The sequence below is a fragment of the Artibeus jamaicensis genome, unplaced genomic scaffold (genome assembly GCF_021234435.1).
Source record: "Artibeus jamaicensis isolate MK-2021 breed Jamaican fruit bat unplaced genomic scaffold, CSHL_Jam_final contig_1128, whole genome shotgun sequence".
Taxonomy (NCBI): domain Eukaryota; kingdom Metazoa; phylum Chordata; class Mammalia; order Chiroptera; family Phyllostomidae; genus Artibeus; species Artibeus jamaicensis.
Window position 1 is genome coordinate 37,558 of NW_026521220.1, and position 216,787 is coordinate 254,344.

Below are 216,787 nucleotides of genomic sequence, written 5' to 3' on the forward strand. Positions count from 1 at the left end.
CATCCTGTGCACAGCAGGGGGCACTGTGGATTCTCGATTGGGAAACTTTCTGGTTTAGGTGCCCTTGAATGTGCTCAAGTGCAAAGGGCATGACTGAGATTACTTTGAAGACAGGTCTATTGTGTAAAATCAATTCTTAACAATGAAACCAACACCTGGACCTTTTTCTGACCTCAGGAAATCACAGGCAAGAAGCTGTTAGGCTCAGGGACCAGACTCTGGCTGAGACAGACAAGCTGAGCAACAGTGAACAGATTTGCATTCAATGCTCCTCCCTCTTGAGCTGCAAGGACAGAGGATAAGACAGGAGCTTAGACAGGCCAGTGCCAGCTGGGCAGCCTCAGGCTAGGGTCCTGGAAGCCTCTCTCACCATGGACTGGGCTCCCTTCTACCTCCTGCCCTTGGTTTTCTCCACAGGTCAGTGCATCCCTGGACACACAGGGAGCCAGCTTCCCTCCAAGGACAGTTCCACTGGGCATCTGTCCAGTCTGAGTGCATTGGGCATCATCCCTGTGTTTTGTGTTTGCAGGTCTCTGTGCTCTGATCCTGTGCTGACCCAGCCCCCGTCTGCTTCTGCCTCCCCGGGAGCCTCGGCCAAGCTCACCTGCACCCTCAGCAGTGAGCACAGCAGCTACAACATTGCATGGCTGCAGCAGCAGCCAGGGAAGGCCCCTCGGTATTTGATGTATGTTAAGAGTGATGGAAGCCACAGCAAGGGGGACGGGATCCCCGACCGGTTCTCAGGCTCCAGCTCTGGGGCCGACCGCTACTTGACCATCTCCAACCTCCAGTCTGAGGACGAGGCTGACTATTACTGTAACAGGGGACAGCAGTGGTAATGCCACAGTGACACAGGCCAATGGGGAAGTGAGACAAAAACCACCTTCCCCATCTGTGTCACACTCCCTTTTGACACAAATAGGACCAGAGACAAAGCCAAGAGCAGGTCTGGCCCAGGTCCCCAGACCTCAGATCCTCAGGTGGCCGCCTCCTCAGCCTCAGGCAGCTGTGCAGAGGGTGGGACAGCAGTGGATTCAGGCTCATAGGACAGGACTGACATGCTGCTTCCAAGGCCTGCATGTGAGTTACAGACAAAAGCATAAGTGGAAGGACACACAGACCAGGACACACATCCATGGTAATAGACACTAATTATCCTTGTAATGGTCACTGGGCCTCTCATAGTCACCTCTCCTGGATTTATTCCCAGAACTATACCCAGCTCACCAAGCTCAGGTAGCCCTGGGGTGTCCTGGAAGCCTGGGTTCTGAACACAGCAAACCCGTACAGGGGACACTAAGGATCCTCCTGCATCCCCTCCTCAGGAGTCACCCATCAGCCCCCGCCCCATGCTGGGTCCTGTCAGCTCACAGCTGTGCCCTCTCAGGGAAGTGCTCCTGGTGGACAGGAAGGACCCCTCAAGGGCCTGCCACTCTCAGATTGGGTCTGAGGGTCACGATGACCTCATAGGGCCTCCCGTCTGAGTCCATTGTCACCACATTGCCAGTCCCCACTCTTGCCTCTCACATTTTCTCCTGAAAGATCACCCCTAACCCTCATACATGGTTCTCCATCCCCCATGTGCCCCCAGGGGTCTCACTGCCTGAGTTAGAGAATCTGATCACCACAATTCAAGAGGAAACCCCCTGAGGCCAAGGAGAACTATACAGAGACCCCAGGGCCACTTGTGCAGCTCACACACACAATCAGAAATCACACTTGTGCTGCAGTCGAAGAGGACAAGTCCCAATCTGGACAACAGATGGACCTGTCAGAAGAGCTGGGACTCAAGGACGGAAATTAGCACCTGGCTCCTCACTGCTGTGGTCCCAACTGCGGACGTGTGAGGGCAACTGATGAAGGAGCACACTGTCTGCATTAACTCCAATGAATCTGCAACAACCTAGAATAGCAGACAAAACGTACATATAAATACAAGTATTATTCCGCAACAAGAAAACATTCACCAAGTCTGGTGTCACATCAATATTCCTTATTGGAAGCAGGAAAATACAAGCTATGATAAGCAGCAAAATCAACCAATTGTCCTGGCCATGAAATCTTAGAGATGATTGAATAGGTAGTCAAAGATTTAAAAAATATATATCTATTCTATTCATTTCAGTGTGTAGAAGAATACTTGAACACAGTAATTGCAGACTAGGAAGACAAAAACTACAGTCAAGTCAATACACAGATGCGGAAACCACAGCGTCTGAGACACAATGACCCTCAATGTGACTGACAGCAGGTTCATCTCCGCAGAGGAAAGAGAGTCACAGATGATGTGGAGGAGGAACTGCAGAGAGGACGTGAGACACAGACACAAAACCTCTGTGAAGACACACACACGAGCGTCAGGAGCTGGAGGGCAGGGAGGGAGCACCATCTGCTTCAACGTGATTGAAACAGAGAGTTTTGGAGGAGGGTAGAAAAATTATTTGAGGAAATACGGGCCAAAAATATTCTGATTTCAGTGAAAACCGAGGACCTACAATTCAAGATGCTCAAGAATGAGAAGATCAAACAATATACAGGAAACATCAACACACATCACAACCAAATTCCTAAACCCAGTGTTGACGAGAAAATCACAAAAGCCTCAGAGACACGAGGCCCGTCCACGGAGAGGACGGAGCAGAGGGATCAGGGCAGGGGCCTCCCTGGGAACAGCACAGACGGGGGAGGGGGAGGAGGAGTGTCTAGAAAACTGAAAGCAACAACAAAACGACAAAAAAAAAACCTGTCCACTTTCAAGTCTTTACCCAGTGAAAGTATCTTTCAAAAAAGGAAGCAAAGAAAGACTTTCCCAGATGTACAGAAACTTAGAAAACTGACACCTGCAGACGTTCTGAACCAGAAAGAGCAGAGGACACGCCCGAGACACAGAGAAACAGGAATCCGTACAGAGAATTTAATAGCATCAGGTATCGTTACCACGAGTATAAATATGAAACAATTTCCCACATTAAATTCCATTACAGATATCATTACTCAATGCAAAAACACTATAACAATTTGTGTTGTATTTCATAATATATGATAAAGTATAAATATGAAAATGTTACCACAAAGATTTGAAAGGAAGAGGAACGTGTTATGATAAACTCAGGTGTCTCACTCACACCCAGTTCAGGTCCAATGTGACGTTTCTCACAAGGTCGTAACTTGGGCAGCAGGAGTGATGTGTTGTCAGAATTCCCTGAATCAGGAGAGAAGGTCCCGTGTGACTTCCTGTGCAAACCAGTGGGGAAGAGGCAGCCCCTGTGTAGTGACAGTTCTTGTGGGTCACCTGCTCACTCACCTCACTCACACAGGACAGGGTGTCACAGTGCAGTGGCTCCTCCCTCCCCTGGGTCCCCCTTCAGCTGCTCTGACTCCTGGGTCAGGTGTGTGTGCTCAGTGTGACATCAGTCCTGCCCCTCATCCCTTAATGTGACAGATTCAGGTCACATTGGGCCGACCTGGTTTGGACCATAACCCCCTTAGTTTCTCACTGTCCTTCCTGCCCAGACAGACCACACCCTCCCCCCAGGACACTGACCCTGCTGTCCTCACACTCACTTCCTCCTCCTGCTCCCTCTTCCCACCCTGATGGCAGCTCCAGGGTCCCCTCCAGAGACACCCCTCCAGCCTCTCCCCACACAGGACCTGCCTGTCCATTCTTGTTGATCTCAGCTAATTAACTGAATACTACAACAGCTGCATAATTATTACCCTGTAATTATTTTTATTGATTGCTTACTTGATTGATTCATTGATTTCTGCTATTATTTCCCTCATTAGTCAGGATATTTTTTAATTCAAACATACACAGGACAATAAGAGATGTGGGCAGACAGGAGCCCCTTTTCCTCCTGCAACAACAAGTCTGGGGCCCGACGGGTGTCTGCAGACACTCACCACCCTGTGAGGTCCCGAGTCCTTCCCACTTTCTTCCCGGCCATGCCTGAAAGTCAGGGTCGGCCTGTGAAAAGCTACTAAACAACATGCCAGTGTGAGAAGTTGACCCTCACTCTAAACACTCCCCATTCAGGGCAGCAGACGAGGACGTCACTGGGGTCACAGCGACGTTCTGGGTGGTCAGTGCACTGAGGACGGAGGGTGAGACTTGTGCACAGTTAACGGTTGTCTGTCCACATCCTGCCTGAAACCCCAGGATTATTTAAGAAAAGTATCTTTAATAAACCTGGATGCAGTTTTCTTGGGGAAAAAAAGACAACATACAGGAAGAAGGCAACAGTGACTGTGCTGTGTCACCCACACCAGCGTGTCCACTGTGTGCTCCCATGTGCACACTGGCATCTGTGAGGCAGGACTGGCCCCGTTCACACGTCTCACCTGGGATGCAGTGTCTGGCAGACACAGTGGGGCTGAATCGGTGTTTGCTGGGTGGGCGTCTCCTGTCTCAGTGTTTGGGGCAGATGCCACCAGAGCCCTGTTTTTAACCTGCACTAGCAATGGCATCAGTGAGACAAAGTCCCCAAATCCTTTGTTCCCCATGAGAGCCCAGAATGGAACCACAACCCCAGGGACATGTCAGAGATGCTTCAGGTTGGCCCTGCTCTCTCCTCCTCCCAATGAGCCTGCTCATACTTTTATGAGTTTTCTGAGCCTCCTCTGCCTGGTCTTGAGGCCGGTAGTGGTTATAGAGAGAACAGCAATACCCCTGGGACCCATGGTTCCTGGATCAGGAAGTTACCACCTGAGCAGTGGGTTCAGACTCTGCACCTGGACAGAGCACACACCTGCTCCCCCTGCAGCCAGTGTGGGGAGGCCACCAGGGGGCAGCAGAGACCACCTGGTAAAGCCTCTTGGAGAGTGGGAGGGCCTGGGCATGAGGAATTCTACCCTGCAGGGGGATCATTATAATTTATTTTTTAAATCATATGTCCATTTATTAGTAATGAAAATAATTTAATTGTTCTAAAACAGGGGGTCATTAACCACCACTCACACCTGTAGAAACAGCAGTCACTTTTCCACACTCTCACCTCTGACACTGATGACATAACACACTGACTGACTCTCTCAGGCTGGGTTCTTGCAGAACTGGCCTGTTTTTCCATCACAGGTCCTGGTAATTCATTCCTGCCCAGCCCACCCCATTAGTGCTAACACTGTAACTGTCACACCTTTCAAGGACTGGAGCTGCCCCTGGCACTGGTGCCCACAGGAGACTCTGGGGCACCTCCCACCAGTCTCAAGAATATGCAGACAGACGTCACCTCTGATCTTGGCTGTGGTCAGACCAGCCCAAGAGTGAAGCCATGAGGCAGTCTGAACTACAGATGTCACCCCCACACGATGGCAGCAGGGGATGAACCAGAAAACCCTGGGAATGAGCAGAGTACCGAAGTCTGTTTAACCGTCACCCCAGAGGACATCTGAATTATTTTCAGTTTGGGGCTCGTATGTGTAAGGGCGCTGGTGTGAACTGAGTGACTGTGTCTTCTTCAGTTCGTACGTTGAAGTCCTTCCTCCCAGTGTAGCTGTGTGTGGGGACGGGGACTCTAAGGAAGTAATAAAAGCCAAAGGATGAGTCATGGGAGGGGCTGTGGTCTGGTGGGATCAGTGACCAGAGTCTCTCTGTCTGTCTGTCTCTCTCTGACTTCAAGTTTAAGCAACTGGTGGTATTTGTTTGAAACAGCCTGAGGTGACTAGTCAGGGGCTGTGAACACTTGTGTATGGGTTTTATATAAACATAAGTTTTTAATTTTCTGAAATAAATGCCCAGTGATGCATTGACCGGTTGTATAGTAATTGCATGTTCAGCTTCATACTAAGCACACGGCTGTTTTTCCATTGCGGCTCTGCCGTCTGACACTCCTACCGCCACTGAGTGACTGACCCACTTCTCACTCCCTGACCAGGGTTTGGTGTTGCCCCGATTTCACTCCAGTCTGATCCGTTCTGACAGGGGTGCAGGTATCTCCCTATGGTTTTAACTTCCCTTCCCTGGTGGCTGCTCAGGAACATTTTTATGTTTTCTTGACAGCTGTATATTTTTCCATCAACTGTCTGTGTCCTTTGCCCATTTGTAAATTGAATTTTGTTTGCTTTGATTATTTTTTAAGCTTTTTTAATGACGTGAGAAAAGCGTGACCGTGTTGCTCCACCCTGCCATGCCCTCACGGGCCGACTGGCACCTGCACCTCATCCAGGTCAGACCCGAGTCCCTGGTGCATTTGTGAGATGCTCCACCTGAGTCCCCAGTCAGGGCTATTTGCTTTGTGTATTAATTCATTTCATAACTTTACACAAATACTTCCTTGATGTATTCTGATTGCCAAGTATTTTCTCCCACTTTATTGGTTTTTTTTAATTAACTCTGTAAAAACAAAGACTTTTGTAGAACAAAGTTTTTAATTTTAAAGGGTTTCCACTGATTTTTGATTCTTTTACATATCAAGCATGTCTAAGAAATCTACAAACTCTTACCAAGACCAAGATGGAAAAGATTTTTCATTTTTCTAAAATGTAATAAAAACTCCCCCAGAGGCACATGACCAGTCTCACTGTGTCCTGGAGCAAATTCCAGCCTCTCACACCAGCCTGACCACTGTCCCTACCAGCTCCTGTAACCAGCACCCCCACCCCACACTGCACTGTGATCTCATCACTGGAGGGGACTGAGGGTTCTCCCCAAGACCAGAGAGGAGACTCAACCCAAGTGTGGGTGCAGGGGCTGGTCAGGGGTCAGCACTATCCCCTCAACACCACAGACAGCTCTGAACAACCCAGGCCCACACCTGGACATGAGGACCCAACTTTAAACCCTCCACTGGCCCCAGCTGCTCTGTGCCCACCAGGCACCATTAAGCAAGGCCATGAGAGGAAGGAAGTAGATTTGCATGGAGCCCCTTATACAGGGGCCCCAAAGCCGTATCCTCAGGTGTGGGTCAGAGGAAGATCCTGGGGCGTCTCCACCATGGCCTGGACCCCTCTCCTGCTCCCCCTGCTCACTCTCTGCACAGGTGCTGACTCCCAAGGCTAAGCCCCCACAGAAACCAGGAGCAACCTGGCCCTGACCTTGCTCGACACTGGGGACACTGCAAGGTGTGCACCATCTGGGAAGGAGGCCCTCGTCCTCACACTCACCTCTCCTGTCCTCTCTTACAGGTTTGGTGGCCTCTTCTGAAGTGACTCAGCCCTCAGCAGTGTCTGTGAACCCGGGACAGACAGTCAGGATCACCTGCCAGGGAGAGGTAGTAAGAAAATATTATCCTTCCTGGGTACAGCAGAAGCCAGGCCAGGCCCCTGTAACAGTCTATGGAAACAACAAGCGGCCCTCAGGGATCCCAGACCGATTCTCTAGTTCTGACTCAGGGGACACCAACACCCTGACCATCAGCGGGGCCCGGGCTGAGGACGAGGCTGATTATTACTGTGCAGTGTGGGACAGCAGTAGTAAAACTCACGGTGACACAGGCAGGGGGGAAGTGAGACAAAAACCATCAAGTGTGTCACACTCTCTTTCAGCCCAAATATGTCAGGAGGCAAAGCCATGACCTGGTGTCACTCAAGCCCCAGGCCTGAGATGCCCAGGCTGCCCCTCCCCCAGCCCTCAGGCAGCTCTGCAGAAGATGGGGCAGCACTCAATTCAGGGCTGGCAGGACCAGGATGTCCTGGTGATTTCAGGGCCAGGGTGTGAGTACGGTCACAGGGCCCTGAAGAGAAGGACACAGAGGGAGACATCCAGCAGCAGGAATGGACACTGGATGTCCACAGGATGGGGCTGTGTCACTCACGGGCCCACTGCTCTGGACCAGTCCCCAGATCTGTCCACCTGGGCTGAGCTCCTGAGGCCACAGGATCTGACCGCAGCCTGGGATCCTGAACAGATGTGAAGGGTCACGTGGGGAGGGTAGAAAGGAAAAACATCTGAAAAAATATGGGCCAGAATGTTCTACTTTTGGTGGACATTAGGAACCCACAGGTCCAGGACACACGACACACACCAGCACCTAAAACACAAAGGAAACAGCACCCACATGCTTCACAACCAAACCCCTCAAACCCATGGGGAGGAGACGATCAAAAAGCATCAGAGCAAATGTCACGTTCCACACACAGGAAGGTCCGTAATGGAAGCGCAGGGTTCTCAGTGGGTGTAATCCAACCAGGAGGAGCCAGGAGCAACCTCTTCAGAACACAGACAACAAACCAACAAAAAAGCTCTTGGCTTTCAACTCTGCCCAGAGAAATGCCTCTGAGAAAGGAGCAGAAGCAGCCTTGCTCACACGTACAGGCATATACAGAACTGACCACTAGCAGACCCTGATGCAGGGAGGAATGAAGGACACTCCTCCGATGGAAGGGAAGTGACCCAGACAGAGAGAGGAATCCATGCAGAGAAATGAAAGGCATCAGATAAGATAACTACTTATGTGGGTAAAGAGAAACATTTTATTACGTTGTTCCAAACAGAGAACAGTAACACAGTAGGCTGTGATTTATAATGTCCATTAAAGCAAAATAACGAATAATGTTAGCAAAATTTTCAGAGGCTAAAAAACATGAGAGAGTGTCCCTATGTCATGTGTGAAGCAATATGACAGCACTGGAAGGTGGACTTTGGTGAGTTGGGTGTGTCCTTAGACCCTACCATGCCCCTTCATATAAAAAACCCTTTTTAAACATCACTTAGATTTAATGCCACCAAGGGCAGTAACATGAAATCATGAAGATATATATTCAAACACAGTTATGGGGAGATTGAATTTTGCAGCAAGGCTTGGCAAAAGGCTGCCTACCTGAGACCACCGTGACCTGGCCAGGTGAACAGGACGACGGTGCAGACACAAGGGGAGAGAGAGCGAGCCCAGGGCGTCTGCAGGGGCCCCTGGGTGCACAGAGCACCTGTCTGAGGTTCCTCCCCCTGACAGGTCCCTGAGGCTTGTGGATTCACTGCTGGGTGTTCCTCTGCAGTTTCCTTTTATGTGAACTTGTCCAGGGGATCGTAGCACTGCTGATCTCAGAGAACGAGTGAGAAAGTGCGCCCCCTGCGTCACTATTATGATGGAGTCACGTGGAGTTGGTGTTACTCTTCCTTACATGCTTGATAGAATTCACCAGGGAAGCCACTGTGTCTGTGGTTCTTGTTTTAGCAAGAAGGTGTTTCATTGTTGACTCAGTCTCTCTCCCTCTCCTTCCCCTTCTCCTCCCCCGTCTCACTCCTCTGTCTGAGGAAAGACACTGAAGGGCCTGCATCTGATTGTAGGATTTTGCATTTGTCCTTTGAGAGAAGAAACTCTTAAGATCATGAGCCCAGGTGCTCTATGAACCTGACGGGGGCCACTTGGCATGTCCCACTGGTCACCCAGGGGAGAAAGGCAGAGTCCCAGGGCCCCTGGAAGGGCCGAAAGGGCCTGTGAGGACCACCATGACTCGCCCCACCACTTAAGCTGATTGAGGCTGGGTAATTCCTTTTTTCCAAGTCACTAATTAGACTGAGCCGTGTGTCAGAGAACCTGAAATCGAGTTGGAATAAAGCGTGGTAATCTGATGTCTTGTAGACACACGAAGCTTTTCACGTGAGGAACAGTGTGAAGTGAGGGCCAAGTCTCTGACGGTCTCAGACCCCGTGACTGTGCTGCTGCTGCTACAGTGAAGGAAACAGACAAAACTCCCTCCTGTGGAGCTTTGACCAGGTGGGACCAGCAACACGGGACCAACACAGCAAAGAAACAGAGCAGGTCAGTACCAGGTGCGCTCCGTGAGAAGGGGCAGGTGCCTGGACCACCTGGACCCACACCTCCCGCCCACACTGAGCTCTCTCCTGCACAGGCCTCTGAAAAGCATTTTCACAGGGACTGCTGAGCGCTGAGGGGGGCTGGGGCCGCCGGGTCAGAACCGCCAGCAGGACTTGGAGCATCGACACTGAGGCCCCGGCACCTCCAGCTCATTCTGCACAGGTGGTGCCCCCAGGCCCTGCCTGTGGGCTCCGCACCCACAGAACCCAGAGCCTGAGCTCAGCCCAGGGGATGCTGCATTGACCTAGTGTTTGGGGGACATGAAGGTCTTTGGTCTCCTGAAGACAAAGATGCTCCCAGTAGAGTGGGGGTGACACACCTGTCACTCCCTCTGGTCAGGGAGCTTATGACCAATCAGTGCAGCGGAGCAGAGCCAGCAGGACCCAGAGATTCTCCGGCTCTAACCTGGGCACAGCTGCTGACACCCCAACGTCCCCACTGAGGGGGACTCTCACGACAGCCAGGAGGACATGGGGACAACAATGAGCCCAGAGGACACCACCCTACCAGCAGCCTGGACCTCGGTTCCCCCCTCACCTCTGGTCATGCTCAGCCCCAAAAAGCCAAGCCAAGGTCACAGTCCGGACCCCGGACTCCTCTCTTGGACTCACCCCCATTTTCTCAATTTTCCTGGGGACTTGGTCTCTAGGCCTCAACATCACCTGCTAAGACACAGAAAGTTTTATACTTAATTTGGAAATTCTTATTTCCCCCCCAAATTAAATGATACAAAAGAAAGGAAAGTGTCTTACAGACTGGGTAGGAGGTCAGTTGGGGCTCAGGGGTTGCACCTCCAGTCTATCCTCTGGGGACCCCCAAAGGGGAGCCAGCAGATGCTGACGTCTGTGCAGAGGGGTCGGCTCCCAGATCCAAGGAGCAGGAGGCTCCCAGTCTCATCAAAGGCCACTGGGGCCGGAGCAGACCCGCCCACTGCTCACTCTGGGAGGCGAGAGCAGAGATGGAATCACTGCCCTGGGGGGTGGCGGCAGTGACAGAGTTCAGTGCACAGCTGACGTCGGTGTGGGAACATCTGTGTCCCACAGTCCTTACTGGGCTAAGGGTAGAGACAGTCTGGTTTGAAATACACTGAAATCCCGGGTCTCTGTAGGGTGGCACATGGGTTTCTACGGGACTTGACACTTAGCAAGAGAACAGAGTTTATTCTGCACCCTCCATTCTCTTAACTAAACCAATCAGCAGGAAGGACATTGTTACCCTGGGACAGTGTGACCAGAGCTGCACCTCCCACCTTCCTGCAATCCTTATGTGACCTCTCAGAGCAGGGCTGCACAAGGAAGGGGTCACACCCTCTCAGGTGACAAGTGCTCTGGGGGACCTGCAAGAGGGAAGCTCCAGGTCTGAGTTCTCCCCACCAGCAGGGGGCAGCAGAGCTGCATCCAGGAGCAGCCTGGGCAGAAGCTGGGGCTGCCCAGCTGGAGCCTCAGAGGGAGACAAGCCCAGGGGTCAGCAGTTCCAAGGCTCAGTGCAGGCGCTGGACTTCAGGAAGATTCATCCATGCCCTTGAGACCCAATGACCACATTCTGACAGACTCACACAGTGTCACTTCTGGAACCTGACAGGCACCCGTGAGTGCTTCACCTGAAATGAAGGTCATCTCACTATTGACAAGGACCCTGGGGCTGACCCTCTGTCTGGGCAGAAAAAGGACCTCTACTCTGTGCCTCTTGCCCGCACCCGTGGGTGCACTGTGACCCTGGGGCTGCAGCCGTTCTGCTCAGGGCCATCTCAGGGGAAGAGGGCACAGTTGGAACCTCTGGTCCCTGCCTGGAGCAGCACAGATACTTCAGGAGACTCTCCGAGGAAAGGGGATTCTTCCTACTCGGGTCCATCCCTGGTCACCAGGCTGTCCTTTGTCAGAACAAGTTCTAGCTTGGTGGAAACACCACAATGTCTGGTCCCTAGAGGTCATGACTAAGGGGGCTGTGGGGACCCACACAGGGCACATGGAGCCTGAAGCTGCGGTCTCAGTCGGGTGGATTTCTGGAGCTTTCCACAGGTCAGTGAAAACCCCGATGCAGCATTATAAAAGGACCAAAGAGTCCACAGCGCCCACAGCAAGTCTGTGTGGAGAGTGGCTGGAGGAAGGGACACAGACACCAGTGTGGATGAGCCTGGGAGCTGGTGTGAATCCTCCGAAGCAGGAGCACACTGAACAAGGAACACATCACACAGGAAGCACCGCACACGCATCCTGACTCCACGGAACCACGGCTAATGAAACACTGATGATGGACACCCGTACATGCATGGGGACACTGAGAGGACGTGAAGGAGGGGGAGGAAGGCTTAGGGACTATGGCCCTGCATCTGCTGAGTCAGGAGTTTTCACTTATGTCTCAGAGGGCCCAGCTCAGGCCTGCGTCCAGGCTCCTGGAAGGCCCACAGCCCTGCTGAGCCAGCCCAGGACGGACGCCCGGCCTGGAGGGTTTGGGACAGTGGTGCTGTGGTCAGACCCCGGGAAGGTGACGGTGATCAGGGGTCTTAGGATCCACCGATACTTTTCTGACCTGAGAAGCAGCTAGAAGAAGCTGGGCACTCAGCCCTTCCTCCTCAGTCACCCAGCCTGCCCCCTGGGGGTGGTAAAAATGATCTCTGCTGACTGTTCACCTTGGAACCCAGATGGGGAGTGCATTTGCATAAACAGTGAAACATCAGGGCCCCAGAGGACTGAGGGCATAACAGAGGCCTGGGGAGCCCACGGTGCCCTGAGGACTCACAGGCAGAGCTCTGGGGTGTCTGCACCATGGCCTGGACCCCTCTCCTGCTCCCCCTTCTCACTCTCTGCACAGGTGCTGCCCCCAGGCCCTGCCTGCCCCTCAGCCCAACGGGACAGGGAGCTGGGCACCCCCAGCCCCAAACCTTGATCTCAGCCCAGACACAGACTTAAGGTGGGTCCTTGTGGGAAGGGGCCCTTAATTCTCAATCCCTCTCTTGTCTCCCCCCCTTGCAGGTTCTATGGTTTCCTCTGAGCTGACACAGCCTCCCTCAGTGTCTGTGGCCCCTGGACAGACAGCCACCATCACCTGCCAGGGAGATATCTATGTGGAAACTGATGAATATGACAATGAAGTATATGCTGTGAACTGGTACCAACAGAAGCCCAGCCAGGCCCCAGTGCTGGTCATCTATGGTAGCAACAGCCGGGCCTCAGGGATCCCTGACCGATTCTCAGGCTCCAGTTCAAGGAACTCGGCCACCCTGACCATCAGTGGGGCCCAGGCTCAGGATGAGGCTGACTATTACTGTCAGTCATGGGACAGCAGTGGTGATGCTCACAGTGACACAGGCTGATGGGGAAGTGAGACAGGAACCCTTCCTCTGTCTGTGTCCCGCTCTCCTCCAGCCCCAGGGGGACTGTGTAGGAAATCATGAACCATCTGCTGAGGTCCCCTGATCTCAGATCCCAACTCTGCCCCCTCCTCTGAGCCCTCAGGCAGCTCTGCAGAGGGGGGATCAGGAGTGAATTCAGGGCTGGCTGGCCCAGGCTGCTCTGGTGCTTCTAGGAGAAAGTATGAGCTGCAGAAAGTTCTGACTTGAAGGACATACTGATGGAAATCTATGTCCAGTGGGCCTTGGAAGTCCACGTACAGTGACTGGGCAACTTCTTGGCAAAATGTACTAGAGTGATCCCCAACCCACCCAGCTCCCCTGGGGTTCTGAAGCCCCAGGTTCCCTGGCAGCCTGGGATTCTGAATGGAACATACCAGTGTAGTGGACACCGTGTGTCCACCTTGATCCACAATCGGGGCTTTTGCACCCACGCACCCCTGCTGGGAGCCCCCGGCAGCTCACACTGTGCTCTCACTGGCAAGTCCATAGTGGCAGAGAATTGTCCCCAACATCAGTGGCATGTCCTTTCTCTGAGTGTGACTCGGGTGGAATGGCTGCCTGATGCCCGGACCCCCAGGCCCCGGCTGCAGTTTAGGATGACTGGGCAGTTTCCTGCTCAGTCCTCAGTTGTTGCCACGTGGCAGGTCTGCCCCACTTGGCTTCCTTCCAGACAGATCTCCTGACAGGTTCTCCGTGTCAGGGGGAGTCTCCAGACCCCAGGAAGGAAATAACAGCCCAAGGGGAGTGTGTGGGAGAGGAGAGGGCCCCAGAGAGGTGACAGTCTGGGCGTCTGCAAACGCTCCCTCCAGACTGGTCAGTGCATGTGGGAGGAAACCAGCTGAGGCTGAGGAGGGAGCCACCCAAGGACACGGGAGGGGACGGTCACAGGTCAGCACACCAGCCTGCAGTGCCTGTGCCCAGTCAGGGGGAAGCTCCCAGTTCAGGCATCAGGTGGACGAATCAGAAGAGCTTTTCTCAGAGGTGAGAAATTAGCCCCAAACTAAAGGCTGCTCTGGTGTCATGGAGGAGATGATTACAGCAAGTTGAGAAACAATCAGATATGTCCAAGTGCCTTTACTGAATCCAAATAGAAAAATCAAGAACATCAAGAGAAATACTTATTAACACCCAACAATGGAAAACTCACAATAGCTGGCATCCTATGAAAATTTTTCAGAAATAGAATTAGGAAAATATGAGCTATTTTAAGTACAAAAATCAATGAATCTAAACTTGCCCTGAAATTTCTCTGAGGATGTCATTCATATTCAAGGATATAAAAGAAATTATTATCATTATGTATCACTGGCTCCTGAGGGTAGAAGGGAGAATGAAGACGTTACATGGAAATAGAGAAGATTGGATAGAGATACAGATGGAACTTGTGAAAATGGAAACTGCAGTGTCCGCGACTCAAAAGGACAATGCATGGGATGGCAATAGATTAGATGCTGCAGAGGAAAAGGTTAGTGAAATGGATGGATTGCCATGGAAAGTGTACAAAATGAAACACAGAAAAATGACTGAAAATGAGCAGAACACCTCTGAGTTACAACAGTTTCAAAGGGCACCAATGTGTATCATTGGCAACAGGGGAAATGTGTACCCACATTCCATGTGTATCACTGGAAGGGGAAAAGTTGGGGAAATGTGCTGGGGGTCACTAGGAAAACTGCAGAAATATGACCAAAATATTCCAAACTCTTTCAACTGTAAGGGCACAGGTCTACAAACCTTAAGAAACTGAAGCACAAATGAAAGTCAGAGAGAATGAAAGATGGGAGGGAGGGAGTGAAAGAAATAAAACAACACCAAACATTTCATCATAAGGTTGCTTACAGGAAAGATGATCTCAAAAGCAGTCGGAGAGAGAAGACACGTCCTGTGGTGAGGAACAGACGATGGTAGGAGAAGATTTCTCATGAAAAATGATGCAAGCAAGAGATAGAAGGATCTTAAAGTGACGACAGAAAAAAAAGACCCTTGAATTCTTTACTCAGGTAGAGAGAGTGTCTTTCAAAATTAAAGGCAAAATGAAAGTGTTTCAGGCACACAACATAAACAGAATTGACTACACACAAATCCCACTACAGGAAGTAGTAAGACACCCTCAGAAAAAACAAAAATCACACCCAATAAAAAAGGCATCCACACAAAGAAATGAAAAGCATCAGATATGGTAACTACATGGATACATTTCAAAATAGAAGGTAGAACATAGAAAGTTTTGAAAAAGGATAGACTATAGATACAAACATCTACTTCCATGTGTATAAATAAGTGGAATATATTGAACCAGAGTATGAAGCAGAGACGCAGACAGAACACTCAGTCCCTAAACGGCAGGATGCACACTGGTCTCCAGTGCACGTGACCACTCTCCAAACAGACCGTTTTCTGGGACACAGAACAGGGTCGATGTGTTGAAAAGAGGTGGGAGGAGGAATAAGGAGGATGAATGGCAATGGGAAAATACAATAAAAAAGTTACACATCAAAAAATAAATAAAAAATAGAAAGTACACATTGTATTTTCTCCAAAGTGGAATTACATTAGAAATCAACACAATTTTTACTTGATAAAAAAGAAAATGTAAAAGCCCACACCCAAATAGTCAAAGGCTCAGTGGAGAAATCAGAGGAAAATGGGAGAGACGTGTTGACTGTGACTGACGATGAAGACACGACACATCAACCCAGCAGATGGCATGTAAGGCAGTGCTCAGAAGGGAGTGTTCATCTGTGTGTGTGTGTGCATGATCTATCAGTGTATGTACCATATAATACATGTGAATGTATATGTGCAAAATGCATACCAGCGCTGTGTGTTCAGTGTACGCATCTACAGGAATGTAATTTCCTCTAAGGAGTGCTTTGCATATTTATATTTGTACAGTAACATTAATATATTTATCCTTCCTGATAATAAAGTAACAAAAAAAAAAAAAAAAATGTATTATATACAGAATGGGTCAAAGTAGGTTTACAGTTGTGAATACACAAAAGCAGAATTTAGTCTTCTATTATTATTTATTATGGTATTATTTTCTATGCAAACAGTTATAAACCTACTTTTGCTCATTCTGTATTATATTAATTATTATGTGTAAATATATTTATATGTACTTAATATATACTAATAGAGTTAAAGTATTTTTCTGTTTCTAAATCCTAATATAGATATACATGATCTGAAATCAGTAACATAGCATTTCAATTTCAGACATTGTAAGAAGAAGAGTTCACTGAACCAAAGCAGGCAAAACAGATGAGGAAGATTAGACTAAATATTGAGGAAAGAAGGAGTAAAGAATGTCAACAGAACTAAAAGTGAGTTCTTTTAAAACATCAACAATGTTGACAAACTTTTAGCTAGACTGGTTATATTTTATTTATTAAAGACTTTTATATATTTATTCTTAGAGAGAGCAGAAGGGAGGGAGAAAGAGAGGGAGAGAAGCACTGATGTGAGAAACATTGATCGGTTGCCCCTCATACGCACCCTGACCCGGAACCAAACCTGCAGCCCAGGCATGTGTCCTGACCGGGAATCCAACCAGTGATCTTCTGCTTTGCAGGATGATGTTCAGTCAACTGAGCCACACCAGTCAGGGCTAGACCAATTATATTTTAGAAAGATAAATTACTAACAACATGAAATAAAGAGGAGCCATTACTACCAACAATGCAAAACTGAAACAAGGCTTTAAGGACATAAGGGGACACTATGAACCAATGGATGCCACAAGAAGTAGATGCAATGAACACATTTCTGCAGTGATAGAAACTGCTCAAACTGACTCAGTGAGAAGAAGGGAAACCTGACGAAATCTGCAACAACACAGAATAAATGATCACAAAATACCCACAGAGAAAGTTCCAGTCACAGACCCATCACTGGTGAATGTCATCATGCATTTAAAGAACAATTATTACCAATTATTCATAAACTCTTCCAAAACACAGAAGAGGAAAAAGACACCTACCAGCTCATTCAATGAGGTCAGCATTACTGTGAACCCAAAACCCAGATAATATATCACAAGGAAAGAAAACTGTTCATCAATAACCCTTGCGATACAGACCCGGCACCCTCTGCACCGCCCTAGAAAACCAGTCCAGCCGCCTGCACACAGGAGCACGCACCATGACCGGCCGGCATTCATCCTGGGAATGCAGGGTGGATTTAGCACCTGCAAACCAGCCAACACAACACACCACAGGAACAAAATAGAGAACAGAGCATCGTCCTCCTCTAGGTAGTCACGATGTCTTCACACCAGCAGCCACTGCTACTAGCTATGTTTCTAGTCCTCTCACAAGGTCACAAGGTGAGATCCCTGGTGTGGAGAGGGGGTGGGGTGCGTCCTTCCACACAAAGGCTCTGGATGGCCCACACCTAACGGTGAACACACCCCCTAAAATAGGACACAGGGCTGTATCGCTGTGTTTCCGAACGTGTGGTGGTCAGAAGCCACCTCCCACTCAAGCAAGCAATGAGCACACAGAACTGAAAGGGGGCTGGGGCTCAGGCAGGCCCTGGGGAGGAGTGGGGCCAGGGGAGGGTCGGCCAGAGAGAAACACCTGCACAGGCTGCAGGGCAGACAAAAGAGAGCACCTGGGGGAAGCAGGACAGTCCAGACCAGCTGGGGTGAGAACAAGTGATGCCGTGAACATTTATTTCTATGTGGATGTCCCATGGGGACACCCCCAGCCCCAAACTGCCCCCCATGTGGCTGGTAAAAATGTCTCTTTGTAAAACACTTTTTCCACATCATTACAGGGTCCTGCACCTGAATCAGACTCAGTCTGAGGAGGGCAGGACAGTTAAGCACCAAGACCCAGGTGGCCTAGGAAGGAGCTGGGGACACAGCAGGAGGAAGTGAGAGTTTCCATGGTGAAACCTGAACCAAGGCTTCTGGAACCTCCATGAGCACACAAGTCCCCCAGGGTCTCCTAAAACCCCGATGCGGCTGCAGCAGGTCAGGGTGGGCCCGGGAGTCTGGACTGCCCCCTTCCTAGGACCACACTGGGAGTGGCGTCACTCCTGTACACCTGCTACTCTCAGCTCAGTGCCTGTCACTACAGGAAGACACTGAATCACAGGGGACCTGCTCTCCCTCCCTCCCAGGCTGCTCCTAGTGGTCTTGACTTTGCCCTCACCCCTGCCCACATCTCTCCTCTCATCAGGGGCCCACTGATGACATCAGTGGTGCTGACATCACCACTTCCCAGCTCATGGGGACCCTGGACAGATGGTGACCACATTCTGTGCTGAAGCAGCAGTGACACTGCAGGTTATAATCATGTCTCCTGATACCAGCAGCTCCTGTCCACTGCCTAACATGGCTGAGGTGCAAGGTCAAGAGTCAAACCTCACAGACCTCAGATACCAACTCTGGCAACTTGGCCTCCATGAGCATCTTTGGGCTCCAGCCCAGCCACAAGGTTTATTTTTGTGGTTCCCAGGTGGGGTATGGAAGGGGCTCTTTCCCACTCTGTGCTAGTGCTGAAAAAGCAAGATCAAACCATCCTGCCCCTGTGTTTAGCTCTGTTGTCAGCTCCCATCATACGGGACACCTTTCATGATCAAAGACACAGATATGAGGTCCCCTGCTCTCTCCCACCACGAGGCAGGTGTGTCCATGAGAACAAAGCTGCTCTCTGCCTGTGGTCTGTGTGCTCAGCCACCCACTAGACACCTCCTGAGAGATGGGTGTGGTGCTGTCTGGGTGGCTCAGAGTCCTGTTGGGACAGAGCACAAGTGTCACCCTGATCCTGCCTCCAGCTACTGCTCTCTGCCCACTCTGGGATGGAAGCCTAGGGGTGCAGATGTTCAGATCTGCTCTTTTTTCTCGTTACCAAGGGAAGTAGTGGGAACAGGCATTTGATACTGGCCTGACCCCCATGTTACCCAGGAAGCAGATTTGAGAGGGGAGCGCCTGCTGCCTGGGGGGACTCAGGCTTGGTCTGCACCTAGAGAACCCTGAGGGAGCCATGGGTCCTGCACTGGAGGTGCCTCCCACCCCATCACAGATCCCTCTCTGCAGCCCATGGTTGTCTCAACTCCCTGCCTTTCATGCCTCATAGGAGATCAACCTTGTCTACTCAACACCAAGTTCTCCTTGAAGGTTGTGTTCAAAAGTCCCATCCTCGGAGAGGCCCCCATGACACACAGACCAAGAGAGACGCCTTTGCTGAACCATCTCGTCGGACTCCATAGGGCCCCCTTTGCAGCTCTCAGCACAGCTCTTGTCTCGTTCGTCCCTTCGTCTCCATTAGACTCGGTCCTGTCATGAGCAGATTGGGCAACAAGCACCTGGAAGGAGCCAGCCTACTGCTTATGCTCTGAGAACAGCGTCCTTGCCGGGAACTCTAGTAGTTGCTGGTGCTGTGACTACATGCACCACACACTGGGGCGAGGGGGTGACAATAGAGATTTACTGTCACCCACATGTGAGGTTGGCAGTGAGAGATCACTAGTCAGCTGGGTTGGTGGTTTGTGGGCTGTGAAGGAAAGTCTCCCCCTGCCTCCCTTCTAGCTTCTGGGGGTCGCTGGCATCTCTGCTGACCTTGGCTAATGGACTCTGTCTCCTTCTTCATAAAACACTCTCCCTTGTGAGCATCTGTCTCATTTCTTCCTTTTTCAATGACACCAGTCCAATGAATCAGGGTCACCTTACTCCAATGTGACCTCATTGTGAGGAATTACATCCACAACATACCTAAGTCCATCAGCTCCCACCTGAGGTAGTGAAGATGAGGGCATCGACATATGAATTTGGGGCACCCAATTCAACCATCAACAGTGTCCTTGCCTTGATGGTGTCTACCCACCTCCTAAGAGGCCCACAGTCTGAGGTGCACCACAAGCCCTCAGAGGTCAGAGGAGGCATCACTGGGGGCCCAGAGGGTCCCTGACCCTCCCCTGAGTGGCCCATCTCTGTGCAGGACGGCCAGGCTCCATCATTGTTCTCTTATATCACCACAGGGAGTAAGTCTCTGACATGAGACAAGGTGGCCTCCTTTTCTCAAGGTGGTCTCCTCAGCTTCCCAGTCTGGTAGAAGTGAGACAGGACCACCTATTTCCAGTGAGGGACTCAGAGGTCGTTGATGTTCTGATGGAGACCCCAGGACACCACCTGATCTGCTTCTCCTCCAACTAAGATCTCGGTTCTCCTGACTCAGCTCAGCTCATGTTGATATGGTGAATCTAGGACCCTGTTGAGCCTCTCCTTGTGCCCAAGGGAGCATGTGAGGTGCCCCTGCTCTCTCTGCCCAGTGGCATAAGTCTGAGCTCTGAGCCCCTCAGCCCATACCTACCACCCATGCGGCCCTCGGTGGACGGGTCAGCAGACACACTGATGCCAACATGTGCAGGTCAGGCTGCAGCTTCTGCAGAACCAGGCTCCCCTCCCAGAACCTGAAGTTGCACTGGGGCCAAGTCTAGTTAGACAACCAGGGTGATATGACACATGTCACAGATCTCCACCAACGTGGACTAGTTCTGCTCTGGCTATGCTGGGACACCCTGAGATGTGGCTGGAGGAGGAGGAGGATCAGGTCCCTGGGACTGAGTGTATGTGGCTCTGTGACCTCTGGGAAGGGCAGGGCATGTGGGGGCCCATGTGCCCCTGTGTGCATTTGGTGTTGCAGGGAAGTGTAGTCTATGTCAAATGTCCCAAATCATTATTTTTTTATGTTTTCTTAACTTTCATCATTTTCCTATCTTCAGTGTGTCTGCTCTATCAGAAAAGTAAAACAAGGATGTTACTGAAGAAGGTTGAGTAACACTCATATGTGCTTATATGTATAAAGCACCAAATGCTTCATCTTTATCAAACCCTTTAATATCAGCCCCTGTGTTAGAGAAGCATTCTCACCATCACCCCATTTAACTGAGGCAGTAACTGTGGCACGAACGGATGAACTTTTTGTCTGAGGTCCGAACTAGAAAGTGGACACCCTGGTAGCAAACCAAGGTTCTGGGCCCAGAGTCCCTGGTCTTCACCACAGTCCCGTGGTCTCTCATTGTGCTCTCAGAGCTGAGACTTGTCACCTCCTCAGGTGCCAGAAAGTTCCCTCTCCTCTTTCACAGGCAGGGGACGGATGACATGGTGCTGCAGCCCAGCCCCGTCCCACAGAAATGAAGTGTGAAACCGTCAGGAACCTAGATTCTCCAGGGTTCATATTTAAATGGATAAACAGGTCGAATCAGTTTCCTTAACATATTTATTTAATTTCAATCAGTTCAAAATATTATTCAATATGAAGGAACATAAAAATCGATATATTTTACATTATGTTCATACTAAGTCTTTGAAGTCTGCTGTATCTTTCAGAACTACAGCTCATCTCTACTGGGTCAACCCATATTTCACGCTAAACAGTGGTGTGTGTCTCTGGTACCAAATTGGAAAGAGCAGGATCAGGTGGATGAGGTGTCTGGGGATAACCATCCCTGTAGGTGCTCACCATGTGCAGCTCACCCCGGACAACCTCACAGCCACCAGGGGGCGATGCAGAGCCTCAGAACCCAGAGCCTCATTAGGGAACAATGGCTGCTGCCCTTTCCACCCAGACCAGGAATCCTGAGGCCACAGAAACAAGGAAATTATTATACCGTGTGTCCACACTACTTGCATTCTTACACACACAATACTAAACATAGTTATAATTTTAAAGATAAATCTGAGCTACAAACACATTTTATTTAAAAAATCTCTGTAATGAATGGCAATATTCCTTTTGAATTTTTGAAACAATATTGCTGCAAGTATCCCTCTCAGCAGGAAGATCATGTTGATAAACATCACATAAGTCGTAATGTGATGATTGGCGCAGAGATTCAGAAGAAAGAGAGAGCATACGGAATATTTTATTGAAGTTAAATTACGTTCTATACCCCACAGTGGTATATATTTGTGTAACTCACAAGCACAGGTCATGGTTTGAAGGTGAAATCTCCCAGAATGACATTCACAGGAACCTTCCAACTGGTCAGGAGACCCACAGCACCCACAGATCATGTGGGGTTATTCTGATGTTTGGTTACTATGATGTCAGGTGAGAGGTGCATCTAAAACACTAATCAAGGTTCACCATCCTTTAAGTTCTTAGAAGTAGCCATGTGATGCATTAGCTACACATGTAGGATCACATTCACCCTGTGGACACCAGGGGGCACTGTGGATGCCTCTTCGGGGAACTTAAGAGGTTAAGTGCCCTTGGTTGGGCTCAAGTGCAAAGGGCATGACCGAGACTCCTTTGAAGACACTTCCATTGGGTAAAATCAACTCTTAACAATGAAACCCACACCTGGACCTTCTTCTGACCTCAGGAAATCACCAGCAGGAGGCTGTTAGGCTCAGGGCTCAGAATAGAGCTGAGACAGACACTTGTTGGGAAATGGAGAATAGATTTGCATTTATGCTCCTCCCTCTTGAGCTGCAAGGAGAGAGGATAAGACAGGGGCTTGGCCTGGCCAGTGCCAGCTGGGCAGCTTCAGGGCAGAGCTCCTGAAAGCCACTCCCACCATGGACTGGGCTCCTTTCTACCTCCTGCCCCTGGTTTTCTCCACAGGTCAGAGCATCCCTGGGCACTCGGGGGTCCAGGTTTTCTCCAAGAACAGTTTCAACAAGCATCTGTCCAGTCTGGGTGCATTGGGCACCATCCCTGTATTTTGTGTCTGCAGGTCTCTGTGCTGATCCTGTGCTGACCCAGCCCCCGTCTGCTTCTGCCTCCCTGGGAGCCTCAGCCAAGCTCACCTGCACCCTCAGCAGAGAGTACAGTGACTACCCTGTTACATGGCAGCAGCAGCAGGCAGGGAAGGCCCCTCGGTATGTGATGTATGTTGGTGGTGATGGAATCCACAGCAAGGGGGACGGGATCCCCGACCGCTTCTCAGGCTCCAGCTCTGGGGCCGACCGCTACTTGACCATCTCCAACCTCCAATCTGAGGACGAGGCTGACTATTACTGTGTAACATGGGACAGAAATGGTAACGCTCACAGTGACACAGGCCAATGGGGAAGTGAGACAAAGACCCACCTCCCTGTCTGTGTCACTGTTTCTTTTGACCCAAACAGGATAAGAGACAAAGCCATCAACAGCTCTGGCCCAGGTCCGCAGACCTCAGATCCTCAGGCTGCTCCCTCCTCAGCCTCAGGCAGCTGTGCAGAGGGTGGGACAGCACTGGATTCAGTCTCACAGGACGTGCCTGACCTGGTGTTTCCACGGCCTGCGTGTGAGTTGGAGACAGAGCGCATGAGTGGAAGGACACACATCAGTACTCACATCCCCTGCAAATTGTCCCTGGATACCCTTGTAATGGTTACATGACCCCTCATTGGTTGCCTGTTCTGGGTTTGTCCCCAGAACTATCCAGTTCAGCAGAGCTCAGGAAGCCTCAGGATGTCCTGGAAGCCTGGGATCTGAATAGAGCAAACCCTGGCAGGAGACTCAGGATCCACTCACTTGCATCCCCCCTCAAGGCTGATGCACACTCTCTGCCCTGCTGGGTCCTGGCAGCTCACAGCAGTGTTCTCACGGGTAAGTGCTGTTCGTGGGGCGGACAGACCCCCCCAAGGTCATGCCCCTCACAGAGAGTGGCTCAGGGTCAGAATGACCTTACAGGGACTCCCAGTTGAGTTCTCAAATGTCACCACATTGCAGATCCCCACTCTTGCTTCTCACATTTTCTCCACAAAGATCACCCCTAACCCTCCTACAATGCGGTTCTCCATCCCCTGTGAGCCTCCAGGGAACTCACTGCCAGTGTAGGTGAGTCTGCTCACCACACTGTGTGAGGAAACCTCTGGAGGCCAAAGTAACCACGCAGAGACCACGGAGAACACCCGCTGAGCTCACACACACAGTCAGAAGTTACCCTTGTCCCACAGTCCAACAGGACAAGTCCCAATCAGGACACCGGTGGTCCTGTCAAAGAGCTGGGACTCGAAGTGGGAAATTAGCACCTGACTCCTCACTGCTGTGGTCCCACCTACGGACGTGTGAGCGCAACTGATGAAGGATTACACTGTTTGCATGAACTCGAATGAATCTGCAATAACCTAGAATAACCGGACACAACTGTTGTTCACCAACAAGGACATATTATATTCACCAAGTCCAGTATCACATCAAATATTCCTGATTGGAAGCAAGAAAATACCACCTGTGATAAGCAACAAAAACAACCAGTCATCCTGGACATGAAATCTCACAGATGGTGGAATGTGTAGCCAGGGATAGTAAGTAAATTCATATTTCATTTGTTCTGGTGTGTAGAAGGATGCGTGAGCGTGGTAATTTCAAACAAGGACAAAAACCACAGCCAAGCCAATACGTAGATGCTGAAATTGCTGCGTCTGAGACACAATGACCCTTGATGTGACTGAGATATGCTTCATCTCCACAGAGGAAAGAGAGTCACAGATGACGTGGAGGAGAAACTGCAGAGAGGACGTGAGACACGGACACAGAACCTCATTGAATAAACATGCACAGAAGCGTCAGTGTGCTGGGGGCATTGAGGGAGCCTCAAAGTCATGTGATCACATCTTTCAAGCAGACACATTTTGGGGGAAGTAGAAAAATTATTTGATGAAATACTTGGCAAAAATGTACCAATTTCAGTGAAAACTGAGATTCTACAAATCCAAGAATGCCATCAAAACCCAAGCACAGGAAACATCAACACACATCACAACCAAATTCCTGAACCCAGTGTCAACAAGAAAATCACAAAAGCCTCAGAGACTCGATTCCCGGCCGCAGAGAGGACGGAGCAGAGGGATCAGGGCAGAGGCCTTTCTGGGAACAGCACAGACGGGGGGGGGGGGGGGGGGGGCGGAGTGTCTAGAAAACTAAAAGCAACAACAAAGCTAAAACGAACCCTCCCACTTTCAAGTCTTTACCTAGTGAAAATATCTTTCAGCAAAGGAAGGAAAGAAAGACTTTCTCAGATGTACAGAAACTTAGAGAACTGACACCTGCAGACGCTCTGAACCAGAAAGAGCAGAGGACACGCCCGAGACACAGAGAAATGGGAATCTGCACAGAGAAATGTGTCATGGTGTCAGGAATCGTTACTTCAGGGATAAATATGAAACATTTTGTCCTATTAAATTCCATTACAGATATCACTGTTTAATGCAAACACACTATAACAATATATGTTGTGGTTTATAATATATGATAAAGTAAAGTTATGACTAAGTTAGCTCTAAGGTTTGAGAGGAAGAGGAACCTGTTATGATAAACTCAGGTGTCTCACTGACACCTAGTTCAGGTCCAATGTGACATTTCTCACAAGGTCGTAATTTCAGCAGCAGGACTGATGTGTTGTCAGAATTCTCTGAATCAGGAGAGAAGGTCCCGTGTGACTTCCTGGGCAAACCAGAAGGGAAGAGGCAGCCCCTGTGTAGTGACAGTCCTGGTAGGTCACCTGCTCACTCACCTCACAGACACAGAACAGGGGTCACATCAGTGGCTCCTCCTTTCTCTGGGTCTCACTTCAGCTGCTCTGACTCCTGGGTCATGTGTGTGTGCTCAGTGTGACGTCAGTCCTGCCCCTCATCCCTTAATGTGACAAATTCAGGTCACATTGGGCCGACCTGGTTTGCACCATAACCTCCTTAGTTTCTCACTGTCCCTCCTGCTCAGACAGACCACACCCTCCCCCCAGGACACTGACCCTGCTGTCCCCACACTCACTTCCTCCTCCTGCTCCCTCTTCCCACCCTGATGGCAGCTCCAGGGTCCCCTCCAGAGAGACCCCTCCAGCCTCTTCCCACACAGGACCTGCCTGTTTATTCCTCTGATCTCAACTAATTATCTGAATACTACAATAGCTGCACAGTTATTTCTCTTTAATTATTTTCATTGATTCCTTAATTGATTGATTTCTGCTAATTATTTTCTTCATTAGAAAGTTTTTTGATGCAAACAAGCACAGGATAATAAGAGACGTGGGCAGACAGAAGCCCCTTTTCCTCCTGCAGCAACAAGTCTGGGCCCCGACGGGCGTCTGTCCGCAGACACTCACCACCCTGTGAGGTCCCGAGTCCTTCCCACTTTCTTCCTGGCCATGCCTGACAGTCAGGGTCGGCTTGTGAAAAGCTGCTAAACAACATGCCAATGTGAGACATGGACCCTCACTCTAAACGCTCTCAGTTCAGAGCAGCAGACAAGGACGTCACTGGTGTCACAGCGACTTTCTGGGTGGTCAGTGCACTGAGGACGGAGGGTGAGGGTTGTTGTGCACAGTGAACGGTTGTCTGTCCACATCCTGCCTGAAACCCCAGGATTGTTCATGGAAAGTATCTTTAATAAACATGGATACTGTCAGGCTTGGGAAAAAAAGACAACATACCGGAAGTAGGTGATGGTGACTGTGCTGTGCCACCCACACCAGCGTGTCCACTGTGTGCTCCCATGTGCACACTTGCACCTGTGAGGCAGGACTGGTCCCGTTCACAAGTCTCACCCAGGACGCAGTGTCTGGCAGACACAGTGGGGCTGAACCACTGTTTGCTGGGTGAGTGTCTCCTGTCTCAGTCTTTGGGGCAGATGTCACCAGAGCCCTGTTTTTAACCTGCACTAGCAATGGCATCAGTGAGAGGCAGTTCTCAAATCCTTTGTTCCCCATAAGAGCCCAGAATGAAACCACAACCATAGGGACATGTCTGAGATGCTTCAGGTTGGCCCTGCTCTCTCCTCCTCCCAATGAGCCTGTTCATACTTTTATGGGTGTTCTGAGCCGCCTGTGCCTGGTCTTGAGGACAGCAGTGGTTATGGAGGAAACAGCAATCCCCCCCTTAGACCCTCAGTCCCTGGATCAGGGAGTTACGACCTGAACAGTAAGTTCAGACTCTGTACCTGGACAGAGCACACACCTGCTCCCCCTGCAGCCAGTGTGGGGAGGCCACCAGGGGGCAGCAGAGACCACCTGTCAGAGCCTCCTGCAGACTGGGAGGGCCTGGGCATGCAGAATTCTACCTTGCAGGGGGATCATTATAATGCATGTTTTGAATAATCTGTCCATTTATTAGTAATGAAAATAATTTAATTGTGGTAAACATGGGGTCATTAACCACCACTCACACCTGTAGAAACAGGAGTAACTTTTCCACACTCTCACCTCTGACACTGATGACATAACACACTGACTGACTCTCTCAGGCTGGGTTCTTGCAGAACTGGCCTGTTTTTCCATCACAGGTCCTGGTAGTTCATTCCTGCCCAGCCCACCCCATTAGTGCTAACACTGTAACTGTCACACCTTTCAAGGACTGGAGCTGCCCCTGGCACTGGAGCACACAGAAGACACTGGGACACTTCCCACCAGTCTCAAGAGTTCTCACCAAGAACAGCAACTCATAAGTCTTAAAAGTTCTGAGCACTGTTAGAAAGGTATGAATTTTATTCAGGTTCTGATCCTTTCAAACTATCACCGGGTTGAGGCACGACTCTGATCTCAGGCTCATATTGTCACCACTACAGTTAAGGCTCTATAGTGGGTTGAGGTTATGCAGACAGATGTCACCTCTGATCTTGGCTGTGGTCAGACCAGCCCAAGAGTGAAGCCATGAGGCAGTCTGAAGTACAGATGTCACCCCCACACGATGGCAGCAGGGGATGAACCAGAAAACCCTGGGAATGAGCACAGTACCGAAGTCTGTTTAACCGTCACCCCAGAGGACATCTGAATTATTTTCAGTTTGGGGCTCGTATGTGTAAGGGCGCTGGTGTGAACTGAGTGACTGTGTCTTCCACAGTTCGTACCTTGAAGTCCTTCCTCCCAGTGTAGCTGTGTGTGGGGACGGGGACTCTAAGGAAGTAATAAAAGCCAAAGGATGAGTCATGGGAGGGGCTGTGGTCTGGTGGGATCAGTGACCAGAGTCTCTCTGTCTGTCTGTCTCTCTCTGACTTCAAGTTTAAGCAACTGGTGGTATTTGTTTGAAACAGCCTGAGGTGACTAGTCAGGGGCTGTAACACTTGTGTATGGGTCTTATGTAAACATAAGTTTTTAATTTTCTGAAGTAAATGCCCAGTGATGCAGTGACTGGTTGTACGATAATTACATGTTCAGCTTCATACTAAGCACAGGGCTGTTTTTCCATTGCGGCTCTGCCGTCTGACACTCCTACCGCCACTGAGTGACTGACCCACTTCTCACTCCCTGACCAGGGTTTGGTGTTGCCCCGATTTCACTCCAGTCTGATCCGTTCTGACAGGGGTGCAGGTGTCTCCCTATGGTTTTAACTTCCCTTCCTGGGGGCTACTGATGAACATTTTTATGTTTTCTTGACATCTGTATATTTTTCCTTCAACTGTGTGTAATTTGCCCATTTTTTAATTGAATATTGTTTGCTTTGATTATTTTTTAAACTTTTTTAATGACGTGAGAAAAGCGTGACTGTGTTGCTCCGCCCTGCCATGCCCTCATTGGCTGACTCGCACCTGCACCTCATCCAGGTCAGACCCGAGTCCCTGGTGCATTTGGAAGACGCTCCACCTGAGCCCCCAGTCAGGGCTATTGGCTTTGTGTATTAATTCATTTCATAACTTTACACAAATACTTCCTTGATGGATACTGATTGCCAAGTATTTTTCTCCCACTTTATCATTTTCTTTAATTAACTCCATAAAAAAGAGTTTTGTAGAATAAAGTTTTTAATTTTAAAGGGTTTCCATTGATTTTCTATCCTTTTACATATCAAGCATGTCTATGAAATCTACAAACTCTTACCAAGACCAAAATGGGAAAGATTTTTCATTTTTCTAAAATGTAATGAAAACTCCCCCAGAGACACATGACGAGTGTCACTGTGTCCTGGAGCAAATTCCAGCCTCTCACACCGCCTGTAACCAGCACCCCCACCGCACCCTGCACTGTGATCTCCTCACTGGAGGGGACTGAGGGTTCTCCCCAAGACCAGAGAGGAGACTCAACCCAAGTTTGAGAGCAGGGGCTGGTCAGGGGTCAGCACTGTCCCCTCAACACCACACAGAGCTCTGAGCAAACAAGGCACAGACCTGGACATGAGGACCCAACTTTAACCCCTCCACTGGCCCCAGCTGCTCTCTGCCCAGCAGGTGCCACTCAGCAAGGCCACAAGAGGGAGGAAGTGGATTTGCATGGAGCCCCTTACACAAGATAAGACAGGCCCCGGAAGCCATATCCTCAGGTGTGGGTCAGAGGAAGATCCTGGGGCGTCTCCACCATGGCCTGGACCCCTCTCCTGCTCCCCCTGCTCACTCTCTGCACAGGTGCTGACTCCCAAGGCTAAGCCTCCACAAAAACCAGAAGCGACCTGGCCCTGACCTTGCTGAGCACAGGGGACGCTGCAGGGTGTGTGCCATCTGAGAAGGAGACCCTCATCCTCACACTCACCTCTCCTGTCCTCTCTTACAGGTTTGGTGGCCTCTTCTGAAGTGACTCAGCCCTCAGCAGTGTCTGTGAACCCGGGACAGACAGTCAGGATCACCTGCCAGGGAGAGCTCATAAGAAAATATTATCCTTCCTGGCACCAGCAGAAGGCAGGCCAGGCCCCCATGCTGCTCATATATGCTGACAAGAACCGGACTTCAGTGATCCCTGACCGATTCTCTAGTTCTGACTCAGGGGACACCAGCACCCTGACCATCAGTGGGGCACGGGCTGAGGACGAGGCTGACTATTACTGTGCAATGTGGGACAGCAGTAGTAAAACTCACGGTGACACAGGCAGGTGGGGAAGTGAGACAAAAACCTCAGTCTGTGTCACACTCCCCTCAGGCCCCACATGGACTGCAGGCAAAGCCATGAGCAGCTTTGGAACAGATCTCATTTCTCAGGTCTCTAAGTGGCCTTACCTCCCAGCCTCAGGCAACTGTGCAGAGGGTGGGTCAGGAGTGGCTTCAGGGCAGCAGGACCAGGCTGCCTGCTGTGTCTGGGCCACTGACTCAATTCTGAAAAGAGGGCAGGAGAAATGACAGACTGCCAGAACCTGTGTCCACAGGTAACAGTCCTCGAATTTCTGCCTCATGGTGACTGGTGTTCCTTGGCAAAATGCTCTGGATTCATGCCCAGAGCTGCCAGCTCAGCTGAGCTCCGCTGGCCCCAGGCTCCGTGGCCACCCAGGACTCTGACTGGGGCCAACCAGTGTCTGCACACCCAGCACCCCTGCTGGAGCCAGGTGACCACGGCTGTGCCCTCACTGGGAAGTTCCCACGGGGCAGAGAATTGCCTCCCTCAGGGTCATTCCTTTCCCAGAGTGTGACACAGGCCTAGTCACAGCCCGATACCAAGATCCAAGCACCTGCCTCAGGTCACAAGGACTTAGCAGCCTCCAGATGAGTCCCCTGCTGTCACCGCTTCTCAGTTCCCAGGTCTTGCCTCTGAGCTTCCTTCCAGAGAGACCCCTGACACCCCCCTGAGTAGGTTCTCTGTGTCAGAGGGAGTCTGCAGGGCCCCAGAGAGGAAATAACAGCCAAAGGGGAGCGTGTGGGAGAGGAGAGGGCCCCACAAAGGTGACACTCTGGGCGTCTGCAAACGTTCCTGAGAGACTGGTGAGCACACGAGGGAGGAAACCAGCTGAGGCTGAGGAGGGAGGCACCTGAGGACACAGGAGGGGACGGTCACAGGTCAGCACACCAGCCTGCAGTGCTTGTGCCCAGTCGGGGGGAAGCTCCCAGTTCAGGCATCAGGTGGACGAGTCAGAAGAGGTGTGTCCCACAGTGGGAAACTTAGTCCCAACTTAGTCTGCTCTGGTGGCATCTCAGAAAGTGTCAGAGCAGGTGGACACAGGATGGACCTGTGACCAGGTAAGTCACTGAACCCCAAATGGAATCCCTGACACAGGGGGACACACACCTGTTCCAGATCCAACAGGAATCAGTCCCGTTGCCTGACACCCTGTCAGACGTTCCTTCGAACAATCAGGGAAACAGGACTGTTATGAATGTAAAAACCAGTTTGTCCAGAATGGCCCTGCAATTGCCCAGGTGACACAGTTTGGGGACTAGGACACTGAAAATGTGACTCTAACGGTATTTCCTCTGATCATAAGGGAGGATGAAAGATTTGACACAGCAAGGGAGGACACAGAGGTCAAAAATCCAAATTGGAAAACTTGATATAAAAGCTGTAATAAAGGGGATTCAAAATGCACTGGATGAAATTGACAGCCCAGGAGATGCTACCAAGGAAAACCCTCAGCACTTGCTTTCGGAGCAACAGAATCTGTTCATAATGAAGCAGAAAATGACACAGACCAAGGTTAGGAAGGGATCCTACCTTCTCTCCAAACACCACCCGTGGGACTGAAGTAAATGTCTGTTTGTAAAATGCTTTTCTCCACGACATCACAGGTTCTGGTACCTGAATGAAGCTCAGTCTGGTGAGGGCTGGACAGTTCAGCATCAAGTCCTCTGTGTCCTAGGAAGGAGTTGCAGACACAGCAGGAGGAAGTGAGAGTCTCCATGGTGACTGAGACCAGAGCACACAGGTCCCCTGAGACCCACTAAGATGCAGACATGGCTGCAGCAGGGCAGGGTGGGCCAGAGAACCTGCCTGTGTGACCGTCACCCCCAAGACCACCCTGTGAGGATTTCACTCCTGTCCACCTGCCACTCACAGCTCAGTGACAGTCACCACAGGAAGGCACCATCTGTGAATCTCAGGGGACCTGCTCTCCCTCCCTCCCAGGCTCCTTGCGGTTCTGACCCTGTCCTCACCCCTGCCCATATGTGTCCCTCTCATCAGGGTTGGGGCCCACTGTGTCCTGACTTCTCTCTTCTCCCAGGCACATGTGGCCCCTGGACAGATGGCGACCTATTTCCGTGCAGGAGCAGCAGTGGCATTGAACTTTATAATTGTGTCTCCTGATCCCAGCAGGTGTGACCACATCCTAATGTACCTGGGGTAAAAGGTCAAAGACCAAACCTCACCGACCCCAGGGGACAACTTGCTCTCAGTGCTAAGATGTGTCTGCTCCTTAAGGTCCCAGAAAGTTCTCTCTCCTATTTCAAAGCAAGTGACTGATGCAGTGACCTGCAGGGCCTCCTGTCCAACAGAAATAAAACTGTGAACCACACAGGTGACCTAAAGTTTTCCAGGAGCCACACTGACAGATGGGAAGAAACCAGTGGCATTAGTTTTCATAGTAGATTTTGTTAAACTGACTTACTTGAAAATATTATCATTTTAACATGAACTAAATATACAATATTGATGTATTTTACATTTTTCTTACACTGAGGTTTTGAAAACAGGGAAATATTTCAGTGTCCCGCACTCTGTGCACACACAGACTCTAATGTCAAGAGATGTGGATTCCCCCACAGTGACGACCTGAGTGCTCAGAGCACCTGGGTACAGAAGGCAGGACAGTGACTCAGGGGCTCAGGAGGCCTGGACCTTAGACAGGGGAGGAGCAGGACAAGGGACATGGAGAGGGACCGGGCAGGGACAGGATTCACAGGTGAGGCTCTGAGGTCCAGCTCCTGGATTGGAGTCTTGAGTCAGCATCAGTGTCTGGGGGACTCTGGGAAAATCGTACCCTCCCAGTGAGGGCTCCCTGCTCATCAGACAGGAGGAGGGACTGGGCTGACATTAAATGGGGGCCACAGGTAACACACTCACCAAGAGACAGCACTGGTTGAGGGTTGAAAGTAATCAACACTCACTCCACTGGAGGAACTAAAAATTGTAGGATGACATTCACCCTGCGGACAGCAGGGGGCAGTGTGGAACTGCCTTCAGGACCGATGGGTCTCATCTCCCCTGGGCCCCTCCTGTTCTCCTTTCATAACAGCACCCACCTCCCCCTGCCAGGGTGCCCTTCCCTGCACTAACCCTTCACCACTAACCACTCCTTCATTTCTAAATCCTTTTCTTTGCAGAAACAGTCTAGTGACAAAATAACTCTCACAGTAGTTAGCCTTCTGGGATTGACATGCATTACTTCACATTTCCCTGAGATTCCCCCAAATTGCTGTTGTATGGAGTGGGTTCCTTTTCCTTGCTGAGCAGAATTCCGTGATCTGGGTGGTCCCAGTCTGTTTGAGCACCCACCTGTGCAGAGACGCCTGGAAGGTTCTCACCTTGGGGGACTGCACCCCAGGGTCCGGGAACACACACGTGTGTGCAGTTTCTCTGTGGACGTCCGTTTGCAGTGTCTGAAATGATTGCCCTGAACTGGGATCGCTGGGCCGTGTGCCAGCCACGGGTTTGCTGCTGTCAGAAGCTGCCAGACTCTGTCCCGTGTCGGAGCCACTTCACACGCCTCGTCCCTGGTGACCATGTGTCCCCACGTGCTGCCGTTCTGGGGCTTGTCACCTTGTCTACTTTACCAGCTGACAGGTGCACACAGATTTCCCCCATATCTTTACCTGCATTTCCCTGCTGGATACTGAGGAGCATCTGTCCATGTTCTGTTGCCATTTGCTGTCTCTTCCAGGACCTGTCTGTTCGTGTTCAGAAACCACTGACCTGTTTCCAAATGTGTTCAATCTGTTCATCTTCTCACTGTTCAGTTTTTAGAGCTCTTTTGCTACTCTAGGAGTAGTTTTTCATTTGATATTTAGTTTGCAAATATTTTCTCTCACTTTCTTCTCCTTTTCATCCTCTTTCAACAAAACTGCAAAGCAACATAATGTGTTGTCCAGGGTGGTCCATTAGTCTTTCCTTTAATGAATCATGCCCCTGGTGTTATCAGGATATTTTGTAAATCTCTACATTTCCCAAAAAACTCTATGTCTTTCCTAATTAACATCAGAAAAAAATTATCCTGGAAGGTCTGTGACCCATCTCACAGTGTGTGATCATGGAATGTGGCCTGTCTCACCCCAGCCTCACCCCTGTCCCTATAAACTCACCTGCCCTGGATGATCTGGTCACTAGAGAGGATGACGGACTGGTACTGGGGTCAGCAGTCTCTCTCCTAACACCCCAGAGAACCGTGGGGAGACTGGGTACAGGCCTGGTGTGAGGGCTTGAATTCAAATGCTCCCTGGGCTCCCCTGGACTCTGCTCCACTGCACCTGCGCAGGGAGACCAAGGAGGGAAGGAGGGTGATTTGCCTGAGGAGCCCCTGGTGGAGGATAAGAGAGGCCCAGAGACCACACCCAGCTGGGGGCACAGAGGCAGAACCCGAGGAGCCACCGCCATGACCTGGACCCTGCTCCTGCTCCTCAGCCTCTGCACAGGTGCTTCCTCACAGGCCCTGCCTGCAGGCTCAGCCCCCACGGGGACCCTCAGCTGGACCTGCCCCAAACCCTGAGCTCAGTCCAGGCACAGCCCCGAGGCTGAACCTCCTGGAGACTGGTCTTTACCCTCAGCCTCCTCCCCCTCCTCTCTTACAGGCTCTGTGGCCTCCTACGAGCTGACCCAGTCGTCTCCCTTGTCAGTGGCCTTGGGAGAGACGGCCAGGATTTTTTGTCAGTGGCCTTGGGAGAGACGACCGGAGATTTACTGGATAAGAAATACACTTACTGGTACCAGCAGAAGCCAGGCCAGGCCCCTGTGCTGGTCATTTATGAAGATAGCGAGAGGCCATCGGGGATCCCTGACCGATTCACTGGCTCCAGCTCAGGGAAGACAACCACCCTGACCATCAGCGGGGCCCAGGCCCAGGACGAGGCCGACTACTACTGTCAGTCAGCGGACAGCAGTGGCAATGCTCACAGTGACACAGATCAGCGGGGAAGTGAGACAAAAATCTCATTTCCCATTTGTGTCACACTCTTCTCCAGCCCGAATAGGACCAGAGACAAAGCAGGTCTCAGGTCTGGCCCAGGTCCCCAGACCTCAGATCCTCAGGCTGCCCCTCCTCAGCCTCAGGCAGCTGTGCAGAGGGTGGGACAGCAGTGGACTCAGTCTCACAGGACGGGGCGGACCTGGTGTTTCCAGGGCCTTCGTGTGAATTGGAGACAGAAGGCATGAGTGGAAGGACACACATCCCGTGGTAATGGACCCTCATTATCTGTGTAATGGTGAGTTGGCCTCTCATTAGTCACCTGTTCTGGGCTTGTCCCCAGATCTTCCCACAACAGCGAAGCTCAGGAAGTCCCAGGGTGCCCTGGCAGCCTGGACTCTGAACAGAGCAAACCTGTGCAGGGGACACTGAGGATCCACCTGCATCCCCTCCCCAGGCTGACCCTGCCTCAGTCTCCTGCTGGGTCCTGGCAGCTCACAGCAGTGCCCTCACTGGAAAATACTTCTGGTGAAGAGGACCAGCTAGACAAGGTCATGCCCCTCTCACAGTGTGGCTCAGGGTCTGGATGACCTTATAGCTGAGTCTGCAATCATTTCCACATTGCATATCCTCACTCTCATGTTTACTATGGATAAATCACCCCACTAACCCTCCTGCATGTGGTTCTCCATCCCCCCGTGTGCCTCCAGGGAACTGACTACCAGTTTCGTGAATCTGATCACCACATGTATCACGGTGCAGCCAGAGCCCTCCATGACAAAGAGGGATTTGTAATGGGGTCCACAACTCAGGGTGTCCAGGAAATATTAAAAATATAAGATGTCCTCACCCCCATGAGTCTGAATTGGGGGATGGGACACATGGAACAGGGCCAATGACAGTTGTTCTGTACAGCAACAGTTTTGAAAACAACCTCGGGTATGGTCATGTAGCGCATCTCTAACTGTGACTGGTTTCGTGGATATGTTGAATGGCTGAGGCCTTGAATTGAGCCAGGGAGATGGGAGTGACTGCAGCCCAGGATGTAACCGGGAGGCAGCTCCCCTGGTTATAGGGCCTGCACCTGCACGAGAGCTTGGAGGTGACTGGCTCTGCGCCATGGGGCCACACCTGCCCTGACTTTCTGTGGCAGCCCAGAAAAGCTAGAAAGATACAGGAATGCTGGCAGGTGTAGCCGATCGTGGGAGGAGTTGGAAGTAAACCCAGGCCCAGCAGCCATGGAAAAGTTTCGACCCTGCAGCTTTGGGACTCCAGAAGTTGCCACACAGCTTAGGAAGCCGGAAAGCAAGATGCAGCAGCGATGCAGGGCTCTCTCTTAGCGCTGTGGAAGCTGAAGGAGAGACGCTGTGGAAGGAATGGGGAGAAAGGACTCTTGCTGGTGGGCCAGGAGAAGGTGCCATGTGGGTTTGGGATAAGAACTGGAGATCACTTTGGCGACACAGCTGATGGTGCTGGGAACCAAGGGAGGCCTGCCGGCTGAGCACGAGCACAGAAAACTTTTAAAAACCGGGTGCTACCCGATCCTCGGACCTCTATTGCTTTGTCTGAGATGTGGTGCCCTGGACCAGGCAGACGGGGAAGGAAGCACTGTGGCTTTGTGGGTATTCTAAGGGACTTTGGGATCTCAGTGAAGACATTAAGTCATTACTCTCAGTTTGCTTCGAATAAATAATTTGTTTCCTTTTCACTAATCTCTGACAGTGAGAGCTATGATTTCCTGGTGGCAGGCAAGGCCAACCTAGTACAGGGAGACCCACAGAAAAGGAAGAGTTCGTTTGATAATAGTATATCCTCCCCCAAGGATCTGTTCTGTAACACACACAGTGTGAGAAAACCTCCTGAGGCCAACAAGAACCACACAGTCACAAGTGACCAGTTGCCAAGCTCACAACACAGGCAGAAGTCACACTTGTCCCACAGTCAGAACGAGTTCCAATCAGGACACCAGAGGGGCCTGTCAGAGACCTAGAACTCGAGGACGGAAATTAGCACCTGACTCCTCACTGCTGTGGTCCCACCTACGGACATGTGAGCACAACTGATGAAGGATCATACTGTTTGCATTAACTGGAATGAATCTGCAATAACCTAGAATAGCAGGCAAAATGTACACGTAAATACAAGTGTTGTTCACCAACAAGGTAATATCCACCAAGTCCGGTGGCACATCAAATATTCCTGATTGGAAGCAAGAAAATACCACCTGTGATAAGCAACAAAAACAACCAGTCATCCTGGCCATGAAATTTCACAGATGGTGGAATGTGTAGCCAGGGATATTAAGTCAATTTGTATTTCATTTCTTCCAGTGTGTAGAAAAATGCGTAAGCGTGGTCATTTCAAACAAGGACAAAAACCACAGCCGAGTCAATACATAGATGCTGAAATTACCGCGTCTGAGACACAATGACCTTTAATGTGACTGAGAGCAGGTTCATCTCCACAGAGGAGAGAGTGACAGATGACGTGGAGGAGGAACTGCAGAGAGGACGTGAGACAGACACAAAACCGCACTGAATAAATGCACAGAAAGGTCAGGAGCTGGAGGGCACTGAGGGAGCCGCACAACCACGTGATCACAGTCTTTGAAGCAGAGATGTTTTGAGAGAGGTAGAAAAAATATTTGAGGAAATTCTTGGCAAAAATGTACCAATTCCAGCGAAAACTGAGATCTTACAGATCCAAGAACCTCAGCAAAACCCAAGCACAGAAAACACACAGGAAACATCAACACACATCACAACCAAATTCCTAAACCAAGTGTCAACAAGAAAATCACAAAAGCCTCAGAGACACGAATCCCGTCCACAGAGAGGACGGAGCAGAGGGATCAGCACAGAGGTCTCTCTGGGAACAACTCGGACGGGGGAGGGGGGCGGAGTGTCTAGAAAACTAACAGCAACAACAAAACTAAAACAAAACCTGTCCACTTTCAAGTCTTTACCCCCAGAAAATATCTTTCAGCAAAGGAAGGAAAGTGAAACTTTCTCAAATGTACAGAAACGTAGAGAACTGACAGCTGCAGATGCTCTCAACCAGAAGGAGCAGAGGACATTCCTGAGACAGAGAGAAATGGGAATCTGCACAGAGAAATTAACGCTGTCAAAAATTGTTACTATATAGATAATTATGAAACATTTCGTCCTATTAAATTCCACTACAGATATAACTGTTTAATACAAACACACTATAACAATGTATGTTGTGGTTTATAATATATGATAAAGTAAAGTTATGACAAAGTTAGCTCTAAGGTTTGAGAGGAAGAGGAACCTGTCATGATAAACTCAGGTGTCTCACTGACACCTAGTTCAGGTTCAATGTGACATTTCTCACAAGGTCGTAACTTCAACCTCAGGACTGATGTGTTATCAGAATTTTCTGAATCAGGAGAGAAGGTCCCGTGTGACTTCCTGTGCAAACCAGAAGGGAAGCAGCCACCCATGTGTCCTGGTGGGTCACCTGCTCACTTACCTCACTCACACAGGACAAGGGCCACAGTGACGCGGCTCCTCTTTCCCCTGGGTTTTTCTTCAGCTGCTCTGATTCCTGGGTCAGGTGTGTCCTCAGTGTGACGTCAGTCCTGTCCCTGTTTCCCTAGTGTGACAGATTCAGGTCACATTGGGCCGACCTGGCTTTGGACCACAACCAGGTTAGTTTCTCCTGTCCCTCCTGCTCAGACAGACCACACCCTCCCCCCAGGACACTGACCCTGCTGTCCCCACACTCACTTCCTCCTCCTGCTCCCTCTTCCCACCCTGATGGCAGCTCCAGGGTCCCCTCCAGAGAGACCCCTCCAGCCTCTCCCCACACAGGACCCACCTGTCCATTCTTGTCTGATCTCAACTAATTAACTGAGTACTACAACAGCTGCATAATTATTACCCTGTAATTACTTTTATTGATTGCTTACTTGATTGATTCATTGATTTCTGCTATTATTTCCCTCATTAGTCAGGATATTCTTTAATTCAAACATACACAGGACAATAAGAGATGTGGGCAGACAGGAGCCCCTTTTCCTCCTGCAGCAACAAGTCTGGGGCCCGACCGGTGTCCGCAGACACTCACCACCCTGTGAGGTCCCGAGTCCTTCCCACTTTCTTCACGGCCATGCCTGAAAGTCAGGGTCGGCCTGTGAAAAGCTGCTAAACAACATGCCAATGTGAGACATCGACCCTCACTCTAAATGCTCTCAGTTCAGAGCAGCAGACGAGGACGTCACTGGGGTCACAGCGACGTTCTGGGTGGTCAGTGCACTGAGGACAGAGGGTGAGACTTGTGCACAGTTAACGGTTGTCTGTCCACATCCTGCCTGAAACCCCAGGATTGTTCACGGAAAGTATCTTTAATAAACCTGGATACAGTTTGGCTTGGAACAAAAAGATGGCATACAGGAAGTAGGTGATGGTGACTGTGCTGTGTCACCCACACCAGCGTGTCCACTGTGTGCTCCCATGAGCACACTGGCATCTGTGAGGCAGGACTGGTCCCATTCACACGTCTCACCCAGGACGCAGTGTCTGGCAGACACACTGGGGCTGAATCAGTGTTTGCTGGGTGAGCGTCTCCTGTCTCAGTCTTTGGGGCAATTGCCACCAGAGCCCTGTTTGCAACCTGCACTAGCGGTGGCATCAGTGAGAGGCAGCCTCTGAATCCTCTGTATGCAGAAGGACATCCAGGAACACTGCCACTTCAGGGATATGTAGAGATGCTTCAGACCCGCCCCCCCTCCTCCCTGCTATGAGCCAGTTCATACTTTTGTGGGTGGTCTGAGCTGCTGGTGCCTGGTCCGGAGGCCAGCAGTGGTTATGGAGAGAACAGCAATCCCCGCTAGGACCAGCAGTCCCTGGATCAGGAAGTCATCACCTGAGAACATTAGGTTCAGACTCTGCACCTGCACAGCACACACCTGCTCCCCCGAGGCCAGTGTGAGGAGGCCACCAGGGGGCAGCAGAGACCACCTGGCAGAGCCTCCTGCAGACTGGGAGGGCCTGGGCAGGAGGAAATCTACCCTGCAGGGGGATCATTATAATGTATGTTTTGGAACTATCTGTCCACTTATTAAAAATTAACTGTGGTAAAACAAGGGGAATGTTAAGAACCACACCACATCTTTAAAAAGAGTGGTAGGTTTTCTACAATATTGACTTTGACACAGCTGAAGTAACATTCTGACTCGGAATCTCTCAAAGTTGGTTCTTGTAGAATTGCCCTGTTTACCTGTCCCAGGTCCAGAAAATTGATTCCTGTCCAGCCCACCCCATTCCTGCTACGACTCTGTAACTGTCACACCTTTCCAAGCACTGGGGCTGACCTGGCACTAGCACACAGTGGGGACAATGAGGCACAGCATTCGTGACCTGTCCCAGGAGGTGGAACTGAGTTAGAAACTTCCAGCATCTCTGGTTTCAAAGTGCGAAATGTGCCCTGAACGAGGTGGGAATGACATTCAGGCTCCGATGCTCACACACAGTCACTGGGGTGGGACCCTGCTCAGACCTCAGGCTCATACTGTCACCACTGCAGTTAACACTCTCTAGAGGGTACAGAACATGCAGACAGATGTGACCTCTGAGCTTGGCTGTGGTCAGGTCTGACAAGTAGTGAGGCCATGAGACAGTCTGGGGTAGAGGTGTCAGCCCCACACTGTGGCACCAGGGGATGAAGCAGAATCCCCTGGGAATGACTGTGGGACTCTATGGCCCATTGTCCCTTCCCAGTGTCTCCCAGGCTGAACCCCCATCAGGAACCACCCAGCTCCTCAGGCAGCTCCCCTGAGCCCTGGCTGATTTGCATACCCAGCAGCTCTCCCTCCAGCAAGGGGATAAGAGAGGCCTGGGAGGAAGGCTGCCCAGCCTGGGGCCTCAGGGAGCAGAAGCGGGGCACCTCCACCATGGCCTGGACCCCTCTCCTCCTCGGCCTCCTGGCTCACTGCACAGGTGCTGCTCCCAGCCTCCCACTCACCTCCAACCCCAGGGATCTGGAAAAGCCTGATTCTGACTCAGACCTGAGCAGGGAACTCCCTGTGGGCTTCAGATGCCCCTGGGTCTGCTCCAGGATAAGGGGATGGGGTTCAGTACCCTACACTGTGCTCACTGTCTCTGAGTGAGCCAGAGTGACTATACCTGCCAGGAGCAAGGGACAGGAGGGTCTTCATTTCCTCACAGGCTTCATGGGTCAGCTGGACCCCTGGGCTACTAGGGCTGAGACTGATGGCCCAGAGAGTCCCTGTAGAGGTGTCCAAGAAGGGCAGGCGAGAGTCTCCTGGGAAGGGGTCCTTCATCCTTAAACCCACCGTCCTTTCCTCTCTTGCAGGCTCTGTGTCCTCCTACGAGCTGACACAGCCGTCCTCAGTGTCGGTGCAGCCGGGACAGACGGCCAGGATCACCTGTGGGGGAGACAACATTGGTAGTAAAAGTGCTCACTGGTACCAGCAGAAGCCCAGCCAGGCCCCTGTGCTGGTCATCTACGATGAACAAGAACGGCCCTCAGGGATCCCTGAGCGATTCTCAGGTGCCAACTCAGGGAACACGGCCACCCTGACCATCAGCGGGGCCCAGGCCCAGGATGAGGCTGACTACTACTGTCAGGTGTGGGATAGCAGTGGTGATGCTCACAGGGACACAGACAGACGGGGAAGTGAGACAAAAACCTCACTCGGAGTCACACTCTCTCAAGCTGCAGGGGGACTGCAGACAAAGCCATGAGCAGCTTTGGCCCAGGTCCCATTTCTCAGATCTCTAAGTGGCCCCTCCTCCCAGCCTCAGGGAGCTGTGCAGAGGGTGGGTCAGGCTGCATTCAGGGAGGCAGGACCAGGCTGCCTGCTGTGTCTGTGCTTCTGTGTAAGTTCCTGGAGAAGCAACTGACAAAAAGACAGCCTCCTGGGGTCCTGTGTACACAAGTAATGGCCCTTCAATATCTACACCGTGGAGACAGGGTCTCTCTTTGGAAAAACTTTAGGAATTAATCCCTAGAACCTCCCAGCTCAGCTGAGCTCCACAGGCCCCAGGCTCCGTGGCCACCCAGGACTCTGACTGGGGCCAACCAGCATCTGCACACCCAGCACCCCTGCTGGAGCCCCGGTGACCACGGCTGTGCCCTCACTGGGAAGTTCCCACGGGGCAGAGAATTGCCTCCCTCAGGGTCATTCCATTCCCTGAGTGTGACTCACATTTGTGACCACCTGATGCCAAGATCCAGGCCCTGCCTCAGGTCACAAGGACGTAACGGCCCGCACCTGAGTCTCCTGCTGCCACCACTTTGCAGTTCCCAGGTCTTGCCTCTGAGCTTCCCTCCAGAGAGACCCCCTGACATCCCCTGAGTAGGTTCTCCTTGTCAGAGGGAGTGTCCAGGGCCCCAGAGAGGAAATAACAGCCCAGGGGGAGCATGTGGGAGAGGAGAGGGTCCCACAGAGGTGACACTCTGGGTGTCTGCAAGTGTTCCCCTGAGATGGGTGAGCACATGTGGGAGGAAACCAGCTGAGGCTGAGGAGGGAGCCACCCAAGGGCATGGGAGGGGACGGTCACAGGTCAGCACACCAGCCTGCAGTGCTTGTGCCCAGTCAGGGGAAAGTTCCCAGCTTAGCATCAGGTGGACCAGTCAGAGGATCTATGTCCCACAGTGGGGAACTTAGTCCCCAACCAAGGTCTGCACTGGTGGCATCTCAGAAAGTGTCAGTAAGAGCAGGTAGACATAGGACGGACCTGTCACCAGGTAAGTCACTGAACCCCAAGTGGGAATCACGGACACAGGGGGACACACACGTGTTCCAGATCCAACAAGAATCAGTCCTGTTGCCTGACACCCTGTCAGACTTTCCTGTGTATAATCAGGAAAACAGGACTGTTATGCATGTAAAACCATTTTATCCCAAAGGGCCTTGCAATTACCCAGTTTGGGGACTAGGACACTGAAAATGTGACTGTAACGGTATTTCCTCTGATCATAAGGGAGGACGTATGATTTGACACAGCAAGAGAAGACACAGAGGCCAAAAATCAAGATTGGAAACCTGGGTATAAGAGCTGTAATATTGGGGATTAAAATGAATGGGATGAGATAGTCAGTCAACTATTCAAAATGGGGCAGAAAATAATAAAGACCAAGGAGAGAAAGGGACCCCACCTTCTCTCCAAACACCCCCACATGTCTGTATAAAACACTTTTCTCCACAACATGACAAGGTCCAGCACCTGAATGAACCTCAGTCTGGGAGGGCAGGACAGTTCAGCACCAATATCCCGGTGGCCTAGGAAGCAGCTGGGGACACAGCAGGAGGAAGTGAGAGTTTCCATGGTGACTGAGGCCAGAACACACAGGTCCCCTGGGACGGACTAAGATGCAGCTGCAGCAGGTCAGGGTGGGCCTGGAACGTGCCTGTGTGACTGTCCCTCCTAGCACCACCCTGAGAGTGGCTTCACTCCTGTCCACCTGCCATCACAGCTCAGGGACAGTCACCAGAGGAAGGCACCGTCTGTGCAGCACAGAGACCTGCTCTCCTTCATGAAATTTCAATCTCCCTCATGAAAAAGAATGAAATTTCAGAGATGATTGAATAGTTTACTCAAGGATTTTAAGGAAATTTGCACTCCATGTGTTCCGGGGTGTGGGAGAATGACTGGACGCGGTAATTGCAGACCAGGAGGACAAACACCACAGCCAAGTCACCACACAGACGTGGAAACTACAGCGTCTGAGACACAATGACCCGTGATGTGACTGACAGCAGGTTCATCTGCGCAGAGAAAAGAGAGGGACAGATGACGTGGAGGAGGAACTGCAGAGAGGACGTGAGACACAGACACAAAACCTCACTGAAGACACACACAGAAGTGTCACTGTGCTGGACGACAGGGAGGGTGCTTCATATGAGTGTGATTTCAATCTTTAAAGCAGAAAGGTTTGGTGGAATGTATACAAATTATTTAAGGAAATACTGGCCAAATATGTTCACTTGTTATTCTCCACAAAGGAATATAATTCCCTACCTCACAGGTGCGGATCATGGTTTGAAGGTGGTGAAATCTCCCAGGATGGCACTCACAGGTGACCTCCCAGGTGGTCAGGAGACCACGGCACAGGTGTGAGCACTGGCCAGTGGGTCCCATGGGTCCCTGAGATGTGAGTGTGAGGAGTGGACACCTTGGGGTGGGGGGGCAGAGAGTAGCTGCTGTGGTCCCCTCAGCTGCGGACAGTGGGAGGCGTGTCTCAGACACCAGACCCTGGTCCCCTCTCCACTGTCCCTCAGACCATCTCTGAGGAGTGAGTCAGAGGTCTGTCTGTCTGCGCACATGAGTCACCACAGGGCTGCACAGTCCCCTCCAAGGGCAAGGCCTCCAGCATTTTGTACATGAACTCACTTCACTGCACCCTCAGCACCACCAGGGGGACAGCTTATGTATTTGTTTGGGACATCAGGTAACAAAAGTGCTGTCTTGAAAATGTAAAATTTTACAGTTTTATAAACTTAAAAGGCTTCTCTCCCAACACTGACACTTATGGAAACTCAATGGCTCTGACCATGTGAGAAAACAACCCTGACATAAACTGTTAGAGACCCAGCCTGAAATGAACTCTGTCCAGTCCCCTGATGCCAATGCCCCTTTGACATGGGACCCTGTGCCCTCTGCCAGGGAGGGAGCTGTGGGAGGGTCCCCAAGTTTCCCACAGACAGTCCCACGTGTCACTGGGAAGCTCAGGTGAGGACCTGAGTGCTCTTCATAGCAGACTCCTGGGGTACGGCACCCTGTGAAAAGAAAAGAGAGTGGTAACAGGGGTCCTGGGGTGGGGGCCGCAGGGACACGCGGCCCAGAGAGGGGTGAAGCAAGGAGAGGACCTAACACTCATGCTCTGGGTCGGCCTCCTGGATTCAAGTCTTGATTCCTCTTCACTGTCTGGGGGACTCTAGGAAAATCATAACCTCTCAATGACAGCCCCCAGCTCATGAGACAGGAGGAGGGGCTGGACCTTCAGCTCAGGGACGTTGTGGGGTTATTCTGATGTCAGGTTATTTTGACGTCAGGTGAGGGTTGAGTATAAAACCCTCACCAAGGTTAACCATCCTTTAAGTTCTTAGAAATATCCATCTGATGAACTAGCTACACATGTAGGATGATTTCATCCTGTGCACAGCAGGGGGCACTGTGGATTCTCGATTGGGAAACTTTCTGGTTAGGTGCCCTTGGCTGTGCTCAAGTGCCAAGGGCATGACTGAGATTACTTTGAAGACAGGTCTATTGTGTAAAATCAATTCTTACCAATGAAACCAACACCTGGACCTTTTTCTGACCTCAGGAAATCACAGGCAAGAAGCTGTTAGGCTCAGGGATCAGACTCTGGCTGAGACAGACAAGCTGAGCAACAGTGAACAGATTTGCATTCAATGCTCCTCCCTCTTGAGCTGCAAGGACAGAGGATAAGACAGGAGCTTAGACAGGCCAGTGCCAGCTGGGCAGCCACAGGGCAGAGCTCCTGGAAGCCTCTCTCGTCATGGACTGGGCTCCCTTCTACCTCCTGCCCTTGGTTTTCTCCACAGGTCAGTGCATCCCTGGACACACAGGGAGCCAGCTTCCCTCCAAGGACAGTTCCACTGGGCATCTGTCCAGTCTGAGTGCATTGGGCATCATCCCTGTGTTTTGTGTCTGCAGGTCTCTGTGCTGATCCTGTGCTGACCCAGCCCCCGTCTGCTTCTGCCTCCCCGGGAGCCTCGGCCAAGCTCACCTGCACCCTCAGCAGTGAGCACAGCAGCTACACCATTGCATGGTACCAGCAGCAGCCAGGGAAGGCCCCTCGGTATTTGATGTATCTTAGCAGTAGTGGAAGCCACAGCAAGGGGGACGGGATCCCCGACCGGTTCTCAGGCTCCAGCTCTGGGGCGGACCGCTACTTGACCATCTCCAACCTCCAGTCTGAGGATGAGGCTGACTATTACTGTGTAACAGGGTACAGCAGTGGTAATGCCACAGTGACACAGGCCAACGGGGAAGTGAGACAAAAACCACCTTCCCCATCTGTGTGACACTCACTTTTGACACAAATAGGACCAGAGACAAAGCCATGAGCAGGTCTGGCCCAGGTCCCCAGACCTCAGATCCTCAGGTGGCCGCCTCCTCAGCCTCAGGCAGCTGTGCAGAGGGTGGGACAGCAGTGGATTCAGTCTCACAGGACAGGACTGACCTGCTGCTTCCAAGGCCTGCATGTGAGTCACAGACAAAAGCATAAGTGGAAGGACACACAGACCAGGACACACATCCCATGGTAATGAACACTAATTATCCTTGTAATGGTCACTGGGCCTCTCATTGGTCACCTCTCCTGGATTTATTCCCCGAACTACCCACCTCACCCAAGCTCAGGTAGCCCTGGGATGTCCTGGAAGCCTGGGTTCTGAACACAGCAAACCCGTACAGGGGACACTAAGGATCCTCCTGCATCCCCTCCTCAGGACTCACCCATCCCCACCCCCCGTGCTGGGTCCTGTCAGCTCACAGCTGTGCCCTCTCAGGGAAGTGCTCCTGGTGGACAGGAAGGACCCCTCAAGGGCCTGCCACTCTCAGATGGGGGCTGAGGGTCACAATGGCCTTACAGGGCCTCCTGTCTGAGTCCATTGTCACCACATTGCCAGTCCCCACTCTTGCCTCTCACATTTTCTCCAGAAAGATCACCCCTAACCCTCCTACACGCTGTTCTCTATCTCCCCTGTGTCCCCAGGGAACTCACTGTCTGTGTTAGAGAATCTGATCACCACACTTCATGAGGAAACCCCCTGAGGCCAAGGAAAACCACACACAGACCCCAGGGACCACTTGTGCAGCTCACACACACAATCAGAAGTCACACTTGTGCTGCAGTCGAAGAGGACAAGTCCCAATCTGGACACCAGATGGACCTGTCAGAAGAGCTGGGCCTCAAGGAGGGAAACTAGCACCTGACTCCTCACTGCTGTGGTCCCAACTGCGGACGTGTGAGGGCAACTGATGAAGGATCACACTGTTTGCATTAACTCCAATGAATCTGCAACAACCTAGAATAGCAGACAAAACATACATATAAATGCAAGTATTATTCACCAACAAGAAAATATTCACCAAGTCTGGTGTCCCATCAGTATTCCTGATTGGAAGCAGGAAAATATGAGGTATGATAAGCAATGAGATCAACCAATTGTCCTGGCCATGAAATCTTAGAGATGATTGAATAGGTAGTCAAGGATTTTAAAAATATATATATAATCTGTTCATTTCGGTGTGTAGAAGAATACTTAAACACAGTAATTTCAGACTAGGAAGACAAAAACTACAGTCAAGTCAATATACAGATGCGGAAACCACAGCGTCTGAGACACAATGACCCTCAATGTGACTGACCGCAGGTTCATCTCCGCAGAGGAAAGAGAGTGACAGATGATGTGGAGGAGGAACTGCAGAGAGGACGTGAGACACAGACACAAAACCTCATTGAATAAACATGCACAGAACTGTCAGGAGCTGGAGGGCAGGGAGGGAGCACCATCTGCTTCAACGTGATTGAAACAGAGAGTTTTGGAGGAGGGTAGAAAAATTATTTGAGGAAATACGGGCCAAAAATATTCTGATTTCAGTGAAAACCGAGGACCTACAATTCAAGTACTCAAGAATGAGAAGATCAAACAAAATACAGAAAACATCAACACACATCACAACCAAATTCCTAAACCCAGTGTTGACAAGAAAACCACAAAAGCCTCAGAGACACGAGGCCCACCCACGGAGAGGACGGAGCAGAGGGATCAGGGCAGGGGCCTCCCTGGGAACAGCACAGACGGGGGAGGGGGAGGAGTGTCTAGAAAACTAAAAGCAACAACAAAACGACAAAAAAACCTGTCCACTTTCAAGTCTTTACCCAGTGAAAGTATCTTTCAAAAAAGGAAGCAAAGAAAGACTTTCCCAGATGTACAGAAACTTAGAAAACTGACACCTGCGGACGTTCTGAACCAGAAAGAGCAGAGGACACGCCCGAGACACAGGGAAAAATGGGAATCTGCACAGAGAAATTAATAGCATCAGGTATCGTTACCACGAGTATAAATATGAAACATTTTCCCACATTAAATTCCATTACAGATATCATTACTCAATGCAAAAACACTATAACAATTTGTGTTGTGTTTCATAATATATGATAAAGTGTAAATATGGCAATGTTACCACAAAGATTTGAGAGGAAGAGGAACCTCCTATGACAAACTCAGGTGTCTCACTCACAGCCAGTTCAGGTCCAATGTGACATTTCTCACAAGGTCGTAACTTGGGCAGCAGGACTGATGTGTTGTCAGAATTCCCTGAATCAGGAGAGAAGGTCCCGTGTGACTTCCTGTGCAAACCAGTGGGGAAAAGGCAGCCCCTGTGTAGTGACAGTCCTGGTGTGTCACCTGCTCACTCAGCTCCCTGACACAGGACAGGGTGTCACAGTGCACTGGCTCCTCCTTCCCCTGGGTCCCCCTTCAGCTGCTCTGACTCCTGGGTCAGGTGTGTGTGCTCAGTGTGACGTCAGTCCTGCCCCTCATCCCTTAATGTGACAGATTCAGGTCACATTGGGCCGACCTGGTTTGGACCATAACCCCCTTAGTTTCTCACTGTCCTTCCTGCTCAGACAGACCACACCCTCCCCCCAGGACACTGACCCTGCTGTCCCCACACTCACTTCCTCCTCCTGCTCCCTCTTCCCACCCTGATGGCAGCTCCAGGGTCCCCTCCAGAGAGACCCCTCCAGCCTCTCCCCACACAGGACCTCCCTGTCCATTCTTGTCTGATCTCAACTAATTAACTGAGTACTACAACAGCTGCATAATTATTACCCTGTAATTATTTTTATTGATTGCTTAATTGACTGATTCATTGATTTCTGCTAATTATGTTCTTCATTAGAAAAGCTTTTTAATGCAAACATACACAGGACAGTAAGAGACGTGGGCAGACAGGAGCCCCTTTTCCTCCTGCAGCAACAAGTCTGGGCCCCGACCGGTGTCCGCAGACACTCACCACCCTGTGAGGTCCCGAGTCCTTCCCACTTTCTTCCTGGCCATGCCTGACAGTCAGGGTCGGCTTGTGAAAAGCTGCTAAACAACATTCCAATGTGAAACATCGACCCTCACTCTAAATGCTCTCAGTTCAGAGCAGCAGACGAGGATGTCACCAGAGTCACAGCGGTTTTCTGGGTGGTCAGTGCACTGAGGACGGGAGGGTGAGACTTGTGCACAGTTAACAGTTGTCTGTCTACATCCTGCCTGAAACCCCAGGATTGTTTTTGAAAAGTATCTTTAATAAACCTGGATGCAGTTTTCTTGGGGAAAAAAGACAATATACAGGAAGAAGACAGTGGCAACTGTGCTGTGTCACCCACACCAGCGTGTGCACTGTGTGCTCCCATGTGCACACTGGCATCTGTGAGGCAGGACTGGCCCCGTTCACACGTCTCACCCGGGATGCAGTGTCTGGCAGACACAGTGGGGCTGAATCGGTGTTTGCTGGGTGGGCGTCTCCTGTCTCAGTCTTTGGGGCAGATGCCACCAGAGCCCTGTTATCAACCTGCACTAGCAATGGCATCAGTGAGAGAAAGTCCCCAAATCCTTTGTTCCCCATGAGAGCCCAGAATGGAACCACAACCCCAGGGACATGTCAGAGATGCTTCAGGTTGGCCCTGCTCTCTCCTCCTCCCAATGAGCCTGCTCATACTTTTATGAGTTTTCTGAGCCTCCTGTGCCTGGTCTTGAGGCTGGTGGTGGTTATGGAGAGAACAGCAATACCCCTGGGACCCATGGTCCCTGGATCAGGAAGTTACCACCTGAGCAGTGGGTTCAGACTCTGCACCTGGACAGAGCACACACCTGCTCCCCCTGCAGCCAGTGTGGGGAGGCCACCAGGGGGCAGCAGAGACCACCTGGTAAAGCCTCTTGGAGACTGGGAGGGCCTGGGCATGAGGAATTCTACCCTGCAGGGGGATCATTATAATTTATTTTTTAAATCATATGTCCATTTATTAGTAATGAAAATAATTTAATTGTTCTAAAACAGGGGGTCATTAACCACCACTCACACCTGTAGAAACAGCAGTCACTTTTCCACACTCTCACCTCTGACACTGATGACATAACACACTGACTGACTCTCTCAGGCTGGGTTCTTGCAGAACTGGCCTGTTTTTCCATCACAGGTCCTGGTAGTTCATTCCTGCCCAGCCCACCCCATTAGTGCTAACACTGTAACTGTCACTCCTTTCAAGGACTGGAGCTGCCCCTGGCACTGGTGCACACAGGAGACTCTGGGGCACCTCCCACCAGTCTCAAGAATATGCAGACAGACGTCACCTCTGATCTCGGCTGTGGTCAGACCAGCCCAAGAGTGAAGCCATGAGGCAGTCTGAACTACAGATGTCACCCCCACACGATGGCAGCAGGGGATGAACCAGAAAACCCTGGGAATGAGCACAGTACCGAAGTCTGTTTAACCGTCACCCCAGAGGACATCTGAATTATTTTCAGTTTGGGGCTCGTATGTGTAAGGGCGCTGGTGTGAACTGAGTGACTGTGTCTTCCGCAGTTCGTACGTTGAAGTCCTTCCTCCCAGTGTAGCTGTGTGTGGGGACGGGGACTCTAAGGAAGTAATAAAAGCCAAAGGATGAGTCATGGGTGGGGCTGTGGTCTGGTGGGATCAGTGACCAGAGTCTCTCTGTCTGTCTGTCTGTCTCTGTCTGACTCAAGTTTAAGCAACTGGTGGTATTTGTTTGAAACAGCCTGAGGTGACTAGTCAGGGGGTGTGAACACTTGTGTATGGGTTTTATATAAACGTAAGTTTTTAATTTTCTGAAATAAATGCCCAGTGATGCAGTGACCGGTTGTACGGTAATTGCATGTTCAGCTTCATACTAAGCACACGGCTGTTTTTCCATTGCGGCTCTGCCGTCTGACACTCCTACCGCCACTGAGTGACTGACCCACTTCTCACTCCCTGACCAGGGTTTGGTGTTGCCCCGATTTCACTCCAGTCTGATCCGTTCTGACAGGGGTGCAGGTATCTCCCTATGGTTTTAACTTCCCTTCCCTGGTGGCTGCTAATGAACATTTTTATGTTTTCTTGACAGCTGTATATTTTTCCATCAACTGTCTGTGTCATTTGCCCATTTGTAAATTGAATTTTGTTTGCTTTGATTATTTTTTAAACTTTTTTAATGACGTGAGAAAAGCGTGACCGTGTTGCTCCGCCCTGCCATGCCCTCACGGGCCGACTGGCACCTGCACCTCATCCAGGTCAGACCCGAGTCCCTGGTGCATTTGTGAGATGCTCCACCTGAGTCCCCAGTCAGGGCTATTGGCTTTGTGTATTAATTCATTTCATAACTTTACACAAATACTTCCTTGATGGATTCTGATTGCCAAGTATTTTCTCCCACTTTATTGGGTTTTTTTTTTTAATTAACTCTGTAAAAAAGACTTTTGTAGAACAAAGTTTTTAATTTTAAAGGGTTTCCACTGATTTTTGATTCTTTTACATATCAAGCATGTCTAAGAAATCTACAAACTCTTACCAAGACCAAGATGGAAAAGATTTTTCATTTTTCTAAAATGTAAGAAAAACTCCCCCAGAGGCACATGACCAGTGTCACTGTGTCCTGGAGCAAATTCCAGCCTCTCACACCAGCCTGACCACTGTCCCTACCAGCTCCTGTAACCAGCACCCCCACCCCACTCTGCACTGTGATCTCATCACTGGAGGGGACTGAGGGTTCTCCCCAAGACCAGAGAGGAGACTCAACCCAAGTGTGGGATCAGGGGCTGGTCAGGGGTCAGCACTATCCCCTCAACACCACAGACAGCTCTGAGCAACCCAGGCCCACACCTGGACATGAGGACCCAACTTTAAACCCTCCACTGGCCCCAGCTGCTCTGTGCCCATCAGGCACCATTAAGCAAGGCCATGAGAGGAAGGAAGTAGATTTGCATGGGGCCCCTTATACAGGGGCCCCAAAGCCGTATCCTCAGGTGTGGGTCAGAGGAAGATCCTGGGGCGTCTCCACCATGGCCTGGACCCCTCTCCTGCTCCCCCTGCTCACTCTCTGCACAGGTGCTGACTCCCAAGGCTAAGCCCCACAGAAACCAGGAGCAACCTGGCCCTGACCTTGCTCGACACTGGGGACACTGCAGGGTGTGCGCCATCTGGGAAGGAGGCCCTCATCCTCACACTCACCTCTCCTGTCCTCTCTTACAGGTTTGGTGGCCTCTTCTGAACTGACTCAGCCCTCAGCAGTGTCTGTGACCCCGGGACAGACGACCAGGATCACCTGCCAGGGAGATGCCCTAGAAAGCTATTATCCTTCCTGGGTACAGCAGAAGGCAGGCCAGGCCCCTGTAACAGTCTATGGAAACAACAATCGGCCCTCAGGGATCCCAGACCGATTCTCTAGTTCTGACTCAGGGGACACCAGCACCCTGACCATCAGCGGGGCCCGGGCTGAGGACGAGGCTGATTATTACTGTGCAGTGTGGGACAGCAGTAGTAAAACTCACGGTGACACAGGCAGGGGGGAAGTGAGACAAAAACCATCAAGTGTGTCACACTCTCTTTCAGCCCAAATATGTCAGGAGGCAAAGCCATGACCTGGTCTCACTCAAGCCCCAGGCCTGAGATGCCCAGGCTGCCCCTCCCCCCAGCCCTCAGGCAGCTCTGCAGAAGATGGGGCAGCACTCAATTCAGGGCTGGCAGGACCAGGATGTCCTGGTGATTTCAGGGCCAGGGTGTGAGTACGGTCACAGGGCCCTGAAGAGAAGGACACAGAGGGAGACATCCAGCAGCAGGAACGGACAGTGGATGTCCACAGGATGGGGCTGTGTCACTCACGGGCCCACTGCTCTGGACCAGTCCCCAGATCTGTCCACCTGGGCTGAGCTCCTGAGGCCACAGGATCTGACCGCAGCCTGGGATCCTGAACAGATGTGAAGGGTCACGTGGGGAGGGTAGAAAGGAAAAACGTCTGAAGAAACATGGGCCAGAATGTTCTACTTTTGGTGGACATTAGGAACCCACAGGTCCAGGACACACGACACACACCAGCACCTAAAACACAAAGGAAACAGCACCCACATGCTTCACAACCAAACCCCTCAAACCCATGGGGAGGAGACGATCAAAAAGCATCAGAGCAAATGTCACGTTCCACACACAGGAAGGTCCGTAATGGAAGCGCAGGGTTCTCAGTGGGTGTAATCCAACCAGGAGGAGCCAGGAGCAACGTCTTCAGAACACAGACAACAAACCAACAAAAAAGCTGTTGGCTTTCAACTCTGCCCAGAGAAATGCCTCTGAGAAAGGAGCAGAAGCAGCCTTGCTCACACGTACAGGCATATACAGAACTGACCACTAGCAGACCCTGATGCAGGGAGGAATGAAGGACACTCCTCCGATGGAAGGGAAGTGACCCAGACAGAGAGAGGAATCCATGCAGAGAAATGAAAGGCATCAGATAAGATAACTACTTATGTGGGTAAAGAGAAACATTTTATTACGTTGTTCCAAACAGAGAACAGTAACACAGTAGGCTGTGATTTATAATGTCCATTAAAGCAAAATAACGAATAATGTTAGCAAAATTTTCAGAGGCTAAAAAACATGAGAGAGTGTCCCTATGTCATGTGTGAAGCAATATGACAGCACTGGAAGGTGGACTTTGGTGAGTTGGGTGTGTCCTTAGACCCTACCACGCGCCTTCATATAAAAAACCCTTTTTAAACATCACTTAGATTTAATGCCACCAAGGGCAGTAACATGAAATCATGAAGATATATATTCAAACACAGTTATGGGGAGATTGAATTTTGCAGCAAGGCTTGGCAAAAGGCTGCCTACCTGAGACCACCGTGACCTGGCCAGGTGAACAGGACGACGGTGCAGACACAAGGGGAGAGAGAGCGAGCCCAGGGCGTCTGCAGGGGCCCCTGGGGTGCACAGAGCACCTGCCTGAGGTTCCTCCCCCTGACAGGTCCCTGAGGCTTGTGGATTCACTGCTGGGTGTTCGTCTGCAGTTTGCTTTTATGTGAACTTGTCCAGGGGATCACAGCACTGCTGATCTCAGAGAACGAGTGAGAAAGTGCGCCCCCTGCGTCACTATTGTGATGGAGTCACGCGGAGTTGGTGTGACTCTTCCTCACATGTTTGATAGAATTCACCAGGGAAGCCACTGTGTCTGTGGTCCTTGTTTTAGCAAGAAGGTGTTTCATTGTTGACTCAGTCTCTCTCCCTCTCCTTCCCCTTCTCCTCCCCCGTCTCACTCCTCTGTCTGAGGAAAGACACTGAAGGGCCTGCATCTGATTGTAGGATTTTGCATTTGTCCTTTGAGAGAAGAAACTCTTAAGACCATGAGCCCAGGTGCTCTATGAACTTGACAGAGGCCACCTGGCATGTCCCGCTGGTCACCTGGAGAGAAAGGCAGAGTTCCAGGGCCCCTGGAAAGGCCGAAAGGGCCTGTGAGGACCACCATGACTCGCCCCACCACTTAAGCTGATTGAGGCTGGGTAGTTCCTTTTTTCCAAGTCACTAATTAGACTGAGCCGTGTGTCAGAGAACCTGAAATCGAGTTGGAATAAAGCGTGGTAATCTGATGTCTTGTAGACACACGAAGCTTTTCACGTGAGGAACAGTGTGAAGTGAGGGCCAAGTCTCTGACGGTCTCAGACCCCGTGACTGTGCTGCTGCTGCTACAGTGAAGGAAACAGACAAAACTCCGTCCCGTGGAGCTTTGACCAGGTGGGACCAGCAACACGGGACCAACACAGCAAAGAAACAGAGCAGGTCAGTACCAGGTGCGCTCCGTGAGAAGGGGCAGGTGCCTGGACCACCTGGACCCACACCTCCCGCCCACACTGAGCTCTCTCCTGCACAGGCCTCTGAAAAGCATTTTCACAGGGACTGCTGAGCGCTGAGGGGGGCTGGGGCCGCCGGGTCAGAACCGCCAGCAGGACTCGGAGCATCGACACTGAGGCCCCGGCCCCTCCAGCTCATTCTGCACCAGGTGGTGCCCCAGGCCCTGCCTGTGGGCTCCGCACCCACAGAACCCAGAGCCTGAGCTCAGCCCAGGGGATGCTGCATTGACCTAGTGTTTGGGGGACATGAAGGTCTTTGGTCTCCTGAAGACAAAGATGCTCCCAGTAGAGTGGGGGTGACACACCTGTCACTCCCTCTGGTCAGGGAGCTGATGACCAATCAGTGCAGCGAAGCAGAGCCAGCAGAACCCAGAGATTCTCCAGCTCTAACCTGGGCACAGCTGCTGATACCCCAACGTCCCCACTGAGGGGGACTCTCACGACAGCCAGGAGGACATGGGGACAGCAATGAGCCCAGAGGACACCACCCTACCACCAGCCTGGACCTCATGTTCCCCCCTCACCTCTGGTCATGCTCAGCCCCCAAAAGCCAAGCCAAGGTCACAGTCCAGGACCCCGGACTCCTCTCTTGGACCAGGTCCCATTTTCTCAATTTTCCTGGGGACTTGGTCTCTAGGCCTCAACATCACCTGCTAAGACACAGAAAGTTTTATACTTAATTTGGAAATTCTTATTTCCCCCCCAAATTAAATGATACAAAAGAAAGGAAAGTGTCTTACAGACTGGGTAGGAGGTCAGTTGGGACTCAGGGGTTCCACGTCCCGTCCATCCTCTGGGGACCCCCGAAAGGGAGCCAGCAGATGCTGACGTCTGTGCAGAGGGGTCGGCTCCCAGATCCAAGGAGCAGGAGGCTCCCAGTCTCATCAAAGGCCACTGGGGCCGGAGCAGACCCGCCCACTGCTCACTCTGGGAGGCGAGAGCAGAGATGGAATCACTGCCCTGGGGGTGGCGGCAGTGACAGAGTTCAGTGCACAGCTGACGTCGGTGTGGGAACATCTGTGTCCCACAGTCCTTACTGGGCTAAGGGTAGAGACAGTCTGGTTTGAAATACACTGAAATCCCGGGTCTCTGTAGGGTGGCACATGGGTTTCTACGGGACTTGACACTTAGCAAGAGAACAGAGTTTATTCTGCACCCTCCATTCTCTTAACTAAACCAATCAGCAGGAAGGACATTGTTACCCTGGGACAGTGTGACCAGAGCTGCACCTCCCACCTTCCTGCAATCCTTTTGTGACCTCTCAGAGCAGGGCTGCACAAGGAAGGGGTCACACCCTCTCAGGTGACAAGTGCTCTGGGGGACCTGCAAGAGGGAAGCTCCAGGTCTGAGTTCTCCCCACCAGCAGGGGGCAGCAGAGCTGCATCCAGGAGCAGCCTGGGCAGAAGCTGGGGCTGCCCAGCTGGAGCCTCAGAGGGAGACAAGCCCAGGGGTCAGCAGTTCCAAGGCTCAGTGCAGGCGCTGGACTTCAGGAAGATTCATCCATGCCCTTGAGACTCAATGACCACATTGTGACAGACTCACACAGTGTCACTCCTGGAACCTGACATGTACCCGTGAGTGCTTCACCTGAAATGAAAGTCATCTCACTATTGACAAGGACCCTGGGGCTGACCCTCTGTCTGGGCAGAAAAAGGACCTCTACTCTGTGCCTCTTGTCCACACCCGTGGGTGCACTGTGACCCTGGGGCTGCAGCCGTTCTGCTCAGGGCCATCTCAGGGGAAGAGGGCACAGTTGGAACCTCTGGTCCCTGCCTGGAGCAGCACAGATACTTCAGGAGACTCTCCGAGGAAAGGGGATTCTTCCTACTCGGGTCCAGCCCTGGTCACCAGGCTGTCCTTTGTCAGAACAAGTTCTAGCTTGGTGGAAACACCACAATGTCTGGTCCCTAGAGGTCATGACTAAGGGGGCTGTGGGGACCCACACAGGGCACATGGAGCCTGAAGCTGCGTCTCAGTCGGGTGGATTTCTGGAGCTTTTCCCAGGTCAGTGAAAACCCCGATGCAGCATTATAAAAGGACCAAAGAGTCCACAGCGCCCACAGCAAGTCTGTGTGGAGAGTGGCTGGAGGAAGGGACACAGACACCAGTGTGGATGAGCCTGGGAGCTGGTGTGAATCGTCCGAAGCAGGAGCACACTGAACAAGGAACACATCACACAAGAAGCACCGCACACGCATCCTGACTCCACGGAACCACGGCTAATGAAACACTGATGATGGACACCCGTACATGCATGGGGACACTGAGAGACGTGAAGGAGGAGGAGGAGGGCTTAGGGACTATGGCCCTGCATCTGCTGAGTCAGGAGTTTTCACTTATGTCTCAGAGGGCCCAGCTCAGGCCTGCGTCCAGGCTCCTGGAAGGCCCACAGCCCTGCTGAGCCAGCCCAGGACGGACGCCCGGCCTGGAGGGTTTGGGACAGTGGTGCTGTGGTCAGACCCCGGGAAGGTGACGGTGATCAGGGGTCTTAGGATCCACCGATACTTTTCTGACCTGAGAAGCAGCTAGAAGAAGCTGGGCACTCAGCCCTTCCTCCTCAGTCACCCAGCCTGCCCCCTGGGGGTGGTAAAAATGATCTCTGCTGACTGTTCACCTTGGAACCCAGATGGGGAGTGCATTTGCATAAACAGTGAAACATCAGGGCCCCAGAGGACTGAGGGCATAACAGAGGCCTGGGGAGCCCACGGTGCCCTAAGGACTCACAGGCAGAGCTCTGGGGTGTCTGCACCATGGCCTGGACCCCTCTCCTGCTCCCCCTTCTCATTCTCTGCACAGGTGCTGCCCCCAGGCCCTGCCTGCCTCTCAGCCCAACGGGACAGGGAGCTGGGCACCCCCAGCCCCAAACCTTGATCTCAGCCCAGACACAGACTTAAGGTGGGTCCTTGTGGGAAGGGGCCCTTAATTCTCAATCCCTCTCTTGTCTCCCCCCCTTGCAGGTTCTATGGTTTCCTCTGAGCTGACACAGCCTCCCTCAGTGTCTGTGGCCCCTGGACAGACAGCCACCATCACCTGCCAGGGAGATATCTATGTGGAAACTGATGAATATGGCGATGAAGTATATGCTGTGAACTGGTACCAGCAGAAGCCCAGCCAGGCCCCAGTGCTGGTCATCTATGATAGCAACAGCCGGGCCTCAGGGATCCCTGACCGATTCTCAGGCTCCAGTTCAAGGAACTCGGCCACCCTGACCATCAGTGGGGCCCAGGCTCAGGATGAGGCTGACTATTACTGTCAGTCATGGGACAGCAGTGGTGATGCTCACAGTGACACAGGCTGATGGGGAAGTGAGACAGGAACCCTTCCTCTCTCTGTGTCCCGCTCTTCTCCAGCCCCAGGGGGACTGTGTGGAAATCATGAACCATCTGCTGAGGTCCCCTGATCTCAGATCCCAACTCTGCCCCCTCCTCTGAGCCCTCAGGCAGCTCTGCAGAGGGGGGATCAGGAGTGAATTCAGGGCTGGCTGGCCCAGGCTGCTCTGGTGCTTCTAGGAGAAAGTATGAGCTGCAGAAAGTTCTGACTTGAAGGACATACTGATGGAAATCTATGTCCAGTGGGCCTTGGAAGTCCACGTACAGTGACTGGGCAACTTCTTGGCAAAATGTACTAGAGTGATCCCCAACCCACCCAGCTCCCCTGGGGTTCTGAAGCCCCAGGTCCCCTGGCAGCCTGGGATTCTGAATGGAACATACCAGTGTAGTGGACACCGTGTGTCCACCTTGATCCACAATCGGGGCTTTTGCACCCACGCACCCCTGCTGGGAGCCCCCGGCAGCTCACACTGTGCTCTCACTGGCAAGTCCATAGTGGCAGAGAATTGTCCCCAACATCAGTGGCATGTCCTTTCTCTGAGTGTGACTCGGGTGGAATGGCTGCCTGATGCCCGGACCCCCAGGCCCCGGCTGCAGTTTAGGATGACTGGGCAGTTTCCTGCTCAGTCCTCAGTTGTTGCCACGTGGCAGGTCTGCCCCACTTGGCTTCCTTCCAGACAGATCTCCTGACAGGTTCTCCGTGTCAGGGGGAGTCTCCAGACCCCAGGAAGGAAATAACAGCCCAAGGGGAGTGTGTGGGAGAGGAGAGGGCCCCAGAGAGATGACAGACTGGGCGTCTGCAAACGCTCCCTCCAGACTGGTCAGTGCATGTGGGAGGAAACCAGCTGAGGCTGAGGAGGGAGCCACCCAAGGACACGGGAGGGGACGGTCACAGGTCAGCACACCAGCCTGCAGTGCCTGTGCCCAGTCAGGGGGAAGCTCCCAGTTCAGGCATCAGGTGGACGAATCAGAAGAGCTTTTCTCAGAGGTGAGAAATTAGCCCCAAACTAAAGGCTGCTCTGGTGCCATGGAGGAGACGATTACAGCAAGTTGAGAAACAATCAGATATGTCCAAGTGCCTTTACTGAATCCAAATAGAAAAATCAAAAACATCAAGAGAAATACTTATTAACACCCAACAATGGAAAACTCACAATAGCTGGCATCCTATGAAAATTTTTCAGAAATAGAATTAGGAAAATATGAGCTATTTTAAGTACAAAAATCAATGAATCTAAACTTGCCCTGAAATTTCTTTGAGGATGTCATTCATATTCAAGGATATAAAAGAAATTATTATCATTATGTATCACTGGCTCCTGAGGGTAGAAGGGAGAATGAAGACGATACATGGAAATACAGAAGATTGGATAGAGATACAGATGGAACTTGTGAAAATGGAAACTGCAGTGTCCGCGACTCAAAAGGACAATGCATGGGATGGCAATAGATTAGATGCTGCAGAGGAAAAGGTTAGTGAAATGGATGGATTGCCATGGAAAGTGTACAAAATGAAACACAGAAAAATGACTGAAAATGAGCAGAACACCTCTGAGTTACAACAGTTTCAAAGGGCACCAATGTGTATCATTGGCAACAGGGGAAATGTGTACCCACATTCCATGTGTATCACTGGAAGGGGAAAAGTTGGGGAAATGTGCTGGGGGTCACTAGGAAAACTGCAGAAATATGACCAAAATATTCCAAACTGTTTCAACTGTAAAGGCACAGGTCCACACACCTTAAGAAACTGAAGCACAAATGAAAGTCAGAGAGAATGAAAGATGGGAGGGAGGGAGTGAAAGAAATAAAACAACACCAAACATTTCATCATAAGGTTGCTTACAGGAAAGATGATCTCAAAAGCAGTCGGAGAGAGAAGACACGTCCTGTGCTGAGGAACAGACAACGGTAGGAAGAGATTTCTCATGAAAAATGATGCAAGCAAGAGATAAAAGGATCTTAAAGTGACGAGAGAGAAAAAGACCCTTGAATTCTTTACTCAGGTAGAGAGAGTGTCTTTCAAAATTAAAGGCAAAATGGAAGTGTTTCAGGCACACAACATAAACAGAATTGACTACACACAAATCCCACTACAGGAAGTAGTAAGACACCCTCAGACAAAACAAAAATCACACCCAATAAAAAGGCATCCACACAAAGAAATGAAAAGCATCACATATGGTAACTACATGGATACATTTCAAAATAGAAGGTAGAACATAGAAAGTTTTGAAAAAGGATAGACTATAGATACAAACATCTACTTCCATGTGTATAAATAAGTGGAATATATTGAACCAGAGTATGAAGGCACAGAGAACGCAGACAGAACACTCAGTCCCTAAACGGCAGGATGCACACTGGTCTCCAGTGCACGTGACCACTCTCCAAACAGACCGTTTTCTGGGACACAGAACAGGGTCGATGTGTTGAAAAGAGGTGGGAGGAGGAATAAGAAGGATAAATGGCAATGGGAAAATACAATAAAAAAGTTACACATCAAAAAATAAATAAAAAATAGAAAGTACACATTGTATTTTCTCCAAAGTGGAATTACATTAGAAATCAACACAATTATTTCATTGATAAAAAAGAAAATGTAAAAGCCCACACCCAAATAGTCAAAGGCTCAGTGGAGAAATCAGAGGAAAATGGGAAAACGTGTTGACAGTGACTGACAAAGACAATGCGACACATCAACCCAGTGGATGGCGTGTGAAGCAGTGCTCAGTGGGGAGTGTTCGTCTGTGTGTGTGTGTGCATGGTCTATCAGTGTATGTACCATATATTACATGTGAATGTATATGTGCAAAATGCATACCTGCGCTGTGTGTTAAGTGTACGCATCTACAGGAATGTAATTCCCTCTAAGGAGTGCTTTGCATATTTACATTTGTACAGTGACATTAATATATTTATCCTGATTATATACAGAGTGGGTCAAAGTAGGTTTACAGTTGTGAATACACAAAAGCAGAATTTAGTCTTCTATTATTATTTATTATTGTATTATTTTCTATACAAACAGCTATAAATCTACTCTTGCCCATCCTGTATTACATTAATTATTATGTGTAAATATATTTATATGTACTTAATGTATACTAATAGAGTTAAAGTATTTTTCTGTTTCTATATCCTAATATATATACATGATCTGAAATCAGTAACATAGCATTTCAATTTCAGACATTGTAAGAAGAAGAGTTCACTGAACCAAAGCAGGCAAAACAGATGAGGAAGATTAGACTAAATATTGAGGAAAGAAGGAGTAAAGAATGTCAACAGAACTAAAAGTGAGTTCTTTTAAAACATCAACAATGTTGACAAACTTTTAGCTAGACTGGTTATATTTTATTTATTAAAGATTTTTATATATTTATTCTTAGAGAGAGCAGAGGGGAGGGAGAAAAAGAGGGAGAGAAGCACTGATGTGAGAAACATTGATCGGTTGCCCCTCATATGCACCCTGACCGGGAACCAAACCTGCAGCCCAGGCATGTGTCCTGACTGGGAATCCAACCAGTGACCTTCTGCTTTGCAGGATGATGTTCAGTCAACTGAGCCACACCAGTCAGGGCCAGACCAATTGTATTTTAGAAAGATAAATTACTAACAACATGAAATAAAAAGGGGCCATTACTACCAACGATGCAAAACTGAAACAAGGCTTTAAGGACATAAGGGGACACTCTGAACCAATGGATGCCACAAGAAGTAGATGCAATGAACACATTTCTGCAGTGATAGAAACTGCTGAAACTGACTCAGTGAGAACAAGGGAAACCTGATGAAATCTGCAACAACACAGAATAAATGATCACAAAATACCTACAGAGAAAGTTCCAGTCACAGACGCATCACTGGTGAATGTCATCATGCATTTAAAGAACAATTATTACCAATTATTCATAAACTCTTCCAAAACACAGAAGAGAAAAAGACGCCTACTAGCTCATTCAATGAGGTCAACATTACTGTGAACCCAAAACCCAGATAATATATCACAAGGAAAGAAAACTGTTCATCAATAACCCTTGTGATACAGACCCGGCACCCTCTGCACCGCCCTAGAAAACCAGTCCAGCCGCCTGCACACAGGAGCACGCACCATGACTGGCCGGCATTCATCCCGGGAATGCAGGGTGGATTTAGCACCTGCAAACCAGTCAACACAACACACCACAGGAACAAAATAGAGAACAGAGCATCGTCCTCCTCTCGGTAGTCACCATGTCTTCACACCAGCAGCCACTGCTTCTAGCTATGTTTCTAGTCCTCTCACAAGGTCACAAGGTGAGATTGCTGGTGTGGAGAGGGGGTGAGGTGGGTCCTTCCACACAAAGGCTCTGGATGGCCCACACATAACGGTGAACACACCCCCTAAAATAGGACACAGGGCTGTATCGCTGTGTTTCCGAACGTGTGGTGGTCAGAAGCCACCTCCCACTCAAGCAAGCAATGAGCACACAGAACTGAAAGGGGCCTGGGGCTCAGGCAGGCCCTGGGGAGGAGTGGGGCCAGGGGAGGGTCGGCCAGAGAGAAACACCTGCACAGGCTGCAGGGCAGACAAAAGAGAGCACCTGGGGGAAGCAGGACAGTCCAGACCAGCTGGGGCGAAGAACAAGTGATGCCGTGAACATTTATTTCTATGTGGATGTCCCATGGGGACACCCCCATCCCCAAACTGCCCCCATGTGGCTGGTAAAAATGTCTCTTTGTAAAACACTTTTTCCACATCATTACAGGGTCCTGCACCTGAATCAGACTCAGTCTGAGGAGGGCAGGACAGTTAAGCACCAAGACCCAGGTGGCCTAGGAAGGAGTTGGGGACACAGCAGGAGGAAGTGAGAGTTGCCATGGTGAAACCTGAACCAAGGCTTCTGGAACCTCCATGAGCACACAAGTCCCCCAGGGTCTCCTAAAACCCCGATGCGGCTGCAGCAGGTCAGGGTGGGCCCGGGAGTCTGGACTGCCCCCTTCCTAGGACCACACTGGGAGTGGCGTCACTCCTGTACACCTGCTACTCTCAGCTCAGTGCCTGTCACTACAGGAAGACACTGAATCACAGGGGACCTGCTCTCCCTCCCTCCCAGGCTGCTCCTAGTGGTCTTGACTTTGCCCTCACCCCTGCCCACATCTCTCCTCTCATCAGGGGCCCACTGATGACATCAGTGGTGCTGACATCACCACTTCCCAGCTCATGGGGACCCTGGACAGATGATGACCACATTCTGTGCTGAAGCAGCAGTGACACTGCAGGTTATAATCATGTCTCCTGATACCAGCAGCTCCTGTCCACTGCCTGACATGGCTGAGGTGCAAGGTCAAGAGTCAAACCTCACAGACCTCAGATACCAACTCTGGCAACTTGGCCTCCATGAGCATCTTTGGGCTCCAGACCAGCACAAGGTTTATTTTTGTGGTTCCCAGGTGGGGTATGGAAGGGGCTCTTTCCCACTCTGTGCTAGTGCTGAAAAAGCAAGATCAAACCATCCTGCCCCTGTGTTTAGCTCTGTTGTCAACTCCCATCATATGGGACACCTTTTATGATCAAAGACACAGATATGAGGTCCCCTGCTCTCTCCCACCACGAGGCAGGTGTGTCCATGAGAGCGTGATCTCACTGAGATCACCTGAGAACAAAGCTGCTCTCTGCCTGTGGTCTGTGTGCTCAGCCACCCACTAGACACCTCCTGAGAGATGGGTGTGGTGCTGTCTGGGTGGCTCAGAGTCCTGTTGGGACAGAGCACAAGTGTCACCCTGATGCTGCCTCCAGCTACTGCTCTCTGCCCACTCTGGGATGGAGCCTAGGGGTGCAGATGTTCAGATCTGTTCTTTTTTCTCATTACCAAGGGAAGTAGTGGGGAGCAGGCATTTGACACTGACCTGACCCCCATGTGACCCAGGAAGCAGATTTGAGAGGGGAGCGCCTGCTGCCTGGGGGGACTCAGGCTTGGTCTGCACCTAGAGAACCCTGAGGGAGCCATGGGTCCTGCACTGGAGGTGCCTCCCACCCCATCACAGATCCCTCTCTGCAGCCCATGGTTGTCTCAACTCCCTGCCTTTCATGCCTCATAGGAGATCAACCTTGTCTACTCAACACCAAGTTCTCCTTGAAGGTTGTGTTCAAAAGTCCCATCCTCGGAGAGGCCCCCATGACACACAGACCAAGAGAGACGCCTTTGCTGAACCATCTCGTCGGACTCCATAGGGCCCCCTTTGCAGCTCTCAGCACAGCTCTTGTCTCGTTCGTCCCTTCGTCTCCATTAGACTCGGTCCTGTTATGAGCAGATTGGGCAACAAGCACCTGGAAGGAGCCAGCCTACTGCTTATGCTCTGAAAACAGCGTCCTTGCGGGGAACTCTAGTAGTTGCTGGTGCTGTGACTACATGCACCACACACTGGGGCGAGGGGGTGACAATAGAGATTTACTGTCACCCACATGTGAGGTTGGCAGTGAGAGATCACTAGTCAGCTGGGTTGGTGGTTTGTGGGCTGTGAAGGAAAGTCTCCCCCTGCCTCCCTTCTAGCTTCTGGGGGTCGCTGGCATCTCTGCTGACCTTGGCTAATGGACTCTGTCTCCCTCTTCACAAAACATTCTCCCTTGTGAGCATCTGTCTCATTTCTTCCTTTTTCAATGACACCAGTCCAATGAATCAGGGTCACCTTACTCCAATGTGACCTCATTGTGAGGAATTACATCCACAACATACCTAAGTCCATCAGCTCCCACCTGAGGTAGTGAAGATGAGGGTATTGACATATGAATTTGGGGCACCCAATTCAACCATCAACAGTGTCCTTGCCTTGATGGTGTCTACCCACCTCCTAAGAGGCCCACAGTCTGAGGTGCACCACAAGCCTTCAGAGGTCAGAGGAGACATCACTGGGGGCCCAGAGGGTCCCTGACCCTCCCCTGAGTGGCCCATCTCTGTGCAGGACAGCCAGGCTCCATCATTGTTCTCTTATATCACCACAGGGAGTAAGTCTCTGACATGAGACAAGGTGGCCTCCTTTTCTCAAGGTGGTCTCCTCAGCTTCCCAGTCTGGTAGAAGTGAGACAGGACCACCTATTTCCAGTGAGGGACTCAGAGGTCGTTGATGTTCTAATGGAGACCCCAGGACACCACCTGATCTGCTTCTCCTCCAACTAAGATCTCAGTTCTCCTGACTCAGCTCAGCTCATGTTGATATGGTGAATCTAGGACCCTGTTGAGCCTCTCCTTGTGCCCAAGGGAGCATGTGAGGTGCCCCTGCTCTCTCTGCCCAGTGGCATAAGTCTGAGCTCTGAGCCCCTCAGCCCATACCTACCACCCATGCGGCCCTCGGTGGACGGGTCAGCAGACACACTGATGCCAACATGTGCAGGTCAGGCTGCAGCTTCTGCAGAACCAGGCTCCCCTCCCAGAACCTGAAATTGCACTGGGGCCAAGTCTAGTTAGACAACCAGGGTGATATGACACATGTCACAGATCTCCACCAACGTGGACTAGTTCTGCTCTGGCTGTGCTGGGACACCCTGAGATGTGGCTGGAGGAGGAGGAGGATCAGGTCCCTGGGACTGAGTGTATGTGGCTCTGTGACCTCTGGGAAGGGCAGGGCATGTGGGGGCCCATGTGCCCCTGTGTGCATTTGGTGTTGCAGGGAAGTGTAGTCTATGTCAAATGTCCCAAATCATTATTTTTTATGTTTTCTTAACTTTCATCATTTTCCTATCTTCAGTGTGTCTGCTCTATCAGAAAAGTAAAACAAGGATGTTACTGAAGAAGGTTGAGTAACACTCATATGTGCTTCTATGTATAAAGCACCAAATGCTTCATCTTTATCAAACCCTTTAATATCAGCCCCTGTGTTAGAGAAGCATTCTCACCATCACCCCATTTAACTGAGGCAGTAACTGAGGCACAAACGGATGAACTTTTTGTCTGAGATCCGAACTAGAAAGTGGACACCCTGGTAGCAAACCAAGGTTCTGGGCCCAGAGTCCCTGGTCTTCACCACAGTCCCGTGGTCTCTCACTGTGCTCTCAGAGCTGAGACTTGTCACCTCCTCAGGTGCCAGAAAGTTCTCTCTCCTCTTTCACAGGCAGGGGACGGATGACATGGTGCTGCCCCCCAGCCCCGTCCCACAGAAATGAAGTGTGAAATCGTCAGGAACCTAGACTCTCCAGGGTTCATATTTAAATGGATAAACAGGTCGAATCAGTTTCCTTAACATATTTATTTAATTTCAATCAGTTCAAAATATTATTCAATATGAAGGAACATAAAAATTGATATATTTTACATTATGTTCATACTAAGTCTTTGAAGTCTGCTGTATCTTTCAGAACTACAGCTCATCTCTACTGGGTCAACCCATATTTCACGCTAAACAGTGGTGTGTGTCTCTGGTACCAAAGTGGAAAGAGCAGGATCAGGTGGATGAGGTGTCTGGGGATAACCATCCCTGTAGGTGCTCACCATGTGCAGCTCACCCCAGACAACCTCACAGCCACCAGGGGGCGATGCAGAGCCTCAGAACCCAGAGCCTCATTAGGGAACAATGGCTGCTGCCCTTTCCACCCAGACCAGGAATCCTGAGGCCACAGAAACAAGGAAATTATTATACTGTGTGTCCACACTGCTTGCATTCTTACACACAATATTAAAGATAGTTATAATTTTAAAGATAAATCTGAGCCACGAACACATTTTATTAAAAGTCTGTGTATTAGTGATACTTCTTTTGAATTTTTGAAACAATATTGCTGCAAGTATCTCTCTCAGTAGGAAGTTCATGTCGATAAACCTCACACAAGTCATAATGTGATGTTTTCTGCAGACATTCAGAAGAAAGAGAGACCATAAGGAATATTTTACTGAAGTTAAATTACATTCTCTTCCCCACAGTGCGATATATTAGTGTAACTCGCAAGCACGGATCACAGTTTGAAGGTGAAATCTCCCGGGATGGCACTGACAGCGACCTCCCCAGTTGTCAGGAGACCCACAGCACCCACAGATGATGTGGGCTTATTCTGATGTCCAGTTATTACGATGTCAGGTGAGAGGTGCATATAAAACACCAAGTTTCACTATCCATTAAGTTCTTAGAAGTAGCCATCTGATGCATTAGCTGCACAGCTGGGATGGTATTCATCCTGTGGACACCAGGGGGCACTGTGGGTCCTGCTGTGGGGAACTTTATAGGTCAAGTGCCCTTGGCTGGGCTCAATTGCCAAGGGCACCATGAGGCTCCTTTGAAAACATGTCTATTGGGTAAAATCAATTCTTAATAATGAAACCAATGCCTGGACCTTCTTCTGACATCTGTAAATTACCAGCAGGAGGCTGTTAGGCTCAGGGATCAGACTCCAGCTAAGACAGACAAGTTGAAGAGTAGAGAACACATTTGCATTTATGCTCCTCCCTCCTGAGCTGCTAGGAGAGAGGATAAGACAGGGGCTTGGACAGGCCAGTGCCAGCTGGGCAGCCACAGGGCAGAGCTCCTGGAAGCACCTCCCACCATGGACTGGGCTCCCTTCTACCTCCTGCCCCTGGTTTTCTCCACAGGTCAGAGCATCCCTGGGCACTCAGGGGTCCAGGTTTTCTCCGAGAACAGCTCCAAGGTCATCTATTCAGTCTGGGTGCATTTGACATCACCCCTGTGTTTTGTGTTTGCAGGTCTCTGTGCTGCACCTGTGCTGACCCAGCCCCCGTCTGCTTCTGCCTCCCTGGGAGCCTCAGCCAAGCTCACCTGCACCCTCAGCAGTGAGCACAGTTACTACACCATTACATGGCATCAGCAACAGCAGCCAGGAAAGGCCCCTCGGTATTTGATGTATGTTAACAATGATGGAAGCCACAGCAAGGGCGATGGGATCTCCAACCGGTTCTCGGGCTCCAGCTCTGGGGCCAACCGCTACTTGACCATCTCCGACCTCCAGTCTGAGGATGAGGCTGACTATTACTGTGTAACAGGGGACAGCAGTGGTAATGCCACAGTGACACAGGCCAAGGGGGAAGTGAGACAGAAACCCCCAACCTATCTGCATCACACTCTCCTCCGACCAGAGACAAAGCCTTGAGCACTTCTTCCTCAGGTCCCCAGACCTCAGATCTCAGGCAGCTGTGTAGAGGGTGGGGCAGCAGTGGATTCAGTCTCACATGTAGGACCTGACCTGGTGTTTGCAGGGCCATGGAAACAGGACAGACCTGGGACCAGGAAAGTCACTGAACCCCAAATGGGAATCCTTGACACACAGGGACACACGCATGTTTCAGATTTAATAGAAATCAGTCACTTTGCCTGATACCCTGTCAAATATTCCTACAAGGAATCAGGAAAACAGGACTATTATGAATATAAAAACCACTTCCTGAATGGCCCTGACATCATCCAGATGATGTAATTTGTGGACTAGTGTTACCGAACAACAGGTTTGGGAGGGCAGCAATACTTGGCCCACCTAGGGATGCCAAAAACTGCTAAAGAAAAGGGGCCCTTCCCAAGGACAGAATACTAATATCTACCGGGCTCTTCTGTCCTCCGCCAATTGGAAAGACATCTCTCAATGCCAGAGATTCGTGAAAAGGAAACAAAATGTTTATTTAATGCTCTTTAGGCTTAATGCCTCCACTAAAATATCGAAGTCCTTTAGGGTATACACCTACACCCACACAGCACTCCCTTCTCCCTCTGTCCCAACTCCTGGTACCGTAAATCAGGAAAAGAGCACACGTCTGTTTCAGGTCGCTGGCACCATCAGCTGTGTCACCGTGCGGGCTCTCGAGTTAATCCAATAATCATGTGGCACCCTCTCACGGTCCATTGGCAAGAGTTCTTTGTACCAAGTTTCAGTCAAAGTCCCTCCTGCTTTCCAGGCCACGTGGCCAAAGGAAGCACCCCAAAGCTGCGTGGGCCTCTTCTACCAAAGCTGCAGGAGTCCGCATGTTACCGAACAAGAGGAGGTCCGAGGGAGGGGCAATACAATATTTGGCCCACCTAGGGATGCCCAAAACTGCTATACAACAGGGGCCCCTCCCGAAAACAAAATACTAAAATCTACTGGGCCCTTCTGTCTGCCGCCAATTGGAAAGACATCTCTTAATGCCAGAGATTTGTGAAAAGGAAACAAAATGTTTATTTAATGCTATTCAGGCCTAATGCCACCACTAAAATATCAAAGTCCTTTAGGGTATACACCTACACCCACACAGCGCTCCCTTCTCCCACTGTCCCAACTCCGGGTACCGTAAATCAGGAAAAGAGCACACGTCTGTGTTGCAGGCCGCTGGCACCGTCAGCTGTGTCACTGTGCAGGATCTTGAGTTAATCCAAAGTACTGTGGTACCCTCTCATGGTCCACTGGCAAAAGTCCTTTGTACCCAGTTCCAGTCAAAGTCTCTGTTGCTTTTCAGGCCCCGCAGCCAAAGGGGGCACCCCAAAGCCGCGTGGGCCTCTTCTACCAAAGCTGCAGGAGTCCGCACTCCACCAAAAGCATGTGGCTGTCTTCTTCACCTGGCTGCAGGGACCTCCATTCTGGCCAAGCTGCGTGGTTTTTCCCTTTCACCTGGGAAAGAGGGGGTCCACACCCTGCCAAAACCACGTGGCTCCCTCTTTCACCTCACCTAGAGGGGGTCCTCACTCTGCTGAAACCGCGTGGCTCTCCCTCCATCTGGCCAAGCGGGGACCCTTCATGTCTCGGAGCCAGTCTTTTACAAGCTCCCACACAGGCCTTCTCACTCCGGAGCCCAGACCCTAGTTTCCATCTTGAGTTCCCCAAGTTCCATCCTCAGTCCCTGCTAGTTCCATCTTTCCGGCTCCAAACTTGGCCACTGCTATTTAACATATCGAAACCAGTTAAAGGTTATAGATATGTTAAATAACCATTCCTCCAGAGGTTAGCTCCAAAACTGTTGCTATGCAAAATAGCTCTCAATGGCCCTGGCTCCATTCTTTCTTCCCCCTGGGGGGGGGGGGGGGGGGAGCGGACATTTTATATGTCTCTCTAATATTCTTATACACTTTGAATTCTGGACACCTTTCCAAATCTTTTTTGGGGGGCCCCCTGGCTGCACCCTGTATCACGCACTCCACCAAAATCATGTGGCTTTCTTCACCTGGCTGCAGGGATCTCCATTCTGGCAAAGCTGCATGGTTTTCCCTTTCACCTGGGAAAGAGGGGGTCCACACTCTGCCAAAACCATGTGGCTCTCTCTTTCACCTCACCAAGAGGGGGTCCTCACTCTGCTGAAACCGCGTGGCTCTCCCTTCACCTGGGCAGTTACCCCTAATGTCCTGGAGCCCATCTTTTCCAAGCTCTCACACACACTTTCCCTCAGGGGTGCAGCCCCTGGTTCCATCCTGGGTAGAAGCCACTCCCTTCTTCCTGGCTCAAAACTTGGCCACCGCTATTTAACATATCTATGAAACCACTTAAAGATTATAGACATGTTAAATAATCATTCCAGAGGTTAGCTGCAAAACTGTTGCTATGCAAAACAGCTCTCAATGGCCTGGCTCCATCTGTCTCTTCCCCCCCGGGGGGGGGGGGGTGAGGACATCTTATATGTCTCTCCAAAATTCCTATACACCCTGAATTCTGGACACCATTCCACACCTTTTTTGCCCCCCCCCCAGCTGCACCCTGTATCACAACTTCTCTCCAAACAACCCCTATGTGACTGTTTGTAAAACACTTCTCTCCACCACATTACTTGGTCTAGCACCTGAATGAAGCTCAGTCTGATGAGGGCAGGACAGTTCACCACCAAGACCCCTGTGGCCTAGGAAGCAGTTGAGGACACAGCAGAAGGAAATGAGAGTCTCCAGGGTAACTCAGACCAGAGCACAAATGTCCCCTGAGATCCACTAAGATGCACCTGCAGCTGCACCAGGGAAGGGTGGGCCAGGGAACCTGCCTGTGTGACCGTCCCTCCTAAGACCACACTGGGAGTGGCTTCACTCCTGTCCACCTGCCACTCACAGCTCAGTGACAGTCTGTAGTAGACCACTCTGCCTAGTTTTAGGAATTGTATCTCTACCCCTTGTGGCTAAGGGCGAGAGACGACCTCTGGAATGCCAGCCTCAGGGGACAAAGCCTGTCTCTGGTAGCAAACGCTGCCTCAGTTCCTCTCCCTGCCCCCAGAGCTTGGTCGGAAGTCAATGACGGGTAAGACACCTCACAGCGGGAGGTGACCTAAGGCAGACTCGATCACCTGGGAGGCCTTCATGGAAGTGATACAGGGTGCAGCCAGGGGGGCCCCCAAAAAAAAGATTTGGAAAGGTGTCCAGAATTCAAAGTGTATAGAAATATTGGAGAGACATATAAGATGTCCTCACCCCCCCCCCCCAGGGGGAAGGGATGAATGGAGCCAGGGCCATTGAGAGCTATTTTGCATAGCAACAGTTTTGGAGCTAACCTCTGGAGGAATGGTTATTTAACATATCTATAACCTTTAACTAGTTTCATAGATATGTTAAATAGCAGTGGCCAAGTTTGGAGCGAGGCAGGAGGGAGAGGGTAGTAGCTGGGACTCAAGATGGGAACTAGGAGCTGCGCTCCTGAGTGAGAAGGGCTTGGACTCAGAATGTAACTAGGGGCTGCGCCCCTGAGTGGAAGGGCCGCTGTGTGGGAGCTTGGAAAAGACTGGCTCCAGGACATGAAGGGTCCCTGCTTGGCCAGATGAGAGAGAGCCACGCGGTTTCAGCAGAGTGAGGACCCCCTGTTGGTGGGGTGAAAGAGGGAGCCACGTGGTTTTGGCGGAGTGTGGACCCCCTCTTTCCCAGGTGAAAGGGAAAAACCACGCAGTTTGGCCAGAATGGAGATCCCTGCAGCCAGGTGAAGAAGACAGCCACATGCTTTTGGTGGAGTGCGGACCCCTGCAGCTTTGGTAGAAGAGGCCCACGCGGCTTTGGGGTGCCCCCTTTGGCTGCGGGGCCTGAAAAGCAACAGAGACTTTGACTGGAACTGGGTACAAAGGACTCTTGCCAGTGGACTATGAGAGGGTACCACAGTACTTTGGATTAACTCGAGATCCTGCACGGTGACACAGCTGACGGTGCCAGCGGCCTGCAACACAGACGTGTGCTCTTTTCCTGATTTACGGTACCCGGAGTTGGGACAGAGGGAGAAGGGAGCGCTGTGTGGGTGTAGGTGTACAACCTAAAGGACTTTGATATTTTAGTGGTGGCATTAGGCCTGAATAGCATTAAATAAACATTTTGTTTCCTTTTCACAAATCTCTGGCATTAAGAGATGTGTTTCCAATTGGCGGCGGACAGAAGGGCCCAGTAGATTTTAGTATTTTGGTTTTTGGGAGGGGCCCCTGTTGTATAGCAGTTTTGGGCATCCCTAGGTGGGCCAAATATTGTATTGCCCCTCCCTCGGACCTCCTCTTGTTGTTCGGTAACAGAAGGACTCAGGGGGCTGCAACAAAGAGGGAGAAATGGGCTGTTGCAGCGCCCCCCCCCCACCCCGGCTTTGTAAAAGCCTGAGTCCCCAGGTTCTCTGGGAAAGGTGCTTTGTGGCTCTAATCCCCTTAAGCCTGAATATCTGATGGGGAGGGGTGCAGCTCCTTGCTTTGCTAGAGGGTGGGGGGGGGGAATCTGACATCACAAAGACTTGCTGATAAACCTGTGAAATCTGCTCTGCTAAGAGTGTTTTCATTCATATGATAAGGGTCCGAGAGGAAATGAGTATGTCTCCCAAAGTTTCTGCAACTCTCTTCCGGACAGACACTGACTCAGATCTCTTTGTAATGTTATCTACTGTTTGATCCTTGCCATCTTGTATTACAACCCAATAAAAGGCTATGGAGAAAGGCACTCTGGGCCTTTTTCTCCTCGGAGACACTGGCCACTGCTGGCCTTTTGTCTCCTCAGAGAAACTGGCCACAGCCCACTCCTCCTCCCCAAACAGATCTCGTCTTGTCTCAGCCACATTTACTCATTCACAGGTGTCCATGGCACCAGGGGGACCTCAGGGAAAGAAGTCACCCCCACAACAGTCACCACAGGAAGGTACCCTCTGTGTATCTCAGGGGACCTGCTGTCCCTCCCACCCAGGCTCCTTGTGGTCTTGACCCTGTCCTCACCCCTTCCCACATTGTCCCTCTGCTGCAGTCCAGCCGCAGCAGGGTCCAGGGGTCCCAAAGGTGGGTAAGGCGTCGGCGATGGGTAACAGACGACAACACGCCTCAAAGGACAGTGAAGCTCTGTTCCGTTTATTGCAAGTACAAGCAGATTTTTATATTTCCATTTTAGGTAGTGATTAACATTTGAAGTATAGCATGATCAGTTAAGCAGAAAAATATCAATACAAAGGTAACCAGGAAAAATACGAAAGTTCCCACAGATTCAGTTATAATAAACAAAGATTATTTTGACCAGGAGGGCCATTAATCAGACAATTATAAGTAGCTGTATGTACAGAGTTTGCATGTCTTATTGAATATTAAAGTTTCTCAGAATTTGTCATGGGGCAAAAGGATACGCTAGATTGAGTAGAGGTAATAGGAAATTTATTATAAGGCCTTTGTGATGTCTAACTTAGCTATCTATCCTTTTCTGTCTAAAATGTTTCTCTGTGTACTGTAAACTGACTCTCTGGTAACTGTTTCTACACGGTTAGTTTGTAATAGTTAACCAGCCCTTTTTTAATTTCTTTGCCTGTCCAATTGACATACGTTCTTATTCAAGGTAAAGGAGGGGCTGTTACTCCAACAACTTCTAAACATTCAGGGACTATTTCATTAGAGAGAACTTTGTTCTCTGGTCAAGAAATTATTTTGTACAACTTCATTGGAATTGTGCGAATCAATGAACCTGAAATATAAGTGTCTAACAATTCCACCACCTTTTCATCCCATCACCTTTTGATCACCCAAACAAACATGTAACTTATTTTTCTTATTTCTGGTACACCATGGCGGTCTGATCGCTTTAAGTTGCTCAAACCAGGGTAATTTATACAACTTGACATGTTTTCCTTTATGGTTAACAATTATATTACCCTGGCTGTCCTACTCCCCTGTATAAGGGAGAGGGGAACCTGTGGGGATTTTTCCATCCTTTCAGGCAGTTCCGTGGGGAACACTAATGTTTTCCCCTGAACTGTTCCCTCCTCTTGGGTGATTTTCACAGGAATAAGTAAGTACAGTACAATGTCCATACTCAGTAGCAAGAGTAAAATAATTAAAATAAAATAGCCAATTGTTAACCCATTTTGGATGCCACGTTCTCCTCCGGGGAGACGAATTCCTTGAACTCAAGTCCTCCATGCCCAGACCTTGTCAGACAACATGGTTGGAAGAGGACATAGCATCCCTCCCATCAGGGTGGGGCCCACTCTGTCCTGACTTCTCTCTTCTACCAGGCATGTGGGGCCCCTGGACGGATGGTGACCATATTCTGTCAGGAGTCCCAGTGACATTGGACGTTATAATCATGTCTCCTAATACAAACCACCATTTAGCTCAGCCTAACATGGCTGAGGCGGAAGGTCAGGAACCCAACCTCACAGACCCCAGGAGACAACACAGCCTCTCTGAGCCTCCCTCTCTGCTCCAAACAGCCCTGAGCTACAGAGGTTTCCATGCAGCGTGGGCACGGGGCTCTTTGCCACAGTGTCTCAGGTCTGGGAAGGGGACACAGTCCATCCTGGGCTGGCCCTCCTCTCTGCCTCTCCCCTACTCTGTTGTCACATCTCCTGACATGGAAAACCTTCTAGGTTCAAGACTAAAGAAGTGAGATCCTCCTCTTTCCTACCACTGGGCACAGTGTGTCCTTCTGAACTTGACTCCATGAGGCCATTTGGGAGAAAACCGTCCCCACTGTGATCTGTGAGCTGAGACACAGCAGGATGGCACAGGACAGGCAGGTGCACATGGTGTCCCGACCCCACAGAGCCTGGTTGTGACCAGAGCAGGCGTCACCTGCAGATCCTGCCTCTAGCCACTGCCTCCACCTGTTCCTTCGATGGGGCCCCTCTGTCCAGCGTTTCAGGTCAGTCCTCTCTCCCCTGCAGCTGCCTGGAGCCCTGCTAGAGCCCCAGGTCCTCCTGTCAAAGGGGCTCCCTGCTCCTCCTCCTGCACCCCCCTCTCTGCTGCCCAAGGGCAGGTGATCCCAGCTCCCCATCCTCGTCCCCCACAGGTACCAATGCCCACCTGGTTAACTCTGCCTTTCCCTGTAAGGTTCTGTAGAAAAGTCCCCTCCCAGGGGAGGCCATTCATGATGCAGACACTGAGTGACACGTGTTTCCTGATGGGACTCATCAGACCCTGGGCCCCCTCTGGAGCTATGAGCACAGCTCCCATCTCAGCTATCCCTTCTATCCTCCAGACTCAGTCCTGAGAGGGGAGACACACAGGGCCCCACAGAGCAGCTGGGATGCTCAGGGTGACCCCCACACTGGGCACTGTAGGACGCTCTTCTGGGCCAACAGGGACTCTGGGGACCTGTGACGCTCCTCACTCACTCCCCATTGTGACCCCAGAAGGACCCACAAGGGGGATGCAGGTCTCAGGGTGCAGGGAAGACTGTGCTCTGTGGGGACAGAGGCAGCTCCCAGGAGCAGGGTCAGCCCCTCAAGGGGAGGGAGCTCAGGGTAGGAAGCCCTGCCCCGGGGCAGTGGTGATCAGAGAAACAAAAGCAGCTGGTGTCCTCAGAGCTGTGTCCTTGGAGGGGACTGTGCAGGTGCTGGGGCTGCAGTCACAGACACCGCCACAAGGGCGACAATAAAGATTTACTGTCTCAGGTCTCAGGGGAACAGTGTGGGGGGATCTGTGGTCTGCTGGTCAGTGGTTTGCAGGCTGTGAGGCAGAGTCTCCCCCGCCTCCCTTCCTGCTGCTGGGGGTCGCTGGCATCTCTGAGGACCTCGGCTGACAGAGTCTGTCTCCCTCCTCACAGGGTGGTCTCACTTGTCAGCCTCTGTCCCCATATTTCCTCTTTTTATAATGTCACCCATATAATAAGGCCCAACCTGGTCCAATGTGTCCTGAGTAAACTAATTTCATCCACAAAACTCGCATTTCTGGTGCTCAGAACAGGGTGCTGGGGAGAGTGAACTCTTGTGACCTGTGCAAAGAGCACCACCTGTGTGCACAGATGAGTGTGTGTGTGCACAGATGAGTGTGTATGTACCTATAGTGTGTGTGTCGGTGTCACCAAGAAATACTTCCAGTGTCACATGTCCCTCCCTCCCCACCACTCTCTTCACCCGTCACCCAGGGCGTCTGCTCTGTGTTCCCTGCAAGGGCGGGGATGGAGGACATCGATGGGAGGGGGGCAGACACTCACTGCTGCCTGACAGGTGCCAGCCCCGGTCCCAGTGCCTCTGTCCCTCAGCTGTGTGACCACAGGGACTCTGTGTGCCACACAGTCCCCTTCTCAACCCTGTCACAGACGGGGAGGCTGAGGCCAGGATGCAGGGGCCCTGGGCTGAGGTCACCCCTACAGACTGGCAGGACGCTGAGGTTCTGGCCCCAGGGTCCCTGGCTGTCACCACCATCCTCGGCCTCTCTTTGTGCTCAGTCCTGAGATGTGTCTGCTCCTTAAGGGGCCAGAAAGTTCCCCCTCCTATTTCAGAGCAAGTGACTGATGCAGTGACTTGAAGGGCGTCCTGTCCAACAGAAATAAAACTGTGAACCACACGTGTGACCAAAATTTTCCAGGAGCCACATTGACCAGTGAGAGGAAACCAGTGGCATTAGTTTTCATAGTAGATTTTCTTAACTGACTTAGTTGAAAATGTCATCATTTTAATGTGAACTAAATATACAATATTGATGTATTTCACATTTTTCTTACACTGAGGTTTTGAAAACAGAAGAATATTTCAGTGTCCCCCACTCTGCGCACACACAGGCTCCAATTTCACGAGATGCAGATTCCCCCACGGTGACGACCTGAGCACTCCGAGCACCTGGGTACAGAAGGCAGGACGGTGACTCAGGGACTCAGGAGGCCTGGACCTGGGATGCAGAGGAACAGGACAAGGGACGTGGAGAGGGGCTGGGCAGGGACGGGATTCACAGGTGAGGCTCTGAGGTCCAGCTGCTGGATTGGAGTCTTGACTCAGCGTCACTGTCTGCGGGACTCTGGGAAAACCATACCCTCACAGTGAGGGCTCCCTGCTCATTGCACAGGAGAAGGAGCTGGACTGAGGTTGGGTGAGGGATGCAAGTCACACACTTACCACGGGTCAGCTTTTCTTGAGGGCTGAAAAGTTATGAACAGTCACTCCACTGAAGGAGCTAGGATGTCAGTCACTCTGCGGACAGCAGGGGGCACTGTGGAACTGCCTTCAGGACTGAAAGTTCCCATTTTCACTGGGCTGTGCTCAGTGTGAGACTTTGTGTAATGTGCTTCCTTTGAAAACATTTCTATTGACTGAAATCAACTCTCCACTATGAAACCAACTCCTGGATCTTGTTTTGACCTCAGGAAATTACCAGCAGGAGGCCCTCAGGCTCAGGGCTCAGACCAGAGCTGAGACAGACAGTTGAGAACCAGAGAAGAGATTTGCATTCATGCTCCTCCCTCTTCAGCTGCAAGGGAAGGATAAGACAGGGGCTTGGACAGGCCAGTGCCAGCTGTGCAGCCTAAGGGCAGAGCTCCTGGAAGCACCTTCCACCATGGACTGGGCTCCCTTCTACCTCCTGCCCCTGGTTTTCTCCACAGGTCAGAGCATCCCTGGGCACTAGGGGCCCCACTCCCACCAAGTCCCTCCCAACCACACTCCTGAAAGGCATCTGTCCAGTCCGGGTGTCTTTGGCATCATCCCTGTGTTTTGTGTTTGCAGGTCTCTGTGCTGATCCTGTGCTGACCCAGCCCCCGTCTGCCTTGATCAGTTCCACGTTCCATCACTACTGGGAGCTCGTTCAGGGCACCCACGATACAGGAGTCACATTTTTACCTAAAGTTCCTCTCGAGTTTTGTGCCCACACAATGAGATATGACAGAAGTAATAAGCACAAAGGCCACAAAAAAAGAGGCAAACTTGCCAATTGCATATGATAGGGTTACTAACCAATGAAACGTAGCATATCGTTTTAGAAACAAAACTCAGTTCCTGGGTTCTGATCTTTCACAAAGAATGGAATATTGTGATTTCTTCAACAACAGCAATTTTTAAAGAAAAGATTGAGAAAATATCCAGAAGGGATATAATGGCACCTCACCCGGAAATTTAATGGACACATGATTGGTAATTGTCTTGAGATAAGGATTCCCTCGTTGCACTGAATAAGTAAAACACCAGTGGAAATATTGACCAGAAGGACATCTAAAACACTTTATATGATTTCTGCCAAAGGGGAATTTTTTCTCCCTTTAAGTAATTTTAAATATATATAGTTTAATTATTTGAGAAAATTCAGGAGTCTGTTCCTGCAGCTTAATACTCCACATACAAGACACAAGGGCCCTTTGCTCCAGAAATCTCATATTGAAATGATTCTGTTAACTCAGTATCTAGTTTGTGGTTTTCTTGGTAATTCTTTGTCTTTATAGCAACAGTAACTACTTCTCAGAAGGCAGTTGTGTCTCCACTTTAAAAAGAGACACACTGGAAGAGGCAACGGTGGCTCCCTGCCCTCCTACGTCATGTGAAGGTCCTGTGATGTCATTTCATTCAGGGGGCAAGTCTTACATTAGATGCCACAGAGAATAACCAGACAGTGTCCCTTTTGCCACCTGCTGTTTGTCTCCACAAAGACACACACTTTATAGGCAGCTGTGACCTCTGACCCTGCTTGCATAGAGAAAGGGCTGTGACTCAGGACAATATTCTCTGTCCAGTGAAGGGGACCTGTCCTGTTGTGCTGTGACCCAGCTGCTGAGACGTCCGTGTGTGACACGGCTCGAGTCTAGATGATGTGAACTTGAAGGTATCGTTTACTAGAGAAAGACAAAACATACCCAGCAAAAAAATTTTATAAATAATTGATGTTGAGAATATTATGAGAAGATTGAGCTCTTTGGTAAGGTGGCTGTATTAGTCTGGATTCTTCAGAGAAAGAAAACCAAGAGAAATATGTATATATCAACATCAGAAGAAGCATATCTTGGGGCGACAAAGTCTGTTTCCCCTCAATATAAATCCTCATTTTTACATACGTGTGTTTATATTACAACAAGAGCATTGGGGGGGCCACCACCCACAGACTAGAAAACCCATCTATACCAAGGCAGCTCTCTGCATATGTGCATTCCCAAACATGGATCAAAAACATAGTTGAGTCTTCAAGGTGCATTTTGCTGCATGGGTCTGCTTAAGTGCAGATTTTAAATGTTTTTCTATGTATAGTACATATCTGTAAATATACATACATAGAGTGGGTAAAAAGTAGTTTTATAGTTGTTCATAGGGAAAATAATAAATAATTAATAAATAATAGTACAAGAACAAACTCTGTGTTTCACAGATCCTAATTATCAGTGAGTCTTAATGCCTCAGCTAAGTTGTGCTGCCCAGGGTTGCAAGTTTATCTAGAACCCAAGACCAGGTCAGATTGGGGTGAGGAGAGGCAAGTGCAGGAAGCAGGTCTGCATGGAGGCCACTCCCTCCTCTGAGGCAAGAAGGGGGGATAAGAGAGGTCTGGGGGAGCCAGGCTCAGGCTTGGGGCCACAGAAGGCAGCACTCTTGGGAGATCTCCACCATGGCCTGGGCTCTGCCCCTCTTACCATCTTCACTCAGGGCTTAGGTGAGGCCTCCAGGGAAGGGACCTTGGGGACATCTGGGCTGATTCTTTGTCTCCTCCTCAGACTCACCTGGCTCTGCACTGAACTCAGTACTGAGTATGATTTTGCTCTTTGCAGAGTCCTTGGCCCAGGCTGCCCTGACTCAGACTCCCTCAGTGTCCAGGGCTCTGGGACAGTCCATCACCATCTCCTGTGCAGGAAGCAGCAATGATGTTGGGTATACTAGTGATATCTCCTGGTACCAACAACAACTGGGAACGACCCCCAAACTCCTGATTTATAGTGTCAGCAGTCGGCCCTCAGGGATCCCTGACTGTTTCTCTGGCAGCAAATCTGGCAACACAGCCTCCCTGATCATCTCTGGTTTCCAGACTGAAGATGAGGCTGATTATTACTGTTGTTTATATACAGAACAGTGTTCAATGAGAATGGGGACTCCCACAGGATGAGGGCTCTGAATTGTTTCCAGTTCCATCAGAACTAGGAGTGAGGACAAGGTGGAACCTAGCGAGTAGCGAAGGTTTGCTTTTTGCTGTACTATGTAGGTAATTGGAATGTACCCAGCTGTCCTCTGTACAGTTTTTCCTGGTGATAAGGAACAGTCTACTTGATCCAAGGTCTGATGGATTGATCTCTGAACAGGTCGTTGATTACTACCAGTTTACTATTATGCCACACTAGAGACATTATTCTCTAAACCACATCATGTAGCACTTACATGGTTAGAGGATCCCCACTGAAATTACTGTGTCAAATAGAGACTGTCACTTCCTCCCTCATCCATTCCCTTTCCCCCAGTGCCTGAGGCTGCCATAAATCTGTGCCCTCCCTCAGACAGGGTGTCACCTCACTTTCCTCTTCACAATGTCCATGATGCATGATGAACAGCAACACAAAAATAGTGTTTTCTGAGCACTTTTATTCATAGAACCTCCACATATTTCCCGAGGACATTTCCATTCCAATCTGGCCAGAACCAATCGGTCCTGATATGTCTGTTTTCCAAATACAACTCCTTCCAGAAAAGTACACAAAGCCATGTGTCTCCCTGTGGGTGAGGGAGATTTTGCCTCACAAATACAGATAGTTGTCAGGTGAGGTCATCTCAATGTACTAGGTAAAGGGCATGATGAAGAACATTGTGTGTCCCATGTGACAGATGAACACAGTCTGAGGACAATTCCAGGAGTTAGGACCTTTGCCAACCATGACTTGTCACCTCGAAGAACCTCGAATACAAGATTTCTCATTCCTGCTGTCCATTAGGTGGTAACAAATCTTACTGAGCTCTCGCTCCTTCATGGATATGTTGTATTTTGACATTGTGGGAAGTCAATCTGTCTTCCATTTGTCCCATATTTCTCATTCATTTTTCCCCTGTAGTTGATTTCATTTCACATCTAATGCTCCACACCCAGGCCAAGATCTACATCTGGAGCACACACCCTGTGGCCAGACAGCTACTAGACAAGCTCAATGGTTCTGTGGGGAGGGTCTGGACCTCTATGTTAGGCAGGTGCCATTCCATTCTAAAGGAAAAGGGATAAAAAGATAAATGAGTTCAGATGGTTGTAAGGATACCTAGGGACTTGTTGCTGAGCTGGCTTGGAATAAAAAGAGGAGAAGGGAATAGAGCAGATTTTTCTAGCTTCCAGTCATATTGAATTATCCGACACCAGCAGGGGGCAGCATTGCCTGCCTTTGGGGAAGCTACCAGTACTTACTGAGATTTCCCCTGACCTATATTATGTCTTAAAAGTCCTTTTCCCTGACACCCTTTGGTGTGGGTGGTTGAGGGTGGGAGATGTCATATATGTGTTGTGTCCCAATATTTTTACCTGTGGGTATAGCAATAAATGTCCCTGACTCTCAGACACCATAGAGGTTGGGACAAAAAATACATGAGGATTATTCTCCACTGAGGAGCTTCAACCGTAGTTGGAGAAAGAATGAGACATGCCAGTTTTGCCTTTTCTCCTTGGATTGCGGAGTGACTGGATTTTCTCTAGCCAACTTCAGACCCTGTCCTAGCCTGCCTCCCAGATGTCTTGGGAAGGAGGTGAAGTCCCTGTATTCATCAGCCAGAAACCCCCTGGATTCCTACAGCAGAAAGAACAGGGACCTGCAAGATGGCTCCATTTTGGGGACACTTGAATTATTCTGTCAGTGCTTTCTGAGTGAGAATAAACCATGTCAAACCATTTTAATTCTCTCAGATTATTGTCCTGTGTAGTGAGCAAAAGCATCTAGATCAAGGTGAGGTCAAAGTGGGATGAGGAGAGGCAGGTACAGAAAGCAGATTTGCATGGAGGCCACTCCCTCCTCTGAGGCAGAAAGAGGGAATAAGAGAGGTCTGGAGGAGCCAGGCTCAGTGTTGGTGTCTCAGAAGGCAATACTCTCGGGGGCTCTCCACCATGGCCTGGGCTCTGCTCCTCATCACCCTCCTCACTCAGGGCTCAGGTGAGGCATCCAGGGAGGGGACCATGGGAACAACTAGGCTCATTCTTTGTCTCCTCCTCAGGCTCACCCTGGCCCAGCACTGAACTGAGCACTGAGTGTGTTTTTGCTCTTTTCAGGTTCCTGGGCCCAGACTCCCCTTACTCAGCCTCCCTCAATGTCTGGGTCTCCTGGACAATCTGTCACCATCTCCTGCGCTGGAAGCAGCAATGATGTTGGGTATAGTAATTATGTCTCCTGGTACCAACAACAACCGGGCACAGCCCCCAAACTCCTGATATATTATGACAAAAATCGGCCCTCAGGAATTCCTGATCGCTTCTCTGGCTCCAAATCCGGCAACACGGCCTCCCTGACCATCTCTGGGCTCCAGGTTGACGATGAGGCTGACTATTACTGTGCTTCATATAGGAACCCTAACAGTGTTCCACAGTGGTGCAAGTTCATGAGGAAGTGAGATCAAAACCTGAGCTCACAGGCTCCCTCCTTGCTCTGCAGAAGCTCTCCCACCCTGAGCAGAGGGGCTTCATGCAGCATGTCTAGAGTTCACTTCCCTCTCAACTCCTCTCCCTTCCACAAAAGGAAATATGCTCCAGGGTTGATTGTCTTAAGACTATGACGGCTTTCTCTTCGAATGTGTGATGTGGTCCTTAAACGTGCCACTCTCCCCAACTTTCGACAGCAAGGTGATGGTGAACATTATGTGCTAAATGTTATCTGTTAACTTGGCTGGAATATAAGGGGTTCCCAGAGAGGTGGTAAAACATTCTCTCTTGGTTGCTGGGAAGATGTCTCTGGAAGGTATTAACATTTGAATGCATAGAATGAGTGAAGCATATCACTCTTGCCAATGCTGGTGGACATCATCTATCACTTGAGGGCCTGGATTGAATAAAAGGTGTAGGAAGGGGGGATTTGCTCTTTCTGCTTAGTCATAGATATCCATCTCTTCCTGTCCCGGGACACTGGCACTACAGTTCTTCACTTTTGGGACTCAAACCAGAGCTGACACTGTTCCCTCCCAATCCTCTGGTCTTTCATTGCAGACTGAATTGTACCACTGGCTTCCTGGTTCTCCAGCTTGCAGTGGACTGTTGGACTTCTCAGCCTCCAAAACTATGTGAACTAAATTTTATTGTATATATTCTGTTTCTCTGGGGAACCCTAACTAATACAGATTTAATACAGATGTATTTTATTTATTGACCTTGAGTCATTCTAAATAAATAGAATTGTCATCATGAGTTTTCTGTATTGATTCTGAGATTTCTGCAATTGGCTGTTTAATCTGATTAGCTGTAACGATGTTTAATGACTCTATTACATTAGTAAAGGGAGCACAGATCATCCAAGTGCTGAACTATTTATCGAGATAAGCAATGTATCTGCATTGGATACTTCTAATCAATCACTTAAAAGGAACATGGAACTAAGTGATTCTGTATATGATGTCCCTGAACATTTTTTGAACAGTAAGAAATATTGTGACCTTGGTTGCTTGCTCCTAATATTACTGGATAAAGTGCTGGGAGACAGAGATGAGGCAGAGATCAGGTATTTCAATTCTCAGCTCAGGAGACCTATAAATGACTTAAGAGCTTGTAGGTGTGCTCTGAAAGAAAGCTTTAAGCCATGTAGCAGCTGGCTAAAATTGCTGAAAATCAAATGCAGGGCCTCTTCTTTTGATTGGCTAAATTAGACTACGATCTCATAAGCTGTTAAGTGAATGTGTGGGAAGATCTTGATGAGGCTGGAAATATTGAGTCTCTCAATTCTGATGACTGTCTTCTTTGCCAGTGGAAGAAGCTCTCCTCCCCACTTCAGCAGAAGCAGCCTCCTCACACCCAGTAGTATAGGTCTTTCCACCTCTGTCTGATAGGATTAACCCTACCTCCCCTGAAAAGGTGTGACCACCCAGAGGCAGTTGACAGGCAAGGCACTGCTGTTTATCCTCAGGACTCATTCACACCAGTCTGTTTACTACTAGACCTATAATTCAACACAAGTCCCAGCCAGTCCCTCCAAATGTGGTGTACAGAATGTGACCTACCAGAAGGTTCGTTACACTCCAAAAAGACTACTGGATTCTTCTAGTTTATACAGACAGAATTCCTAAGAGTGTGTGTGGGAACAGATATTAAGGATGTGGGATAATGGTGGGAGGAACATAATGCTGAATCAGGCTGAATGTATTGATATTTCATGCAGAATTGGAGACTTCGGGAAATCTCTAACAGTTTAATTCATTGGCTATAACATAGATCAAAGGACAGACCATAGTGAGCCAACTGGAAAAGCTTGACCTACTGTGGTTTTATGTAGAAGAAGAGATTCAGAGCAGGAGGGACATTGGAATATAAAATGGATTTATCATTTAAGACCTACTGACCCACACTGGGAGAGTTCAAACAACATATTTTCCACCAATATTTTGAGAAATTATGGTATGAGGGAACCTTAACACCCTTGAAGAGCTCCGTGATTGCCCTTCTCTAGGCCAGGTCTTACAGAGTGGGCAGCAGCCCCTCAATCAGAAAACTAAATGCAGTGGGAGTGATTGGATTTAGGGAGGGCAGGAGCCAAGTGAAGGGACCAGCTGCCAAAGGCAAGGTGAGTGTGGGTAGTGTAGGTGACAACAGGGTCGAAGCAGCAATGGGAATGACCTGACTTGTACAGGCACTGGTTAGGTAATCATGGTGTTCCTAGAAGTAAAACATAGAAAGACCACTAAATTCTCACTTGATTTGTATAAACAGAAAAATTCTAGGTGAAGTGAATGAAAGGCCAACCCAAATCTCAAAAGCAGAGTCACAGCCCCTCGGGCAGGTCCTAGACATGAGCCAGTTCACAGACCCAGAATCCCTTGAGTGATGGGGAGACCAAGTCCCCTTGAGGAAGGATCCTGGCACACTGCTGAAAAGGTGCACTGCTGATTTTTCTCCCTGCCTTCCCCAAAGGGAACCAATGGCTTCTTTATCAGGATACATGTGCATTGGGGGAAAGAAACTCACAGACTTTTTAGAAACTCCTGGACATTGTCTCTGAACTGTCACTGATTCCAAGAGACTCAAAAATCACTTGGCCCTCCAGGCAGAGAAGGGCACATGGAGACAGAAGACCAATGGAGTGTTATTGCAGTCTGTCTCACAGTGGGCCCAAGGTATCCTTGAGTCCATTTGGAGGTTACTTCTCCAGTTCCAGAGTGTAGTTCGCTTGTGGGTTGAGCTGCCTGCCTATTAGAAACTCGGTGTTATTAGACCCACCAAGGCATTAAGCTGGGCGTGCACGGCAACACTCCATTAACAAAGGAAAGTGGTGTTTCTGCAACCAGACCCAAACCGTTCCCGAAGGCACAAGTGTGTTCCATGAAGTAGTTCAAATGCCCATGGTCCCTAGTCCTGCTCCACTGCCTTATGTCTCCCAGCTTCTCTCCCTGGCCCCATACAGAGCTTTCAACAGTCAGCTGACAGAGGAAGATGAACCTCAAGGCTGGTTTACAGATGGTTCTGCACAACACACAAGAATCACCAAAAAGAGGAGAGCCACAGCATATAGCCCCTCTCTGGGTCATCTCTGAAGAGCAGTGGTTACAGGAAATTTTCCCAGTGTGCAGAACTTGTAGCAGTTCACCTCGCTGTGCACTTTGGAAGGAGAAATGGCCAGGTATGCAATTGTATTTGAGTCATTAGTTTGGCTGGATGGTCAGGGACTTGGAAGGGAACATGTTGGAAAATTGGTGCAAAAATAAATTTGGGAAAGAGGTACGTGAATAGACTTGTCAATGCTGCTGTGTGTATCAATAGTCCAATTTTTTTGGCTGAATAGTATTCTGGGATTCACATGTACCAATGTCTGTTTAACCTTAACCCTGAAGGACATCTCAATTGTTTTCAGTTTGGGGCTCCTACATGTAAGGATGCTGGTGTGAACTGAGTGATTGTGTCTTCCAAATTTTCTATGTTGAAGTCCTTACTCCCTGTGTAGCTGTGTTTGAGTGGGGACTCTAAGGAAGTAATAAAAGCCAATGAAAGTGTTATGGGCAGGACTCTGGTCTGGTGGGATCAATGTCCAGAGCCTTTCTCTCTCTGATTGCCAACAAGCAACTCAGTGGTGTTTGGTTACCACAGCCTGAGGTACCTAGACAGGTGCTATGAACACTTGTGTATGGGTTTCTGTGTAAACATAAGTTTTTAAATTTCTGAAATAAATGCCCAGTGATGCAGTGACTGGGTTGTATGGGAATTGTTGGGGGCCGCTCTGCCTGGTTTCAGGAGTTGTAACTGCCCCCCCATGGCTAAGACTGAGTGAGCGACCTCTGGAATGGAAGCCACTAAGAAGACAAAGCGTGTCTCTCACAGCCTCTGCTTCACCCCCCTGCCCCCAATGCATGGTCAGTTAGTTGATGACGGCTAAGACCCCTCAGAGGGGGGGCAACCTAAGCCAGACAGGATCACTTGGGAGGCCATATGGAAGAACTTGTGGGGTTGCAACAAAGGAGTGATGGACCCTCGCCCCCTGGCTATTCTGACATAACCAGAGTCTCCATGTCCTGTGGGAGAAGCGCTTCCTGGCTCTAATCCACTTAAGCCTGAAAACCTGTGATGTGGGGGGGCAGTTCTCTACTGGCTAGAGCAGGATCTGGGCTAATCTGGCATAAGAAAAAACTCTTAAAAGTCCTGTGAAGCCTGCTTTGCTAAGAGTGCTTTCATTTATATGTTAAGGGTCCAAGAAGGAAATTAGTGTCTCCCAAAGTTTCTTCAACCCCCTTACCTGACAGACTCTGACTCAGACTAAGCCCTCAGATTTCTTTGAAATGTTGTCTACTGTTTGATCCTTGCTGCCCATATTCCTGTGAATTACAACCCAATAAATGCCATGGAGGAAGGGGCTCTTGGCCTTTCTTCTCTGAGAGTTTGGCCACCTCTCCTCCCCAAGAAAATTGTGTCTTGGTAGTGTTACTTTCATCCGTGGGGGACAGGGGGACTTGCTGGCAAAGTTGCCCTCACAGTCACTGCATGTTCAAATTTATAGTAAGCACACAACCGTTTCTCCACTGTGGCTCTGCCATCTGACATTCCTTCCAGCACTGAGTGAGTGACCCCCTTCTCACTACCTGACCAATGAAATTGGTGTTGCCCTGATTTCACTTCAGTCAGTCTGATTCACTCTGATAGCTGTGTCCAGGTATCTTGCTGTGGTTTTAACTTCTCTTCCCTGGTGGCTACTGATGGACATTTTGCGTGTGTGTGTTTCGACATTTGTATATGTTTCCATCACCTGTCTATTTATGTCATTTGCCCATTTTCAAATAGAATTTTGTTTCATTTATATTTAAAAATATTTAAGTGATTTGAGAAAAACACACCTCTGTTGCTCCACTCATTGTCCGGCTCCCGTCTGCACCTCAACCAGCATCAGACCCGAATCCCTGGTGCCTTTGGACGCTGCTCCAACCAACTGAGCCCCCAGCCAGGGCTTTTTGCTTTGCAAATAGTATTAATTAGTTTTAATTAGTTTCAAACTTTATACACATAGTTTCTTGATGGGTTGGGATTGCCAAGTGTTTTCTCTTACTTTACCATTTTCTTAAATTAACTTTATAGAAGACCCTTTTGTAGAACAAAGTTTTTAATTTTAAAGGGTTTCCATTGATTTTCTATCCTTTTACATATCAAGCATGTCTATGAAATCTAAGAACTCTTGCCAAGACAAACACAAAAGAGATTTTTCCTTTTTTTTCTAAAATGTAATAAAAATTCTCCTAGACACATGAGCAGTTTCACTGATTCCTGGAGCAAATTCCAGTCTCTCACACCAGCCTGACCACTGTCCCGACCAGCTCCTGTAACCAGCACCCCCACCCCACCCTGCACTGTGATCTCCTCCCTGGAGGGGACTGAGGGTTCTCCCCAAGACCAGAGAGGAGACTCAGCCCAAGTGTGGGTGCAGGGGCTGGTCAGGGGTCAGCACTGTCCCCTCAACACCACCCAGAGCTCTGAGCAACCCAGGCTCACACCTGGACATGAGGATCCAACTTTAAACCCTCCACTGGTCCCAGCTGCTCTCTGCTCAGTGGGTGCCACTTGGCAAGGGCACAAGAGGAAGGAAGTGGATTTGCATGGAGCCCCCTATTCAGGATAAGACAGGCCCTGAAGCCATAGCCTCAGGTGTGGGTCAGAGGAAGATCCTGGGGCGTCTCCACCATGGCCTGGACCCCTCTCCTGCTCCCCCTGCTCACTCTCTGCACAGGTGCTGACTCCCAAGGCTAAGCCCCCACAGAAACCAGGAGCAACCTGGCCCTGAACATTGCTCAGGTCCAAGGATGTGCCTTACCTGGAAAGGAGACCCGCATCCTCACACTCACCTCTCCTGTCCTCTCTTACAGGTTTGGTGGCCTCTTCTGAAGTGACTCAGCCCTCAGCAGTGTCTGTGTCCCTGGGACAGACAGCCAGGATCACCTGCCAGGGAGAGGCCATAAGAAAATATCTTCCTGCCTGGCTCCAGCAGAAGGCAGGCCAGGCCCCTGTAACAGTCATCTACGGTGACAAGAACCGGACTTCAGTGATCCCTGACCGATTCTCTAGTTCTCACTCAGGGGACACCAACACCCTGACCATCAGCGGGGCCCGGGCTGAGGACGAGGCTGATTATTACTGTGCAGTGTGGGATGGTAGTGCTAATACTCACGGTGACACAGGCAGACGGGGAAGTGAGACAAAAACCTCAGTCTGTGTCACACTGTCTTCAGGCCCCACAAGGACTGCAGACAAGGCCATGAGCAGCTTTGGCCCAGGTCCCATTTCTCAGGTCTCTAAGTGGCCCCTACCTCCCAGCCTCAGGCAGCTGTGCAGAGGGTGGGTCAGGAGTGGCTTTAGGGTGGCAGGACCAGGCTGGCCTGCTGTGTCTGGGCCCCCAACTCAATTCTGAAAAGATGGCAGGAGAAATGACAGACAGCCAGAACCTGTGTTCAAAGGCAACAGTCCTCGAATTTCTGTATCAGGGTGACTGGGTCGTTCCTTGGCAAAATGCTCTGGATTCATGCCCAGAGCTGCCCGCTCAGCTGAGCTCCACAGGCCCCAGGCTCTGTGGCCACCCAGGACTCTGAATGGGGCCAACCAGCGTCTGCACACCCAGCACCCCTGCTGAAGCCCCGGTGACCACGGCTGTGCCCTCACTGGGAAGTTCCAACGGGGCAGAGAATTGCCTCCCTCAGGGTCATTCCATTCCCTGAGTGTGACTCACATTCGTGACCACCTGATGCCAAGATCCAGGCCCTGCCTCAGGTCACAAGGACCTAGCAGCCTCCAGCTGAGTCCTCCACTGATACCACGTTGCAGTTCCCAGGTCTTGCCTCTGAGCTTCCCTCCAGAGAAACCCCCTGACACCCCCCTGAGTAGGTTCTCCTTGTCAGAGGGAGTGTCCAGGGCTCCAGAGAGAAATAACAGCCTAGGGAGAGCATGTGGAAGAGGAGAGGGTCCCACAGAGGTGACACTCTGGGTGTCTGCAAGGGTTCCCCTGAGATGGGTGAGCACATGTGGGAGGAAACCAGCTGAGGCTGAGGAGGGAGCCACCCAAGGGCACGGGAGGGGACGGTCACAGGTCAGCACACCAGCCTGCAGTGCTTGTGCCCAGTTGGGGGGAAGCTCCCAGTTCAGGCATCAGGCGGACCAGTCAGAGGATCTGTGTCCCACAGTGGGGAACTTAGTCCCCAACCAAGGTGTGCACTGGTGGCATCTCAGAAAGCGTCAGTAAGAGCAGGTAGACATAGGACGGACCTGTCACCAGGCAAGTCACTGAACCCCAAGTGGGAATCACGGACACAGGGGGACACACACGTGTTCCAGATCCAACAAGAATCAGTCCCGTTGCCTGACACCCTGTCAGACTTTCCTGTGAATAATCAGGAAAACAGGACTGTTATGAATTTAAAACCATTTTATCCCAAAGGGCCTTGCAGTTACCCAGTTTGGGGAGTAGGACACTGAAAATGTGACCATAACGGTATTTCCTCTGATCATAAGGGAGGAGGAATGATTTGACACAGCAAGAGAAGACACAGAGGCCAAAAATCAAGATTGGAAACCTGGGTATAAGAGCTGTAATATTGGGGATTAAAGTGAATGGGATGAGATAGTCAGTTAACTATTCAAAATGGGGCAGAAAATAATAAAGACCAAGGAGAGAAAGGGACCCCACCTTCTCTCCAAACACACCCCACATGTCTGTATAAAACACTTTTCTCCACAACATGACAAGGTCCAGCACCTGAATGAACCTCAGTCTGGGAGGGCAGGACAGTTCAGCACCAAGATCCCAGTGGCCTAGGAAGCAGCTGGGGACACAGCAGGAGGAAGTGAGAGTTTCCATGGTGACTGAGGCCAGAACACACAGGTCCCCTGGGACGGACTAAGATGCAGCTGCAGCAGGTCAGGGGGGGCCTGGAACGTGCCTGTGTGACCGTCCCTCCTAGCACCACCCTGGGAGTGGCTTCACTCCTGTCCACCTGCCATCACAGCTCAGGGACAGTCACCAGAGGAAGGCACCGTCTGTGCAGCACAGAGACCTGCTCTCCTTCATGAAATTTCAATCTCCCTCATGAAAAAGAATGAAATTTCAGAGATAATTGAATAGTTAGTCAAGGATTTTAAGGAAATTTGCACTCCATGTGTTCCGGGGTGTGGGAGAATGACTGGACGCGGTAATTGCAGACCAGGAGGACAAACACCACAGCCAAGTCACCACACAGACGTGGAAACTACAGCGTCTGAGACACAATGACCCGTGATGTGACTGACAGCAGGTTCATCTGCGCAGAGAAAAGAGAGGGACAGATGACGTGGAGGAGGAACTGCGGAGAGGACGTGAGACACAGACACAAAACCTCACTGAAAACTCACACAGAAGTGTCACTGTGCTGGACAACACGGAGGGGGCTTCATATGAGTGTGATTTCAATCTTTAAAGCAAAAAGGTTTGGTGGAATGTATGCAAATTATTTAAGGAAATACTGGCCAAATATGTTTACTTGTTATTCTCCACAAAGGAATATAATTCCCTACCTCACAGGTGCAGATCATGGTTTGAAGGTGGTAAAATCTCCCAGGATGGCACTCACAGGTGACCTCCCAGGTGGTCAGGAGACCACGGCACAGGTGTGAGCACTGGCCAGTGGGTCCCATGGGTCCCTGAGATGTGAGTGTGAGGAGTGGACACCTTGGGGTGGGGGGGCAGAGAGTAGCTGCTGTGGTCCCCTCAGCTGGGGACAGTGGGAGGCGTGTCTCAGGAACAAGACCCTGGTCCCCTCTCCACTGTCCCTCAGACCATCTCTGAGGAGTGAGTCAGAGGTCTGTCTGTCTGCGCACATGAGTCACCACAGGGCTGCGCAGTCCCCTACAAGGGCAAGGCCTCCAGCATTTTGTACATGAACTCACTTCACTGCACCCTCAGCACCACCAGGGGGACAGCTTATGTATTTGTTTGGGACATCAGGTAACAAAAGTGCTGTCTTGAAAATGTAAAATTTTACAGTTTTATAAACTTAAAAGGCTTCTCTCCCAACACTGACACTTATGGAAACTCAATGGCTCTGACCATGTGAGAAAACAACCCTGACACAAACTGTTAGAGACCCAGCCTGAAATGAACTCTGTCCAGTCCCCTGATGCCAATGCCCCTTTGACATGGGACCCTGTGCCCTCTGCCAGGGAGGGAGCTGTGGGAGGGTCCCCAGGTTTCCCACAGACAGTCCCATGTGTCACTGGGAAGCTCAGGTGACAATACATGAGGACCTGGGCGCTCTTCATAGCAGACTCCTGGGGTACAGCACCCTGTGAAAAGAAAAGAGAGTGGTGACAGGGGTCCTGGGGTGGGGGCCGCAGGGACACGCGGCCCAGAGAGGGGTGAAGCAAGGAGAGGACCTAACACTCATGCTCTGGGTCGGCCTCCTGGATTCAAGTCTTGATTCCTCTTCACTGTCTGGGGGACTCTAGGAAAATCATAACCTCTCAATGACAGCCCCCAGCTCATGGGCTGGACCTTCAGCTCAGGGACGTTGTGGGGTTATTCTGATGTCAGGTTATTTTGACGTCAGGTGAGGGTTGAGTATAAAACACTCACCAAGGTTAACCATCCTTTAAGTTCTTAGAAATATCCATCTGATGAACTAGCTACACATGTAGGATGATTTCATCCTGTGCACAGCAGGGGGCACTGTGGATTCTCGATTGGGAAACTTTTAGGGTAGGTGCCCTTGGCTGTGCTCAAGTGCAAAGGGCATGACTGAGATTACTTTGAAGACAGGTCTATTGTGTAAAATCAATTCTTAACAATGAAACCAACACCTGGACCTTTTTCTGACCTCAGGAAATCACAGGCAAGAAGCTGTTAGGCTCAGGGATCAGACTCTGGCTGAGACAGACAAGCTGAGCAACAGTGAACAGATTTGCATTCAATGCTCCTCCCTCTTGAGCTGCAAGGACAGAGGATAAGACAGGAGCTTAGACAGGCCAGTGCCAGCTGGGCAGCCACAGGGCAGAGCTCCTGGAAGCCTCTCTCACCATGGACTGGGCTCCCTTCTACCTCCTGCCCCTGGTTTTCTCCACAGGTCAGTGCATCCCTGGGCACTCAGGGAGCCAGCTTCCCTCCAAGGACAGTTCCACTGGGCATCTGTCCAGTCTGAGTGCTTTAGGCATCATTCCTGTGATTTTTGTTTGCAGGTCTCTGTGCTGGTCCTGTGCTGACCCAGCCCCCGTCTGCTTCTGCCTCCCTGGGAGCCTCGGCCAAGCTCACCTGCACCCTCAGCAGTGAGCACAGCAGCTACACCATTGCATGGTACCAGCAGCAGCCAGGGAAGGCCCCTCGGTATTTGATGTATCTTAGCAGCAGTGGAAGCTACGGCAAGGGGGACGGGATCCCCAACCGGTTCTCGGGCTCCAGCTCTGGGGCGGACCGCTACTTGACCATCTCCAACCTCCAGTCTGAGGACGAGGCTGACTATTACTGTAACACATGGTACGGCAGTGATATTGCCACAGTGACACAGGCCAACGGGGAAGTGAGACAAAAACCACCTTGCCCGTCTGTGTCACACTCCCTTTTGACACAAATAGGACCAGAGACAAAGCCATGAGCAGGTCTGGCCCCAGTCCCCAGACCTCAGATCCTCAGGTGGCCGCCTCCTCAGCCTCAGGCAGCTGTGCAGAGGGTGGGACAGCAGTGGATTCAGTCTCACAGGACAGGACTGACCTGCTGCTTCCAAGGCCTGCATGTGAGTCACAGACAAAAGCATAAGTGGAAGGACACACAGACCAGGACACACATCCATGGTAATGGACCCTAATTATCCTTGTAATGGTCACTGAGCCTCTCATTGGTCACCTCTCCTGGATTTATTCCCCGAACTACCCACCTCACCCAAGCTCAGGTAGCCCTGGGGTGTCCTGGAAGCCTGGGCTGTGAACACAGCAAACCCGTACAGGGGACACTAAGGATCCTCCTGCATCCCCTCCTCAGGACTCACCCATCCTCCCCACCCCCGTGCTGGGTCCTGTCAGCTCACAGCGGTGCCCTCACAGGGAAGTGCTCCTGGTGGACAGGAAGGACCCCTCAAGGGCCTGCCACTCTCAGATGGGGGCTCAGGGTCACAATGGCCTTACAGGGCTTTCCGTCTGAGTCCATTTCCACCACATTGCTGGTCCCCACCCTTGCCTCTCACATTTTCTCCAGAAAGATCACCCCTAACCCTCCTACACACTGTTCTCTATCTCCCCTGTGTCCCCAGGGATCTCACTGCCTGTGTTAGAGAATCTGATCACCACAATTCAAGAGGAAACCCCCCGAGGCCAAGGAGAACTATACAGAGACCCCAGCCCTGTGCAGCTCACACACACAATCAGAAGTCACACTTGTGCTGCAGTCGAAAGGACAAGTCCCAATCTGGACACCAGATGGACCTGTCAGAAGAGCTGGGCCTCAAGGAGGGAAACTAGCACCTGACCCCTCACTGTTGTGGTCCCGCCTACGGACGTGTGAGAGCAACTGATGAAGGATCGCACTGTTTGCATTAACTCCAATGAATCTGCAATAACCTAGAACAGCAGACAAAACGTACATATAAATACAAGTATTATTCCGCAACAAGAAAACATTCACCACGTCTGCTGTCCGATCGATATTCCTGATTGGAAGCAGGAAAATACAAGCTATGATAAGCAGCAAAATCAACCAGTTGTCTTGGCCATGAAATTTCACAGATGATTGAATAGGTAGTCAAAGATTTAAAATATATATATCTATTCTATTCATTTCAGTGTGTAGAAGAATACTTGAACACAGTAATTGCAGGATAGGAAGACAAAAACTACAGTCAAGTCAACAGATGCGGAAACCACAGCGTCTGAGACACAATGACCCTAATGTGACTGACAGCAGGTTCATCTCCGCAGAGAAAAGAGAGTCACAGATGACGTGGAGGAGGAACTGCAGAGAGGACGTGAGACACAGTCACAAAACCTCATTGAATAAATGCACAGAACTGTCAGGAGCTGGAGGGCAGGGAGGGAGCACCATCTGCTTCAACGTGATTGCAGCAGAGAGTTTCGGTGGAAGGTAGAAAAATTATTTGAGGAAATACAGGCCTAAAATATTCTGATTTCAGTGAAAACCGAGTACCAACAATCCAAGTACTCAAGAATGAGAAGATCAAACAAAATACAGAAAACATCAACACACATCACAACCAAATTCCTAAACCCAGTATTGACAAGAAAACCACAAAAGCCTCAGAGACACGAGGCCCGTCCACAGAGAGGACGGAGCAGAGGGATCAGGGCAGGGGCCTCCCTGGGAACAGCACAGACGGGGGAGGGCGGGGGAGGAGTGTCTAGAAAACTAAAAGCAACAACAAAACGACAAAAAACCTGTCCAGTTTCGAGTCTTTACCCAGTGAAAGTATCTTTCAAAAAAGAAAGCAAAGAAAGGTTTTCTGAGATGTACAGAAACTTAGAAAACTGACACCTGCAGACGCTCTGAACCAGAAAGAGCAGAGGACACGCCCGAGACACAGAGAAATGGGAATCTGCACAGAGAAATTAATAGCATCAGGTATCGTTACCACGAGTATAAATATGAACCATTTTCCCACATTAAATTCCATTACAGATATCATTACTCAATGCAAAAACACTATAACAATTTGTGTTGTGTTTCATAATATATGATAAAGTGTAAATATGGCAATGTTACCACAAAGATTTGAGAGGAAGAGGAACCTGTTATGACAAACTCAGGTGTCTCACTCACACCCAGTTCAGGTTCAATGTGACATTTCTCACAAGGTCGTAACTTGGGCAGCAGGAGTAATGTGTTGTCAGAATTCTCTGAATCAGGAGAGAAGGTCCCGTGTGACTTCCTGTGCAAACCAGTGGGGAAAAGGCAGCCCCTGTGTAGTGACAGTATTTGTGTGTCACCTGCTCACTCAGCTCACTGACACAGAACAGGGGTCACAGTGCAGTGGCTCCTCCCTCCCCTGGGTCCCCCTTCAGCTGCTCTGACTCCTGGGTCAGGTGTGTGTGCTCAGTGTGACATCAGTCCTGCCCCTCATCCCTTAATGTGACAGATTCAGGTCACATTGGGCCGACCTGGTTTGGACCATAACCCCCTTAGTTTCTCACTGTCCTTCCTGCTCAGACAGACCACACCCTCCCCCCAGGACACTGACCCTGCTGTCCCCACACTCACTTCCTCCTCCTGCTCCCTCTTCCCACCCTGATGGCAGCTCCAGGGTCCCCTCCAGAGAGACCCCTCCAGCCTCTCCCCACACAGGACCTGCCTGTCCATTCCTGTCTGATCGCATTTAATTATCTGAATACTACAACAGCTGCACATTTATTGCCCTGTAATTATTTTTATTGATTGCTTAATTGACTGATTCATTGATTTCTGCTAATTATGTTCTTCATTAGTCAGGATATTCTTTAATGCAAACATACACAGGACAATAAGAGATGTGGGCAGACAGGAGCCCCTTTTCCTCCTGTAGCAACAAGTCTGGGGCCTGACGGGTGTCTGCAGACACTCACCACCCTGTGAGTTCCCGAGTCCTTCCCACTTTCTTCCCGGCCATGCCTGACAGTCAGGGTCGGCCTGTGAAAAGCTGCTAAACAACATGCTAGTGTGAGAAGTTGACCCTCACTCTAAACGCTCTCAGTTCAGAGCAGCAGACGAGGACGTCACTGGTGTCACAGCAGTTTTCTGGGTGGTCAGTGCACTGAGGACGGGAGGGTGAGACTTGTGCACAGTTAACGGTTGTCTGTCCACATCCTGCCTGAAACCCCAGGATTGTTTTTGAAAAGTATCTTTAATAAACCTGGATACAGTTTTCTTGGGGAAAAAAGACAATATACAGGAAGAAGACAGTGGCGACTGTGCTGTGTCACCCACACCAGCGTGTGCACTGTGTGCTCCCATGTGCACACTGACATCTGTGACTCAGGAAAGGTCCTGTTCACCCAGGACGCAGTGCCTGGCAGACACACTGGGGCTGAATCAGTGTTTGCTGGGTGGGGGTCTCCTGTCTCAGTCTTTGGGGCAGATGCCACCAGAGACCTGTTATCAACCTGCACTAGTAGTGGCATCAGTGAGAGGCAGTCCCCAAATCCTTTGACCCCCAAGAGCCCAGAATGAGACCACAACCGCAGGGACATGTCAGAGATGCTTCAGGTTGGCCCTGCTCTCTCCTCCTCCCAATGAGCCTGCTCATACTTTTATGGGTGTTCTGAGCCTCCTGTGCCTGGTCTTGAGGCCAGTGATGGTTATGAAGAGAACAGCAGTCCATCCAGGACCCTCAGACCCTGGATCAGGGAGTTACCACCTGAGCAGTGGGTTCAGACTCTGTACCTGGACAGAGCACACACCTGCTCCCCCTGCAGCCAGTGTGGGGAGGCCACCAGGGGGCAGCAGAGACCACCTGGTAAAGCCTCTTGGAGAGTGGGAGGCCCTGAGCATGAGGAATTCTACCCTGCAGGGGGATCATTATAATTTATTTTTTAAATCATATGTCCATTTATTAGTAATGAAAATAATTTAATTGTTCTAAAACAGGGGGTCATTAACCACCACTCACACCTGTAGAAACAGCAGTCACTTTTCCACACTCTCACCTCTGACACTGATGACATAACACACTGACTGACTCTCTCAGGCTGGGTTCTTGCAGAACTGGCCTGTTTTTCCATCACAGGTCCTGGTAGTTCATTCCTGCCCAGCCCACCCCATTTGTGCTAACACTGTAACTCACACCTTTCAAGGACTGGAGCTGCCCCTGGCACTGGTGCCCACAGGAGACTCTGGGGCACCTCCCACCAGTCTCAAGAATATGCAGACAGACGTCACCTCTGATCTTGGCTGTGGTCAGACCAGCCCAAGAGTGAAGCCATGAGGCAGTCTGAAGTACAGATGTCACCCCACACGATGGCAGCAGGGGATGAACCAGAAAACCCTGGGAATGAGCAGAGTACCAAAGTCTGTTTAACCGTCACCCCAGAGGACATCTGAATTATTTTCAGTTTGGGGCTCGTATGTGTAAGGGCGCTGGTGTGAACTGAGTGACTGTGTCTTCCGCAGTTCGTACGTTGAAGTCCTTCCTCCCAGTGTAGCTGTGTGTGGGGACGGGGACTCTAAGGAAGTAATAAAAGCCAAAGGATGAGTCATGGGAGGGGCTGTGGTCTGGTGGGATCAGTGACCAGAGTCTCTCTGTCTGTCTGTCTGTCTCTGTGTGACTTCAAGTTTAAGCAACTGGTGGTATTTGTTTGAAACAGCCTGAGGTGACTAGTCAGGGGCTGTAACACTTGTGTATGGGTTTTATATAAACATAAGTTTTTAATTTTCTGAAATAAATGCCCAGTGATGCATTGACCGGTTGTATGGTAATTGCACGTTCAGCTTCATACTAAGCACAGGGCTGTTTTTCCATTGCGGCTCTGCCGTCTGACACTCCTACCGCCACTGAGTGACTGACCCACTTCTCACTCCCTGACCAGGGTTTGGTGTTGCCCCGATTTCACTCCAGTCTGATGCGTTCTGACAGGGGTGCAGGTATCTCCCTATGGTTTTAACTTACCTTCCCTGGTGGCTGCTGAGGAACATTTTTATGTTTTCTTGACAGCTGTATATTTTTCCATCAACTGTCTGTGTCATTTGCCCATTTGTAAATTGAATTTTGTTTGCTTTGATTATTTTTTAAACTTTTTTAATGACGTGAGAAAAGCGTGACTGTGTTGCTCCGCCCTGCCATGCCCTCACAGGCCAACTGGCACCTGCACCTCATCCAGGTCAGACCCGAGTCCCTGGTGCATTTGTGAGATGCTCCACCTGAGTCCCCAGTCAGGGCTATTTGCTTTGTGTATTAATTCATTTCATAACTTTACACAAATACTTCCTTGATGTATTCTGATTGCCAAGTATTTTCTCCCACTTTATTGTTTTTTTTAATTAACTCTGTAAAAACAAAGACTTTTGTAGAACAAAGTTTTTATTTTAAAGGGTTTCCACTAATTTTTGATTCTTTTACATATCAAGCATGTCTAAGAAATCTATAAACTCTTACCAAGACCAAGATGGAAAAGATTTTTAATTTTTCTAAAATGTAATAAAAACTCCCCCAGAGGCACATGACCAGTCTCACTGTGTCCTGGAGCAAATTCCAGCCTCTCACACCAGCCTGACCACTGTCCCTACCAGCTCCTGTAACCAGCACCCCCACCCCACCCTGCATTGTGATCTCCTCACTGGAGGGGACTGAGGGTTCTCCCCAAGACCAGAGAGGAGACTCAACCCAAGTGTGGGTGCAGGGGCTGGTCAAGGGTCAGCACTATCCCCTCAATACCACAGACAGCTCTGAACAACCCAGGCCCACACCTGGACATGAGGACTCAACTTTAAACCCTCCACTGGCCCCAGCTGCTCTGTGCCCATCAGGCACCATTAAGCAAGGCCATGAGAGGAAGGAAGTAGATTTGCATGGGGCCCCTTATACAGGGGCCCCAAAGCCGTATCCTCAGGTGTGGGTCAGAGGAAGATCCTGGGGCGTCTCCACCATGGCCTGGACCCCTCTCCTGCTCCCCCTGCTCACTCTCTGCACAGGTGCTGACTCCCAAGGCTAAGCCCCACAGAAACCAGGAGCAACCTGGCCCTGACCTTGCTCGACACTGGGGACACTGCAGGGTGTGCGCCATCTGGGAAGGAGGCCCTCGTCCTCACACTCACCTCTCCTGTCCTCTCTTACAGGTTTGGTGGCCTCTTCTGAACTGACTCAGCCCTCAGCAGTGTCTGTGAACCCAGGACAGACAGTCAGGATCACCTGCCAGGGAGAGGTAGTAAGAAAATATTATCCTTCCTGGGTACAGCAGAAGGCAGGCCAGGCCCCCATGCTGGTCATCTATGGAAACAACAATCGGCCCTCAGGGATCCCAGACCGATTCTCTAGTTCTGACTCAGGGGACACCAGCACCCTGACCATCAGCGGGGCCCGGGCTGAGGACGAGGCTGACTATTACTGTGCAGTGTCGGATGACAGTGGTGATAATCACGGTGACACAGGCAGGGGGGAAGTGAGACAAAAACCATCAAGTGTGTCACACTCTCTTTCAGCCCAAATATGTCAGGAGGCAAAGCCATGACCTGGTCTCACTCAAGCCCCAGGCCTGAGATGCCCAGGCTGCCCCTCCCCCAGCCCTCAGGCAGCTCTGCAGAAGATGGGGCAGCACTCAATTCAGGGCTGGCAGGACCAGGATGTGCTGGTGATTTCAGGGCCAGGGTGTGAGTACGGTCACAGGGCCCTGAAGAGAAGGACACAGAGGGAGACATCCGGCAGCAGGAATGGACACTGGATGTCCACAGGATGGGGCTGTGTCACTCACGGGCCCACTGCTCTGGACCAGTCCCCAGATCTGTCCACCTGGGCTGAGCTCCTGAGGCCGCAGGATCTGACCGCAGCCTGGGATCCTGAACAGATGTGAAGGGTCACGTGGGGAGGGTAGAAAGGAAAAACATCTGAAGAAACATGGGCCAGAATGTTCTACTTTTGGTGGACATTAGGAACCCACAGGTCCAGGAAACACGACACACACCAGCACCTAAAACACAAAAGAAACAGCACCCACATGCTTCACAACCAAACCCCTCAAACCCATGGGGAGGAGACGATCAAAAAGCATCAGAGCAAATGTCACGTTCCACACACAGGAAGGTCCGTAATGGAAGCGCAGGGTTCTCAGTGGGTGTAATCCAACCAGGAGGAGCCAGGAGCAACGTCTTCAGAACACAGACAACAAACCAACAAAAAAGCTCTTGGCTTTCAACTCTGCCCAGAGAAATGCCTCTGAGAAAGGAGCAGAAGCAGCCTTGCTCACACGTACAGGCATATACAGAACTGACCACTAGCAGACCCTGATGCAGGGAGGAATGAAGGACACTCCTCCGATGGAAGGGAAGTGACCCAGACAGAGAGAGGAATCCATGCAGAGAAATGAAAGGCATCAGATAAGATAACTACTTATGTGGGTAAAGAGAAACATTTTATTACGTTGTTCCAAACAGAGAACAGTAACAGAGTAGGCTGTGATTTATAATGTCCATTAAAGCAAAATAACGAATAATGTTAGCAAAATTTTCAGAGGGTAAAAAACATGAGAGAGTGTCCCTATGTCATGTGTGAAGCAATATGACAGCACTGGAAGGTGGACTTTGGTGAGTTGGGTGTGTCCTTAGACCCTACCATGCCCCTTCATATAAAAAACCCTTTTTAAACATCACTTAGATTTAATGCCACCAAGGGCAGTAACAGGAAATTATGAAGATATATTCAAAGAGAGTTATGGGGAGATTGAATTTTCCAGCAAAGGCTAAAGGCTGCATCCTACCAGAGACCCACATGACCTTGCCAGGTGAACAGGACGACGGTGCAGACACAAGTGGAGAGACAGCGAGCCCAGGGCGTCTGCAGGGGCCCCTGGGGTGCACAGAGCACCTGCCTGAGGTTCCTCCCCCTGACAGGTCCCTGAGGCTTGTGGATTCACTGCTGGGTGTTCCTCTGCAGTTTCCTTTTATGTGAACTTGTCCAGGGGATCACAGCACTGCTGATCTCAGAGAACGAGTGAGAAAGTGCGCCCCCTGCGTCACTATTGTGATGGAGTCACGTGGAGTTGGTGTGACTCTTCCTTACATGTTTGATGGAATTCACCAGGGAAGCCACTGTGTCTGTGGTTCTTGTTTTAGCAAGAAGGTGTTTAATTGTTGACTCAGTCTCTCTCCCTCTCCTTCCCCTTCTCCTCCCCCGTCTCACTCCTCTGTCTGAGGAAAGACATTGAAGTGCCTGTATCTGATTGTAGAATTTTGCATTTGTCCTGTGAGAGAAGAAACTCTTAAGATCATGAGCCCAGGTGCTCTATGAACCTGGCAGAGGCCACCTGGCACATCTCACTAGTCACCTGGAGAGAAAGGCAGAGTCCCAGGGCCCCTGGAAAGGCCGAAGGGGGCCCTGGAGGACCACCGTGATGTGCTTCCCCTCCTCAGGTTGACTGAGGCTGAGTCGTTGCTTTTTCTCCAAGTCACTAATTAGACTGAGCCGTCTGTCAGAAAACCTGAAATCGAGTTGGAATAAAGCGTGGTAATCTGATGTCTTGTAGACACACGAAGCTTTTCACGTGAGGAACAGTGTGAAGTGAGGGCCGAGTCTCTGACGGTCTCAGACCCTGTGACTGTGCTGCTGCTGCTGCTGCTGCAGTGAAGGAAACAGACAAAACTCCCTCCCGTGGAGCTTTGACCAGGTGGGACCAGCAACACAGGACCAACACAGCAAAGAAATAGAACAGGTGCCTGTATTTTGCCTCCCTAAAGACTAAGAGAAACGCTTTTGCTGAACCATCTTGTCGGACTCCATAGGGCCCCGTATGCAGCTCTCAGCACAGCTCATGTCTCGTTCGTCCCTTCGTCTCCATTAGACTCAGTCCTGTGATGAGCAGATGGGGCAACAAGCACCTGGAGGAAGTCAGCCACTGCTTATGCTCTGAGAGCAGCATCCTTAGGGGGGACTCTAGTAGATGCTGGTGCAGTGGCCACACACACCACACACCAGGGGGGGTGACAATAGAGATTTACTGTCACCCAGTTGTGAGGTTGGCAGTGAGAGATCACTAGTCAGCTGGGTTGGTGGTTTGTGGGCCGTGAAGGAAAGTCTCCCCTGTCTCCCTCCTAGCTTCTGGGGGTCACTGGCACCTCTGCTGACCTTGGCTGATGAACTTTGCCTCCCTTTTCACATCACATTCTCCCTTGTGAGCATCTGTCTCTATTTCCCCCTTTTCTAAGGACACCAGTCCAATGAATCAGGGTCACCCCACTCCAATGTGACCTCACTGTGAGGAATTACATCCACAACATACCTAACTCCATCAGCTCCCACCTGAGGTAGTGAAGATGAGGGTATTGACATATGAGTTTGGGGCACACAATTCAACCATCAACAGTGTCCTTGCCATGACGGGGTCTACCCACCTCCTAGGAGGCCCGAGGCTGGGGTGCACCACAAGCCCTCAGGGGTCAGAGGAGGAATCACTGGGAGCCCAGAGGGTCCCTGACCCTCCCCTGAGTGGCCCATCTCTGTGCAGGACGGCCAGGCTTCATCCTTGTTCTCTGACATTGCCAAAGGGAGTAAGTCTCTCACACGAGACAAGGTGGCCTCCTTGTCTCAAGGTGGTCTCCGCAGCTTCCCAGTCTGGTAGAAGTGAGACAGGACCACGTATTTCCAGTGAGGGACTCAGAGGCTGCTGATGTTCTGATGGAGACCCCAGGACACCACCTGATCTGCTTCTCCTCCAACTAAGATCTCAGTTCTCCTGACTCAGCTCAGCTCATGTTGACTTGGTGAATCTAGGACCCTGTTGAGCCTCTCCTTGTGCCCAAGGGAGCATGAGAGGTGCCCCGGCTCCCTCTGCCCAGTGACATAAGTCCTAGCTCTGAGCCCCTCAGCCCTCACCTGCCACCCATGCGGCCCTCGGTGGACGGGTCAGCAGACACACTGATGCCAACATGTGCGGGTCAGGCTTCAGCTTCTGCAGGACCAGGCTCCCCTCCCAGAACCTGAAGTTGCACTTGGGGCCGAGTCTAGTTAGACAACGAGGGTGATATGACACATGTCACAGATTTCCACCAACGTGGACTAGTTCTGCTCTGGCTGTGCTGGGACACCCTGAGATGTGGCTGGAGGAGGAGGAGGATCAGGTCCCTGGGACTAAGGCCTAATGGACAGGAACAGGGACTGAGTGTATGTGGCTCTGTGACCTCTGGGAAGGGCAGGGCATGTGGGGGCCCATGTGTCCCTGTGTGCATTTGGCGTTGCAGGAAAATGTAGTCTATGTCAAATATCCCAAATCATTATTTTTTGTTTTCTTAACTTTCATCATTTTTCTATCTCCAGTGTCTCTGTGCTATCACAAAAATAAAATAAGGATGTTACTGAAGAAGGTTGAGTAACACTCATATGTGCTTATATGTATAAAGCACCAAATGCTTCATCTTTATCAAACCCTTTAATATCAGCCCCTGTGCTAGAGAAGCATTCTCACCATCACCCCATTTCACAGAGGCAGAAACTGAGGCACAAATGAATGAACGTTTTGTCTGAGGTCCGAACTAGAAAGTGGACACCCTGGTAGCAAACCAAGGTTCTGGGCCCAGAGTCCCTGGTCTTCACCACAGTCCCATGGTCTCTCACTGTGCTCTCAGAGCTGAGACTTGTCACCTCCTCAGGTGCCAGAAAGTTCCCTCTCCTCTTTCACAGGCAGGGGTCGGATGACATGGTGCTGCCCCCCAGCCCCGTCCCACAGAAATGAAGTGTGAACCATCAGGAACCTAGACTCTCCAGGGTCTGAATTTAAAGGGTTATACAGGTGGAATCAGTTTCCTTAAAATATTTTATTAATTTCAATTAGTTCAAAATAGTTTAATAGGAACAAAACATAAAAAAACTTGGTATATTTTACACTATGTTCTTACTAAGTCTTTGAAGTCTGCTGTATCTTTCAGAACTACAGCTCATCTCTACCAGGTCGGCCCATATTTCATGCTAAACAGTGGCGTGTGTCTCTGGTACCAAATTGGACAGAGCAGGATCAGGTGGATGAGGTGTCTGGGGTAACTGTCCCTGTAGGTGCTCACCATGTGCAGCTCACCACAGACAGACTCACAGCCACCAGGGGGCGATGCAGAGCCTCAGAACCCAGAGCCTCATTAGGGAACAATGGCTGCTGCCCTTTCCACCCAGACCAGGAATCCTGAGGCCACAGAAACAAGGAAATTATTATACTGTGTGTCCACACTACTTGCATTCTTACACACAATATTAAAGATAGTTATAATTTTAAAGATAAATCTGAGCCACGAACACATTTTATTAAAAGTCTGTGTATTAGTGATACTTCTTTTGAATTTTTGAAACAATATTGCTGCAAGTATCTCTCTCAGTAGGAAGTTCATGTCGATAAACCTCACACAAGTCATAATGCGATGTTTTCTGCAGACATTCAGAAGAAAGAGAGACCATAAGGAATATTTTACTGAAGTTAAATTACATTCTCTTCCCCACAGTGCGATATATTAGTGTAACTTGCAAGCACGGATCACAGTTTGAAGGTGAAATCTCCCAGGATGGCACTGACAGCGACCTCCCCAGTTGTCAGGAGACCCACAGCACCCACAGATGATGTGGGCTTATTCTGATGTCCAGTTATTACGATGTCAGGTGAGAGGTGCATATAAAACACCAAGTTTCGCTATCCATTAAGTTCTTAGAAGTAGCCATCTGATGCATTAGCTGCACAGCTGGGATGGTATTCATCCTGTGGACACCAGGGGGCACTGTGGGTCCTGCTGTGGGGAACTTTATAGGTCAAGTGCCCTTGGCTGGGCTCAATTGCCAAGGGCACCATGAGGCTCCTTTGAAAACATGTCTATTGGGTAAAATCAATTCTTAATAATGAAACCAATGCCTGGACCTTCTTCTGACATCTGGAAATTACCAGCAGGAGGCTGTTAGGCTCAGGGATCAGACTCCAGCTAAGACAGACAAGTTGAAGAGTAGAGAACACATTTGCATTTATGCTCCTCCCTCCTGAGCTGCTAGGAGAGAGGATAAGACAGGGGCTTGGACAGGCCAGTGCCAGCTGGGCAGCCACAGGGCAGAGGTCCTGGAAGCACCTCCCACCATGGACTGGGCTCCCTTCTACCTCCTGCCCCTGGTTTTCTCCACAGGTCAGAGCATCCCTGGGCACTCAGGGGTCCAGGTTTTCTCCAAGAACAGCTCCAAGGTCATCTATTCAGTCTGGGTGCATTTGACATCACCCCTGTGTTTTGTGTTTGCAGGTCTCTGTGCTGCACCTGTGCTGACCCAGCCCCCATCTGCTTCTGCCTCCCTGGGAGCCTCGGCCAAGCTCACCTGCACCCTCAGCAGTGAGCACAGTGGCTACAACATTCGCTGGTATCAGCAGCAGGCAGGGAAGGCCCCTCGCTATGTGATGTGGCTAAAGAGTGACGGAAGCCAGAGCAAGGGGGACGGGATCCCAGACCGCTTCTCAGGCTCCAGCTCTGGGGCCGACCGCTACTTGACCATCTCCAACCTCCAGTCTGAGGACGAGGCTGACTATTACTGTAACACATGGGACAGCAGTGGTACCACTCACGGTGACACAGGCCAAGGGGGAAGTGAGACAAAAACCACCTTCCCCATCTGTGTCACACTCTCCTCTAGCCCAAACAGGACCAGAGACAAAGCCATGAGCACTTCTGCCTCAGGTCCCAGACCTCAGATCTCAGGCAGTTGTGCAGAGGGTGGGGCAGCAGTGGATTCTGTCTCACAGGTAGGACCTGACCTGGTGTTTGCAGGGCCATGGAAACAGGACAGACCTGGGACCAGGAAAGTCACTGAACCCCAAGTGGGAATCCTTGACACAGGAGGAGACACATATGTTTCAGATCTAACAGAAATCAGTCATGTTGCCTGATACCCTGTCAAATTTTCCTGCAAGGAATCAGGAAAAGAGGACTAGTATGAATATGAAATCCACTTTTTTTCTGAATAGCCCTGACATCGTCCAGATGATATAATTTGTGGACTAGGACACAGAAAAGATGACTGTAACTTATTTCCTTCAATCATAAGGTGGACAAATGATTTGACTCAGCAGAGGAAGACACAAAGGCCAAAAATCCTAATTGGAAACCTAGATATAGGCGCTATAATATTGGGGATTGAAAATATATGGGATGAGATTGACAGCAATGAGATGCTACCAAAAAAAACCACTCAGCACCTGGTATCAGAGCAACAAAATCTGTTCATAATGAAGCAGAAAGTAACACAGACCAAGGTTAGAAAGGGATCCCACCTTCTCTCCAAACTCCCCCCATGTGTCTGTTTGTAAAACAGTTTCCTCCACGACATCACGGGATCCAGCACCTGAATGAAGCTCAGTCTGACGAGGGCAGGACAGTTCAGCGCCAAGACCCTGATGTCCTAAGAAGGAGCTGGGGACAGAAAAAAAAAGTGAGAGTCTCCATGGAGACTCAGACCAGGGCACACAGGGCTTTGGGATGGACTAAGATGCAGATGCAGCTGCAGTGCATCAGGGTTGGCCCAGGAACATGCCTGTCTGACCAGTGTCCTCCTAGGACCACACTGGGAGGGGTTCACTGCTGTCCACCTGCCACTCACAGCTCAGTGACAGTCACACAGAAAGGCACCACCTGTCAACCGCAGGAGACCTGTTCTTTCAGGTCATCACCTGCCACCCAGACCTTCATGCTGCCTTTGGTGGACAGGTCAGAGGACACACACTGAGGTCAACGCCGTGCAGGTCAGGCTGGAGTCTCTGCTAAACCAGGTCCCCTCCCAGGATGAGGAGTCACAGGCGGGGCCAGCCGTAGTGGGGAAAGTGGGTGAGATGACCCACACCACAGATCTCCACTGTCTGAAGCCGTGTGTGGGGCAGTCCTGATGGGCTGTCCAGTGTGGTCTCTGCTGAGGACCAGGGTCACCTCCCCAAGACCAGAGACCCAGGGGGCGAGCCACAGCCGGCTGATGTGCCTCTGTGACCTGTGCAAAGGTCAGGAGGTATGTGGGCCTGCGCACTTCTGTGTGCACACGTGTGTGCACTTCGGTGCAGCCAAGGAGTCCCACAATGACAGATGTCCCGGACTCTCTGTTTCTGGGATTTCCTCTGTCCACCGTTCTGTTGTCCTTGCTTCCCATTAAGGACAAGGATGAAGGACATTAATGAGAACAGGAGGAGTAGCATCATCTGTGTTTAAAACACGTCAGCACATGCACAGCACTTTAAATTTACTAAATAGTTTAGTCTCAAATACACAATGAAGAAACTTCTCGTCACCTCCTCTCCTCACAGACGGGGAAGCTGAGGTAGGCAGCAGCCTTGTCTAAGGCTGGGACCACAAAGAGGCGGACCTGTAGCAAACCAGGGTTACAGCCCCAGAGCCGCTGGTCCTCACCTCCGTCCCGTGGCCTCTCACTGGCTCTAAAACTAAGATCGGCTTTTCCTTTAAATGCCAGAGAGATCTTCTCCTTTCTGTAAAGCCACTGACTGGTATGGGGACTGCAAAGCGCACCCAGCCCTGTCCCATCGGAACCACAGGGACAACTGTAAATGTCCCAGGGTCCACATTTAAAAGATGAGATGAAACCGTTGGGATTGGTTTTCAGAATATATTTTGTTTAATTCAATTAGATGATGGGGTATGGAGAGTGGTGGAAGGAATGGAGGTAACTGTACTTGAACAACAATCAAAAAAGATTTCATTATATTGTTGTGGGTATGTTTCTAAATTCTCCATTCTTTTCTATTGCTCAACATGTCTATTTGCTAATTCCACCCTTTCTTGACTAATCTTAAGACTATAGAAAATAAATATGTTTACTTAAATTTATTCTTTACTTTGGATAATCTAGTTCCTATGTCTTTCCATGTGAGTTTTAAAATACTTATGTTTATATCTGCAGAGAATATGCAGGGATTTTAATTTGCACTTTGTTAAATCTTTATGCCAGTTCTGAAGAGAATTAACATTTTTTCTATATTGAGTCTTCTAATCTGTAAACACTGTGCTTTTCTATCCATTTAGATCTTTTATCAGTTTCATAAACAGATAATAGTTTTCAGCATAAAATTTTTACCAGTTTATTGATTTATGCCTAATTTAATTTGTTTGAAGCTACATCAAATTAAAAAGCTTCTGCACAGCTAAAGAAACCATGGTTAAAGTGAAAATGGAAGCAACCAAATGGGAGAACATATTTGCCAATGACACATCGGTCAAGGGTCTGATATCCAAGATATATGAGTAACTCATACAACTCAACATGAGTCAGGAAAACAATACAATTTAGAAGTATACAAAAGGCCTAAATAGATACTTCTCCAAGGAGGACACAGATGACTCAAGACATAGGAAAAGATGCTCAACGTCACTAGCCATAAGAGAGATGCAAATTAAAACTACAATGAGATACCACTTCACACCCATCAGAGTGACGATCATAGACAAATCAACAAACAACAAGTGCTGGCAAGGTTGTGGAGAGAAGGGAAGCCTCGTGCACTGTTGGTAAGAATGCACACTGGTGCATCCATTGTAAAAAAAATAGTGTAGAATTTCCTTAAAAGAACTAAAAATGGAACTGCCTTTTGACCCATCAATTCACTGCTGGAATTATACCCTAAGAATCCTGAAATACCAATTCAAAAGAATTTATGGACCCCAAAGTTCATAGCAGTGCTATCTACAATAGTCAAGGGCTGAAAACAGACCAAGTGCCCATCAGTAAACAAGTGAATCAAAATATTCTGGTACTTTTACATAATGGAATACTGTGCAACAGAAAGAGAGAAGGAACTCCTACCTTTTGAGACATCATGGATGGAACTGGAGAATATGACGCTAAGTGAAATAAGCCAGTCAGTGAAATAGAAATACCGTATGATCTCACCAATAAGACGAACCTAAGGATCAAAAAGAACCAATGAGAAAATAGAACCACAGGCACAGAAACGTGGAACACACTGACAGGGACCAGAGGTGAGGGGGAGGGGACAATGGTGGAAAGAAGGGGCTGAGACTAGACAAAGAAAAAGTATAAATAACCCATGGACATGGACAACAGTGTGGGGACTGACTGTGGGAGTGGTGAGTTGGCTGGATGGAGGAGGGCAAAGGGGGAAACAATTTGGATAACTGTAACGGAATAACAATAATGAAATTTTCAAAGAAAAAAGAAAACATTTCAATGTGAATCAAATATAAAATTATTGATATATTTTACATTGTTTTTAAACTGGGAAAGTTGCTGTGTATTTCAGAACAGCAGCACATCTCTTCGGGGACAACTCTCATTTCATGCTCAACAGCTGTGATGACCTGTTGCCACCACATTGGACCAAGCAGGTTACAGGGATGAAGTGTCCTTGGGTAACTGTCCATGCAGTACACATGACAGACACCAGGGGGCGATGGAGGGCCCCATGACACAGAGGCCTCATCAGGCAGGAAAAGCTGCTCCACTTTCCACCAGCCCAAGAAGGTTGAGAACAGGCCATGGAGGGAATATTTACATGTGCGTCCACATTAGTTCCATTCTCAAATACACAATATCGAATACAACTGCAGCTTTAAAGACAAATCAGGGTTATTGAACACATTTATTATTAGTTAGTGGAAGGATGACAATGTTCCTTTTGTATTTTTTAATAAATAATCTCCCTCTCACTGGGGAGCTGGTTTCCATAAAACTCATTCAAGTCATAATGTTATACTTTGTGCACTGATCTAGAGGGAAGACTAAGAAATATTTTCTTGAAGCAGGATGAGTTGCATTTTAAGAAAGGAATATATTTCCCTACCTCACAGGTACAGGTCATGGTTTGAAGGTGAAATCCCCCCGGATGGCACTCACAGGTGACCTCCCAGGTGGTCAGGTACCCACAGCACAGGCTGCCCTGCAGGAGGGGCCAGTGGGCCCCATGGGTCCCTGAGGTGTGAGTGTGAGGAGTGGATGGCCTGCAGTGGGAAGGGCAGAGAGGAGCTGCTGTGGTCCCCTCAGCTGGGGACAGTGGGGGGCATGTCTCAGACACCAGACCCTGGTCCCCTCTCCACTGTCTCTCAGACCAAACTCTGAGGAGTGACTCAGGGGTCTGTCTGTGCACATGTGTCACCTCAGGGCTGCACTGTCCCCTCCAAGGACGAGGCCTCCAGCATTTTGTACCTGAACTCACTTCACTGCACCCTCAGCACCACCAGGGGGACAGCCCATGTATTTGTCTGGGACAGCAGGTAGAAAGTGCTTTCCTGAAAATGTAAAGTTTTACAGTTTTATAAACTTAAAAGGCTTCTCTCCCAACACTGACACTTACAGAAACTCAACGGTTTTGACCCTGTGAGAAAACAACCCTGACATAAACTGTTAGAGACCCAGCCTGAAATGAACTCTGTCCAGTCCCCTGATGCCAATGCCCCTTTGACATGGGACCCTGTGCCCTCTGCCAGGGAGGGAGCTGTGGGAGGGTCCCCGAGTTTCCCACACACAGTCCTGTGTGTCACTGGGAAACACAGCTGCAGACAGGTGAGGACCTGAGTGCTCAACACAGCAGAGTCTGGGAGGATGGGGCCCCAGGCTAGAGAGAAGAGGGTGGTGACAGGGGTCCTGAGGTGGGGGCAGTGGGGACGCAGGGCCCAGAGAGGGGCAGGGCAAGGAGAGGACACAACGCTCAGGCTCTGGGTCCACCTCATGGAGGGAAGTCTTGATTCCTCATCACTGTCCTGGGGAACCCTGGAAAAATCATACCCTTGCAATGACCGCCCCCTGCCCATTAAACTAGCAGGGGGGCGCTGGGCCTCCAGCACGGGGATGACGTGGGGTTATGCTGATTTCGGGTTATTGTGACATCAGGTGAGAGTTGAATATAAAATCCTCACCAAGGTTACGCCGTTGCCCGTTCACCATCCTTTACCAAGTTCTACTCCAACATAGAAGTAGCCATCTGATACACTAGCTACAGATGTAGGATGATATTCAGCCTGAAGACACCAGGGGGCACTGTGGGTCCTGGTTTGGGGAACTTAAAGGTAAGTTCCCTCAACTGGGCTCAAGAGCAAAGGGCATGACCGAGGCTCCTTTGAAGACACTTCAATTGGGTAACATCAACTCTTAACAATGAAACCCACACCTGGACCTTCTTCTGACCTCAGGAAATCACCAGCAGGAGGCTGTTACACCCAGAGTTAAGACAAGAGCTGAGATAGACAAGTTGAGCAATGGAAAACAGATTTGCATTCATGCTCCTCCCTCCTGAGCTAGAAGGACAGAGGATAAGACAGGGGCTGGAGAGACCAGTGCCAGCTGGGCAACCTCAGGGCAGAGCTCCTGGAAGCCACTCCCACCATGGACTGGGCTCACTTCTACCTCCTGCCCCTGGTTTTCTCCACAGGTCAGAGCATCCCTGGGCACTCAGGGGTCCAGGTTTTCTCCAAGAACAGTTTCAACAGGCATCTGTCCAGTCTGTGTGCATTTGGTATCATCCCTGCATTTTGTGTCTGCAGGTCTCTGTGCTGCGCCTGTGCTGACCCAGCCCCCGTCTGCTTCTGCCTCCCCGGGAGCCTCGGCCAAGCTCACCTGCACCCTCAGCAGTGAGCACAGCAGCTACATCATTGAATGGTATCAGCAGCAGCCAGGGAAGGCCCCTCGGTATGTGATGCAGCTTAAGAGTGATGGAAGCCACACCAAGGGGGTCGGAATCCCCGACCGGTTCTCAGGCTCCAGCTCTGGGGCCAACCGCTACTTGACCATCTCCAACCTCCAGTCTGAGGACGAGGCTGACTATTACTGTGGTGCAGACTATAGCATTGATGGCCAAACTCGTTAAGCCACAGTGACACAGACAAAGGGGAAGTGAGGCCAAAACCTCCCTCCTCCTCTCCCACCTCCCCACTGCTTCTGGCTGACCTGCTCCCTCTCCCTCCCCAGGACCCTGAGACCCTGACTTCATTGGTTGACTGTCCCATCATCCTGCACCTCCTCCTGGGGACACCCCTAAGGAGAGGCAGATGCAGCTCGTAACTTAGGCTGAGCTGACCGAGTCCATAGGAACCATCTGGCCCTTTGCTCCCATCTTGGGGCTCTTCTCAAGGAAGGACAGTGGACCTTGGTGTCCCAGTGGCGACCTTGGAAGTGGGAACAGTGACTATATTGACTCAGGACACCTGTAGTGAAGCAGGAGTGCTGTACGGACTGAGGTTCAGCAGGAAGCATTTGTCCTTCAGTGGAGGCAGGACAGAGACACCTGACCCTGTGATGGGAGCAGAGCTGGGTCTGGGAGGGAAGCGGGTGCCTGTTGGGAGGTCCGCAGCAGGACCCATGAGGGGCACGGCCTGGGCCCCACAGCCGTGCCAGATTCTCAGCCTGTGGTGCCAAGGAGGACTCCACACGTGCCCACCGGAGTTTTCTAGAGACAGGACAGCACCACGTTCACGGGGGCGGCAGCAGAGCATGGGGGACGGGGACACTGGCGTGAAATACACTGCTCACTGGCAACAAGGCTCAGCCCCGTGGGTGACCCTCCGGACGTACACATGGAAGTTGCCGGTTTCCTGTTACACTAGTTTCCTCCACAACCTTCCTACCAGTGGAAGACAAAGCACCTTTAACACACACCCCAACCTTGGAGTCAACATGGACCAGCCCACTCTCCACAGTAACACTGATTCTAGGACACTGGTCTGAGCTGGCTCAGCTGGGATTTCAGGGCTGGACCCAGTGACTGACTCTGAGATGAAAGTCCAGGAGCTGCCCGTGGCCTCTGTGACCCCCACGAGGCAGGAGGGGAGAAGGTCTCTGGGGAGGTAGTGGACAGGGGGCAGGGCAAGCATGAGGACATGGACTCAGGGTCAGTCCCGTGGTGACCTCAGTCAGCCAAGGGAGCTGGGTCACGGGGACCTGGATCATGCCCATCCTCCCCTCTCCAGTCAAGGGTTGTTCTCTGCAAGGGGCACAGCGACTCTGTCCCAAACAAGGCTCCCTCGGGCCCTCTAGTGGGTGGAGTGTCGTCCACCACCCCCGCTGCAGGACAGTGGGTCAGGAGGACTGTGGGGAATGAAGTTCCAACCCGAGTGTGGACCACACCTTGTCCAGGTCCCCCCGGGGCCTGTGCTGCTGGTAACGTGGAAGAAAGTCAGCAGTGGCCTCGATGGACAGACAGAGGGACCTGTGTTAGTGACGACAGGGAGTGCAGAGGAGCAGTCACAGGTCGCCTCCTGCTGTGCTTAGATGGTGACCAGCCAGTGAGGCAGCTGCCACTTCACATCCCAGGTCACAGAAGGACAGGGGGCCCCTTAGAAGCCATTCCTTTTGGTCAGGGGATGTGACAGGGTCAGGGTCTCAGTGGCACCACTGTCACCTCTGTCCTGTAAAACTGACTAGTGAATGGTGTGAAGAAGGGTCCGTTTCATTGGTGCTCCTTACCTGTGGCTTTGGTTTCAGAGGTGCCAGGTGGTTCTGAGACCGGAAAGTAGCAGTTTGCAGCCACAGTCCCCGTGACGTCCTCACGGCGCGGTTCAGCCTGTGAACAATAGGGGAAGTAGTCCTAGTCTTGCCCGTGGCCTTGACAGAGGCTCCCAAATGAGCAGCTGAAACGGGCCCCAGGACGTGCCCAGGAGGCGGATGGAGCTGGGGAGGGAGGGACGAGGGGTGCAGGGCCAGAGGGAGCCTGAGCAGAGGAGGCGGCCTCGCCCCGCAGGTCCCTCTGCATCTGCGTCCCTCCCTCTCTGCATCTCCCTCGGTCCATCCGTCTGTTTGGGGGTTTGTTACTGTTGTATGTAACTTGTCAGTCCCTCTATCTTGTGCTCCTTGTTCCTTTTCATTAACTCTTCCTTTAATTGCTTCCTCTTCACAAGGTGTGCGTGTGCTCACAGTGATGGGAGTGTGTGTCAGGTGTGCGTTCACGTGTCCATCCCGGCAGTCAAGGCGGAGAACACACCTGACACAGGGGCCCCCTGTTGTCCTTGTGTGACAGTGTCCACCTCCTCCCGCCCAGGAGCCCTTCCCTGCACCTTAATGACTTCTTCATTTCTAAAACCTTTGCTCTGCAGAAATGGTCTGTTGACATGAAATAAATCAAATCTTATAGTAGATAGCCATCTTGGATTGGCATACTTTGCTTTACATTACACCCCAACATTCGTCAAAATTGCTGTTGCATTAAGTTTGTTCCATTTCCTTGCTGAGCAGAATTCTGTGATCTGGGTGGTCCCAGTCTGTTTGACCACCCACCCCTGCAGAGACGCCTGGAAGGTTCTCACCTTGGGGGACTGCACACCAGGGCCCAGAAACACACACGTGTGTACAGTTTCTCTGTGGACGTCAGTTTGCAGTGTCTGAAATGATTGCCCTGAATTGCAATCGCTGGGCCGTGTTTGAACCACGGGATCGTAGCATATATCATATAATATATAACAGAGTTACGACAATGTTACCTCTATGGTTTGAGAAGAACAGGAACATCTTATGATAAACTCAGGTGTCTCACTCACACCTAGTTCAAGTCCAATGTGACATTTCTCACAAGGTCGTAACTTGTGCAGCAGGACTGATGTGTTGTCAGAATTCTCTGAATCAGGAGAGAAGGTCCCGTGTGGCTTCCTGTGCAAACCAGAGGGGAAGAGGCAGCCCCTGTGTAGTGACAGTATTTGTGTGGCACCTGATCACTCATTTCCCTGACACAGGACAGGGTGTCACAGTGCAGTGGCTCCTCCTTCCCCTGGGTCCCCCTTCAGTTGCTCTGACTCCTGGGCCAAGTGTGTCTGCTCAGTGTGACGTCAGTCCTGCCCCTCATACCTTAATGTGACAGATTCAGGTCACATTGGGCCGACCTGGTTTGGACCATAACCCCCTTAGTTTCTCACTGTCCTTCCTGCTCTGACAGACCACACCCTCCCCCCAGGACACTGACCCTGCTGTCCCCACACTCACTTCCTCCTCCTGCTCCCTCTTCCCACCCTGATGGCAGCTCCAGGGTCCCCTCCAGAGAGACCCCTCCAGCGTCTCCCCACACAGGACCTGCTGTCCATTCTTGTCTGATCTCAACTCATTATCTGAATAGTGCAGCAGCTGCACAGTTATTCTCCTGTAATTACTTTTATTGATTGCTTAATTGATTGATTTCTGCTAATTATTTTCTCATTAGAAAGTTTTTTAATCCAAACACAGACAGGACAACAAGAGACGTGGGCAGACGGGAGCCTCTTCACCTCCTGCAGCAACAAGTCTGGGGCCCAACCGGTATTCGCAGACACTCACCGCCCTGTGAGGTCCTCATGCCTCTCAATTTCTTTACCAACGTGTCTCCAGGGGAGGCTCTGCTCTCCTTCTTGCTGCAGACGGTCCTCAGCATGGTCATTGCAGTTCAGCTGTCACACCCAAGGCCAAGGGAACAAGAGGTGCCCAAATCCAATCTGTTTCTTCCCTTCACAAGAGCCCAAGTTGTTAGGGAAACACCCAGCTGACTGACACCCACAGGTCAAACAGAGCCACAAGTTCAATACCAGCCAAGACAAACCTGGAATGAGCAATCATCTGTCTTTGAACAGAAAATAGAAGACAAGGTACAGGTAGAAGGTGGCGGTGACTGTGCTGTGCCACCGACACCAGCATGTCCACTGTGTGCTCCCATGTGCACACTGGCATCTGTGAGGCTGGACTAATCCCATTCACATGTCTCACCCGGGACGCAGTGTCTGGCAGACACAATGGGGCTGAACCACTGTTTGCTGGGTGAGCATCTCCTGTCTCAGTCTTTGGGGCAGATGCCACCAGCGCCCTGTTTTCAACCTGTACTAGTGGTGCCATCAGTGAGAGGCAGTGCACAAGTTTTGTGTCCCCCATGCAAGCCCCAGAATCACACAGCTACCCAAAGGATATGTCAGAGATAGATGCTTCAGGGGGGCCCGCCTGTTCCTCCTCCCACTGAGCCTATTTGTACTTTTATGGGTGTTCTGAGCCACTTGTGCCTGGTCTTGAGGTCAGGGTGGTTATGGAGGAAACAGCAATGCCCCCTGGGACCCGTGGTCCCTGGATCAGGGAGTCACCACCTGAGCAGTGGGTTCAGACTCTGCACCTGGACAGAGCACACACCTGCTCCCCCTGCAGCCAGTGTGGGGAGGCCACCAGGGGGCAGCAGAGGCCACCTGGCAGAGCCTCTTGGAGACTGGGAGGGCCTGGGCATGAGGAATTCTAACCTGCAGGGGGATTATTATAATTTATGTTTTGAATCATCTGCCCCTTATTAATATTTGAAATAATTTAATTGTTCTAAAACAGGGGGTTATTAACCACCACTCACACCTGTGGAAACAGGAGTAACTTTTCCACACTCTCACCTCTGACACTGATGACATAACACACTGACTGACTCTCTCAGGTTGGGTTCCTGTAGAACTGGCCTGTTTTTCCATCACAGGTCCTGGTAGTTCATTCCTGCCCAGCCCACCCCATTAGTGCTAACACTGTAACTGTCACACCTTCTCTAGCACTGGGGCTGACCCTGGCATTAGCTGACACTGAGCACATGGGGCACAGCATCTATGACCTGTCCCAGGAGCTGGAACCAGCTTAGAAACTGACAGCATCTCTGGGGCTTCACGTTCTTCGTGTGCCCTGAGCAAGGTGGGAATGTCTTTCAGGCTCTGATGCTCACACACTGTCACTGGGGTGGGACCCTGCTCAGACCTCAGGCTCATACTGTCACCACTGCAGTTAACACTCTATAGTGGGTTCAGAACATGCAAACAAATACCACGTGTGAGCTTGGTTCTGGCCAGGTCAGCCCAGGAGTGAGGCCAGGAGCAGTCTGGTATAGAGATGCCAGCCCCACACTATGGCACCAGGGGATGAACCTGAATCCCCTGGGAATGAGATGGGGTCTGCAGGGACCACCCCACTCTTCCCTGAGTCTCTCAGGCTGAGCCCCCATCAAGAACCACCCAGCTCCTCAGGCAGCGCCCCTGAGCCCTGGCTGATTTGCATGCCCAGCAGCTCTCTCTGCAGCAAGGGGATAAGAGAGGCCTGGGAGGAAGGCTGCCCAGCCTGGGGCCTCAGGGAGCAGAAGCGGGGCACCTCCACCATGGCCTGGATGCCTCTCCTCCTCGGCCTCCTGGCTCACTGCACAGGTGCTGCTCCCAGGCTCCCACTCACCGCCAACCCCAGGGATCTGGACAAACCTGACCCTGACTCTGAGCTCAGCAGGGCACTGCCCGGGAGATCCAATGCCCCTGACTGTGCTGCAGGATTGAGGGGCTGGGGGTGCTGTTTCCTCCACTGTGCTCACTGGTCTGAGTGAGCCTGAGGGCCTGACCCTGCCCGGAGAAAGGGACAGGAGGGTCCTCATGTCTTCACAGGCTTCTTGGGTCAGCTGGATCCTTGGGACACGTGGGCTGAGACTGATGGCCCAGAGAGTCCCTGTAGATCTCTCCAAGAAGGGCAGGCGAGAGTCTCCTGGGAAGGGGTCCTTCGTCCTTAAACCCACCTGTCCTTTCTTGTCTTGCAGGTTCTGTGTCCTCCTACGAGCTGACACAGCCGTCCTTGGCGTCGGTGCAGCTGGGACAGACGGCCAGGATCACCTGTGGGGGAAACAGCATTGGAAGTAAAAATGTGCACTGGTACCAGAAGAAGCCCGACCAGGCCCCAGTGCTGGTCATTTATGAGGATATCAACCGGCCCTCAGGGATCCCTGACCAATTCTCAGCCTCCAAATCAGGGAACACGGCCACCCTGACCATCAGCGGGGCCCAGGCCCAGGACGAGGCTGACTATTACTGTCAGATGTGGGACAGCAGTAGTAAAACTCACGGTGACACAGACAGACGGGGAAGTGAGACAAAAACCTCAGTCTGTGCCACACTCCCCTCGGGCCCCACAAGGACGGCAGACAAAGCCGTGAGCAGCTTTGGCCCAGGTCCCATTTCTCAGGTGTCCAAATGTTCCCCTCCTCCCAGCCTCAGGCAGCTGTGCAGAGGGTGGGTCAGGAGTGGAATCAGGGCGGCAGGACCCGGCTGCCTGCTGTGTCTGGGCCACTGACTCAATTCTGAAAAGAGGGCCTGTTAAGAAGACAGCCTGCTTCTGTCCTGTGTCCAGAAGTGACAGTCCTTCAATTTCTGCATCATGGTGACTGGTGTTCCTTGTGCAATGCTCTGAATTCATCCCCAGAGCTGCCAGCTCAGCTGAGCTCCACAGGTCCCAGGCTCCGCGGCTTCCCAGGCCTCTGACTGGGGCCAACCAGCATCTGCACACCCAGGACCCCTGCTGGAGCCCCGGTGACCATGGCTGTGCCCTCACTGGGAAGTTCCCACGGGGCAGAGAATTGCCTCCCTCAGGGTCAAACCTCTCCCTAGGTATGATTCAGCCCCGTGGACACCTGATGCCAAGATGCAGGCCCTGCCTCAGGTCACAAGGACCCAGTACCCCCCAGCTAAGCCCCTTACTGTCACCAGTTTGCAGTTCCCAGGTCTTGCTTCTGAGCTTCTTTCCACTCAGGGAGGTGTCAGAGAGACCCCTGACACCTCCCTGAGTGGGGTTCTCTGTGTCGGAGGGATTGTCCAGGGTCACAGAGAGGAAATAACAGCCCAGGAGCATGTGGGAGAGGCGAGGGCCCCACAGAGAAGACACTCAGGTGTCTATAAATGTTACTGGTGAGCACACGTGGGAGGAAACCAGCTGAGGCTGAGGAGGGAGCCACACGAGGACACGGGAGGGGACGGTCACAGGTCAGCACACCAGCCTGCAGTGCTTGTGCCCAGTCAGGGGGAAGCTCCCAGTTCAGGCACCAGGTGGATGAGTCAGAAGACCTTGTGTCCCACAGTGGGGAACTTAGTCCCAACCAAGGTCTGCTCTGGTGGCATCTCAGAAAGTGTCAGTGAGAGCAGGTGGACACAGGATGGACCTGTGACCAGTAAGACACTGAACCCCAAATGGAATCCCTGACACAGGGGGACACACTTCTGTTCCAGATCCAACAGGAATCAGTCTTGTTGCCTGACACCCTGTCAGACTTTCCTGCAAAGAATCAGGGAAACAGGACTGTTGTGAATGTAAAACCATTTTATCCAAAAGGCCCTGGAATGGCCCAGATGACACAGTTTCGGGACTAGGACCCAGAAAATGTGACTGTGATGGTATTTCCTCCAATCATAAAAAAGGACAAATGATTTCACATGGCAAGGGAAGACACAAAGGCCAAAAATCCAAACTGGAAACCTAGATAAAGAGGTGTAATATTAGGAATTCAAAATGCACAGGTTGCGATAGACAGCGCATGAGATGCTACCAAAGAAAACACTGAGCGCCTGCTGTCAGAGACACAGAATCTGTTCATAATGGAGAAAGTGATGAAGACCAAGGTTAGAAAGGGACCCATTTTCTCTCCCAACACCACTCATGCAGCTGTGTGTAAAACGCTTTCTCCACAACGTCACGGGGTCCAGCACCTGAATGAAGCTCAGTCTGATGAGGGCAGGACAGTTGAGCACCAAGACCCCGGTGGCCTAGGAAGCAGCAGGAGGATGTGAGAGTTTCCATGGTGACTGATACCAGAGCACACAGGTCCCCTGGGATGGACTAAGATGCAGATGCAGCTGTAGCCTTGGTCATGAAGCGACCAGAAACCTGCCTGTGTGACCGTCCCCCCTAGGATCACAAGGGAGTGGCTTCACTCCTGTCCACCTGACACTCGCAGCTCAGCGACAGTCACCACAGGAACACACCATCTGTCTAGCACAGGGCACCTGCTGTCCCTCCCACCCAGGCTCCCTGTGGTCTTGACCCCGTCCTCACGCCTGCCCACATCTGTCCCTCCCATCAGGGTTGGGGCCCACTGCGTCCTGACTTCTCATTTCTGCCAGGCATGTAGGGCCCCTGGACAGATGGGGACTGTATCTGTCAGGAGCAGCAGTGACATTGGACATTATAATTTCGTCTCCTGATACCAGCAGCTGTGACTGCAACCTAATGTGGCTAAGGTGGAAGGTCAGGAAGCAAACCTCACAGACCCCAGGGGACAACACGGCCTCTCTGAGCCTCCCTCTGTGCTCCGTGCAGCCCTGAGGCTGGTAGTTATACAGGTTCCCATGCAGGGCGGGGATGGGGCTCTTTGCCAGTGTCTCAGTGCTGAGAGGGGGACACAGTCCATCCTGGGCTCGCCCTACTCTCTGTCCATCTCCTGTCACGTTGTCACCTCTCCTGATATTGGAAACCATGTAGGTTCAAGGCTGCAGAAGAGAGTCCCCTCCTCTCTCCCACCTGGCACAGTGTGTTCTTGTGAACACGAGCGCATGAGGCCACCTCAGCCAACACTGTGTCCCTGACTGTGGTCCTCATCTGGTTGGCCCAGCCAGGCGGACCTATCACGTACTCTGCTCAGATGCACTTCTGCACAAACCCGTCTGACTTTATTTGGGTATTTTGAGGAATATCACAAAAATCGCTGAAAATTAAGGGCATTAATTCTGGTGAACTGAACATTAAATAAGGTGCCATTTGTGATCATCGGTTTATTTCTTTTTTTTTTTTACTTAGCAATTATTTTTCTTTTTTTATTTTTTATTTTTTTTATTATGCTGTTACAGTTGTTCTATTCCCCCCTTCATTCCCCTCCACCCTACTCCCCATCCCCACCATTACCCCCCCTTAGTTTATGACCATGTGTCTCAATTCCTTTAGATTCTATATTTCCCATGCTATTCTTGCCCCCCCATCTATTTTCTATCTACTGTCTATGCTACTTATTTTCTGTACCTTCTCCCCCCTTCTCCTCCTCCCACTCCCCTGTTGCTAACCCTCCTTGAGATCTTCATTTCTATGTTTCCACTCCTGATCTAGCTGTCCTTTTAGTTTGCTTTTGTTTTAGGTGTGGTTGTTAATAACTGTGAGTTTGTTGTCCTTTCACTGTTCATGCTTCTTTAACTTCTTTTTCTTAGATAAGTCCCTTTAACATTTCATATAATAAGGGCTTGATGATGATGAACTCCTTGAATTTGATCTTATCTGAGAAGCACCTTATCTGTCCTTCCATTCTAAATGAAAGTTTTGCTGGGTAGAGCAATCTTGGTTGTAGGTCTTTGGATTTCATGACTTGGAATACCTCTTTCCAGCCCCTTCTTGCCTGTAAGGTCTCTTTTGAGAAATCAGCTGACAGTCTGATGGGGACTCCTTTGTAGGTGACTGTCCCCTTAGCTCTTGCTGCTTCTAGGATTCTCTCCTTCATTTTAATTTTGGCTAATGTAATTATGATGTGCCTTGGTGTGTTCCTTTCTTGGGTCCAACTTCTTTGGGACTCTCTGAGCTTCCTGGATTTCTTGGAAGTCTATTTCCTTTGCCAGATTGGGGAAATTCTCCTTTATTATTTGTTCAAATAAGTTTTCCACTGGTGGCTGTGCCTTTCCCCCTTCTGGTACCCCTATAATTCGGATGTTGGAGCATTTAAAGATGTCCTGGAGGATCCTAAGACTCTCCTCATTTCTTTGAATTCTTGCTTCTTGACTCTTTTCTGTTTGGCCATTATTTGCTTTCTTCTGGTCCACTCCATTGATTTGAGTCCCAGTTTTCTTTTCATTGCTATTGGTGTCCTGTGTAATTCCATTCATTTCAATTAGTTTCACCTTCATATATTTGTCTAATTTGTCGGTATAATCAACCAGTTCTGTGAGGATCCTGATGACCAGTGTTTTAAACTGTGCATCTGAGAGTTTTGCTATTTCTTCATCGCTTAGATCTATAGGCTCTGGGACTTTGAGATCTTGTGACATTTTTGGTCTGTTCTGGCCCTTTAAGTGTGAGAAGCAGTGCCTTGGACTCCCAGGTCGCTGGGTTGTGACGCTATATGTGGGGGCGTGGTCAGAGCGGGGAAATGGCGACCCCCTCTGCTGTTTCTCACAGCTGGGTGAGGAGCAGTGCCTTAGGTGGTTCACCTGGGCCGGGCTACTCAGAGTCGCTGGGTTATGACGCTGTATGTGGAGGTGGGGTCAGAGCAGGGAAATGGCAGTGCCCTCCACTGCCGCTTGCTGCGGGGACCTGCCGGGCCCCAGTCCAACCGCCCACTCCCTCGCCTGTTCGCCCGCGCACAAATGCGCGACCACAGTCAACACGCAGCACCGCTCCCCCGCTGTCTCCCCCGCGGTCGCTTGCCTGGTGGCTCGCTCGTTCACTCACTAGGTCCAACCCTGTGCCTGGATTCCGCGTGTCTGGATTCTGCGCCTGAGTCCGGCTGACCGAGACCTCCTGTGCAATCCCGCTTCACCAGCCGCTGATTTCGCCCCTTACCAGTCAGGCTGAAGAATTTGTTAACATACTTCCGAAAAGTTCAATTTTCCGTGTTCTGGCTGTGTTTCCTGTTGCTAATATTTGGTTGTCTCTAAACTTGGTTGTGTGAGAAGGCACGGCACATCCACCTATGCCTAAATCTTGGCGGAAGTCCATCGGTTTATTTCATATTCCTTTTTTAAGAACAAGGTAAGTCATGGGGCTATTTTTCATTATTTAATTTATGACATGCACTGTAGCAGCTAGTATTGTGTGCCGTGTATGAATTATAAATGAAGTGAGGGTGCATGGGCTTTTAGGAATAAGGAAATAAGAATTCAATAGAAGTCAGATTAGTTCAGGGAGCCAATCGGATGCCACACCTCCTGTGAACGAATAAGGGAGACTGGTCCTTTGGAGGCTCAGGATGATGAACACAACCGGGCTGATTGGTGCTGGTGGAACTGAGACAGGAGCTGCAGCCGCAGCAAAGCGGCCACCTGCATGCAGTCTCCTCGTGATGGGAGTGCACTGCCCCCTGCAGGCGTCAGACAGGACTTGGGAAAGGAGCTGGGAAATCAGGTTCCCGCCTGGTTAGAAGGTGTGGGAACTGCAGAGTGCCGACCACACCTGTTCCGGTGGGACCCATTCCATCACCACACCTTTGGGCTGTAAATAACAGGTGTCCCCGAGTTCCAGACACGGCCAGGACCAGAGTGAAGTGTGAAGCAAGTAAGACATTTTTCTTGCATGCAAAATTTAAGGGCATGCCCAAAACTTGCTAATCAAGATAAATAATATTTAACACAATATTTTTTAAAATCAAAATTAATATAAAAATATTCCATGACGAATGAAACATCAAAGTGTTAAGTGAAGTCAGGTTCCCACCCTACACAGGCAAGACTTGTCTCACTTGCTTCACTTGTTCCCCACCGCCCCGCCCAGACCTGGTCCAGTTTCCAGGAGTGAGGTGGGTGCTGGGGAGGATGCAGAACCAGAGTGCTGCCCCCGCATCTCCCTCCAGCTCTGTCCAGTGGAGCCCTCACCTGGTCTGCTGCCTGCCTCCATCTTCAGAGCTCCAGCCCTTTCTGGGCTTTGCCTCCCTCTACTGCTGGTCTCTGCTGCCCCCTAATGGACTCTGTCCTTCCAGCTGCACCCCAGGCAGCTGGACTGGGACAGAAGGTTAAAACACTGACATTTTCCAAAGCCGCCAGTTCCAGGCTGGCCCCTCCTGTGTCCAGAAAGGCTGGTCCTCCCAGGTCTACTGGTCCTGGCAAGTCTCAAGGCACAGTCTTTACACCAAGCTACTGCCTGTCCCAGGAAAGAACCCCCCTGTGCAAGTCTGTTTCTTCTCATCAGTAGGGGCTGAAAGAGCCCTGCACCGCTCATGAGTCCGAGTTGTCTAGAGAAGCAGCAGTATTCTCTCCCCACTTGCTGGAGGGGCTGCACTCCAGGATCACGAGAAGAGCCGGGGTCTTCAGGGCCCCTGTGGACCCCTCGAGGGGCCCAGGAGCTGCAGAGCCAGACCCTGACACTGAAGACTCTCAGACTCCAGAACCTCTGTCATATTCCTAGATGGGTTGTTTATCACCCTCTGCCTCGGGGCTCCCTCCCCCTAACCCCACCACCTGCAGGAATGATGGCGAAATGCTCACAGTGAGATGAGAGGGACCAGGGGCTTGAGTTTGGGAATGGAGGGGAGTGCAGGGCCCGGGAGACCTGGGCTGGGGCAAAGGAGTCCATGGCCTCCAGCAGGTGTGTTGGCCTGTGGGGTGGAGAGTGGGCTGGAGACTTATCAGCAGGGGGCACCCTCCGAATCGGGGAGCAGGGCAGAAGTGACTGGGCAGGGTCACACACCTCCCCTCCAGGAAAGAAGGGGCAGGGTGGGATGCAGAGGACTCAGGAACCCTGAGTGGGGGGTCCAATGAGCCAGACAGTGGGGCCCACACTCCTCTGGCCCAACCTGAATTCTTCCCTCAGCACAAGGCACATCTGAGACTGGGGAGGGGATGGGGAGCAAGTCTGGAGGGGCCAGAGCTGTCGCTGTGCCAGCTGGGAAGTCCCAGCCCATCTCTTGAGGGTCCCCAGACTGTAGCCAGACCCGGATTTCCGACCGCAGCCACCACAGGAGGATGTGGTTGGTGGAGGATGTGGTCGGCGGTGGGGTTTGCCCAGAGGCAGGTGCAGAGGCTGGGGAGGAGGGGCAGATGAGAATGGTTTGGCTAGGGACAGCCCCTTCTCCCCAAGACCTGGGGTCATCCCCGGGGGAACCAAACCTTCTGGGTCATGGACATGGGGTGAGAGTCACACCCACACAGGGGTGATGGGATGGAGCAGCTTCAGCCTGAACCCCTGGGGCAGACCCTGTCCCAAGCCCCCAGGAGCCCAAGGTCAGAGGCTGCAGTGGGTCAAGAACAAAATGGGGAGAAGCTGGACTGGAGCAGGGGCCTCCCAGGGCCTCCCCTGCCCCCTGCATTATGTCTGTTGGGGCACCCACTCCCTGTCACCGTTCAGGGCCTTGACTGTCTCCAAGGCCAGGGATATGTGGGTTGCACGGTGCAGCACTGGCCAGACCTGATCCCTCAGAGCTGCCCAAGCAGTGTGTGTGTGGCTTGGGAAGGCCCAGCCTGTGGTCCCTTGAAAGATGCTCTGCTGAGTTTGGTCAAACCATTAAGTCCTAACCATCATTACCAACTTTGCTCCTTTCCCCCTGCTCCCTAGCACCATGACCAAGAGCAGTAGAGGGCCTGAGAATTTTACTCTACTTGCAAGCTAAAAGATGAGCCTGCTTCAGACTCCCAGATGCTGGCAGGAGACATGAGACCTCTGGGCCAGAGACAAAAACCACTTATTGCTCATAGTTTATCCTTCAAGTAGCCAGAGTATCAGCATCATCACGAACAGCAGCTGGAATAGCAGTATCTTCTTCCACCAGTTCTCTGAGCCCCACAAGGAGATGTGAAGAGGACCAGGTGACCCCCTGCACATCCCCAAATCTTGGGACCCCAAACCTTTCATACTGACTAGTAAGCACAGGCTGCTCCTGAGGGAGACCACATCGCTGTTCACTGCCCAAGCATCCTTGGCAAGCACCTTTGGAACACATCCTTGGACAGGCACCCCAAGGGCAATCAGTGCCTTTGCTCAGGAGACAGGCAGAAATGAAGAGGCCCTCAGACAGCTGTTCTTGGCCATCATTATCCACACCAAGGAACTGAAGTCCCCGGCTACTTGTTACCGCATCCCATGGAAAGATCTGGATTGATGCTCACTGAATGTAGCAGAAAAATTAATGGGTATCTGACTCAAAACACGGGCCAGACAACTCGTAAAGAGACCGTGCAGCCAAAGTCAAGGTTGGTGGGCCCTGGAGCCCCCTTTGGAGCTGCCAAAACATGAAACCAGGAGTTCTAGGAGCTGCGACTCTGGGCTAGAGCGGAGATATGAAAGATCCTGTGGCCAAAAAGGCAACTGGAAAGCAAGAGTGTGGGTGCTGGGCATGACAGGCAGGAACCTACAGCCCGAGTTCCCCCAGACACCCAGCAGCACGACTCCACAGAGACCCACAACAACAAAGCACACTCCGGAGCTGGACCAGGGCCAGGCCTCCTGGCTGGGCGGCCCCAGGAAAATGTGTGACCTGCTTGAACAGTGCTTTCCTCATCTTCTAAGTCGGGGAGACCACATTGGCTCAGAGGGAGCAGGTGCCATTGTCAGGGCTACATAAGCAGCATTACGCTCATTGTTGTACTATGTATTATATTCTTGGGGTTCAAAATGAACCCCAACCCAAAAAGTGCCTGAGCAGCCCGTGCCTCCTGCATCCCTGCCCAACAGAACCCAAACCTGGCTCCCTTGGGTACAAAGCACAACCTTCCAGGTGGGCAGAGGGCCAGAAATGCAGGGGACAAAGTCACTTCTGGATTCCAGCTCACCCTGCACCCTGCATCCTGGAAGTGCCCTGGGTCCTGCATGCATCTGCTCTGGGCTTTAGTTTTCCCACCTGTGCAACAGGGCCACTTGCCTCAAGGACACACTAGGAGTTGCTCCAAAGCCCACAATAAGAGGACAGGGAAGGGACATTTGCTCTGCACGGGTGATTAGCAGACACATGATTGCATTCACCCTCGGGCCTGCCCCCATTTCACAGATGAGCCTGAGGCTCAGGGGTAACCTAGGTCTGGATGGTTTCAACATTCATGAGCTTGACATTACTGCTTGAATGAGGGGTAGAGGTCACTCCCCGTAGATCCCTCGCCTAGTGGAGAAGCTGAGTGAGGAGCCAACCAAACCTACGAGGACTGACCAAGCCGCCATGGAAGGGCCAGGCTGGACTGGCGGGAGCAGAGTGTGCAGGGGCCCAGCCTGGCGGCCTGGTCAGAAGAGAAGCCACAGGACCGCCCCAAGGAACTCAACTGCTCACCCACTGGGTGCTCGGCTGCCCTCCGTGGCCTCTCCAGGCCCCAGGGAGATGCTTCACGGATCAGAGGTGACCTTGGGGAACTGGGGGAATTGGGCCAGAGCAGGTGTGTTCCACCCAGTGCCCCAGGGGCGGGGCCGGCGGGGGTTTCCGGGGGGATGGTTGAGGTCTGGATCCCAGCCACCGCAGGGCACTTGGCAGATGCCACTCTAAGGAAGATCTCTCAGGTAGTAACCCTGGAGAGGACCGGGCACTGAGGACAGGCTCCAGAGAAGGCCGAGGCAGAGGACGGGCTATTTGGGCCAGGACACACTGGGATGGCTGCTACAAACAAGGACCTGGGGCTTCTACCAACAGCACCCACCCTTCCCAGGGAGCTCACCCTGGAGGCCAGGACAGACGTGCCTTTGACCCTGAAGGAAGAGGAGGTCCAGGACAGGCCAAGTGGGCCATGAGGACTCCAGGAGGCAGAGCCCTGGCCTCAGGAAGCACTGGCCACTGCTGCTATCGGGCCTGGCCATGGCCACTGTGGTCCGCCGCCCCTGAGAGCAGCACTTCAGAGCAGGACCCCAGGCCCCCAGCCTCCGCAGGAAGCAGCCCTTGGAGCCTGAGGGACAGGTAAGGAACTCCACAAGGCATGCGGGAAGGATGTGGAGGAAGGGAGAGTCTGCTGGAGAGCAGGGTCCTGGGCAGACACTGGCCTTATTTAAAGAGTTGGCTTTTTTGTTCAGTATGGATTTGTTTGCACTGATTCTTATTTTTTATGAGGCACTTATCATTCTGGGGGCAGGGCCTCCGACTCCAGGTCTCCATTAGGTCCTGGCGTCAGAGCCAGACAGAGGCCCAGAGAGGTGACCGCAGTCCCGGGACTGGGAGAAGTCCCAGGACTGAATGCTGTGACTTCAGCTGCATGTCCTGTGTGTTAACAAAATGGTCCAAGAGAAGGGAGTAAGGACTTGGCTTTGTCTCTCCCACGTCCTCGACTCAACTCTCATAAATGATTCCTGGGGCCAGGTCTAGGAACGCAACTCAGTTGTACCTGAACCAGGGAGTCATGTCCCGTTGTGGGGACAGACCCATGGACATTTTAGGAGCAGTAAGGTGAGAGGGGATGCCCAAGTTGGTCTTATGGGGCATCCCCCTTAGCGCGAGGCGGCTGCCCGGTGATGAGAACGTTCCAGGCAAAGGGAGCAACATGGGAAAGAGAGAGGAAAATACAGGTCAATACAGGGAGCAGGTGCGGCAGCTCCAGGGAACCGGGCGCCAGAGCTGGGGCGGAGATCGTGCGGGTCTTGTGCCTTGTACGCCCGGGTTTCAACTTGGGGTCCAGGAGGAACTGTTGCGAGATCTTAGTAGAAAACTGTCAGAATCAGATTCGTATTTTGGAAAAATGGCTCCAGACCAGAGACTGGGGTGAGGCCTGATTAGAGAGTGTAGAAGGTGCAGTAGCCAAAGCCTGCGCCTTGGGGACACGGAAGCAGCGTGGGTCCGAAACCTCCTCAGACGTCGGCAAGTGAACTGAAGTGACCAGACCGGAGGGTGGACGGAGAGGAGTGGGTACCCTCATGGACTGTCTGTAGGAGTCTAAAATGTGCAGCCGTTTTAGCAACATATGTCATAAAAGAACGTGTATTTATTAAAATAGTGTAATTCCACTTCTAGGAATTCATCCTTTGGGGGGGAGATAATCAAAGATATAAGCAAAGGTCTACACGCAAAAATGATTAGCCCAACATCCTTAACGATGGGAGAAAACTGGAAACAACCTGAACATCAGCAGGAAGGGTGTGAGCAGACACAGCATGGAATGAATACCCATCTGAAGGCACCGCAGGCAAACCCCAAATTGCGTTCCTGCAGCATCTTGAATAATATGGCAGATTCCATTTTTTAGAGGATGTACAGTGTCTAATACACAGAATGCTTCCAGTTGGGTTTTTTAATCCATGTGCCTTTTCAAAAGCTTATCAGAAAATGTAGAAAAATGTCAGTGATATGTCTCTGGCTGGTGGGATTTTACCTGATTTTGATTCTTGCTTTACAGTTATCTGTAGTTATGAAAATATTTCGCTTTCATCTTCTAAAGTCATTTTGATACAAGAGTAACATGTCCTAGTGAACAGAGATTAAGCACAGACGTATGTAAAGTAAAAACTGAGTGTTTCTGCTTATTATCTCTCCACATCTTACCCTAAAACCTACTAGGCAGCTGCTGTAGTTCAGTGTGTACCCTGCCAGCCACTCTGCCACGAGTGCATGTCCCTGAAAACACGCACAGACACAGCCAGTCGTGTGCAGGTTTTATTTTTCATAAATGGAATTGTACTCTGCATATTATTACCCTGCAACCAGCTTTTTAAACAACCTGTTCTTGACATCTTCTATGTCAACCGGTAGGGATCTCCCGTGTTCTCGTCATGGCTTTGTAACACTGCAAAGTTCAGATAAACTGCAATACATTTAAGCATTCCCCTATTCATGGACATTCAGGCTGTTTCCCATTAAAAAATATAAGTTACAAGCGACACCCTGCTGAAATCCCCACAGGCACACGTATGTGCTGGGTGTGCGTGGACACCGGCACTTGGGCATTTCCACAGGATAAGTGCCTGGAAGCGGAACTGTGGGGTCAGAGAGAGGGCGCTTTGGGGATGTTCCCAGCTGGGGCCCAGTGGTCCTCCGGAAGGGCCGCTCCAAAGTTCCTCACTGCAGTGAATGAGGCTGCCCTTTCCTCTACTTCCTGGCCAACACTGTGGTACTGCTGTCATTTTATTAATATCCCTATTTAATGAACAAAAATGGGAGTATGTTTGTTGCCTATTTCTTTGATTGTCGAGAAAATTTATTTTCCTTTCCTATTGCTATTGACTCATTTTATTTCTCTTGTGAATTTACCGCTTGTCATTTTGCCTATGTTCCCAGTTAGTTGGTTGCATTTTCTTAAAGAACTATAGAAACTCTTTATCTGTTGGAGATCTCAACCCCCTTGTTAAGTACCTATGTTGGAAATATTTCTTCCCGATCCATTTTATGCCTGTTGTTAATGGAGGCATTTTCTGTTAAGCCATTTTTAATTTTTGTATGTCAGACTGGCTTAACTTCTTCTTTATGGTTTCTGTGATCTGTGAGAGAGCATGGACAGATATCTTTATTTCAATATTACAAGATCATTGTTCTCAAACCCCTCATTCGGGGGTTTTCATTGTTTTGGTGTTTGTGTGCTTCTTTTGATGTCACCTGGAGTTTATTTTTGTGTAGGTAAGGATGTGGCCTTATTGATTTTGTAAATGGAGAGCCAGGCATCACGTACTTGCTGGATGTAAATGCAACTTCTGTCAGATACTAAATTACTGATTTATCACAGTCCCTCTGTGGTCTTAACGATCTAATGATCTAGTCCTGCATCTGTTCCACCCTGTTTGAACTATTGCGGTTTTCAAGTACGTTTTGGTACCTGATAGGGAGAGAACCCATCATTACCATTGTTTTTCAAAATAGCCTATTTGCTGTCATCATTCTTTCTGTTGGGCTTTAGAATCAATTCACTCACTTTTCAGAAACTATTCTTTTCGTGTCTGTTTGTGGTTTTATGGAATATATGAGAAAAGAACTGACATCTGTGTGGCGCTTGGCATCTTCTTCCAGGACCGTGACCTGCCCTCCTCACACACTTTTCAATCAGCCGAGTTGTTTTGTATTTTATTCCTGCAAATCCTGCCTATTTTCTGTTAAGTTTTTTCCTGGGAGTTTTAAATATAATTTTTATCGAAGCTATGAAATTTTTTCCAATTTCACATCTTAAATGGTTACTGTTTGTATAGAAGGGAAAACTACTGATTTTTGTATGTGGCTTTTGTATTAAGTTAACTTTATTTAACTCAGAGTAGTTCTAATAGTTCTTTAGCTGATTGTCTTGGGTTGTTTTTTAAGTGGATTATCACATCACCTGCAAAGAACAATATTCCCTCTGTTTTCCTATTACTTACACCTTCGCCCCTTTGCCTCATTTATGGCTAGAATCTGTGGAACAGGCTGAATCATAAAACTGAGAGTGGGCATCCTAGCCTTTAAGAAGGTTTCACCTTTAAGTATGAAGGTTGCTGTGAATTTGGGGAGATACACTTTATTGAGTTCAAGTTTCCTCAGGAAATTAATCTAATAAAACGGCTGCATGTTTGCTTTCTTTAAATCAGAAGCAAGTGTTGAATTTATACTAAGATTATCTTAAATACCCCCATGACCAAATGGCCCTGCTGCTCAGGTGGGAAATGCTGGCCCTGATGCAGTGGGTCACCTTCCAATTCGGACAAACCGAATTGTCCGAGAGACAAAATCAGACAGAGGCAAAGCCTGTGGTGTCTTGCCGTCATAAACTCCTAGAGTGTGACTTGGGGGTTTCTGTTTATTTGTCTCAGTATTTTAACGGTATTTTTGTGTGATGGTAGGACATCTAAAACACAGAGGCTGATTCAATGAGGGGGAAGCATTCTGGGTGACTCCAGGCCTCTGGGTTGGAGAGGAACCTGCTGAACATGGGGGAAGGGGAAGGAGTGTCCATGAGGCCTGTTGAGTTTGAGCTGACCGCAGGGCATTCAGGAAGAGTTTGGGAGGTAGAGTGCGCGTGAATCTGGAGCCAGAAAGAGAGGTCAAGCTTGAAATAGGGACGGGAGACCCTTGGACAGCTGTCAGAGTGCGCAGAGTAGGTCAGAAGCAGAGAGAGAGGGAGACAACAGGCAGAATGGGATTCTGGGAGTCTGGGGGGGTCAACAGTCATGGGAGAAAGGAAAAGGGACAGTGGGTAGTCTCAGACACCAAGGGAAGGACAGACACCAGGAAGAGGGATCCCTTGCGGAGATGTCCAGGACACTGGGGAGGGACCTCAGACTTGACCAGGTTGAGGGTCTTATTGGCTTTGACTTGACAGGTTTCAGGGAAAGGTGGGGTGAGAGCCAGGGGCTCCCCAGTTACATCCCAGCACATGAAACAGTTGGGAGCCATTGTTGGACAAATGGACAGATGATGGATGGATGGATGGATGGATGGATGGATGGACAAAAAGACAGTGGCCTGACACATCAGAAAAACTTTATTGAAAGAGGTGGAACTGAACTGGGTCTCAGCACATGGAGACAAGAGGGAGGGGATCTCCACAGGGAAGGAGCATTAGTCAGGAGTGGCCTGGTGTTCATAGACCCAGGGAGAGCTTCACCTGGCTGGGATGTGGGATGTTGAGGGAGAGGAACACTCAGAGGCCTCGAAATGAGGCCAGGAGAGAGGTCAGGCCAGTTCGAGCTCCACCACCCAGCTGCTTGAGAGGGCAAGACACTCAGAATCTTTGTCAGCACTGAGCATTCGGTGGTAACCAGGGTGGCCTTGGGGGTGCCAGGCAGTGGGAGGAACACACTGGGTCACTTCAACACATGGGTGGCCCCTGCCTTGAATGAAGGGGCTGGGCATAGGGACACCTCTGAGCTGTGGACCCACCCACGGTTGCGCCAGCCTCTGGGGGGTTGAGTGCCCACCGCCTTGCCCCGCCACAGAACACAGCTGCAGCCCTGCGCCGGTCACGCCCAGCGGGTTCCTGCTCAGGACTGGTCCCCAGGGCACAGGCCCCTGGTGCTGGCCTGGGGTGGTTTTAGTCTGAGCCTCAGTCACTGTGTTATGTTTTCGGCAGCGGGACCCACCTCACCGTCCTAGGTAAGTGGTTCTCGCACCTTTTCCATTGTACCCCACCCCACTGCTATCTTGGGAAAGTCTCTCCTCTCTCTGTGGGCTCCTTTCCTCTGCTCTTCAGCCTTACAGACTGACCCCTACTTTCTCCATGGGGCCCATGGAGGCGGGTTGGTCTCAGAGTGATGAGCAGGAAGGAACCCCAGTGACCATTCAGAGTCTGATACTCAGATGCAACCAGGTCCTAGAGGCCTGGGCTGGGGCGTCGGCCCTGGAAATGGGGTCTCTACCCACTTCCAGGGCAGCCGTCTGCATGGGGGGTAGAGACCAGTGTGACAGAGTCACTGGGCAGCCTTGGAGATGATCCCAGGCACCAAGAGAATCAGGCCGCAGGCTCCATACCCATCCAACCTGGGGGAGCCATACAGGAGGCTGAGGCAGGGCTGGGGCTGGAACTTAGCCTTTGGGGACACGGAACAGCCGAATGGGGGTGTAAGGAGGGCAGAGAGAGGGTCTGGCTCATTCTAGGCTGAAGCCCTCGGGGCCTCTGCAGGGCCTGGAGGATGTGGGGCCATAGAGACTTGGGTAAGATGGGGCAAGCTGGCAAGAAGCTGGCCCTCTCAGGATGACAGTCAGAAAGGAACAGGTCCCAGGGGCAGAGACTTGTCTGACCCTGGATCCCAGGGAACCCGAGGTCCCAGGTATCCCATCTGTCCAAGGGTCAGTCTCCTGCAGAATGTTAGATTGGGGAGGTGGTGAATGGATGAGTGAACAGGGGACTCAGAGCTATAGCTGCCCTGTGAGATCAGAGGTGGCTGCAGGGCCTCTGAGCAGCCTCAAGAACGCAGCTAATATTAAGGGTCCTGGGATCAGGGCATGAGAGACATGAAGGCGGGTAGAGCCACAGGGAGCTCCAGCTGCAAGAACCCAGCTTTCAGTGGAGAGCTGAGGCCGAGCTGGGACAAAGCCAGGTGCTGAAAGGAGGCAGGTGGCTCCAGGCCACACTGTGTGCTGGGCTCAGCCTTGGGGCCTCCCCACATGCTGCCATGATGGTCCTGGCTGGCTGGGCGGGCAGGGGCCCCAGGTCACAGAGGAGGCCCCGGGCTCCAGGAGAGTGAAGTGAGGCAGGGACCTGGGGCTGGACTGAGGACCTGGGAGGTTGAGGCCAGACTCCACACTCAGGAAAAAGGACATCCTGTCCTGGTTACACTCAGAGGCTACATGTACAGGGGCTTCACCAGGTCACTTGGGAGAGGTGAAGTGGAAGGGATTCTGGGAGGGCAAGAGGCTGTTTTCTATTCAGGAGCTGAGTGCAAAGCAGGGGGCAGAAATAGTAGAGTCCCCTAGGTGAACAAACGCAGACACCATGGGACTGGTCACAGAGGCTGTAGATTGGGTTGGGGGGATCCCAACACCTAGATACCTGCCCTGTGTCTCACACCCCCACCCCCACCCCACAGGTCAGCCCAAGTCCGCACCCTCAGTCACTCTGTTTCCACCCTCCTCTGAGGAGCTCAGCAACAACAAGGCCACACTGGTGTGTATGGTCAGTGACTTCTATCCTGGAGACGTGACAGTGACCTGGAAGGAGAATGGCAGCCCTGTCTTCCAGGGTGTGGAGACCACCAAGCCCTCCAAACAGAGCAACAACAAGTATGCAGCCAGCAGCTACCTGAGCATGTCAGCCAGCAAGTGGAAATCTGCCAGCCTATTCAGCTGCCAAGTGACCCATGACGGCAGCACTATGGAGAAGACAGTGGTCCCCTCGGAGTGTTCCTAGGACTCTGAGCCCCCATATTCTGGGACTCTCCTCACTCAGATCTCCCATTTGCCAGCTCTCCACTGTACCCCTGGGACTGCCACCCCTGTCTGCTCAGACTGGGCTGGTTTCAATGCCTCCCCATTTCTACTTCTCCTTAATAAATCCCTGATCATTTATCATCTGGCACTTCTGATGTGCGTTCTGTATTCTGGATGAATCTCTAGGTTAAAAGGTCAGTAATAAGTAATAACATGAGGGTCCTTCTACTCATTATCCACTCAACCAACCTGATTTGAATCAGTTCTGAGGGTCAGTTGGAGCCCTGACCCAAAGCAGGGACTTGCCCTATAGGGCCAGCCTTGGAATACCGTCCTTATCCAGGGGGAAGGGAGAAGGGCTGAGTAATCAGGACCCAGGAGCCCTGAGGAGGAGTCAGGAAGAAATGAAGAGGGTCCCAGGAGAGCAGCAGTGGGCTACAGTTGAAAATATGGGGAAAGGAGACCCTTGGGCCAAAGCCATGGTCTTGGCTGTTCCATCAAGGAACCCAACAGGGAACGGTGGGGGGATCATGGGTAGCCCATCACCCTGGAACCATGGAGAGCTTTGAACCATGCATCTCCTGAATGTGCTTCCCAAACTTTGACATTACACATTAGCCAAGTAAAGACACCAGCCAGGCTTGCAGCAGAGACACAGTTTCCTATCATGTAGCCTAACAGTTCCCCAATTATGTCCACGCCCACTACTGACTCAGGGATCCCTGAAACAGTCTTTGGGGCATGGTCACTGGTACTGGGAAGAAGGGGTGCAGCCAAGGCACACAGAAACTTAGTTTATGTTCTTATGGGCCTGGGTCAGGCTCAAGGTGACCCCAACAGGGGTCTGGGATGCCCATCACGTAGAATCTCCACGCCTGAAGTCAGATCAGGGAGAGTTTCTATGGTTCGTTTATGATGGAGTGGGGGCTGTCCTCCAGCAGTGGGGGAGACCCAGGAGCACTGGATGAGTAAGAAAAGGCACCATCAGTCCTGGGCACCGGCGATACAGAGGAAGGGTGTGTTAACTGGAATTCAGGAATAGAGTAAGACTAGCTCAAGGCAGGGTGAGGGTGGCCTCTGGGTTCCAGCAAGGTCAGGATTCCCTGGTGACACAGCACCCCAGACCACTCTACCCACAGGCCCTCTGTTTCCTTGCTCACTTTGGCTCAGCCCTCAGTGCACCAACAGCTGGTGCCAGAAACACATTCACTCCCAGGTCCCTGAGACAGATTTTGTCCACCTCTCGAAGGTACAGGCCCAACCAACTCTGTCATACCCTCCGGGTCTTTGGCCTCTTAGGTCCCTTGTCTGAGCCTCTAGCTCATCAGGGACATGGACTTGCCTTTGCCAGAGCTGGTGAGCAACTGGGACAGCCCAGGAACAGAGCTTGCAAGGACAGGGGGCACTGTAGCCACAATGGGCAGAAGAATGGGACCCCCAGAGCTTGATCCTAGTCACCCACCCCCAAATCACCTGAGAAGTGGAAAGAAGAGTAGGGTGTCCTACTGCCCCCCAACACCTGTCGGACCCCATTGCATGGATCTGAATGTGAGGCACAAAGGAAAGGTAGAACCACGAGGATTCCCTCAACCTCAATGACCATGCGGCTGGAATGCCAGGACCCACCCCCCGCTGGGGCTGCCCTGCACTGATCTCTCATTTATTTTTTTTGTAAGTTTTTATTAAGAAAAAGTGAAAACACAAAAATAAGGACACAGTGCAATAAGAATACTCCCATGTGCCGAATAACCAGATCACAAAGTAATCAACTAACTGGCAATGCCGACACAATGACAGGAGAAATTTGCCCTTCTGCAATATTTTGAAGTAAATTCCAGTATCCTGTCTTTAATCTATAAATGATCTGTTTGTTCGCTAAAAGATAAGAACCTGAAGGATAACAAAAATATCACCCTCAAACCAAACTGGAATTATGATTAGATCATTAATATCCATAAATACTCAGTTCTTCCTCAAATGCCTCGTAATAGTACAAAGTGCACTTACGTGCTGTATTTGAGGTACCATTGTCACTTTGGGATGTTTATTTGCTTACATATGGGGATGGAATAAGGTTTAAGATTGTGATCAGTGGACACAGGCTCCATCACTATCTCTAAACAAGAGCCAGATTTCCTTCCAAAGCAGAAGTTGTGGGGCTGGAGCTGCTGGTGGTACAGATTCTCCCAGGGTCAGGGTGCAGTGTCCAGGCTCCCCACACAGTACCTGGGTGGGTTTCTCTGCTTCATGTTCCTACAAAGTGGTTCTGGCCTCAGAGGCTTCACCAGGTCCAAATTGGATTTGGGCAGAATTGCTCCCAGGATGGTTGCTGACTTTGCACCAAGGGACACAGGTCAGATCGGCCTACTGTGAGTGGCCTTAACTGCTGTCCTGTGCAATGACTCACTCACCAGATAGGAAGGAATGCATCATGGGAATTTTCAGTTCTGCCCTCCTCCTGCTGTGAGTGCCCCACAGGCAGTGCCTTCAGTGGCTCTCTCCTCACCCCGCAGTGTGTTTCACACCAGGAAGAAGGGAGCAATGGGGACTCTCCTCTGTCATCCACCAGGTCACACAGTGACTTGTGGTCCCAGCCTTCCTGCCATGGTGAACAATTGCTGCTGAGTGACATGGCAAAGGACACGGTGTGAACCTGTCTGCTGTGTGAACACAGTGCCATGATCCTCCAATAACGACCACAGTGTGGCTGCAAATGTGGACATTTGTCAACTGGATCTTCTGTGGTGGGGAGAGAGCTTCTGGATGCCCTGACATGACCCCAGGGGATCTCTATGGCTCCTACTTCTGGGTCACAACATAATGTGCCTCATTTTGGACGAATCTACCTTTGGCCTGAAATGAGCCCCTGGTACAGGTCCCCTTCAGTGCAAGGGGGGATGCTAGGCCACAGTCAAGGTGCTGCTCCTGTCTCCCTTTGAATGAAGCAGAGCCACAGTGGCAAGACAAGACCCTTCTCAACATGAGACCAGATTGAGGGACGACAGGGAGCACTCACAAGGTCACCTTAAAGGAAGGCAGCCATTTCCTAGACCGCCTGACTTCAACCAGTGCAGTCCAAAACTAGGCTGTCACTGGAAAAGATAAGGCTGGGCCCCTGATTTGATGATCGGGGACATAGGAGGTGGCTGATAGACTCTGTACACAGGCCATGTGCCTCGCCCTGAAAGGGGAAAGTGGGGGGGGATTGTACTCTGCCCTCCCCTCATGCCCTTACCAAGGAATTGGGGTGGTTAGGACCTATAAGCAATATACTAGCTATTGCCAGGGAAACCCATCATAGTGACACCAATGCCTGCCAAACTCATCCCAAATCCCAGGAGACACTAAGGGGGACAGCATGTCAGACACCAAAACCAACTGGGAGAATTTTTTTCAAAAACCCTGTTCCTGCACATGCCTCGTGTCACCCGCCCTGCATCTGCTTGTGGGGGAGGGAGTGCGTGTGCCCCATGCACAGAGGACAGCAGCCTGGGGCATAAGACTGGGCTTCCTCCATCACAGCTGCAGGTGGGGGACTCAAGGGTGGGGCAGGGCATTGCACAGAGGTTTTTGTATGAGCCTGTGTCACAGTGTGGTGTGTTCGGCGGAGGGACCCATCTGACCGTCCTAGGTGAGTCTCTCCTTCCCTCTCCTTCCTCGCTCTCCCACACTTTACAGCAATTTTCTGCTGTTTTTGCTTCATTCCTGGGTTTAGTCTCAGCCTGTAGCCAAGCTCTCACCCAGGGTCCCAAACTTGGGGACCCTGAGCTCCTCCTGTTCCTCTTCTTACTACTTTTCTCCATGGTCACTATCAGACACTCACTGCCTCTGACCCCAGAGACAGAGGGAATGGACAGGATGACCTGTTCTGTCTTCCTGTGTAAGTTTCTGTAGGACCTGAATTATTTTGGGGTCACTAGGGACCCAATCTCAAGAGGAGGAGAGGAGAAGTTATCCTGAGGGTGGGAACATGAGATGTTAGAAGGACACAGAACCCTCAAGGCGAAGGATTCAGACACACAGGAATAGAGTTCAGGGAGGTCCTCTGGCATGTGGGGATAAGATCACGAACCGGGAAAGACACAGGTCTCAACGGCCTCCCAGGGACCTGCACACAGCTGCCATGTGGTGTCCAAACAGTCTCAAGTTCCAGACAGGTCTGTAGCAGGGGAAATACAGTGGGGAAGAGCAGGTGCTAGAGGAAGGGTCAAGCAATGAAAGGGGATGAGGACCAGGTGGGTCCCTCGGTCTCTGCAGGACAAACTGAACACAAAGGAAGGCACACTCCATACCAGGAAACTTCCAGCTGTGTGACCAGTGGGCTGAGTGTGCAGGGGGTGTGAAAAACGTACAGGGAGAGAGACCAAGGACAGACAGAAAGGCTTCTCTTTGACTACACAAGATACTACTGTGACAGAGAAGATCCAAAATGGAGAGATTTCAGAGAAAAAGTGGCCCCTTCGAACAAAGACCTTAACAGACCAACGCAGAAGGCTCAGGTCAGAAACGCACAAAGACTGGCCCCGGAGGAGCTCAGAGAGCCCGTATCTTCTTCTCTGGGGACAAACAGGAGGACAGAGAGACCTTGTGATGAGGAAAAGGCAAAGCCAGGAGGGGGACAGTCTGGTGTCAATGGGTCAGAAGAAGGATCACAGGACAGGTGAAGGCAGGTGTCCAGGCTCCGGGTTTCTCAGGAGAGAGGGAACTTGTGTTAAGAACACAGAAAACTGTTAAATATGAGAAGGACCCTCAGACCCAGAGTGACCTCTGAACTAGACACCTGACCTCCTGCCCCTCCCCCACCCCACAGGTCAGCCCAAGTCTGCACCCTCAGTCACTCTGTTCCCACCCTCCACTGAGGAGCTCAGCAACAACAAGGCCACACTGGTGTGTCTGGTCAGTGACTTCTACCCTGGAGCCGTGACAGTGGCCTGGAAGGAGAATGGCAGCCCTGTGTCCCAGGGTGTGGAGACCACCAAGCCCTCCAAACAGAGCAACAACAAGTATGCGGCCAGCAGCTACCTGAGCATGTCAGCCAGCAAGTGGAAGTCTGCCAGCCAGTTCAGCTGCCACGTGACGCACGATGGCACCACTGTGGACAAGACAGTGGTCCCCTCAGAGTGTTCCTAGGACACTGAGCCCCCATATTCTGGGATCCTGCTCAGCCTAATTGCCTGTTCTCCACCCCTCAACTGAAATACACGACTCCCTTCATCCCCAGTCAGCTCTGATGGGACAATTCTTACCCCCGTCCCTCCTCTACTTCTCCTTAATAAAAACCTTATCATCTATCATAAAGTTGTGACGTGCATTCTGCATCTGGATGGGTCTCTAGGTTAACGGGTCAGTAATTAAGGGAGGGGGTAGTTACAACACAAATTCCTCTTTATCATTTTCCTTACACCCAAACTCCAGGGAGCATGCTAGCTCTGTGTTTGGTGCAAAGCCTGATCCTCAGCAGGTACTTGTCCTGCAGAGAGACCCACTGGATGCAAGCTTTGTCACCTGGGAAGGGAGAAGAGCTGAGTGACAGAGATCTAAGGGCCCTGAGGGAGAATCAGGGAGAAATGAGGAGGGTGACAGGTGAGCCCGAAGCACAGAGGCAAGGAGTTAATGTTCAGATGTTTTCGGGATCAAATTTAAATTCAAGGTTACCCTACACAGCAGCTAAGGGACCATAACCATGAAGCGTGTGGACATCTGAATTCAGTCTGGGAGAGAGCTCATTTAGGGCTGGCTGAAGGATGGAGCTAATGATTTCAGCTTGAATGAGTGGAAGACATGAAAACACAGGGTCACTGAGAAAGGACACTGTCCTGGGTGTAGAAAGGACATGAGGAGAGAGGTTGCTTCAGAGGAGGGGGTGAAGTGAGGTAGGGGCTCATTAGCTCAAGGTAAAGTGAATGTGGTCGGGAGGTACAGCAAGGTCCTATTTTCGAGGTGACTGGGCCATTTCAGATGCCCTGTGCACAGACCCACAGTTGTCACTCACTGTGGCTCAGCCCCTGCCTGGTGCACCTGCAGCCTGGTGTCAGAGACACCCTCCCTCCCAGGCCCTGAGGTAGGTGTGTTCAGCTCACAGATGTGCAGGCCCAGCAGGCTGCCAGCCCACAGCTGCCACACTCTCAGGCTTCCCTGTGTGAACCTCCAGCTCTTTAGTGACTCGGAGCTGCCTTCACCACTGCTGCTGGGTGTCCACAGCAGCCCAGGCACAGGGACTGTAAGTGCAGGGAGCTCTGGGGCCAAAACAGAGCAGAAGGGGCCTCCTTGGAGCTTCATCACAACTATCGCTGCCCCAAAATTACACCCAAAAACGTGGAAGGAAGATTGGGGGTCCCAGTGTCCCATAGCGTCTGTCTGACCCCTTCCCTGAATCTGAATGTTTAGGTCCCTCTAGGGAAAGGACCACCCAGCTCTTTCTCATCTTGATGGCCCTGCTGCTACAAGGCCTGAGGGTCCCTTTCACGTTACACCAGTTTCCCATTCACTTTGTGTGATTTTTTTATTGTGGAAAACTGGAAACACAAAAATGAAAAGGCAGATGAACAGAAATGACCTCATGCTTTTATCAACAAGTCCCCCAAAGTCATCGATTCCCTCATCACATTCACCCAACAAAATCATAGTAACTCCTATCTTATGCATATGTTCAAGCAAATTCCAGATGTAATTCTTCATCTGTAAGTAGTTTGTCAGTGTGCTGAGAGGTAAGGCCCTCAGAGATAACTACGTTATCATGGTCAAACCTGAGCAGAAAGTATCAATAGTCTTCGAATATCCAAAATGCACTGTCTCATTAAATGGATCATAGTTTTCATAGTGCATTTTCCTGATTGTATTTTGGATAGAGTTATATTTGGTTATGTTTCTTTGTTTGTTTGTTTGTTTGTTTGTTTGTTTGTTTTCTCTGCATGGATCAGATGAAGTTTCACAGTGTTTGGCAAACTCTGACTCTCTAACGGTGTCTTAATTTGCTCTAGATCTTCCTGCAAGGAGGTGGCTCTGGGGCTGGAGCTGCTGGTGGTACAGACTCTCCCAGGGTCAGGGTGCAGTGTCCAGGCTCCCCACACAGTATCTGGGTGGGTTTCTCTGCTTCATGTTCCTACAAAGTGGTACTGGCCTCAGAGGCTTCACCAGGTCCAGGTTGGATTTGGGCAGAATTGTTCCCAAGATGGTTGCTGACTTTGCACCAAGGGACACAGGTCAGATTGGCCTACTGTGAGTGGCCTTAGCTGCTGTCCTGTGCAATGACCCGCCCACCAGATAGGAAGAAATGCATCATGGGAATTTTCAGTTCTGCCCTCCTCCTGCTCTGAGTGCCCCAAAGGCAGTGCCTTCAGTGGCTCTCTCCTCACCCCGCAGTGTGTTTCACACCAGGAAGAAGGGAGCAATGGAGACTCTTCTCTGTCATCCACCAGGTCACACAGTGACTTGTGGTCCCAGCCTTCCTGCCATAGTGAACAATTGCTGCTGAGTGACATGACAAAGGACATGGTGGGAACGTGTCTTCTGTGTGAACACAGTGCCATGATCCTCCAGTGACAACCACAGTGTGGTTGCAAATGTCTACATTTGTCCACCGAGCTTCTGTGGTGGGGCAGGGAGCTTCTGGATGCCCTGACATGACCTCAGGGGATCTCTATGGCTCTTACTTCTGGGTCACAACATAATGTGCCTCATCTTGGGCAGACCAACACTTGGCCTGTAATGAGCCCCGGGCATAAGTCCCCTTCAGTGTGAGGGGGGATATATGGCCACAGTCAAGGTACTGCTCATGTCCCCCTTTGAATGAAGGAGAGCCACAGTGGCAGGACCAGACCCTTCTCAACATAAGACCAGGTTAAGGGACCACTGGGAACACTCAGATTGACCTTACAGGAAGGCAGCCATTTCCTACAAGGGCACCCTGACTAGACACAGTGCGCTCCGAAACTGGGCTGTCACTGGAAAACATAAGGCTGGGCCCCTGAATAGATGACAAGGGACATAGGAGGTGGCCGGTACACTGTACACAGGCCAGGTGCCTGTCTCTGGAAGGGGGATTACAGAGGTAGGGATTGTACTCTACCCTTCCTTCATGCCGCCAAGGAATTTGGGTGATTGAACCTATGAGTAATGTGCCATCCACTGCCATGGAACCTCACTGTTCGTGACAGTATTGCCCACCAAATCCCAGGACACGCTAGTGGGGACATTATGTCAGACACCAACATTAATGGGAAGAATCGCTTCCAACAGCACTGTGGCTGCACAGGGCCCGTGTCACCCACCCTGCATCTGCTTGTGGGGGGAGGGAGTGTGTGTGCCCCATGCAGAGCAGACAGCAACTTGAGGCTCAGGCCCGGGCTTCCTCCATCACAGCTGCAGGTGGAGGGCATAGGGGTGCGGCAGGGCATTGCACAGAGGTTTTTGTATGAGCCTGTGTCACAGTGTGCTGTGTTCGGCGGAGGGACCCATCTGACCGTCCTCGGTGAGTCTCCCATTGCCCTACCTTCCCTGCTTTCCCAGCATATTGGAAAGTTTTATGCTCTTTCCTCCCTTTTTCTGAGTTTTGTTCCAGGCTGTAGCCAGGCTAGACCCTAGACCCCAGCTACTGGGATCCTCAGCACCTCTTGTCCTTCTTCTTACTTTCCTACTTGCCTCCACTGGTCACTATCAGATCTTCAACTCTGACCAAAGCGAGCAGAATGGACCAAATATCTTCTACACTCTTCTCTCTGTCTACCAGGGTCAGGATGAATTCCCGACAGGGTCTAATCACTGATCTCCTTCACACCCCAGTGCATCAGATTTATTTCTAGGGATTACCAAGGGTCCCACCCATTTCCAGAGGAAGAGACAATAAGTAGTTCTGAGGGGGCGACCGGGGGAGACCTTAGAATGATCTAGAACAATCAGGGTCATGGCTAGAGACACCCAGGTATAGAATTAATAGAAGGATCTCTGAGGTATGGGATTATGCTCACAGGCCAGGAACTGTGCAGGGCTGGAGGGGGCCTGCACACAGCTGCCATGCAGTGTCCTTTACCAGCTGGGACGAGAGAGCCCTGCAGGACAGAGAACACAGTGGGGAAGAGAAAGGGCGGGAGGAAGGGTCATGCGATGACAGGGCATAAGGACGAGGTGGGCACCTGGGTCTCTGCAGGACAAACTTCACAATAAGAAGGGCACACTCTACAGCATGAAGGCTCTAGCTGTGTGACCATGGGATGAGTGTGTAGGGGGTGTGAAAAACGTACAAGGACAGAGACCAAGGACAGACTGAAAGGCTTCTGTTTGACTACCTAAGACCTGCTATCTCAGAGAAGGTCCAGGAGAGATTTCAGAAGAAAACCGTCTCCTTTGAACAAAGACCCTAAGAGCCCAGCATAGGAGGGTCGGGTCAGAAATGTGCAGAGCCTGGCCCCAGAGGAGCTCAGAGAGCTCATATCAGTGTCTCTGAGGAGAAACAGAATGACACACACTGTTGTGAGAAAAAGGCACAGACAAGAGGGTGACAGTCAGGTATCAGTGGGGCAGAGAGAGACCAAAAGACAGATAAAAGCAAGTCCCAGGCTCAGAGATTCTCAGGAAATGAGGAGTTGCTTTAAGGACACAGGAAACTGCTGATTATGACAAGGACCCTCAGACCCAGAGTGGCTTCTGAACTAGACACCTGACCTCCTGCTCCCCTCCACCCCCACCCCACAGGTCAGCCCAAGTCTGCACCCTCAGTCACTCTGTTCCCACCCTCCTCTGAGGAACTCAGCACCAACAAGGCCACACTGGTGTGTCTGGTCAGTGACTTCTACCCTGGAGCCGTGACAGTGGCCTGGAAGGAGAATGGCAGCCCTGTGTCCCAGGGTGTGGAGACCACCAAGCCCTCCAAACAGAGCAACAACAAGTATGCGGCCAGCAGCTACCTGAGCATGTCAGCCAGCAAGTGGAAGTCTGCCAGCCAGTTCAGCTGCCACGTGACGCACGATGGCACCACTGTGGACAAGACAGTGGTCCCCTCAGAGTGTTCCTAGGACACTGAGCTCCCATATTCTGGGACTCTGCTCACCCACAAACCCCATTCTCCAGCTCTCCACCGTACCCCTGGGACTCTAGCCCAGGTCTTTCCAGACTGGACTGGCCTCACTGTCTCCCCATTTCCACATTTTCTCAATAAAACCCTGGTCATTTATCATTGTGTGACTCTATGTGTGTTCAGCATCTAATGATGTCTCCAGGATGAAGGGCTACTCTCTCAGGGGTCCTTCCAGCATGAAATCCTGTGTTTCTGGCTTCTCACCCACCCCTTCCCCAGGAATCACCTGTGATCTCAGTACTGGGAGTAGCCATGACCCAGAAAACGTACTTGTCTTGCAGGCCTGGCCCTGAGGAACTGGTGCTTGTCACCAGGGAAGAAAGAAGGGCTGAGTGAGAGACCCCTAGGCACTTTCCAGGCTGATGGGGAAATGAAGAGGGTATGGGACAGTTAATGTTAGAAATTTGGGAGAAGAAGACCCTTGAGCCAAGCCTTTATTATACAGGAACATCTGTTTAACTTTCCTTTTTCCTCAAGAAACCCACTGATGTGAGCCATTACAAGGTGAGGGTTTTGTCATCAGCCTGTCACCACAGAGCCACAGAAATCTGGAGCAATGTGTCCCTTGACGACCTGTCTCACACTCCCTCTCTAGACCCTTCATAGCTCAGTCAGACACTGACTCCCCTGCAGCAAACACACTGCTGGTTCCCAGAGGGAGCAGGTGGTGTCCGCCATCATAAGGGCAGGACACGAGATGAGGAAGGGCACCTTCCTGGACCCACAGAGAGTGCCATATCCTGTCCCAGGGAGGATGTGTTCCCTGGAACTCAGGATTAGAAGGAGGTCATGTCAGAAGAACTCAGGGCAGAGGTTCCATGGGCTACAGCCGGGTCAGCCCCACCCTCCCCAAGAAACAGCACTGCCCTTGAGCTCAGAGCCCCACACCCACTAGGCTCAGACCCAGGGGCCTTCAACAGCTCTTCCTTCACCTCAGAGTGTGTGTGTTCTATAGTGAAAAGTAGAAATAGACATTCTTCTTTATTTCTCATTTCAGAAAATGAGGATAAGGTTCCCTTCACCCCCTACTAAGGAGACAATTAACATATAAAAACAATGACAAATGACACATTGTGTTTTATCTTCTGTACAAACACCCAGCAGTCATCCTCTAGTGTCCACCCCAATGTGGTCACAATCATGGAACTTCTCTACTAGAGCCCCCACAGGTGGCTCTGGGGAGCCTGGTATGACCAGGGAACATCCATGGTTCCTGGGTATAGACAATATGATCATTGCTCCTTGTGCCTTTCCAAACTCAGGGCTGGAATCTACCTTCCTAGGGTGAGCTGAACATGAATGTAGGATTCAGGACCACGAGACCCTCATCCTATAAAACCCAACTGTTGAAAGTGAAGGGGAGTCTCCCGAGTTCCCCGTGGAGGACAGGCTGGCACTGCTCACAGTACAAATTGAAGAATCCCTCGGGGCAATCCCACACTCCCATTTCACAAGGGAGGATGACGCTGAGACCTCAGGGGGCAGCTGGAGTCCACTGGTAAATTCCTATGGCTCTGCTCTCCAGGGTCACGCCCCTCCCTGGTGGGGATTCAGGACATTCCAAACCCCTGAAAGAAGAGACCTTTTGCTCATTCACATGGAGCTTGACTCCTGATGACACAAATGCCTCCTCAAATACTCATGCCTGCTCTTGGCGAAGGTAGTGGAGACAAGCGATCGCAAAGGACAGCTACATTCTGGAGCCTGGCTTTCTAGGGTGCCTACTCATGAGTACACAGACACCAATCCTGTCACATGCTGTGGCTTGGAGTGGAGTCGAGGTTCTGGGCCCCATACAGACCAGACAGCACCCCAGTTGAGGCCCAGGCTGCCTCCATCACAGCTGCAGGTGGGGGGCTCAGGGGTGGGGCAGGGCTCCCACAGAGGTTTTTGTATGAGCCTGTGTCACAGTGTTGGGTGTTCGGCGGAGGGACCCGTCTGACCGTCCTGGGTGAGTCTCTCCATCCCCTTCCTTCCCCACTCTTCCACACTTTTGTGCAATTTTCTGCTCTTTCTGCTCCTTGCCTGGACTCAGTCTCAGCCTGTAGCCAAGCTTTCACCCAGGATCTCAAACCTTGGGACCCTGAGCTCCTCCTCTCCCTCTTCACACTCTCCTGCTTGTCTCCATGGTCACTATCAGACTTTTGACTCTGATCCCAGAGACACAGGAATGGACAGAGTTACTCGCAGACTCTTCTCTGTGTCTGCCAGGGTCAGCCTGCATTCCTGATGGGCTGTGTGCTGAGTTTTCTTTTGGACCCTGATGTACCAGATTTGTGGAGGGGTTACTAGGGGTTCTCTCTCTAGGGAAAGAGAAGAGAAGACAAGTAGTCCTGAAGGTGTGACCACATAGAATCTTAGAAGGACACTTTGACCCTCAAGGGTCAAAGGGGCTAGAGTTACACAGGTCAGAAGATAAGGGAACATACTCAAGGGTGAGAGACTCATGATCACAGCCCAGGAACCATGCAGGCATGGGTGGAACCTAGAAATTGCTGGTGTGCACTGTCCTTTACCAGACTGGGCTGGGAGAGTTCTTCAGGAGAAGGAACACGGTGGGGAGGAAAAGGTTCTAGAGGAAGGGTCATGCACTGACAGGGGATGAGGAAAATGTGGGCCCCTCAGTCTCTGTAGGACAAACTTCTCCCCAGAAAAAGCACACTCTATACCTCGAGACTCTAGCTGCATGAGCAGTGAGCTGAGTGTGCAGGGAGTGTAAGAAATGTACAAGGACAGAGACCTGAAGACAGACTGAAAGGCTTCTCTTTGACTACCTAAGACCTGCTATGTCAGAGAAGACACAGGAGAGATTTCAGAGAATAAGTGACTCCTTTGAACAAAGACCCTAAGAGCCCAGCACAAAAGTCTCAGGTCAGAATGGTCCGGAGACTGGCCCAAGAGGAGCTCAGAGAGCACATATCTTCTTCTCTGGGGACAAACAGAAGGACAGACACACCCTGTTATCAGGAACAGGCACAGGCAAGAGAGTGACAGTCAGATGTCTGTATGACAAATAAGGGTCCAAAGGACAGGTGAAAGCAGGTGCCCACGCTCTGGGTTTCTCGGGAAGTGGGGACTTGCATTAAGAACACAGAAAACTGCTGTGCATGACAAGGACCCTCAGACCCAGAGTGGCCTCTGAACTAGACACCTGACCTTCTGCTCCCCTCCACCCCAAACCCCACAGGTCAGCCCAAGTCTGCACCCTCAGTCACCCTGTTCCCACCCTCCTCTGAGGAACTCAGCAACAACAAGGCCACATTGGTGTGTCTGATCAGTGACTTCTACCCTGGAGCCGTGACAGTGGCCTGGAAGGAGAATGGCAGCCCTGTGTCCCAGGGTGTGGAGACCACCAAACCCTCCAAACAGAGCAACAACAAGTATGCGGCCAGCAGCTACCTGAGCATGTCAGCCAGCAAGTGGAAGTCTGCCAGCCAGTTCAGCTGCCACGTGACGCACGATGGCGCCACTGTGGACAAGACAGTGGTCCCCTCAGAGTGTTCCTAGGACACTGAGCCCCCATATTCAGGGATCCTGCTCAGCCAGATTGCCTGTTCCCCACCTCTCCACTGTAGTCCAGGGACATCATCCATCCCAGTTATTTCTGAGAGGACACATCTCACCCCTGTCCCTGTTCTACTTCTCTTTAATAAAGACCTTATCATCTATCTTAAAGTTGTGACGTGCATTCTGCGTCTGGATGGGTCTCTAGGTTAACGGGTCAGTAATTAAGGGAGGGGGTACTTACAACACAAATTCCTCTTTAACACGGTCCTTCCACTCAATCCCCCAGGGAGCATGCTAGCTCTGTGTTTGGTGGAAAGTCTGATCCTCAGCAGGTACTCGTCCTGCAGGGAGACCCACTGGATGCAGGCTTTGTCACCTGGGAAGGGAGAAGGGCTGAGGGACAGGATCTGGGGGCACTGAAGGAGAATCAGGGAGAAATGAGGAGGGTGACAGGTGGGCCTGAAGCACAGAGGCAAGGAGTTTATGTTCAGAAGTTTTCAGGATCAAATTCAATCTCAAGGTTACCCAAGCTGGAGCTAAGGAACAATAATCACGAAGCGTGTGGACATCTGAATTCGGTCAGGGAGAGAGCTCATTTAGGGCTGCCTGATGGATGGAGCTCATGATTTCAGCTTGGATGAGTGAGAGACACAGAAACACAGGGTCACTGAGAATAGAAACTGTCCTGGGAACAGTAAGAACATCAGGAGAGAGGTCTCTTTCGAAGGGGAGGGTAAAGTTAGGTTGGGGCAAATTAGCTCAGGGTAAAATGAATGTGGTCAGGGGGTACAGCAAGGTCCTATATTCGTGGTGACTGGGCCATTTCAGACCCCCTATGCATAGCCCCACAGTTGTCGCTCACTGTGGCTCAGCCCCTGCCTGGTGCACCTGCAGCCTGGTGTCAGAGACACCCTCCCTCCCAGGCCCTGAGGTGGGTGTGCTCAGCTCACAGATGTGCAGGCCCAGCAGGCTGCCAGCCCATAGCTGCCACACTCTCAGGCTTCCCTGTGTGAACCTCCAGCTCTTCAGTGACTTGGAGCTGCCTTCACCACTGCTGCTGGGTGTCCACAGCAACCCAGGGACAGGGACTGTAAGGGCAGGGAGCTCTGGGGCCAAAGCAGAGCAGAAGGGGCCTCCTTGGAGCTTCATCACAACTACCTCTGCCCAAAATTAAACTCAAAAACATGGAAGGAAGATTGGGGGTCCCAGTGTCCCATAGCGTCTGTCTGACCCCTTCCCTGAATCTGAATGTTTAGGTCCCTCTAGGGAAAGGACCGCCAGCTCTTTCTCATCTTGATGGCCCTGCTGACTGCTACAAGGACTGAGTGTCCCTTTCATGTTACACCAGTTTCCCATTCACTTTGTGTGGTTTTTTATTGTGGAAAACTGGAAACACAAAAATGAAAAGGCAGATGAATAGAAATGACCTCATGCTTTTATCAACAAGTCCCCCAAAGTCATCTATTCCCTCATCACATTCACCCAACAAAACCATAGTAACTCCTATCGTATGTATTATGTTCAAGCAAATTCCAGATGTAAGTAGTTTGTCAGTGTGCTGAGAGGTAAGGCCCTCAGAGATAACTACGTTATCATGGTCAAACCTGAGCAGAAAGTATCAATAATTTTCGAATATCCATAATGCACTTTCTCATTAAATGGATCATAATTGTCACAGTGCATTTCCTTGATTGTATTCTGGGTATTGTTATAGTTGATTTTGTTTGTTTGTTTGTTTGTTTGTGTTTGTTTGTTTGTTTGTTTGTTTGTTTTTTCTCTCTACATGGATTGGATGAAGTTTCACATAGTGTTTGACAGATGCTGGCTCTCTAAGTATCTCTCAATTTGCTCCAGATTTTTCTACAAGTAGGGAGCAGCAGAAATGAAGTTGCAGAGTCTCCTAGGGTCAGGGTCCAGTCCCCAGACTCCCCATACAGTACCTGGGTGGCTTTCTCTGCTTCATGTTCCTACAAAGTGGTTCTGGCCTCAGAGGCTTCACCAGGTCCAGGTTGGACTTGGACAGAATTGTTCCCAGGATGGTTGCTGACTTTGCATCAAGGGATGCACATTGGATTGGCCCCTCTGAGTGGCCTAAGGTGCTGTCCTGTGCAATGCCTTGCCCACCAGATAGGAAGGAATGCATCATGGGAATTTTAAGTTCTGCCCTCCTCCTGCTCTAAGTGCCCCACAAGCAGTGCCTTCAGTGGCTCTCTCCTCACCCTGCAGTGTGTTTCACACCAGGAAGAAGGGAGCAATGGAGACTCTCCTCTGTCATCCACCAGGTCACAGAGTGACCAGCCTTTCTACCACGGTGAACAATTGCTGCTGAGTGACGTGACAAAGGACACAGTGTGAATGTGTCTGCTGTGTGAACACGGTGCCATGATCCCCCAGTAATGACCAACGTGTGACTACAAATGTGGACATTTGTCCATGGGGAGCATCAGTGTGGGGGGCACCTCTGGGTGTCCTGTCTTGACCACAGGGGATCTCTATGGCTCCTACTTCTGGGTCACAACACAATGTGCCTCATCTTGGGCAGACCAACACATCACCTGAAATGAGCCACAGCAGCAGGTACCCTTCTGTGCAACAGTGTATTTAGGGCCACAGTAAAGATGCTGCTCATGTCCCCCTTTGAATGAAGCAAAAAAACAGTGGCACCACCAGACCCTTCTCAACATGCGAGCAGGTTAAGGGACCAGAGAGAACACTCAGGTTGACCTTAAAGGAAGGCAGCCATTTCCTACAAGGCCACCCTGACTTCACACAGTGAAGTCCCATATTAGGCTGTCACTGGAAAAGATAAGGCTTGGCCCTGGTTTGATGGTTGGGGACACAGAAGGTAGCTGATAAACTCTGTCCACATGCCACACGCCACTCCCGGGAAGGGAAAGATACAGAGGTGGGGATGTATTCTGTCCTCCTTTCACGCCACCAAGAAATTTGGATGATTTGAACTTATGAGAGATGTGCCATCCATTGCTATGGAAACCCATTCATAGTGACACCAGTGACCTTCAAACTCTTCCCAAATCCCAGTAGACATAGTAGGGACATCATGTCAGACACCAAAATGAACTGAAGAATTCCTTTCCATAGCCCTGTTGCTGCTCATGGCCCATTTCACCTTCCCCGTAACTGCTTGTAGGGGAGTGAGCACATGTGCCTCATGCTGAGTAGACAGCAGCCTGGGGCACAGACTCGGGCTTCCTCCATCACAGTGGCAGGTGGGGCTCAGGGGTGGGGCAGGGCCTCCCAGAGATGGGTTTTTGTCTGAGTCTGTGTCACAGTGTGTTGTGTTCGGCCAAGGGACCCATCTGACCGTCCTAGGTGAGTCTCTCTCCCACTCTGCTTGCTCTCATACACTTTGGGCAATTTTCTGCTGTTTTTACCCCTTTCCTGGGTTAAGTCTCAGCCTATAGCCAACCTTTCACCCAGGATCTCAAGCCTTGGCACCCTGTGCCCCTCCTCTCCTTCTCACTGTCTTGCTTCTCTCCATGGTCACTATCAGATACTCACATGTGACCCTGCGGACAGAGAAATAGAGTGACTTGGAAACTTCTCTCTGTATGTCTGGGTCACACTTGATTCATGACGGCTAGACAGAGTGACTTGGAGACTTCTCTCTGTATGTCTGGGTCACACTTGATTCATGACGGCCTCTGTTCTGGTGTTTTCTTGTGAGTCCCAGTATTCCAGATTTATTTTCAGGGGTTACTAGGGTCCAATCTTTGAGGGGAGAATGGGTAAGTAGTATTGGTTGGGTAATGATGTGCAGACTTTTCAAGAAACAAGAACCCTCAGGGTCATGGCTAGAGACACACAGGTGTAAAGTTAAGGGAAGGACCTCAGGAGTGTGGGGTTATGATCACAGGCAGGGAAATATGCGGGACTCTGGGTGCCAGCACAGAGCTGCCATGTAGTGTCCTTTACCAGCTGGGACAGGAGAGCCCTGCAGGAGAAAGAGCACAGTGGGGAGGACAAGGTGCTGTAGGAAGGGTCAGGCAATGACAGGGGATGAGGACAAGGTGGGTCCCTCAGTCTCTGCAGGACAAACTTCACACAAAGGCACGATCTACAGCATGAAGGCTCTAGCTGTGTGACCAGTGTGCTGAGTGTGCAGGGGGTGAGACAGATATACAAGGACAGACTGAAGACAGACAGAAAGACATCTCTTGGACTAGACAAGATGCTATTATGACAGAGAAGGTGCAGGAGAGAGAGCTTTCAGAGAAAATGGGGCTCCTTCCAACACAAAACCTAAGAGCCCAGCGGAGAAGGCTCAGGTAAAAAATGTACAGAGACTGGCCCCAGAGGAGCTCAGACAGCTCTTATCTTCCTCTCTGGGTACAAACAAAAAGACAGACAGACCTTGTTATCAGGAATAAGCACAGCCAAGAGGGTGCCAGTCTGGTGTCAGTGGGGCAGAGGAAGGACCAAGGGACAAGTAAAGGCAGGTGCCCAGGATCCAGGTTTCTCAGGAGAAAGGGAACTTGTGTTAAGAACACAGAAAACTGCTGTGCATGACAAGGACCCTCAGACCCAGAGTGGCTTCTGAACTAGACACCTGACCTCCTGCTCCCCTCCATCCCCACCCCACAGGTCAGCCCAAGTCTGCACCCTCAGTCACTCTGTTCCCACCCTCCTCTGAGGAACTCAGCAACAACAAGGCCACACTGGTGTGTCTGGCCAGTGACTTCTACCCTGGAGCCGTGACAGTGGCCTGGAAGGAGAATGGCAGCCCTGTGTCCCAGGGTGTGGAGACCACCAAGCCCTCCAAACAGAGCAACAACAAGTATGCGGCCAGCAGCTACCTGAGCATGTCAGCCAGCAAGTGGAAGTCTGCCAGCCAGTTCAGCTGCCACGTGACGCACGATGGCACCACTGTGGACAAGACAGTGGTCCCCTCAGAGTGTTCCTAGGACACTGAGCCCCCATATTCTGGGACTCTGCTCACCCACAAACCCCATTCTCCAGTTCTCCACTGTACCCCTGCGACTCTAGCCCAGTTCTTTCCAGACTGGACTGGCCTCACTATCTCCCCATTTCCACATTTTCTCAATAAAACCCTGGTCATTTATCATTGTGTGACTGTATGCCTGTTCAGCAACTGATGACACCTCTGGGATGAAGTGTTACTCACCCAGACTCAGGAGTCATTCCAGCATGAAATCCTGTGTCCCTGGCTTCTCACCCACCCCTTCCCCGGGAGCCAGCTGTGATCTCAGTACTGGGTGAATTCATGACCCAAAATATCTACTTGTCCTGGTAGGCTGTCCCCAGGGACCTTTGTCACCAGAAAAGGGAAAAGGGCTGAGTAACAGGCTTCTGGGCATGTTTCAGGGTCAGGGGGAAATGAAGAGGTCCCAGGAAGGTCAATGGCAGGAGTTTGAAAGAAGAAGACCCTTGAGCCAACACTTGTTCTTACAGGAATAGTTGTTTAATTTCCCTGATCCCTCATGAAGCCCACTGGGGAAAACCTTTACAAGGTGAGGACTTTTGTCTTCTTTCTGTCACCACAGAGACACAGAAACCTGGAGGAACGTGTCCCATAAGTTTGTGTCTCAAAGTCCCTCACAGGACCGTAGCTCAGTCAGACACTGACTGTCCTGCAGCAAACACAAGGCTGGTTCCCAGAGGGAGCAGGTGTGTCTGCCGTCATTAGGGCGGGACAAGAGATGAGGAAGGGGCACCTTCCTGGGTGCAGAGGGAGCACCATGTCCTGTCCCAGGGAGGTCTGACCCCTGGAGTTCTGGAGTAGAGCATGGGAAGGTCATAAGAACATCAGGGCAGGGGTCCTGTGGGCTACAGCCAGGTCAGCCCCACCTGACCCGGGAAACAGCACCGCCCTGGAGCTCAGGGCCCCACATCCACTAGGCCCAACCCCAGGGGCCTTCACCAGCTCTTCCTTCACCTCAGAGTGTGTGTGTCTCTAGTGAGAAATAGAAAGTGGTGATTTTTTCTCCATTCTCCACTTCATAAATGGAGGCAGAGACAAGTGCAGCCCAACCAAGGGGATAATTAACACATAAAACAATGACAAACAACACATTGCATCTGTATCTGCTATGCAAGTACAAGGCAATTATCCTCTAGTGTCCACCCCAGTGTAGTTGCAATGATGGAACTTCTCTGCTAGAGTCTCTGCAGGAGGCTCCTACAGACCCTGACACGACCTGAGAACCTCCATGAATCCTGCATATGGATGACAACATGATCCTTACTCCCTGTTCCTTTCCAAACACAAGGCTGGAATCCACCCTGAAAGGGTGCCCTGAACATGAATGCAGGATTCAGGACCACCAGACCCTCATCCTATAAAAACCAACTGTGGAAGAAAAGGGGAGTCTCCAGAGTTCCTCATGGAGGATGGGCTGGCACTGCTCACAGTACAAGTTGAAGGATTTCTCAGGGCATTCCCATACTCATGTGTCCCCAGGGAAGATGAGGCTGAGACCTCAGGGTGCAGCTGAGGGCCACTGGTACATTCCTACGGCTACTGCTCCCTAGCGTCATGGTTTCCCTGGTGCAGTTGTGGATTCTCCAAACCCCTGGAAGAAGAGACCTTCTGCTCATTCACCTGGAACTTGACTCCTTACTGACACAAATGTCTCCTAAGAAATTGATCTTCATTCCTGGTGAAGATCATGGAGACAAGGGATCCCAGACAACACCTACATTCTGGAGTTTGGCTTTCCTGGCAGCCCACCATGAGTACAAGGAGATACTGGTCCAGTTACACGTTGCAGCTGGGAGTGGGGTGGGGGTTTCAGGGACCTATACAGAGCAGACAGAAGCCTGGGACAGAGGCTCAGTCTTCTTGCATCACAGCTGCAAGTGGGGGGCTCAAGGGTGGGGCAGGGCTTCCCACAGAGGTTTTTGTATGAGCCTGTGTCACAGTGTCGTGTGTTCGGCGGAGGGACCCATCTGACCGTCCTAGGTGAGTCTCTCCTTCCCTCTCCTTCCATGCTTCTCCCAGCAGCTTGGAAATTTTCTGCTGTTTTCAACCTTTTCTAGGTCATGTCACATCCTATAGCAAAGCTGTCAAACAGCATCTCAACCATGGGGACCCTGAGCTCCCTCTGTCCCTCTTCTCAATGTCTTCCTTGCCTCCAATGGTCACTATCAGACCTTCAGCTCTGACCTCACAGACTGATGAATGGACAGAGTGACTTGTAGGCTCTCATGTGGGTCTGCCAGGGTCAGGCTGGGTTCATGACCGGCTCCATTCTGTGTTTTCCTTCTAGTCCCGGTGTTCTAGATGTATTTCTAGGGGACACTAATGGTCCCATCTTTGGGGGAAGAATGAGTAAGTAGTATTGAGGGGTGACAATGTGCAGACTTTTGAAGGAACAAGAACCCTCCGGGTGATGGCTAGCGAAACACAGGTGTAGAGTTAAGTGAAGAATTCAGGGGTGTGTGTTTATGATCACAGGACAGGAAATATGCAGCCTGAGGGGGGCTGCACAGAGCTGTCATGCAGTGTCCTTTACCAACTGGAATGGGAGAACCCTACAGGAGAGAGAACACAGTGGGGAGGAGAAGGGGCTGGAGGAAGGGTCATGCAATGACAGGGGATGATGACAAGAGGGGTCCCTGGGTCTCTGCAGGACAAACTTCACACTAAGAAGAGCACACTCTACAGCATGAAGACTCTAGCTATATGACCAGTGGGCTGAGTGTGCAGGGGGTGTAAAAAATGTACAAGGACAGAGACCAAGGTCAGACAGAGAGGCTTCTCTTTGACTACCTAAGACCTGCTATTTCAGACAAGACACAGGAGAGATTTCAGAGGAAAACGAGGCCCTTTGAACAAAGACCCTAAGGGCCCAGCATAGAAGGGTCAGGTCAGAAATGTACAGAGACTAACCCCAGAGGAGCTCAGAGAACTCATATCTTCTTCTCTGGGGACAAACAGAAGAACAGACAGACCCTGCTTTGAGGAATAGGCACAACCAAGGGGGGTGTTAATCACATGTCTGTATGACAGATAAGGGTCCAAAAGACTGGTGAAGGCAGGTGTCCAGGCTCTGGGTTTCTCAGGAGAGAGGGAACTTGTGTTAAGAACACAGGAAACTGCTGATTATTACAAGGACCCTCAGACCCAGAGTGACCTCTGAACTAGACACCTGACCTCCTGCTCCCCCTCCACCCCCACCCCACAGGTCAGCCCAAGTCCGCACCCTCAGTCACTCTGTTCCCACCCTCCTCTGAGGAGCTCAGCAACAACAAAGCCACACTGGTGTGTCTGGTCAGTGACTTCTACCCTGGAGCCGTGACAGTGGCCTGGAAGGAGAATGGCAGCCCTGTGTCCCAGGGTGTGGAGACCACCAAGCCCTCCAAACAGAGCAACAACAAGTATGCGGCCAGCAGCTACCTGAGCGTGTCAGCCAGCAAGTGGAAATCTGCCAGCCAGTTCAGCTGCCACGTGACACACGATGGCACCACTGTGGACAAGACAGTGGTCCCCTCAGAGTGTTCCTAGATCCCTCACTCCACAACTCCCTGGGTTGGAACCACACGACCCTGAACAAATCTCCCTAACAAACCCCAATCCATCTTCCTCCTGAACAGAATCATCTGTCAATAAAATATCTGCCTTGTCAATTAGACATCATGTTCTCTGCTCATCTTTGCTTTACTCATTTTTGTCCACACTCCACCAAATGCAAAGTGGACACAACCCTCTGGCCCTGTAGACCATGTTCAGGAAAATAGCCTCCAAGTTTCCTTAAGTGGCAGTTTCACTATTAACCTACAGGTCCCGTAGAATGTTCCAGAAAGGAGGAAAGGGCATATGACCTAGGAGAGCCCTCCCTTTGAAATTTCCTTACTACTGCTTTTCTTCTGTGGACCATGTCCAATCCCAAGGCTGTGTCCCCATGGACAGCAGGGTCATTCCTGAGTGCTCTTCCAGGAAATCCTCATTCTTCTTATTCACAAGCCTTGCATGGCCCCCACCCCATCTGGAAGCTTCTCATCCTCACAGGCTAGGAACTGCCTTCTTGTTTATAGACCCCACCACCACTACTCCTGCTCTCCCAGGGAGGATATGCTCTGTGCTTCAGTTACTGCTCCCTCACTGACACTCTTACCACAAGACCCTCAGTCTCTGGAACCTGGTCGCTCATTCTCACACTCTCTACAGTGACCCTCACCTCTCACAGGTATCACCAGGGTCCCCGCTCTATGTGAGCTGGCAGGACATTTGTGCTCTCTTCATCCCTTTCCAGGCCAGCCCCCACTCATCCCACACCAAGGTCTAATGTCCAGTGTTCTCAGTGACCTGCCTGCTCCTCTATCAAAGTCAAGAATCAAATTCTAAGAACAGGCCATTGACTCTTCAATAATCAGTTCACCTTCTATGGGTAAAATCAGAACAGTAACACACACATGTGTAGGTGCACATACACACACTCACACACATGATGTTCATTAAGACACACATCCATTTACAAAGATGCCCTTAAAGGGCATCGCTCTGAGAAGCCCTGCAGAAGATCAGGAAGGTGTTCAGTCGGGACCCCAGGTTCACACGAACAAAGAGAGGCAGCTCACTGCAGTCCCGGCTCCAGAGATCATCAGTGACCAGACAAAGGGCAGGGACACGCTGGTCCAGATTGAGAGTGAGACTGAAACCTGAGGGAGTTTCCAGGAGGGAGTACAGCCTTCAACAGTGGGCCGGCAAAGGAAGGAAGAGTGTTCAGCGGCCCTGATGCAGTCAGAGAAGGACCCCAGGCCTGTGTGTCCCTTGAGTGAGCCCTGCAGATGATGTACAGGACAAGAATGAGGACTGAGCCCCTGGGTGTCAGGTTCCCACTCACAACAGGCACGTTCAGCCCAGGGCTGCAATGTCTTGGGAAGGCTGGTGCTGCACCCTGTGCTACTGACTTTGGTGAACTCGGACATCTGTCACTCGGGGGGTGTAAGGGGGGCTCAGGAACTCACACACTGAGTGCTCACAGGAAACACTGTGCTGGCAGAAGTGACCACCGGGCTGACCGTGCAGGGTCCTGAAGGGGCCATTGCACCTCTAATTCAGCCCATGGACTCACACAGATTGAAGCTGCCCACACTGCTCAGGAGGGGCTCAGTGACTCTCCCAATGAGGCTGGCTCAGCTGAGGGCAGGGACACCACAACGTGGGTCTCTGCAGACTGGTCTAGGTACTGGGGTGAATGTGATACTACCATACACACACTTCCATCCCCAACCCTGACCCGACTTGACCTCGTGTGCTGGGGATGTGATGGCATCCAGGACCTCCCCACAATTCCCAGCTCTCCTCAGGGCTCCCAGACCCATTGCCACTCTGTATAAACAATTCCACAGTGACAGTGTGCCAGGGGCTTGGCCAGAACACGGCTCCTTCCCAAAGATGGAGGCAGGTGGAAATCCTGACTCAGCACTAGCACATTCTCTGCCGCGCCACATCATGATAGCCTAGAACTCATGGAGCCCCACAGCTCCAGAGAATGGAAATTCTATCCACAGGGCCACCCTTCTCACTGCCCCCACCAGCCCCCCTCTGCCCGATCAGCATGCGTGACAAGGAGGCTGGACTTTGGGCCTCCCGTGCAGCTGCAGGTGGGCCTGGGCAGGGGCTGGAGGGGGTGACAGGAGGTTTGTGTTCAAGGCTGTGTCACTGTGTTATGTGTTCGGCGGAGGGACCTTTCTGACCGTCCTAGGTGAGTCTCCCTTTTCACTCCTGCTTGGGGTCCAGAGTGAAGCTGGGCTTGATTTGTCTCCTTTTCTCATTTATGGGGTTGAGATGGGGTTGGAATCTCTCTGGCATACTGGAACTCCCACCTTTGGCTGTCTGTCTTAGCCCTCTAATTCTTAACTCCTGAGGCACCTGCTGGGGACAACACCGGAGTAACCCAGGCTCTGTTTTCTGCCACTTTGCACTGTGGCCCAGACATCTGTCTCAAGGGGACATTGCCTCTTCATCTCCAGGAGACTGGTCCCTCAGATCTCACAGCCTGAGGTCTTAGGAGAATTAAGGGACTGAAGGGCCATGAGAGAAGGGGCCTCTCCATGGTCATCCAGGGTTATGGGATGTGGGTACAAAGCTGGGGTCCCCTGAATGGTACATGTGTGTGTCACTTTTGGGTTCTGCCTCTTCTGGGTAAGTGGAAGTTAGAGAGGGGCTATAAGAGGAGCTCCTCACTGAGACCCAGAAAGGAGAAGGAGGAGGAAGAGGAGGAGGAGGAAGAGGAGGAGGAATAGACACAGGGCAGACAGAGTGGAAGGGAGATTTCCCGTGAGACAGCCTCGAGTTCTGGATCTTTCTTTCTCCCCCAGACAGGCTGAACCCCCAGACAGAACAAGTGGCAGGACCCCCTGACAGAACAGGTGGTGGGAGCTCCAAACAGAATAGGTGGGGGGACAATCAGACAGGCCCCAATGACTGCCCAACCCCTATTTCCACTGGGAGACAAAGCCTAGAACAAGTGCCCAGAACACAGGCTGGGGACACCTCCTGGGAGAAGTGACAAGGGCAGAGCTGGCCTAGCAGATAGATGTTCTACGACAGCCAGATTCCCCAGTAAAGCTTCCAGAACGGGAAGTCCTAGTCAGAACAGTCCCAGGCTCAGGCTAAGAACTCAACAGCCATGTTCCATGGAAACCCAGGTAACCCCATAAAAGTGAGCCCACAGTGATAACACCCATCACTCCTCACTTCTGTAGCCCTCCTTGCAGCTATGGGCTCTGGGGACCGTGAGCAACATATGCCATCCCTCAAATGAAGGACAGCCTGAAGCCAGGACAGACACAGGCCCTCTTGTGAAGACACTGGGCGCAGGAATTGGTTTCAAGTTATGCGAAGGATAGATGTACTCATTCTCTAAGGACAGATGAGCTCTCAAGATAAACAGTCAGGACCAGGGGAGCACAGGGTAGGATGACAGGTAATGAGGACAGTGGACCTGAGGACCAATGATGTGCAAAATGGTACCAGCACTCTCAAGAGTCAGGTTTTGACATTTTCCCTACAGGAACTCTCCCCTCCTGTCACTGACTAGATAAAGGGGACTCAAGATGAAATTGGGGTGCATGCCCTAAAAATGGCTGTATGCTACTGGCATCTAGACTGAGGTCAAGAACCCCCAGGATAAATCCTGACACCATGACCTCCTCCCCCTCTCCAACCCCACAGGTCAGCAAAAGTCTGCACCTTCAGTCACTCTGTTCCCACCCTCCTCTGAGGAGCTCGGCAACAACAAGGCCACACTGGTATGTCTGGTCAGTGACTTCTACCCTGGAGCCGTGACAGTGGCCTGGAAGGAGAATGGCAGCCCTGTGTCCCAGGGTGTGGAGACGACCAAGCCCTCCAAACAGAGCAACAACAAGTATGCGGCCAGCAGCTACCTGAGCATGTCAGCCAGCAAGTGGAAGTCTGCCAGCCAGTTCAGCTGCCACGTGACGCATGATGGCACCACTGTGGACAAGACAGTGGTCCCCTCGGAGTGTTCCTAGGACTCTGAGCCCTCACATTCTGGGTCTCTGCTTACTCAGATCTCCCATTTGCCACCTCTCCACTGTACCCCTGGGACTGCCACCCCTGTCTGCTCAGACTGGGCTGGTTTCAAAGCCTCCCCATTTCCACTTTTTCTCAATAAAACCCTGGTCATTTATCATTGTGTGACTGTATGCCTGTTCAGCAATTGATGACATCTCTGGAATGAAGTGTTAATGACCCAGACTCAGGGGTCATTCCAGCATGAAATCCTGTGTCCCTGGCTTCTCACCCACTCCTTCTACCCAAGAGCTATGATCTCAGTACTAGGGGGAAGCCATCACTCAAAATATGTACTTATTCTGCTAGGATGGCCTCAGGGACCTTTGTCACGAGGGAAGAGAAAAGGGCTGAGTGAGATGCTTCTGGGCACATTCAGGGTCAGGGGTAAATAAGGAGGTCTCAGGAGGGTCAATGGCAGAAACATAGGAGAATAAGAGCCTTGAGCTAAGCCTTGTTCTTACACAAATAGCTGTTTAACTTCCCTGTTTTCTCATGAAAACCACTTGGGTAAACCATTACAAGGAGGACTTTTGTCTTCTGCCTGTCACCACAGAGCCACAGAAATCTGGAGCAACATGTTTGTTAAGCATGTGTCTCAAAGTCCCTCAAGCGACCATAGCTCAGTCACACACTGACTGTCCTGCAGCAAACACAAGGCTGGTTCCCAGAGGGGAGCCAGTGGTGTTTGCCATCAGGAGGGCAGGACAAGAGATGAGGAAGGGCACCTTCCTGGGTGCAGAGGGAGCACCATGTCTTGTCCCAGGGAGGGCATGTCACCTGAAATTTGAGAGCAGTAGGAAGAAGATTCTAACGTCTTCAGGTCAGGGGCCCTGTGTACTCTGGGACACAGCAGGCTCAGGCCTCACCCTTCTGCCCCCCTGGTGACACCGCAATTCCTTTGTTCTCAGGACACCACTCCCAGTCTGACTTATCACTAGGGAGCATTCAGTGCTCTTCCTTCACACAAGAGTGTGTGTTCTCTAGTGAAACTAGAAAGTGAAGATTCTTCTTTTATTTTCTACTCCACAAAATAAAAAAAGGTTCCCTTCACCCCTACTAAGGGGACAATTAACATATAAAACAATAACAAATGAAACACTGTGTCAGTATCTGCTTTGCAAGTACAAGGCAATTATCCTCTAGTGTCCATGCCAGTGTTGTGGCAATGACGGAATTTCTCTGCTAGAGCCCCTGCTGGGGACTCCTGGGGACCTGGCATGACCTGGGAACATCCATGGCTCCTGCATATACACGACAACATAATCCTTGCTCCCTGTACCTTTCCAAACCCAGGGCCGGAATCCACCCCAAAAGGGCGCCCTGAACATGAATGCAGGATTCAGGACCACCAGACCCTCATCCTATAAAAACCAACTGTGGAAGAAAAAGGGGGAGTCTCCACAGATCCTCATGGAAGATGGACTGGCACTGCTCACAGTACAAGTTGAAGGATTTCTCGGGGCATTCCCATACTCATGTGTCCCCAGGGAAGATGAGGCTGAGACCTCAGGGTGCAGCTGGGGGCCACTGGTACATTCCTATGGCTACTGCTCCCTAGGGTCATGGTTTCCCTGGTGCAGTTGTGGATTCTCCAAACCCCTGGAAGAAGAGACCTTCTGCTCATTCACCTGGAACTTGACTCCTTACTGACACAAATGTCTCCTAAGAAATTGATCTTCATTCCTGGTGAAGATCATGGAGACAAGGGATCCCAGACAACACCTACATTCTGGAGTTTGGATTTCCTCGCCACCATGAGTACAAGGAGATACTGGTCCAGTTACACGTTGCAGCTGGGAGTGGGGTAGGGGTTTCAGGGACCTATACAGAGCAGACAGAAGCCTGGGACAGAGGCTCAGTCTTCTTGCATCACAGCTGCAATTGGGGGTGCTCAAGGGAGGGGCAGGGCCTCCCACAGAGGTTTTTGTATGAGCCTGTGTCACAGTGTGGTGTGTTCGGCGGAGGGACCCATCTGACCGTCCTAGGTGAGTCTGTCCTTCCCCCTCCTTCCTTGCTTCTCCCAGCAGCTTGGAAATTTTCTGCTGTTTTCAACTTTTTCTGAGTCATGTCATATCCTGTAGCAAAGCTTTCACACAGCATCCCAACCATGGGGACCCTGAGCTCCCTCTGTCCCTCTTCTTAATGTCTTCCTTGCTCCATTGGTCACTAGCCGACCTTCAGGTCTGACCTCACAGACTGATGAATGGACAGAGTGACTTGTAGGCTCTCATGTGGGTCTGCCAGGATCAGGCTGGGTTCATGACCGGCTCCATTCTGTGTTCCCTTCCAGTCCCAGTGTTCTAGATTTATTTTTAGGGGTTACTAATGGTTCTATCTTTGGGGAGGGAATGGGTAAGTAGTATTGAGGGGATGACAATGTGCACACTTTTGAAGGGACAAGACCCCTCAGGGTCATGGCTAGAGACACACAGGTGTAAAGTTAAGGGAAGGACCTCAGGAGTGTGGGGTTATTATCATAAGCAGGGAAATATGTGGGACTCCGGGTGCCACCACAGAGCTGTCATGTAGTGTCCTTTACCAGCTGGGACAGGAGAGCCCTGCAGGAGAAAGAGCACAGTGGGGAGGACAAGGTGCTGTAGGAAGGGTCAGGCAATGACAGGGGATGAGGACAAGGTGGGTCCCTCAGTCTCTGCAGGACAAACTTCACTAAAGAAAGGCACCATCTACAGCATGAAGGCTCTAGCTGTGTGACCAGTGTACTGAGTGTGCAGGGGGTGAGACAACTGTACAAGGACAGAGACTGAGGACAGACAGAAAGACATCTCTTGGACTAGACAAAATGCTACTATGACAAAGAAGGTCCAGGATAGAGAGCTTTTGGAGAAAATGTGGCTCCTTTCAACAAAGACCCCAGGAGCCCAGCAGAGGTTTCTCGGGTCAGAATGTACAGAGACTGGCCCCAGAGGAGCTCAGAGAGCTCCTATCTTCTCCTCTGGGGACAAACAGAAGGACAGACAGATGCTCTTATCAGGAATAAGCACAGCCAAGAGGGTGCCAGTCGGATGTCAGTGGGGCAGAGGATGATACCACGAACAGGTGAAGGCAGGTGTCAAGGCTCCAGGTTTCTCAGGAAAGTGGAGAATTGTGTTAAGACAACAACAAACTGCTGTGCATGGCAAGGACCCTCAGACCCAGAGTGGCCTCTGAACTAGACACCTGACCTCCCGCCCCTCCCCCACCCCACAGGTCAGCCCAAGTCTGCACCCTCAGTCACTCTGTTCCCACCCTCCTCTGAGGAGCTCAGCACCAACAAGGCCACACTGGTGTGTCTGGTCAGTGACTTCTACCCTGGAGCCGTGACAGTGGCCTGGAAGGAGAATGGCAGCCCTGTGTCCCAGGGTGTGGAGACCACCAAGCCCTCCAAACAGAGCAACAACAAGTATGCGGCCAGCAGCTACCTGAGCATGTCAGCCAGCAAGTGGAAATCTGCCAGCCAGTTCAGCTGCCACGTGACACACGATGGCACCACTGTGGACAAGACAGTGGTCCCCTCGGAGTGTTCCTAGGACTCTGAGCCCTCACATTCTGGGTCTCTGCTTACTCAGATCTCCCATTTGCCACCTCTCCACTGTACCCCTGGGACTGCCACCCCTGTCTGCTCAGACTGGGCTGGTTTCAAAGCCTCCCCATTTCCACTTTTTCTCAATAAAACCCTGGTCATTTATCATTGTGTGACTGTATGCCTGTTCAGCAACTGATGACGTCTCTGGGATGAAGTGTTACTGACCCTGACTTAGGGGTCATTTCAGCATGAAATCCTGTGTCCCTGGCTTCTCACCCACCCCTTCCCCAGGAACCAGCTGTGATCTCAGTACTGGGGGAAGCCATGGTTCAAAAGATGTATTGTCCTGGTAGGCTCGCCGCAGGGACTTTTGTCACCAGGGAAGGGAAAAGGGCTGAGTGAGAGGCTCCTGGGCACGTTTCAGGGTCAGGGGGAAATGAAGAAGTCATGGGGGTGGTCAATGGAAGAAATCTGAAAGAAGTAGCCCCTTGAGCCAAGCTTTGTTCTTATAGGAACAGCTGTTAAACTTCCCTGTTCCCTCATGAAACCCACTGGGGTGAACCATTACAAGGTCAGGATCTTTGTCACCACAAAGCCACAGAAATCGGGAGTAATGTGTCCCTTAAGCATGTGTCTCAAAGTCTCTCAAGGGACCGCAGCTCAGTCAGACACTGACTGTCCTGCAGCAAACACACAGCGGGGTCCCGGAGGGAGCAGGTGGTGTCCACTGTCATGAGGGCAGGACACGAAATGAAGAAGGGCACCTTCCTAGGTGCAGAGGGAGCACCATGTTCTGTCCCACGGAGGTTTGGCCCTGGAGTTCTGGAGTAGAGCGTGAGAAGGTCAGAAGAATTCAGGGCAGGAGTCCCGTGGGCTACAGCCAGGTCAGACCCATCCTCCCCGGGAAACAGCACTGCCCTGAATCTCAGGGCCCCACACCCACTAGACCTAACCCCCAGGGGCCGTCAACAGCTCTTCCTTCACACATCAGAGTGTGTTTGTTCTCTAGTAAGAAATAGAAAGTGGTGATTATTTTCTCCATTCCCCATCTCACAAATGGAGGCAGAGACAATGCAACCCTACTAAGGGGATAATTAACATATAAATCAATGACAAATGACACATTGCATCTTTATCTGCTATGCAACTACAAGGCAATTATCCTCTAGTGTCCACCCCAATGTGGTTGCAATGATGGAACTTCTCTGCTAGAGTCCCTGCAGGAGGCTCCTACAGACCCTGACACGACCTGAGAACCTCCATGAATCCTGCATATGGATGACAACATGATCCTTACTCCCTGTGCCTTTCCAAACACAGGGCTAGAATCCATCCTGAAAGGGTGCCCTGAACATGAATGCAGGATTCAGGACCACAAGACCCTCATCCCATAAAACCGGATTGTGGAAGGAAAAGGGGAGTCTCCTAGTTCCTCATGGAGGACAGGCTGGCTCTGCTCACAGTACAAGTTAAAGAATCCTGCAGGGCAATCCCAAACTGACATGTCCCTGGTAAGATGAGGCTGAGACCCCAGGGTGCAGCTAGGGTCCACTGGTACATTCCTATGGCTACTGCTCTCTGGGGCCCTCTCTTATCCTTGAGGTGTGTGAGAGTCACCCTTCCCTGAGTGCACCCAGGGGATCATGTTCTTTCAACCCTGAAAGGAAAGACCTTCTCTCCATTGTTATGGAGCTTTACTCCCAGTGGCATAAATGCCTTCCAATAAATCCATTCCCACTCCTAAAGAAGTTCATGGCAAACGGAATGCATGAGAACTACATTCAGGAGCCTGGATTTTCAGACTCCTTCTATTGAGCACAAGCATTCATCTCTCCTGTTACATGGAGGAGATGGGTGTTGGGGGGAGGCTAATACATTGCTTACACAGCAGGCATGTGCCTGCAACAGTGACCCCAGCTTCTTCCACTACAGCTGCAGGTGGGGGGCTTAGGGGTGGGGCAGGGCCTCCAAGGGAGAGGTTTTTGTATGAGGCTGTGTCACAGTGTTTCGTGTTCGGCAGTGGGACCCAGGTGACCGTCCTAGGTGAGTCTCTTCTTCACCCTTCCTTCCATGCTCTCTCAGAGGTTTGGGCAATTTTCTCCTCTTTTCACTCCCCTTTTTCTTGCCCTCTACCCAAGCTTTCAGTCCAGACCCCATTCTCAGGTTGTGACCTTTTCCATCTCTGTTCTGTCTGTCCTGTCTGCCTCCACTGGTCTCATCAGCCTTCACCTCTGACCCCACAGGCAGAGGAAGGAATGAGATGACCTGTAGACTCTTCTATCTGTCTGCCAGGGTCAGGCTGGGTTCTGGACCTGCTCTGTTCTGTCTTGTCCTATGGGCTCCTGTGGGAGCAGCCTGAATCTGGGGGTCATTTGGGCACCCATTTAATGTGCAAAGGGAGACTATACACTGGGAGGTGACTCCAAATGCTCTGAGCTGAGTCCAGGGACAGACGGGTCAGTATTCAGAGAAGCTCTTCAGGGCTGGGGGACTGAGGATTCAGGGCTGGCAATGGTGCAGGGGAGGAGAGGCTCCATGGACCTGCTATGCACAATCCTCAGCCAGTGTGGGACCCAGAGAACCAGGCAGCAGGGGAGGGGGACTGCAGAGTGGGGATTTTAATGCTCTGGATGCTAAGAGTGGGATAAGGAGAATGGAGGACAGGAGACAGTAGGAGAGTGGCCTCAAGGATTTCAAGGGATATGCTCCTCAGAAGTACAGATCCTTGACAAAAAAGATTGCACATACCTCAGTGTTAGATCTTAGGACAATCAACTACCACAGGTGAGCCTCCAATCAACTCTGCAGATGGGAGAGACCTAAGGACAGGCAGACAGAATCTCCCTCCTCTGTGACTACCCCACCCCATTAGAAAGGATCGGGAGAGGTAGACTTGAGTAGAAAAAGACCTTTTAGGACAAAGGCCTAAGCAGATGAGAAGGGTGACAAATGCTTAAGGATTGTCCCAGTTGAAGGTCAGAGTGTACATCATCTTCTCTGATGAAGGGCAGACTCCCCACACAAAGACTCCATTAGAATGTCAGGAGGAACCAGAGCAGGAAGATGCAGGTCAGATGTCTGTTTGAATGGCCAGTGCCTAGGAGGGCCTGAGGACATTGATGGCAGATGTCCAGCCTCCTGTTACCCTAGGAAGGAGGGAAGTTGTAAGAGCAGACACCCAATATGGTCTCTCTGCCACAGACCTCAAACCAGAGTAGTCCTGAAATTAGGGAGCAGATTGAATCCTGGGGACTGTGCACCCCACAACAAGATGGAGATCAGGAGCTCTCAGGATGAATGCTGAGCCTCTGACCTCCTCCCCCTCCCCCCACCCCACAGGTCAGCCCAAGTCTGCACCCTCAGTCACTCTTTTTCCACCCTCCTCTGAGGAGCTCAGCAACAACAAGGCCACACTGGTGTGTCTGGCCAGTGACTTCTACCCTGGAGCCGTGACAGTGGCCTGGAAGGAGAATGGCAGCCCTGTGTCCCAGGGTGTGGAGACCACCAAGCCCTCCAAACAGAGCAACAACAAGTATGCGGCCAGCAGCTACCTGAGCATGTCAGCCAGCAAGTGGAAGTCTGCCAGCCAGTTCAGCTGCCACGTGACGCACGATGGCACCACTGTGGACAAGACAGTGGTCCCCTCGGAGTGTTCCTAGGACACTGAGCCCCCATATTCTGGGACTCTGCTCACCCACAAACCCCATTCTCCAGTTCTCCACTGTACCCCTGGGACTCTAGCCCAGTTCTTTCCAGACTGGACTGGCCTCACTATCTCCCCATTTCCACATTTTCTCAATAAAACCCTGGTCATTTATCATTGTGTGACTGTATGCCTGTTCAGCAACTGATGACACCTCTGGGATGAAGTGTTACTCACCCAGACTCAGGAGTCATTCCAGCATGAAATCCTGTGTCCCTGGCTTCTCACCCACCCCTTCCCCGGGAGCCAGCTGTGATCTCAGTACTGGGTGAATTCATGACCCAAAATATCTACTTGTCCTGGTAGGCTGTCCCCAGGGACCTTTGTCACCAGAAAAGGGAAAAGGGCTGAGTAACAGGCTTCTGGGCATGTTTCAGGGTCAGGGGGGAAATGAAGAGGTCCCAGGAAGGTCAATGGCAGGAGTTTGAAAGAAGAAGACCCTTGAGCCAACACTTGTTCTTACAGGAATAGTTGTTTAATTTCCCTGATCCCTCATGAAGCCCACTGGGGAAAACCTTTACAAGGTGAGGACTTTTGTCTTCTTTCTGTCACCACAGAGACACAGAAACCTGGAGGAACGTGTCCCATAAGTTTGTGTCTCAAAGTCCCTCACAGGACCGTAGCTCAGTCAGACACTGACTGTCCTGCAGCAAACACAAGGCTGGTTCCCAGAGGGAGCAGGTGTGTCTGCCGTCATTAGGGCGGGACAAGAGATGAGGAAGGGCACCTTCCTGGGTGCAGAGGGAGCACCATGTCCTGTCCCAGGGAGGTCTGACCCCTGGAGTTCTGGAGTAGAGCATGGGAAGGTCATAAGAACATCAGGGCAGGGGTCCTGTGGGCTACAGCCAGGTCAGCCCCACCTGACCCGGGAAACAGCACCGCCCTGGAGCTCAGGGCCCCACATCCACTAGGCCCAACCCCAGGGGCCTTCACCAGCTCTTCCTTCACCTCAGAGTGTGTGTGTCTCTAGTGAGAAATAGAAAGTGGTGATTTTTTCTCCATTCTCCACTTCATAAATGGAGGCAGAGACAATGCAGCCCAACCAAGGGGATAATTAACACATAAAACAATGACAAACAACACATTGCATCTGTATCTGCTATGCAAGTACAAGGCAATTATCCTCTAGTGTCCACCCCAGTGTAGTTGCAATGATGGAACTTCTCTGCTAGAGTCTCTGCAGGAGGCTCCTACAGACCCTGACACGACCTGAGAACCTCCATGAATCCTGCATATGGATGACAACATGATCCTTACTCCCTGTTCCTTTCCAAACACAAGGCTGGAATCCACACTGAAAGGGTGCCCTGAACATGAATGCAGGATTCAGGACCACCAGACCCTCATCCTATAAAAACCAACTGTGGAAGAAAAGGGGAGTCTCCAGAGTTCCTCATGGAGGATGGGCTGGCACTGCTCACAGTACAAGTTGAAGGATTTCTCAGGGCATTCCCATACTCATGTGTCCCCAGGGAAGATGAGGCTGAGACCTCAGGGTGCAGCTGAGGGCCACTGGTACATTCCTACGGCTACTGCTCCCTAGGGTCATGGTTTCCCTGGTGCAGTTGTGGATTCTCCAAACCCCTGGAAGAAGAGACCTTCTGCTCATTCACCTGGAACTTGACTCCTTACTGACACAAATGTCTCCTAAGAAATTGATCTTCATTCCTGGTGAAGATCATGGAGACAAGGGATCCCAGACAACACCTACATTCTGGAGTTTGGCTTTCCTGGCAGCCCACCCATGAGTACAAGGAGATACTGGTCCAGTTACATGTTGCAGCTGGGAGTGGGGTGGGGGTTTCAGGGACCTATACAGAGCAGACAGAAGCCTGGGACAGAGGCTCAGTCTTCTTGCATCACAGCTGCAAGTGGGGGGCTCAAGGGTGGGGCAGGGCTTCCCACAGAGGTTTTTGTATGAGCCTGTGTCACAGTGTCGTGTGTTCGGCGGAGGGACCCATCTGACCATCCTAGGTGAGTCTCTCCTTCCCTCTCCTTCCATGCTTCTCCCAGCAGCTTGGAAATTTTCTGCTGTTTTCAACCTTTTCTAGGTCATGTCACATCCTATAGCAAAGCTGTCAAACAGCATCTCAACCATGGGGACCCTGAGCTCCCTCTGTCCCTCTTCTTAATGTCTTCCTTGCCTCCAATGGTCACTATCAGACCTTCAGCTCTGACCTCACAGACTGATGAATGGACAGAGTGACTTGTAGGCTCTCATGTGGGTCTGCCAGGGTCAGGCTGGGTTCATGACCGGCTCCATTCTGTGTTTTCCTTCTAGTCCCGGTGTTCTAGATGTATTTCTAGGGGACACTAATGGTCCCATCTTTGGGGGAGAATGAGTAAGTAGTATTGAGGGGTGACAATGTGCAGACTTTTGAAGGAACAAGAACCCTCCGGGTGATGGCTAGCGAAACACAGGTGTAGAGTTAAGTGAAGAATTCAGGGGTGTGTGGTTATGATCACAGGACAGGAAATATGCAGCCTGAGGGGGGCTGCACAGAGCTGTCATGCAGTGTCCTTTACCAACTGGAATGGGAGAACCCTACAGGAGAGAGAACACAGTGGGGAGGAGAAGGGGCTGGAGGAAGGGTCATGCAATGACAGGGGATGATGACAAGAGGGGTCCCTGGGTCTCTGCAGGACAAACTTCACACTAAGAAGAGCACACTCTACAGCATGAAGACTCTAGCTATATGACCAGTGGGCTGAGTGTGCAGGGGGTGTAAAAAATGTACAAGGACAGAGACCAAGGTCAGACAGAGAGGCTTCTCTTTGACTACCTAAGACCTGCTATTTCAGACAAGACACAGGAGAGATTTCAGAGGAAAACGAGGCCCTTTGAACAAAGACCCTAAGGGCCCAGCATAGAAGGGTCAGGTCAGAAATGTACAGAGACTAACCCCAGAGGAGCTCAGAGAACTCATATCTTCTTCTCTGGGGACAAACAGAAGAACAGACAGACCCTGCTTTGAGGAATAGGCACAACCAAGGGGGTGTTAATCACATGTCTGTATGACAGATAAGGGTCCAAAAGACTGGTGAAGGCAGGTGTCCAGGCTCTGGGTTTCTCAGGAGAGAGGGAACTTGTGTTAAGAACACAGGAAACTGCTGATTATTACAAGGACCCTCAGACCCAGAGTGACCTCTGAACTAGACACCTGACCTCCTGCTCCCCTCCACCCCCACCCCACAGGTCAGCCCAAGTCCGCACCCTCAGTCACTCTGTTCCCACCCTCCTCTGAGGAGCTCAGCAACAACAAAGCCACACTGGTGTGTCTGGTCAGTGACTTCTACCCTGGAGCCGTGACAGTGGCCTGGAAGGAGAATGGCAGCCCTGTGTCCCAGGGTGTGGAGACCACCAAGCCCTCCAAACAGAGCAACAACAAGTATGCGGCCAGCAGCTACCTGAGCGTGTCAGCCAGCAAGTGGAAATCTGCCAGCCAGTTCAGCTGCCACGTGACACACGATGGCACCACTGTGGACAAGACAGTGGTCCCCTCAGAGTGTTCCTAGATCCCTCACTCCACAACTCCCTGGGTTGGAACCACACGACCCTGAACAAATCTCCCTAACAAACCCCAATCCATCTTCCTCCTGAACAGAATCATCTGTCAATAAAATATCTGCCTTGTCAATTAGACATCATGTTCTCTGCTCATCTTTGCTTTACTCATTTTTGTCCACACTCCACCAAATGCAAAGTGGACACAACCCTCTGGCCCTGTAGACCATGTTCAGGAAAATAGCCTCCAAGTTTCCTTAAGTGGCAGTTTCACTATTAACCTACAGGTCCCGTAGAATGTTCCAGAAAGGAGGAAAGGGCATATGACCTAGGAGAGCCCTCCCTTTGAAATTTCCTTACTACTGCTTTTCTTCTGTGGACCATGTCCAATCCCAAGGCTGTGTCCCCATGGACAGCAGGGTCATTCCTGAGTGCTCTTCCAGGAAATCCTCATTCTTCTTATTCACAAGCCTTGCATGGCCCCCACCCCATCTGGAAGCTTCTCATCCTCACAGGCTAGGAACTGCCTTCTTGTTTATAGACCCCACCACCACTACTCCTGCTCTCCCAGGGAGGATATGCTCTGTGCTTCAGTTACTGCTCCCTCACTGACACTCTTACCACAAGACCCTCAGTCTCTGGAACCTGGTCGCTCATTCTCACACTCTCTACAGTGACCCTCACCTCTCACAGGTATCACCAGGGTCCCCGCTCTATGTGAGCTGGCAGGACATTTGTGCTCTCTTCATCCCTTTCCAGGCCAGCCCCCCACTCATCCCACACCAAGGTCTAATGTCCAGTGTTCTCAGTGACCTGCCTGCTCCTCTATCAAAGTCAAGAATCAAATTCTAAGAACAGGCCATTGACTCTTCAATAATCAGTTCACCTTCTATGGGTAAAATCAGAACAGTAACACACACATGTGTAGGTGCACATACACACACTCACACACATGATGTTCATTAAGACACACATCCATTTACAAAGATGCCCTTAAAGGGCATCGCTCTGAGAAGCCCTGCAGAAGATCAGGAAGGTGTTCAGTCGGGACCCCAGGTTCACACGAACAAAGAGAGGCAGCTCACTGCAGTCCCGGCTCCAGAGATCATCAGTGACCAGACAAAGGGCAGGGACACGCTGGTCCAGATTGAGAGTGAGACTGAAACCTGAGGGAGTTTCCAGGAGGGAGTACAGCCTTCAACAGTGGGCCGGCAAAGGAAGGAAGAGTGTTCAGCGGCCCTGATGCGGTCAGAGAAGGACCCCAGGCCTGTGTGTCCCTTGAGTGAGCCCTGCAGATGATGTACAGGACAAGAATGAGGACTGAGCCCCTGGGTGTCAGGTTCCCACTCACAACAGGCACGTTCAGCCCAGGGCTGCAATGTCTTGGGAAGGCTGGTGCTGCACCCTGTGCTACTGACTTTGGTGAACTCGGACATCTGTCACTCGGGGGTGTAAGGGGGCTCAGGAACTCACACACTGAGTGCTCACAGGAAACACTGTGCTGGCAGAAGTGACCACCGGGCTGACCGTGCAGGGTCCTGAAGGGGCCATTGCACCTCTAATTCAGCCCATGGACTCACACAGATTGAAGCTGCCCACACTGCTCAGGAGGGGCTCAGTGACTCTCCCAATGAGGCTGGCTCAGCTGAGGGCAGGGACACCACAACGTGGGTCTCTGCAGACTGGTCTAGGTACTGGGGTGAATGTGATACTACCATACACACACTTCCATCCCCAACCCTGACCCGACTTGACCTCGTGTGCTGGGGATGTGATGGCATCCAGGACCTCCCCACAATTCCCAGCTCTCCTCAGGGCTCCCAGACCCATTGCCACTCTGTATAAACAATTCCACAGTGACAGTGTGCCAGGGGCTTGGCCAGAACACGGCTCCTTCCCAAAGATGGAGGCAGGTGGAAATCCTGACTCAGCACTAGCACATTCTCTGCCGCGCCACATCATGATAGCCTAGAACTCATGGAGCCCCACAGCTCCAGAGAATGGAAATTCTATCCACAGGGCCACCCTTCTCACTGCCCCCACCAGCCCCCCTCTGCCCGATCAGCATGCGTGACAAGGAGGCTGGACTTTGGGCCTCCCGTGCAGCTGCAGGTGGGCCTGGGCAGGGGCTGGAGGGGGTGACAGGAGGTTTGTGTTCAAGGCTGTGTCACTGTGTTATGTGTTCGGCGGAGGGACCTTTCTGACCGTCCTAGGTGAGTCTCCCTTTTCACTCCTGCTTGGGGTCCAGAGTGAAACTGGGCTTGATTTGTCTCCTTTTCTCATTTATGGGGTTGAGATGGGGTTGGAATCTCTCTGGCATACTGGAACTCCCACCTTTGGCTGTCTGTCTTAGCCCTCTAATTCTTAACTCCTGAGGCACCTGCTGGGGACAACACCGGAGTAACCCAGGCTCTGTTTTCTGCCACTTTGCACTGTGGCCCAGACATCTGTCTCAAGGGGACATTGCCTCTTCATCTCCAGGAGACTGGTCCCTCAGATCTCACAGCCTGAGGTCTTAGGAGAATTAAGGGACTGAAGGGCCATGAGAGAAGGGGCCTCTCCATGGTCATCCAGGGTTATGGGATGTGGGTACAAAGCTGGGGTCCCCTGAATGGTACATGTGTGTGTCACTTTTGGGTTCTGCCTCTTCTGGGTAAGTGGAAGTTAGAGAGGGGCTATAAGAGGAGCTCCTCACTGAGACCCAGAAAGGAGAAGGAGGAGGAAGAGGAGGAGGAATAGACACAGGGCAGACAGAGTGGAAGGGAGATTTCCCGTGAGACAGCCTCGAGTTCTGGATCTTTCTTTCTCCCCCAGACAGGCTGAACCCCCAGACAGAACAAGTGGCAGGACCCCCTGACAGAACAGGTGGTGGGAGCTCCAAACAGAATAGGTGGGGGGACAATCAGACAGGCCCCAATGACTGCCCAACCCCTATTTCCACTGGGAGACAAAGCCTAGAACAAGTGCCCAGAACACAGGCTGGGGACACCTCCTGGGAGAAGTGACAAGGGCAGAGCTGGCCTAGCAGATAGATGTTCTAAGACAGCCAGATTCCCCAGTAAAGCTTCCAGAACGGGAAGTCCTAGTCAGAACAGTCCCAGGCTCAGGCTAAGAACTCAACAGCCATGTTCCATGGAAACCCAGGTAACCCCATAAAAGTGAGCCCACAGTGATAACACCCATCACTCCTCACTTCTGTAGCCCTCCTTGCAGCTATGGGCTCTGGGGACCGTGAGCAGCATATGCCATCCCTCAAATGAAGGACAGCCTGAAGCCAGGACAGACACAGGCCCTCTTGTGAAGACACTGGGCGCAGGAATTGGTTTCAAGTTATGCGAAGGATAGATGTACTCATTCTCTAAGGACAGATGAGCTCTCAAGATAAACAGTCAGGACCAGGGGAGCACAGGGTAGGATGACAGGTAATGAGGACAGTGGACCTGAGGACCAATGATGTGCAAAATGGTACCAGCACTCTCAAGAGTCAGGTTTTGACATTTTCCCTACAGGAACTCTCCCCTCCTGTCACTGACTAGATAAAGGGGACTCAAGATGAAATTGGGGTGCATGCCCTAAAAATGGCTGTATGCTACTGGCATCTAGACTGAGGTCAAGAACCCCCAGGATAAATCCTGACACCATGACCTCCTCCCCCCTCTCCAACCCCACAGGTCAGCAAAAGTCTGCACCTTCAGTCACTCTGTTCCCACCCTCCTCTGAGGAGCTCGGCAACAACAAGGCCACACTGGTATGTCTGGCCAGTGACTTCTACCCTGGAGCCGTGACAGTGGCCTGGAAGGAGAATGGCAGCCCTGTGTCCCAGGGTGTGGAGACCACCAAGCCCTCCAAACAGAGCAACAACAAGTATGCGGCCAGCAGCTACCTGAGCATGTCAGCCAGCAAGTGGAAGTCTGCCAGCCAGTTCAGCTGCCACGTGACGCATGATGGCACCACTGTGGACAAGACAGTGGTCCCCTCGGAGTGTTCCTAGGACTCTGAGCCCTCACATTCTGGGTCTCTGCTTACTCAGATCTCCCATTTGCCACCTCTCCACTGTACCCCTGGGACTGCCACCCCTGTCTGCTCAGACTGGGCTGGTTTCAAAGCCTCCCCATTTCCACTTTTTCTCAATAAAACCCTGGTCATTTATCATTGTGTGACTGTATGCCTGTTCAGCATTTGATGACATCTCTGGAATGAAGTGTTAATCACCCAGAATCAGGGGTCATTCCAGCATGAAATCCTGTGTCCCTGGCTTCTCACCCACTCCTTCTACCCAAGAGCTATGATCTCAGTACTAGGGGAAGCCATCACTCAAAATATGTACTTATTCTGCTAGGATGGCCTCAGGGACCTTTGTCACGAGGGAAGAGAAAAGGGCTGAGTGAGATGCTTCTGGGCACATTCAGGGTCAGGGGTAAATAAGGAGGTCTCAGGAGGGTCAATGGCAGAAACATAGGAGAATAAGAGCCTTGAGCTAAGCCTTGTTCTTACACAAATAGCTGTTTAACTTCCCTGTTTTCTCATGAAAACCACTTGGGTAAACCATTACAAGGAGGACTTTTGTCTTCTGCCTGTCACCACAGAGCCACAGAAATCTGGAGCAACATGTTTGTTAAGCATGTGTCTCAAAGTCCCTCAAGCGACCATAGCTCAGTCACACACTGACTGTCCTGCAGCAAACACAAGGCTGGTTCCCAGAGGGAGCCAGTGGTGTTTGCCATCAGGAGGGCAGGACAAGAGATGAGGAAGGGCACCTTCCTGGGTGCAGAGGGAGCACCATGTCTTGTCCCAGGGAGGGCATGTCACCTGAAATTTGAGAGCAGTAGGAAGAAGATTCTAACGTCTTCAGGTCAGGGGCCCTGTGTACTCTGGGACACAGCAGGCTCAGGCCTCACCCTTCTGCCCCCCTGGTGACACCGCAATTCCTTTGTTCTCAGGACACCACTCCCAGTCTGACTTATCACTAGGGAGCATTCAGTGCTCTTCCTTCACACAAGAGTGTGTGTTCTCTAGTGAAACTAGAAAGTGAAGATTCTTCTTTTATTTTCTACTCCACAAAATAAAAAAAAGGTTCCCTTCATCCCTACTAAGGGGACAATTAACATATAAAACAATAACAAATGAAACACTGTGTCAGTATCTGCTTTGCAAGTACAAGGCAATTATCCTCTAGTGTCCATGCCAGTGTTGTGGCAATGACGGAATTTCTCTGCTAGAGCCCCTGCTGGGGACTCCTGGGGACCTGGCATGACCTGGGAACATCCATGGCTCCTGCATATACACGACAACATAATCCTTGCTCCCTGTACCTTTCCAAACCCAGGGCCGGAATCCACCCCAAAAGGGCGCCCTGAACATGAATGCAGGATTCAGGACCACCAGACCCTCATCCTATAAAAACCAACTGTGGAAGAAAAAGGGGAGTCTCCACAGATCCTCATGGAAGATGGACTGGCACTGCTCACAGTACAAGTTGAAGGATTTCTCGGGGCATTCCCATACTCATGTGTCCCCAGGGAAGATGAGGCTGAGACCTCAGGGTGCAGCTGGGGGCCACTGGTACATTCCTACGGCTACTGCTCCCTAGGGTCATGGTTTCCCTGGTGCAGTTGTGGATTCTCCAAACCCCTGGAAGAAGAGACCTTCTGCTCATTCACCTGGAACTTGACTCCTTACTGACACAAATGTCTCCTAAGAAATTGATCTTCATTCCTGGTGAAGATCATGGAGACAAGGGATCCCAGACAACACCTACATTCTGGAGTTTGGATTTCCACGCATGAGTACAAGGAGATACTGGTCCAGTTACACGTTGCAGCTGGGAGTGGGGTAGGGGTTTCAGGGACCTATACAGAGCAGACAGAAGCCTGGGACAGAGGCTCAGTCTTCTTGCATCACAGCTGCAATTGGGGGTGCTCAAGGGAGGGGCAGGGCCTCCCACAGAGGTTTTTGTATGAGCCTGTGTCACAGTGTGGTGTGTTCGGCGGAGGGACCCATCTGACCGTCCTAGGTGAGTCTGTCCTTCCCCCTCCTTCCTTGCTTCTCCCAGCAGCTTGGAAATTTTCTGCTGTTTTCAACTTTTTCTGAGTCATGTCATATCCTGTAGCAAAGCTTTCACACAGCATCCCAACCATGGGGACCCTGAGCTCCCTCTGTCCCTCTTCTTAATGTCTTCCTTGCTCCATTGGTCACTAGCCGACCTTCAGGTCTGACCTCACAGACTGATGAATGGACAGAGTGACTTGTAGGCTCTCATGTGGGTCTGCCAGGGTCAGGCTGGGTTCATGACCGGCTCCATTCTGTGTTCAGTTCCAGTCCCAGTGTTCTAGATTTATTTTTAGGGGTTACTAATGGTTCTATCTTTGGGGAGGGAATGGGTAAGTAGTATTGAGGGGATGACAATGTGCACACTTTTGAAGGAACAAGACCCCTCAGGGTCATGGCTAGAGACACACAGGTGTAAAGTTAAGGGAAGGACCTCAGGAGTGTGGCGTTATTATCATAAGCAGGGAAATATGTGGGACTCCGGGTGCCACCACAGAGCTGTCATGTAGTGTCCTTTACCAGCTGGGACAGGAGAGCCCTGCAGGAGAAAGAACACAGTGGGGAGGACAAGGTGCTGTAGGAAGGGTCAGGCAATGACAGGGGATGAGGACAAGGTGGGTCCCTCAGTCTCTGCAGGACAAACTTCACTAAAGAAAGGCACCATCTACAGCATGAAGGCTCTAGCTGTGTGACCAGTGTGCTGAGTGTGCAGGGGGGTGAGACAACTGTACAAGGACAGAGACTGAGGACAGACAGAAAGACATCTCTTGGACTAGACAAAATGCTACTATGACAAAGAAGGTCCAGGATAGAGAGCTTTTGGAGAAAATGTGGTTCCTTTCAACAAAGACCCCAGGAGCCCAGCAGAGGTTTCTCGGGTCAGAATGTACAGAGACTGGCCCCAGAGGAGCTCAGAGAGCTCCTATCTTCTCCTCTGGGGACAAACAGAAGGACAGACAGATGCTCTTATCAGGAATAAGCACAGCCAAGAGGGTGCCAGTCGGATGTCAGTGGGGCAGAGGATGATACCACGAACAGGTGAAGGCAGGTGTCAAGGCTCCAGGTTTCTCAGGAAAGTGGAGAATTGTGTTAAGACAACAACAAACTGCTGTGCATGGCAAGGACCCTCAGACCCAGAGTGGCCTCTGAACTAGACACCTGACCTCCCGCCCCTCCCCCACCCCACAGGTCAGCCCAAGTCTGCACCCTCAGTCACTCTGTTCCCACCCTCCTCTGAGGAGCTCAGCACCAACAAGGCCACACTGGTGTGTCTGGTCAGTGACTTCTACCCTGGAGCCGTGACAGTGGCCTGGAAGGAGAATGGCAGCCCTGTGTCCCAGGGTGTGGAGACCACCAAGCCCTCCAAACAGAGCAACAACAAGTATGCGGCCAGCAGCTACCTGAGCATGTCAGCCAGCAAGTGGAAGTCTGCCAGCCAGTTCAGCTGCCACGTGACGCACGATGGCACCACTGTGGACAAGACAGTGGTCCCCTCGGAGTGTTCCTAGGACTCTGAGCCCTCACATTCTGGGTCTCTGCTTACTCAGATCTCCCATTTGCCACCTCTCCACTGTACCCCTGGGACTGCCACCCCTGTCTGCTCAGACTGGGCTGGTTTCAAAGCCTCCCCATTTCCACTTTTTTCTCAATAAAACCCTGGTCATTTATCATTGTGTGACTGTATGCCTGTTCAGCAACTGATGACGTCTCTGGGATGAAGTGTTACTGACCCTGACTTAGGGGTCATTTCAGCATGAAATCCTGTGTCCCTGGCTTCTCACCCACCCCTTCCCCAGGAACCAGTTGTGATCTCAGTACTGGGGGAAGCCATGGTTCAAAATATGTATTGTCCTGGTAGGCTTGCCGCAGGGACTTTTGTCACCAGGGAAGGGAAAAGGGCTGAGTGAGAGGCTCCTGGGCACGTTTCAGGGTCAGGGGGAAATGAAGAAGTCATGGGGGTGGTCAATGGAAGAAATCTGAAAGAAGTAGCCCCTTGAGCCAAGCTTTGTTCTTATAGGAACAGCTGTTAAACTTCCCTGTTCCCTCATGAAACCCACTGGGGTGAACCATTACAAGGTCAGGATCTTTGTCACCACAAAGCCACAGAAATCGGGAGTAATGTGTCCCTTAAGCATGTGTCTCAAAGTCTCTCAAGGGACCGCAGCTCAGTCAGACACTGACTGTCCTGCAGCAAACACACAGCGGGGTCCCGGAGGGGAGCAGGTGGTGTCCACTGTCATGAGGGCAGGACACGAAATGAAGAAGGGCACCTTCCTAGGTGCAGAGGGAGCACCATGTCCTGTCCCACGGAGGTTTGACCCTGGAGTTCTGGAGTAGAGCGTGAGAAGGTCAGAAGAATTCAGGGCAGGAGTCCCGTGGGCTACAGCCAGGTCAGTCCCATCCTCCCCGGAAACAGCACTGCCCTGAATCTCAGGGCCCCACACCCACTAGACCTAACCCCCCAGGGGCCGTCAACAGCTCTTCCTTCACACATCAGAGTGTGTTTGTTCTCTAGTAAGAAATAGAAAGTGGTGATTATTTTCTCCATTCCCCATCTCACAAATGGAGGCAGAGACAATGCAACCCTACTAAGGGGATAATTAACATATAAATCAATGACAAATGACACATTGCATCTTTATCTGCTATGCAACTACAAGGCAATTATCCTCTAGTGTCCACCCCAATGTGGTTGCAATGATGGAACTTCTCTGCTAGAGTCCCTGCAGGAGGCTCCTACAGACCCTGACACGACCTGAGAACCTCCATGAATCCTGCATATGGATGACAACATGATCCTTACTCCCTGTGCCTTTCCAAACACAGGGCTAGAATCCATCCTGAAAGGGTGCCCTGAACATGAATGCAGGATTCAGGACCACAAGACCCTCATCCCATAAAACCGGATTGTGGAAGGAAAAGGGGAGTCTCCTAGTTCCTCATGGAGGACAGGCTGGCTCTGCTCACAGTACAAGTTAAAGAATCCTGCAGGGCAATCCCAAACTGACATGTCCCTGGTAAGATGAGGCTGAGACCCCAGGGTGCAGCTGGGGTCCACTGGTACATTCCTATGGCTACTGCTCTCTGGGGCCCTCTCTCATCCTTGAGGTGTGTGAGAGTCACCCTTCCCTGAGTGCACCCAGGGGATCATGTTCTTTCAACCCTGAAAGGAAAGACCTTCTCTCCATTGTTATGGAGCTTTACTCCCAGTGGCATAAATGCCTTCCAATAAATCCATTCCCACTCCTAAAGAAGTTCATGGCAAACGGAATGCATGAGAACTACATTCAGGAGCCTGGATTTTCAGACTCCTTCTATTGAGCACAAGCATTCATCTCTCCTGTTACATGGAGGAGATGGGTGTTGGGGGGAGGCTAATACATTGCTTACACAGCAGGCATGTGCCTGCAACAGTGACCCCAGCTTCTTCCACTACAGCTGCAGGTGGGGGGCTTAGGGGTGGGGCAGGGCCTCCAAGGGAGAGGTTTTTGTATGAGGCTGTGTCACAGTGTTTCGTGTTCGGCAGTGGGACCCAGGTGACCGTCCTAGGTGAGTCTCTTCTTCACCCTTCCTTCCATGCTCTCTCAGAGGTTTGGGCAATTTTCTCCCTCTTTTCACTCCCTTTTTCTTGCCCTCTACCCAAGCTTTCAGTCCAGACCCCATTCTCAGGTTGTGACCTTTTCCATCTCTGTTCTGTCTGTCCTGTCTGCCTCCACTGGTCTCATCAGCCTTCACCTCTGACCCCACAGGCAGAGGAAGGAATGAGATGACCTGTAGACTCTTCTATCTGTCTGCCAGGGTCAGGCTGGGTTCTGGACCTGCTCTGTTCTGTCTTGTCCTATGGGCTCCTGTGGGAGCAGCCTGAATCTGGGGGTCATTTGGGCACCCATTTAATGTGCAAAGGGAGACTATACACTGGGAGGTGACTCCAAATGCTCTGAGCTGAGTCCAGGGACAGACGGGTCAGTATTCAGAGAAGCTCTTCAGGGCTGGGGGACTGAGGATTCAGGGCTGGCAATGGTGCAGGGGAGGAGAGGCTCCATGGACCTGCTATGCACAATCCTCAGCCAGTGTGGGACCCAGAGAACCAGGCAGCAGGGGAGGGGGACTGCAGAGTGGGGATTTTAATGCTCTGGATGCTAAGAGTGGGATAAGGAGAATGGAGGGACAGGGGACAGTAGGAGAGTGGCCTCAAGGATTTCAAGGGATATGCTCCTCAGAAGTACAGATCCTTGACAAAAAAGATTGCACATACCTCAGTGTTAGATCTTAGGACAATCAACTACCACAGGTGAGCCTCCAATCAACTCTGCAGATGGGAGAGACCTAAGGACAGGCAGACAGAATCTCCCTCCTCTGTGACTACCCCACCCCATTAGAAAGGATCGGGAGAGGTAGACTTGAGTAGAAAAAGACCTTTTAGGACAAAGGCCTAAGCAGATGAGAAGGGTGACAAATGCTTAAGGATTGTCCCAGTTGAAGGTCAGAGTGTACATCATCTTCTCTGATGAAGGGCAGACTCCCCACACAAAGACTCCATTAGAATGTCAGGAGGAACCAGAGCAGGAAGATGCAGGTCAGATGTCTGTTTGAATGGCCAGTGCCTAGGAGGGCCTGAGGACATTGATGGCAGATGTCCAGCCTCCTGTTACCCTAGGAAGGAGGGAAGTTGTAAGAGCAGACACCCAATATGGTCTCTCTGCCACAGACCTCAAACCAGAGTAGTCCTGAAATTAGGGAGCAGATTGAATCCTGGGGACTGTGCACCCCACAACAAGATGGAGATCAGGAGCTCTCAGGATGAATGCTGAGCCTCTGACCTCCTCCCCCTCCCCCACCCCACAGGTCAGCCCAAGTCTGCACCCTCAGTCACTCTTTTTCCACCCTCCTCTGAGGAGCTCAGCAACAACAAGGCCACACTGGTGTGTCTGGCCAGTGACTTCTACCCTGGAGCCGTGACAGTGGCCTGGAAGGAGAATGGCAGCCCTGTGTCCCAGGGTGTGGAGACCACCAAGCCCTCCAAACAGAGCAACAACAAGTATGCGGCCAGCAGCTACCTGAGCATGTCAGCCAGCAAGTGGAAATCTGCCAGCCAGTTCAGCTGCCACGTGACGCACGATGGCACCACTGTGGACAAGACAGTGGTCCCCTCAGAGTGTTCCTAGGACACTGAGCCCCCATTTTCTGGGACTCTGCTCACCCACAAACCCCATTCTCCAGTTCTCCACTGTACCCCTGGGACTCTAGCCCAGTTCTTTCCAGACTGGACTGGCCTCACTGTCTCCCCATTTCCACAGTTTCTCAATAAAGCCCTGGTCATTTATCATTGTGTGACTGTATGCCTGTTCAGCAACTGATGACACCTCTGGGATGAAGTGTTACTCACCCAGACTCAGGAGTCATTCCAGCATGAAATCCTGTGTCCCTGGCACCCCTTCCCCGGGAGCCAGCTGTGATCTCAGTACTGGGTGAATTCATGACCCAAAATATCTACTTGTCCTGGTAGGCTGTCCCCAGGGACCTTTGTCACCAGAAAAGGGAAAAGGGCTGAGTAACAGGCTTCTGGGCATGTTTCAGGGTCAGGGGGAAATGAAGAGGTCCCAGGAAGGTCAATGGCAGGAGTTTGAAAGAAGAAGACCCTTGAGCCAACACTTGTTCTTACAGGAATAGTTGTTTAATTTCCCTGATCCCTCATGAAGCCCACTGGGGAAAACCTTTACAAGGTGAGGACTTTTGTCTTCTTTCTGTCACCATAGAGACACAGAAACCTGGAGGAACGTGTCCCATAAGTTTGTGTCTCAAAGTCCCTCACAGGACCGTAGCTCAGTCAGACACTGACTGTCCTGCAGCAAACACAAGGCTGGTTCCCAGAGGGAGCAGGTGTGTCTGCCGTCATTAGGGCGGGACAAGAGATGAGGAAGGGCACCTTCCTGGGTGCAGAGGGAGCACCATGTCCTGTCCCAGGGAGGTCTGACCCCTGGAGTTCTGGAGGTGAGCATGGGAAGGTCATAAGAACATCAGGGCAGGGGTCCTGTGGGCTACAGCCAGGTCAGCCCCACCTGACCCGGGAAACAGCACCGCCCTGGAGCTCAGGGCCCCACATCCACTAGGCCCAACCCCAGGGGCCTTCACCAGCTCTTCCTTCACCTCAGAGTGTGTGTGTCTCTAGTGAGAAATAGAAAGTGGTGATTTTTTCTCCATTCTCCACTTCATAAATGGAGGCAGAGACAATGCAGCCCAACCAAGGGGATAATTAACACATAAAACAATGACAAACAACACATTGCATCTGTATCTGCTATGCAAGTACAAGGCAATTATCCTCTAGTGTCCACCCCAGTGTAGTTGCAATGATGGAACTTCTCTGCTAGAGTCTCTGCAGGAGGCTCCTACAGACCCTGACACGACCTGAGAACCTCCATGAATCCTGCATATGGATGACAACATGATTCTTACTCCCTGTTCCTTTCCAAACACAAGGCTGGAATCCACCCTGAAAGGGTGCCCTGAACATGAATGCAGGATTCAGGACCACCAGACCCTCATCCTATAAAAACCAACTGTGGAAGAAAAGGGGAGTCTCCAGAGTTCCTCATGGAGGATGGGCTGGCACTGCTCACAGTACAAGTTGAAGGATTTCTCAGGGCATTCCCATACTCATGTGTCCCCAGGGAAGATGAGGCTGAGACCTCAGGGTGCAGCTGAGGGCCACTGGTACATTCCTACGGCTACTGCTCCCTAGGGTCATGGTTTCCCTGGTGCAGTTGTGGATTCTCCAAACCCCTGGAAGAAGAGACCTTCTGCTCATTCACCTGGAACTTGACTCCTTACTGACACAAATGTCTCCTAAGAAATTGATCTTCATTCCTGGTGAAGATCATGGAGACAAGGGATCCCAGACAACACCTACATTCTGGAGTTTGGCTTTCCTGGCAGCCCACCCATGAGTACAAGGAGATACTGGTCCAGTTACATGTTGCAGCTGGGAGTGGGGTGGGGGTTTCAGGGACCTATACAGAGCAGACAGAAGCCTGGGACAGAGGCTCAGTCTTCTTGCATCACAGCTGCAATTGGGGGTGCTCAAGGGTAGGGCAGGGCCTCCCACAGAGGTTTTTGTATGAGCCTGTGTCACAGTGTCGTGTGTTCGGCGGAGGGACCCATCTGACCGTCCTAGGTGAGTCTGTCCTTCCCCCTCCTTCCATGCTTCTCCCAGCAGCTTGGAAATTTTCTGCTGTTTTCAACTTTTTCTAGGTCATGTCATATCCTATAGCAAAGCTTTCACACAGCATCCCAACCATGGGGACCCTGAGCTCCCTCTGTCCCTCTTCTTAATGTCTTCCTTGCTCCATTGGTCACTAGCCGACCTTCAGGTCTGACCTCACAGACTGATGAATGGACAGAGTGACTTGTAGGCTCTCATGTGGGTCTGCCAGGGTCAGGCTGGGTTCATGACCGGCTCCATTCTGTGTTTTCCTTCTAGTCCCGGTGTTCTAGATGTATTTCTAGGGGACACTAATGGTCCCATCTTTGGGGGGAGAATGAGTAAGTAGTATTGAGGGGTGACAATGTGCAGACTTTTGAAGGAACAAGAACCCTCCGGGTGATGGCTAGCGAAACACAGGTGTAGAGTTAAGTGAAGAATTCAGGGGTGTGTGGTTATGATCACAGGACAGGAAATATGCAGCCTGAGGGGGGCTGCACAGAGCTGTCATGCAGTGTCCTTTACCAACTGGAATGGGAGAACCCTACAGGAGAGAGAACACAGTGGGGAGGAGAAGGGGCTGGAGGAAGGGTCATGCAATGACAGGGGATGATGACAAGAGGGGTCCCTGGGTCTCTGCAGGACAAACTTCACACTAAGAAGAGCACACTCTACAGCATGAAGACTCTAGCTATATGACCAGTGGGCTGAGTGTGCAGGGGGTGTAAAAAATGTACAAGGACAGAGACCAAGGTCAGACAGAGAGGCTTCTCTTTGACTACCTAAGACCTGCTATTTCAGACAAGACACAGGAGAGATTTCAGAGGAAAACGAGGCCCTTTGAACAAAGACCCTAAGGGCCCAGCATAGAAGGGTCAGGTCAGAAATGTACAGAGACTAACCCCAGAGGAGCTCAGAGAACTCATATCTTCTTCTCTGGGGACAAACAGAAGAACAGACAGACCCTGCTTTGAGGAATAGGCACAACCAAGGGGGTGTTAATCACATGTCTGTATGACAGATAAGGGTCCAAAAGACTGGTGAAGGCAGGTGTCCAGGCTCTGGGTTTCTCAGGAGAGAGGGAACTTGTGTTAAGAACACAGGAAACTGCTGATTATTACAAGGACCCTCAGACCCAGAGTGACCTCTGAACTAGACACCTGACCTCCTGCTCCCCCTCCACCCCCACCCCACAGGTCAGCCCAAGTCCGCACCCTCAGTCACTCTGTTCCCACCCTCCTCTGAGGAGCTCAGCAACAACAAAGCCACACTGGTGTGTCTGGTCAGTGACTTCTACCCTGGAGCCGTGACAGTGGCCTGGAAGGAGAATGGCAGCCCTGTGTCCCAGGGTGTGGAGACCACCAAGCCCTCCAAACAGAGCAACAACAAGTATGCGGCCAGCAGCTACCTGAGCGTGTCAGCCAGCAAGTGGAAATCTGCCAGCCAGTTCAGCTGCCACGTGACACACGATGGCACCACTGTGGACAAGACAGTGGTCCCCTCAGAGTGTTCCTAGATCCCTCACTCCACAACTCCCTGGGTTGGAACCACACGACCCTGAACAAATCTCCCTAACAAACCCCAATCCATCTTCCTCCTGAACAGAATCATCTGTCAATAAAATATCTGCCTTGTCAATTAGACATCATGTTCTCTGCTCATCTTTGCTTTACTCATTTTTGTCCACACTCCACCAAATGCAAAGTGGACACAACCCTCTGGCCCTGTAGACCATGTTCAGGAAAATAGCCTCCAAGTTTCCTTAAGTGGCAGTTTCACTATTAACCTACAGGTCCCGTAGAATGTTCCAGAAAGGAGGAAAGGGCATATGACCTAGGAGAGCCCTCCCTTTGAAATTTCCTTACTACTGCTTTTCTTCTGTGGACCATGTCCAATCCCAAGGCTGTGTCCCCATGGACAGCAGGGTCATTCCTGAGTGCTCTTCCAGGAAATCCTCATTCTTCTTATTCACAAGCCTTGCATGGCCCCCACCCCATCTGGAAGCTTCTCATCCTCACAGGCTAGGAACTGCCTTCTTGTTTATAGACCCCACCACCACTACTCCTGCTCTCCCAGGGAGGATATGCTCTGTGCTTCAGTTACTGCTCCCTCACTGACACTCTTACCACAAGACCCTCAGTCTCTGGAACCTGGTCGCTCATTCTCACACTCTCTACAGTGACCCTCACCTCTCACAGGTATCACCAGGGTCCCCGCTCTATGTGAGCTGGCAGGACATTTGTGCTCTCTTCATCCCTTTCCAGGCCAGCCCCCACTCATCCCACACCAAGGTCTAATGTCCAGTGTTCTCAGTGACCTGCCTGCTCCTCTATCAAAGTCAAGAATCAAATTCTAAGAACAGGCCATTGACTCTTCAATAATCAGTTCACCTTCTATGGGTAAAATCAGAACAGTAACACACACATGTGTAGGTGCACATACACACACTCACACACATGATGTTCATTAAGACACACATCCATTTACAAAGATGCCCTTAAAGGGCATCGCTCTGAGAAGCCCTGCAGAAGATCAGGAAGGTGTTCAGTCGGGACCCCAGGTTCACACGAACAAAGAGAGGCAGCTCACTGCAGTCCCGGCTCCAGAGATCATCAGTGACCAGACAAAGGGCAGGGACACGCTGGTCCAGATTGAGAGTGAGACTGAAACCTGAGGGAGTTTCCAGGAGGGAGTACAGCCTTCAACAGTGGGCCGGCAAAGGAAGGAAGAGTGTTCAGCGGCCCTGATGCGGTCAGAGAAGGACCCCAGGCCTGTGTGTCCCTTGAGTGAGCCCTGCAGATGATGTACAGGACAAGAATGAGGACTGAGCCCCTGGGTGTCAGGTTCCCACTCACAACAGGCACGTTCAGCCCAGGGCTGCAATGTCTTGGGAAGGCTGGTGCTGCACCCTGTGCTACTGACTTTGGTGAACTCGGACATCTGTCACTCGGGGGTGTAAGGGAGCTCAGGAACTCACACACTGAGTGCTCACAGGAAACACTGTGCTGGCAGAAGTGACCACCGGGCTGACCGTGCAGGGTCCTGAAGGGGCCATTGCACCTCTAATTCAGCCCATGGACTCACACAGATTGAAGCTGCCCACACTGCTCAGGAGGGGCTCAGTGACTCTCCCAATGAGGCTGGCTCAGCTGAGGGCAGGGACACCACAACGTGGGTCTCTGCAGACTGGTCTAGGTACTGGGGTGAATGTGATACTACCATACACACACTTCCATCCCCAACCCTGACCCGACTTGACCTCGTGTGCTGGGGATGTGATGGCATCCAGGACCTCCCCACAATTCCCAGCTCTCCTCAGGGCTCCCAGACCCATTGCCACTCTGTATAAACAATTCCACAGTGACAGTGTGCCAGGGGCTTGGCCAGAACACGGCTCCTTCCCAAAGATGGAGGCAGGTGGAAATCCTGACTCAGCACTAGCACATTCTCTGCCGCGCCACATCATGATAGCCTAGAACTCATGGAGCCCCACAGCTCCAGAGAATGGAAATTCTATCCACAGGGCCACCCTTCTCACTGCCCCCACCAGCCCCCCTCTGCCCGATCAGCATGCGTGACAAGGAGGCTGGACTTTGGGCCTCCCGTGCAGCTGCAGGTGGGCCTGGGCAGGGGCTGGAGGGGGTGACAGGAGGTTTGTGTTCAAGGCTGTGTCACTGTGTTATGTGTTCGGCGGAGGGACCTTTCTGACCGTCCTAGGTGAGTCTCCCTTTTCACTCCTGCTTGGGGTCCAGAGTGAAACTGGGCTTGATTTGTCTCCTTTTCTCATTTATGGGGTTGAGATGGGGTTGGAATCTCTCTGGCATACTGGAACTCCCACCTTTGGCTGTCTGTCTTAGCCCTCTAATTCTTAACTCCTGAGGCACCTGCTGGGGACAACACCGGAGTAACCCAGGCTCTGTTTTCTGCCACTTTGCACTGTGGCCCAGACATCTGTCTCAAGGGGACATTGCCTCTTCATCTCCAGGAGACTGGTCCCTCAGATCTCACAGCCTGAGGTCTTAGGAGAATTAAGGGACTGAAGGGCCATGAGAGAAGGGGCCTCTCCATGGTCATCCAGGGTTATGGGATGTGGGTACAAAGCTGGGGTCCCCTGAATGGTACATGTGTGTGTCACTTTTGGGTTCTGCCTCTTCTGGGTAAGTGGAAGTTAGAGAGGGGCTATAAGAGGAGCTCCTCACTGAGACCCAGAAAGGAGAAGGAGGAGGAAGAGGAGGAGGAAGAGGAGGGAGGAATAGACACAGGGCAGACAGAGTGGAAGGGAGATTTCCCGTGAGACAGCCTCGAGTTCTGGATCTTTCTTTCTCCCCCAGACAGGCTGAACCCCCAGACAGAACAAGTGGCAGGACCCCCTGACAGAACAGGTGGTGGGAGCTCCAAACAGAATAGGTGGGGGGACAATCAGACAGGCCCCAATGACTGCCCAACCCCTATTTCCACTGGGAGACAAAGCCTAGAACAAGTGCCCAGAACACAGGCTGGGGACACCTCCTGGGAGAAGTGACAAGGGCAGAGCTGGCCTAGCAGATAGATGTTCTAAGACAGCCAGATTCCCCAGTAAAGCTTCCAGAACGGGAAGTCCTAGTCAGAACAGTCCCAGGCTCAGGCTAAGAACTCAACAGCCATGTTCCATGGAAACCCAGGTAACCCCATAAAAGTGAGCCCACAGTGATAACACCCATCACTCCTCACTTCTGTAGCCCTCCTTGCAGCTATGGGCTCTGGGGACCGTGAGCAACATATGCCATCCCTCAAATGAAGGACAGCCTGAAGCCAGGACAGACACAGGCCCTCTTGTGAAGACACTGGGCGCAGGAATTGGTTTCCAAGTTATGCGAAGGATAGATGTACTCATTCTCTAAGGACAGATGAGCTCTCAAGATAAACAGTCAGGACCAGGGGAGCACAGGGTAGGATGACAGGTAATGAGGACAGTGGACCTGAGGACCAATGATGTGCAAAATGGTACCAGCACTCTCAAGAGTCAGGTTTTGACATTTTCCCTACAGGAACTCTCCCCCTCCTGTCACTGACTAGATAAAGGGGACTCAAGATGAAATTGGGGTGCATGCCCTAAAAATGGCTGTATGCTACTGGCATCTAGACTGAGGTCAAGAACCCCCAGGATAAATCCTGACACCATGACCTCCTCCCCCTCTCCAACCCCACAGGTCAGCCCAAGTCTGCACCTTCAGTCACTCTGTTCCCACCCTCCTCTGAGGAGCTCGGCAACAACAAGGCCACACTGGTATGTCTGGTCAGTGACTTCTACCCTGGAGCCGTGACAGTGGCCTGGAAGGAGAATGGCAGCCCTGTGTCCCAGGGTGTGGAGACCACCAAGCCCTCCAAACAGAGCAACAACAAGTATGCGGCCAGCAGCTACCTGAGCATGTCAGCCAGCAAGTGGAAGTCTGCCAGCCAGTTCAGCTGCCACGTGACGCATGATGGCACCACTGTGGACAAGACAGTGGTCCCCTCGGAGTGTTCCTAGGACTCTGAGCCCTCACATTCTGGGTCTCTGCTTACTCAGATCTCCCATTTGCCACCTCTCCACTGTACCCCTGGGACTGCCACCCCTGTCTGCTCAGACTGGGCTGGTTTCAAAGCCTCCCCATTTCCACTTTTTCTCAATAAAACCCTGGTCATTTATCATTGTGTGACTGTATGCCTGTTCAGCAACTGATGACGTCTCTGGGATGAAGTGTTACTGACCCTGACTTAGGGGTCATTTCAGCATGAAATCCTGTGTCCCTGGCTTCTCACCCACTCCTTCTACCCAAGAGCTATGATCTCAGTACTAGGGGAAGCCATCACTCAAAATATGTACTTATTCTGCTAGGATGGCCTCAGGGACCTTTGTCACGAGGGAAGAGAAAAGGGCTGAGTGAGATGCTTCTGGGCACATTCAGGGTCAGGGGTAAATAAGGAGGTCTCAGGAGGGTCAATGGCAGAAACATAGGAGAATAAGAGCCTTGAGCTAAGCCTTGTTCTTACACAAATAGCTGTTTAACTTCCCTGTTTTCTCATGAAAACCACTTGGGTAAACCATTACAAGGAGGACTTTTGTCTTCTGCCTGTCACCACAGAGCCACAGAAATCTGGAGCAACATGTTTGTTAAGCATGTGTCTCAAAGTCCCTCAAGCGACCATAGCTCAGTCACACACTGACTGTCCTGCAGCAAACACAAGGCTGGTTCCCAGAGGGAGCCAGTGGTGTTTGCCATCAGGAGGGCAGGACAAGAGATGAGGAAGGGCACCTTCCTGGGTGCAGAGGGAGCACCATGTCTTGTCCCAGGGAGGGCATGTCACCTGAAATTTGAGAGCAGTAGGAAGAAGATTCTAACGTCTTCAGGTCAGGGGCCCTGTGTACTCTGGGACACAGCAGGCTCAGGCCTCACCCTTCTGCCCCCCTGGTGACACCGCAATTCCTTTGTTCTCAGGACACCACTCCCAGTCTGACTTATCACTAGGGAGCATTCAGTGCTCTTCCTTCACACAAGAGTGTGTGTTCTCTAGTGAAACTAGAAAGTGAAGATTCTTCTTTTATTTTCTACTCCACAAAATAAAAAAAAGGTTCCCTTCATCCCTACTAAGGGGACAATTAACATATAAAACAATAACAAATGAAACACTGTGTCAGTATCTGCTTTGCAAGTACAAGGCAATTATCCTCTAGTGTCCATGCCAGTGTTGTGGCAATGACGGAATTTCTCTGCTAGAGCCCCTGCTGGGGACTCCTGGGGACCTGGCATGACCTGGGAACATCCATGGCTCCTGCATATACACGACAACATAATCCTTGCTCCCTGTACCTTTCCAAACCCAGGGCCGGAATCCACCCCAAAAGGGCGCCCTGAACATGAATGCAGGATTCAGGACCACCAGACCCTCATCCTATAAAAACCAACTGTGGAAGAAAAAGGGGGAGTCTCCACAGATCCTCATGGAAGATGGACTGGCACTGCTCACAGTACAAGTTGAAGGATTTCTCGGGGCATTCCCATACTCATGTGTCCCCAGGGAAGATGAGGCTGAGACCTCAGGGTGCAGCTGGGGGCCACTGGTACATTCCTACGGCTACTGCTCCCTAGGGTCATGGTTTCCCTGGTGCAGTTGTGGATTCTCCAAACCCCTGGAAGAAGAGACCTTCTGCTCATTCACCTGGAACTTGACTCCTTACTGACACAAATGTCTCCTAAGAAATTGATCTTCATTCCTGGTGAAGATCATGGAGACAAGGGATCCCAGACAACACCTACATTCTGGAGTTTGGATTTCCCGCATGAGTACAAGGAGATACTGGTCCAGTTACACGTTGCAGCTGGGAGTGGGGTAGGGGTTTCAGGGACCTATACAGAGCAGACAGAAGCCTGGGACAGAGGCTCAGTCTTCTTGCATCACAGCTGCAATTGGGGGTGCTCAAGGGAGGGGCAGGGCCTCCCACAGAGGTTTTTGTATGAGCCTGTGTCACAGTGTGGTGTGTTCGGCGGAGGGACCCATCTGACCGTCCTAGGTGAGTCTGTCCTTCCCCCTCCTTCCTTGCTTCTCCCAGCAGCTTGGAAATTTTCTGCTGTTTTCAACTTTTTCTGAGTCATGTCATATCCTGTAGCAAAGCTTTCACACAGCATCCCAACCATGGGGACCCTGAGCTCCCTCTGTCCCTCTTCTTAATGTCTTCCTTGCTCCATTGGTCACTAGCCGACCTTCAGGTCTGACCTCACAGACTGATGAATGGACAGAGTGACTTGTAGGCTCTCATGTGGGTCTGCCAGGGTCAGGCTGGGTTCATGACCGGCTCCATTCTGTGTTCAGTTCCAGTCCCAGTGTTCTAGATTTATTTTTAGGGGTTACTAATGGTTCTATCTTTGGGGAGGGAATGGGTAAGTAGTATTGAGGGGATGACAATGTGCACACTTTTGAAGGAACAAGACCCCTCAGGGTCATGGCTAGAGACACACAGGTGTAAAGTTAAGGGAAGGACCTCAGGAGTGTGGCGTTATTATCATAAGCAGGGAAATATGTGGGACTCCGGGTGCCACCACAGAGCTGTCATGTAGTGTCCTTTACCAGCTGGGACAGGAGAGCCCTGCAGGAGAAAGAACACAGTGGGGAGGACAAGGTGCTGTAGGAAGGGTCAGGCAATGACAGGGGATGAGGACAAGGTGGGTCCCTCAGTCTCTGCAGGACAAACTTCACTAAAGAAAGGCACCATCTACAGCATGAAGGCTCTAGCTGTGTGACCAGTGTGCTGAGTGTGCAGGGGGTGAGACAACTGTACAAGGACAGAGACTGAGGACAGACAGAAAGACATCTCTTGGACTAGACAAAATGCTACTATGACAAAGAAGGTCCAGGATAGAGAGCTTTTGGAGAAAATGTGGCTCCTTTCAACAAAGACCCCAGGAGCCCAGCAGAGGTTTCTCGGGTCAGAATGTACAGAGACTGGCCCCAGAGGAGCTCAGAGAGCTCCTATCTTCTCCTCTGGGGACAAACAGAAGGACAGACAGATGCTCTTATCAGGAATAAGCACAGCCAAGAGGGTGCCAGTCGGATGTCAGTGGGGCAGAGGATGATACCACGAACAGGTGAAGGCAGGTGTCAAGGCTCCAGGTTTCTCAGGAAAGTGGAGAATTGTGTTAAGACAACAACAAACTGCTGTGCATGGCAAGGACCCTCAGACCCAGAGTGGCCTCTGAACTAGACACCTGACCTCCCGCCCCTCCCCCACCCCACAGGTCAGCCCAAGTCTGCACCCTCAGTCACTCTGTTCCCACCCTCCTCTGAGGAGCTCAGCACCAACAAGGCCACACTGGTGTGTCTGGTCAGTGACTTCTACCCTGGAGCCGTGACAGTGGCCTGGAAGGAGAATGGCAGCCCTGTGTCCCAGGGTGTGGAGACCACCAAGCCCTCCAAACAGAGCAACAACAAGTATGCGGCCAGCAGCTACCTGAGCATGTCAGCCAGCAAGTGGAAGTCTGCCAGCCAGTTCAGCTGCCACGTGACGCACGATGGCACCACTGTGGACAAGACAGTGGTCCCCTCGGAGTGTTCCTAGGACTCTGAGCTCTCACATTCTGGGTCTCTGCTTACTCAGATCTCCCATTTGCCACCTCTCCACTGTACCCCTGGGACTGCCACCCCTGTCTGCTCAGACTGGGCTGGTTTCAAAGCCTCCCCATTTCCACTTTTTCTCAATAAAACCCTGGTCATTTATCATTGTGTGACTGTATGCCTGTTCAGCAACTGATGACGTCTCTGGGATGAAGTGTTACTGACCCTGACTTAGGGGTCATTTCAGCATGAAATCCTGTGTCCCTGGCTTCTCACCCACCCCTTCCCCAGGAACCAGTTGTGATCTCAGTACTGGGGGAAGCCATGGTTCAAAATATGTATTGTCCTGGTAGGCTTGCCGCAGGGACTTTTGTCACCAGGGAAGGGAAAAGGGCTGAGTGAGAGGCTCCTGGGCACGTTTCAGGGTCAGGGGGAAATGAAGAAGTCATGGGGGTGGTCAATGGAAGAAATCTGAAAGAAGTAGCCCCTTGAGCCAAGCTTTGTTCTTATAGGAACAGCTGTTAAACTTCCCTGTTCCCTCATGAAACCCACTGGGGTGAACCATTACAAGGTCAGGATCTTTGTCACCACAAAGCCACAGAAATCGGGAGTAATGTGTCCCTTAAGCATGTGTCTCAAAGTCTCTCAAGGGACCGCAGCTCAGTCAGACACTGACTGTCCTGCAGCAAACACACAGCGGGGTCCCGGAGGGAGCAGGTGGTGTCCACTGTCATGAGGGCAGGACACGAAATGAAGAAGGGCACCTTCCTAGGTGCAGAGGGAGCACCATGTCCTGTCCCACGGAGGTTTGACCCTGGAGTTCTGGAGTAGAGCGTGAGAAGGTCAGAAGAATTCAGGGCAGGAGTCCCGTGGGCTACAGCCAGGTCAGTCCCATCCTCCCCGGGAAACAGCACTGCCCTGAATCTCAGGGCCCCACACCCACTAGACCTAACCCCCAGGGGCCGTCAACAGCTCTTCCTTCACACATCAGAGTGTGTTTGTTCTCTAGTAAGAAATAGAAAGTGGTGATTATTTTCTCCATTCCCCATCTCACAAATGGAGGCAGAGACAATGCAACCCTACTAAGGGGATAATTAACATATAAATCAATGACAAATGACACATTGCATCTTTATCTGCTATGCAACTACAAGGCAATTATCCTCTAGTGTCCACCCCAATGTGGTTGCAATGATGGAACTTCTCTGCTAGAGTCCCTGCAGGAGGCTCCTACAGACCCTGACACGACCTGAGAACCTCCATGAATCCTGCATATGGATGACAACATGATCCTTACTCCCTGTGCCTTTCCAAACACAGGGCTAGAATCCATCCTGAAAGGGTGCCCTGAACATGAATGCAGGATTCAGGACCACAAGACCCTCATCCCATAAAACCAGATTGTGGAAGGAAAAGGGGAGTCTCCTAGTTCCTCATGGAGGACAGGCTGGCTCTGCTCACAGTACAAGTTAAAGAATCCTGCAGGGCAATCCCAAACTGGCATGTCCCTGGTAAGATGAGGCTGAGACCCCAGGGTGCAGCTAGGGTCCACTGGTACATTCCTATGGCTACTGCTCTCTGGGGCCCTCTCTCATCCTTGAGGTGTGTGAGAGTCACCCTCCCCTGAGTGCACCCAGGGGATCATGTTCTTTCAACCCTGAAAGGAAAGACCTTCTCTCCATTGTTATGGAGCTTTACTCCCAGTGGCATAAATGCCTTCCAATAAATCCATTCCCACTCCTAAAGAAGTTCATGGCAAACGGAATGCATGAGAACTACATTCAGGAGCCTGGATTTTCAGACTCCTTCTATTGAGCACAAGCATTCATCTCTCCTGTTACATGGAGGAGATGGGTGTTGGGGGAGGCTAATACATTGCTTACACAGCAGGCATGTGCCTGCAACAGTGACCCCAGCTTCTTCCACTACAGCTGCAGGTGGGGGGGCTTAGGGGTGGGGCAGGGCCTCCAAGGGAGAGGTTTTTGTATGAGGCTGTGTCACAGTGTTTCGTGTTCGGCAGTGGGACCCAGGTGACCGTCCTAGGTGAGTCTCTTCTTCACCCTTCCTTCCATGCTCTCTCAGAGGTTTGGGCAATTTTCTCCTCTTTTCACTCCCTTTTTCTTGCCCTCTACCCAAGCTTTCAGTCCAGACCCCATTCTCAGGTTGTGACCTTTTCCATCTCTGTTCTGTCTGTCCTGTCTGCCTCCACTGGTCTCATCAGCCTTCACCTCTGACCCCACAGGCAGAGGAAGGAATGAGATGACCTGTAGACTCTTCTATCTGTCTGCCAGGGTCAGGCTGGGTTCTGGACCTGCTCTGTTCTGTCTTGTCCTATGGGCTCCTGTGGGAGCAGCCTGAATCTGGGGGTCATTTGGGCACCCATTTAATGTGCAAAGGGAGACTATACACTGGGAGGTGACTCCAAATGCTCTGAGCTGAGTCCAGGGACAGACGGGTCAGTATTCAGAGAAGCTCTTCAGGGCTGGGGGACTGAGGATTCAGGGCTGGCAATGGTGCAGGGGAGGAGAGGCTCCATGGACCTGCTATGCACAATCCTCAGCCAGTGTGGGAACCAGAGAACCAGGCAGCAGGGGAGGGGGACTGCAGAGTGGGGATTTTAATGCTCTGGATGCTAAGAGTGGGATAAGGAGAATGGAGGACAGGGGACAGTAGGAGAGTGGCCTCAAGGATTTCAAGGGATATGCTCCTCAGAAGTACAAATCCTTGACAAAAAAGATTGCACATACCTCAGTGTTAGATCTTAGGACAAGCAACTACCACAGGTGAGCCTCCAATCAACTCTGCAGATGGGAGAGACCTAAGGACAGGCAGACAGAATCTCCCTCCTCTGTGACTACCCCACCCCATTAGAAAGGATCGGGAGAGGTAGACTTGAGTAGAAAAAGACCTTTTAGGACAAAGGCCTAAGCAGATGAGAAGGGTGACAAATGCTTAAGGATTGTCCCAGTTGAAGGTCAGAGTGTACATCATCTTCTCTGATGAAGGGCAGACTCCCCACACAAAGACTCCATTAGAATGTCAGGAGGAACCAGAGCAGGAAGATGCAGGTCAGATGTCTGTTTGAATGGCCAGTGCCTAGGAGGGCCTGAGGACATTGATGGCAGATGTCCAGCCTCCTGTTACCCTAGGAAGGAGGGAAGTTGTAAGAGCAGACACCCAATATGGTCTCTCTGCCACAGACCTCAAACCAGAGTAGTCCTGAAATTAGGGAGCAGATTGAATCCTGGGGACTGTGCACCCCACAACAAGATGGAGATCAGGAGCTCTCAGGATGAATGCTGAGCCTCTGACCTCCTCCCCCTCCCCCACCCCACAGGTCAGCCCAAGTCTGCACCCTCAGTCACTCTTTTTCCACCCTCCTCTGAGGAGCTCAGCAACAACAAGGCCACACTGGTGTGTCTGGCCAGTGACTTCTACCCTGGAGCCGTGACAGTGGCCTGGAAGGAGAATGGCAGCCCTGTGTCCCAGGGTGTGGAGACCACCAAGCCCTCCAAACAGAGCAACAACAAGTATGCGGCCAGCAGCTACCTGAGCATGTCAGCCAGCAAGTGGAAATCTGCCAGCCAGTTCAGCTGCCACGTGACACACGATGGCACCACTGTGGACAAGACAGTGGTCCCCTCAGAGTGTTCCTAGTACCTGCAGTCCCCACCCGTGGGGACTGGATCCTTATGGTCACCCAGGAGAATCTCCCTTTCCCAACGTCTACCTTGTCCCAGCACTTAATCAACTCTCAATAAATTTTTCTTATTGTCAATCAGACATCATACCCTCTGCTCATTTTTGTGTATATACTTTGAACCTAAATTCAACCGTCTCCAAAGATGAATGCAATCTTTTTGATATTATAGGAAAGGAACCACTGAAGGAGTCTTTATATTTCTCTGAGGGGCACCCACAAGTGTCCACAGAATGTTCCTGAACATAGGATGGGGCAGCACAACCCAGGAGAGCCCACCCTCCACACCTTCCCTACTACTGCTTTTCTCCTATGGACCATGTTTACTCCCAAGATCCAGCTTCCTTGGTCTCCATGGACACCGGGGAGTTCCCTTCCCTGGAATCTTCAATCTTCCCATTCACGTGCCTTCTATTGCTTCCTACCCACTCTGGAATCTTCTCATCTTCATAGTCTAGGGCATTTCTCTTTCCTTAGCACCCGCCCTCCTGCCTACCTCATCTTGGACACTATCATGTGCCCTGTCTTTTTTACCTTCACTGTCACAGTCACTACAGAACCCTCAGTCCCTGGACCCTGGTCATTCACAAGCACAGTGTGCCTGGGATCACCCCCCCCCCCAATGTGTGTCATGAGGTTTCCAGCTATAATCAGAGCCTGTGGGAATTAGTGGCCACTTCTGCTCTCGAGGTTAGCCCACCACAGATCCTACCACAAACACTAATGTCAAAGTAGCCATGGGTGGCCAATGAGACCACAAGTTTAAGGCCGAGAATATGATTCTGGGAATGAGCCATGAACATGTCTCTGAGCTGACTCACCTTCTTGGGGTCCTAGAATGCCACCTGAGAAGCCAGGAGATTATTGTCCTAGTTGCTGGCACAGGGTGGGGTTCTGAGCTGTCACGCACACACACACAGGCATTCTGACTCACCACACAAGCACACACATAATATACACGTTTGTACACACAGTTGACACTGCAAACATGGCCCCATGGATCGTGTGTCCAGGACGTGTGTGGCATCTAGAACCTCCCTATGGGCCTCAGCTCTGGAGACAGCACAGGCTCTGTCATCTCTGGATTGTAAAGTAGACTTCTCACTTCTCCTACCTGACATTCCCTGAGGAGCCAGAGACACAGCTCCTAGGACTGTATGGTCCCTGGGATATAATGGGACACTCAGACATTTTCTCCTATTCCCTCCACTACTGCGGATGGATGGAAGGTTACCAGGCAAGGAAGAAAAGTTTCAGGCAGGGAGATGACCACCCTGCCTCACCCTACCATCAGCCAGACCAGGCCCCATGACAAGGAGGCTGGACTTTGGGCCTCCTGTGCAGCTGCAGGTGGGCCTGGGCAAGGGTAGAGGGGGTGACAGAAGGTTTATGTTCAAGGCTGTGTCACTGTGTGCTGTGTTCGGCAGAAGGACCTATCCGACTATCCTGGGTGAGTCTCTTCCTTTCCCTCTTCCTAGGAATCAAGTTAAATTTGGGTCAGTTTTTTTCTTCTTCCCAATCATCCTTGGCCTTGGGTCTGAATCACTCTGGAATTCTGTATTATTCACCGTTTTTGTCTGCTCTTCTCAGCCCCTAGTGCCCTGATTGGCTTCTGGGGCACCTGGTGAGGACAAGATGAAAGGATGCCAAGGACCCTGTCCTGCCCTTCCTCACTGTGACTCCAAGCTGTCCAGGGGACCTTCTCTTCTGGACTCTGGGTTTGATGAAGCCTTCCTTTTCCCTTGAGGGGAGTTCACTCTCACCCAGAAATACCCAGAAAAATATTGCAGAAGAGAAGGTAGGGCAGAGGACCCAGGATAGTTGTCCTGTGCACTTTCTCTCTGATGACTATTCTTTTGGGTTTCTTTTCTTTCAGTTTTATTTTCTATTGGTTTCAGGTGTGTACCTTAGGGCTTAGGCAACTATACTCTTCACATAGTGTTCCTTCAATATTTCCAGTACCCACTGGAACCATACAGTTATCACAGTATTATTGCCTATGTTCCCTATGCTTCACTTATACCCCTGTAGCTGTTTTGCAACTATACTTCTATACTATGCAACTATGCAATCTATACTTCTCAATCCCTTCACCTTTTTCACCCACTCCCCCACCCCCCTCCCCTCTGGCTACCACCAGTTCACTCTGTGCATCTCTGAGTCTGTTTCCATTTTGTTTGTTTGTTTTCCTTTACTTTAGATTCCACATATAAGTGAATTCCTGTGGTATTCTCTGACTTATTTCACTGATCATAATACCCTCCAGGGCCATCCATGTTATCACAGGCTGTAAGATTTTATTCTTTTTTATGGCTGAGTAATAGTCCACTGTATATATGTACTACTGCTTTTTTTATCCACTCATCTATTAATGGGCACTTGGGTTGCTTCCCTAGGTTGGCTATTGTAAATAATGCTGCAATGAATATAGGGATGCATATAGTTTTTTGAATTAGTGTTTTGGGTTTCTTCAGATAAATCCCCAAAGTGGAATCACTGGGTCAGAAGACAGTTCCACTTTTAATTTTTCGAGGAAGCTCCATACTCTTGAGGAAGCTCCATGCTCCATGTGGCAGTACCAGTCTGCAGTCCCACTTACAGTGCACAAGGGCTCCCTTTTCTCCACATCCTCTCCAGCACTTGTTTGTTGATTTATTGATAAGTGCCATTCTGACAGGTGTGAGGTGATATCTCATTGTGGTTTTAATTTGCATTTTTCTGACAACTAGTGACATTGAGCATCTTTTCATATGTCTATTGGCCATCTGTATGTTCTCTTTGCAGAAGTATCTATTCAGGCCCTCTGCCTATTTTTAATTTGACTGTTTGTTTTTCTGGTGTTCAATAGTATGAGCTCTTTATAGATGTTTAATATTAACCCTTTATCAGATGTATCATTGGTGTATGTGTTCTCCCATTTAATAAGTTGTCTCTTTGTCTTGTTGATGGTTTCTTTTGCTGTGCAAAAACTTTTTTAGTCCCATTTGTTTATTTTTTATTTTATTTCCCTTCTTCAAGGAGATATATAAGAAAAATATTGCTGAGAGAAATGTCAGAGATTTTCTTCTAGGATTTTTATGGTTTTGAGTCTTACATTTACATCTTTAATTCATTTTGAGTTGATTCTTGTATATGGTATGAGCAGGTGTCTAGTTTCATATTTTTTGCAAGTATCTGTCAATTTTCCCAGTACCATATCTTACATAGAATATCTTTATTCATTGTATGTTCTTGCTGTCTTTGTCAAATATTAATTGACCATGTAGACATGGATTTATTTTTGAGTTCTCTATTCTGTGCCACTGATCTCTATGTCTGTTTTTATGCCAATACCCTGTCGTTTTGATTACTATGGTCTTGTAGTATAGTTTGATGTCAAGTAGCATGATACCTCCAACTTTGTTCTTCTTTCTCAATATTGCTAAGGTTATTTGGGTGTGTGTGTGTGTGTGTGTGTGTGTGTGGTTCCATACAAATTTTGGGATAATTTGTTCTGGTTCTGCAAAATACACCATTGGAATTTTGATAGGAATTGCACTGAATCTATAAATTGCTTTCAACAGTATGGACATTTTAATGATGTTAATTCTTCTTATCCCTGAACACAGTATATGCTCCCATTTATTTATATCTTCTTTGATTTCTTTCTTCAGTTCCTTATAATATTCCAAGCACAGGTCTTTTACCTCCTTGGTTAAGTTTATTCCTAGGTATCTTTTATGCAATTGTAAATGGAGTTGTTTTCTTAGTTTCCCTTTCTGATAGTTCATTATTGGTATATAAAAATGCAACTTATTTCTGAATATTACTTTTGTATTCTTCTACTTTACTGAACTCATTGATCAGTTCTAGTAGCTTTTTGGTGGGATCTTTAAGGTTCTTTATACACAGTATCATGTCATCTGTGAATACTGATGATTTTACTTCCTCTTTTTCAATTTGGATGCCTTTTATTTCTTCTTCTGGTCTGACTGCTGTGGCTAGGACTCCCAGTACTATGTTGAGTGAGAGGGGTGAAAGCAGGCATCCCTGTCTTGTTCCTGATCTTAAGGGAAACGCTTTTAGTTTTTCTCAGTTGAGTATGATGTCATCTGTGGGCTTGTCATACATGGCCATTATTATGTTGGGGTATGTTCCCTCTAGTCCTCTTTGCTGAGAGTTTTTATCATAAATGGGTGCTGGGTTTTATCAAGTACTTTTTCTGCATCTATTAATATGATCATGTGATTTTTTTTATTGCTATTCATTTTTGACCCATGTCCAAATCCTATTGCCTCCCAGTGGCTTCCAGGTTAATGTCTAAGCTCCTTTCTCTGGAATCCTGGGGCCTCACTGTCTGGGACTGTGGTCAAGACAGCCTCTCCCCAAATAGGAGGAGAATCTGAACCCAGGACAGACAGATGCCCTGAGGAATGATAAGACCTCAAGGCTGATATCCAACAGCACCAAGGAGCACAGCATTGGGGTGGCGAGTTATGAGGATGTGAGAACTCAAGGAGAGCTTGAGGCCGAAGAGAAGCCCAGAACTTCCATGATTAGGGTGCTGAGATTCACCCTACAGATTGGTAGGACCCAGCCACTCACCCCCATCTTCCCCAGCCTCGCTTCCTGCACCAATCTACTCTCAATAAAATGTCCTCACTGTGTCAATCAGGAACCACACTCCCTGCTCATTTATTTTGTCTCATATTTTATTTGCAACCTCTCATGGTTCTTGGGATGGGGTGGGGGAATCCTCGGCATCCAGTGGGAAAACACCCTATGGGGAGAGGCACACAGTCTTCCTGGGACACCTCACAGGAATCTCACCAGGACACAGGGAGTCTGGTTACAGATCAGTCCCTCTGCTTCCCCCCGGTTCTTTCTCCAGCCCACTCTGTCCCTCCTTCCTGGTCTGAGCTGGCCATGGCCAGTGACCTCCAAGTAAGCTCTCCCTTTCTTCCACGGTCGGGACCCTTCCTCCCACCGCCCCCACCCCCACCCCTCATATCCTCTCTTTCCTCAGGCTGGAAACCTAGCTCTAGCTCCTGGACCTCACCCCGTGGAACACCCTTTCTTCTGTGCTCAGCTCAGCTCCTGCTCACCCTCACTGCCTCCCTGTCACTCTCTCAAGCTGGGCCACCCATGGAGTCTGGGACCCTCCAGCAGCATCTGCTTCACAGGCCTTAAATCTGGGCCCATGTTGACTCTTCACCTGATGGCAGGTTCAGATGTACGAGAACTAGAAGGAAGGCAGGAAAGCAGTTGGTTGCCACATGAAGATCAGCCAGGAGGCTTTGGCACTTGACACAGATAAGCTCTGAAGGACATTTCTGAGGACTAGGATGGGGACACCTATGGGGGACCTTAGTCGGCTGACAATGGTCAGTTTCCTGGGCATTCGAGAAACCTTCTCCTGTATTTCTCTCTGTTGCTGCATCCTGCCCAGTGGCCAGTCTGGGCTACTTCTGGGGTCTTCTCAGCCCAGGCACAGAGCCCTCCTTTCTCCCTGGTCCCCTGCAGTCCCTCCTCTTCCTGGGGTCATGGGGGTGTGGGAAGTTGTTGATTTTAGCTTCAGCCTGAGGCATTTCCTCCCACTGGCCCCAGCTAAATGCTCTCCCAATCTTACCTTCTGAACACCTTACCACACTTGAAGGAAGATCCTGTATTGATCCTCAGACTGCAGATGAAGACACCAAGGCCCAGAGACCCTGGGAGACCCTGTCAAAGTCGCAGCAGGGACTAGACCTACAGCCACCTGACTGGAGATCTCGGTTCCTGACCCCCATTCCCACTGCCCTCAGTGTCCTGCCCACCTGGGCAAGCCCTCCTGATTAGTCCCACCTCCTCCTTGGAGAGCTCGGGACCCACCTGTACCTCAATCCCCACCCCAGGACTCATGGCCTTAGGGGACAGAGTTGTTGGGACCTATGAGAGACCAAGGGGGACAGAAGCCTCAGGTCAGAGAGAATGGCTTCCTCAGACCCTTTCTCCTTCCTCTAGGTTAAAAATCAGTGTCAGGGCACCTGGTGGGGTGGGGGCAGGGGCGGAGGCATGAGAATGTCTCCTCTTCCTGAGGATCTCACCTCAGGTCAGTCCTGGGAGGCAAGGTCACCACAATGTTCGCCCTTGGTTGTCCCAACACAGGAAGGTCGTCTCTGGCAGGCGGCTTCCCAGGTTAATCCCTCCATTCCCTGGCCCAGCTGCTCTTCCCCAGGATGCAGGACTTCTCACAACACCTTCAAGTCAAGGAATGCTCTCTGAGGGAAAAGCACACGGAGCTGTGGGTTTGGGGGTCCGGAGAAAGGGGGCCCAGTGCCGAGCACAGCAGGTGGTCCAGGGCTGGCAGATGAATGGAGACACTGACCTGCATGAAACTCCCGGGGAGCAGGCCAGGACAATGCACCCCCACCAGCGAGAACACCAGCCAGGCTGGCTTCCCTCCCCCCCACTCCTGACCCCTCCATGCCATCCACTTCCACCCCTGCCCTTTCCCAACGAGCAACTTCCAGGCCCCCATTTCCTCCAGTATCGTATCTGCTGCCCTAGGAGATGTCACCAAATCTCTGGGCAGGGGGGGTGTGCATAGGGGCATCCAGCAGAAGGGATGTGACTTCTGGGAGGCACCCTCAGACCCAGAGGTGGACAGACTCGCCTTACAGGGAAGCACACACAGCCCAGGTGGCGGGGGCACTTTGTCTCCCAGATCCACCTGTCAGCTCTCTCCTCTCATCCCTGTGAAATCTCAGCAACACCCCGTCCCCTGCTGTCACTGTTAGTGCTTGCTGCTCCAATCCCCTTCCCCTGGGACCCTTGGGAACCGAGGCTGGCGCTGGGACTGGAGAAATGACAGGCCCACAAGGGACCCCAGCCCCACCCAGGTCCCAGACCACCACCACAAATCAGCAGCAGTTTTCCAAGTGCCAAGGGTGCCCAACCCCAGTGGGGGGCCCAGTCCTGGCCCTGCCTGGCCCCGCTGCAGCAGGTGTGGCGGACGCTGCCCAGGTGCCCTGAGCCTTCTCTGCAAGCTGGCAGTCCCTCAGCCTCAGCACCAGTGACCAGGCCTCAACGCCTGCCAGTGGCCATCAATGGACCCCAGATGAACTCCGATGGGGAACGAGTAACCCAGGCACAGTGAAGCACCTGGACTCGGGCTGGCCCACCTGTGACCTGACACGGTCTTGAGGATTTTATTTCTCCATAAGAAAACAATGAGATGACTGCATGTGTGAACAACCCTGTAGGGGATTATGTGGGGAAGCCCCTCTAAATCTGGGACATGGGACACCAGCAGAGCCTTTGACCTCTGACCCCCTCAGCAGGCAGCCCCAGTGACTTCCAAGGTACTTGGTCATCCTGGGGTAGACCATCTGGTCTGCCCAGGTTATCCCCTCCTGGTACTCCCTAGGCCTCGACCCTTGAGTACAGCACATCTGATGAGCCCCTTTGCCATCACCCCTCCTGTCCCTGTGGCCATAAGCCCACTCTAGCGCCCTCGCCAGACCTCATCTTAGATGCCACCTTCTCTCCACTTGCGCCAACTTCCCTCCTGCCACTTCCAGCACATCTCTGGGACTCTATGCCCCGTCCCTTTCTGCCATCTCTCCATCTCTCCCCTACACTGGCCAAACCACCAGTGCCCTTCAAGTGGCCAAATTCAACTGTCCCCTCATTGTCCTCACCATTGTCAGCCTCTGGGTGGGCTTGGGCAACATGCACTGTCATCTCCATCTTGAAATTCCTCAGCCCCCCAAACCCTCTCTTGGGCCTTGGTAGCCTCCAGCCTCCCTGGCTCATTGGCCCCGCCGTGATCAGCAGGGGCTGGCCCCTCACTTGCTCTTCCCCTCTCTGTCCCTATAAGGCCAGAAGCTGGCTGGATCTAAAAAATGCCTCCTATTTCTTTACCCACACAGTTTCTTAGGCTTGCCTTGGCCTTGACAACCAGGGCTGCGAACCGGGTTCAAAATGGCAGGCACCCGAGGGCAGGAGCTGCATCTGCCCTGGTCCCTCAGAGAAGCAGACTGGTGCTGGGCAGGGCATTGTCAAGTCCTGATGACTGCTGCCCCAGTGTGGGATTGTCCCCAGCCCTGCTCGAGGGTGGCACTGTCCCCAGCTCTGCCCAGTTATTGGATGGCCCCCAGTTCTTCCCAATGGTAGCATTGTCCCCTCTCTTCCTCATTTGGGGATTGTCCCCAGTTCTACAGAGTTGTGGGACTGTCTGCAACTCTGTCCAGTTGTGGGATTGTCTGCAGTTCTGTCCCACTATCTCAGGTTCTGCCCAGTTGTGGGACTGTCCTCTGCTCTGCTCAGGTGTTATCTCGCCCACTTTGAGGACAGTGACCTTGGCTGGTTGCTGCTCCCTGAGGGAAGTTCTGCTCTGGTGTTTGACATGCTGCACCTCCTATGATCCCCAGATCACCAGAGAGCCAGGCACTCACACCCTCACAGCGTTTCCAGGCCCTGAGGCAGCCTGCTCATGTCCCACAGTTGTACGGGGCCACACAAGTGGCAGGTACCCAGGCTTCCTACCCAGGGTCCACCCAAGGCCACCCATATTTTCCGATGCCAGACTGAGGAGGACACGCCACAGGCACTCAGGACCACACCGACAACAGGGCTGCCCACCCCGTGGTCATCTCCACTCGTCCCCACTGGGGGACTGTGCCTGTGCAGGGCCAGGAGAACATGCTGAGCATGTGGATGTCAGAGGCCTCCTTGGGGGGGTGGGGGAGGGACAGGGACCTAGGTTCTTGGATCTGTATTAACTCAGTGGAGGCAGAGGCAGGGAGAAAAGAAGTCAACAACCCTCTGAATTCACAAAGTGAAGTAGGAACAGGTGTTGTGTCCCCATTTCACAGATGAGAGCAGTGGGGCCATGATGGGGGTGAGCTGCTCTGGGTCACAAGGCGAGGTGATGGCTGACCTGCCCCCAGATTCTTCCCACAGCCCCTCAGACCCGTATGATGTGTCATTCTCTCCATCACTCATTCATTCACTCAACAACCCTCAGTGGGCACGACTGTGGGCATGAGGAGATGAGGATGACCCATCCTGCCAGGGCTCGTGCTTCTGGGGGGGCGGTTCTGGAGACCATGGATAACTCCCACCCCTGTCCCCAGGCCCCTGGGGTCATCCCCCAGGCCCCTGATACAGCACGAAGCTCTCCCTGCACACACAGGACAAGGTTTCACCCACAGAAAAAGTCACCCCATGTGGCAGTTGCCCCCAGCTGCCATCACTGGGCACCTCTCCAAGCATATCACAGACCCTCATGGACCCTCCAAGTCCCTGTCAGGGCTGTCATTGCCCATTTCACAGAGGGGACACTGATTGTGATGGTCACACTGGGGCTACCCTTCCCAGCTCAGAGCCAGGGCAGCCCTGGGGGTAATGCCCTCAGGACAACAGCAGGGTCCATTTGGGGCCCCTCCTGGAATAGAAAACAGTGGCAGATCTGGAGATGGGGGACTTGGCTTTGGGCCCGCCTGCCCCTCTGTGCAACCTGAGCAGGCCTCTCTCTCCAGGGCCTTGCTGGTTGGTGGCCAGGGCCAGGGAAACATTGAGTCAGATGGGGGAAGGGAACTGTGGCTTCCTCCACAGCCAACCAAATAACCAGAGCTCAGAATAGTCTGGAGCTGAAGGGCCCTGGGGGAGGGGAAGGGAGGATAGGTGAGTGCTCAGGGCCCTGGGGGAAGGGAGGGGAGAAGAAGGAGGGGACTGCTCAAAGCCCTGGGGGAAGGGAGGGGAGAAGAGGGAGGGGACTGCTCAGGGCCCTGGGGGAAGGGAGGGGAGAATAGGGAGGGGACTGCTCAGGGCCCTGGGGGAAGGGAGGGGAGAAGAGAAGGAGGTGACTGCTCAGGGCCCTGGGGGAGGGGAGGAAGGTGACTGCTCAGGGCCCTGCGGGGGAGGGAGGGGAAAGGGCTACTGGGGCCCCGGAGGAGGCCTGGGAGCTCCTGCTGGGCAGAGCTGGCTGACGCTTCCTCTACCAGGACCCCTGTGAGACCCGCAGGAGCATGCATCCCCCAAGCAGGCACAGCACTCACTGAGCCCAGCAGTGGTGGGAAGGGGGTCCCGCCCCCACCTGTGTCTTCTGGAGACATACACTCACCAAGAAACAGACAAACCAGACCTGAATGTCCAAAATGAGGCAAAGCCCACTTTTCAACACAAAGGTCCAGAATCAGGTTTCCAGCCACCCTGTCAATACAGCCTCCAGGAGTGTCCACACTACAATCGACTGTTCACTGTGGTACCCACCGGTGTAGTGACAGACGACACAGCACAATGACAGTCACACCTCTCAGAGTGGGATGTCCTTTGACACCTTCCTCCCAACATATTAGCCTCTCTTGGAGACCTCTACCACCCCCAAGCCCGGTTCAGCCCAAAGCCCAGATGAAGCCAGATTACACACCCACTTCCTCCTAGCAGGAAGAATCCCAAACCAGCACCCACAGAGCAGGGCAGCTGGCTCTCCCCAAAACACTGCCGTGCAAGGTCCCCAAGAGGCACCTCGTGCGGGAGCCTTTGTGAGACCTCGCTCCCTGTGGGGTGAACTGGGAGAGCCCCTGTCCTGTGTGGTCACCTTGCAGACCTGCAGACAGGCCTGCAGCAGTGGGGTCGGGCGGGTCCAGGGTTTGGGTCAGCTCCTCTAAAAATCCAGTTGGTCACTGGAATCACAACAGACTTAATTCTCTTTGGCCCAGAATCCTCAGTGAGGCTGTGCCCTGGATCACCAGGCTCAGGGCGAGTTCTGGGGGTGGCCTGGTCCTGGATTTTCCCAGACATTCCCAGCTCATGCCTGGGTCCAGTATTAATAATGCCTCTTCCACTCCCTGAAATGTGCCAGTTGGAAGATAAATGTTGGTCATCCAAGCTCAGAGTGACTGATCGCTGAATGACTAAATGATGCTCCTGTAATGGGTTAAAACGGAAGGGGACCAAGGCCTGTCCCCGGGCTCTGCATCAGCTGTGCCAGACACTGTGTGGCTCCCACCTTGACAGAGGGGCTGAGATACTGGCCAGCAGCCTCACCAGGGACCACATTCAGGAAACCACTGGGAGGTTCCAGGTCTCTGCAGGCCCTGCCTTGGTCCCCTGGGTGTGAGCTCACACCATTTCGGCCCCTGAGAGACCCAAGTGTGACCCAGATGCTGTTTCCCACTCAGTGACCACACAGTATATGGGGGGGATCAGCAAGGGACTGTCTTCTGGGCAACCTTTGTCCCCGGGGAAATGGGCAGAGGTCAGCGGGAATGTCTCGGGGCAACCAAGACAGGAGCCAGGGCAGGACTGAGTAACTTCCGTGGCCAGCATCATGGAGCTAGAGTCAGCAGATGCCTCTGTGTCCCTCTGGGGACAGAGTAGCTGGTGGTCACCATGACCCACCGGGGCACCTGCCATGGGTCTGTTTCCACAGGAGTCGCCCCTTTGTGGTGGCGCCCACTTCCTGTAGCAACATCAACAGCCCAGGTCTCTCCTGCTCCTCAGCATCCAGCCTGGGGACATGTGAGGTCGGGGTTGATGTCCCCTGAGTGTCCACAGTGCCCAGGATTGTGCTGGGCACCGGGGCCCAGACCAGCCACAAATCCTCATTAAGATCAGCAGTCCCAGCCCCCCCCAGTGCCCAGCCTGCGTGGGGAGATATTGGGGTCTCCTGACTGTCCTGAGAGGAAGGAGGACCGGACCCCAGACCTGGCCTTGCCCCCAGGGGAGGAGAGAAGGCTTCAAGTGCTGGGTGGCCGAGAACAATTCTCTGAGGCAGAACAGGCTGGGAAATGCAGGACCCTAGACCAGCCAGGTGAGCCCCGGTTCTACTGGGGACCGAGGGCCAGCATGAATGAGGCCCCTGTGCAGACCCCACCCAGAGCAAAGCTACCCATGGAGCGTTTCTCTCGGAGCCCTTGCCGTGTGGGGGCCACAGCAGTGGGCAGCGCAGACACAGCCCTGCTTAGAGCTCCCACATTCGGGGAACGTGGGGTGAGCCCCACAGTGTGGTTCCCTGCAGGAGACAGGGCCCTCGCAGTGGGGAGAACAAGGTCACAGGGGCGGGGGCCAGGGCCAGGGATCCTCCTGCCAGGGTCTCATGGGGCAATGTCCACATAGCTGGAGGGGGCGCAGGGCCAGGAGGAGCCCTGATTCAGGGCCAGGTCCTTGCAGCTGGGGTTGGTGGTTGAGGGCCTCAGTTTCCCCCCAGTGCAGCTGGGTTCACAATAATGGAACCACACTCCCTGGAGGGAAGGACTGTCGAATGGAAAATGGACCTTCTGCTCGTCTCTGTGGTTGACTGTTGCTGCCGTTGTCGGTGGGCTGTGCCGACCCCAACCCGCCTCAGCCCAGCGCCCCAGGCTCCAGCGGCCCCGCACCTTTGCCCCAGTGCAGCTGGCCTGGTGAAACCAAGAGTCCCCGATGCCCAAAATAGCTGGGAAACTCCGACCGTCCCAGCCTTAGCAGCAGGTGTCCCCGGTTCCCCAAGGGGGGACGGGTTGAGGGGAGCTCCAGCTCTGGAAACTTCCACCAGCCCAGCTGGAGAAGGGGCCCACATCCCAGCACGAAGGCCACCAAGCTCCTGTGGCCAGGCCTGAGCAGGGCAAGGTCTCAAGTTCATGGTCAATCCACAGTCAGGAGAGGATCTTCTGTTCCAGAATACCGTGTTCATGCAGGTCGTTCTTGCCCTGTGGGCACCTTCTAAATGCCAAGCGAGAAGCTGCGGCTGATGTGGGCACAATCAGACACCTGGGGTTCAGGGGGGCCCTGCACCGGCAGGGCTGGCCAGGGCTGGCACGGGACACTGTGGGTCACACCTCAACTGTCACCCCCAGGCCAGGGACACTTCAGGGGGCCTGGGCCAAGTCAGGGGAGGGAGAGAGAAATGTGGACCCTCACAGTTGCTGCCCTGGGACCCGGAGTCTGGGGTAATAAGGAAGAGCCCAGAAGCTCAGCTACCCCCCACAAGGCCGCACAGCATCCTCCCCCAGTAGACAGAACCTCAGGCTGGTCAGTCACTTGCCTGTTTGTCCCTACATGTGTCTGTCCATCTGTTTGTCCACCTATCTACCTACCCATCATCCATACTTTCATCCAGTCACCCACCAAGGCCTCCTGAGACTGGGGACCTCATTTGTGTGGGGCTCTCAACGGTCATGTCCCAACCAGAGTGGGACAGGCCCAGTCAAGGCCAAAGTGAGGGCTGGAATGTGCTTGCCTCACCATGGCAGGGGCGGGCGTCAGGCACTGGGTGCCTGGTGGGTCTGAGGGTCTGCCCCAGACTGGCCCTCGATGCTGAGGACAAACACAGGCTGGTAAGGTCTGAAGCCCCTGCCCGGAGGGTGACCAGATTCCCCAAGCACCCCAGTTAGAGGCTTCCCTGATCCACCCTTGAAGCTGACCCTCCCCTTCTCTCCTTTCTGTCCTTCTTCAATCAGACAGGTCCCCAGGACATTCCAGGGCTTCAAGGTCCTCCTGGGAGTGCAGATGGGGGTCCATGTACCCAGCCACAGTTTCCTGGGTTCACCCCCAAGGTTGGCATATTCCTTCCACCAGTGGGGCTTTACCCGTTCACTCTTGGGGGACACTGCCAGTAGCTCCCTCAGCCCAGAGAAGCCAGGAGCCCAGCCTGCTGGCTGCAGCCAGATCACTGTGCTACCTGACACACAAGATGCACAGGGTCTGGCGGCCAAGCGCCCTGACTAGGAGCCTGAGGGAGTGTGCCCCCTTCAGCCGTGATCAACTGGCTCATCACCTACACTTCACTCCCCACACCCCTCAATTCCCCTGTAATAGGCACATCCCTGCCCTGCCCAGGTCGGGTCTTGGACTCATCCCTGCTCAGCCCAGAGCTCAGGCTGCAGATCGGACCCTCCCTGGCACAAACATTAATGGAGAAGACAAGGGATTGGGGACACGAGGGGTCCTGGACAGTCAGCAAAGGTGGTTTGGTGGCAGCATCAACTTGAACCACCTCAAAATTGGGCCTGAGAGCTAGATGCCCAGGGCTGAGGGCCAAAGAGAGGAGGGGCATCCTGGGGGGTCAGCATGAGCAAAGGCACAGCGTGGGAGTTCAGCACCCCTCAGCTAGCACAGGGGGAAGACCCCTGACCCTTCCACCTCAGTGACCCCAGACTCCTATCTCCCATGCCTGGCCCACCACCCTGCTCACTGCCCCAAGAGTCCTTGAATTCTGTGGTCAGGCCCTGCCCTGGTAAGGAAGGAAAATTGGGTGAAGCCAGTAATGCCAGGCAGAGGAGGAGCATGCAGAGGATGCTGGGATTCTGACCCAGGGTGAGGCCCTGGGGGATGCACAGGGGTTCTCCGGGGGTGAGGTGTGGGCACAGGACTCAGAGGAGGCAAGGCCAGGGGCAGAGGCCCCAGAGGCCTTGGCATTGACCAGACCTGGGTTTGCAAAAGCTGCTGCACCCTGAGACACTGTTGAGCTTCCCATTGTCCCTGTGCCGTTTATAAAACACAGAAGATGAGTTGTCTGGCTGAACCACTCACATGTTCTGTGAGCTGACGGCCAGAATCATCATCCCATCCCACAGGCAGGAAAACTGGGGCTCAGAGTGACTAACATCCCAGACAGTGAGACGCAGCCAGCTCCTGGGTGTCCCAGTGCCAAACCTGGTCCTCCCATCTGATGGATGAAGAAACTGAGGCCAGCAGAGGAGGGAGCCTGCCTGGGCTCACACAGTGGTAGCCTGTGTGGCACACTGCCAGGAGCCATGTGCTCACCTGAGGCAACGTCCCCCCACCATTCCCCAGCCTTGGCTCCATCTCAGGGGTGCAGGAAAGAGGCCCAAGAGTGGACCCCATGGCCGCCCCTTCCCGGGGAGGAGGAAGGGCTGGCTGGCAAAGAGCCTGAGGCAGACTTGGAAGTGGGAGCCCAGACCTCACAGCAGACAGGGCAGGGTCCCCACCCACACACAGCCCTTCTCAGTCCTTGACCTTGACTATAAGCTGTGACCTTGCTTCTCCTCTGTGGGCCTCAGTTTCCTCCCTGACAGGGTGGGTTTAGGGATTAAAGAAGATGTCTGTGGCATGCCTGGCCCATGGTGACGCTCACCAACCCCCCCGCCATTGCTGTCATTTCCCGGGCTCTCACTGGGGCCTGCCTCTGACATGCTGTGTGACCCCGGGCAACTTCCTTCCCCTCTCTGGGCCCCAGCCTTGCCTTCTGCTCAAGGAGGAGCTGGGTGAGGGGACCCACGGGCCAGAAACTACAGGAAAACTAGAATTCCTGGAGCAAGGGGTTGCTTGGGAAGGCCCTGGGCCTGGAGGGGCAGTGATGCCTCAGGTGGGAGCAGGCTGAGGGCGGGTGGGGGCAAGGAGGGAGGAGCAGTGCTGGCTCGGCCTGCAGCTGGCCACCCCTGGGAATCCCCAAGCTAAAGTTAACCCTGAGCTGGTTGAAACCAGAACTCGGGGTGGCAAAAGGGGAGAAGTAAGGGGAAGAGAAACTGAGCCCATGGTCGGCAGGGCGTGGGGCCAGAGACAAACAGGGCCAGCTGTGGCCCAGAAATCGGATTGGGCAGTTTCAGAGCCGCGGCCGGATGTTTGTGCAGCTCCCAGGTGGGGGCAGCGGAGCCCTCCTGCCACGCCCGGCCCCTCAGGGCCCAGTGCTGCCCCCTGGCTGCCCCCTTCCTGCAGCAGAATGAGCGGATGAGTGGGCGGCCGGGTGGGCACTGGCATCCTTGCTTCCCAAGACCTCGTGATTCTGAGGGGGCCTCGGGGACACACAGTGCAGCCTTTCAGGAGGGAACTTGTCCCCGGTGTGCATGACCTGGGAAGGCATTTCCCTTGGACTCCAGCAGGCCCACTGGTAGAAAGTAATCGTGAAGACATCCCAGGGCCAGCACGCGGGGAGCCAAGGTGAGCCCTTCAGAGCGTGTCTGACTAGCCAGTCCAGTGGCAGTGGCCCGAGGCCTGCAGATCCAACGGCTCTGGAGCCGTGCAGAGACCAATGCCAGAGCGGGGGACAGCGGCACCCGGGCAGGTGACAGGAGAGGGCCTCTCTTGAGCCCATCTTTGTGGAAAGGACACAACTGCATTCAGAAAAAAGTCTGGAAGGACCTTTGTCCACACGCTGACAGTGGTCCTCTCCGGGGGTGAGAGCACCTGTTTGCTGTACTTGATTCTTCACGTATCTCCCAGTCTTCTGATTTCTCCAAGGACATGTACTACTTTTATCATCAGAAAACAAAATAATGAGCTCACTGAAAACGAATGATCCACAAAAAATGGTCTCTGAGGTCTGAATGACATCTGAGAGGACTTGAACATGTTAGCCCAAAGAAGTCACCAAATGTGACCCATGTGACGGCATCTCTTTGTCTATTTCCACACCTGTGCTCGTGCCCATATCTATTACCTGGGCCATGATGGGGTGGAAACGACAGGTAATGTTGTTTTCTGTTGTGAGCACTTGACTTTCATAACTTTTGTACAATGATTATACATTTAATTATAGTGATGAAAAACAAGATTTTTCCTCACTGAAGTAAGCATATTTATTCCAGTTTATTTGACACCCAACAAATATTTGTCTCATGCCTGGTGCATCATGACAGGCCGGGTACAGGGTCTGGGATTACAGTGATGACGAAGACAGACGCATGTCTCTGAGGCCGTGGGACGGTGGGGAAATGCACAGGGAGAAAGGTCATTAAGGTACCAGTGTGGCTTCTCACTCCTTGGGGTTAGTGAAAGCCTCTCAGGGCTCCGGCTCCAGCTTCCCACGGGGGCAGGAAGCAGGAGGGAAGTTTCTGGCCATTGGAGAAATAAGAGAAGGTGCTCCAGGGGCGGTGAGGGCCCGGCAGCAGGCAGTGAGCACAGCGGATTGGAGAAAGGCAGCCATTTCAATACAGTCAAAAACAGAAGAGTGAGTGATTGCAAACCAAAGTTTAAACAGTGTCTTCAAACAGTGATACAAACCCTCCTACACATAAAGCAGAGTGGCGGAAGTTGCGAGGGGAAGGAGCAGTGTCTGATGCAGCCCCAAGACACTTGGAGAGACGTCCCCGGTCCCTTGGACAGGGAGAAGTAGTCATGTACTGCTCAGAGCTTGGTGTGTGGAGGCGGGAGGACCTAGGTTGACGAACTTCTCTCCCACGTAGGTGAGAATGCACCCTGACGGTCTCTCTCCTCGTGTTTGAATCTAGTCGATGTTGATAATATTAGTTGCTAAGTTGCATTGTCCATTATTGGGAATGTGAGAGAATGTAAAAAAACAATCCCTCAGCAATACCTGGTTCGATGAATAGTAGACACTGGTTAGGAACTGTTGCCTGAAACTCACCCTACGAGATCTAGTTTGTTCATTCTAATTATACTTACGTTAGCTATCTAGTCATTTGTAGACATGCCATTTCTTTTCTTATATTCATAAAATCTCTGTTTACAGGAAGTCTCCACTTAAGGTCATGGCCAACGTTCTGTGCCACAAGTGACGCACAGAGAGACACCATACCTCGGTGGTTCACTCCTCACTTTCCTCCCAGAAAAATACAGTTTTAAACACAATCCGGTGACTCTAGTGCTGTGGCCTAGAGCCCAAAATGACAGGAACTCGGCCATCTCTCCAGACTCTGCTTCCTGGCTCAGCTCCCCCTTCCAGAACCCTCGCTGACAAAGGAAAAGCTACTGGCCCCAGGAGGTGCAGCTCCTTCCCAGGTCTGCAGACTCTTCATCCCAACCCCAGCCCACTGCCTGGCAGCTTCAAGACTCTCAATAAACAGTTTGAATGAGGGAGGAAGGAGGGAAGGAAGGAAGGAAGGAAGGAAGGAAGGAAGGAAGGAAGGAAGGAAGGAAGGAAGGAAGGAAGGAAGGAAGGAAGGAAGGAAGGGACATGTGCACAGGTGAATAACTCACCAATGGGTGGAGGAGTGGTTGGGTGGAAGGATGAGTGGGTGGGTGGGTTGGTGGGTGAATGGTTGGGTGTATAGTTGTATGGGTGAACGGAGAGATGAATAGTTGGGTGGGTGGATGAGTGGGTGGATGAGGGGAGATAGATGATTGATGGATATCTGGATGGATGTGTAGGTACATGGATGGATAGATGGATGATGAATAGATAGGTGTGTGAGTAGGTGGGTCGGTAGGTGCTACAGTGATGGGTAGTTGGGTGGTGAATAGATGGATAGACGTTGGCTGGGTGGGGAGACCCTAATCATGAAAAATGTAGAACCTTGGTACCTGGCAGCTCTTGGGAGAAGAACTGAACCCAGCACTTGGGTTCCAATCCCACACCTGATGCTGACCTGAGTGTGACCTTGGAAAATTTCCTTAATGTCTCTAAGCCTCGTCCTCTCGTAGATGAAGAGCATGTCGGTCCCTGCCCTGCCCACCTCACAAACTGCTGGGAAGGACACAGGAACACACATTCATGAAGATGCTTTAGAAACTGCAGAGGGCTTCTCAGGTGCGCTGCAGGTGTTGGAAGGACCTTGCAGGGCATCAGGCTGACTCCCCCCAGGGTTGGCTCACAGCTCGTGGTAAGAGTCTGAGCTTGGAGCCCAGACAGACCTGAGTTCTAGTCCTGGCTCCACCACTTTCCAAGTGTACCTACCACCTTGAGCTAGCGACTATCCTCTGTGTGTCCTCATCTGTGATGTGGAAGTAACGAGAGTGGCAAGCATCCTGCAGGGCTGTATGAGGAGTGACATGCGGACAGACACGGGGGGATAATTTTATAAAGCAGTCAGCACAGCACCGGGCAAGGGTGCAGTGATGGAACTGAGGTTTGCCTCCGGAGTCACGAAGAAGAGTCTCAACCCCGCTACCTGCAGTTGAGGGCCTTGGAGGCCACGGAGTGTTCTAGGACATCTCACACAGAGGTGGCAAAACTCTGAAATGTGTCTGTATGAATGTGCATTGTGGGGAGAGCTAGCTCCAGGGCTATGGGCAGAAAGGGGCCATGACCCAGAAGGGATTAACCATAATCCAAGGCCCTCGTCTAGGAGACTGAGACCTGAGGCCCCCGCAAGAGCATGAGGTGGGTCAAGGGACAGCAAAGCCCCTGCATTCATCCCAGTGGGAGACCCTCCGGGCCCAGGAGCAGGGCCTGCCTGGGAACACCTGGCCTGAGACAGACCACCACCACCAGGCAGAGGCTGCAAGGGTTGAGGGGCAGGGGTGGGGACAATGGGGTGGAAACACCATTTGGATAAAGCAGTAGGAAAGGGGGGTTTCAACTTTCCTTTCAAATTTGTCTTTCAAGTTTGTTACAAGACAGATTTAACAGTAAACTGAAGTTAAAGGGGAAAGAGGCAGTGGCTGGTGGCAAAAAATCTCAACCCACGCCCTTGAGGCGACCTTCGGTTCTCTAGTCCATGAGCTTGTTCTAATAAAAATCAAACGAGAGGCCAAAACAAGGGGAAATAGAGAGTTTGTCAAACACGGAGTGGGCCAAAGGACCTGGAGCCGATGATCCAGGAAGGAAATTGCCAAGGAGGGAAGAGATTTCTCTCCTGTTCAGGGCCCGCCCTGTCCAAG

General features: G+C 51.3%; 4 protein-coding genes, 1 pseudogene and 14 gene segments (V, D, J or C); all 19 read left to right on the forward strand.

The window, feature by feature from the left end:
* The first annotated feature begins 357 nt into the window (after positions 1–357).
* On the forward strand, positions 358–23,199 carry LOC128627245 (immunoglobulin lambda variable 4-3-like). The segment is given in 3 exon segments: positions 358–417; positions 22,801–23,139; positions 23,195–23,199. Coding segments are annotated over 3 exon segments (390 nt in total).
* Positions 23,200–29,274: 6,075 nt separating this feature from the next.
* On the forward strand, positions 29,275–30,101 carry LOC119050622 (immunoglobulin lambda variable 3-19-like). The segment is given in 2 exon segments: positions 29,275–29,381; positions 29,527–30,101. Coding segments are annotated over 2 exon segments (606 nt in total).
* A 4,015-nt stretch (positions 30,102–34,116) lies between these two features.
* Positions 34,117–35,052, forward strand: LOC119050623 (immunoglobulin lambda variable 3-25-like; annotated as a pseudogene).
* Positions 35,053–40,659: 5,607 nt separating this feature from the next.
* LOC119057515 (immunoglobulin lambda variable 3-21-like) lies at positions 40,660–41,520 on the forward strand. The segment is given in 2 exon segments: positions 40,660–40,752; positions 41,129–41,520. Coding segments are annotated over 2 exon segments (438 nt in total).
* Positions 41,521–82,076: 40,556 nt separating this feature from the next.
* LOC119055078 (immunoglobulin lambda variable 2-18-like) lies at positions 82,077–134,610 on the forward strand. The segment is given in 4 exon segments: positions 82,077–82,183; positions 82,300–82,602; positions 132,658–132,696; positions 134,130–134,610. Coding segments are annotated over 4 exon segments (708 nt in total).
* LOC119040903 (immunoglobulin lambda-1 light chain-like) lies at positions 88,333–148,209 on the forward strand. 5 transcript variants are annotated; one of them, XM_053664471.1, is made up of 5 exons: positions 88,333–88,429; positions 88,566–88,840; positions 118,107–118,129; positions 146,455–146,492; positions 147,729–148,209. In XM_053664471.1, exons 1-5 carry the CDS (start codon positions 88,384–88,386, stop codon positions 148,046–148,048), a joined length of 702 nt encoding a protein of 233 aa, XP_053520446.1. In that variant the 5' UTR covers positions 88,333–88,383; the 3' UTR covers positions 148,049–148,209. The 5 variants fall into 5 exon arrangements, with proteins under 5 accessions (XP_053520446.1, XP_053520439.1, XP_053520449.1 ...); XM_053664464.1 differs by lacking the exon at positions 118,107–118,129 and having other exon boundaries at positions 88,566–88,863; XM_053664474.1 differs by lacking the exon at positions 118,107–118,129 and having other exon boundaries at positions 88,566–88,860.
* Positions 105,398–144,637, forward strand: LOC128627292 (immunoglobulin lambda-1 light chain-like). The gene is made up of 4 exons (XM_053664454.1): positions 105,398–105,481; positions 105,593–105,898; positions 142,901–142,939; positions 144,160–144,637. Exons 1-4 carry the CDS (start codon positions 105,436–105,438, stop codon positions 144,477–144,479), a joined length of 711 nt encoding a protein of 236 aa, XP_053520429.1. The 5' UTR covers positions 105,398–105,435; the 3' UTR covers positions 144,480–144,637.
* A 6,356-nt stretch (positions 148,210–154,565) lies between the features above and the next one.
* On the forward strand, positions 154,566–156,536 carry LOC119059154 (Ig lambda chain C region-like). The segment is given in 2 exon segments: positions 154,566–154,806; positions 156,217–156,536. Coding segments are annotated over 2 exon segments (561 nt in total).
* A 975-nt stretch (positions 156,537–157,511) lies between these two features.
* LOC119059179 (Ig lambda chain C region-like) lies at positions 157,512–160,689 on the forward strand. The segment is given in 3 exon segments: positions 157,512–157,677; positions 158,605–158,739; positions 160,212–160,689. Coding segments are annotated over 3 exon segments (621 nt in total).
* Positions 160,690–160,881: 192 nt separating this feature from the next.
* LOC119059178 (immunoglobulin lambda-like polypeptide 5) lies at positions 160,882–164,259 on the forward strand. Its single transcript, XM_053664285.1, has 3 exons — positions 160,882–160,925; positions 162,267–162,559; positions 163,782–164,259. Exons 1-3 carry the CDS (start codon positions 160,882–160,884, stop codon positions 164,099–164,101), a joined length of 657 nt encoding a protein of 218 aa, XP_053520260.1. The 3' UTR covers positions 164,102–164,259.
* Positions 164,260–164,847: 588 nt separating this feature from the next.
* On the forward strand, positions 164,848–167,910 carry LOC128627248 (Ig lambda chain C region-like). The segment is given in 3 exon segments: positions 164,848–164,869; positions 166,030–166,140; positions 167,437–167,910. Coding segments are annotated over 3 exon segments (453 nt in total).
* Positions 167,911–169,277: 1,367 nt separating this feature from the next.
* LOC128627250 (Ig lambda chain C region-like) lies at positions 169,278–171,443 on the forward strand. The segment is given in 3 exon segments: positions 169,278–169,315; positions 169,584–169,774; positions 170,997–171,443. Coding segments are annotated over 3 exon segments (549 nt in total).
* An 849-nt stretch (positions 171,444–172,292) lies between these two features.
* On the forward strand, positions 172,293–175,454 carry LOC128627252 (Ig lambda chain C region-like). The segment is given in 3 exon segments: positions 172,293–172,458; positions 173,384–173,518; positions 174,977–175,454. Coding segments are annotated over 3 exon segments (621 nt in total).
* Positions 175,455–177,032: 1,578 nt separating this feature from the next.
* On the forward strand, positions 177,033–179,007 carry LOC128627253 (Ig lambda chain C region-like). The segment is given in 2 exon segments: positions 177,033–177,318; positions 178,542–179,007. Coding segments are annotated over 2 exon segments (606 nt in total).
* A 602-nt stretch (positions 179,008–179,609) lies between these two features.
* LOC128627254 (Ig lambda chain C region-like) lies at positions 179,610–182,676 on the forward strand. The segment is given in 3 exon segments: positions 179,610–179,631; positions 180,792–180,902; positions 182,199–182,676. Coding segments are annotated over 3 exon segments (453 nt in total).
* Positions 182,677–184,099: 1,423 nt separating this feature from the next.
* LOC128627255 (Ig lambda chain C region-like) lies at positions 184,100–186,197 on the forward strand. The segment is given in 3 exon segments: positions 184,100–184,223; positions 184,444–184,527; positions 185,751–186,197. Coding segments are annotated over 3 exon segments (528 nt in total).
* A 3,533-nt stretch (positions 186,198–189,730) lies between these two features.
* Positions 189,731–190,221, forward strand: LOC128627258 (Ig lambda chain C region-like; the record flags this gene model as incomplete). The annotated part of the segment is given in 1 exon segment: positions 189,731–190,221. A coding segment is annotated over 1 exon segment (333 nt), but the record flags the coding sequence as incomplete, so codon positions are not given.
* A 1,522-nt stretch (positions 190,222–191,743) lies between these two features.
* LOC128627242 (immunoglobulin lambda-like polypeptide 5) lies at positions 191,744–193,785 on the forward strand. Its single transcript, XM_053664224.1, has 2 exons — positions 191,744–192,085; positions 193,308–193,785. The coding sequence occupies exons 1-2, from the start codon at positions 191,761–191,763 to the stop codon at positions 193,625–193,627; spliced, it is 645 nt and encodes a 214-aa protein (XP_053520199.1). The 5' UTR covers positions 191,744–191,760; the 3' UTR covers positions 193,628–193,785.
* Positions 193,786–195,125: 1,340 nt separating this feature from the next.
* On the forward strand, positions 195,126–197,406 carry LOC119059177 (Ig lambda chain C region-like). The segment is given in 3 exon segments: positions 195,126–195,134; positions 195,555–195,666; positions 196,961–197,406. Coding segments are annotated over 3 exon segments (441 nt in total).
* The last annotated feature ends 19,381 nt before the right edge of the window (positions 197,407–216,787 follow it).

Excerpts from the sequence above, each read along its gene's own strand:
- LOC128627242 (XM_053664224.1), top strand. The coding sequence starts at position 191,761 with ATGTCTCCTAAGAAATTGATCTTCATTCCTGGTGAAGATCATGGAGAC. Across the intron at positions 192,086-193,307 it reads GACCCATCTGACCGTCCTAG|GTCAGCCCAAGTCTGCACCC; the intron begins GTGAGTCTGTCC and ends CCCACCCCACAG.
- LOC119059178 (XM_053664285.1), top strand. The coding sequence starts at position 160,882 with ATGGCCTCAGGGACCTTTGTCACGAGGGAAGAGAAAAGGGCTGA. Across the intron at positions 160,926-162,266 it reads AGGGAAGAGAAAAGGGCTGA|ATCATGGAGACAAGGGATCC; the intron begins GTGAGATGCTTC and ends TTCCTGGTGAAG. Across the intron at positions 162,560-163,781 it reads GACCCATCTGACCGTCCTAG|GTCAGCCCAAGTCTGCACCC; the intron begins GTGAGTCTGTCC and ends CCCACCCCACAG.
- LOC119040903 (XM_053664464.1), top strand. The coding sequence starts at position 88,384 with ATGGCCTGGACCCCTCTCCTGCTCCCCCTGCTCACTCTCTGCACAG. Across the intron at positions 88,864-146,454 it reads TGGGATGGTAGTGCTAATAC|TTGGGTGTTCGGCGGAGGGA; the intron begins TCACGGTGACAC and ends TGTGTCACAGTG. Across the intron at positions 146,493-147,728 it reads GACCCGTCTGACCGTCCTGG|GTCAGCCCAAGTCTGCACCC; the intron begins GTGAGTCTCTCC and ends CAAACCCCACAG.
- LOC128627292 (XM_053664454.1), top strand. The coding sequence starts at position 105,436 with ATGGACTGGGCTCCCTTCTACCTCCTGCCCCTGGTTTTCTCCACAG. Across the intron at positions 105,899-142,900 it reads TAACACATGGGACAGCAGTG|GTGCTGTGTTCGGCGGAGGG; the intron begins GTACCACTCACG and ends CTGTGTCACAGT. Across the intron at positions 142,940-144,159 it reads GACCCATCTGACCGTCCTCG|GTCAGCCCAAGTCTGCACCC; the intron begins GTGAGTCTCCCA and ends CCCACCCCACAG.